Genomic DNA, 288,358 nt, shown 5'->3' with positions numbered 1-288,358 from the left:
CAGATTCTATATAAATCTATGCCAAAATTCAGGTGGATTCTTTAACAATGTGCATAACTTAATTGGCTTAACAAGATAATTAGTGTTGATAATAGCACTTAACAAGCAATAATGAGCACTAATTGGCAATAATTAGCAATTAGAATTTATACTCACAACTTGCTAAGCGTTTAGCGTGCATTATGAAATTTACATGCGTTATAGAATATGGCCCTCTGCAGCTAAATCTACGTGCCAGGATTTATGAAATGTTTTCACTGGTGTAAAGGGATGCACTTAGTTTTGGGTGCTGGGATATCAACTAAGCATATTTTATATACCGTGCCTAAATCTAGGCGCCGCTTCTAGAATACATTTAGGCAAACATATTTTCAGCTTGAATTCTATAAGCGCCATATATAGAATCCCCCCTCCCCTTTATGGGCATAAACTTGTGTGATAATGACAGAGTTTGCTGACACTCTGCCACTCTGCCTAGGGAGAAGGCCAAAGAACTTCTCTCGCTAGTAGTTGTTTTCCTCCTGGATTGGGAAGAAGGTCTTCTGTACATATATCCTCCTAGACAAATTTGGTTCCCTCTTCTTCTAGAACTCTTCATAACTGATCCATGAGACTGGAGCTTTTTCCAACACTGATCATACAGCATCAGGGAACATCCCAACTTTGGATCCCCAGCCCTCACAGTGTTCAATGTTGAAAGGTTGATTTTGGCACCAGAACCAGGGCTTTTTTTGAGGAGGTACTGAGAACTTGTCACCTTTTTCATTGTTTGCTAAAATTGACCCTTGGTCCCCAAGTTTTAATGAAAAAGCTCAGGCTCTACAAACAAATTATGCCTTCTCATAGATTCTGTGACTGGTTGCAGGGGGCCTGGCTATAGTGGGGTGGGTCCCTCAGTGATCACCCCGCCCCTGAAGGGTGGCCTGGCATTTGAGTATTGGCACCTTTTTCACTAGAAAAAACACACTGACCAGAAATTACTGGATATTGTGTCTCAGGTTCTTTTGGCTTTCAGGAATTTCCACTACAAGGTAATACAGTTTTAAGTGGAAGTTGTCAAGTGTGAGGGAAAAGCCGGATCCTTTTTCCTGTTCCACGCAAAGCAGGGGATTTTTGATATGACTCCTGTCACTTTCTGTTTCTGGGCCATCATTGTCCAGTTTTGTATCCTGATTTATTGTAAGCCACATTGCGCCTGCTCATGTGGGTAAATGTGGGGTAGAAATGTACTAAAATAAATAATAAATAAATAAATATGACGTCTAAGTCGGACTTTGGACTTTGCACTAAACTTCCCAAATCCGAATAGCAAATGTAACCATTTTTGTAAAAAAAAAAAAAAAAAAAACTGTGAAAAACAAAGAAAATCATGTCAATGGGATGTAGGAAGTTAGCAGACTGGTCCCCCAGACATCCCAGTAGAGCAATGGGGCACCCTATGGAGCACTGCTGTGGAATTCATATAAGTGCTCCCAGGTACATATCTCACCATTGCTCCTTTATCTTGTCTGCTGAGCCCTCAAACCCACTACACCCAACTGTACCCACTACAATAGCCATTAGGGGTGAAGGGGGCACCTATATGTGGATACAGTGGGTTTCTGGTCAGATTTGGAGGGGTTCACAGTTTCCAACACAAGTGTAACAGGTAGGGGGAGGTATAGGCCTGGGTCCACCTGTCTACAGTGCACTGTATCCACCACTACATTATTCCGGGGACCTGCATGCTGCTCTGATGGATCTGGCTATAACATCTGAGGCTGTCATAAAGGCTGGTGAGTACTATTTTTATTCACATTTATTGGGGGTGGGAGGGGGTCAGTGACCACTGGGGGAGTAAGGGGAGTCATCTTTGATTCTCTCCAGTAGTTATTTAGGGCACCCTTTTGTGCCTTATTTGTTCTGAAAACAGGTCTAGAACAAAACATTGAAGTCATCACCCTAGACACTTTCATTTTGTTCCATTATGGCTGTAATATGTACAAGTGTTAGGCCTGTCCTAATCCCACATTCAGAACACCCCCAACATGCCCCCTTGTGAGTTGGACGCACTGCAGACGAAATGCATAAACGTCTGCAAAAAACAGGTTTGAAAATACCAATTTGGACGTTTAGAGAAGAAATCTGTCCAAGTGGTGCTTCTTTATGACAATTTCTGAATGTTTTTTCTCTTTTGAAAATGAGCCCCCAAAGCTTCTTGAATACCTTCTAAATATTTCAGTCAGTACTGTCAAGGTACACCAATTGACACATATCATCACCTTGCAGACGGTAAATCCATCTCTGTACAGCCTTTAGCTGTTTGGTTTATGTTGGACTTGCTTATACTAAAGCCTTCCATCAAGCCTCCTGCAGTGTCATGGAACCTCAAAGTTGTTTTGACCCAACTGATGAAAGCTCCCTTTGAGTTGCTTAACACCTGTCAGCTGAAGTACCTGACCTGGAAGACTTTTCAAAGCATTCACTTCAGCTCACAGAGTGAGCGAGTTCCAGGCTCTACAAACTGATCCACCTTATACAAGAGAGTGGTTCTGTACACTCATCCAAAGTTGCTTTCCAAGGCAATGAGGAGTTCCATCTTAACCACTCTATTGTCCTACCAATATTTTTTCCTAGACCTCATGCCCACAAAGGTGAAAGTGCACAACACACATTGGATTGTAGCCTTGGATTACAATCTGAAGCAGATTAAAGATAACAGAAAGTCCACCCATCTTTTTCTTTCTATTGACCCCAACAGGATGAGACAGAGACTGGAGGCTTGTGAGCCACTCTTGATTTTCAGCTTACATCCCAAAGCAGTGTAGGATTCGTAGTGCCTGATCCTGTCCAGGACCAGTGCTACACAGTAAGTGTGGTAAACACAGCAGAGGGGCATTGACATTCAGGGGGTCATGCCCCAAAAACTGCCACACTTACTTGTAGCACCAGCCCTCTGAACCATTCTCATTGGAAGGGAAGGTAACAGCGCTGCTGCCTTTTTTTCACCCATCCCTCTTTTCAACCTCAACCTCCAGCAACCTTCTCCCACTAGCCCTACATTTAAAAATCATTTGCAGAGAAATGGGATTGTGTGGGGCTTGCAGCCAGACCTACATCAGATCTGGCCGCAAGCCCCACGTTAGAGATGAACAACTTCCTGTTAAACCAGCAATAGTTTACCTCTAGTGCAGTACCAGCAGCCAGACCCGATGGAAGGAAGGCAGAGCGGTGGCAGCGAAAACAGACACTCCCATCACTCTACAAATGATTTTTAAATGTAGGCCTGGTGGGAGAAGAGAGCTGGGGCTGGGAGCTGAAGAGGGGGAGCCAGGTGGGAAAAGGGAGATGGGGTGCTTGGAACTGGGAGATGAAAAACAGGAGCCAGGTAGAAGTGGGCTGGGCTGGTGCTGGGGGAGGGGGGCTGAAAAGGAGTAACCAGTTGGAAAAAGTGGGCTGGGTTTGAAGCTGAGAGCTGAAAAGGGGAGCCAGGTGGGAAAAGGGGGCTGGGGCTGAGGGATCAAAAGTGGGAGCCAGGTGGGAGAAGGGGGCACTGGAGCATGGAAATGGCCCCAGTTTAAGGGATAGGAGAAGGTGGCTGGGAATAGCAAAAGAGGGCTGATGCTGGCAGATGGTTGGATGACAGAAATGGTCTGATGCTAGGGGCAGATGCAAGAAAGGGCTGATGCTAGATCTGGGGCAGGAAGAAAAGGGGATTTGACTATCAGACTGGGTTGCAGATGGGGGTGGGAGACAGGATCTAATGCTAGGCATGAGTGAAAGCGGAAGGAGAGAAGTGGCATACATGTGCAGTGAGGTTGCTCAAAAGCTCTATTTTCAAAGCTGTTTTCACAAGTGAATAGTGTCACCCACGAATATGGGCTTTTTTGAAAACTACCTGTATAGTTTCACTTTGATTATGAAGTACCAGCCCTAAGTGTATAAAGTATGTATGCAATTTGCATCAATAGAGACAATTTGATTTATTGCACCCTGAAGTCTGTCTGTATTTGACAGTTAAATTTTAGGCTGCAAGTTACCCTTTGCAGGAGTTCAAGGAAGTGAAGAATTACCAATCTGGGAATATGTAAGAGCAGTGAACTTGTGATATTTACCTGCGGTCACCTGTAAACAGTAGAAAATTTATAGCAGTGGAGAAATTTCAGACTTGTTTATGAGCTTTGTCAATTAGTCAGTCACATTGGGAACACCTGTTCAGTGTTCTGTGCCACCCTTGAAGAGATTCATAATAGGTTTTGCATGCCTTTGAAGCCAGAGGAAAGTCCCCAATGAGTTTACATAGCCACTTGAGGTCCACACTGCTCTCTGATCAACCTACTTACTGAAGAATTCACTTAGAGCCTGATATAGTGAAGCATGAAGAAAAACACACTTTAGGGTTCATTCTTTACTCATTTTTTTTTTTAAGGGTTAACTCCTGAGGCAGTATGCTAAGAGTATGTAAGTGCATTAGGAGTATACGTAAAATAAAAATGCACAAATCAGCTGGAGTAAGAAGGTATACTAAGCTCAGCACACCTTTTGACGTCACAGGGTGCACTGAAAATGGTAGCAATGCCCCTAACGTTACTACCATTTTTCGCTGCAATGGTTAAAGGTGACTCACACCTTTAGCTGTTGGATTAAAAATAGCGGATGCTCCCTGATTCAGCTCAAGCCACTGAAGTCTGAAGACCTCTACCCAGGGATCCTTGAGCCAGAGACCCTTTACCCTAGGACTCAGTGTCAGAGGGATTCGGCCCCTGGATCTCCAAATCAAAGGGACTCTGTTTCTGGGCCCCCATACATAGAATTTCTGCCCTGGGTCCAAAGACGCACCAACCCCCTCTTCATCCATATATTGAACTCCTGCCCATTAATGAACCCACCTAAATATCCACCTCCCACTCAAAGGTTAGTGAATGGGAGGGGGAAGTTTTGCGGGTAGGACTGGGTCAGTGAATGGATAAATGGTAGTTGGATGGCTTATGGGCAGATTGTATAAATTATATTGAGCTTTTATCTTCCGTCATTACTATGTGATTGTGGAAGGCAGGTAAATGGTGAGGGCTCCAGAGCAAAGGGTGTCCGATTCAGGGGTCCTGGCAGTGATCTCTGACTCACGGGTCCCAAGTCTCTAGCGAGTCTCCAACATGGGGATCTCAGGTCTCTGAGTTTTTTTTAAATTTCCATTGGCCCTCTATGGAAGTAAATAGAAGTTAAATTTTTACTTCATCTATAGGGTTATAGAAAAAGCTTAGTGGACTGGAGGAGTAGCCTAATGGTTAGTGCAGTGGATTTTGATCCTAGGGAACTGGGTTTGATTCCCACTGCAGCTCCCTGTGACTCTGGACAAGTCACTTAACCCTCCATTGCCCCAGGTACAAATAAGTACCTGCATGTACTATGTAAACTGCTTTGAATGTAGTTGCAAAAACCACAGAAAGGCAGTACATCAAGTCCTATTTCCCTTTCCCTTAGTGCTAATGGTGAAGTTGAAAAGTTCTTTAGGTTTCCTGCATTGGTAGTAATTCCATATGCAACACAATTCCATGATAAATTAAAGTACTCCTGTTTAAACAAATATTTTTGTATATAACCTTGTGTACAAAAATGGGGGTAATAAGGGGCATTAAGCATACTGCACTTACAGCCTCCCAGTCACATAACAACGCTTTTATCCTACAACTGGCCACACTGTAAATATTAACCCCCCTGTTTACTAAGTCGCGCTAGCGCCAAACACAGACCATTCACTTTGAATGGGCTGTGTCAGCATTGCTGTGCAGCCTAGTAAATGGGAGGAGGTAAAGGGGTAATTCTCTATAGATCACCTAAAGTTAGACGCTAGGATAATGCGCACCGAGAATCAATTGTTAACAACAGTTATGAATGTAACAGCTGTTATAGAATACTAGTAAAAAAGGCCCGTTTCTGGCTGAAATGAAACGGGCGCTAGCAAGGTTTTGCGCAGAGTGTGTATGTTTGAGAGAGTGTCTGTGAGAGTGACTGTGTGAGAGTGAGAATGTGCAAGTGTGTGTGTGTGACAGAGAGTGGGTGTGAGTGTGTGTGTGAGAGAGCATGTGTGTATGTGAGAATGAGTGTGTGCGAGTGCGTATGTGAGACAGTGAGTGTCGTTCCCTGTCCCCCCTGTCAGGTGTCAGGACTGGGGGGACTGTGGACAGTCATGAAGGCAGCCCCTACCAAAATAATGAAAGCAAGACCATTTGTATAATAATCACTGCACTCCAGAGAACAAAATGGAGCAAGTTCCCACATGCTATCTTTTGCTTTCTGTATTCAGTAGCTGACAGGCTTGCTAGACTTACCTAAGTGGCTGCAGCTGCAATACACTGAAAAGCAAGGAAACCTATGAGACGTAGATATGGCCGTCCCCTTGGCCTCTGACGCTCCTCCCTTCTTCTATTTGACTTCCCTCTGATAGGTCTGTCATTCGGTGTGACGCTCCTCCCTTTTCCTGTTTCAGTTCCCTTTCATAGGTCAGAGCAGTGCAGCTGTGACACTCCTCCCTTCTCTGATAGGTCAGGGCAGGGCAGAGATGTAGTGTGCTTAAAAATGGTTACAGAGCTTTGAACATACGAACTGTTGAAGCCTCAGAGTGTGCTTTAGAACGTTGAGGGTGCGTTTTATGTGCAGATGGGGCGTGGCCTACGGCCCAGATGGGTGTGGCTGAGACTGAGGGTGAGTAGTCCGAATAGCCTAGCCTACCAGGAGGCCAGGAGTTCAGGACAGATGGAGTGAGCTTCAGAACGCCTGAGGGGGGATTTTATTTATATAGATTAGCATAAGTCCACATTTACACACCTAACTTTATGCTAACTGAATGGTTGGTGCATAACTGTTTGTATTCTATAACCCATGCACGTAAGTGCTAGGCACGCCCCAGACCTGACCATGCCCCTCCCAGGCCCACGTCCCCTTGCAGTAGCACACTATGGGTTCTGTTTACTAAGGTGCGCTAGCGTTTTTAGTGCGGGCTAATGGTTGGCGCATGCTAAAAGCACTAATGTGCCTCTAGCATGGCTTAGTAAACAGGGCCCTATGGATTTTGTGTATGCAGTCTGCAGAATTCCAACTAAGGGCAGATAGACATATGACATTTAACGCCAATTACCAACAATTATAGCCAATAACTGGTCATTAATGCCAGAAGCTAATTATTGTACTAAGTTATGCATGTAACTGATAGTATTCTATCAGTATTCTATAACATGCATGCAATTTTATAGAATTTGGGAGTATGTTTTAACAAATACAATATTAATGCCTCTTAGATAAAGATGTTGATGTATTAAAGAGTATGTTGAAAACTTATGACCCAACACTTCCTGATGATGCTCAGGCCTCGGCAGCTGACTTGTAATTATCACCGGTGGCAACAGGAAAACTTTCAAGAGAAGCAAGAAAAATAGCCATCACCAAAAACTATGGACCCCGATGTGAACTTTACAGGGCACGGCACTCCATGAATATTTAGTGAGCCACAATCATAGAAACGCAAAGGTTCCTTACAAGGATATATTAGATTTACAGCAGAACTACATTCCCCTGAACAGTATGAGATTTTTGAAAAACAAAAGTTTTGAGATTAATTTACTATTAACTAAATGCACACCCCCCCCCCCCCCATCCTAGTCTCTGGTCCCTTATTGGGCATGGACTTCTCTGAGGGGTGACCCAGGATACATATTTTATAGGTGGCAGCACTGTTCTGCTTTTGTTTACCCCCAGGGCTACCGAGAGACTGGGCCACCCCTGGGCCCCCCCCCCCCCCGAGGCTGCCGCGCCGCAGTCCCCAGTCTACACCCCGGCCCCGTCGACCATCCACCACCGGGCCGGGCCCCCTGCATTCAAATGACAGCGCCTCACCTCCGTGTGAAAGCGCAGCAGTGGCAGATCGCCTCCCTTCGGGCCTTCCCTCTCTGTGTCCCGCCCTTGTCTGATGTAACTTCCACGAGGGTGGGACACAGGGAGGGAAGGCCTGAAGGGAAGTGATCTGCCGCTGCTGCACTTTCACACGGAGGTGAGGCACTGTGATTTGAATGCAGGGGGCCCAGTGAGAACGGGGACTGCGGCGTTGAGCCCCCCTTGGAGGCCTGGGGAATATTGTCCCCCCCTGCCCCCCTCTCAGCGGCCCTGTTTACCCCCATGGGGTACAGGATTCTGGGATGGGACCAGCTGGGCTGGGAGGCCATGGGTCCCAGGGATCACTCATTATGACAAATTCCACTTGCAAAAAATCACAGACCGGTTTAGATATGAACCACTAAAATTTATTGAAAGTCTTTAAATAGTTAAGACACATGGGGCTCTGTTTAATAAGGTGCATTAGCATTTTTAGTACATGCACAAAATTAGCACGCGCCATGTAGGCGCCCACAGGAATATTGTGGGCACCTACATGGTGTGTGCTAATGGTTAGCTTGCGCTAAAAGCACTAATGTTCCTCTAGCGCGGCTTAGTAAACGGGGCCCACGGACGTTGACTGTGATACAGAATATAAAGTAGTAAAAATCACAGTTGACCTCTCCTCAGTCTCTACTCATTGATAGAGAAATTCCTTTTCTCCTGTCTGGGATTTTCTCACGTGCTTGGAGACCCATGTTTCTCCCACTGCTCCTCCAATACCTGTACATAAATAGACAGGTCACAGTTGCAGACTGCAGGGACTTCTCAGAACCCTGGCCCTTCTGAATCCAACTCCTAGGGTAGTCCTCTGCATCTTCCAAGATCCAGCCAAAGATACAACAGCATTCTATACAATTTAAGGTTTCCACCTACCATTACTTTACTGGTTAGGAGAACCTTTCCAATACTAGAAAGTACTGGGTGGCCTAAAAAGTCATCTAATAACCTGGTAGAGCTACTAGGGGTCTCCACAGAGAAAAAATATGAAGTAAAAATTAACAACACATTTCTAGTAAATCAGTAATCTGCTACCTATTTCTTATCAAAGGTGAAACACTCTTTGTAGTCATAATTCAACAAGGCACTCCTGGGAGTCATCCAGAGCCCCTCCAGCACATCACTGCAGTAGCTGCCATTTAAATGCGCAGTACATACCCCCCCCCCCCTTTATGACAGTCCAGCCCAGCCTTGCCTAGGCCATCTTTTCTTGAGTGTTTTGCCATTAGTGGAAGTCCAGCCTTATGCCTCACAAATCACTTGAGACATGGTGACTTGGCCAGGTAAAGCACTTCCTGTCATCTCTTACTGCATAATTATGAGGGGTGTGATGTCATTTTATTATTCATTGATGGGTAATGGGTCATTTCAGGCCTTAAATCATAGGATTTTGAAGGTTGCCTCATATATAATCAGCATTTAAGCTTTCACTTCAAAGTATTTTACTTCCAAAAATAGGTAAAACATAGAGGGTGGAAGTATGTGATTTTCAAAGTATTTTTTTTTACATTTTTGCTTTGAAACATAAGTTATGCTATTTTGCCTTTTAAAAATGGAAAATGTTTTCAAATATAGATACAGGGGGAAATTATTTTTATTGCAGAATCCTAAAATGTAATTGTCTGAATAAGGAACCTTGAAAATGCACTTGTTTAACTTCATCTCCTTGCTTCCTGCTAGCACTCATGCTCTTCTCACAGTGTTGCCAACTAGTCTGTTTCACTGATCTCGCAGCTAGTAGCACTATGAAAATAGTAGTGTCTGCATTTGTGGTTAGGAAACATGAGGAGATAGAGGGATTGGGAGAAAGCAGTGAAAAAAGGGGGACAAAATATGGAACAGAGCAAAGACAGAGATAGGACAATGTAAGGCCCTTGGATAAAGAAAGGAGGGAGACAAAAGGGAAAGAATGTGAAAGAAGCAGGAAGGAACAGTGAATGATAAAAGGACAAAGAAGAAGTGTAAGTGAAGAAATCAAAGGACAAAGACAAGAAATGATAAATGGAAGGGAATGATATGGATGTCCTGTACGTGCATAAATCTGAACAGAGTAACAATAACCTGAAAGGCAAAGACACAGAACAGGGGGACATTACGAACAGAACTGGGGGGTGAGTGGAGGGAAAAGATGAACAAAATAAGGAAAGAAGGAGCAAGTCAAGAATTTAGGCACTGAAGTTTGAAGAAAGAAGTAGATTGGAACTAAGAAATTAAGCACTGAAGAAAATCAAATAAACAAACAGGTTGAGGAAATAAAGGTTAGGCAAATATCTAATTTTGGTCATTTGTGGAGCATTGTCAGCCTTTTCCTTGATATCAAATTTAGCACCTTTCAAAAATTATGCTCTGTTCCTTTTAGGGCCCTTTTACTAAGCTGCGTTAGGCGCTGGTGCATGCCTAATGCAACATAAATTGGCGTACCATGAGATACACTCAGGCATCCTGCGGAAAGCGCCAAATGTGTACGCACTAACCATGTGGTATGAAAATGTTTTAATTTTTTTGAGGGGGCATGTCTGGGGGCGGAGAGTGGGCATTTCTGTAGTACAGAAATAGCATGTGAGCCCTTACCGCCTACAAAATGGTAGCACATTAATAGCCCAGAAGAATCCACCTGAGGCGGAGAACTCAAATGCCCCACGGAACAACACAAAAGTGTGAAGAGAAAGAGTGTGAGGTTGACCACGGATACCAAAGACTGGAGAGATGAACACTTTTAATCAACGTTAATAAACATTTGATTAAAAGTGTTCATCTCTCCGGTCTTTGGTATCCGCGGTCAACCTCCCACTCTTTCTCAGCACACTAATAACAACATTAGCACATGGCCATCAATGCAAAAATAGAAAAAGACCATTTATATGGCTGCGGTAAAAATGGCTTTAATGCATGAGAAAAACCTGCGCAAGGACACGTGGAGGGGAATAATCAAACGGCACCGGCAAAATAGATTGCCGGCGATCTATTTTGGCGGTGCCGCAAACAGCTGGCCGAACGGTATTATCGAAAACGATGGCTGGCCATCTTTTCTTTTGATAATATGGTTTGGCCCGGCCAAATGCCAGAGTTCGCCGGGTTTGAGATGGCCGGTTTTGTTTTTCAGCGATAATGGAAACTAAAAGCGGCCATCTCAACCCTGGCTAAATCCAAGGCATTTGCTCATGGGAGGAGCCAGCATTTGTAGTGCACTGGTCCCCCTGACATGCCAGGACACCAACCGGGCACCCTAGGGGGCACTTGTAAAAATAAAAAAATATATATACAAATACCTCCCAGGTGCATAGCTCCCTTACCTTGGGTGCTGAGCCCCCCAAATCCCTCCCAAACCCACTCCCCACAACTCTACACCACTACCATAGCCCTTATGGGTGAAGGGGGGCACCTACATGTGGGTACAGTGGGTTTTGGGGGGGTTGGAGGGCTCAACACTTAGCACCACAAGTGTAACAGGTAGGGGGGGATGGACCTGGGTTTGCCTGCCTGAAGTGCATTGCACCCATTAAAAACTGCTCCAGGGACTTGCATACTGCTGTCAGGGAGCTGGGTATGACATTTGAGGTTGGCATACAGGCTGGCAAAAAAAGGTTTTAATTTTTATTTTTTAGTGTGGGAGGGGGTTGGTGACCACTGGCGGAGTATGGGGAGGTCATCCCCCATTCCCTCCAGTGGTCATCTGGTGAGTTGGGGCACCTTTTTGAGGCTTGGTCGTGAAAATAAAAGGACCAAGGAGGCGAAATACTGATTAACACCGCTTTTTTTTTATTATCCGCGAAAGCCAGCCATCTGGTAGCCACGCCCATGCCCGCCCATGTCCCGCCTTCGCTACGCCGCCAATACGCCCCCTTGAACATTCACCGGCTCGGCAATGGGAAAGCGGCGATGGTGTCAAAAAAACAGCTTTTGATTATACGGATTTTGCCGCTTTTGAGAGATCGCCGACCATCTCCCGATTTATGTCGGAAGATGCCCGGCGATCACTTTCGAAAATAAGCCTTATTAAGGCCACTTTTTACCACAGCTTAGTAAAAATATCCATTTGATGCCAGTGTTTATCAAGTTCCAATATAAGCTCTCCAGACTTTGATGCTGGATGACAGTGAGCCACACCTAGGCTTATTGATTATTTCGAGAGTTATTTTGAAAGCATTTCTGTGTAGAAATGGACTTTTATAGAACTGTCTGTTTGGCATGTGTATACAACCACATGCATACTTTACTCAGATTAAGCAAAGACAATCTCATGGGAGGGGCAATGGAGGGATTTGATTTATTTGTAGTCTTTTAAAAATATGGATGTACGGAAATTAATCTTGAAAATATACACAGCCTTTCAAAAGGGCATGCACTTATATATGTAGATGCTCCTGAGGGTATTCTATTCTATTCCCTTCGTTTATAGGCCACTAATATCCTTTAGGAATCTAAGCCAGTTACAGAACTTTCAAATATAAAATTCAGATTCAAACATTAAATGACTGCTCAAATAATTCTGTTTTTAAAGCCTTCCTAAATAGTGTGTAATCCATTATTGTATGATGGTGTAAAGAAACAAGTGAATGTAGAATCAAAATAACATTTAAATCGAATCCTATTTACTGCTGGAAATTCTAAATCTAATGTGTAATATTTACGTTTAAATTGTGATAAATTTGGATAAGAAATCAAAGAAATATGATCTAGTGGACATCTGCTAAAAAAGCTCTTATGAACCAAGCAAATCAACTTAAAATCTATTCTGGCACTTACCGGCAACCAATGCAACTCCCTAAAAATGGTGTCACATGATCATTCTTTTTTTATTTTTTTACTAAGGATTAATCATGCTGCATAGCTCTGCAACATTTGGAGTCTCTTCAGATAGAACAAGTTTAAAAAATATTGGGCAGATCAGGGATGGACTTATGATGTACACAAATATTCTATAACATACCCAAGTACTGTACATGTGTAGGGTATACACACACATTCACACCAATTCTGGAAGAGATGTACAGGTAAATGCATGGGGGTAATGTCATAACATAACACCTATGGGAAAGTTCCAAAAGGTGCCTGTTTTATGGTGGTGGTAAAAATAACTAGAGAGACAATCTTGATAAACTTAGCAGCTACAAAGGGGAAGAGGAGACCGGAATAATAACTTTACACAATAAAAGTGAACAATCTAAAAATTGGTGGATGACCACAAATGCTCACAGTCTTGGAAATAAAATTCCTGATCTGAAAGCTCTGATGTGGAAATAGATGTGGTCATTATGGAGACATGGCTCAATGAGTCTAATTAATGGGATATCATCATACCTGGCTATAATCTATTCAGGAGATATAGAGATGGCAAAAAGGAAGGATGAAAAGGTCTCTGTCAAGAATAACATTAAAGTTGCAGAAATGCAGGGGACATGAAGAAAAGAGGAAGCCCTGTGGATTGTGTTGGAAAGAGGAGATGGCACGTTAATCCACACCAGCGTAGTCTACAGGCCTCTGAGAGAACAGGACAGAGATCTGATCAGTGATATTTCAAAGATGGGAATGAAAGGAAAGGTGATGATACTGGGTGTCCTTAATCTACCAGATGTGGATTCAAGTATCTGGAAAGAAGTAGAAAGATAATGGAAGCCTTACAAAGGGCTTTGCTCAGACAAATGGTGATAGAACCCACCAGGAGAGGAATGATATTGGATTTAGTACTCATGAATGGAGAAAGTTGTCAAATGTCTGGTGGACACCTATCTGGGACCACTAAATGGTGTGGTTTCATATAGAAGCTAAGGTGGAGTCTAGACACCAAACTCAGCTTTGCATTTAAAGTACACTGACTTTGGTAAAATGGGGAAATAGCTGAAGGAGAAGCTGACAGGGTGAGATGAAATAACAGAAATGGAAGACAGTAGGCTAAACTAAGAGGGGCTACAAAAGGGCTACCAATCTTTCTATTTAAAAAAGTAAACAAAAGCAAGAGGAAAAGGAAACTGATATACTTCACAAATGAAGTGGCTACAAAAATCAAGGCAAAAGAGGTGGAGTACAGAAAACACAGATCACAAAAGAAGGAACACAAACAAGAATACTACATAAAGCTGAAAGAGTGAAAGAAAGAAATCAGGATGGCAAAAGCATAGACAAGAAAAAATGTGAGATATACAATGTTAGGCATATTTTCAAAGCACTTAGCCTTCCAAAATTCCATAGAAACCTATGGAACTTTGGAAGGCTAAGTGCTTTGAAAATATGCCTAAAAGCGAGCTGATGACATTTTTTGGATATATTAGGGGAAAGAGGGAGGCCAGAGTTGGAAATTCTCAATGTTTGACACTCATTGAAGAAAAGCCTAGAGAAGGTCCATAGATGATTGACAAAGATAAATACCGCACCACTCATGGAAGCTAGTTTTTATGAACAGTTTGCAAAATTGAAAGTGGACAAAGCCATGGAACCTAGTAAGATACAACACAGGATACTGAAAGTGCTCAGACAGGTACTGGCAACTCCTCCAAAGGAGGTGCTTAAATAAGGGACATTCCATAGAATTGGAGAAAGTGAAGTTACTCACCTGTAGCAGGTATCCATCTGTCAAAGAAGGGAAGAAATGTCTTCAGCAGCAAACTGGCTAACCTACTGAAGAGGGCTTTAAACTAGAATCATTGGGGCAGGGTGATCAAAGCCCCAGATAAGTACAGCATTAAATACCTCTACACAAATGGGAAAACGGGGCAACATCTGGATAACAGTGAATATTTCAATATGATGTCTAAGTCCAACTTTGGTAATGGAACCCATGTGAGACAGAGCTTACTAATGGGGAGAGTGTTTCTAATGTTATAGTAGGTGATCATCTGTCATCCAATGATCACCAGGTGGTATGGTATAATATTAAGATAGGTGTGGAGAGGGTTCATTAAAAAGTGAAGTTCTAGACTTAAAAAAAAACTACTTTTGTTCAAATGGGGGATTATCTCAAGAAATTGTTTTTTGGATGGAAACATCTGGAAAAAGTTGGAAAACAGTGGCAAACCTGAAAGGAGCTATTGTAAGGGCAACAAACCTTTTTGTAAGCAAAGTAAATAACAGTAAAAGGAGGCTGCTTTGTTTCTCAAAAGTAGTAGCTGAAAGGTAAGGAAAAAGAGGTTAGCCTTTATATACAAGAGATTGCAGAAAGAGAAAGACAAGCAATAATATCTGGAAAAGCTAAGAGAAGCAGGTAGAGTAGTCAGGAAAGCAAAATATGAAAATGGAAGAAAAAATATCCAAAATTGTAAAATGTGGGAGGGGAGGGAAGGGAAGGAAATATATTTGTTAGATATGTTAGTGACAGGAAGAAGTGCAAAAGTGACATTGTGAGACTCAAAGGTGAAGGGGAGGAATATGTAGAAGCTGAAAAGATAAGGCGGAACTGCTTAACAAATATTTCTGTTCTGTGTTAATAGCTAAAGGGCCAAGAGCAGGACCACAGAAGATAAACAAATAGGAATGGAGGTGTGGTAGTACCTGAACAATAATCAGAGGACTATGTTTGTGAGGAGCTGGTTAAACTAAAGGTGGACAAAGCGATAGGGCCAGATGGCACATATTCGAGGGTACTGAAGGAACTTAAGGAAGTTCTAGCAGCTCCGCTGACTGACTTTTTCTCTAGAGTTAGGAGTGGTCACAGAGGACTAGAGAAGAACAGATATGGTCCCTCTCCACAAAAGTGGAAGGAAGAGGTTGGGAACTACAGGCTGGTAAGTCTGACTTCTATGGTAAGTAAATTAATGGAAATGCTTTTAAAACACAAAATAGAAAAAGTTATTGGAATCCAAAGGATTACAGGACCCGAGGCAACATGGTTTCAATAGAGGCAGGTCTTGTCAGACAAACTTGATTAATTTGACTGGATGAGCATAGAGTTGGATCAAGGGAGAGCATTAGATTTGGTGCATTTAGACTTTAGCAAAGCCGTTGACACGGTTCTGCACAGATGACTAATAAATAAACTGAGTGCCCTCAGTATAGACCCATACCACCTGTGTTGGGAATTGGTTGACTGGAAGGTGACAGTGGGTAGTGGTAAATGGAATTTATTCTGAGAAAAAGGATATTACCAGTGGTGTCCCGCAAGGTTCAGTTCTTGGGCCGGTTCTTTTTAACATTTTTGTAAGCAAGAGCTGTCTGGTAAGGTTTGCCTCTTTGCTGATGATACCAAAATATGCATAAGGGTAGACACCTCTGATAGTGTGGATAACATGAGGAAGGACTTAGTGAAGCTAGAGAAAAGGTCTGGAATTTGGAAGCTAAGATTTAATGATTAAAAGTTGCAGGGTCATATATTTGAGCAACAAAAAACCCAAGGGAACAATACAGTTTAGGGAAGTGAAGAACTTTTGTGCATGATAGAGGAGCGGGACTTGTGTGTGATCATATGTTTTGATCTTAAGGTGACCAAACAGATAGAAAAGGCTATAGTGAAAGCTAGAAGGATGATTGGGTGCATGGGGAGAGGAACAGCCAATAGGAAAAAAGAGGTGATAGTGGCCCCATATAAGACTGGTGAGACCTCATTTAGAATACTGTGTACAATTCTGGAAACCACACCTTCAAAAAGATATAAACAGGATGTTGGTCCAGAGGGCAGCTACTAAAATGGTCAGTAGTCTTCATCATAAAGCAAATGGGGACAGACTAAAGATCTCAATATGTATACTTTGGAAAAAAGGCAGGAGAAGGAAGATGATAGAAAAATTATGTCTTACTGATAATTTTCTTTCCTTTAGTAGCAGCAGATGAATCCAGAAACTGGTGTGTTGTATCCATCTACCAGCAGGTGGAAATTGAGAACACTGAAAGAAGCCAGTGATCCTGTATGTCCAGCCCCCTCTTCCTTCAGTATATGTCACATCACAAAGCAGAAAACTGAGACAACAGAAGAGCAAACCTGCCTCACAAGAGACATGAATCTTGAACTGTGACTAGAACATGTCACTGACCCCACAAAACAAAACCTCAAGAGGAGGAAATCACAGAGCTCGGCAGAATGAAAGGGAGGGATCCTGGATTCATCTGCTGCTACTAAAGGAAAGAAAAGTATCATGTAATACATAATTTTTCCTTCCCTAGCATAAGCAGCAGATGAATCCAGAAACTGGTGGAATGTACCAAACCAATCCCCTATCGAGGGTGGGAAAACTGCCGCCACTTCCTGGGACTGAATCATCCCTCCAATCTGTGCATCACCACCACAATGACTCCAGAAAGCTTTGAAAAAGAAAGCCAGAAAGGCCACGAAGCTGCTCTCCAAATCCCCTTCAAGAAAAGAAGCCCGGTCTCTAACCAGGAAGCAGTGTGTACCCGAGTTGCAAGGCTCGCAACCCCGCCAGCAGAACCGCCCCGTCAAGAGGGATACGAAAAACACCATAGCCATCAACTGACGAACTAAAGAGGCTGAGGTACTGCAAAACCCTGACAGAGGAAAGAAGTAAGCCCAAAGAGGGGATCCGAACGGATCTAAAACCTCGACAATTACCGCAGGATGTCTCTCTGCACATCCAAGAGCCGAAGTTGTGTAAACTCCCACAGGAAATCCTCATGCCGAAGAGAGGAAGAAAAGAAAGCTGATGTACAGACCCATAGAAACCAGCTGCGGAAAGAAGGATGACACTATTGGGCTCATTTTTGAAAGAGAAGGACGTCCATCTTTCGACATAAATCGGAAGATGGACGTCCTTCTCCCAGAGACGTCCAAATCGGTATAAAGAAAACCCAATTTCGGACGTCTCCAACTGCAGTCTGTCGCAAGGACGTCCAAATGTCAAGGGGGCGTGTCGGAGGTGTAGTGAAGGTGGGACTTGGGCATGCCTAGCACTTGGACATCTTTGACCCATAATCAAAAAAAGCAAGGACGTCCCTGACGAACACTTGGACGTTTTCACCCGAACGTGTTTTTCTTACGAATAAGGCACAAAAAGGTGCCCGAAATGACCAGATGACCACCGGATAGAATCGGGGATGACCTCCCGTTACTCCCCCAGTGGTCACTAACCCCCTCCCACCCTCAAAAAACATCTTTAAAAATATGTCATGCCAGCCTCTATACCAGCCTCAAATGTCATACTCAGGTCCATGACAGCGCATGCAGGTCCCAAGAGCAGTTTTAGTGGGCACTGCAGTGCACTTCAGACAGGCGGACCCAGGCCCATACCCCCCTACCTGTAACATTTGTGGAGGAAACAGCGAGTTCTCCAAAACCCACCACAAACCCACTGTACCCATATATAGGTGCCCCCCTTCACCCGTAAGGGCTATGGTAGTGGTGTACAGTTGGGGGTAGTGGGTTTTGGGGGGTTCCCCACACAAGGTAAGAGAGCTATGTTCCTGGGAGCATTTTAAGAAGTCCACTGCAGTGCCCCCCAGGGTGCCCGGTTGGTGTCCTGGCGTGTCTGGGGGACCAGTGCACTACAAATGCTGGCTCCTCCCACATCCAAATGGCTTGCATTAGGATGTTTTTGACATGGACATCTTTGGTTTCGAAAATCGCCAAAAGTCAGAAACGAACATGTCTAGGGACGTCCAAATTTAAGGATTTGGACGTCTCTGATGGTATTTTCGAAATGAAAGATGGACGTCCATCTTTTTTTGAAAATACGGGTTTCCTCGCTCCCGGATTTCGCCGTTTTGCAAGGACGTCCAAATCGCAACTTGGACGTTTCTTTTAAAAATGCCCCTCTATGTGCACCATCACACCGGACTCCAATGCCCACGCCTGGATCTGCAAACCCTGCCGATCCGAAGTTATAGCAGCAAAACCACCATCGTGAAGGGAAGATCCTTGTCGGTGGTGAACCACAGTGGCTCAAGCAGCGATTCCCTGCCTCACCCCTGGCAGCAACAGAAGTTCCAGGGCAAGAAAGAACGATTCATAGGAAAGCCAAGAAAAAAGGTGCAATGCTGTAATACAGCACAACCAAATGCTCCGCCAAGGAAGGGCCAAAGACAACTCCTGAAACATGCCAAAGGAGCAACCTGCACTGAAGAAAATTGCAGGCTAATAGCTTCTGCAACCCTATCTGCGGAAAAACCAAAATAGCGCCACTGACAGTCGAAATGGTGACCAAGCATGACCTAGATATCACCCTAAAGTGGTTGCCTCAGAGGAACATCTCAAAAGCTCCGCTTGCCAGACACAAGAAATCGGGCACTCTCTAGCTCAAACCAAGGCGGCAAACACCGCATCGAAATAACCTTCACCAAACTCGACCTTGCAAGAGCCATGCTGTAAGCCCAAAAAGAAAGGGAACCTCTAACAGCACTAGCTCTTGATGCCGGAGACCCTGCACCACCGGAATCCGCAAGAGCTAGTCCACGAGGAACAGCATCAAAGCCAAGTATGTGGACAACTGTGAGGAACCAAAAGAACCAGACCTCGGAGCCAACAAACCTGGAGCAAGACTGAAAAACGATGTCCAAGGCGGTAAAACATCTAGAAGTGCTGGCACCAGCTAAGGCCGCAACAGGGAATCCAGCCTGGAGGACCCAAACTCTCTCCTCTGCTGACCAAACCTAGCCCCCTAGGCGAAGTCTTAGGCTGCCATCAGATCGAACTCCGGAGAGCTCCACTACAGCCAAGCAAGAGGAAGCATCCAATGCTGTTCCATTCCGCACCAGTGAGCAGAAAATGACTGAGAAGGAAAAAAAACGCTTGAATATAGTTCTGAACGCATTGAGAGCTGCTGAAGCCAAGAAAGCAGCTAGCTGTCCAATTCAGAAGGCTGCTCACAGACGAGGCAAACTATCAACTCTGTGCCCAGAACAGACAGCAACAACAGACCACCACCGCCGCGGAGACTAAGAGGCCAACTGCCCAGAAGAACTAGAAAAACCTCAGAGCAAAAGCCTCTGCTCGCAGCTCCAGGTGATAGATGGGCACAAGCCTCTGTCAGAGACCACTCCAGAGAAAACCAGAGGGAACAAAGAACGTAAGAGTAGCCCTACTGAGACAAATCAAAGGGCAATCTAGCCCAGAATCCTTTCCAGACAGTGGCCAAGCCAGGTCACCAAAACCAGGCAGAAACCCAAACCACGGTCACCTTCCAAGCTACAAAGGGCCTCACACGCCAAGATGCAGGCCGCTGTGACCCCTACAACTAACAGAGGAGCCATCATCTGCAGCCCCTGGAGGTTAGTGTATCTAGGCTGCCAGCTCATGCTGCACCACACCTGGGACAGCCTAGGAAGACAGAGGACAGGCCTGGGGCACCAAAGACTGAGGCAAAGCAGGGAAAGCAGTAGCAAATACCAGCATGCCCTCACTTCGGGAACAGGCACAACAGAGACCACGAAGGCCCCGAACATGAAAACAAAATTCCAGACCCGCGGATGAGGCGGGTAAAGAAGAACAGAGTCTGATCCCTCGAGAAGATTTGTCCCTGCGATGTGTCGAAGTGAAGGCATAGAAAGACAAGGGAGCGGAAAAGAATGAGGAAACTCAAAAAAAGTTTATCACCCATGCCAAAGCCTGCAAGCTCGCCAAAACTCAACTGGCGGCCAAGTGACACTCCTGAACAGACTCTGCTCGCATCAAACATCGATGAAACGGAACAGCCTGACCCAAGCCGTCCAAAGATGTGCCACTACCACCACCACCACTTGGAAAGATTGTGGGGAGCCGAACCAACCCAAAAGGAAAGGCAAGAAACTGGAAAAGACACCCCCGAACCACAATGTGCATGAAACGCAGAATGGGGCCAAAAGCAGCACAGACAGGCAGAACTGTCGCTATCAGCAAAAGGAAGATCTCCCTGCGGGCGCCTCTCACTCTCCGGAACTCGTATACCTGAAAGAACTGAGCACAGATCAGCAGGAACCTTCCTATGAAGCATGACTAACTAAAAAGAGAGTCGATCTGTGGTCACCGTGGACGGTGGGGCTGGCCTGGGCCTCTCCACCTCATCTTGAGAACGGCCGTTACTATTCCCTCGACCTCTACTCTTCTGATCAGGGGGGAAATCCAAAGGCTGAACAGAACTAGGCCCACACAGCGTGGAGAAGGGTCAGGCGACCCACACCCGAAACACGGAAGAAGGAATCTGTGCCTCCCCATTCCCAGGAGCGCCAAGGAACATTAAGGAGCATCCTGCTGGGTTTCTACTCATACTGACCTATTCAGAATGAAAAGGCGACCGGTCTAAAAAGAAGGCTCGGTGAAAAGGGGCCCAGCAGGGGGACCGGAGGGAAGGCCGGATCGCAAGAAACTGAGGTCTAAACTGAAAGCCCCCAGTCAGAGCTTCTCACTCCCTGCCAGGACCAACTGTAAGACTGAAACGTGCCCCAAATTAAAAGAGAATCATCCAAGTCCAAACCAGACTCCATGCGGGAAGGCACAGGCTCTAACGCCTTGACCACTCGCAGCCCTGTTCCAGCGAAGACCTGTGTCTGCGGAAGAGCCACAAAAGGACGCCTGCAGCACAAGAGTTGAACCTCAAGAACGCAGGGAGGAGGACTTCAGCTGCTGGACCAGCAAAACCTAAAGAACCACCCCGCAGCTCAATGGCAGAATGGCCTTCTTGGTATCCTCCGTCACCTTAGCAACCACATACCGGCAAGAAATCTGTCCAGAAACAGACCAAAACCACAGGGAAGAGGTTGACCCTGAGTCCAGCCACCTCAAGGCCCCCCAGCACCGGAACCAATCTAGAATGGCCACCTCTATGGGAAACACCTCCAAGACCTTCATGCGCTAGCCCAAGAAGGACTGACGGCAGCTGCCATCTGTACCTGAGAATACAGTATGCCGCACACCACATAACACTTGGAAAAAGAGACGCCAGCTCATATAAAGCTCAAGCGTAAGGCCAAGAGGACCTCCAGGTCCTAAGGAGGAGATCCCATCCTCATCACGTCCAAATAGAAAGGTGGGAAGATTCCCCCGAGCCCGCAAAAAGGCAGAGGAGGGGAATGGGGTCTGAACAACCCCACTTCACACATGGAGACCATGCACCTGCGCCTTCTGCTCGGAAACTTCCAACATAGTGTGAGACCTCAGAAAAGGTACCCCAGTAAAACCTGTGGGCTGCTGTCACCAAAGCTGTCACAAAGTGCAGGGAAATCCGTTATCAAAAATAAGCCAGGAGAAAGAGAAGAAAGATTCTTGGATGAAAAACATTTTCCGCCTCCAAACCGGTTGATCCACCCGAGGTCGAAGGCACTTCAAAGAAGCTGCCACCCGAGAACTCCCCAGCCCCCAGGATTCACAGGCCACCCACTGAGAGGCGGTTGTCCCCACATCTGCAGGCAAAATGGCACTCGCACTAGAAACACGCACTGGGGAAACTCCCCTTAGCAGGCAAACCACATTGTCATGAGCCTTTGCGTTGTCCAGACCTCCTGCATTGCAAGAGGTTGAATCACCATGTCTCTTCCTATAGTGCTAACAGCCACAAAATCTGCCTTTTGCCACCCCAGCGCTGGCACGACTCAGAGTCCAGGGAGAAATAAGGAAAAAACCACTTACCCCAGGCAGAACGGTGCTGTGCTCCCAGCGGGAGAACAATCAGGAGCCCAAAGGCACTCCTGGTTCCCCAGAGCAGAACAGGCAAAGGTTTCCTCTCTCTCACCTCTTTTCTTTTTACCAAATGAGAATCGACTGACAACTACTTGCTAAGCGCTTTTTTTTTGTGAGGAAGCGCCACAGCAGCAAAGCCAGAAACCTGAAGGGAGCAGCCTGGAGTACGGGAAGATGTGGGGTAAGGCAGGGACCTGAGCAACAAGTATGCCTTCAAAGTTGGCACCACCAGCCATACACCCCCTGTCTCAACTGAAAAACACGGGCTAGGAGCCTTCCCAAGGTAGAATTCAGGAGCAGGAGGAAATCCGCCCACCACCTGCTAGAGATATACTGAAGGAAGAGGGGGCTGAACGTCCAGGATCACTGGCTTCTTTCAGTGTTCTCTATCTCCACCTGCTGGTAGACGGATACAACCCACCAGTTTCTGGATTCATCTGCGGCTTACTCTATGGAAAAAGACATTTAAATGACTACGTGGCACAATGCACAGGAATCAAGTCTCTTTCAATTGAAAGGAAGCTCTGGAACGAGGGGGCATAGGATGAAGGTGAAAGGGGATAGATAGTAGTAACCTGAGGAAATACTTCTTCACGGAAAGAGTAGTGAATTTGTAGAACAACCTCCCAGTGGAAGTGGTGAAGACAGAAACAGTATCTGAATTCAAAAGGGCTTGGAACAAGTAGATAGGAACTCTAAGGAAGTAATAGGGAGAGTAGGTGGCATGGATGGGCAGAGTGGATAGGCCATATGTTCTTTGTCTGCCTACATTTTTCTCTTTTTCTATGAGGGCAGGACAGATATTACAACAGATGGGTAACATCACCAACACAGCCCCAGTGCGGTTGCTGCCTAGTATTCTAATTTTTTTAGAAGCCTTTGGCAGCCCCGACTGCAAATGCGTGCATGTCCTCCTGCTTGCCTCAACCATATGGGACAAGCAATTGAATAGAATAGCTTATAGAATACAAATCATAGTGGAGGTGGGAGGGTAAGTGGTAAAATGTGTCCTGCTATCCTTGGAGAACAACTGCTACAGGTGAGTAATTTTGCTTTCTCCAAGGACAAACAGGACATTCATATTACCACTGATGGGTATCATTAGATACCAGGCTCACCAAAAACAACAAACAATGGTTAATAGGGACTTGCAAAGGCAAGTCCAAACAGAAACCAATTAAATTAACTGTAACATAAAACCTGTTGTGCAGATGCAGCCTGGAACAGAATGGGCCGTGGAGGGTGGAGTTGGATTCTAAACCCCAAACAAATTCTGCAGAACCATTTGACCAAACTGGCTGTTGTATAGGGAATCCTGCTCAAGTCAGTAGTGGGATGTGAATGTGTTGGCAGAAAAACAAGTCTCAGCTGTGCAGTCTTCTCAATGGAGGCTGACCTCAAGTGGGTTACTGGCACAGCCATGGCTCTGACATTGTGAGCTATGAAATGACCCTCCAGAGCCAGCCCAGCCTGGGAGTAAGTGAAGGAGATGCAGTCTGTTAGCCAATTAGATAAAGTGTGTTTACAGATGACTGCCCCATTCTATTGGGTCGAAACAGAAAGCTAGGTAGACTGTTTATGGGCTTTAGTCTGCTCCAGATAGAAGGCTAAGGCTCACTTGCAGTCCAAAGTGTGCAATGTGCTTTCACTACAATGGGTATGAGGCTTCATGAAGAATGTTGGAAGGGCAATTGACTGATTAAGATGGAACTCCGACACCACCTTTGGAAGGAACTTACAGTGTATGTGGAGAACTAGTTTGTTTGTGTAAGGAGGATCAGCTACTATGGCCTGAAGCTCACTAACTCTGGACCCTGAGTGGCCACCACCAAAAACAAAACCTTCAGGTGGAAATGTCAAGTGGCTCAAAAGGAGCTTTCATCAGCTGGGTAAGAGCAACGTTGAGATCCCATGACACCGTTGGAAATTTGATGGGGAGCTTTGTTAAAAGCAAACCTCTCATGAAGTGAACAACTAAAGACTGTACAGAGATGGGCTTGCCTTTCACAAGGTGATGGTTAGCGCCAGTTGCATGGAGGTAAACCCTTATAGAGCTGGTTTTCAACCCAGATTCAAAAAGATGGAGAAGGTATTAAAGCAAATTTTGTGTAGAAACATAGAAAAATGTAGGCAAATAAAGCCTATATGGCTATCTAGTCTGCCCATCCATGCCATCTACTCTCCCTTAGAGATCCTATGTACTTGTTCCAAGCTCTCTTGAATTCAGATATTCTATGCTATATGCCATATAGTTCTTATGGAGAGGCATTTTCAATATGTCTAAATCTGAATTTGAACGTTTTACACAAAATGTCCAAATTCCGAACAGGAAAGAAGGTCATTTTCATCAACAACAAAAAAAAATATCTATCTTTTTCATTTGAAAATACTGTTTTGAAAAACGTTTTGTGATTTGGACGTTTTGTTTTTTGGTCCATTTTTAAACAAAACACGTCCAAATGCAAAATACACAAAATCAAGCCATTAGGATACAGACCATAAGAAAAGTTTCAGTCACAGGAAAGCATTCATAAAGATTAACAAAGTTCAAACTACTGTAGAATCAGTCGGTTCTACTACATCTGAAAAATTATTTTGTAGGAAGACTAATATTTCAAAGTATCAAAACATTCAGAAAAATGAGAGACTAGTGCTTGTTCTGACTGTGATGCTAACCACACAGGAGTAAAATTATTTACATGTCCTCAGTGTGGTAAAAAGATTTATAGGCAAGACATCCCTCATAGTTCACCAGAGAATCCACGCAGGTGTAAAACTATTTACATGTTCTGAGTGTGGTAAAAGTTTCAGAAAAAGGCATTGTTTGCAGTGCACCAGAGAATCCACACAGGAGTAAAACCATATATATGTGCAGAGTGTGGAAGTAGCTTCCGCTGGAAGGGAAACCTCGCAGTACACCAGAAAATGCACACAGGAGTGAAACCATTTACATGTATAGAGTGTAATAAAAGCTTTTGTCGGAAAGTAAACCTCACAATGCACCAGAGAATACATACAGGAGTAAAACCATTTACATGTTCTGAGTGTGGTAAAAGCTTTGGTTGGAAAGAAAGCCTCACACAATATCAGAGAACCCACGCAGAGATGAAACAATTATATGCACTGAGGTAAAAGCTTCAGTTGCATTGTGACAGGTAATTAGGGAATGTACACTCTTGCTATGAAGTATGGAAAAATAGCACTCTGGTATTTAGATATATGTAATGAGACCTCCTTTTTATCTATAGATCTGAATTCAAAGTCCAAATGTACTGATAAACAATAGACACAAGGCTCAGATGTTATTAAAAATAGAAAAATTGGCATCAGGTAGAATAATGGAAAAGTGACATCCCAGGAAAGCAAGAGGGCACCCTAGGGACCACTGCAGAGGACTTCGTAAAATGTTCCCAGGTACACATCTCACCATTGCTCCTTAACCTTGTCTGCTAAGCCCCCCCAAAACTCACTACCCCCAACTGTACACCACTACAATAGCCCTTACGGGTGAAGGTGGCACCTATATGTGGGTACAGTGGGTTTCTGGTGAGGATCGTTCACAGTTTCCTCCACAAGTGTAACAGCTAGGGGGAGGCAGGAGCCGGGTCCACCTGTCTGCAGTGCACTGCTCCCACCACTAGACTATTCCAGGGACCTGCATGCTATTCTGATGGACCTGAGTATAACATCTGAGGGTGGCATAGAGACTGGCAAGTAATGTTTTTCATCACATTTTGGGGGTGGGGTGGGGGTGGGAAGGGGTTAGTGACCACTGGGGGAATAAGGGGAGGTCATTCCTGATTCCCTCTGTGGTCATCTGCTTATTTAGGGTACCTTTTTGTGCCTTATTCATTATAAAAACAGGTCTAGCTCAAAATGTCTAAGTTTTAGTCCTGGATGGTTTTGTTTTGTTCCATTATGGCTGAAAAATGTATGTCTTAGGAACGCCCACGTTCCGCCCTGAACACACCCCTGGTACTCCCCCTTGAGATTTGGATGTACTTCTGACGGACTTCAGAGAAAAACATCTAATTATAGGTTTTGAAAATGCTGATTTGGACGTTTTTGTGAGAAAAATGTCCAAATGCAGACATGCCACTTTTTAGATGTTTTTCTCTTTTGAAAATGAGCCCAATAGTCTGCTAAATTCCCAATTGGATTCAAAGTGGAATACACAAAAAGAGATCCCACATAATGGGAGAATTACATTTAATCAAACTTTTTCAGAAAACAAATAAGTCGTTATGACTTTTCAAAAGGAAACATCTGAATTTTCCGAATCTTCATAGGTAAATTGTTTTCATCTCCACCACTTCCATTGGAAGGTCGTTCCATGAATTCACAACCCTTTCTGTGAAGACATATTTCCTCAGGTTACTTCTAAGTCTATTCCCTTTCACCTTCATCCTATGCCCCCTCATTCTTGAGCTTCCTTTCAATTGAAAGAGACTCCTGTGCAGCTATTTAAATGTCTCTATCATATCTCGCCTTTCTTCCAAAGTATAGATATTGAGATATTTACGTCTATCCCCATATGCTTTATGATGGAGACCACTAACCATTTTAGTAGCCACCTTCTGGACTGATTCCATCTTGCTTATATCTTTTTGAAGGTGTGGTCTGCAGAATTGCACATAATATTCTAAATGAGGTCTCACTAGAGGCATAAGAACATAAGAATAGCCATACTGGGTCAGACCAATAGTCCATCTAGCCCTGTATCCTGTTTCCAGCAGTGGCCAATCCAGGTCACAAGTACCTGGCAAAAACCCAAATAGTAGCAACATTCCATGCTATCAATCCCAGGCCGAGCAGTGGCTTCCCCATGTCTGTCTCAATAGCAGACTATGGACTTTTCTTCCAGGAACTTGTCCAAACCTTTTTTAAACCCAGATATGCTAACCACTGTTTCTTCATCTTCCGGGAAAAAGTTCCAGAGCTTAACTATTCATTGAGAAAAAATATTTCCTCCTTTATGTTTTGAAAGTGTTTCTATGTAACTTCATTGTGTGTCCCCTAGTCTTCACAGTTTTTGAAAGAGTAAAAAATTGATTCATTTCTTCTCCTTCTACACCACTCAGGACTTTGTAGACCTCAATCATATCATAGACCCTCAGCTGTCTCTTTTTCAAGCTGAAGAGGCTTAACCTCTTTAGCCTTTCCTTGCATGAGAGGAGTTCCATTCCCTATATCATTTTGGACGCTATTCTTTGAACCTTTTCAAATTCCATTATGTCTTTTTGAGATACGGTGACCAGAATTGAATACAATACTCAAGGTGCGGTTGCACGATGGCGCAATACAGAGTCATTATAGTATTCCAGGTCTTTACCACCCCTTTCCTAATAATTCCTAGCATTCCTAGCTTTTTTGGCCATTGCCGCACACTGGGCAGAAGATTTCAGCATATTGAACATAAAAGTAGCCATACTGGGTCAGATCAATGGTCTGTCTAGCCCAGTATCCTGTTTTCCAAACAGTGGCCAAATACTGGCAGAAACCCAAACTGTGGCAACATTCCATACTACAAATCCCAGGGAAAGCAGTTGCTTCCCATATCTGTCTCAATAGCAGACTATGAATTTTTCCTCCAGGAATTTGTCCAAATCTTTTTTAAACCCAAATACGCTAACCACTGTTACTACATCCTCCAGCAAAGAGTTCCAGAGCTTAACTATTTATTTCTTGAGTGAAAAAATATTTCCTCCTATTTGTTTTAAAAGTATTCCTCGAGTGTTCCCTAGTCTTTGTACTTTTGGAACGAGTAAAAAATCAATTTACTTCTACTCATTCTACACCACTCAGGATTTTGTAGACCTTAATCATATCTCCCCTAATCCCACTCTCAAACTGAAGAACCCTAACCTCTTTAGCCTTTCCTCATAAGAGAGGAGTTCCATCCCCTTTATCATTTTGGTTGCTGTTCTTTGAACCTTTTCTATTTCCGCTATATCTTTGAGATACGGCAACCAGAACTGAAAGCAATACTTAAGGTGCGGATGCACCATGGAGCGATACAGATACAAAGGTATTATAGTATTTTCTGACTTATTCACCATCCCTTTCCTCATAATTCCTAGCATCCTGTTTGCTTTTATTGGCCGCCGCCGCCGCCGCACACTGAGCAGATTTCAGCATATTATCTACAACAATACCCAATCTTTTTCTTGTGCGCTGAACCCCAAGGTAGACCTTAGCATCAGGTAACTATGATTCGGATTATTCTTTCCAATGTGCATCACCTTGCATTTGTCCACATTAAATTTCATCTGCCATTCAAATGCCCAGTCTTCCAATTTCCTCAGGTCTTCCTGCAATATTTCACAGTGTTTTAACAATCTTGAATAGTTTTATATCATCTGCAAATTTGATTACCTCACTCCTCATTCTGATTTCCATATCATTTATAAATATGTTAAATAGTACCGGTCCCAGTACAGATCCCTGTGGCACTCCACCCTCCTCCATTGAGAGAAATGACCATTTAACCCTACACTCTGTTTTCTGTCCAATAACCAATTCCTAATCCACACCAGAATCTTGCCTCCTATCCCATGACTCTGTAATTTTCTCAGGAGTCTCTCATGAGGGACTTTATCAAAAGCTTTTTGAATATCTAGATACACTACATCAACCGGCTCACCTTTATCCACATGTTTAATCACGCCTTCAAAGAAATGAAGCAGATTGGTGAGGCATGACTTCCCTTGGCTGAACCTATGCTGACCCTGTCCCATTAAACCATGTTTGAATACGTGTTCTGTAATTTTATTCTTTATAATTGTTTCCACTATTTTGCCGGCACCAACATCAGGTTTACCGGTCTATAATTTCCCGGATCACCCCTAGAATCCTTTTTTTTTTAAATTATTATTTATTTATCAGTTTTAATATAACAGACTCAACGAGAGTATCAGAAATACAAGAAATAATAACACACCAATATCATTATATAATCAGATCATTTCTTTAGTCTATCGACCAATAAACATTTAAGGTAAAGTGATCCAAGATTAGGAAAAAGAAAGTAAAAATAAAATTTTTACAAGTAATTTAATATCACACTATTGTTACTGCTATCAAAAAGTGTCTCGCCTCTTAGCCTATCTAGCAGTGTCGTCTGGTACTTCAATTGTCACATTAACATCCTCTTTAGAAACCAAAAAATCTATCAACTGTTTTGGATCAAAAAACTGAAACATTTTTGTTTGATACACAATTCTACATATACAGGGAAATTTTAGAATATAGTCAGCTCCTATGGCGAGAGTTCTCTGGCATAGTGCCAAAAAAGCACCTCGCCTTTTCTGAGTTTCTCTCGCCAGGTCTGGGTATATTCTTACTTTTGATCCAAAAAAGGTTGTTTGTAAATGCCTAAATGAAAGTCTCAAAACCGCGCCCCGGTCCATTTCTACTGCAAAAACAACCAGTAATGTTGATCTTTGAGTTACTACCTCCAACGAGGATTCTAGAAATGATGTCAAGTTCATACCATCCCCTCCATTGTGTTGAGGAGAAGAATTCTCCACACGATTTTTATTTGGCAAGTATTGGGCCCGCACAATAGGGGGTAATGATTCACTAGACATATCCAATATCTCAGTCAAGTATCTTTTTACCATACCAATGGAGGAGATCAGAGGAGATCTAGGAAAGTTAGTAAATCTTAAATTCAGTCTTCTTGATTTATTCTCTAAGTATTCCAAACGCCGTGCCATATAACTCCTGTCTTTAATCATAGAATGACTAAAGACCTCCAAGGATTGTACTTTTTCTCCAATTTTCTCCACTTGAGAAACATTATTAGTGATTGTTTGAGCCTGCTGGAGGGTTACGCTTGATAAAATCTTTATATCTGACAAGTTTTTCAAAATCTGTTGTTGTAGAGAGGCATGCAGAGTGGCATTTAAGTCCCAGAGTGCTTCCAATGTCACCACGGGAGGTTTTTGAATTATACCCGCTTCTAAAGCCAAAGGGGGGGCGTTAACAATCTTGCTCAGGGTACTCACGGCACCTTCTTCCACCGCGGTCGTTCCTGAGCCCTCCAACGGCGCTAGCAAGTTCCCTCGCTGAATTTGCCCTTCCCCCTCCGGAGAGAGCAAAGCAGATCGTGCCTCGCCTTCCAAACCACTTGGCTGCGGGGGCGCCGCGCGCTCGACGGGGCTGAACGAGACTCCATCATCACTTCTGGCCAGCCCACTAGCGCCGGCCTCGACAGCAGGGGAAGAGACACGATTTGGACCCAGAAGTAGCCCGAATTGCTCCAGTGTCGGCTGGGTCAAAAGGTGGGTCCCACTCGAGGTAGAGGGAGTCTCTCGGGTTTTCCCTCTCCGCTTTCCCATGATGGGAAATCAGTTCCTTCTCTCCTGCCGTATACCGGGCAAACGAGCGCGTCTGGTGCAGTTAACGTCTCAGGCGGCCATCTTGGATCCCTTAGAACCCTTTTTAAAAACCGGCGAAACATTGTCCACCCTCCAATCTTCAGGTACTATGGACGATTTTAATGACAGGTTATATATTACTAACAGCAGATCAGCAATTTCATACCAGAGTTCTTTGAGTACCCTTGGATGTATGCCATCCAGTCCATGTGGTTTACTACTCTTTAATTTGTCAATTTGGCTCAGTACATCTTCCAGATTCACTGACATTTCTTTCAGTTCCTCCTCCTCATCACACTTGAAAACCATTTTCAGTACAGGCAGATCTCTTACATCTTCTTCCGTAAAGACAGAAGCAAAGCATTCAGTTTCTCCCCTATAGCCTTATCCTCCCTGAGTGCCCCTTTTGCTCCTTTGTGATCTAACGATCCTCGGTCCCACAGATTCCCTTGCAGGATTCTTCTTCTGGTGTACCTGAAAAAGATGATTCTGAGAGTTTTAGCCTCTGCGGCAAGTTTCTCTTCATATTCTTTTTTAGCTTTTTTTTATTAATGCTTTGCATCTGACTTGCCAGTGCTTATGTTGCTTCTTATTTTCTTCATTTGGGTCCTTTTTCCATTCTTTGAAGGACAATCTTTTGGCTGTAATGGCCTCTTTTGCTTCACCTTTTAACCATGCTGGCTGACGTTTTCTCTTCTTTCCACCTCTGCAAATTCGTGGAATGCATCTGGTCTTGGCTTCCAAGACGGTATTTTTGAATAACGCCCTCACCTGATTTAGTCTCCTAACCTTTGCAGCTGATCCTTTTAGTTTCTTTTTAATCATTTTCCTCATTTTATTATAGCCCTTTCGAAAATTAAATGCAACTACAGTAGATTTCCTTTGTGGGTTCATCCCAGATAGTAGCTCAAACTTGATAATGTTATAATCACTATTTCCCAGGGGACCCAACACCACCACTTCTTGCACTATGCCCTGAACACCACCAAGGACCAGATCCAAAATGGCTCCCCTCTTGTCGGTTCCTGGACCAGCTGCTCCAAGAATTTATTACATCTAGAAATTGTATCTCCCTGGCACTCCATGATGTAACATATATCCTGTCAGTACTGGGCTAATTAAAATCTCCCATTATTATAGCGTTGCCCAATTTGCAAGCTTTCTCAATCTCTGTAAACATTTCTTCATCCTTCTGATGGTAGTACAGCCCTACAAGAATATTTTTTCCCTTCACACATAAAATTTCTATCCATAATGATTCCACGCTGCTATCTGTGTCATGTGGAATCTTTATTTTATTTAACTCAATTCCCTCTTTAACATATAGCACAAACCCCCTCCCCTCCAATTTGATCCTCTCTGTCATTGTGATACAATTTGTACCCTGTTAACACAGTGTCCCATTAATTGTCCTCTTTCCATCAAGTCTCTGAGATGCCTATTATACCTACCTCATCATTTAATACTATATATTCATATCTCCTATCTTATTTTTTAGGCTTCTAGCATTTATATACAGTCACTTCAATTTGTGTTTTTCCTTTGATCTACAAACTGCTTACAAGTTGAAGGGGATAATGTGCATCCTTTATCCTGCTCTCTCATTTAAGCACATCCAGCTTACTTTCAGCATTGTTGAAACCTCTCTACTGGGATTCCCTAAATGTTGCTTCAATAGTATCCTTCAAGGATACTCCACACTGAACCATGCACTCCTGGATGACTGTCGGCTCCCCCTCCCCCCATTCAAGTTTAAAAGCTGCTTTATCTCCTTTTTAAATGTTAGTGCCAGCAGCCTGGTTCCATCCTGGTTCCTCCCCCTTTCCCAGAATGTTGCCCTGTTCATAACAAGTCTAAATCCCTCATCCAGGGCTGCCGAGAGACCGAGCCAGGCCCGGGACAAGGCCATTCCCAGCCACCAGCCCCTCCCCAAGGATCGCCGCCGCCCCGCCTCCCCCAATCGATACTGCTGTCGCCTCCCTCTCCTGCTCCCAGGCCACCGGCACCGCAGTCCCCAGTCTCCACCTACCTATCCTCAGCTCCCTTCTGTCTGCCATCCGACCATCTTCATTTAAAAAAAAAAATCTCGAAATCAGCAGTGCCTGTGTGAAAGCAGCAGATCGCCTCGGGCAGGCCTTCCCTCACTATGTCCCGCGGAAATAGGAATTTACATCAGAGGAGGGCGGGACACAGTGAGGGAAGGCCCGATCTGCCACTTTCACACAGAAGGCACTGTGCTCCCGATTTTGAGATTTTTTTTTAATGCAGGGGACCGGGTAGTAGACAGAAGGGAGCTGGAGACTGGGGACTGCAGCGCCGGCAGCCTGGGAGCAGGAGAGGGCGAGAGACCCCGGCGCCAGGCCCTCCTTGGAGTCCCAGGCCCAGGGAATTTTGCCTCCCCCTGCCCCCCCCCCCCTCGGCAGCCCTGCCCTCATCCCTGTGATTCAGACTGTTCTTCCCAATGTGCTTCACTTTGCATTTGTCCACATTAAATGTCATCTGCCATTTGGATGCCCAGTCCTCCAATTTCCTAAGGTGTTCCTGCAGTTTTTCAGTTCCGCATGTGTTTTAGCAACCTTAAATGTTTTAATAACCTTGAATGTTTTAACAACCTCACTTATCATTCCAACTTCCAGATCATTTCTAAATATGTTAAACAGCACCGATCCCAGCACAGATCCCTGCGGCACTCCAATATTCACCCTCCTCCATTGATAGAAATGGCCATTTAACCTTACCCCCTGTTTTCTGTCCAATAACCAATTTGTAAACCACACCAGAACATTGCCTCTTATCCCAAGACTCAGGAGACTCTCATGAGAGCCTTTGTCAAAAGCTTTCTGAAAATCTAGATACACTACATCAACCAGCTCACCTTTATTGACATGTTTATTCACGCCTTCAAAGAAATGAAGTAGAGGAGTGTGGTAGCCGTGTTAGTCCACTCTTAAGGTTATCAATAGAAATCAAACAAAATAAAACATGGAAAAGAAAATAAGATGATACCTTTTTTATTGGACATAACTTAATACATTTCTTGATTAGCTTTCGAAGGTTGCCCTTCTTCGTCAGATCGGAAATAAGCAAATGTGCTAGCTGACAGTGTATATAAGTGAAAACATTCAAGCATTACTATGATAGTCTGACAGGGTGGGAGGATGGGGGTGGGTCAGAGGTATGCATGGGGACATCAAAGCATATCATTGATATTCTAACAGGATGGGTGTGGGTAGGTGAGGGGAGGGTGATCAACAGAGACATACAGTTTTATGGTTTCTAATGGGCTAGGAACCCCAGGTCCTTGTTAAGTCCTTTCTGTTGGGTGTTAAAATATTCAATCATTCTGACTTCAAAGGTCTTACGTTCTTGTATGGTTTTAAAGTTCTTTCAGTATTCTCACTGTGAAATCACTGATACAGTGTCCTGGTTCTGTGAAGTGCTGTCCCACCGGGGTGGGGGCCCTACTGGCTGTATTGTTCATGTGAGAAATGAAGCAAATTGGTGAGGCAAGACTTCCCTTGGCAGAACCCATGCTGACTCTGTTCCAATAAACCATATTTATCTATGTGTTCTGTAATTTATTTTTTAGTTTCCACTGTTTTACCCCGCACTGATGTTAGGCTTACTGGTCTGTAATTTCCTGGATCACCCCTGGAACCCTTTTTAAAAATCAGCATTACATTGGCCACCTTCCAATCTTATCTCCTCTCCTGATCATATATACTGGCTGATATTCAGCTGGTGGTGGTCAGTGTTATTTTTAAAACACTGGCCAGTAAAGTAGCCCCAGATATTTAGTGCCAGGCCATATCCAGGCAGTAGCACTGAATATCTGGGGATAATTGCAGTGGTGCTGATCACCGGGGTTTATGCGGGTTCTGGCCAATATTCAGCCAGGGCTCGAATAACACAGTTATGTTGGCCCCGGTGTGTTCCTCCCGATCCCCTTCACCCCACAAGACTAGAAACCCCCCCCCCCCCCCCCCCTCCTCCAAATCCCCTCACCACTCAGGATAGCCCCTCTCCACATACACAACCTCTCCCGGGCCTACTTGAAGTCGAGGTCCAGTGGGGCAATATGGGCAGGAGTAAAATCCACTCGCTTATGCCCCTAGTGACTGGCTTTCCAAAATGGCTGCTGAGAGCTCTAAAAGCAGCCTATCAGTACTACAAAAATGAACAATATTTCTTTTCTTTTGTTTTCAAAATGAAATAAAAACGCATCCATACTACATGGATGGATTGAGCCAATGGTATTTGTTCTGCTGCTATTTGGCCATTATACTTTCTTCCAATCTGACTACTTCACCTGGGTCCTTTCAACTGTCCTCTACTCTCAGCTTCACCGTAGCACCCAGAGCAATTTCTCCTCTAAGTATGTATTTTTCTATCCCGATGTGGTGGGGACATCGCCCGTCTCCCCCTTCTTTTGCTGGTAAGTCTCATCTTTTGTTCCATCAACTAGTTCCGTTTCAGTCAACTTCTTCCACACCTCATGCTTCCATTTATCAAAATTGGGTCTTTTAAATGCACGGTCACTCATACACAGAGGACCTCTGATTTTTTTTACTTAATAATCCACTCTAATTTGTCCATTTTATGTATCACTCAATCCTGGCTCTGATCCGGCGACACCGCGTCTATAATTGAAGCCTGTCCTTTTGACTTTGGCTTTTCACACATCCCACGCCCCTCCCAATGTGAGGGTGGCGTGGCATTTTTCTACATCTGTTTGTACTATTGACTCTCAATTCACTTCATACATAGGTATTGCCATCTCTCCCTTTTACACTGTGCTTGTTTACCATCTCCCTCCTCCCACGGCCCACTCCCTTAATTGGCGGCTTTCATTTCAGAACTGTGTATTTCTTATATTCCTTTACTTCTTGCTTTTCTTCCACAAAAACTGTAAGCTGATATTTTAATTTTCATATTAATATTGCTTGTTATTATTTAATTTCACATTGATTAACATTTATAGTTATTATTTGTAACAGACTTTCGGCTTGAAAAATGGCTTTTTGTGGACATAGCAATAAATAAGAAAAGGCCCTTGTACTAAATATGATAAGATTTTGTTCTTTAATAGCAAACATTAACACGTGGTAAGTGGAAAGACCGCACAGTAAATGCACGTCCTCTGTAGTTACCACACTGAAAGTTTTTTTACTGTACAGTTCTTTCCATCCCTCAGCATGCAGTTAACACATGAACTAGCACGGTAACAGTTACTATGCGGTAACAGTGTGTGTTTAATTTGCCTGTTAACTACTTAATGTGTTTCAGTATTATGGCCCTATAGTTTTCAAAAACCTAATCACTAAATTTATTAGAAAGGGTGTTTCTACATAAAACCAATAAGGCACCAGTAATTTCCATGCGCTTTTCTGCCTTCTCTTTCTCAAGGCTGTAATAGATATTATGAACCTCAGTTCTGAACTCCCTCAAACATACATGTTTTTCCAGGCATTTGATTGTTAATTTCTATTTGACAGGCTGGTGTAATCTGGAATAAAAATTCTGTTTGTGTTTCTCTGGCATACAAACCCAGGTATAAATAAGTTCGAAGAAAGCAATGAAACATATCCCTTCAGGGAAATTACAATTTCTCAATCCCTAAGCTTTCTTGCCTCATGTTAACATACTAACACAGTAAAGGACAGCAGTCTGCCCAACAGACTTATTTATTTCATTTATATCCCACATTATCCCAATAGATCAGGTTCAATGTGGCTAACGATTGATTGTGATTAACAGTACAAAGAGTGATGCGGGATAGTATACATTAAGTAGTAATAACAAAGTCAATGAGGATTGAGTAATTACAAAATGTATTATGGGAACGAATACTAGACAATTTATAGTCATCCATGTATAATAACAATTAGAATGGAACTGAGAAATTGAATGTACAATTAGGGGTTTAAATTTATTGTGATCATCCGTGAGAAACTGCTTAAACAAAGAGGCTTCAAGGTATTTCCGGAATATCAAATATTTAGGTTCCCATGTGATGAATTTCAGGGGGGAATTCCACCATTTGATACAGAAGTAAGAGAATCCTGACTTGTAGATTGACTTCTAGATCACATTTTTGCAACTGGGATAGTGGAGGGTTAGATAATCTCTTGAACCAGGGAGAGCGTTATGAAGGGGGAAATCAAGCATACAATCAGGGGTTAAGCCATATAGAGTTTTGAAAACAAATGTACACAGTTTGAATGTTATTCTGGCTTTGATTGGGAGCCAGTGTAATTTTACAAGTAACAGGAGCTGCACTTTCAAATCTCGAAGCCTTGTAGACTAATCTGGCTGCTGCATTTTGAGCTGTCTGCAGTTTTTTCAAGGCAGATTCCTTACTGCCAGCATAAATGGCATTGCAATAACTGAAGTGTGATAATACTAATGTTTGTACTAAGAGATGCCTGATTCTTTTCAGTTTCCACATTGCTTTAAACAGGGCTGGCCCTAGGGTTTCTAGCACCCTCCTGCAGTCTATTAGTCGGCGCCCCTACCCATCCAGAGGCGGGATCACTATGAGGCATATTTTCAAAGCACTTAGCCTTCCAAAGTTCCATAGGTTTCTATGGAACTTTGGAAGGCTAAGTGCTTTGAAAATATGCCTCTATGGCTCCACCCCCACAGTAGACACACCCCTTTCACCAGCCATGGCATCATTGAAATTATTACACCAGTATAGAAGAAAAATAACTTAGCACACAGACCAGGAATTAGGAGAACAGACAGTCTTGCCAACTCTGAAAAACAATGTGTTATCAAAATTTCAGAATCTAACAAACAGATCCCTATTCAGACACTTGGCCTTGCAGTCACACATGTAGAACAGAGATAGCCCCTCTTCAAATTCTTCAAAAATTAACCTGAAATCCTAAGAAGTTAGACTCTGCATGCAGCACAATAGCCTTCCCATCGAGCACAGCTTAGGATCTAGCTAGGACAGACTTAATCAGCATAAACTAACATATTCTACAATCTGAGTTGGACAGACTAACAGGAGTTACTGAAGTGGGAATGAGAGACAGGTGATGGTTAGGAATTGAAAGCAGGCATCTAGCCCTCCTGTCCTGTGAGTTGCTGTGTTGGGGGTACGGGGGTGGGGGTGGAAAAGGGTGGGTCAGGTGCAGCACTAAACAGCAGTCTCTGACAAAACAAGGGTCCAGGCTCTGCTGTGCTGTCTCTGTCTGAGCCCTCTCTGGGCAGAGGACAGAGGTTAGCTGAGCTCCCACAAGTTATTTCAGAGCCAGATTCAGTTGGAGCAGTGACATCCTCTGACAAACACAAGGAGGATATTTCTTGGGAGGGGGAGGGGACAGGACAGAGAGCTGACAGCTTTGGAGCCAGACTGAGATGAGCAGCAGAAATTAGATACTCAGCAGAGCTTGATTGCTTGCAAAGTGACGCCCTTGAAGGCAGGCGCCCTCCTGCAGTGCTTACCCTGCTTACCGGGTTTGACCGGGCCTGGCTTTAAAGGCTTTTGTGATGACTACTTGGACTTGGATGTCGAACAACATATAGGAATCAATTATTATACCAATTATCTTTAGTTGGGACTCCAAAGGATTAGTTACATTATCAATTGTGAAGTTATGATAGTTTATGACATGGTGAGGGTTAGATAATAATAGAAATTTTGTTTTCTCTCTATTCAATATTAGTTTAAAGGTGGAGGTCCAATTCTCCATCATGTCTAGACCAGATCTGATGATATATAACAGCTCTTCAGCAGAACCTTTGAAAGGGATGTAGAGACTTTGTACCATACCTTGTACAATACTTTGTGTTATCTCTGTGATACTCTGTACCACACCTTGTAAGCCGCACTGAACCTGCTATTGAGCGGGAAAGAGCGGGGTATAAATGCTACAAATAAATAAACAAACAAATAAATAAATAGATGGTTACGTCATCTGCACAAATAAAATTATTATGACTATGGGCATCGAGCACCTTTCCTAAGGAGGACATCATAATAGTAAATAAGATGGGTGAAAGGGGGGATCCCTGTGGGACTCCGCAGTATGGAGCCCATTGAGGAAGATGGAATTAGGAGATTTGACTTGACAGTATCTAGATTTTAAAAACTCTTGGAACCAATTTATGACAGCTCTACTGTTTAGCAAAGATACTTATCTATAGCAGGTATTCTCTGAGAACAGCAGGCTTTATATTCTCACAATTGGGTAACGCGGCGCCATGTTGTCCAGTCCGGAGCCTACAACAAGCTTAACAGAGCTTTGTAGAGAGATAAGGACGATGTCAAATCCTCAGGTCACCTCAGGGTCGGGTCCAATGCTGGCCGGTTCCAGAGGCCCTGCACAGCAGTCGGCATCGAGACAAAGACCCACTCAACGCAATACTGCACTGAGCGGTAGCAACCATGCGGCCCGATGCTCCCCATGCATACCTTGATGTCAATGCCAACACCACCGACCCCGACGTTGAGGAATTGGACTTGGCTCCAAAATTCTTTGCGCGTTGAGCCTCTCTGGTAACCTGGGTCCGCTTCTTCATATGGTCAGGCCCCAAACCCTGAAAACACAAAGAATGGGTGTCCTTACCTGAGACTGTCCGATTGCACTGGGTACAGCGCTTGAAGCCACAGGGAACTTGGACATGGACGGCCTAGTGACACGGACAGCAAACGAACCTTAAAAATTGGGCCAAAAAATTTAAAATATAAGGGAAGAGGAAAAAGAGGATCCGAACACAGGCACACGAAAAATGTTCTTAAAAAAGAACGCCAAAAGGCATAAAAAAGTTCTTCCAGACTAGGCCTGTGAAGAGACACCCCAAAAAAACCAACCTCTCTTTACCATGGTAGGAAAAGAACTGCGGTAACCAGTTTCTCCTGGCGGCCGAGAAGGACCTCAAGCATGAGTAGTGGAGCATGTCTCATGCTCCACAAAGCTCTGTTAAGCTTCTTATAAGCTCTGGACCAGGCAACTTGGCGTGGGGCTTCTCAATTGTGAGAATTAATGGCCTGCTTGTCCTCGGAGAAATCCAGCTATACTACATATCTTCCTATCATTCTCACATTATGGGTATATTTCTGTGTTCTGTGTGCTGGCAATCAGCTGACTTTCAATTTCTAGGAGTAGAATTCCAAGAGTACAGATTTAGAAATAATCCTGTCTTTGATGAAATCTAATATTACCTCAATTTAAAAAGGGAGCAGTTTCGGAAGTTGGCCATAATTGACACCCAGAACTTGTGCACACGGGAGCTTTGGACCACAAAAGTGCTAGAACCATTCTCCAGACCTGCCCTACAGAAGAAGGACTTGGGGGGAAGGGAACTGGGATGATGTCAGGTGTTTATGTTATATTTTTATACTTCCTGGACCATGCACCTCCTGGCTCTACCCCTCCCGTGTAACTTGGGCAGGATTATGAGATTTTAAGGTGGCTTCAACACTGTGAATGGAGTGTCCTTGATGGGAAGTGGCAGCATCATAGACTCCCTTACAGGAAGACATAATCAAGAATATTCGGCTTTATTTGAAAACTGGCAGTCAGGGGGTCAAGCAAGATGGCGGATGCAGCTCGTTGACGCTCGCCGAGGCTCTGCAGACCTAGGTTCCTATACTTCTGAATTATCTTCAAAAACTCAGTTATGCCTCATACAAAAAGGAAGGGGTTGGTCAGGGGCTTACCGGCTGCACCGAGAGCCTCCCCTATGGTCCAGCGGACCCTTGACGGGTTTACGACGAGCACACCACGGAGTAATGGGGCGAGGAGCCCTGCTGTGGAGGACGTCGGAGGAGCGGCGGCTTCCCTGGGGCCAGATACAACGCTCTCCTCGCCCGAACTAAACCCGCCTCCATGCCCTGCTGAACTCCGTCGGGAGGCGGAACCTTTGGAGGCGTCCGAAGTTGGCGTCGGGCAAGGTTTTGCGGTCGGAGCCACCCCCGGAAAAGCAGGTGAAATTTTACTGGAGCCAGGAGCCCGCGTGGAGGTTACCTTGGAAGGCATTTGGGCAACGTTGCAGAGTCTACAAAAAACAACTTTGAAAGCCGCCTTGGACACAGCCTCATTAGTGACTAAGGTAGATGCTTTATATGAATCTTTTGAAAAATTTAAAATAGACTCTGATAACCAAAAGACCTTGTTTCAACAGGAAATTACCACATTAAAGAATACAACAGAAAGTTTGATCAAGGATAAACTTAATATACATAATAAGTTAGAGCAAATTGAAAATTTTAACAGACGTCTCAATTTAAGGATCTTAAACTTTCCAATCATGACAGAGTTGGGTCCAATGGAACTATTTAAAAAATACCTAAGTGAAGTCCTCGGTTACTCTTCTGACTGTATTCCTCCGATAAATAAAATTTATTACCTCCCAATTCCACGGAAAAATGAGGAACAAAGAAGAATAAATGCTCAACAGGATTTACAACCTTTAGGGTTACAGGACTTGACTGCATTTCTTGAAAACTCAGTGACTGAGATTCAATCTCGTGCCACCCTATTGGTGTCATTTATTTTTGAACCTGATGTTAACTCTATCATGAAATTATTCTTTAAGAATTCTCAAAAATTATTCTATGGTGCTCGAATATGGATTTTTCCGGATGTCATAAAATCTACTCAAGAAAAGAGACGAAAGTTTTTGCTATTGAGAGAGGAAGTTAAAAAATTGGGAGCTAGTTTTTTACTAGCTTATCCTTGTAAATGCCTTATAAAATATCAGGATAATAAGTACACCTTTTTCGAACCGGAACAATTGACTAGTTTTGTTGAATTAAAGAAATTAGCAAAATGACTTTCCAAGAAAAGGGTTTAAATATAAAAGTTTAATGTAACCGTGGCTGCTCCATGCCTAATTTTCCTTATATATGAATGATTTAAATATCTCCTCAACTATAATATGACCCTCCTTTTCTTAAAATGGTGGTCTAAGAAAGGGATAACTTATCTTTTTAGTTATCATCTATCAGATGTTATATGATTTATTTCTTTTCCCTGTATTACCTACACAAGGATATCTTGTATATTATGTTTGAAATCATAAATAAATAATAAAAAAAAAAAATAATCAAGAATATTCAACATCTCGGCCCTTGGTTCGTCCTCAATTTCCAACTTAAATAGGATGTTTTCAGCCATCTCCCTCAAAAAATTGAGAAAAGAGAGCTCCTCTGGGGGAACTTTCTCCTTTTCTGTGGCACAGAGCATCTGAAGGTAGGCCATGGAATCCCTCTTCTAAGAGGTCTTCTAGCTCTAGATCAGATCTCTAGGAGCAGTCCATATCTGACTCAGCAAAGTTCTCCTCATGGAGCTTCTTGAATCTGCATCTACCTCGGACTACTGGACATGTGACTAGGCTGTGGGAAAAAGCCTTCCTAGATTCCGGGGGTTGCTCCCTCCCCCTACGGGCTGGGCAGGAAAGCCGAATTGGTCGGTGCCAACTCCAATGCCTGACAAGGCACTGGCATCAACGAACGCCTGACAGTCACGGCCGTGGGGAGACTGGCGCATCGGCACAGCTTCCACAGAAGGTGGGCCCTTGGTGTTGGGTCTAATGATGCTCAACTTGAACTGCCGATGCTCTATTCAGGTGGAGACTCTCCTCGATGATGGTGCTTCTCCAGCATTCAATGCAGCTCCTGATGCCATTAGGATCAATGCCACCAATGCTAATGGACCAGACTTTAGTGCACCAAAACGTTTCTCATGCTAGGCCTCTCAACTCCTGTGTTCTTTTCTTCATTTAAGAAGTTTATAGCAAGAGGGCTATAATTGGGACTAAGGCACTGCGGGCACCTGCTGCGAGTGTCTGTCAGTGCCATAGTCCTACCATACCTCAAAACTTCTTTAAACCCACTAGAAGCTTTTTGGGACATGTCCAGAAAAATGGCCAAAGCAAAATTAAAAAGTTCAGTTTTCAAAAATATGTTGCACCTGCTTCCCACCCCCCCACCCCTTTTTTTTAAGGGCTGCAATGAGGAGTCCAGGTCTAAGGTTATCAGTCACAGAAAAATAAAGGGAAAACTTCAGAAGCGCCAAAAATAAACTCTAAAACAATAAGGGGATAGAAAAAAATGAAAAGAAATTAGGTCTTGTGGTTCTCACGACGACTAAAAGGCCAAAGAAAAATATTTAGTGAAAACACGGGTCACAGATGAGTCGTGTCTGAACACCACCACCAAAAAACCCGAATCTGAGGGTCCTGTGTGAGACAAGCGAGAGAGGAGGCATGCATGCCAGTTGGGTCTGTCATAGGATTCTGGAAAATGAAAGAATGTTGGGCAGCATCCATACCAGGCTCCATGAATGAAGACACCCACATGTCCTGTTTGTCCTCAGAGAAACAATTATACTGTGCTGAAAGGGGACGTTATAACCTTATCAAAATGAAGGGAAGACTGGATCTGGATCATTCTGGGGTTTACCTGCCCATATTCACTATGTTGCTAAGAAAAGTTTTGCTCCTTAGGTAAATGTTTTGGTATTTACAAGTTGGAGACAGTTCACCTTAATTTTTCTGACTTAATTTGTCAAGTGTATTATTTAAAGTGTAGATGATGCATAAGCTGGTAAGTGTAGGTTATTGGGAGAACCTTTAGATAACAGGTTACATTGTATTTTGGGGCTGTTTTAATTCTGCTATTAAACAGGTTGATCTGAATTTAAAATTGTGAATATCTTATACAAGGTAAATGTTCGTCTTTAAAAAAAAAGTTTCTTTTGTGTTGTTTTTTTACACAAGGAGTCCCGACCTACTCACATGGGTCCTAACAGTTGCACGGAAACTGACAGCCAAATATTTGATAGCACCAAATTTTTGAAGCAACCTTTTCATCACTATAAGTCATGCCCTTATGCTCTGTCAGCTATGAAACTAACTTGGTACCGGTAGAAGTTGTTATAGTGTCAGAGTAAATACTGGCATTCTCTCAAACTAAAGAGCTTGATTGCACTACAGCAGCAGCAAACATTACACTACATCCTATTCGTTGTGAGGCCCAGCTTGCCACATGGAAGATCTCTCCCTTCTTCCACGTCCCTATCACTGTTGCACACGCGTTTTCCCACGGCGGCGCCGAGGAAACTTCCACCTCGCGCCCCTGGGTTTCCCGCGAGCATGATCGTTTTGGGAAGGGGAGGGGAGAGAGGGAAAGAAACAGGAGGTCAGATGAATCCGGAACCGCACAGTCACTGCTGTTGAGTAATACGTCACCGCCAATCTCCTTGGCTGGAACGGCCCATCAGGGGCCGGTGGGTGGGGAGTTTCACCGTCGTCATCACGCGGCTCGCCCCTCTCTGAGTCTCGCCCTTCCTTGCGTCCCGGCGGCGGAGGCTGAAGACCAGAGAAATAGCTGGAGTATTGTAGCACGAGACACACGACCGACCGTCAGTCAGCGAGCGAGAAGGGAGACACGTAGAGGAGCGTGAGGGAAGAAGCGGCGCGAGACGCAGGCAGGAATCAACCGCCTCCAGGGAACAGGATTTCCTCTTTCTCCACGTACGTTGGTACACAGCGGCACCCGCAAGGCCTGTTCGAGGCTGTGTGAGTTTTACGGAGATTGCGCACGGGGTGTAAGGGCGAGAGAGGTGGGCGCGCGCGGAAGCCGCCAGGAAGCCACAGCGTAGGAACAAAGGGGCCAGCGGCGGCCTTGGAAGTCCATAGCCGGTAAGGCACATTATTATAATTTTTTTTTTCTACATTTTGAGGTATTTTGTTTTAAACTGATTTCTCCCCCCCCCCCCCCCCAGTCTTTTGTAGCGTGTAATTTTTCTTTACCGATGGATATTATTGCGGGGGAAGAGAGGGAGATGGGGGGGGGGGGAGATGTGGTGTAGTGGAGGACTGAGAAGGAGTCCTATTCCTTTATTGATTGAGAGGGGGGGTTTTGACGAGTGTTGGTGGATAGAAATTTATGCCTTCGTTCTAGTGAGCCCTCTCTTCTCACCCTTTTTTTAAAAAAAAGCCTATTTACAGCTGTTTTAGGGGTATGCGCCTTCCTTTCTCCTGGAGGCTTTTCATTGTTTTGGGTTGGGGGAGAGGAAGGCCCCCCTCGGATTTCTGATAAAGATATTTTGTGGTAAGCTTTCTCTCTGGGTGTTATGGATAGATCTGGTGGCTGTGGTAGTAGAAGTAGTAATGGCTTTTTTGACAAGTTTTACTCACTGCTCGATATCGTTTTTCTTTTCCTCCTTATCCAAACAGGAAGCGAGTGTGACTTAGGGGGGTGGGGAGAGGTGGCAGCCTGGAAGGCTAGAGAGAACAAAGAGGCTCCTGGCTGAGGTAGTAGTGTGTGTTGTCTTTCTTTCCCGCTGCTTCTGATCCACTGGGTTATGTTGAGGTTGCTTTGGGGGGATTGCGGTGGGTCCATCAAGTTTGGGAGAAAGGGCGCTGAGGCCTCGGTTCGGCGTGACTCGGTGGTTTTTGTAGGGCTCCCCGAGAGGCCTGCTGCCCTTGTACTAAGGGAGGGGTGGGGGAACTGGCAGAGCAGCACCGTATTGCTAATCATAGATTTGTTTTGTGTATGTGGGGTTTGTTTTTTTTTTGTGTGTTTGTTTTTTTAATTACTGCACCGTTTTCATCTGCTCTGGCCTTTGTTCAGCACACTTGCTGGTTTTTTTTTTTTTTTGTTAGGCTGGGACCAGAGCCACGTTTTACCTCCTAGATCGTGTTCGCAATTGGCTTGTCTGCCTCCACACCATTTTAGGGTTTTTCCAACAGCGCCTGGTGGCATTCTGCCCACGTAGATGTTTGCCTATTTCTCTTGTATTTTTTTTTTTTTTACTACGGTGATGGTGGATAACAGGTTACTACGCCAATTCCTCCTATCGCAAATCATACCACTATTCATACTGGTTTAAGCAGGCTTCTCTCTTTCCACACACACACACCATCGAGACACGCAGTGCATTCAAGTAGATTTTTGGTGTAAATGCTTCGATGTGGCCATTAACGCTGTTTAGGTTTTATTTCTAATTATGGGCAAAACATGAAATAGCTGTAATAGTATAGTAAACTGTATTGGCCAGTAAGCTTTGAAAGCCTGTATGTAAAAACAGTTGTGAACCTCTTGCATACTTGTTTAACTTGACCGTTGCTGAGTTGCAATGCTGACATTGAAATAATCTTTAGCAAAGTCAAAATTTAACATTGACTGGAACCAAATGTTCTGTGATGGGTCCACTTGCTATAAGCTTAATCGGCAACAATTTGTGTAAAAGGCCTAACAGCTGCCATCATATCTTTGGCTTTATCCCACAGCTGTTCTTTCTTCATGCTAAGTAAAACAGGCTTTGTTTAAGTGTGGCAGCGCTGTAGGTTGAATTTAAAATTTTTCCTTTACAAATTCTCGCAGGTTACTTTTTTGAAGAGTAGATATTTTAGAGACTGGCAATGTCTGAGCTATAAATAGAAGCTGATTTAAGAGACCCATGTTGACAAGGTTTTGTGTATCAGAGGCTCTGGTTTTAACCTGTCACATTGCAGCCTTGTGACAGGCGGAAGCTATTGCACCTACCCATGTGACTCCAGCTTCAGAGAAATATTAAGCAAGTGCTCATGTGATAGTATTACAGGTGGCTTTCCATCAATGGTGAAGGTTCTGCAAGCCATAAAGCAGACCTGCAATATTGTCAAATGTGTATATTGTGTGTGCCACGTTCTGTAATACATGATATGTATATGTTCAATATTTTAATCTAGTAGGAGGTATTGAATGTGGAATTTTAAAATTAGCAGGTAGAGGAAGCCTAACCTTTGGTGTTCTGCCTGTGCCTTTCCCTTAAAGGAAGTGATGTAGTAATTATTTTTGGCACACATTGACATTAACAAGTTTCCTATTCAAACTTGTCTTTGTAACAATTTAACACTGCACTCTTAACTGATTTTTTTTACACTTCTATTACAAATCATTTCAGGGAAATCTTCAAACTAGATTAAAACATTTGAAGTTTTGCTATTTTTAAGTTGGAGACAAGTTTACCCTAATTTTTCTGCTGAGTTAATTTGTCAAGTGTATTGTTTAAAGTGTAGATATTGTATGAGAGCTGGTAAGTGTAGGTTATTGTGAGAACCTTTAGATAATAGGTTATGTTGTGTTGTATTTTCGAGCTATTTTCTGCTATTAAACGGGTTGTCTGATCTGAATTTAAAATAGTGAACATGACTTATTCTTATACAAGATATTTGTCTTAAAAATATTTTTTTCTTGGTGGTTGTTTTTTTTAACTAAGGAGCCCTGACCAACTCACATGGGTCCTCATACTTGCAAGGAAACTGGCAGCCAAATATTTGGTAGCATCACATTTTTGAAGCAACCTTTTCATCACTATATCATTCCCTTGTGCTCTGTCATCTGTAAAACTAACTTGGTATGGTTAGTTGTTGTGTCATAGTAAAAGCTCCATTCTCTCAAACTTCAAGACATGTCTTCAAACCTGTGGTAGCCATATTCAAAGGTATCTAACCTGAATTATGCCCTCTATCCTACCACACTAAATGTGCAATTTGGACATACTATCTTGAATAAGAAGTCCCTGAAGATTGGAGAAGCATGTTAACTGTTGTGGAGGTTAACATTCTTACCTTCTATAGGCCAAAACACACCACCTCCCAGTGCTCCCAAGCCCTTCTGGTACTACTACTTATCACTTATATAGCGCTACAAGGCATACGCAGCGCTGTACATCGTACACAAAAAGATCCCTGCTCAAAGAGCTCACAATCTAAATAGGACAGACAGAACAACTAAGAGGTAAGGGATAAAAGGGTACAGGGCAAGTGAGTAGTGTTTAGGAGTCAAAAGCAGCGTCAAAGAGGTGGGCTTTCAGCCTGGATTTGAAAACGAGGGTACAGGGGGTCTAACAGACTTCAGCACCCTTTTTTCAGTTTTCATCTGTCTTGAAGTGCTTCATATATTTTTCACATAGATTAGGATACAGACAAAATGAATTTCAACAAATCTTTTGCAAGCTAAACCCATTTGAGATTTTTCTTAAAAGAAGGTGCATTGACTATTTCTTTATTGGTCTTTTTGTAAGGACACAGATAATCAGTGCTGTAATAGTTCCCTGAGGCAGATACCATTGTATGTCAGAGTAACATTTGTTTTCCCACTGTATTGGGAATACCCTCTAAAATGGTTGACACTTTCTAAGCTTTTACATGTGAATTAGGTGTTCAGTATGCCTATTTTAAGAATGGAAAGCAAAGGTAGAATGTGAAAAGTGATCTAATGTAGGTATTCATATTTAATGAGGAATTTGATTTAAGAGAGTACCCATATGTTGCTGTATGGTGTTTAACCTGTGACCCTTACTGAACCCTGAAATAAGGAGGTGTGTACAAATTACCAACAGCTGAAATGTTCTCCTTTGATAGACAGCTGTGGCCAGTTTCCTTGTTCTAAGAAGAGATGATGTCATTCTAAGGTATCAAGGACTGTATTGTACAAAACAAGGTCAGCAATTGATTCTGGTGATTTGCCAGCCACTAATGCAAGTATTCCCCTACTCTTTTTTTTATTATTATTTTATTTATAGTACCAGTATGGCTCAAGAGACGAACCAGACCCCAGGGCCTATGCTTTGTAATACAGGATGTGGGTTTTATGGGAATCCTAGGACAAATGGAATGTGCTCGGTTTGCTATAAAGAGCATCTTCAGAGGCAACAGAATAGTGGCAGAATCAGCCCAATGGGTAAGTTACTATTTGGCAAAGTATACTAAGAAAAATCAGCTGATGTGCAGATGTTACATTATAAGTTTGGGAGAAGACAGCTGAAAATGTAGATTTAAGATTATGATTAACTAAGCTTTTCCCCTTGCCATAGAACTGAAATAACCTTTACAAATCATATTAATAATTTAAAGAAAAGAATGAACTAGTCACGCAAACAAGGTTCAGTGGCACAACAAACATACAAAAACATTTATCCAGTCATATTCTACTCATCCCAAGCTGTGGATAACAAAATAAGTGTACTAATCATATGTTACACTCTTGAAAAATATAATCTTGCTGGTAATATTTGGGGTACCTTTTATGATCTAGCAGGTATTCTGTTGTATTAATTTCCAGTCGTATGGCACAGCATACTGAAATAGTGAAACATTCATAAAATCCTAGTCGCAGACATCAGTAAATATGGCCTCTACATAGAAGTCTACAACTGTCTTGAAGAGCTTTAGTATTGCATTCTAAAAGCAGGATTTCAGGGGCTATCTGTCTGCTTTTCAAACCTCGGTTCATAGTGTGACATAATAGATTCAGAACTAGTTTTAGCCGGCTTATATTCAACAAAAAGTAAATAAAGCAGTATTTTCCTTTTTTCCAGACCATTAATGGTGGCTTGGGGGCCTTAAATGAGATGGGATCTTAAATTGATGTCTATAAACTATTGGAAGCCAGTAAAATTGAACAAGAATAATCTGCTTATTTTAACACGGCCTTCCAGCTGCATTTTGTGGCTTTTTACAGAACATAAAAGGTCAGTTGCTTGCATGCCAGTTCCATCCTCCCCCAATGTATAAAACTTAATTACATAGTAGACAAACAGCTTCAGAGACTGTGAGGCACAGTTTATGCCAAATTTTCTTGCAGTCCTGGGAAAAGTGAGCATCAAAGCTACCACCAAACTTTGGCCTGAGATTATAAGGGGAGGGGCCCATCAAGGTGGATTCCTGTCTCATTACAAGAAGTTTCAAAGTTTTCAACACTGCTGCACTACATACGGTTTGTAGCTTGAGGGCAGTAAAATGTCATTCTGCATAACACTGATCAGAAATGAAATGATCTTACAGTATCTCAAACTGAACATAGATAATACTCTGTACTGTTGGACAAAATTTACTCCCAGGAGAGCCTACTTTTTAAGCAATTAAGGAAACATTTTTTTTCTACACTATAGACTGTATAGTGAATTAACCTGCCTTGTAACACCATGTCCAAGGCTAAACAGAATTTCATGGTCAGTGGTCATAGCTTGTTTAGTATATTTCAAGTTCTTTAATGAAGTGATGAGCAGAAGAGTACAGAGTACATTTTTGGCAGTGCAGTCTTTTGAGGATAATAAACATTCTCAAACAACTTAACATTGGTCATTATCTTCTCTTAACTCCATAAAGATGAACATCCCTCTTTAGTTATTTTTGTCTTGCGGGATTTGTGTGCTTCCAGGAGAGTATAGAGGCTATTTTTTTGTGAAATAAGATTTGCTTGCTTATCCTCAAAAATAGGATTACAGTAGCTTAATGCGAGTTTGGTAGCGGCCAAATGTACAACAACTTCTCAGTTTGTACAAGAACCTAGCCTAATCTTAAACACCTCTATCTCAGTAACCACCAATTAGCAATACCGTTTAAATGGTTTATTGCCACAAACTTTGATATTAAACTGAACTTTTTTTTTTTTTAGCCAGCTCATATTGATGACATAAAACACATGCAGAGATGCAATGCAGTGTTTAGTAAAGTAGTGTTTTAATTTCCTGCTACATAGGAACAGCCAGTGGTTCAAACAGCCCTACCTCAGATCCTTCATCTGTGCAGAGAGTAGAAGCTAGCTTAAACTGTGAAGGTGCTGCTGGCAGCACATCTGACAAATCAAGGTAAGGTATAGTGAATTTCTCTCTCCAAGAGGTAGAAATTATTGGAGACAGTGAGACTTTGGAAGTTGTAGTGTCTAGATACTTCCTATTTGTTGTGCATTCACAGCCATTGTCACAAAGAGATAATGGGCTTATCCCTAACAAGAGTGGAGGTGGAGTAGCCTTATGCTAAGAGCAACAGTCTGAGAATCAGGGAAGCCTGGTTCAGATCCCACTGCAGCTCCTTGTGACCTTGGGCTAGTCACTTAAACCCTCCATGCATCAGGTGCAAACTTATTCTCCAGAAATGCATTTGGGTGCTGTGGCGGACATGCCTTGGACTATTGTTGAAAAGGTAGTTGTGGGTTGTGACGGGAACATATACCGCTCCTTGAGCTGCTTCTGCTGGCTTGTTGGGATATACCTTAGTATTTTTCCTTATACTTGACTGATATTGCCATTTTTACTTATTTCTCTTTCTTGATTTGTGATAATTACTTCCCCATTTGCTGGGGGTTCCCTTATTTCTTCTTGAATGCTTGAAAGGTTATCTTGATATTTACCTTTTGATATGCTATATGCTTTGGCACTTATTTTTGGATGTGGGTCATCTTTCATTTGTGTAATATAAACTTTATATAAAATAAAGGCGTGCCAAAATCAAAAATATGAAGGTGAATATGTACATGAAACATTTTTACAGTTTGTGGGATTGGTTCTGATCTTAACATTTCCTAAGTTCATTCCTTCCTCACCCTTGCAAGATTGCTAGTAAGATCATTTACAGTATTTTCTGTTAATACTGTTTTAATTCCTTTTTAATTCCTTTTTGTACATGCTATGTAAGTTAGGGTGTCCTAGAGATATAAGCAACGACACTATATTCATGCTAATTAAACTGTCATATTGACCTACTAGCGTTACACGTAGTGAATTATGTGTAATTTCTAATTGCAAACAGAAATGTACCTGTGGCTTCCTTGCCCGTAACACAGCAAATGACAGAAATGAGCATTTCGAGAGAAGAGAAAGTAACGACACCGAAAACAGAAACAGAGCCAGGTATTGTATGCAATCAGAGTATAAAATATTGAGCCCTAGAATTTTTCCATAAAACAATCAGGACTAAGGCACATGAATTGGTAATGTTAAACAGTTCCAGCTTGGATCAGATTTCAGAACTTGATGTAAAATTCTGAGTGCATGCAGCACTCTCCTCAGTAGTTGTTGTCTGCTCTTCTGACATTAACTACTGTGATTTGTCAGTAGGTTTAACCTCCTACATTTATTTTCTTTTCAAAAATACATTTTTTTTTTTTTTTTTAATCTTATGGTCTGTTCAGCTGGAGAAAGGGGTCTGCTGCTGCCTGCAATATAGAAGCATTCAAAGAACTGAAACAAATGACAGCATTTACCATATTGACCATTAGCACTTTTCTCTGTGAATTCGAGAGGACTAAACCTGGCTTCAGACACCTTGGCACAGAAAAGCAGCTGCTCTGTCCCAACAAGAAAGAAGCTTTTCTGTACAAGTATCAGCTGACTGCCAGTTTCAGCAGTTTCGTCCATCTCTTGTACGTTGGTTTCAAAGAAGCAGTGCTAGGACTTTACAGGTGCCAGAGAGCCCTTTAAAGTTTTCCTCAGTTCTCACAAATACCTGAGGTAAGTGAGATCTGTGTTTTTTGTTTTCCCCCGCCCCCTTTCAAAAAGGAATACTAAGCATTGATCTGTGATCATCATAATTGTTGGTGCAGATCAGCTATGGATTGATTGGCATAGCTTTCCACACCACTGGTGAAGATGTAACACGAGGGTCCTCAATTTTTCAGCTTCAATCTTTGTCCTGCCTAATGACTATCAGGCCATCATCCTAGGTCTCTAATTCCCTTATCAAAAGAGGGTAATTGGTCTCTTGCTTCACACGCTTTCAGGATATCTCACTTGTTCCTGCATGGATTATCTAAGTATATGGTTAGGGGTCTCTTGCTTCACACGCTTTCAGGATATACTACTACTACTTAACATTTCTAGAGCGCTACTAGGGTTACGCAGCGCTGTACAATTTAACAAAGAGAGACAGTCCCTGCTCAAAGAGCTTACAATCTAATAGACAAGTGAACGGTCGGTCCGATAGGGGCAGTCAAATTGGGGCAGTCTGGATTCACTGAACGGTAAGGGTTAGGTGCCGAACGCAGCATTGAAGAGGTGGGCTTTAAGCAAAGACTTGAAGACGGGCAGGGAGGGGGCTACTTGTTCCTGCATGGATTATCCAACTATGGTTAGGGGTATTGCAAGAGTTTTTCAGCACACTAACATTTAGTACGTAAATCTGTAGATCTCTCCTGTGTAAGGGATTCATAAGCTAGAACTATGGAAAAGGTGTCATGGGATTTTTGTAACTGATTTGAGGCTAAATTGCCACTGGAGGCTTTTCCTAAATGCTATTATGCATCCTCTCTCAGAAGCAATTACAAAAAAAAAAGGCACCTCATAATTAAGATTTTAGTAGGGGTAGGATACTTGTGATCCATAAGTGGATCTCAAAGCTTTCATAGGAGTAAAAATCCCCCTCACCATTCACTCTTTTGTCAAAGATAATTTTAGCTTTGAAGACACCCAAAAAAGGAACTGTACAAGCTTTTCTGAGTAGGCATTGTTCATTTTGCAGTTTTATGTCTCTGCTAAGTATATTCTGTTTGTTATGTAGCTTGTTTCAACAGGTACAGCCTGCCTAAGAATGCATTTTTATACAGAAAATCTCTATATTATCATGTTAGGACATCACACCATTCGTGAGCATGCTCCACTTGATATGTTTTCTTATCAATATCTGTAACTGCACAACTAAATTCATTTGGATGCATATTTTCTCAGTACAGAAAATGCTACATTCATAGATGGGCTCTCCTTTCTAAATGAATTCTTTGCTTCCATTTTCACTGAGGAAGATGTGGGAGATACAGTGCCAAACATGATATTCAATGCTGATGAGTTGGAGAAAAAGAAACAAATCTCTGTAAACCTGGAAGGTGTAATGGGGCAATATGACAAATTGAAGAGTAGCAAATCGCCTGGACTGGATGGTATACATCCCAGCATACTGGTAGAATCTTTAAAATCAGTCATGGTACTCGAAGATTGGAGGGTGACAACGTAATGCCAATTTTTTAAAAAGGATTCCAGAAGTGATCCAGGAAATTATAGACCGGTGAGCCTGATGTCGGTACAGGGCAAAATGGTAGAGACTATTCTGAAGAACAAAATTAGAGCATATACATAAGCATGGATTAATGAGACCAAGCCAGCATAGATTTAGTCGAAGGAAATCTTGCCTCATCAATCTACTACATTTCTTTGAAAGGGCACATAAATGTGAATAAAGGAGAGCTGGTCAAACTTTGTATCAATTTTCAAAAGGCATTTGACAGAGCACCTCATAAAAGACTCCTGAAGAAGTTGTCATGCTATAGGAGGTAATGACCTATTGTGGATTAAAAACTTTTCTATCTTTTAACCAGAGTAGGGTTAAATGGTCAGTATTCTCAATGGAGAAGGATAGTGGGGTTTCCAGGGATCTGTGCTTGAACCGCTGCTTTTTAACACTTATAAATGATCTAGAGATGGGATTAACTAGTGAGATAATTAGATTTACTGATTACATAATGATTCAAAGTTTTTAAAATTGCAAGGGGGACCTTATGAGATTGGGAGACTGGGCGTCCAAATGGCAGATGAAGTGTAAAGTGGTGCATGTGGGACAGAAGAACCCAAACTATAGCTACATAATGCAAGGTTCTACACCACCTAGGAAAAAGATCAGCTGTCATCGTCCAAATCCTCTACTCAGTTTGCAGTGGCATTTATGAAAGCAAGCAAGTTAGAAATTAAAGGAATGGAAAACAAAAATGAGTATGTTATAATGCCTTTGTATCACTCTATGGTGTGACTGCACCTCAAATACTGTGCACAATTCTGGTCACCGCATCTCAAAGATGTAGCAGAATTAGAAAAGGTACAGAGAAGGGTGATAAAGGGGATTGAATGACTTCCATATGAGGAAAGGCTATAGCAGCTAGGGCTCTTCAGCTTGGAGAAGAGACGGCTGAGGAAAGACACGATGGAGGTCTATAAAATACTTAGTGGAACAGATAGATGTGAATCACTTGTTTTACTTTTTTCAAATATTAGGATTAGGGGACATTCAATTAAGTTACTAAGTAGTAAATTTAAACCTGGAGAGTTTCATCACCCAATGTGTAATTAAACTGAAATGCCAGAGAATAAGCAGCTTAGGATTTAAAAAGGTTTTTAAAGTAGTGTTGTAAGTGTACAGCACTGCATACATCTAGTAGCGCTATAGAAATTAGTAGTAGTAGTAAGTCATTATCTTGGGGAAAATCCACTCTATTTCTAGGATAGGCAGCTCCATTAGTGGGAGCAGTTTACCACAAATTTCATGAGTTAACATAATTTAATTTCTATTTATATACAGCTGTCATCAGAGGAACACACATATACACAGTACAATCACATCAGTCACAAACATACAGATAAAAAGATGTCTTCAAGGATTCCTTGACCATGGTATGTTATCTTGGTCCCATACCTGCCTGCTTCAGCACCACTGTTTGACTTCTATGATTGAATAAAAATAAAGCCAGGTCTTCTCCAGTCCAGGAACCAAGGCTGCTTCTCCAAATGTCTCTGATCCTCCAAGAAGACAGGAAGATTATGCCCCGTTCTGGATCTCAACATAATCCAACCTTTCCTTTTACAATGAAGTTCAAAATGAACTCTCCAAGGTCATACACTCTGCAGTTGAAAGCATATTATTCCAGCATACCACTATACTACAGTGACTGATGTTGAGACTTCTTTAATACTTCGATAACATCTAAATTTTCTAAACAGTTCAAGAGTAGGAAAAAGCCTCAGAAAATTCCGGTAGCTTAACCACAACATTTTTGCATCCTTTTCAGTTGCTGTTCTGTTTTTATTTGGTTACTTACAATTTTTGTGTCTCTCTATATGGGCATTGGAGCTCACACTTTCAGAAATGTTCTCTCTGTATGTACCGTTTTGTCTTTTTTTTTTTTTTTTTTTTTTTTTTCCACCAGGTCTACCAATTAAGGATTTTTGTCTCGTGCTTTTTCTTTTTTGTGTTTATTTTGACCCTCTCCTGCCATTTGATTGCCTAGTTATAGTATATATTGAGACTTTGATTATCACTAGTACCATGTTTTAATTTATACCATTTTCATTCAAGTGGAGTTTTTATGCTTGAGGATTTTTTTCCACCGGATTTTAGTTTTCAGACCAATGATTACATTTGCTGTAGGCTGACATGGAAGTTTTTTTTTTCTAGGTTGGATGTTTTAGCACTGACGTTAGTTTTTTGGCTACTGTTCAAGTGTGTGATTTGTCACTAGGTTCTTAGTGAGTTAAGTTTAGGTGAAAAAATTGTGAAAGTCTTTGCCATGCCAGTTCAATTGTTCATTTATTTCCCAGACTTTCTATACTGCTTTGAGCAGAGTGGTTTACAGGCTACATGAGGAAACAAAGGAACTCCATTAAAATATAGGAAAGCAAATAGTCAAGGGGGAAGAAAGGGAGAGGGGAAAAGAGGGTAGGCAGCCTACCCTCATACAGCAGCTGATAAATTCACTCACACTTTGTCCATAAGCTATTTGAAAGAGCCAAGTTTTAGTTTTATCTATAAAATTCCTAAAGATTACTAGAATGGGTTTTACAGGATTAAGTACCAACTGATGTTATTTAAGCCATTTAGCTACAGATGCAAAGCAGGTCTAGAGTGGCAGTGTGGGATACAGGGGATGTGGGGTAGAAAGAATTTTCATCAGCATAGAAATAAGCAGAAATCCCAAAAGACAAGGGCAGCAAGGGGACTCGGGTAGAGATTGAAGAGTAGCGGAAAAAGGATAGAACCCCATGGTGTAACAACCTCTGTTGTGTCCGAGGACAACCTAAAAAGTACAATTTGAAAGAAAGGAAGTGAGCCATGAGGTAATTGTACCAGTGATCCCTAAAGATAGATATGAGCATGAGGGAATGGTTAGCCATATCAAAAGCTGCAGCAGGAGGGAATGGTTAACTAAATCCAAAAGCTGTGGACAAGTCTAAGGGTGCTGCTAAGATAACCCTGTGGCATTCGCTAGTAAAAACCTCCATAATAGTTTCTGTACTCTCATAAGCTCGGAAACCGGAAGGGATGTAAGGTGCAGGTTTTCTCAGAGACTGATAAGATATGGTTCAGTGACTACTAAACAGACTGTGAGTACTTTATGTTCAAATGTGATCTGTTGGCTGATCAAGAGCCTTTCTTCTGACTGGAGACTTTAGACAGCATATCTTTGCCTGATGGATTTTGGTCAAGCCCCAGACTGAGGTGAATAACTTTTTTGTTTGTTGTGGTCTTTTTTGTGCATTTGAAAGTAGAAAATTAATGGGTAAATAATTGGACAGGAAATGTTGCATTATACCAACAAATTTCAGTAATGTTCTAAACTTGATTTCCTCAGCGACCCTCCAGACCGGTCAAGACGCTTGGGTTATGCACGCCTACCAGCAGAGGGAGACTGAGAACACAAAAACTGAACCTAGCATAAGCCAGCAGCCAACCCCCAAGCAGCCAGTAAATCTCAGTCTCCAGCAGAGGGTAGATGTGCAGCCTGAGCAGTCAGTCTGGTCTGGTAGGATTAGAGAGTCTGATTTTTATACCCTGTACTTAGAATTTGTGCTTCGGGGAAGCGGGTCCGGTGGGGCTCCCTGTTCCCCTAGGGGTTTTACACCCGTGTCCGGGTTTTGCCCCTGCTGTACCTTGTGTGAAGGCAGCCTGGTGCCTCGGCTCCTGTGCTACAGGAACCTTGAGAGCCTTAGCCCTTGTCAGTGTATAGCAACTGGGCTGTTTGCTGTGTGTGTGAGAGAAAAAAAAAAAAAAAAAAAAGGAAAGTAAGCAGCAGACAGTGCTGGTCTGCATCAGAAAATTTTGTTGTTTCTCTTTTTGGGGGCTGGCAAGGGTTTTAGTGTGGTTTTGAGGAAGGGAGTAGAGCTGGGGCGATTTTGGCGGTTTGTGTGTGTACCGCTTTAAATTTTAGCGATGTCGGCGGGAAAAGCGGCTCGTTGCCGTTCCTGCGCGCGTCGGGGGATTGAAACGCCCGGAGCTCCGTGCAAGTTTTGCGGTGAGCCTAAGCACTCTCTCTCTTCCCCTCCGGTTTTGGCTGCTGAGGTTTCGGGCAGCAGTAAGGGCCTCTCGGGGTCTGTATCAGGTTCTGGTGCGGTGACGGCGGTCCCGATTTTGGCGGGAACCGCCGCCATCTTGGATTCGGCTCCGCTGGCGATCCCGGCCCAGCAGGTGGTGGAGGGCCCGGGACAGAATGTTGGGTGCTCTCCAGGGCCTTCGGGGGCCATGGGATTTCCACCGGAGTTTGTCTGGTCGATGTTTCAGGCCTGGCAGGCAGGTGCTTCTCAGCCGGAGGTACAGAAGGGGGCAGCTCCTTTGGGGGTCAAGCGCCCACGGTTAGATTATGGGGAGGACCCTGATTTTTTGTCTTTCCCTCCCTCGGAAGATGAGGGTAGTGGATTGGGTGATGAGTTCCCTTTAGACATGGATCCTGAAGAGGAGGGGTCCTTCCCAGGGGAGGATTCCTCGGTGGTAAGGATTTTTCCTAGGGATGAGCTTCCGGAGCTCATTGATCAAGTGATGTCTACGCTTAGGTTTGAGGCTCCTGAGCCTGTTGTAGCGGAGGTTAAGCAGATAGACCCTTTGGTTAAGGGTATTCGTAAGGCTTCTCGTTCTTTCCCTATGAATCAGGATCTGAGGGATATGATCTTACAGGAGTGGTCCTCTCCAGATTCAGCCTGTCGGGTGGTTAAAGCGATGGCGAGACTTTATCCTATTCCCCAAGAAGATAGGGATTCTTTTAAATCTCCTACAGTGGATGCGGTGGTGACGGCAGTCACCAAAGCTACTGCCATCCCGGTTGATGGGGGGACTGCCCTCAGAGACCCTCAGGATAGGAAGTTGGAGTCTTTTGTTCGGCGAAGTTTTGATCTCTCGGCCTTGTCTCTGCAAGCCGCTCTATGTGGAGGTCTGGTGGCTCGGGCGTGTTTCCGTTGGGCTGAAAAGCTTCTGGATGGTCCCGCGCTAGACAGGGCTGCCGTGGTGCAGGAGTTAGCCAAGTTGGAGATGGGATCTTCCTTTCTGGCAGATGCTAGTTATGATTTGTTGAGGGCTTCGGCGAAGAATATGGCTTTGGTGGTTGGAGCTCGTCGGGCCCTGTGGCTTCGTGGATGGACTGCGGATGCGGCTTCTAAATCCAAGTTGTGTTCGCTTCCCTTTAAAGGGTCCATGCTTTTTGGAGAAGAGTTGGATAAATTGGTGCGTGGTCTTGGGGAGGCGAAGATTCCGCGGTTGCCGGAATTGCGACCTAGAGGAGGGGGTCGCGGCGTGTCAGGGCGTGCTCGTTTGAAGGATGCCCGGCGCTATAGGCCAGGTAGGTTTAGTGCGCCGTTTAGAGGCAGATATTTTCAGCGTACTCAGCCCTTTCGTGGGGGTCGTCGAGGAGGACGCGAGGTCTCGGGGGGAGCTCTGTCCTCCGGTCGTGCTTCCCAATGAAGGTTTGCGGGTCCAGCCTCTGGTGCGAGTAGGTGCTCGGTTGAGTCAGTTTTATCAGAGGTGGGCCCATATCACGACAGACCAGTGGGTCCTCGAAGTGGTGCGAGACGGGTACGCCTTGGAGTTCGAAGAGTTTCTGCCAGATTTCTTTGTAGCCTCCCCTTGCCGCTCTCGGCTCAAGGCCGGGGCAATTCGGCAGACTCTCCGGCGGTTGATAGATTTAGGGGCGGTAGTTCCGGTGCCGGTTTCAGAGAGAGGGACCGGCTGTTATTCGATTTATTTTGTGGTTCCCAAAAAGGAGGATTCCTTCCGGCCTATTTTAGATCTAAAACGAGTCAACGGGGCGTTGAAGGTTCCCTCGTTTCGCATGGAAACGTTGCGGTCGGTCATAGTAGCGGTTCAGTCGGGAGAATTTCTCACTTCTCTGGATCTGACGGAAGCTTATCTGCATATTCCCATTCGGAAGGCGCATCACCGGTTTCTTCGCTTTGCGGTTCTAGGACATCACTTTCAGTTTTGTGCTCTACCGTTCGGACTGGCTACGGCGCCGCGTACTTTTTCCAAGGTTATGGTGGTAGTGGCGGCGGCTTTGAGGCAGCAAGGAGTATTGGTTCACCCATATCTCGACGATTGGCTGATTCGAGCCAAATCCTATCAGGAGAGTGTGGAAGCAACAGCGAAGGTAGTATCTGTTTTGGAGTCGCTCGGCTGGGTGGTGAACAGTGTCAAGAGTCATCTGGTTCCGTCCCAATCCCTAGAATATCTGGGGGTTCGTTTCGATACGGTGCGGGGCCTGGTGTTTCTGCCGCCCGTTCGGATTGCCAAGATTCAGGGGCTGATCCGTCAGTTTTCTGCCAAGCGGTCCCCGTCAGCTCACGGGTATCTTCAGATTTTGGGGCTGATGGCGGCATCGATAGAGGTGGTGCCGTGGGCCAGAGCTCACATGAGGCAGTTGCAGTCAGCGCTGTTGGATCGTTGGTCGCCGCAGTCTCAGAGTTTGGAGGTCAGACTATTCTTGCCGGAGGCGGTGCGATCCAGTCTGCGGTGGTGGCTTCATACTCCGAATCTGGAGAGAGGGATGCCCTTGGATTCTCCGGATTGGATTGTGGTGACCACAGATGCCAGTCTGGCAGGCTGGGGAGCACATTGTCTGGGGCAGGTGGCACAGGGTCTCTGGTCACCGGACGAGGCCCTTTGGTCAATCAATCGGCTCGAGACTCGGGCGGTCCGGTTGGCGTTGCAGGCCCTGCAGTATCTTCTCGCCGGGAAGGCAGTTCGAGTTCTGTCCGACAATGCCACGGCGGTAGCTTACATAAACCATCAGGGGGGCACAAAGAGTCGCGATGTAGCCGAGGAGACGGCAGAGTTGATGCAGTGGGCGGAGCTTCATCTGCAGAGTCTCTCCGCAGGTCATGTGGCCGGAGTGGACAATCTCCAGGCGGACTTTCTGAGCAGGCACACTCTGGATCCAGGAGAGTGGTCGCTGCATCGTCCGCTGTTTCATCGGCTGGTGATGGAGTGGGGACTGCCGGTGGTAGATCTTATGGCAACAGCCAGCAATGCTCAAGTGCCCAGGTTCTTCAGTCGGAGGCGGGACCCTCGGTCCGAGGGGATCGACGCGCTGGTGCTTCCGTGGCCACCGCGGCAACTGTTGTATGTGTTCCCTCCTTGGCCTCTAGTGGGGCGCGTAGTTCAAAGAATAGAGCGATACGTCGGCACGGTGATACTCGTGGCTCCGTATTGGCCACGTCGTCCGTGGTTCGGCGATCTAGTGCGGTTGGCAATCAAGGGTCCCCTGAGGTTGGACGGGTCGGTGGTGTTGTTGCAGGGTCCTATCGTAATGCCCGACCCGGTTCCATTCTCGCTTACGGCCTGGCTCTTGAAAGGGACAGGTTGAAGAAGAAAGGGTTTTCAGCTAGAGTAATTGAGACTATGTTGCAGTCTCGTAAACAGTCCACGTCCTTTGCTTATGTGCGGGTGTGGCGGATTTTTGAGAACTGGTGTAGGGATCGTTCTTATTCGCCTTGGAACTCGTCTCTTCCGCAGGTGTTAGAGTTTTTGCAGGATGGGGTGGACAGAGGTCTAGCTCTTTCTTCTTTGAAGGTGCAGATTGCGGCCTTGGCTTGTTTCCGGGGTAGGATCCGGGGGGTTTCCTTGGCATCTGCTCCCGATGTGGTTCGGTTTTTGCGAGCGGTGAAGTTGATCCGTCCTCCTCTTCGTCCGGTGGTTCCGCCGTGGGATTTGAACTTGGTCTTGGAGGTTTTGGTGGGACCGCCCTTTGAGCCTTTGGTTACAAGTACTTGGAAGGATTTGACTTTGAAGACAGTGTTCTTAGTGGCTATTACGTCGGCTCGGCGAGTTTCGGAGTTGCAGGCGTTGTCTTGTCGGGCGCCCTTTCTGACCTTTTCTAAGGAGAAGGTGTCGTTGAGGCCGGTCCCGTCTTTTTTGCCTAAGGTGGTCTCTTCCTTTCATGTGAATCAGGACATTTCTTTACCGGTTCTGGGAGATAGGCTCGGAGATTCTTCTCAGCGCCGTTTGGCTAAGCTGGATGTTCGTCGAGTTTTGCGGTCTTATTTAGTCAGGACGCGAGAGTTTCGGTCTTCGGATAGATTGTTTGTGTTGTATGGAGGACCTAAGAAGGGAGCTGCGGCTTCTAAGGTAACAATTTCCAGATGGTTGAAAGAAGCAGTTTCTTCTGCGTATTTGCTCAAGGGACGTAGGGTGCCAGAGTTACTAAAGGCGCACTCGACCAGGGGGGTAGCTGCTTCCTGGGCAGAGAGTGGTTTAGTGCCGCCGCAGGATATTTGCAGGGCGGCGGTCTGGTCCTCGCTGCATTCATTTGTGAAGCATTATAGAATTGATGTGCAGGCCAGGCAGGATGCCAGTTTTGGGGAGGCAGTGTTGACTTCTGGGGTGCAAAGTTCCCGCCCTTAGATGTTTACTGCTTTGGTACTGCCCAAGCGTCTTGACCGGTCTGGAGGGTCGCTGAGGAAGGTGAAATTAGATCTTACCTGCTAATTTTCTTTCCTCTAGACCCTCCAGACCGGTCAAGAACCCTCCCGCTGTGTATATTTCTGGTGCTTTGTCCTAGTGTGCTTGAGAGATGATTGATATGGACATTTCTATGTTGCTATTGCTGATAGGACTCTAAATTAGGAGCTTTGGGTTTCTGAAGTTCCATTGTTTTCCTCTGGGTTTCAGAGAAGGACCGCAACGCTGTGGCGTTCGGTTATTTGAAGCACGTTACCAAGAATTGTTTCTGAGTACAGGGTTCTTTGACCTTTCGGGGTTATAGTTTAGGTTTTTTCATTGGTTGCGTTTTGCTTTGTTAAGGATTTACTGGCTGCTTGGGGGTTGGCTGCTGGCTTATGCTAGGTTCAGTTTTTGTGTTCTCAGTCTCCCTCTGCTGGTAGGCGTGCATAACCCAAGCGTCTTGACCGGTCTGGAGGGTCTAGAGGAAAGAAAATTAGCAGGTAAGATCTAATTTCACCTTATATCCAGTGCAAGTGATAGTAAGGTGGGATAGTGTAGGAGGAATGGCCTAGTTGTTAGTACAGTGGGTTGGGAACCTGGGTTTGACGCCCACTGCAGCTCCTTGTGACCCTGAGCAGTCACTTAGTCCTCCATTGTCCCAGGTGCAAAAACTTAGTTTGTGAGCCCGCTGTGTTGGAGAAAGTATCTGTATTTAATATGTAAACCACTTTGATCTTACCTCAGGCAGTGTATACCTTGAAGCTGTTTAACATAAATAGTTGTATCTGAAAAGTTAAAGATTGCTAGACCAATTAGCAGTCTTGAAGTTCTAGGTTTGGAGTAACCCATCAAGAGGTATTTTGGGAGTGACCATTATGGAATTAACCTTTTTGACTCCTTCAGTCTTGAAGTAGCAAGGTGGAATATATTTATGCCTCTGTAGTGGGTGGGAAGTTCTTCCCTTTTACTGAATGTGTTTTCCTACATTTTTTAACTGTATATATTGTGTTGTTCCATAAAGAGCCTTATTGTGCAATACAGATTTCGAAGCTATCATGTTTTTCTCTTCTCCTTTCCCACCCCCCACCCAACTACCACATACAATTATGCAGGGTTTGTTTGTACAGCTGTAGAAATTTTACCTGGTTACCCATGTGGGTGACTTCATCTGACATTTTTTTTTGCAGATAAGAGACATGAATTACAGATGGGGCTCTTTAATCTGATAGTTTACTGCTATATTTTGTTTAACTTCTAGTCAGTAAAATGCTTAATTTAAGCATGAAAGCAGTAGGCTTTGCTACCTAGTTTTTGAGCAATAGTTTCTGAACCCATCCTATTAGTATTGTAGCCAGTTTGGTTTCTAGAATATCCATAAAAGAGCAGGGTGTTTTAATTTGGCATCTTTGTCTTTTTCTGACTTTGCTAAAAGGAGTATGAGATGAAGTGGTCTTCTCATGTCACAAAATAAAAATCCCTTGGTATATCATCTTCCCCCATTCTTGCAGAATAATACATTGATGTTAACATATAAAAATCTTAATGCATATTGATTTGCATCAAACACAACTTGGTGTGGACTCAACAACAGAAGTCTGAGAACCAATGTTAAGAGGGAAGTGAGCAACTAAATGACAGAGCAAGCATCCCAATATTCTTTCATCCCAACAAGTTTTCAGTATGAAACTGTTAAGCCTTCATTGTTCAGAAGTGTTTGAACCTTTTATGCCAGGTTGCGTGTTGCCTTGTTATGAGTACACATATTCACGAAGGCTAAGTGAGTAAACATTCTCAAATCCCAACAGTGTTGTATGGCTGAATACAGCACTTTTACATCTGTTTGCAAAACAGATGTAGCTATAATTACATAGCATGCTACAAGCAGTCATTATGGTACAATTCAGTACAAAAAATTAAGACAACACTCTAGTGAAAGGAGGAAAAATCTCATATTGTGGCAATAAGAAAACATAGTTCTAATAACTTACAAGCACACAGTTAAAAGGTAATCACAGATCAAAAAAACCTCCTGGAAAATTTTTTAAATTTTTATCTTGCAAAACAATTTTGGTATTTACTAATGTGTGTAACTTTGCTCACTTAAAGAATCATCACATATAGTCCCGCAACCAAATATTCAGAAAACCCTGACCTTATCTGAAGTGCAGTGCTCATACGAACACCCCTTTCACTAGAGTGTTGTTGTCTTCACTTTTTGTATTGAGTTGTCTCATATTACCAGTGAAGCGGATCTGAGTGAGTTTTGTACATAGTCATATTATGGTACCCATTAGTGCTGTCACTGAATCAAATTATCCTTTAAAGTGTAAAGAGAAATTTGAGTGTAGTTCCAGGGAGAAAATGCAGATATAGTCTTAGATGGGGTGAATTGCCTGCAAACATGGCTCCTATTAATGATATAGTCCCACATTTGACCAACGCTTCTTAAGGGTTCCACCCCACCCTGCCGCACCATCAGTCAGGAAACGCAGGGGTTTAGCCAGCCACCCATTGGGAAACTCTGGGGCCACCTATTCCTTTCTGCTCTTTCCCGAACTCATTCTCCCCCCCCCCCCCCCCTCCAATTACAATGTTACCTTTGCTGGTGGGGATGCCCTAGCTCTGTAGCCGAAATCTCTTCCACTTCATTAGTTAAGTATTTTAAAACAAGGTGACAAATTCCAAATCCAGCTTTAATGGACAATGGGTTAGATGTGGGGCAAGGAGAGAAGCTGTCAAGTGAAAGTGGCCGTCTCTAGCTAAATCTTAGAGCACATAAGTGGATGCTTCTCACATGACTTTGACCAGTGGTGCTAACCTTTTTTAAAGAGTAGTTGTGAGAGGGAGGAACAACCTGTAATCCTATATTTGTGAAGTAATTTTAATGATATGTATCCCATTCTTTCTCCATCCCCCAAAGTCAGACCAAAGGTTCATGAAAGCCCAGTATCCAGATTATGAATTCCAGAGCTATGCATTAAAAAAAAAATTTCTTGGTTTTAAATTTACCTAGTAACTTCATGGCATGTACTGCTTGAGATTAAATGGTTTGATTCACATTTACCTGTTCATGCTGTTAGGCATGAAGAAGAAAGAGAGATTTCTGTAAACCCTGAAGAGCCCTAACCTGTTCAGCATGTCTTCATAGTTCATCCCCTTAATTGCCTCGTTCACCTTTTTCTAATTCACTTTTTTTTTTTTTTTTTTTGGGGGGGGGGGGGGGGTAATGTGGAGACTGAATTGCACACAATACCAAAGAAGTAACCAGGGCAAACCATCTTAAGAGTACAATAAGGGAAAGTGGGTGGGATACAATATAAGGTGGGACACATTGTCTGAAAAGAACTCCAACATTGTAAATGAACGTAAGAGATAAAAGTACTGTGGTCATCAGTGGAACAATGGAAGCAGCATATTTTCCCTATTGACTTGTAATACTAGCCAGAAGACTTCAGCATAATTGGTCCAGAAGAGGACTAGATTTGGGTTATTTTTCCTATGTGTATGTATTATTTGTCCACATTTAAATGTGATCTACTGTTCAGATGCCTAGTTTTCCAGTCTTACAAGGTCCTCCAGGTGATTAAACAACTCTTATTTTTGACATCTGCATAAAAGCATTGGTCCATTCCATATCATGCTAGACCAGTCTAGACTTAGTGGGTTATAACTCCTCACCAACAGAGACGGAAGCTGAAGATTTTGATTGATGTCAGTATAGCAGATAGTGCAGCCAAGATTCCTTTGGTACACTGTCCTTGAATCTCAAACTAAAATTGTGAGGGCACCTTATCTCCCCTTCCCTCATATCTTGAGCTAGCTTGATGGCCTTTCCCTTGGCATCTGAGGGGGGTGTCCTTTAGCCAGATGGGTAGCAACAATAGGCATTAGTCTGCAGGTTTGGGAGGCCATCATATGAGGAAGTCTATTCAGCGACATGGTCAAGCCAAGAAGGTTTTTGTGGCCTGTCCATTTGGAGACTAGCAGTTTAGTTACCATTAACATGTTACATTTTGTTATTGAAGTTGGACATTCCCATGTCATACCTGCATGTTTTCCTTCTTGGAAAGGAATTTGGCGAGTAGTGTTCAATAGTACAGTAGCTGTGTGAACAAATGGGGATACAAGGTAAACAAGCTTTGTTTTTTGGGCAAAACTCATCCCTTGGTGATTTCAGCTGTGCATATTGCCAAGATGTGGACAACATTTAAGTAGCTTGGAGGGAGGAAGCCTTGTGCCATTAGCGATGGATATAAAAAGGCTGTTGAAGGCTTATAATTGAGAGACGAAGTTGAAGTCTGACAGGAATGATTCGCCAGAGGGAAAAGAAACTGGGGAAAAAAACTTGGAAGATGGTGGGAGTAGTGGACTGAACAGAATATTACTGCCTTTATGGATTCTAGGGATTTTCATTTGGCAGTCCTTACCCACAAATGTGGTGCAGGCAGCACTACACTTCTCAGTGGCCCATTCTGTATTGGTAGCTGTAAGAAGTTTGATAATACATGCAAGTCGGAGCTCCCCCTGAACTTAATGGATATTGGATTCCTAAAGTCATACTACTAGAAATCGGACCTAGCCGTGCTGAACTATTACTATATTTCTGGGATTTGTGTACTAATGACAGAACTTTTAATTTTTGCAGAATTCTTTCAGGGTTAGATAAGTATTAGAAAGGCCTTTGTTTTCTTCCTTATTTATATCAAGTAATGACATGCTCAACACTGAGCAAAATCCATGTACCAAAAAATGGAATAGACCAAGAAAATTTGGCTAGCAGCCTCTTTTCAAGCATACTTTCGATTGTTGCTTATACATATTAGCCCTCTGTGACATCCATAATTTTTTTTTTTGTACAATACACATGACAAGAACTAGCTCTAAAATTTACTAATTACTCAACATATCCTGAGTTATGAGACTCCTGTCAAGTAATTTGGTGCCATTGGCCTTTAAGACCTTTGCCATTCTGTAGAAAGATGCTGTTTTATTCTTTTCACCGTGTGAAGCAGAATGAAAATATACTTCTCAAGCAATATTCTATATATTGGCAATAATGAACAATCCAAACTTTTATATAGTTCAGACCGTCTTTTTAAAGAATTTAAAGGACCTCAGCATTGCAATCAAGCGGTCAGTAAACTTCAATGCCGCGTTTGACCACCCCAAAATCATCATTGGTCCCTACTTGTTAAATCTTGTCTTATATTGTTACTCGACTCATTGTTGAGTATTAAGACTATTATTTCAAATCTTAGATGGTTAAACTTTTTAACTATTTTATAATATGGTAAACCACTTAACGTTCGGTGAATAAAAGTTGGCTGTAGAGGGTTCTTCTGTCTGACATGTCGCATGTTTTGCCAACTAGCGGTTGTTTCAAGGATGACACCCCCCCCCCCCCCCAAGATGTAAACTCCTGCAATACATAGCAACAGCAATGCTCTAGTGTTGCAACGTTGAAGTTTATTGACCACTTGATCTCCATGCTGAAACTTTAAAAAATATTTTGAACCTGTATACAAGCTTGGATTGTTCATTATTGGTTTTATTCTTGTGGCATAATCAGGCTTTGTATTAAATACTAGACATGCAGGATGTTCAGCTTCATGGGTATGTACATTGTGAAACCCTCAGTATCTGAGGGGACCTGTAATGGACTTTGAAGCATGGTGATACTCTCCTTTCTCTTCCCCCCCCCCCCCCCCCCCACCGATTGGATTCTTATCCAGCACACTCTTTATCAGTTGTATAACAATTTTGTATTGGGCCTTATTTTCTAAACAGTTGTTACTCAACCAACACCATCCGTTTCCCAGCCCGTCCCTGCTCAGCATGAGGAAAAAGCTACAGAATTGTCCAAACCAAAGAAAAACAGATGTTTTATGTGCAGGAAGAAGATAGGCTTTACAGGTAGGTCAAGTATCTTTTGTATTGGCATTCTGAATATTTGAGGGTTGAGTTAAATGATCAAGACCCTGTGCTGAACCCTCGTATGTAGTTAAATAGTAAATTGGGATGCTTGTTGTGGCCTGCAAGTAGTAACTGAATTTGGGCAAAGTATTTTCTTCATAATTATCCACTTCTAGAATGGCTAAATACAAAAATAGATCCTAGGAATAAGAAAGGAAAGCTAGTCAACTAACACAATTTAGTTAGCCTTTGTAATTCCAGAGTAGTCTTAAATGCTTATCTAGTAAATGCTTTTTCTTCTCTCTTCCCCCCCCCCCCCCCCCCCCCCCCCCCCAAAGGATTTGACTGCCGATGTGGAAACTTGTTTTGTGGACTTCACCGTTACTCTGATAAGCACAACTGCCCATATGATTACAAAGCAGAAGCTGCAGCAAAAATCAGGAAAGAGAACCCTGTTGTGGTGGCTGAAAAAATCCAGAGAATATAAACAAATACTGTTTGCAAAGAGACTGACTTTTTTTGTTTTGATTTTTTTTTTTTATTTTAATATCTTAGGAAACATTAAAGAGCGGATGCATGACCATTTTCCTTTGATGTTCTCCAGGTTTTAATTTAGTGTTTGTCTTCTGTTTGACATTTTAAGATGTTCGTTACAGGCAGAATTGGATAGATACAGCCCTTTCAAATGTTTGACCCCTTACCAAGATTCAAAGTTGGCTAACAATGACTTTATACTATATGTGGGGTGTGTAGACATCAAAATATTTGGTATATGTATGCCAAATGCACAGTCTGCATGTGCACTGAATGAGATTGAACGATATTTTGACTTGTGCTGTGTCTGTATGAAACAATACACCAGAAGAATGGCAGTCTTACTTTAGTTGCATTTCCTCCTGTTCAGTAATGCTTTAAAAGCAAAATAAGTTATGTTGGGAATCCACTTCATATTTTATCTTCAAGAGATGTTGGTGCCATATTTAAGCCATGCTGGTTTTTGCTTGTGCCAAATGCAGCAGCCAAAATGCACCACTGGTTTGACTGCATTTGAGAGAATAGGTTTTTGGGAGCTAAACTTTTGTCATATCTGAGGTGTGCATTTTGTTTCCTATTATTGAATTCAGGTTCTTGCCAGGGGCGGGGCTTGTCTTTAATATTGCATAGCTAAATTCTGCAGGTTTTTTGTCGAAGAGTTGCAAATGCTTTGACTGTCGCAACCATTCATAAAACAACCTGCATAGGTGGATCAAAGTATTTTGCATGGTTTTATTTTTTCATAATAGATGAGTTTTGCAAAAATTTGTTAGCATCTTTCTTTATGGGAGGTCTTAAAAAAAAATATCCAACCTAGGTTTGCATGGAAACCATACCTAAGCTGGTCACTAACTTATTTTCTGAAGTGGTACCAGGAACAACTTTGGCAGGCTGCTTAAATCACATTTAATTGTATTTGGGTGTAGGACTAGTGCTCTTGGGTGTATTGCATGGGCTGCATTGTCTAACATTGTACAAAATCAATTTTAGAAAAGGCAGTATACTTCACTGATGCTTGTCTGGTATTCACTTCTGTGTTATAATGGAAGGTTTTCTTGTGATGTATGGACTGTTTCTTTTTTATATATATACACAGATATATATAAACAAGTACAAATTAGAGTAGCGGTGTGGTAATGCCTGTTCTCTTCTGTAAATATTTAGATATGTACACACGGCTTCATGTTAAGATTTTCTTCAGTGTTTTGTCTTAGTTTTTCATTTCCCAAAGTATCCTTTTTTGCTTTACTTACATGTACTTCAGTTTTGACTTAGGTATGCAGATGTGTACAGAGTTCATATTTATGTATTGCACAGTATCATGCTATTCAGCATTTATGCTATATTGTATTATGTAAATAATAAAAATTATGTACAGAGGGAGTTATACTTGTGATTTTAAACTTATGTAGTCTCCCTAGAACTGTTGCTCTATCGAAATAGTACAAGCTTACTTGTAGAAGTACACATTATGGGGCCCTCTTACAAAGTAGCAGTAAACACTAGCGTGTGCTTCCTACATGCTAAAAAAGGTAATTCTGCAGGACACGTTCAGTTAGCCCTGCGGTATTTCTGGGAGCAGCACATGTTTGGAGGCATGGGTATATTGCTGCTTACTGCCTGATTAGCGTGGGAGCCTTTACTGCCTAGTAAATAGATGGCAGTAAGGCCTCACATGCTAATTGGGGACTTTGTGCATGGCCATTAAAAGGGGAAAAATTAGAAATCATGGCCATTTTACTGCCAACCTAAAAGTGGCCTTAAAAATAGCACAAGCCACTTAGCACGGCTTAGTAAAAGGGTCCCTATATGAATACTGCAAACAAAACATGTGGCAGAACTAGCAATTATTTAAAGAGATCTTACATAGCAACATAGAAAAGGTATCCATAAGGCCTATCCAATCTTCCCATCCATGCCATCTGTTCTCCCTTAGAGGTCCTATGTACTGTATTTGTTCCAGATATTGGTTTTATCTCCACCCCTTCTGCCGAGAGGGCATTCCACAAATTCACCACCCTTTCGGAGAAGTTATTTTTCCTCGGGTTACTTCCGAGTCTAACCCCTTTCACCTTCATCCTATGCCCCCCTTGTTCCAGAGCTTCCTTTCAATTGAATGACTTGCCTCCTGTGCATTTATGCCACATAAATATTTAAATGTCATTCATCCCCTCTCCTGCCTTAAGTATACATACTTCGATCTTTAAGGGCCCTGTTTACTAAGCTGCATTGTAGACATGCCAACTTTTAGTGCATGCTAAAAATTAGCATGCGCTAACATTCCTATTGATGTTTCTAGTGTGTGCGCGCTAAAAAGCTTGCATGCCTACAGCGTGGCATAGTAAACAGAGCTCTTGACAAGGCATTGTTATAGAGTAAAGAAACAGGAATTTTATCAGAGGCTTGGACTCCTGCTTGTGGGGTCTTGCACAGTTCCCCTTATCACCCATACTTAATCTATTGCTACAATCTCTGGGAAAGGTGCTTGAGCATTCAGCCAAATGTTTGAAAGTGTTTTCATCTATGCTGATATTACAATATTAATGCTGGCACCCAAAGAGTATGCTGAATTGTGAGGTATCTAAAGATGTATTGAGATTATTAATTGTGTTTTCGATTAAAACTTGACGGGGGGGGGGGGGGTGGCTTTATGGTTAGGCCCTAATAAGGATATTATGTTATGGGAGAAGTTATCAATTATTGTGGGGACAGGTTTTATTAAGACTTCTGTTAGAGTTCACTTACATTTTTAGACCATTTATTAGTCTTATGAGGCTGCCACAGTATGGAATTCTCTTCCTACTTCAATGGGTTCTTTGAGGGATTATCTCATTTTTCTATAAGTAACAAACGTTTTTGTTTAAGATATTTATGGTTCAAGAAGTGAATGTTTGTTGTTAATCCAGGATCAACTGTTCTGGTACCATTTTCTTTTGAGCACTTTTGTAGCATGTAATACCAAAATTGTAATGCATATCTCCAATTTGAACCAAGCTCCTGGATTGCTCTATCACCAATCTTTTTCTGAACTTTGGCCTGGGAGATTAGGACAGATGAGGATTTACATTCAGGGGCTTTCGGTCCTCCAAGAGAAACTGTCAATTTTTCTGGAATTGAGAGTAATATAGGATGCTCTTAAGGGCTTCAAATTAATTTTAATTCAGGACACTCAAGTAACCATGTACCATGACGACCAGCACGGAGAAAAGGGATTCTACCTCCTTTGTTGGGAGATTGGCCTAGTCCCACATCCTAACACTCATGGATTGATCTCAAAGCCACAAATCTGCTACTAGAGTAAAATTTTTCAACTAAACAACTGGTCCCTACCAACGGAAGGGTCTTGCCAGAAGTGTGGGATACCACCTCAATAGATTTATTTTATTTTTTTTTTGGCTATACTTTACAACAGAAAGGTGTTGTAGGATAGGGACTCATTGCAAACTAGCTCATGCCTTCCATCTAGTTTGAGGAGATCAGCTTTTGTATTTGTTTCCTCTGATCCTGACAATGCTCCTGGAACTTGTCTGACCCAGAAACTGTGATTCCCATAGGGTCTTCTGGAATTAGACAGATCTGGTTCCCTAACAAATCCTATGCAATTGGAGCATTTTCCAATACTAATTGGTATGAGGAGCGATGGTACATACCAACTCAAGTTTCTAGCACTTAACTTGAATGTTGAGAGGGTAACTTTGATTTCCTTGAACATACCAGACAGTATCACAGCAGTGCTTTTGGTTTCCAAGAGGAATTCCACAAGGTGGGCATCTGGTGTGAAGGAAAGACCCTAATCTTCTCACTTCCCTTTGGAGTTGTATTCTGTGTTACTCTTTAAGAATAAACTAAAGCAGTCCTCTGTGACAGCAGTAGTTGTGCAAAATGGTGTATGTGCACAGTGATCTTGCCAGCTTAGTTCACAGCTTTTGAGCATTTCCCATGCTGGGCTTCATTGATGGCATCATCTGTGGTGGGAGGACTTACACACCCCCTACAAATAATTTGGTTTTACTTGGTTAAACTGAGGCTTAAGGAAAGGGTGACTTAGGATCAAGCTCACAGAGGGTCTTTTTATTTCTTGGAGTTCTTCATGCTAAATCTGACTTTTCAACCTCGACCTTGGAACATATCTGCAAAGAATGTGAGTTTTGCATGAAAATGTACTTATGCGTGCTCAGCATGGGTATCTTGAAAACTTTACTGGCTAGGTGTCTACTAGGGATTGGGATAAGAACCTCTGCTCTAAATAAATGACTAAGCTAATATTACATCTGTCACTGAACAGCTACAGCTTTAAAAGCTATGTAGTTTAGTGAGACATTGCATGCTCTGTTAGAAGCACTATCCATGTTTAATATTTGATCTAAGTCAGTGTTCTTCAAAGCAAAGCCTGGGGGCTGCTGGCAGTCTGTGGAAACTTCTGTGTTGTCACTCATCATCATTATTATGGCTTTTATTGTACTACACTTTGTTCCTCTACCCAAGTTCAGACCAGAAAGGAGGAAATGCCACATGCTTGAAGGACAAGGCAGTTCAGTACACACAGAATGTTTTTGGAAATGCCTCGAGCATTCACATACACTGAAAAGTTTGCAGCTGGGGTTGATGTCATTGACACATACTAAACAGCAAGCTTGAGGCCTCACATGGGAAGTTAGTTGGTGACTGTCCTTCAGCTCATTTGGAATCATAGTGCTGCTGCCCCCCCCCCCCCCCCCCCCCCCCAAATTAAAAATTAGGGAAGACCACTGTTCTAAGTCATTTGTCTGTTCTTCAGTCTCTGGTTTTGAATTAGGAGCAAGCTAAGAAAATAATAAAATTGATCAGACAAACTAAGAAACTAACATAAAAATGGCTCAAAAAGAACTGGAAAGAGACATAAGGGGAGAGGCCATAAAATCAACAGGAGGTCAAGCTGCTTGGCCTCAAGCTGGAATGCATGTGAAAAAACATTTGTGTTCATCTTGCTATACCAATGGATTCTTCCACTGAAAGTAGTATAACAAGTGGAGAACTGTGCTAGTCTGTATTTCTCAGACTCCAGCAGATGATGCAGCAGGATTTCTTCAGCGCTGGCCTTGTGCTGAAGGGTGCGGTCCATAGTCTGTGTCTTTTGAGGCAGAGACCCTTAACTGGTGTTGGCTTCTAGGGATTGGTTCATGGACCTGTCCCGTGTTGAACCCAGAGGAGTCTGACATTCTGTAGCTGTAAGTCTTAGCCAATGGGCTCTTGCTTGGTAAGGCTAGCTGTTGGAAGTCCCACAGGCCTCTGCTACTAGGGATGACTTCTTTTTACATACATAGTAACATAGTAGATGACGGCAGAAAAAGACCTGCATGGTCCATCCAGTCTGCCCGACAAGATAAACTCATATGTGCTACTTTTTGTGTATGCCCTACTTTGATTTGTACCTGTCCTCTTCAGGGCACAGTCCGTATAAGTTTGCCCAGCACCAGCCCCGCCTCCCACCACCGGCTCTGGCACAGGCCGTATAAGTCTGCCCAGCACTATCCCCGCCTCCCACCACTGGCTGTGGCACAGGCCGTATAAGTCTGCCCAGCACTATCCCCGCCTCCCACCACCGGTTCTGGCACAGACTGTATAAGTCTGCCCAAATGTAACAAAAAAAGGTCTCTGTATAGCCCCTAGGTTCACATGAGCAGTTGGCTCTAGGCAGGCACAAGGGAAGGAAGCAACTAGATGTGCAGCTATTCACCCTCTCCTCCTGCAGTACAATTTCAGCTGGAGAGAGGGTGAACAACGCAGCTTGTGGCTGTGGATAATGGGGGGCTGCGCAAGGCAACGTAATTGTGTGTTGTGGGGATGGAGGAGGGGCTGAGCAAGGTGAATGTGCAACATGGGGGAAGAGAGAGCTGGCAGAGAAAGCCATGGGAATGAAGAGCAGCAAGCTGAGAATGTGCCACTGGTGTGGGGGTAATCAAGTTTGAGGAGGGAAGGAGAAAGAATGGGAGGTGGGAGTGTGTACTTGGAAGTTATAGTGAGAGGAGGGTCTCACGGGGGAGGGGGTTAAAGGCACCAGCAGTTTAGGAGGGGGGACAGCAGCACCAGCAGCTCTAAGGTGGGTGGGGGTCAGTGGCACCAGAAGCACTCAGGTGGGTGAGGGGTCAGCGGCACCAACAACTTCAGGGGAGGGCAGCAGCAGTAGGAACTCTGAAGGGGGCTGGCAGCAAGGGTGGCTCTGAGGGAAGATCAGCAGCTCTACCAGGGTCAGTGACAGGAGATGTTCCTTCCAATATCTTTAAGAGAGTAAGGCTTGGAATGCCAAGAGTGTCTATTGGAGCACCAGAATGAGGCAGTAGCGGCGGCTGCAGCTTGCGCTCCAGCCCGCGGCTCTGACAAGTGCTCGTCAGGGAATCCTTTTTGGACGTGTTTGGCATGCGCAGAGCAGCCAGCATAACTCTTGGCTGCTCTGCACATGCTCAGCTGGCCGACTGGCTAGGAAGGAAATCCAATGCAAATGAGCTAGCAGCGACCAGCTCATTTGCATGCGATTTCCTTGATGCATGCCCATTTCTTACCGATTCGCTAAGGAATCGGTAAGGGAAGGGCTTTAACGTTTTGGTTAGTGCATCTACCCCTCCGTGTCTAGTTATGCTAAGCTATTGGTGTGCGGTCCTTATTCCCCTATACATTGTTGTATTTGGCTTGTTCTGTGTATTTATTTGAGGTAATTAGTTGCTTTGCTTTACCTCCAAGTTAGCCCTGTGGCTCTTATTCTTGTCACTTTCTCACTAGGAGTCTACTGCAATACAGGTGTGTTCCAACGGGGAAGGGGCAGTGTCTGAAGGGCAGGCTAGCATGGTTGTGTGACTGGGTGTCCGTGGTTTAGTGTGTATCTTGTTCTTTTATTGTGCAGTGGATGTCTGTATGGTGCTTTGCTTTGAACAGCCTTGGTGTTTTGCGTGGACCTCCTTCAGTTTCTTTGATGGCTGATCTTCAACCTTTAGTGTTAAAGGTCTGAATTCACCTGAGAAGTGGAAGTTGCTTTTTAAGGCGGTCCTCTGCACCAGTACCTCTATGGGGTTCATTTAGAATACTCATTTGTTTCTCAGGCTATCGCACTTGTCTACACCGGGACCATGGTGTATTCTTGCGACGTTGGCTAGGTAGACTAGAGCATATGCGTAAGCCACAGCCGAATCATGGGTCTGTGTGATGTGCCTTGTAGGCGGGACCTGCTGGACCTTGAGGTGGAAAGTATTGCGTTTAAACTGCAGCGGGTCTGGCAGGAGTATTTTCTGTGGAGGGACCTGGCAGGCCAGTTTCTGGTGAACCCTCAGGGGGAGGAATGCTGGCTTCGGCCTAACCCCTGATAAGCTTTTCCTCGGCTGAGAGGTGCCCAGCTCTACCACCGGCTACCTTTCAGGTGCTGTGGAGGACTTGCAGCTCATCTGCATATCCTTTACAGCCTTCTCTGGGGTGACTCCCAGGTTCACTCAGGGCCTCCGCTCTAGGTGCCCAGCGCTCCCACCAGGTGCTGTGGAGGACTTGCAGCCCTTCTGCATATCCTCACAGCTGTATCCGGGGTGACTCCCAGGTCCACCCCGATCTTCTCAGGGCCCTCGCTCCAGGTGCTCAGGGTTTCCAGGTGCTTTTAGGCTAGGATCAGGTGACCCTCAGGGGAAGGAATGCTAGCTTCGGCCTAACCCCTGGTAAGCCTTTCCTTGGCTGAGAGGTGCTCAGCTCTACCACTGGCTGCCTTTCAGGTGCTGTGGAGGACTTGCAGCTCATTTTCTCTTTACATTTATTTTTCTCCCAGTTACTACTTATGGCTCCAGTACACTCTTTTTTCTTGGTACTGTCCCTTCCTAATCTGTTTCTCCATCTGAAACCAGTGTACACTGCAGGAACACATTGTCCACCCTCTGTATTCATCATCTCACCATCTCTTTTTTCCTCTTCCTTTTTCTCAGCTCTCAACCTTCAACATTTCCTTCCTTCCTTCCATTCATCCATCTCCTTTCTATCTGAGTACATCTCGCCTTCGTCGCAGTTGATGTACCTCAGGGATCTGTCCTGGGACCTCTTCTTTTCTCCATCTATACTTCTTCCCTTGGTACTCTGATCTTATCCCATGGTTTTCAGTATCATCTTTACGCAGATGACTCCCAGATCTACCACTCCACACCAGAAATCTCAGCTGAAATCCAGGCCAAAGTATCAGCCTTCCTGTCTGACATTGCTGCCTAGATGTCTCAGCACCATCTGAAACTAAACATGACCAAGACTGAGCTTCTTATCTTTCCCCCTAAACCAACCTCTCCTCCTCCCCCATTCTCTATTTCTGTGGATAACACTCTCATCCTTCCTGTCTCATCAGCTCGTAACCTTGGGGTCATCTTCGACTCCTCCCTCTCCTTCTCTGCACATATTCAGCAGACTGCTACAACCTGTTGTTTCTTTCTCTATATCATCAGCAAAATTCGCCCTTTCCTTTCTGAGCACACTACCAGAACCCTCATCCACACTCTTATCACCTCTCGCTTAAACTATTGCAACTTCCTTCTCACAGGTCTCCCACGTAGCTATCTCTCTCCTCTTCAATCTGTTCAAAACTCTGCTGCACGACTAATATTCCGCAAGTGTCGGTATGCTCATATTAACCCTCTCCTCAAGTCACTTCACTGGCTTCCTATCCATTTCCGCATAAGTTCAAACTCCTCTTATTGACCTATAAGTGCATTCACTCTGCAGCTCCTCAGTACCTGTCCACTCTCATCTCTCCCTACATTCCTCCCCAGGAACTCCGTTCACTGGGTAAATCTCTCTTATCTGCACCCTTCTCCTCCACTGCTTACTCCAGACTCTGTTCCTTTTATCTTGCTGCACCATATGCCTGGAATAGACTTCCTGAGTCGGTACGTCAAGCTCCATCTCTGGCCGTCTTCAAATCTAAGCTAAAATCCCACCTTTTGGATGCTGCTTTTAACTCCTAACCCTTAGTCACTTGTTCAGAACCCTTATTTTATCATCCTTACTTTAATATTTATTTTATTTGTATTACATTTGTTCCCCGCACTTTCCCACTCATGGCAGGCTCAATGCAGCTTACATATTATATACAGGTACTTATTTGTACCTGGGGCAATGGAGGGTTAAGTGACTTTCCCAGAGTCACAAGGAGCTGCCTGTGCCAGCAGTGGGAATCGAACCCAGTTCCCCAGGACCAAAGTCCACCACTAACCGCTAGGCCACTACAGGTGGAGATGAAAACGGTAATGGAATTCAAACATGCGTGGGATATGCATAAAGGAATCCTGTGCAGTAGGAATGGATCCTCAGAAGCTTAGCCAAAATTGGGTGGTGGAGCAGGTGGGGTGAGAGAGGTTGGTGGTTGGGAGGCAAGGATAGTGGAGGGCAGACTTATACGGTCTGTGCCAGAGCCAGTATTGTAAGGCGGGACTGGTGGTTGGGAGGCGGAAAATACTGCTGGGCAGACTTGTACGGTCTGTGCCCTGAAAAAGGCAGGTACAAATCAAGGTAAGGTATACACATATGAGTTTATCTTGTTGGGCAGACTGGATGGACCATGCAGGTCTTTTTCTGCCGTCATCTACTATGTTACTATGTTTACTATGTTATTTGTCCTGTTTGTCTGTCCTAATTAGATTGTAAGCTCTGTCGAGCAAGGACTATCTCTTCATGTTCAAGTGTACAGCGCTGCGTACATCTAGTAGCGCTATAGAAATGATAAGTAGTAGTAACAAACTTAGAAGCAGCAAGTGTGTAATCTTGTGTGGGTGCAAGATCTGTAGGGACTTTGGTATAGGGTAATCAGATATTGGCACAGTTTTTGTGCGATATTATTCTCAGTTGTAATGCCGGTGCCTGCAGTTCCTCTTCATGAGATTGAGGATTATTTGGAGCAACTTCCCCTGCCTATGTTGTCCTCCAGTACGCAGGATTTTTTTTGTCTACTCCTGTGCAGGTGAACAGTGACCAACAACGACAAAGAGAGTCCAAATCTCCCGTAAAAAACACCAAAAAACAACAAGAATGGAAGATGTACAGAAAGACCAAACTAAAATCACAGGTGTAAAAAAGCCAAATTCCTTTATTAAGACCCTACATGGTCCGTGTTTCGGCCAAAGAGGCCTTCTTCAGGGGTCTATGGATTGGCATATATAGATATTCTTCCAAAGGTTCATTCAAATTAAGACAAATCTACTGATGCTGTCCAAACGATGCATGAACCCTGTAGTCAAAATAAAAAAGTAGACAAAAAAAATCCTGCTGGGGTTGACTGTAAACTTCTTACTTGAACCTGGCTGCTTGACTCTGGTGTTTCTTGCCAGAACTCATTAAGGCTGATCAGTTGGGATTCATTGCTGGTCAGCAGCCGAACGATAATATCCACCAGATGTTGTTTCTGATGTAGGTTGCTAGTCGTGGACCTTCTCCGGCAGTATTGTCAGCAGTGGATGCGGAGAAGGCCTTTGACTGGGTTTCTTGGTCTTTTATGATGGCTACTTTCTGGTGTTTCAGATTCAGTGGGAGTTTTGGGGGCAAGCTCTCCTTACTCTACTGGAGCCCTGAAGCTTGTCTTTTAGTGAATGGTGGTTATACGTATTTTTTTGCTATGCAATGTGGTACTCAGCAGGGCTGCCCACTGTCTCCTTTACTTTTTGCGTTAGTTTTGGAGCCTTTGGCTCAGGTGATTTGGGATAGTGCAGAGGTGCACAGGATTGGGGTGGGCGACTAGGAGCATAAATTGTTGCTTACTGATCCTGTGCCCTCCCTTTAGACCTGTCTTTGGCGTTTCTTTCAGTACGGGCGCCTGTCGGGCTTTCAGTTAAATGTGCAAAAGTCTGAGCTGTTTGAACCTTACGGTGCCAATACCGTTACTGTTGGAGCTTTTCAATGGGCCTCTCATAGTATTCTCTATCTGGGGTGTGTATCCCAAATGATCTGACTCGTTTCTATGAAATGAACTACCCCCCACTTTGAATAAGGTTTTTCTAGATCTGGATCACTGGGAGGGCTTTCAAGTCTCCTGGGTGTGCCGTGTGAATGCTGTGAAGATGTCTGTTTCCTATATTTCTCTATTTGTTTGCTTGTTTGCCCAAGCTCTATTTGCTCAAACTTCAACGGAAAGTGTTTAGTTATATCTGGCTGCGCAAAGCCTCCTTGGGTGTGTTGAGTGCATAAATCCTTTGAATATCTGGTCCTTAATTATCTGGGCACCAGTCTATATATCGGCCAGCACCCAGATAACTGCCAGCAAGCGCACATGACCCAGATATTCAATGTCAGGCCTTAGCATTGAGTATCTGGATCTAATTCAACCTGTGACTGTCAGCAGCTTTAAACACGCTGACTGCCATGGGCTGAAATATTGAGGGGAAGCTAAGCTATGCCTGAACTGACTGTATAAATAAATACAGAATTTTAAATAGACAAGTTTTAAGACAATTTTCCAACAGGTGAATACTCACAAGCAGTCGCAGCCCTATCATTTTTTCTTTTCCAAAATGGCAGTGGAAGTGGCAGCAATTCCCATAGGCTGCCCTGCCGCTGGCCCTGGCCTTTTCTCTCTCTACTGCGACCCGCCTCTTGATGTAACTTTCTGTTTCCTCAGAGGCAGGACGCAGTAGAGCCAAGAGGCTGGTGCCAGCAGCAGGGCAACCTGTAGGAATCGCTGCCACTGCTGCCTTTTGGAAAAGAAAAAAAGAAGGTAAATGTGGGGAAGAGGGTTGAAGAGGGAAGGGGCAGATGCCAAACCGTGGCCAGGTGGGGGCAGGGTGGCATCTCATCCTTGCCTCTGGCGACAGATTACCTTGGGCTACCCCTGTTCACATGCAGATTCGTTTCCAGTATGGGCGTAGTTTTGGGGGGGGTAAGGGGGAGCAGTGTCTCCCCCCCAAACAAGCTGCCACCCCATCCTCCAATCCCCGAGCCGCCGGCAGCCTCTGCAAGAAAGCAGCACATATGCTGCTTTAGACCTGCCCCCAGAAGCCTTTCTCCTTCAACTTCCTGTTCCTGTGCAGGCGGGAAACTGTAGGAGAGAAAAGGGCCTCCGGGGCAGGTCTAAAGCAGCGTGCGTGCTGCTTTCACCGAGGATGCCGGCAGCTCAGTGGATTGGAAGATGGAGGAGGGTGATACCGGGTGCCACTGGAAGACTCCAGTGCTGTGGCGGCGAGGAGGGGGAGCAGCAGCGGGGGGAAGAGAGACACGCCCCACCCTTTGCCTCCCCAAATGAAACTGTCAAACTACGCCCATGGTTTCCAGCAGGAACAGGTCCTGTCTTAGCACTCCATCAGGATTCTTCAAGGAAATGGAAAGAGAGACATAATGTGAGAACAGAAAGAGGGAACTCTTGATGCTTATGAGAAAACCAGATCTCAGAAATGAATGAGTATGAACACTTGCTGAAAAAGGAAAGAGTGTGTGAAAACTGAGATGTATGTCATCCCCAAAATTCCCCCTCTATGTATCAGACACTGATAGCAATGAATGTTTGTTTCTTGCAAAAAGCTCTAATGCATTGGGGTAGGAGGAATCAAAATTTACATCAGTGCTAATACTAGGGCATAAGGGCAGGATCTTTCCGAGATGTAGGTGATCAAAACAGAGCATCAGAATGCAGGAAACATCTGGAACAGAAAAACCTTACATACTATTTTAGATTCAGCACAAGATACATAAAATTAGGGGTGCTGTGATTGTTGAAGGGTGTAGAAACAGAAATGCATTTCCTCTTCCATTGTGCAAAATACAAAGACGTGAGCGGTGCATATTTCCAAACATTAACAGAAAATAAATCTCAGTCTTCAAACAAAAGAATGAGAAGGAAAAGCTCTGTATAATCCTTGGGGGGGGGGGGGGGGGGGGGGGGGGGAGAAACAGCAGCTAAAGAAGCAAAATATGGTATGTCCTTGTCAGCAGGCATGAAAAGTAATGTGACCAGAGACAATATGAACCAGCACCAGACCTTATAATTATCTTCTCTGTACCCTGTAATTTTATTTTACTGTTATTTTTATTGTTTTGGTAATTATTTATTTGCATTATTTACTTTAGCCACTTAGGATGCCATTTTAGAGGGCTACATAGCACATGAAAAAAGTGGATTTACATGTGTAAATGGCCCTATGCTTGTAAGTAATGATTTTAGAAAAGTCACTACTGTATGTACCCACAGAACACACGGTTTTAAAAGGGATGTGTTCTGGACATGGTGTGAGGATGCATGTATTTCCTATTTAAAAAGGCCATACATCCATACTTTTAAACATTTGTTGTCGTTTACACCTGCTCTGACTCGTACTTAAGTGATGACTTAAGTACGAGACTCTGGAGGCATAATCGAGGGGACAAACAGGTTCATCTTTCTAGTGTTTAAACCTACTTTAAAAGGCCAAAAATTAAAGGTTTGGAGCTTGGTTCCTTATTGGCTTCCCTTGGACATCCAGTTTTGTGAAATTTGGCACTTACGTGCAAAATCATGCCATTCAAGTCACCTTTCCCTCCTGCAAAATAATAGCTTAAGGGTCCTTTTACTAAGCCGAATAAGCATCTACGCTCACCCTACCCACACCAAAATAGCGTTACCACCCGGCTACCATGTGGCTCTTCTTTTTGATGCACGGATGTGCGTATCGGATGGGCGTCAAGTGGCATTTGATGCGCATAGGTCATTACCGCATGAGACTTTACCGCTAGGTCAATGGCTGGTGGTAAGGTCTCAGACCCAAAATGGACGCGCAGCAATTTTCATTTTGCTGCACATCCATTTTTGGCAAACATTTTAAAAAGGCATTTTTTACAGGTGCGCTGAAAAATGATTCTGCAAGTGCCCAAAACATGCGTCTACAGTACCGCAGGCCATTTTTTAGCGTGCCTTTGTAAAAGGGCCCCTTAAATGGACAGTAGACACTCTTACTATTTCTAAATGGAATATTTTTAAGGTTTTACAGGGTTTTTTTTGAGGACGATCAAAAGACTTTCTCCAATCACCATTTATATTTATGAACATTTGCCATAATACTTAATAGCTCATTCTTATATATTTTATATCTTCAAGGTATATTCAAAAGGAGTATTTTAAATATATATATAGAGTATCTCCCAAGACCACCGACATGATCGTGGTAGTGATAGGGAGAGTAGATGGCATGGATGGGCAGACTGGATAGGCCACATGGTCTTTATCTGCCTACATTTTTCTATGTTTCTGTGTTTTCTATGTAAGAGGATGCAATCCAAGCAAAACTTAAATGACCTTCACACTTCAGACAAGACAGAGCTATTAGCGTCAGAGGAGGGCGGGCACAGGAAGAAGGAAAGAGACGTCGGAGGAGACAGAAACGATCGAGGAACAGCTGATTCATCCCGTGCAGCGCCTTCACACACAGGTGAGAGGCGCTGCGCCGGCCATTATGGCAGAGGGGGGGTCCGGTGGAGGGGGGGGAGCGGCGGCGACGAACTCGGGGGGGATGGGGCACGGAGGTGGAGGATGGCGGGAGGCGGAGCATTGCCGACAGAAGAAGAGAGAGACAGGAAGGGAGGGGGGGCCCAAGCAACTGCAAAAGTTTGATTTTTAACAGCTTTTATTTCACAAACGGAGCAGCGGGGACCTCGGGGGGGGGGGGGGGGGCAAGGCAAGGCCGTCCATACAGGACGCTGCTGATGAGCGCCTTTGCCCCCTCCCGATCCTTTTTTAATTTTAGTTTCGTTTTTTATTTTAGGCACAGGGAAGCGGGGAGCCACTTTTCTTTTTAAACATGCCAGCAATTTGGCTTTTCATGGTGCAGGCGGCAGCGGGGAGATGACAGCTCAGGCCTTAACGACAGGTCTGAGCTCATGTTAAATTTCTGATGGTAAGTGATTCGTTGCTATCTTCGGTATGGTTAGTGCATTCCGAATTGTCAACATTTCAATGGTAGTTTCTCGTTTGCATTCCGATTTCGTTAGCTGCTAGCTTCGTCGGAAAATGGCCTTTGATGCATGCTATGGTTGAAAATTTCTTGGTTAATGGTCAGTAAAGGGTCGTTAAAAGGGTCCTTCAGGTTTAGTGCATCTGGGCCTCTGGCAGCTGTGTGTTTGAGCTTGGTTTAACCCTTTGCAGAGTTTCACTGCTTCTGGCAGTTGTCTGCTTGGTGCAGTTTTCCCTTGTGACTGTCAGTCCTTTCTTTGCTGTAATTATCCTCTGTATTGCTGAGCACTGTTCTTTTCTGTGCTGGGGGTGTGTTAGGCACCGCACTCCATTTTGCTGACTTTTCCCTCTCCTGTCTGCTGAGGGTCTCTGCTTACAGTATCTTTATTTCGCAGTCCTTCATTTCCTTTGTGTACCATGGGGTACTGCTTGACGTGTTTCTGTGTGTGCTTCCTTTTCTCCTTGATTGCCTAGGGCACTGCCTTGTGTTTCTTGTAGATACGTCAGTTCCTTTTCCTATGTGTCCTTAGCCAGCACCGTAGGTGTGCTGGTACTCTAGTTCTCGTGGAGACCTCGTTTTTTTCTCTTTCTCCCCTCCCTACATATGAGTCGGTTCCGGTTAGGCCGTGACACCTGCATGCTTGAATTCTAAGTAAATGGGTTTCCGATCGGCCATGAGGCCCGCCTGAATGTCCTATCTTCCCTTTTCTGGAGGTGCAATTTGGTTGCTGCGTGTGTGTGCAGGACTTGGTAGCTGGGGTAGTGTATAGCACCTGCTCGGTCCACACCGGCCTTGGCCTAACATGTATTCTAGGCCTCGGCCTGGGCTCACAACCAGACTAACAGTGGGCTCACGCACTAATTTTTGGTAATGGCTGCGCACTAATGGCAAAATTAACATGTGGCCATTAATTTGGAAAATGATAAAGGGGATGGAACTCCTCTCGTATGAAGAAAGGCTAAAGAAGTTAAGGCTCTTCAGCTTGGCAAAGAGACAGATGAGGAGAGATATGATTGAGGTCTACAAAATCCTGAGTGGTGTAGAATGAGTAGAAGTAAATCAATTTTTTTCTCGTTCCAAAAGTTCAAAGACTAGGGGACACTTGAGGAAGTTACATGGAAATACTTTTAAAGCAAATAGAAGGAAATATATTTTCACTCAATGAATAGTTAAGCTCTGGAACTCATTGCTGGAGGATATGGTAACAGTGGTTAGTGTATCTGGATTTAAAAAAAGTTTGGACAAATTTCATGAGGAAAAAGTCCATAGTCTGCTATTGAGACAGACATGGGAAGCAACTGCTTGCCCTCGGATTTGTAGTATAGAGTGTTGCCAAGATTTGGGTTTCTGCCAGGTACTTGTGACCTTGCTTGGCTACTGTTTGGAAAACAGGATACTGAGCTAGATGGACCATTGGTCTGACCCAGTATGGCTACTCTTATGTTCTTATGAAAATCTGCCATTTTTCAGCAGTGGTGAAATTGGACTTATCTAAGGCCACTTTCTACTGCACCTGTAAAAGGACTCCTTAGTTTGGTAATGTCACGAAATGCCTAGCACCCACCTGTGCTAACTCTGCGGCCATTTAGATGGTCTATCCCCAGCATAGCTCAGGTCTTCCTGCACCTGACGCTTGTGTTCTACACTAGCACCCTCCTCCCACTGACTGGGTCCCAACCACCTATGGTCAAGTCTTCCACTCTCAAGGTGTTCCCCAGTGATTTCTAAGTTACTGAGGCCACACTCCCAATGGCCCCACAGTTCCCAGAAAGCACTCACAGACTCAAAACACAAACTATCAGGATTCTTAGTCAGTCCAGACAAGCAGAGGCAATAAACTAAAAATGTTTATTGTCGTGAAAAATTAGAACAATGAACAGAAAAGGTGCAATCAGCAAACAATAACAGGTAACTGAAACATGGATCAATTATAACACTATTTATACATTTGTTTACTATCTATATAGTACCTGGGGAGTTCAGGACATATAGCTGCTCACAGGTTTTCAAATATAACTGTTCATAGGGCCTCAGCAAAGAGATCTTTCTCTCTCTTCTCCCTGACCAAGACTGGAGAAAAAGCCAGTACATCCCAGCTGAATTTGAGTTCCTGGTCCAATCAGAGCCCAGAACAACATTTTTTAAAAGTAGCTGGCCATATCACTGCAGGTGAACTTCTGTGTTAAAGAAGGAACAGTCATTTCTCTGTAACAGCTTTAGACATATACATGCACCACCTGCTGGCCAAACTATAGAAATACACTTCATGAAATATTCTTGTAATTCATATGCTGGAAAATTCACCACTTCGCCACAGGAAGCATATAAAATTGCCATTCCAATAATGTTGTTTAGATGTAAAACATGAGGAACAAAAATGGTGTGGAATTTACGTTGCAGGACATAAGAGGAGAGACTTACTGATCTGAACATGTATACCTTAGAGGAAAGGAGAAACAGGGGTGATATGATACAGACATTCAAATATTTGAAAGGTATTAATCTGCAAACAAACCTTTTCTGGAGATGGGAAGCCACTAGAATAAGAGGACATAAATTGAGGTTGAAAGGAGACAGACTCAGGAATAATGTCAGAAAGTATTTTTTCACGGCGAGGGCAAATCCCTGAAGACCCACCTCTTCAACAAGGCATACCAATAAGATCAGCTACTAGAAATGTAATTATATCGCCAAATTACCTGTTATCAGCACTGTTTTTGCTCACAACAGTCTGTCTACTCCCGACTACGATATTCTTTATGGCATCCCCACCTTACCTATTATAAGCAGTGATTTCTACTTTGTATCTACTTGTTTAGATTTCGATTATGCTATTCTCCATGTAACAATAACTGTTACTTGCTCAAATTTCGATATGCTATTCTTTATGTACCAATAACTATTATATCACAATCTAGTAACTACCAAATACGATACATTGTAAGCCACATTGAGCCTGCAAAAAGGTGGGAAAATGTGGGATACAAATGCAATAAATAAATAGACACTTGGAATGCCTTCCCATGGGAGGTGGTAGAGATGAAAATGGTAATGGAATTCAAAAAAGCGTGGGATAAACATAAAGGAATCCTGTTTATAAGGAACGGATCCAAATTAGCTTGGCAGAGATCAGGAAGCAAAACCAGTAATTGGGAAGCAAAGCTAATACTGGGCAGACTTCTATGGTCTGTGCTCTGATCATGGTTAGACAGATTCCGCTTCAAAGGTTGGAAAACAAGGCCAGCACTGGGCAACTTCTAAGGTCTGTGCACTGATCGTGGCTGAATAGATTTGGATAGGCTGGAGTAGTGCTGTTTAGGAGCTTTGATGTTAACTTTAGAAATTTTAGCACAAGGAGAGTGCTGGGCAGACATCTACGGCAGGGGCGTATCTGCGTGGGGCCACAGGGGCCTAGGCTTCCTCAGATTTCGCCCTGGCCCCCCTCCCGCCGCCAACCCCGCTGACGTTGTTTACCTTTGCTGGCGGGGGACCCCAACCCCTGCAGCCAAGGTCCGCTTCCGCCTGCTTTTAAAAATAATTCTTCAGCTGGCGGGGGACCCCAACCCCCGCCAGCCGCCGAGGTCTTCAAAGTTCTTGTTCGTCATCCTCCTCCGTCCATGGCCATGCTGTACGCTGTTGATTCGGAGTCTGGCCCTGGCCCCCTCTACTGCCAGAGTCCAGATACGCCCCTGATCTATGGTCTATGCCCTAAAAATGGCAAGGATAAATCAAGTCCATCGAAGAAATCAGATCTAGGCTATATTTGCAAGCAAACAGGTAAATCTAATATGGATGTGATAACAAAATGTCTTGTGTTGCCTGTGAGGTACTTTCCCCTGTTGATTTATAACTCCAATAGTGTTGTCTATCTGAGACCTCAGTTTGGGAGTTCAAGCAAACCAATTGCTTACGGTTATTACTTAAAATCACCCGAATCGTCACTGGTCCCCTTGTTTTACTCGTGTGTTTAATAAAGGAATTTTTTGCTTATTTTCTTTTTTTCTTTATACTTTCTTTGTTTTTGTGTGCTTAATCATTTAATATAGTATAGATTTACTTAGCCTTTTCAGCAAAAGGTAATGTCGGCTTCAGAGGGATGTTGTCCGACATGAGTCATGTTTCACCGCCAAGTGGTTTTTTCAAGGATACCCCCTGGATAAAAAATGAACAGTAGTCACAATTCAAATGTATATATATTTATCAATTTGCAATGGGAGCAAGAACACTTTTTATACACAATTATTCATACCTCTTACTGGCGCTATGCTGTCATGCTGACTGGTCTAGGATTATGAATCTGCCAAGATAGCAGCTAAGCATCCTGTTTCAAATTTAAAGGTCTATTTTTGGATGACGTGCCCAATCAGGAGATTTGGATTCAAAATGGATGAATACCGATATTTAAATAAGAGTGTACCACTCTAATTCTGCGTTTAACCCATTAGGGTTTACAGTGTTAAGTGTGTAAATCCAAAATTGTTCACGGTAATTAAGTATTCTATCTGTATCACATACTACATGTAATGAGTTTATCTTGGGCAGACTGGATGGACTGTACAGGTCTTTATCTGCCGTCATCTACTATATTACTATGTTACTATGAGACAAAGAAGGTATTTTCAGGACCCATGACAGTTTTTTTGCGAATTGGAAAATGATATGCAACAACATGAATCCTCCCTCCCAGTGGCGTAGCCAAGGGTGGGCCTGGGTGGGCCCAGGCCCACCGACTTTGGGCTCAGGCCCATCTAGAAGCAGCACACCTATCGTGGCTGGCAGGGATTCCCAAGCCCCCCCCCCCCCCCAGCTGAAAACTCCCAACAACTGTCCCTCCTGCATACCTTGTAAATAGCAGATGGCATGCAGGTGAGACAAGGAGAGACCAAATCACCTATGGGACAGGGAGGGGTTCTTCTGCCCACCCATCTTGGATCCAGACCCACTCAAAGTTGGGTGTCTGGCTACGCCCCTGCTCCCTCCCCCTCATAAATAGAATATAAATAAAAGTATCTTCTTTTAGAGACTTGCTTCTTGTACTACAATTCAGAAATGAGACCATCTTTACAAAAAAACAGAAGAGGGGGGGAAGGATTACCTAGTTTTGTGATTTTCCATGTAAAGTATTACCAAATCCTTACTCTCTGTACTCTAAGGAATTTTATCAAGAGAAGAGCATAACATGGATGAAGTACTTCAGGAAGTATTTTTTCACGGAGAGAGTGGTGGATACTTGGAGAATTCCTTTATTAAATAAAACGGAAAAAACCAATATTCAAGACATTATTACATCATGCCGTTGTAAAACCAGCCCCACTACACTTTTATACAAAAAATACAAACCCGATAAAACCCGTCCCCCCCAAATCCCCCCCACACCATACATTCAAATCAACTTCAAGCGGACATGCTTCCACCAAACCCCAAAAGTATGTACCCCCCCTCCACCTTTTCCCAGCGTGCCAATTCCTGGACGGCTCGGACAACGTCCCAGGAAACCTGCTCAGCCGACCTGCACTCCTGGCGCATAGACACCCCGCATCGGGCCACCCACAGGCAGTACCTGATAATAACTGATATGAGGAAGGCGGTACCTGGCTCCAGCCGCCCCGTCCCCTGCTGCCTCCCATACACCCAGTCTGCATAGGTGTAGGACGTGAAGCTGGGGATGGCCAACAAGGCGGCCACTCTTCCACAAACTGCTCTGGAGAATGGACACTCCATAAGGAAGTGGTCCATCGTCTCCAGCTGACCAGCACACTCCCCCCTCGGGCAGTTATTTATTATTATTATTTATTGCATTTGTATCCCACATTTTCCCACCTATTTGCGGGCTCAGTGTGGCTTACAATAAGACATGAATAATAGAAATACATTTGATACGACTAAGTTATGGATTACATTGAACAGAGTTGTGCGAGACATTCGAATATCAATGGGAGTATAACAATGGGACATCAACATGGAAACATTAGAAGGAGACAATGGGAAAAAAGGGCATTATTAGAAACCTGGTATATAATGTACTTTGTTCCATGAGTAAGTGAATGATTGACAGGATAGAGGGATGGGGGATCAGAAGTGGATGTGTATTGAGTTGGTGACCAGTGAGTGTGGTTTCTAAGTGTTTTGGCTCTTTCCGTAAGTTTGTTCAAATAGGTGAGTCTTCAGTAGTTTGCGGAAGGAGGCTTGTTCACTAATCGTTCTTAGGTTGCGCGGTAGTGTGTTCCAAGACTTCGTGCTCATGTAGGAAAAGGTTGACGCGTGTATCGTCTTGTACTTCAACCTCTTGCAAGTTGGGTAGTGAAGGTTGAGGTGAGTTCGGGATGATCTTTTGGCGTTTCTGGGTGGTAGGTCTATTAAATCAGTCATGTACGCTGGGGCTTCACCGTGAATAATCTTATGGACTAACGTGCAAATTTTAAAAGTAACGCGGTCCTTGAGTGGAAGCCAATGTAGCCTCTCACGCAGTGGTTTTGCCCTTTCATATTTAGGTTTTCCGAGGATGAGCCTGGCTGCTGTGTTCTGGGCTGTTTGAAGCTTCTTCAGTATTTGCTCTTTGCAGCCTGCGTATAATGAGTTGCAGTAATCCAAGTGGCTGAGGACGAGGGATTGCACTAGGCTGCGGAAGACGAATCTTGGGAAGAATGGTCTTATCCTTTTCAATTTCCACATGCTGAAGAACATTTTCTTGGTTATGTTGTTTGCGTGAGTTTCAAGTGTTAGGTGGCGGTCGATTGTCACACCGAGGATTTTTAGCGTTTCTGAGATTGGAAGTTTTAGGTTTGGTGTGTTTATCACGTTGACTTCGGTTGTGTTGTATTGGGAGGTGAGTATCAGACATTGGGTCTTTTCGGCGTTTAGTTTCAGGCGGAATGCATCTGCCCATGTGTTCATGATATGTAGACTTTGATTGATTTCGTTGGAGATTTCTTTGGTGTCTTGTTTGAATGGGATGTATATTGTCACATCGTCGGCGTATATGTATGGGTTTAGGTTTTGTTTTGATAGGAGTTTCGGTCCTGCATGCTTCGGTGCATATTTGCCCTAACATATAATTTACCGTGAAGGGACAGCCAGGCAATGTCCCTGTACTTGTTCGGGAGTCGTCTAGATGAAATAAAGCGCAGGCCCTGCCTCAGCACGGGCCCTGGAGCATCCCTAAGAGTCAGGGGAGATGAGAAATGCTGGGAGCGAACCCGGTCCACCCAGCTCTTCCTCTGCCCCACCCTTATTTCCTCCCATGTAATGTCCCACAACCGGACCAGCTTTACTAAGGATTTGTAGTAGCCTACCCCCTCCGGGAAACCCTTCCGCAACCTCCCCACCTTCCCCCCTCCCCACCAAGGGCCCCAAAATCCTTCCCACCACTGCACAACACTTTGTGCCCACCCTGGGGCCTCCGGCCCTCCCCCCCGCCCAAGGTTAAACTGGATGAACAGGGAGGAGAATAGCAAGACAGGGTTTACCATCCCCACCCCCCCTTCCTCCCGCGACCGGTAAGTAATATTGCGTTTTACCGGGTTCATCCTGTTGCCCCACAAAAGTTGAAAAAACACGCTGTACAATGAAGTGAAGCAGCATTCCGGCAAAAGGCAGATGTAAGTCAAGAAGAGAAACATGGGGACTATCTGGGTCTTCAACAACCGGACCCTGTCTGCCATGGACATCCGCCACCCCTTCCAACGATCCACCTTTTCCCTTGCCTCTGATATCTTTTGCTCCCAACTCTCCCGCCCGTAACCCCCCCCCCCAAAATACACTCCCAACACCCGCATTCTTTCAATCCCTGCAGGAAACCCGCCCCCTAGGTTAAATCGCCTTTCCTCTGGACCCACCCACAAGCTAGTACACTTACCCAGGTTTACCCGTGACCCCGATGCCTTGGAATATTCTTCAAGGGTCTCCCGCAGCATCCTCCCCTCCCTCTGGTCTGCCACCCAAACGGTGACATCGTCTGCATAAGCGATGACTCTCAATACGTTCCCTTTGCCAACCTCTATCTGAGCCCTCCCTCCCCCCCCCCTCCCAGCCTCCGCACCAGGGGATCTATGGCAAAAGCGTACAGCAGGGGGCTCAATGGGCACCCCTGCCGTACCCCTGCCGTGACCCCCACCTCCGCCCCCCTCCATCCATTCACCAGGGGAAAAAATCGCGCCCCAGCATACAACAGTTGCAGTTGTGCGATCCACTCCCCCGGGAAGCCATAGTGATCCAGGACCTTCCACAAGAACTCCCACTGCACTCGGTCGAAAGCCTTGTCCTGGTCCAAGGCCACGACCAACCTACCATCTCCCACCCGGCTATGTTCCAAGCCCTCCCTCACCCAGGCTACTGCCTCCAGCACCCCCCTTCCTGGGACCCCACACCTCTGCGGGACTGCTAGCACTTCACCGGAGACCTTCCTCATGCAAGCATGAAGCATGTGGGCGAAGATCTTCCGGTCGCTGTTCAATAGTGCTATTGGTCGCCAGTTCGCCACGTCTTGAGGGTCCTTGCCTTTGCTAAGGAGGACCAATGCTGATCCTCCCATAGACTCCGGCAAGGATCCTCCTGTTCGCGCCTCCTCCCAGAGTTCCAGCAAGAGCGGCGCCAGCTGGTCCCTGAACCGTTGGTAAAACTCCACCGGAAGTCCATCCGGCCCCGGCGCTGTTCTGCGCCGCAAGGCCCCAATGGCCTCCTCCACCTCACCCAGCGTCCACGGCTGCGTTAAGACCTGAAGATGGGGCCCCCAGTTACCCACCCCCGGGGTCCCCTCAATATATCTTCCCATGGCCTCTGTCCCCAACTGTAGGTCCGAGAAAACCCGCCCAAAATGCGTCCCCACCACCCGCAAAATACCTTCCCTGGATTCTTGGAGCACCCCCCCCTCATCCCTAAACCCCACCACCACCCTCCTCTCCCTTCGTTCCTTGCAGCAGTCATACGGGTCCGGACCAAGCAGCTTCCCGAAGTCCCGCTCGTAGACGAGGGAAGAGTAGCGGTTGTACTGTACTCTTTCAACCTCCTGCTGCAGTACCTCAATATCCTCCCTCCTCCCCCCCGGGAAATTAGATTATCCCGTCGCTTTCTCAGGGCGATCCCCAACCGGGTGGCCTCCCTTCCCTCCCGCCTTGCCTGACGGAGAAAAAACCCTCTGGTGCGGTGTTTCAGTACTTCCCACCAGTCCCTGAGGGAAGGGAAGACACCCTGAATGGACACCTGGTCTGCTAGGAATTCCAGGTACTCCTGGTGCAACACCCCCTCCTTCAACCATTTGAGATTCAATCTCCACAACCCTTTCCCTAGCTTGCACGCCCCCCCTCCCCCCAACTCTATCATCACCATCCTGTGGTCAGAGAAATCTACTTCCACCACCCTAGGTGCCTGCCTACATGCCCCTTCCCGAACTATAAACCGGTCAATTCTGCTCCTACAGGTGCCCCGTGAAAAGGTGAAACCCTGATTCCCACCACCAAGTGCAATATGTACATCCACCAGTCCTGCTCCTTTCATAATCCCCGCTAGTCGAACCCCATCATAACGTACTTGTGGTGCCCGCCCCCCACTATCCTCTTTCCGTAAGATAGTGTTGAAGTCTCCTCCCCACACCAACTGCCTTGAAGTGTATAGGTAAGGCTTAATTTTGTTGAACAATGCAGACCTTCCCTGTTTGCTTTGCGGTCCATACACATTAATCACCCGCAAGGCCACCCCCCGCAATATTACGTCCAACACCAAACACCTACCAATACCCAGCTCCACCACCCTCTGAATCTCTACTTTATTGGTTTTAAAGAGGATGCCTATCCCCCCATACCTCTCCCCGGCCAGACCCCAGATAGAGGGTCCCCATCTCCAGGCCCTCTTTGCCCGCCGGATGTCCTCCAGCGTCTGCAACCGGGTCTCCTGGAGGAGGAAACAGTCCGCCTCCACAGCAGAGAGGCCATCAAATGCCAAGCTTCTTGCCCTCTGGGAGGCGACACTAGCCACATTAAGTGTGGCGAACACCAATAGCAGTCCCGCCATCAGTCCTCGCTACCACACCCCCCGCCTTCCTGGCTGCCTTCCCTTCTCTCCACACCATCATCCGTGGTCCCTTCCCCTCCACCCTCTTCTTCCTCCTCCGCCCAATCCCGGACCCCTAGCTTAAACATCCCTTCCCCCACCCTTGCTTTCTTCCTCCCTATCTTCTTTTTGTCTTCACCCACCTCCCTCCCTCCCTGGGATCATCAACCGACCTGCCCCCCTCCTCTCCTCCCTCTTCCACCCCTACTACCTCCTCTTCTTCCACCCTTCCCATCAATCCCGCCTCCGACCCTTCCTCCCTCCCCTCACGGGCCTGCATTACTACATCCTTTCTTACCTTCCTTTCCTCTCCCGCCCTCCCTGCATCAGCTGTCACCTCCCCCGATCCACCCACCTCCCCCCCTACCCTTCCCCCCTCTTTGTCCCTCAAAACCCTCCCCCCCCGTTTCTCTTTCCTCTTACCTGCTGTTCCCCTCACTCCTTCTCCCCTACCTCCCAACCCGTCCTGCCGGCTACCCCCATCCTCTACCTCCTCACCAGCCAGTTCCTCAACCCCTCCCTCCTCTTCCAAACCCCTGAATCTATTCCCTACTTCTATCCCCATTCCCACCCCCCTTCCCCCCTTTCCTCTTCGCTGTTTCTTGGACACCCGCGTCCAGCCCTCATCCTCCCCTTCCTGCCGCTTCCGACCCTCCCCCAAGCCCCCCCCCCTCTACCTGTCCCTGTCCTTCCCTGGACCCTTTCCCCCCCGCCCCGGGAACCTGATCATGGTCTGCTTCCCCTCCCCCTCCCCCTGACCTGAACCATCCCTATCTATCTCCTCCTCACCCCCATTATGGGAGGCCCAAGGGCAGGCTCGAAATGCATGCCCCAGACCCCCACACAGGTTGCACCGAATAGACATACAGGACTCCGTGGGATGCTCCTTAGACCCGCACTTTCCACACTGCACAACCGGGCATGACATACTAAAATGTCTAAACGACCCGCACTTGTGACACTGCCGTGGCTGCCCCTTATAAAAGCAGAGAATCCGATCCCTGCCGATGAACGCAGAGGAGGGAATGTGCTGGGTGACATGCCCTGCCTGCCTCAGCCTAACCTGCGCACCCCAACCTCCAGCCCACACCCTACTGGGGTCCGGGAGTTTGGACAAGGGGGTACGCAATTCTGCGTACCGTTGTAGCCAGAAGGCCAGGTCCGCCCCTGATAGAGACTCATTTCGAACCAGAAGGGTTACCTGCACCAGGTCGGGTCTGCTAATCGGTACGGCCCGGTAGTTCTTCCAGTCCCCTCTCCCCCGTACCCCTTCGTATCTCTCCCAGAAGACCTCCATGCCTCGCTGGGTTAGAAAGCTGATATCGTATTCTGGTATATTCACCGGATGAATACAGGCATAGAGGTCCTCTGGGAGAAATCCTAGACCAAGGACCAATCTCAGGACTGCATCCCTGCTTGGCATCCCCTCCTCCCCCACCCATTTCAATTGTACCACATTCCTCCTTTTGGGAACCTGGCCTCCCCCCCACCCCCCTCCCCATCCTTCCCCGCTGCCCCCTACCCCCCTAGTTCCCCTGCGCCCGCCTCCTCCACCCACCACCGCCGCAAAGGACGGACCCCCCCCCCCACCGTCCCCCCCCTTCTCCAGCGCGGGGACCCCCCCGCTCCTGATGCACCATATCCTCCTTCTCTTGCCTTCCCCGTTTCTCAGCCTCCCTCCCTATCCCTCCCCCCAACATGCCTTGTACCCCTTCAACCAGCAAACCTTGGTCCCCTGCACCCCTCACCCCCCGAGCACTCGTATCCCCTGCAGTCACAGTGTCCATCAGTTCAATGCCTCCTGCAACAGAAACCCTGCCTGTCTCCCCATCGATTTGGTCCGTATGAACTTTGAGAGCAGGTTCCCCTATATAACCGGTCCCCTCCCGGTGCCCCTGCCCCCCTCCCCCTCCCGTCAAATCAACCCCTCCCCCCAGAACCAACCACCCCGCTGCCTGGCCGGAATCAGAATCCCTAGTACCACCAGTTACGTTTACTTCTGGTGCGCATGGCAAGGCAAGCACCCCTCCCTCCCGCCCAAAACCTGCTCTCTGGACCGGGTCCCTTTTTCCTCCAACGTTCTGCTCCGTCGGATCCTCCAGCCCCGCTGTTTCGCCAAGCGGATGAGGCTTCCCACACTCCAGAAGTGCCTGCCCTCTCACACATGGGGAATCTTATGGCGCTGCAGCTATTTCCCCTGCCAGCCTTTGTAGCTGTTCTGCAGTCTTTCCTGCTCCCACAGCCCGATTGGCTGGAGCCTCTGCTGCCAGGCCGGTTTGTTGCAAACACTCCTGATCCTCCTGTGCTTTCTTCATTGAGAACCCCTCCTTTTCACCTGCTGTTTGTCCAGCTGCAGCACTCTCTGTCACCAGGTTTTCCTCTGCTAAAACCTCAGCATTCTCAGTCTTTGGCAGTGCTGCAGCCTGCCTGGCCGTGACCTCCAGCTCCTCAGTACTGCATGGGCGGGGCCTCCCCAGCTGCAATGGAGTCAGTGTTTGTTTGCTGCTCTCAACTCCTGCTGCAGGCAATGGGCACAACACCTGTGGCTGCAACTGCCTCTGCTGACCTCTTGCTTCTTGCTCAAGTAAGTTTTTCATTTCTGCTTCCACCATCACTGGTGTAGAAAAGAGTCTCTCTCCTGAACTTCCAGCCCCTGTTTCTACAAGATGAAAAGTCTGGGTTTTAAAACTTTTTTCCTGTACAGTTTTTCCAACCTCAGGTTCCCTTAACGAGCATGCCTCTCCAGCCCCACCTCCAGTCCTGCTTGCTCCAGAAGCTGCCAGAGACTGACTAGCAAGGTACTGCATATACTGTAATGTCTTTTGGGTACTGGGCCCAGGAAGCTCCTCTGGCCCCTGGGTGTTCTGGGGTCCAAGGTCTGAGCTCCTACTCTCCTTCTCTGTTTGCTGTTGTGACTGTTTGAAGGTTGTCAGGGCTTTTCCCCCCAAGGCCATTCTTTCTCTGTTGATGTAAACTTCTCTCAGAGGGTTCCCAGGGCCCTTTTTCAATGCCCCTAGCAAATGTTCTTTCTTTTGAAGAAGCTTGAGTAAACGGGTTACCTCCTTTGTATAAGTCTTGCGGTGCTCCTCTGGGGCTAGTTTGCACAGGGCTTTTGCCATTTTAACCCGTTTCCCCAACTCTACCACCTCTTTTTCTGTGCTTTTTATCTTTCTCACCATTTGAATCAGGCCACTGGTTGGGTCCTCTGGATCCTGACTATAGTCTGTGAAATCTTCCTCCTCTGAGGAGTCACTGTCCTCCTCCTCTGACACCGGTAGGGCCTCCCGGCAGGTCTCCATTACCTCTGCTCTCTCCTCTCTCTCCTCCGATCTGCTGTTCTCTGGGGCCTCCCCCAGCTCTCTCCCCCCCTCACCTGCTAGATGGCGTGCCACTGTGAGGGGGGTACCGGTCTGGGTTCCTCCCGTGGAAGCCTGCACTCTTCGATCCACAGGGCTCCTTTCCCTCCTCTCTGGAGCCCTGCCAGAGAGGGAACTACTTCTCCTGGCCTTCTGGTCCCTGGCCCCAGGAGACCCCCTGGCCTGGGGCTTTCCTGAGGACCGCTCCCCAGGGACCTTCCTCATTTCTGGGGAAGGAGCTAGGCCTCACTCCCTTCCCCCTGGAAGCCTGCAGAGCCTCTGGCAGCACTTCCTCCTCCTTCCAAGTCTCAACAGCAACTAACTTGGAATGCCCTCCCGCGGGAGGTGGTGGAGATGAAAACGGTAACGGAATTCAAACATGTGTGGGATAAACATAAAGGAATCTTGTTCAGAAGAAATGGATCCTCAGAAACTTAGCCGAGATTGGGTGGCAGAGCCGGTGGTGGGAGGGGGGGGGGGGGGGGCTGGTGGTGGGACACGGGGCTAGTGCTGGGAAGACTTCTACGGTCTGTGCCCTGAAAATGGCAGATACAAATCAAGGTAAGGTATACACAAAAAGTAGCACATATGAGTTTATCTTGGGCAGACTGGATGGACCGTGCAGGTCTTTTTCTGTCGTCATCTACTATGTTACTATGTTAGAACAGTATCTGCATCCTCCTCATCCTGTTTGTACTGCACTGGGCTTTGACATGGGTTCATTGTAGGAGTTTCTCACACAAAGACAGAAAGCCGTCTAGCTGCACACATTCAGGACCTTGCAGTGGGTGGATGTGATAACCTAAGGGGAACAAGCTACTGGGTTAAAGTTCAGTGGAATCTCCCTTGCTGACTCAGCTGGAGGAGCTGTTTCCTCAGTTCAGTGGGCACAGCTGTGGCTTGAGAGTTCAGACACATTTCTGAAACACATAGCTGGCAAAGTGAGGCCATGACATGGGGGAGTGCTTCATCCTGCTTTCCTCCCCTCTCTTACTGTGTAATATTTACATGTAACATACCCAGAATCTGGTTTCAGAGTGTGCTTTTGCTTTAGTTTTTGCATATTCCTGTCTCTGTTTTACTAAAGCTGTGAGTCAGAGTCTGCAGTGAAACTTTATCACACACTTAAAGCACACATACTGTTGGTGAGACTTATCACAGAGATGTCAACGGTGGCCCATCCCAATGCTGGAGATTTACCATGGCAATGCTGGAGATTGAAGGCCAAATGAGTGAGATTTTTCTCACGAGCCCCAGCCATGTCTAAAACTAGTTCTGGCAGATGTACATTCCAAAAACTAACATATTCCAATCAATAAATAGAAAATAAAATTATTTTTTCTACATTTGTTGTCAGAGATGCCAAGGGTGGCCCATTCAGAAGAGTGATGTACCACCCCAATAAGTGAAATTGAAGGTCAATGAGTGAGGTTTTTCTTGCAGTGCATTCAATCTATACATTTGAAATAGGTGGTGAAGTAATGCCTTCATGTGTCTTCATGGATGACATGTTGCATATTTTAAACACAGTTATCATGGGCAAACAACACACACATGCACTAGACTAAAATGCTGAATATGAAGCCAGCATAGCAAAACAAGGAAGATACATTTTTTAAACTGAAATGAGCTAGCACCAAAGGAAATTTCTCTCATTATCCCCCCTCTCACATTCACATGAATTAACAAGGGGAGAGTGTACTTTCCCACTCCCCCTTCCCTAGGTCTGACACCAGCACCCTCCCTTTTTCAACTCCAAATCACAGCTTTTTCTCCCTCCTTAAAATACCCCCCCCCCCCCCCTAAACAGACAGTACTTTTTTTTCTGTGGCCATCCACAGGCAGCCCTTTTTCCTCCTCCCCCCTCCCCTTTACAGGTAGCACTTACCCCCAGGGGCAGTTCAGGGCAGTCTGTTGCCTGAAGCGAAGGATGAGGTAGCACCCCTCCCTCAAGACAACCAAAAGAAAGGGCTCCCTGAAAACTCTGATCAAGGAAGGAGGGAGAGGAGGTCTCCTCACTCTAAACCAGGGGTTCTAAACCCAGTCGGGTTTTCAGGATATCCAGAATAATCTGCATGAGATAGATTTGCATAGAATGGATGTATCGCCTGCCTATTCATTGTGGGTATCCTGAAAACCTGATTGGCTAGGTGTGTCCGGAGTGCTGGGCTGAAAGCCCCTGCTCTAAACAGTAGTCTGGCAGTTGCCCCAGGAAAAAAGAATGTAATTTATATTCTCAAACTATACAAAACAAAATAAAAACTGCCAACACTGATTATACTCAACAAAAATTATTTGAGTTAAATTTTGTTTCCTGGAACTCCAATATAAAAAAAAACCATACTGACCTCTGACTCTGTATTGTCACAGTGTTAAATGCAGGCACATATTCTGTATCCACACACAGGAGCCTTCTTCATGAAACAATGAGTGCAGAGATAAACTAGAGCATTTTCCCATAAAACTCAACATACAAAATAAAATTTGATTCTGTTTTCATCTCAGTATCACCAACATAACCCCTCTCCAGCAGACATTGGGTCCAATATTAAGCTGGTAGCAGTCAGTGTTGTGCTGACCTCTGCAGGCATTATTCCTGGATATTCAATGCCAAGCCTGATTTAAATATTCATGCATACACGACTGGATACAACATAGCAAGTGTGATATTGAGCACTTAACTGGCTAGGATGAACCACATTAAGGCCCCCTTTTACCAACTACTACTACTACTACTATTTAGCATTTCTATAGCGCTACAAGGCATACGCAGCACTGCACAAACATAGAAGAAAGACAGTCCCTGCTCAAAGAGCTTACAATCTAATAGGGAGCCTGCGTTGGCATTGGTGCGTATAAAACACGCTTGCCAAGGCCCCCTTTTACCGCAGCTGGTAAAAGGGCCGGTCTCACTTTCCTTCAGGAAATGACCGGGCGGCAAGTAAAGCACTTGCTGCATGGCCATTTCGGGGGGGGGGGGGGCCCTTACTGCCATTGAGGTGGTGGTAAGGGCTTCTGTGCTAACCCAGCGGTAACCAGGCAGTGCACGGCACTGCCTGATTGCCACTGGGTAGTATCTGATGCTACAAATTTGCATAGCACTGGAAATGATGGCGTGGTAGGGTAGGTTACCGCTACTTAGTAAGATAGCACTGTGTTTTATGCAGTTATCCTAGCTGCTTAAGTGCTTTGTCCTCCTTACAACCCACCATAAAAAAATATTTAAATTGTGATCACCACCTCAGGAACAGCACAGATGGGTTTTTGTTTGTCCCAGAGCTTTAAAAATAGGGCCAGACACCTCATGGCTTTTAGCTCTCGCGTTTACTTTTGATCATCAGGTCCATTAGAATCAAAAAAGGTTTTCAAGTAATTAGGATCAAAGAAAATATATTTAAGTGAATTCAATTTAGCAACTTACGTGAATAATTCAACCAAAGAAGAGCTCCAAATTGCTGAACATGTGGCCTTAAGATTAAAAAAAAAAATCACTGGCGACACTTCTGTGTATCCCTTGCCACATCACAAAAAGCCCTTACTTTACTTCCTAGAAAAAGTGAGACACAGCGACAAACATTTGTACTAGACCCGGATCGAGATGGGGTGCTGAGGGGCCCTTTTACTAAGGTGCAGGAGGGCTAACATGCGTTCCCAGCAGTAATCAGTAGTTGGCGCGCATCATGGTTACTGCGTGGGTCTTGTGTGAGCCCTTACTGCTAAGTAAATGGGTCGCGGTAAGGGCTCAGGCTGTAAATAGGCACATGCTAGTTTTAATTTCAGCACATGCTCATTTCCCGGCCCATTAAAAAAAAAGCCCTTTTATCCAGCCCGCAGTAAATATGGCCCAGCATGCGCCCAAAACGCATGCCCACACTACCTCAGGCCACTTTGTACCGCGGCTTAGTAAAAGGACCCTTAAGAGTCTTAGTACTCAGTCTTGATCCAGGTCTAGTACAAATGTTACAATCAAGGTTGCTGCCTTAATGTCTATTACATCACCTTCAATAACTTGAGTCAAATTCAAGAGGTCAAATGAAACATCCAAATTAGTAGCTCCATCTGGCGGTTGGTCAGGTTCCTTTTCAGCAAATGATGGAATAAAATAAATTCTAGGTGCTGGAGGATAAGAGTTCTCTGGGACTTTAAGAATCTCACCCAAATATTTGAAAGTTTTTAGAGGTGCCTCAGCTGGAATCTTTGGAAAATTTATGAATTGTATGCCTTATGATGTTACCCAGATTTTCTCAGTCTTTTGATGCAACAGTTTATTGTCTTTTATCAAAGTACTATCCGCCTTATTTTCGAAAGAGAAAGACGACCATATTTCGACCCAAATCGGGAGATGGGCGTCTTTCTCCCGTGGGCCGCCAAATCGGTATAATCGAAAGCCGATTTTGGGCGTCTTCAGCTGCAATCTGTCGCGGAAATGGCCAAAGTTGACGGGGGCATGTCGGAGGCGTGGTGAAGGCGGGACTGGGGTGTGTTTATCGGCCGAGGAGAGATGGGCGTCCTCGGCTGATAATTGAAAAAAGAAAGGCGTTTTTAGCGCGAATTTGGGTCACTTTTTTGGACCCTTTTTTTTCACGAACAAGTCCCAAAAAAGTGCCCTAAATGACCAGATGACCACCAGAGGGAATCGGGGATGAGCACCCCTGACTCCCCCAGTGGTCACTAGCCCCCTCCCACCCAAAATAAACAACTTTAAAAACTTTTTTTCCAGCCTGTATGCCAGCCTCAAATGTTATACCCAACTCCATCACAGCAGTATGCAGGTCCCTGGAGCAGTTGTTAGTGGGTGCAGTGGACTTCAGGCAGGTGAACCCAGGCCCATCCCCCCCCCCACCTGTTACACTTGTGGTGATAAATGGAAGCGCTCCAAACCGCCCCCAAAACCCACTGTACCCATATCTAGGTGCCCCCCTTCAGCCATAAGTGCTATGGTAATGGTGTAGAGTTGTGGGCAGTGGATTTGGGGGGCTCAGCACCCAAGGGAAGGGAGCTATGGACTTCAGAGGTAGTTAACTTTTTTTTAATTGTTACAAGTGCCCCCTAGGGTGCCCGGTTGGTGTCCTGGCATGTGAGGGGGACCAGTGCACTACAAATCTGGCCCCTCCCACGACCCAATGCCTTGCATTTGGTCATTTTTGAGCTGGGCGCCTTCGGTTTCCATTATCGCTGAAAAATGATACTGCCCAGCTCAAATCCGCACAAATCCAATACATTTGGCTAGCACAAACCGTATTATCGGAAAAAAGATGGACGCCCATTTTTTTCGAAAATACGGTTTGTCTCGCCCCTTCACGTACCTGTTCTTGGAGATAGACGCCCATGGAGATGGGCGTTCGCGTTCGATTATGCCCCTCCACTTCTCTCATCCAATTTAGTTTCCAAACTAGCAACAGGTTTCTCAATATTTATAGTTTTCTTCCATAATGAGTCTCCAGAGAAATGTAGTGAAACAGCGAGCAGGTTTTGGGACAAAGACACCTCCATACCAGGCCATGGCATCTCACAAAGAATTTAAAGTTATATTCAGTGGCTTTTGTGGAAAAGAAGACTTACTCGGGGCTGCCTGCAGTTGAGAGAGATCTTTTTTTCAAGTCAGCTACAATCCCTGACACATCTCCAGCCTTATCATCTTTGGAAGCCTGAACTACAGCCATAAGTGCAATCAGGATTGGCATCTCATTTGACTGGGCAAGCCCCATCAGAAGACTCTCAATCATCTGAGAAGACCCAGGGAGCACCCTCTGACCATGATCTACAAATGCTAGCATCAAGGGTGGACTCCGAATCTCTGGACTTCGGGTGATATCAGCCTCAAATGGAGGGAGTCGTTCCCCTCATGACGCTCCCTCCGCAGGTGAGGCAATTGATCCAGATACAAGCAATGCAACTGTAGTGATCCATCGGGCCCATCATAGGAGCACCAAGTATGGTAGGGATCATATGATGCTTCCCTCTCCTTTTAAGCCCTTAAAAATATGATATCCACCCAATCTACTGAATATCGATACATCCAGCTTCCCATGTATCACCTAAGTGGAGAGTAATGGCCTCAGTGATGCCGCTCAGCGACTAAAAAACGCTGAGACTAACACGTCTGTGTCGTCATTGGACATCCACCTCCACCCTAATCTTATATTATTTAATCTTTTATACATTGCCTATATTACTCGTTATTGCTTGCAAGATTCTTTAATTCTAATATATGAATACTCATCTTGTGTCAGCCATAGGGGTACTGTGCTCCGACACGGCACAAGTTTTGCAATAGCTTCCTCAAGGAGGTCCCCTATAGATGAAGGGCAAAGGACAGATTAAATGCTGCCCATGTAAGTATTTTAACATCCATATCAGTTAAGATAATTACCAAAAGTTAATCTCCAAACAGCCTGCCGACATAATGCCCCACGGTCAAAATGGCGGCGGCAGCTTACGTGTACGTACTTATATGTTATACCCATAGGATGCTCCACCAATTACAATGCACAGAATGCTGAATGGGACCTCATTCGGCCAAATTTAAAGGGCCCCCTCAAATGAGTGTCATCCACTCTATCTCCACGTTCAATCCCCGAGGGGCCACTGTACGTAATGGGTAAATCCATTTTTGTTCCTTAAAATTCAGCCATGACTCCTGATTCCCCCCTTGCTACCCCATCTCAATGTGATCTATCACTCGCCATCGTAAATCAGATAGGTTATGATTCTTTTGTAGCCAATGCTGAACCAGGGGGGCCTGCTCAGTCCTAGTGTTGATCCAAGATTTATGTTCGTTTAAACGGATTTTAATGGACCTATTACTGTGTCCCACATAAACTAAATTGCAAGGGCAGTATATAATATATACCACACTAGAGCTGTCACACGTAGTAACCCCTCTTGTCTGGATCATTGTACCTGTCTGAGGGTCTTGCTACGATGGGCCCTGCCAGGGTTGATGAACACCATTGATATCTGTTAAACACTATGTGTGCCTATTGATTTGAGGGTATGGTATATCTCTGCCCCGCGAGAAGTTCCCCTATATTCCTCCCCCGGCTATGAGCCACAACTGGGAAATCCCCAAACATTGGAAGAACCTGCAGTATATGCCAGTGAGTGCGTAATATGCGTCTAAACATCATTGATAAAATGTTGTATGGCATAACAAATGTCAAAATGTCCTCTTTGGGACACTGGGTGTCTTGCAATACAGTAATTTTCTCACTGCCTGTGCTACTATCTTTTTTTTGTGAGCTGGGGGAAGGCCATCCATATTCTGTCCATTGGAGATTCTTCAGGGGGGTAGTCCATTTGGTCTATGAAAGTTTCCAAATTGGAGGCATGTGAGGTATGCTCTTCCTTAGGTTGAGGATCTTCTCTTCGAAGTGCCTGGCCAGTTCATTTGCTGATGGGGGGGTTGTCGTAGATTTTTTAAAATTCTGTAAGAAAAAAGAATGCATCATCCATAATCAAAATTCAAAACTGCAAAATTCAAGTGGTCACACAGTCTGCATCTACCTTCCCTCTAGAGAAAATGGCACTCACCCTCATTTATAGACATCAACCTTTCAAACTGAGCAATTACATCAAAGTGTCCACATCACATGGCTACTGCATAACATACATCATAATGGTCAATCTTATTTTAAAAATGTATCCTAATAATTAATCTTCTTATCAAAAAAATGTATTCCATTCATTGTTTGCATTAAGTCCATTCAGTTCCATATAATTTTAGACTTAGGTAGATAATCCCCAAAAGCAAAATTTTCCCCTGTGCCACTAGTGGATACATTTTGTCCAGACACAATTTGTTCAATAGAAATATAGGCAACACAGGATGCAGTTTCAGGCAGTGCTGACTAGTCAAAATTGTCCAGGTAACTCAGGTCACCCAAACAGCAGGCCTTAAGTTACCTAGACAACTCTGTCCGTTAACTTCAGACTGGGAATATTTAGCCCGAGCAGATTAGGACTGAATAGCCAGATAAAGTTAACTAGATAATGCTGTTTGGTTCACATTTTTATTCTGATTTCAACGCCTGACACTACCGCAGCGGGTAGAGAAAGTGTTTGTCCAACCTTGTGAAAACCCTGGCACTGTTTCCAGAGCATCACAATGTGTTTTCATTTGTTTACGCAATAGGCACCAGACAGATCCTTTTGGTTCACATCCTGTGAAGACTCCTGATGCAGGCCCAATAGACTGAAGCATGGCCCGTTTTGAGTCTTGGATGCTAATAAATTATTGAAATTTTAATATTGTCTGGTTAATTGTACAGCGCTGCGTAACCCTAGTAGCGCTCTAGAAATGTTAAGTAGTAGTAGTAGTACTGTCTTAGTCACCTTCACTGTGTTTGTTTGTGTTTGTTTTATTTATTTATTTATTTGTAGCATTTGTATCCCACATTTTCCCACCGATTTGTAGGCTCAATGTGGCTTACATTTGCCGTAATGGCGGTTGGCTTATTGCGAAGGTTTTTGTTCTTCTGTGTCTACGTCTGGTTTACTTTACCAGGACATAGCCAGCTAACATGTCCTTTTACTAAGGTGCGCTGAAAAATGACCTTTTGGCCAAAAATGGACGTGTGGCAAAATAAAAATTGGCACGCATCCATTTTGGGTCTGAGACCTTACTACCAGCCATTGCCTTAGCGGGTAAGGTCTCTCGTGTTAACTGTGCGGTAATCACCTATGTGCGTCGAGTCAGAGATACTGCCCGATTTTCACCACGCGCCAGATAATAAAATATATTTTCTGGCGCGCATAGCGGGTGCACGTCAAAAATGAAATTACCGCACAGGCCACACGGTAGCCGGCCGGTAACTCCAAATTGATGCACATTGGGCATACATAGGTGCCTACGCAGCTTAGTAAAAGGACCCCTAAATGTCAGCCTCTTCATGTCTGTCCCAGGAATGATTGAACTCTGCCATTGATTTGATAAAGGGTATGAATAATTGAAAGAGAGGAGAAAGGTGAAAATCATATGAATCCTTAGCAATTGGTATATTTTGTAGCACAAAACTGAGCAAACAGCTCTGGGGATGAATTTCTTTTTGGAATTTCCTAGGAAATATTTAAATTTTAGGGGCAAGATTATCCCGCCGATATTCAAACGTATTTAACAGGCCAGGATCAGCACATGGCTAGTTAAATGCCTCATAACCGGCTATCTGGCTATATTCAGTGGGGGATAGCCAGTTATCTCCTGCTGAATATCATTGGTTAGTGGATAGCCAGTTATATCAGGCAATATAGCTGGCTATCATTGATTTTCAGCTCCACTTTAGTGGCTATATTTAGCTGTGTGACTACATGGGATATCTGTGGCCTGGCTTGGTCTGAATATTGACTTAGCCAGTTATGTTAAAACTGACTAAAAATAAACTGGATATTCAACGCCATTCACTGGAAATGGCCTGGCATTGAATATCCAGGTTTAGCGCTGACCACGGGAGTTAGCCAGGTTAACTCCCACAGTCTGAATATTGGAGGAGTAGCTTAGTGGTTAGTGCAGTGGGCTTTGATCCTGGGAACTGAGTTCAATTCCCACTACAGCTCCTTGTGACTCTGGATAAGTCACTTAACCCTCCATTGCCCCTGGTACAAAATTACCTGAATATATGTAAACCGCTTTGAACGTAGTTGCAAAAACCTCAGAAATGCAGTATATATCAAGTCCCATTTCCCTTTACTGATCTAGTACAATTGCTAGTTACTAGTGTTGAGCAGTACTGTGATAGACCCCCGATGTTGAAATTAATGGTGTCTTTTACTAACGATTAGCACATATTATGTACAGCAGGACCCATAGAAATAAAATGGGTCCTGTGGCCAATATGTTCTAATCCTTAGTAAAAGACTCCCTAAGAGAGGTATTATACATTTGCAGCCTGAATATGCACATTACCCCCCTGATTATGTAAAAGTTAGGCGCATTCCTGATTTGCATGCACAATTTAATTGAATAACAGACCAATGGTGAAAATAATTATCTTTTCAACAAGCAATTATTGGCAGTAATTATTTAATTGGTACCAACGCATGTAAAGTTAGGTGCGGGATCCACGCCTAAAATTTACGTGTTCCAAAAAAGGGGACGTGGAAATGGGAGGGTCATGGGTGTTTCGGGGGTGGAATGGGGGGGGGTATGACTTTGAGTTACGTGCATAATTACAGAATAATGGTGCTCTGCGCATAAATTTAGGTGTGGGAATTTGTACCACGTTTTTGTTGGTACAAATGGCTGCACCCAAATTTACGCCCGACTATCCACTTACGTGTGTGTGTGTTTATTTATTTATTATTAGGATTTATTTGCCGCCTTTTTGGAAGAATTCACTCAAGGCGGTGTACAGTAAGAATAAATCAAACATAAGCAATAGACAATTACAGCAGTAAAAATATTAACATAATATAAATTATAACACAATATGTAATAGAACATTTTAGTAGACAGCATAGGGTATAAGCAAAGATAGAACATGTGTAGTTAAGTAAGAGAGTAAGAGGAGTTAGAAAATAAGGTGACTAATTTAAAGAAAGTTGCACTTAGGTCAGAGAGATGATTAAATGTTATTTCAGGTAGGGTAGAAGTGGATTGTTTATTTGACCCCTGTTGTATTTGACACCCAATTCAACTATGTCAGGGGCTGCCTCAAATCCAACAAGTTATAGGAAATGCAAAACAGCAGCACTTTAAACCAAAAAATGATAAGCAAACAGAAGTGTAAACCAAAAACACTCTATGAACTGCTCTGAACTTTAGACGTGGCTTATAGAATACTGCTCATGCAGGTGTTTTCAGCACCAATTACCCCTTTATGCTTCCTCTGTTATTATTCATTTATGTGTATTCTTCCTCCATATTTCTTCTGTTTTGATTATATTGATTTTTATATAGTAGATGAATGCTTTCCTTTTTTGTGTGTGCATTTCAACTGTAAGTCATCTCTCTTATGGTAGCATAAGTTGTTGAATGCTTATTTTGTGTATACCTTTTTTTTTTGAACCACAATTTTTGTTAGGGCCCTGTTTACTAAGCCGCACTGTAGGCGCACAAACATTTTAGTGTGTGCTAAAAATTAGTGCATGCTAATGCTAGAGACACCCATTTAGTGCACGCTAAAAAGTTAGCACACCTACAGCGCAGCTTAGTCAACAGGGCCCTTAGGGACCCTGTTTTCTAAGGCACGAAGGCACCTATGCGGGTCCAATGTGCATCAAATTAGAACTACCACATGTCCTGGGTGGTAATTCCATTTTTCACACACGTCCAAAACACACAGTAGAAATATTTTACCGTGTGGTGCTTACCCGTCGGTAATCAACAGTGTATGCTTGCTGACGATTACCGCCTGGTTAACACGTGAAACCTTACCACTAAGTCAATGAGTGGCAGTAAGAACTCAGGCCGGAAATGGACACGGGCTGGTTTTAATTTTGCGACACGTCCATTTCCCTCCCCCCCCCCCAAAAGCGCCTTTTTTGCAGGCGTTCTGAAAAATGGACCTGCATGCGCCCAATACATGCACCTACACCAACGCAGGCCATTTTTTGGTGCACCTCAGGGCCGCCAAGAGGGGGGGCAGGGGGGACAAAATTCCCCGGGCCCGGGCCTTCAAGGTGGGCCCGGCGCCAGGGTGAGGCTGCCGGCACTGCAGTCCCCGGTCTCACCTGCCTGCTCTCAGCTCCGTTGACAGCCCCCCTCTGTCCGCCACCGGGCCCCCTGCATTCAAATCGGCAGCGCCTCACCTCCGTATGAAAGCGGCAGATCGCCTCCCTTCAGGCCCTCCCTGTGTCCTGCCCTCGCGGAAACCGGAAGTTACATCAGATGAGGGCGGGACACAGTGAGGGAAGGCCCAAAGGGAGGCGATCTGCCGCTTTCATACGGAGGTGAGGTGCTGCCAATTTAAATGCAGGGGGCCCGGTGGCGGACAGAGGGGGCTGTCGACGGGGCTGGGGGTGGGCGGGTGGTGACTTGGGACTGTGGCGCCGGCGGCCTGAGAGCAGAGGGGGGTGGTGGCGGTAGGGGGGGGCCTTGCCCCGGGCCCAGCTTAGTCTCTCGGTGGCCCTGGTGCACCTTAGTAAAAGGGCCCCTTAGTAAATTGTAAATGTTTAAAAAATGAGCAAATAGTATTGAAAGTTATAATGATGTAAAATATAAATCCTTCATTTAACTGTACAGAATGAGAATTGGATATAAGCATTCTTGCAACACTAGATGGCATCACATACCTAATTCTAATATGTGAACAAAATCTCCCTTTTCTTTCTTTCTTTCTTATTTAGATACCAGTAAAAAAGGCCTGTTTCCTAAACAGATGAAACGGGCGCTAGCAAGGTAATCCCCCCTCCCTCCCTCTTGAGTTCGAGAGCCCCCCCCTCGGCGCATCACCGAAGACCCTCCCTCATGCGCATCACCCAAGCCCCTACCCCCCCACACACATAAACCCCCTCGCCACCCGCAGCCGCCAATACTAACACTGTCCAGCCGCTGCTGCTTCTCCTGTTGAGCAGCAGCGGCCTGGACAAAAAGAAAAAAGCAAGAAATCATTTCAAACCTGAAACAGTGCTCCGAAGATATCCAGCTGGCATTGGCTGTCGTCTCTGCAGCCACTCTTCCTCTCCCCCGTGACGTCGCTGCGCTCCTCCGGGGTCTTCCTCCAGGGGCAGTGACGTGCAGGGGAGAGGAGGAGCGGCTGCAGAGATGACAGCCAATGCCAGCTGGCTGTCTATGGAGCACTGTTTCAGGTTTGAATTTTTTTTTTTTTTTTTCTTTTTGTCCAGGCTGCTGCTGCTCAACAGGAGAAGAAGCAGCGGCTGGACAGTGTTAGCATTGGCGGCTGCGAGTGGCAAGGGGGTTGGTGTGGGCGGGGGGGGGTATGGGCTTGGGTGATGCGCCAAGGGGGGATGGGGGCTTGGGTGTTGCGCCAATGGGGGGGGGCACTGAGAGCTGTTTCGTAGGCAGGGAGAGGAGTCCTACTCCTCCCCCTGCCTACCGGGGTGTTGATGTTCGTCGGGTGGGGGGAGTGGTTTGGTGATGCAGTGAGGGGGGGTGTCTGTGTTGCCCCGCTCCCTGCCACTTGCTCTGAAGTGGCAGAGAGTGGTGCACTGACAGCTGATTCCCAGGCAGGGGAAGCAGTAGGGAAGCACACTCTGCGTTTTTCCCTACTCCTCCCCTTGCCTTGGAATTAGCCTGCCTAGAACCACCTCCGAGGGAGCCACGGTCCCAGGCAGGTTAGAACATTGGAGGTGTGTATTATTATATAGGATTTGATTGCACCTTTTTCAGTAGTAGCTCAAGGTGAGTTACATTCAGGTACACTGGGTATTTCAGAGACTAAGTATTAATTATAATGTTTTAAAAATAAATGCAGTTACATGATGGTGGTGGTGTGTTAAGGATACCTCTCAGATTTGTATACAAATATAGAAGATAAACAGAAACAGGGGCCCTTTAACTAAGTCGCATAGGTGCCAACTATGTGTGCCAATTTGAAACTTCATTTTGTACATGTGTTCAGTAGGCATGCTGGAAAATATATTTTATTTTCTGCCACGTGGCACTAACTGGGCGGTAATCGGCATTGTACACACACTGACGATTACTGCCCAGGTAACGCGTGAATGGGTGGCGGTAAGGTGTGAGGCCCAAAATGAATGCGCACCAATTTTCATTTTGCAGCACGTGCATTTTCAGCCAAAGAAAAGTCCTTTTTTGCAGGAGCACTGAAAAATGGACCTGCACACGTCCAATAGACATGTCTACAACAGCGCAGTCCACTTTTCAGCACACCTTAGTAAAAGAACCCTACAATGTTTTATTACAGAACCATCCAGTGCCAACCTACCTAGCGTTTTTAGTGCTCACTAAAAATAAGCACACACTAAACTTTAGAGATGCCCATATATTTGGGGGGGGGGGGGGGGATTTTTTAAAAAATTTATATTTATTAGTTTAAATTTTTTACCAGGTACAAAACTTGAATTAGGTAATACAGGGGTAACATCAATATAAAGTATTATTTTGATTTAGATAAACATTTTTACCTTCTTTAGACCACAAAAGAACATTTTGGGGAGGAGGTACATTTTCAGGAGAGAAATTGAAAAATAAGGAAAAAAAAAGTTAGAACAATTTAGCATAGCACAATCACCTGTTTCTACTATAACGCAATCTCCCTTCATTTAACATTAAACTTTAATTATTTTAATATTTTCTTTTGATTTATGAAAGCTATCAATTGTTCAGGTTGAAAAAAAAACATATTTTAGACCTTGGAATTTTATCACACATTTACATGGATAGTTCAAATAAAAGGAAGCTCCTAGGTCCAAAATGTCTTTTCTTAAAGCCAAAAAAGATTTTCTTCTTTCCTGTGTCTGTCTAGTAACGTCAGGATACATCCATATCTCTTTCCCATAAAACAAGGATTGTGACTTCTTAAAGAACATACGTTTTACTGCTTCCATATCTTGTTCAAATATAAACGAAACAACCAAAGTCTGCCTTTCAGTATCCTCAGTTATTGAAGATTCTAAAATCTCCGTTAAGTTAAGCATATTTTCTTTTAAATCTTTTTGTGAGGATAATTGTTGGGATGAATCCAAAATTTCTTCTTCTTGATTCTTTTTAGTTGGAATATAATATATTCAGTTTATCGGAGGAATATGATCAAAGGAATTCAAAATTTTCACCAAATATTTGTTAAAGATATCAAGAGGAGTATAACCGAAACTTTTAGGACAATTTAAAAGACGCAAGTTCAGACTTCGATTGTAATTTTCTATTTGCTCAATTTTTCTATGAATTATGTTTTTATCTTTTATCGCCACTAGGGAAAAATCTTGTAACTTTCTTACATCAGTCTTTATTTCAGATATTTGACTTGAAGAATCTGTTTTAAATGTTTCAAAAGATTTTGATAATGAATCAACTGTAGTTACTAGGGTACAGATTTCTTGCGTAGAATTAGTTAGTTTAATGTCAAGTCTTTGGAGAGCATGCCAAATGCTCTCCAAAGTTACCGGCTCCTTAGATGGCAAAGATCTAAATAGAGCCTGGGAGTCCAAAAGTCCCAGGCCTCCGCTAGCATTTCCCTCTACAGTGCCTCTTACCTGAGGCCTTTCTTCACTGTCTTCCGAGTTCGAAGACCTCAACTGCAACAAGGAAGCTGCGGGTGGAGGCGGTGGATTGATTTCCGGGGGTGAAAGCGTGACATCTAGTCCCTGGATGAAGGGTTCTCCTCCTCCTAAGTCAGTGGGGTTGCTCCCGGATTTTTGTTCAGGCATCTTCATCGTGAACCTCTCAATGCTCAGCTGCGATGGTGACGAGGTTCTGACCATCGAGGCTCCAGTCTTAACCAAGCCTTTTCTTTTGGTATGAGGCATATTAGTTAGTAGGAAAAAAAATTTGTTTGTAGCTGAACAGAGAAACTCTCAAGCGTGTGGAGTACGTGCCGCCATCTTAATTCCTCCCCCCTCGGGGGGAATTTTTTTTTAACAGGACACCTTGTCTCCTTCCCTCTTCCTCATCCTCTTAATATTAACCGTAAAAATATTCTTTAACACCAGTACATCCATTAAGTGCAACAGTAATAAAGATAAGGGGGGCAATATTCAAAGCGATTTAAGCAGGCAGGAATCTCACCTGCCTGCTTAAATCGCTTGTCGCTGCCCAACCGCCGATATTCAGCAACACTAAAGTGGCGAGTGCCACTGAATATTGTATCTGACCAGCCCCCTCAAAAATGGGCTGGTCAGGGGCGGTCTAGGGGGCGGCACTGGGGAGGGACGGGGCTTATGTGTGTGTGCCGACAAAATTCCACTTAGGACCACATAAGTTAAGTGAGTGAATGTAAGCTCTTTGAGCAGGGACTGTCTTTCTTCTATGTTTGTGCAGCGCTGCGTACGCCTTGTAGCGCTATAGAAATGCTAAATAGTAGTAGTAGTAAATTCACTTGCTTATTTTTGCGGGCCCCGGCTGAATATCGGGCCAGGAATCCCATAAAAAAGTATTTTCCCCTTTCCCACCCCGTCTAGCACCCTCTCACTCCTGCTTCTTTAAAATGGCTTCTGTGACCTCTTGTGGCAGCCTCCTAGCACTGCAAGTACCAAAGTGCAAGCCATTTGCTCCTCACATGAAGGCACAAGAATGTCAACTGGAGTTAAAATTTCCAACATCAAGACAACAATCTCACTATATATGAATTTAATCTTTTTCCTCAACTGTTTCTACTTATCAACATGTATATTTGAATTCCAGCATTCCCATTGACTCCCATTATAAAACTGGAGATCAGGTGTTGTGAAATTAAAACCCATATGCAGTATGAAAAACAAAGCATTTTATTATTCTTTTACAAATGCATCAACTCCTAGGGATCCTTTTACTAAGAAGTACTAATGGATTTAACACACACTAACGATTAGTGTGTGCTAAATGCCATGCAGCCCATATATTTCTATGGCTGCATGGATAAATCCATTAGTACAAATTAGTGAAATAACCCCCTAGTCTTTGATCATCTTCCATCTTCTTCTCTCACATTCCCTAGATCATCTGCCTCTTTCTTTACATTCCAGAATCACCAACCCTATGGATCACTTGCCTCATCCTTATCTGTTTTCCTTGTTCTTTTTATATATATAGCAAAGGTTTTGTGGTTATTATATTTAAAAGCATTAATAAGAATATATATTAATATTCTTATAATGCTTTTATATATAACTAGTAAAAAAGGCCCGTTTCCGAAACCAATGAAACGGGCGCTAGCATGTGGTTTTTTGTGTGTGTGTGTGTGTGTGTATGTGTCACAGAGTTAGTGTGTGTGTGTGTAGGTTGTTGATGTGTGTCTTTTTTTGTTTTGTTTTTTGCTTGGGGGTTGGGGGATGTGCTGTGCTGTGCTGGCAAAGTAGGTTGGATTGGTGTGTGGCTTTGAGGGTGTGTTTCTGTTGTATTGTGTGTGTGTGGTTTTGTCTGTCAAGGAGGTTTGTGGAGGGGGGTCTTTCTGTTGGTGAAATGTAAATGTAAATTTTTGCACATACCCACAGCAGGAATATTCTTCTCTCGTTCCAGCGGTGGTTCTGTGCTCTCCGTGCTGCACAGATAATGAGCCATTCTGCTGGGGAATGCTCCTCCCTTATTGTCACGTAGTTTCCTCTGATTGGTCCGTCTTACGTTGCCTAGTGTTGCCTGGGAACGGTGTTGTGATGGTCCTTTGTGTTTCAGAATGTTGAGGGTGTTTTTTCTGATTGGTCCGTCATGCGAGGGCAGGGCAGAGAGACATGGTCAGTGTTGTGGCTTCACCACCATGAATCCATGAACCCTTCAGTGACTGACTGAGTGACTTCAGAACGTTGTCTTCAGAACGTTGAGGGTGAGTTTTATTATAGTAGATGACCAAAAATCCTTTATCTATCTATCTATCTATCTATAGCTGAAATTGGGTGGCGGAGCAGTTGGGGGGAAGAGGGGGAGGTGGTTGGGAGGCGAGGATAGGGGAGGGCAGACTTATACGGTCTGTACCAGAGCCGCTGATGGGAGGCGGGACTGGTGGTTGGGCTGGGCAGACTTGTATGGTCTGTGCCCTGAAGGGGACAGGTACAAATTCAAGGTAAGGTATACACTTATAGGTTTCTCGTTGGGCAGACTGGATGGACCGTGCAGGTCTTTTTCTGCCGTCATCTACTATGTTACTATGTTATATTCTTATTAGTGCTTTTAAATATAATAACAAACCTTTGCTACAGAAAAATTTAAAGCTCAAGCAGGTAACTAACAAAACAACACTTAACAAATTTATAAGTAATTTCTTGAATATCAATGTCCACGCCCACCAAAAAGGAGGGGGAAAGGCAACAGAAAAAGAGAGATGATGTCAATAAAACAATCATAAGAAAAATCATAATGAAAACATTATTTAGAAAGGCTTATTAAGTTGGATACATTATAAATAAACCCCATTGGCTAGATCTATAAACGATAACACAAAACTTCCATCATTCAGGAGGCGTTTACAGCAACTTCTTTCTTAGTATCTAGAAACAATTTAAGTTGTTTAGGGTCCAAAAATATATACATCTGTCCATTTAACCCAGTCATACATTTAGCGGGAAAGGGTAGGAAAGTTTTCCTTTGTTCTTCTTCTGGAGCTTTGGTTGGTCCACTTTGTCCAACTAGGATGTAGAAAAAATATGTAAAAGAGGCATTAATAATGAATGCTGATGCCAGTCAATTTTCTGGCAGTAAATTCATCTTCTGCCTCAGACTGAGAGACAGAACATTGATGGGCATCAGTGAACATTGTTGATACCTCTTCTACCTATTTCTTGCACACTCTTGTTTTGCTATTGATGTTTTGAACATTTAAGTTAATAGCATGATTTTTGGCACATTGGTTTCTTGTAAAAGCAATTGCTCTTTAGCAAAAAGAGGCCTCCAAGCACAGCTGGTTTGAATTCTTCTTCTTTGACTCATGCAACTCCTCCTAGTACTTGAGGGGCCCTTTTACAGATCGGCTGTAAGCCCATCGCGGGCTTACCGCTTGCTCTTCTGGGACTACCGCCGGCCCAACGCAGCTATTGGCAGAAGAAGAAAAACCCTGGAAATGGCAACCCAGTGGTAATCTGGTATCACTGCGCACTTCTCAGTTACCACTGGGTTAGCACGGAAGCCCTTATTGCCACCTCAGTGGGTGGTGGTAAAGGCTCCGCGCCGCATGGTCCCAGTGGTAAGAAAGAGTTCTCTTACCACATGGCCATGTGTGCTGGGGCTCATTACCTGCTACACCAAAAAGGGCCCTGGCGAGCAGAAAAAAACGGCCCCTGCAGCTAGCGCAGGGCCCTTTTTCCCGCAGCTTGGTAAAAGAACCCGAGTGTATCACTTACACCGTTAGAAACTTAGACAGTGTAAGTTTCAAAGCCATTCAAGTGGGCAAGATACTGTTTTACCTGTGGAAACTGGCTGTTTGAAAAGTTCTCAACTTATATGTCAAAATGGCAACAACTGACCAGAGTCCACGCAACAAGAAGAGATTCCAAAGCACAAAACAAAGTTCAAATAGCAAAGAAAGAAGTACCAGGGGCCTTCACAAGTGGGACAAAAACCTTTTATTCTATATATCCAAACTTATGGTCTATCTATGGTATAAGTTTAGATATATAGAATAAAATGTTTTGTCCCGCTTGTGAAGGCCCCTGGTATGTCTTTCTTTGCTATCTATATCAACTGACCAGAGGCCAGCATCATTGTGATATATTAGCCATAGGGAAGGTAACTAAGGTGTATGAGTGTCCTAAGGAAAATTCGCAGATGGTTTTAATTTACTATTTTAGTGGTGGCCAGCAGCAAAGTGACTTTGGAGATGGAAGGCTCAGACATTTAAAAAAAAAAAATGAATGGCATCTAGTTCACTATTATTTTTTCCTTTCACTTCATTTTAGATTCTCATCTGACTCTAAAATATCATAAAATACAGTAACACGGTATCTTTTATATGATAAAACAACTCATTCATCTAATTGTTAGATCACTTAGGGGTTCTTTTACCAAGCTGCAGTAAAAAGGGCCCTGAGCTACTGGGGGGGAGGGGCATTTGTACCGCAACAGGTAAAAAAAGGCTGAAAATAGCCATGGCCATGTGGTAAGATTGCTCTCGCATGGCCTTGCGAGGGGGAGCACTTACTGCCACCCACTGAGATGGTGCTAAGGGCTCCCATACTAACCCAACGGTAACTGGGTAGCATGCAGAGCTGCCCAATTACCGCCAGGTTTGCGCCATTTTAAAAATTACAGCCCTATTTTCCCTAGTGCAGGATATGGTGCACATGGGGGCTGGAACTACCGCCGGTGCCCGCGTTGGGCCATCAGTATCTCCAGATTAGTGTGCAGTAAACCTGCATTGGGCTTATCGCTGCTTTGTTAAAGGGCCCCTTAGTTACTATCCTCTTTTGACTACTGTAATTTGCTGTATGTTGGCGGTACTGAAAGGTCATTCAGACAACTACAAATTCTCCAGAACACGGCAGCTAAACTGCTTTTTTAGTGCACAATATATTGAAAGGGCTACTCCACCTTTATTCGAGCTTCATATGTAGTATCGTATCATACCTTTTGCCATGAGTTTATCTTGTTCAGCAGACTGGATGGACCATACAGGTTGTTAACTGCCATCTTCTACGATGTTACTGTGTTTATTGGCTGCCTGTCAGGGTGCTCTATTTTATTTAAATTATGTACAATAGTATTTAGAGTACTGCTTGGATTGGCTCTGAGATATATGTCATACTTCCGTTTCCTTCATCTTTTTAGTTAGATGTCCTTGTACTAGAAATGCTTTATTATTACACTATCCATCCATAAAAAAATATTTGAATAAAACGGCATTTCACAGCATTACCTGCTTATCAAGCTGTGAAATGCTGGAATTCCTTACTATCTGAAATTTAAGATAGAACCTTTTTATCTTAGATTGAGATTATTATTTAAAATGTATTTATTTGGAAAACTTTTAACTTTATGAAACTGTTTTTGAATATCTAGACTGGGAAGCTTTTGTTTTATTATTTCCAACAACAGCAGTGTCAACTTGGGGGGAGGGTACAGAGTTTTTTCCTTTTGTTTCATTTTTCAGCGGGGGGGGGAGGGGGTCCATTATACCGTTTGTTTCATTTTATAAAAACAAGGCAAATAAATGAAGGGGGAAAAAAAGGAAATGAAACAAGCAAATGTTTAACATGCATCCCTAGCAGGGACTTCAGTTTAAAATCACCTCTGTTCGTTATAATAGTTTCTACTGTTTTGGCTGTTACTAATTTTAGACTCACTAGTCTGTAGTTTTTCTGATCACCCCTGGAACCCTTTTTAAAAATTGGCTTTATGTTGGCCACCTCCCATCTTCAGGTTCAGTAGACAATTTTAAGGACACCTTTCCTATTATTAATAGTACATCTGCAATTTCATTTTTGAGTTTTTTCACTACTCTAGGGTGTCCACCAACCAGTCAAGTTGCAGCTCTTTAGTTCGTCCATTTGGTCTATTACACCTTCCAGGTTTACCAAGATTTGTTTCAATTCATCCAAATGATCTCCTTTAAGTATGATTTCTGGCATCTGACATCCCTTACATATTTCTCAAAAGATCTCTCTATTCCTACACTAGTACAGTCTTGATTATCCAACCTTCTCTAATCCGACCATCTGGCATATCCGACAGACATCCCAGTGATGTCATCACGTTATCATTAAGAGGTGTGCATGTTCTCATCCTGTTTTCCGACTTCACACACTACAAGGAAGCCATGTCTGATCTGTTGCTGGTTATTGTTAATAAACAATATTTTAAATACAGATACCCTATACCTGTTCTTTATGTACAAAGTATGTTTTCTGTGCATTTTTTAAAGGGTTACCATTGTTTTCCATATTATCCAACTTTTCACTTATCCGACAATGTCTGGGTCCTGTTTATGTCTGCTGTATGGCCCTGTGCAGACTACTGACACAGCCACCTCACACACTAAGGCTTGACAGAAACAGAGAAAGAGTGGGTCTCTCAGTAGAAACCTGTGCTAAATATAGGGTTACCAGATGGCTCCAGGTCATGGAGCACAGACTGAGCCAGTCCAGGTTTTATTTCCATTGCTACCAAATAGTTTATTTGTGTTTAGAGTTTTGAAGTTGCATAAAAATAAAATTAAAAAACATATGTGCATACACATGTGCATTATATGCTAACTTTTATGCCTGATCCAAAGTAGATGTGAATATCAGTGCCCATAATCTATGTGTCTTTATAAAATAGGCTAAAAGTAGGCCTTCTCCTGCCTTATCAACCTCTAAACTTACCCTTCACATGCTATGTATTAACATAAGAGTTCTGTATAGTTCGTTTTAGAATGTTATAAGCCAGGGGCATAGCCAGACCTCGAGGTGGGAGGGGGCCAGAGCCCAAGGTGGGGGGGGCACATTTTGTCTGCCACCTCCCCCCCCCCCCCCCCATCTTATCGCTGTACATTTTGGCTGGCAAGGGTCCCCAGCCTCTGCCAGCTGAAGACTTCGTCCAGCGCTTGTCTCCGGCACCGCCGCATTGCCTGCCCTCTCTTCCCCTCACGTCCGGCACGCTCCTTTTAGTGAAACTGAGCATGCTCAATTTCACTAAAAGGAGCGTGCCCGATGTGAAGGGAAGAGAGAGCAGTGCAGGCAATGTGGCGACGCCGGAGACCAGCGCTGGACAAAGTCTTCAGCTGGCGGGGGTTGGGGACCCCCACCAGCCAAGATGTACAGCGGCAGACAAAATGTGCCCCCCCCCCAACTCAATGTCTGGCTATACCCCTGGCTTATATCATTCTGAAACGAACTATACAGAGCCCTTATGTTACTACATAGCATGCGAAGGGTAAGTTTAGAGGTTATTAAGGCAGGAGAAGGCCTACTTTTAGCCTGTGAAGTCTTCAGCTAGTGGGGGGTTGGGGACCCCCGCCAGACAACCAGGGACCCAGAGCAAATTGGGCAGGGGGGCCCAGGCCCCCGTGACCCCACCTAGCTACGCCACTGTTATAAGCTCCATAGATAGATAGAGCAGTGATTGTTTCTTTATGTATCTATGCAGCACTGCACATGTCGAGTAGCACTATAGAGATGTTAAGAAGCAGCAGCAGTAGTAGTGATAGTAGTAGTAGTTCTAGTGGAGTAGAAGTCGCCATGTTCCTTTCAACAAGTCAGTGCAGAGCTTCTTGGGTGACTTAAGAGCAGGAAGTTTTGTCCTCAATCCCCATGAAGATATTTATATGCATGAAGATTAATATTATGCGTTTGGGAGAGGAACAACTTGCTGGCCGGCCACGTATACTCCTTTTATGTTCCGATCGTCACCTGAAACAAATAACCACAATAAAAGAGAACTGATATTTTGCAGCTTTAAATGCATCTCTGGCAATGGATTTTCCTGCTACCACTTAGCATTTTCTTCCTACTTTAGGTTTTGGTGATTCTGCTTTTTCACTTTGATGGAGTGGATCTGCTAGCTACAATCTCTTAAAAGAAGAAGAAGGAAAAGAAACTTTTGTGCTGCACACTGTACTTCTGAAGTTCAACCACTCACAATTACGTCAGTAAAGGAAATACAAATGTTGGGTTGCTTGCCATTAGAGCTATACAATGAAACGTCTTGGTGCTTTTATCAGATGTACAACCTAAGGGTCCCTTTTACTAAGCTGCGGTAAAAGGGGCCCTGTGCTAGCAGCGGTGGCCATTTTTGCTGCAGCGGGTTCAAAGGTCGAAAAAAAGAAATGGCCATGTGACAACATTGCACTTACCGCGTGGCCATGTGGGGGAAGCACTTATCACCACCCACTGAGGTGGCGGTAAGGGCTCCTGCACTAAACCAGTGGTAAACTTTACCTCCGGGTATCCACCTGCAGAAATACGTTTAAAACTGAAGAGTCAGTGTCTTAAATCACATGCTAGCAAGCCTGTTTAGGTGAAAGTTTGCTACAGATTCAAAAAATCTCTATAGTAAACTTTTGTCTGAAATTTAACTACAAATCCCCTCCCCTCACCTATCCACACCCATCCTGTTAGAATATCAATGATATGCTTTGATGTCCCCATGCATACCTCCTACCCACCCCCATCCTCCCACCCTGTCAGACTGTCATAGTAATGCTTGAATGTTTTCACTTATATACACTGTCAGCTAGCACATTTGCTTATTTCCGATCTGACGAAGAAGGGCAACCTTCGAAAGCTAATCAAGAAATGTATTAAGTTATGTCCAATAAAAAAGGTATCATCTTATTTTGTTTTCCATGTTTTATTTTGTTTGATTTCTATTGATAGCCTTAAGAGTGGACTAACACGGCTACCACACTCCTCTGCTTGGCAAAAAAAGAAACCTACATCTTCTTAAGATATAGTTATCTTTTTTGCAAAATATAAAATAAACAATGCCCATGAAGAAGATGTCTTTACTTGCTCTTTTTCGTTGCATTAATTCATGAACTGCTTTGCACTAGACTGAGAAGAATTTTATAACATAACACTAAAAACATTGGAAAAATGTGTTTATTTTATAAAAGTAACGTAGATGCTTATAAAAATAAGCATCCAGTGCATGAGTAAATGCACATACACAAATTTACACCTGCACCGGGATAGGTATACCTATGTGTGGGCGTGTGCATTTTATAAAACGTACGTACATTGCAACTCCATTCTAGGAACATCTACATGCAGCAGTCATATAAGCATGTTTTATTATTTTCTGCACACATATAAAGTATAGCTGTTTGATCAAAATTTTTAATCACGATTAATTGGCCTTAAAAAAAATTGTACTCAAAGTTAATCACATTTTTAATTTCAGTCCTAGCCAATATACTGCCACACCGAAGGGGTCTTTTGCAAAGTGGCGGTAAGCCCAACACTGGCTTACCACTTGCTAATCCGGAACTACCGTTGGACTACTGCAGCAGCCTGGCGGTAGTTCCCACCCCCAGCGTGAGCCACTTCCAGTGCTATAAAAATAGTTGTTATTTTTGTAGTGCTGGTGTTTACCCAGCGGTACTGGGGCAATGCCACACACCTAAATGGGTGGTAGTAAGTGCTCCCCCCTGAAATGGTCACATGGCAAGGTTGGAATTTTCTCCAAGATAGACAGACTGTTGAGGAGTTAACATGACTGAAAGATTACAGCAAGACCAGCAATAAGAAAATGCTAATCAAAGATTGCAGGGAGAACACTATCATGGTGATATAAAAGAAAAATTAGTACAGAACTGAACTGGAAACCGGTTTCACTAAAAGTGCCAGCACATAAAGATCTACATGGTACCTTTGCTGGCAGGGGTCCCCAATCCCTGCCAGCCGAAGTCCCCTTCAGCGCCGGTTTCTGAGTCCAGTGCATTGCTGATCTGGATTCTGTTTCTGATGTGAGTCCTGACGTCCTGCATGTTCCTACGTGCAGGACGTTAGGACTCACGTCAGAAACAGAATCCAGATCAGCAATGCGCCGGAGACCAGCACTGAAGAGGACTTCAGCTGGCGGGTTTGGGGACCCCCGCCAGCAAAGGTACCTGACGGCGGCGGCAGGGGAGGGTCAGCGGGGGGGGGGGGGGGAGTGAAAGCAGGGGGGCCAGGGCTAAATCTGCGGGGGATCCATACCCCCGTGGCCCCACCTAGCTACGTAGCTATTCCCCTGTCTGGAACTCTGCACAGGTTCCACTTCATCAATGATAAACTGAGAATGACATAGACAGCAGCAAGAATCGGCAATGGCTGCAGATGGGTACCCTCAAGAGTGAGACAAAAGAAACAAGCTTTACAAACTAAGGGGTCCTTTAACTAAGCTGCGGTAAAAAGTGGCCTGCAGTAGTGTAGGCACATGTTTTGGGAGCGCGCCGGGTCAGTTTTTACCGCGTCTGCAAAAAAGGGCTTTTTTAAATGGGACAGGAAAAGGGCATGCGGTAAGACTGAAACCAGTGTATGCCTAAACTGGCCTGAGCCCTTAACGCCACCCATTGATCTAGCGGTAAGGGCTCATATGCTACATGCACGGTGACCGGTCAGCATGTGCCAACTGCCGATTACCCCCGGAAACGCTGCATGTGAGAGGAAATAAATCAATCAATCATTCAGGTGTTACAAGTGCGTAGCAAATCTGAAATCAGCACTGGAGGGTGCAGTAGCCTGGCAGTAGTCTCATTTTGGCATGCACTACAGGCGCATAGAGCCTAACGCTTCTTTGTAAAAGGGACCCTTACTGCATGAAAGTGAATATTCAACATATTTCAACTAATAGCAAATGTAGACTATGCAATGGATGTAGTAAAATTGCCCAAACTGACTAAAAACAATATCATAACAGGGTAGCCAAAATGATCCACTATAGTGTATACTGTGACCTCACCCTGGGCACGATACTTCACCCTACAATACCCTTAGAATACCTCGGGCAAAATATCATGTATCGGACAGGGTTAAGGTACAGACATTAACACTAGCCACGTCTCCCTGTTTCTAAAACGGGGAGAGGAATGAAACTAAATTGGTTATATATTTTATTGTAACTCAGGAAAACAAATGTCATTTACATTGATAATTCAATTAATTATTCTTTTTATTTAGGTTATGGGTATGTGTAAGGTTCAAATCCATTTAACAGATTCAATATTTTTTTAGTACATCAACTTCTTCAACTTTTATCAGATAAGTATAATTTGACTTTAGCAAAATTCATTAACTAAATATGCATTTAATCTTAAAATGTTGTCTAAACATTCCCCTCTTCTATAAGAATTGATTCTTTGTTATTATTTCTTTTTCAGGTCCCTCATCCCTCAAGCAGGTAAGTATAGTTTGCGTTTTTTTTCTCCCTTTTCTTCTTATAAGTATATCATGGCTCACATCACCAAATCGCAAAGACAAATTAGATAAGTATATTTTACTAATCTAACAAAATTTTCTTCTCTAATATATATAACACAACAGTACAGTATTTCTTACATTCTCAACAACTGTAAGAGCTGATTCTTTGTTTTGTGTTTTCTTTTGCAGGAACTTCTTCAAGGAAAAATAAGGTAAGTATTATAAGTCAATGTTTTTAAACAGGGCCCGGTTGATTCTGGCTGATATATTAAAGGATACTCCTCTCCAGCACTTTTGTATGAATCTCTCTCTCTCTCTTTTATTGTTGGGTACCGGTACCGTGCTGTTTTTCTTTTCAAGATGATAGCGGGTATACTGCAGACAGGAACTGGAACTCCTCCGAAGGACCTACTACTCTAAGCTGTAACCAACTTAATAAGAAAAACCTTAAACCTTTTCTATTCAGTCCACTCATATTAATATGCAGTGGCTCATTAAAATTATTCCTTTCCCTATCTAGCTATTCCCAGGTAAAATAAAATATGATTGAACATCCCTATCTAAACCCTCCCAAACCAATAAATTCCCAAAAATGTATCAAATTTAATATAAGCACTAGGATTATTAAAACTTATGTGTTGATTTTTTTTCTCTCTCTGCAGCAGATCACCGCTCTTTCAGGGACAGGGGTATTATAATCATGAGATTTATTTCCCCCTCTTCCATAAATTGATGAAGCTCACAATTACTGGGGTGATTATTTAGTTAAACCTTGTCACAAGGCAGATAACCCCTCACAGAAGTATTTTAAAACTCACACCAGTTCCTTACAAGTTCACTTCTATTAGTGAGCCAGACTGGTACTGCGCCCAAATATTTTATTTATCAAAGACACTTCTAACATATGAAGTTAAATTAAGATTTGGGCAACAGCTTTCCCATCCAAACCAAAATCACTTGCCTAAAGCCTCCTGACAACACACGAGCGGCTTTTAAAATTAAGTTTTCCCACTGCAGACATACACCAATATTTTTAAATGACTACCCAAACCTCTCAAAACTCAATTTAAATGTATTTCTTGGCTGAATTGCGCAGGGACCACTTTTACAGGTCTGCACAGCCTTTAGCTTACCTCCCAACTGCCACACAAGCCGTTTAGAACTTAAGTATGTCATATATGGCACAAGCCCAGCATGAGCCCCTGCACTAACCTAACACTTTGCAATCCCCTATAAACATACACTTTACATTAAATTATGACATTTTCAGCAATATACAGCACTTTACACATATTTGAATACATTTTCCTTACCTCATTTAGCATTTAACTGTGTTTATTTTTAAGTTTTCTTCTGCACGCGCCTGCTGCACTCCCTGGCACAAGCCAGCATCTGGCTCGTGCCATCAGCTGCTTCTCTCCCTCCTCGTGGCCTCCCCTCAGCGCGTGCCACCCAACAGCACACCCGCCAACACATTTAGAAAATAAAAAACACTGGAGAAGTGCATGGAGCACTTCCCCCTTCTTACTCTGTCCCACGCTGGGTTCCCCTCTCCGCTCAGAACCAGCTCTGTAACCTAAAAGAGCCGGTTCCCTCTAAGAAACGGGGATTCCCTGGCCCCGGCGTCTCACATGCGTCTGACATCATAACGTCGACGTCAGACGCTTACACAGGGTGGCCAATCAGGCCTCTCCAGCCCTCCCAGCCTTCCCCTTCATCCTAAAAAACAAAATGTGCCGCTGCATTCAACACGGCCGAAGATCTCCCCAGCTGCTAGCGCGAACCCCTCCTTCCTGAATCGCCGCCCAAACTCCCTCACCACCAAACAGCTGACGCCCCTGCCGCCGCTAACGCCACCCACGCAACAGCGTACACCGCACCACCCCGGAGCTCACCCTCAGAGGCATCCCAGGTAAAATAATTTAACCCTATATGGGTTACAGTAGTATGTGCAAGAACTATGACTTTAGAGTCAACAAATACTGGTGTAACCACCATGTAGAAAAAGTAAAACATGAAAAAAGTCAAGATTTTATGGAGCTTTCGAACTGAAATGGGCTGAAATTTAAAATATAACACACCTGAGATCACAGTACTTGAAAATAACACTGTGATTTTTATGAACACTGCAGTACCAAGAGACATAAGAATTAAAGACAAAGAATTGGAAAAAAATATCAAAGTATCAAGAACTGGCAAGACTTTGGAACAAGCGATGTTGAATTATTCTTATTGTTGTAGGAGCCTTAGGTAGCATTATGCTAAGGATGGACAAATTTCCACAAAACCTTGAAATTTCTGATTTGACAACAATAGATTTACTAAAAACAGTTTTCTAGGTTCAAGCTACATTTTGCAACAATACCTGGATAATTCCTAAGCTTCTGGATGAAACTTGAATTCTAAAGGTTTATCACACAAATCTTTGTGTTATACTCCATGAATAAAAATACATTTATTGTAATTTTCATATACATAAGAATGAGATAATAAATGGACTACTTATATTTAATATAATTGGTGAATTTAATGAACTTATGTCCTCTTATGGTACATTTCTGTACCTGCTGTGCTACATTTTATGCCTGTAGGTCAAGTTTTACTGTCTTTGAAGAGAAAATTCAATGATACAGTATAAACAATAGGAAGGCCTCCAGGAAAATATTGAAAGTCTCTAGCACAAGCTTATCCAACCTACGGCTCCGAGGGCCAGAACTCGGCCTGCCAAGTGCTGCTATCCAGGCACCTCTGGCTGGCTTCAGCTGCATTGACCCCCCGCACAATTTTGGCTTCCCTGCTGCAATTCCGACTTTCTTCAAGCTAGAATCTCCCAATGCAGGAAACTCAGGAGTGCTCGTGGTTTCAAGTCTCATGAGATTTGAAACTGTATGACCAACCTCAACTTCCTGTAATGCGCGGCTCACGCTTGAAGATAGCCAGAGTTCCAGTGGGGAAGCCAGAATTATGCTGGGGTTGATGCAGCTGAAGCCAGCCAGGTGAGATAGAGATTAGCTGAAGATGGGGTGGGGGGACATGAAAGACAGAAAGTCTGTGAAAGCTAGGGGAGATACATATGAAACAGAGACTGTGAGTGGCTGGTGGGAGGGAACATATGAAAGAAGAAAAGATTGTGAAGGCTGAGGGAGGGTACATATGAAAAAGAGAAAGAGACTGGGTGAAGGATGGGGAGGTATAAGAGAGAGAAGGAGCGTGAATGTGTGTTCACACACACATGCATGTCATGGCCCTCCAAATGTTACAAAATATCAAATGTAGACCCCAATAAATGTTGGACAAGCCCACTCTAGCACATATATAAGTGCACACACATAGGACATACCTAAATTCAGGAACTTCTGGACAACATCCTAAAAAATGAAACAAGACAAATGTTAAAATTTTATGTGCAATCTCTAGAGCCTAATTCAAATACTAAAAGAATAAAAAAATGTTATATCAGATGTGCCTCTTTACCCATTTGCTAGACAGTTTAATTTGTAAGGAAAGTGTGCTACAATACTCAGAGCAATGAGACACTGCAAGAAAGTGTTGCATTCAAATACCACTCATTTTTAATCACTGTATGATTAAAAAAACAATATTTAATTCCTGAAGGCATTATACAGTAATTGTTTATTTTATTCAGTGTCTTTCTGCTCTGGTTACCTCAAAGGTGTCATCTGCAAACACATCAAACGGACCACCTGGGACGCAGGGGCTCACTAATATAGCATCAAATTCCTTGCCAATTTGAAAATTCCCAGTCACATCATCTATGTTCAGAGCTGTGAAATAAAACAAGTTAGGAAATTATTTAGAAAAATCAAGCATTTTGATTGGTCAAACAAAAATCTTGAGACAGTCTGTGTCTTCTTCATGTGCAGTTATCACATTATGAAGTACTAAATGAGAGTAAGACATGACCATTAGGGAATGGAGAAATGATTCTCCTGGGCTGATGCACTACTGCTGCTTGCGAGCTGTTCATATTCAAATGTAATCCCTTACCACAGGAGTCAGCAACCTGCAATATAGAGATACCACAGGTTGGTGATTCCCATGGTAAATCTAGGTGTGGTAAAAACTCTCCTTCTACTACACCTTAATAACTTTCCATCTATATGGTTCATTGTGGGGGCTGGCGTTAGGCGACATAGCAACACTAGTGTGATTATTAATGTTTGAATTTTTTTCTTCAACACTCATGGCACATAGAAGAAATCAGTATGGTCACACTATGTGCCATGAGTGTTGAAGATGGAGACCTGATATAACTCCGAGGTCCACACCCGAGTCCTTGAAAAAGTTGAAACGACAAAACCTTCAAGTTTATGAAGTTAAGATTTTGAGGGGGAACCTAAAAATGGTCAAGAAATCACATTGACTGTATGACCGAGCAAGACATGGATTTTCAGTATGGAGATGAGAAGTTGGACACTACTGTAATAAGATAAGTGATGACTCTAGTAGCCTAACATGTGTGACCTATGGATGACTTTTATTAAGATATTTTTCAACAATATTGAAAGAGGTCTCACATGTATTTAGTAACACCATATAGTTTATCAGACACTTTAGTACATTGTTGCACAATTTATATTTTTGCGTTGGTGCACTAAGAAGCCCTATGAATGAGATAAAGAAGTGATTTCATCCATTTAGGTCTGTTTTTATATGGACCCAATTTGGATGATGAATGAATCTGAGGGCTTCTTTCACATATTTAAATAGTACACTTGAAGTGCTCATTAATAAGACGTTTTTGTTAAATATTTAAGTTGAATAAACATTTGGCTAAAACACTGGTCTCTTTTTGCTTTTCAGTTTGATGCACAACATAGGCATCCTTCAAAGCTGGTGCCAAAGAGGCAGAATATTCAACCTTGTTTGGGCAGGTATCAGTTGGTTCCCATTCTTAGTGGGGCCTATCAATGCTCGATGCTGAGGAAGACTGAGGTCTTCTTAATGATGATTCACCCCCAGAGTTCAGAAGAGCTTCCTGGTCTTTGAGGTCAAGGCCTCTGATACCAATACATGTGGATCAAATCTAGAAACATGAAAGAGTCTCTGTTTTCCATAGTACAAAGGTCTCTATTTAGAAGCTTTGTGATCCAAGTCTAGACCCAATATGTTCTTGAGAGGACACACAAGCAAGGATCCACACTCCACACAAAGCAAACAAGCAAAGAACAGACAACAGAGTTGAATGGCAGAGTGTCTTTAATAACCAATTCTTCAAACTGACTTGACAAGAACCATGTTACGGTGACAGGGCCTGCATCAGGAGTCTACAAATGGTAGTTTTTATAGTTTATATTTATTTAAATTTGTTATAACGCCATTAATTAATTTGCAGATCACAAACTGGGTTCTTTCATAATTCTAAGACCACATCATATTTGTTTAACAACAATATTGCAAAATAGTTGCATAATGTAAATCATTCTGTATAATTGTCTTTTTTAAATTAATCATTTCAGACTATTTATCTATCTAACACTTTGGAGTAACATCTTAGTCTTCATCTGGTAAGGGTTCCTGAAGTAATTTCTGTAGTCTTTCTTCACTGAAGCTCAGAACATTGTCCCATGGCTCAAAAGCCATCACCCCTCTTGCAAAAGGACAACAGAGGACACACAAGCAAGAGTCCACACCGCACAAAGTGAACCCAAAGAACAGACAACGGAGTTGGCGAGAACAGCAGGGTGTCTTTAATAAGCAATTCTTCAAACTGACTCAACACGGACTGTGTTTCAATGACAGGGCCTGGACATACCATAAATATTTCTTTACTGAAAGAGTGGTGGATGTGTGGAACAGCCTCCTAATGATGGTGGTAGAGAAAAGAACTCTTTCTGAATTCAAGAAAATATGAGACAACCACTGAGGGTCTCTGAGATAGAGGAAGGGATTGTAGAGATTAGTAGTTTGTATGGATGGACAGACTGGATAGACCATAACTGATGCCATTTTCAATACTTCTGTGCCCCCCCCCCCCCCCCAAGAAAGAAAGAAAGAAAGAAAGAAAATATAGCCAATACCAAATCAAATGACTCGGTTGTGATAACCAAAAAGGTCCCGCTCAAACAACCAAAGAGTACCAAAGTTGGTGAAAATGGAGGACGTGGAAAAATGAAAGAAAGCATTAAAAAGATCAGCAATATGAGGCAAAAACTTGAAGAAAAAAGGCAACACACAAATTGCACTCAAAAGTTTTAATTACTGCAAGAAAAAGAAAAGTAGAAATGTTTTACCGACTCCATGGAAAATCAAGAACTGAAAATAAAAAAGGTGGGAATATGAACCAGGCTATCCAAAAACTGGAACCAAAATGAAACTTAAAATAAACAATGTTTAATCATTTTCAAAGTAATGACAATAAAACAATTCCACAATGTGGAATTGTTTTATTGTCATTACTTTGAAAATGATTAAACATTGTTTATTTTCATATTCCCACCTTTTTTATTTTCATTTTACGCTTCGTGGGATCTATTGAGTTCTCCACGTACGTGGATTCTCTTTAAAACAAGAACTGAGACAGACCCATGTAACATTGTAGCATGGGAAGAGCTGCATATGTTCAGTTGAAGTCAAAGTTTTTCAGAGTCAAAAAGCTAGGAGAAGCTTCCCCACACCAGGCTCCATCAGGTGACATCACCCACTTTTTGAGGGCTTTCCTGTTTATCCTGAGAAAATGAAGTATTCTCCATTTAACATCTCCCTGGTCACAAGGCCATGCTAGCAGTTGCTGGTGTGCTAATGGCAACACAGCCCATTCATTTTGAATGGGCTGTGTCTGCATTGCTGTACGGCTTTGTAAACAGGGGGGTTAGTTCTTTAGGAACAGAACTTTTCTTCCAAATCTTAACAAATTTTATTCTCTTTAAACACGGAATCTGTAACACTCCTCCCACTAAAAAGTATTAGGTCCACAGACTGATTCATATATTACAAGTGAAGTGAGCTTTTGCACCTTTGCTTATTCAAACTCATTTATTATCCTTTTGTTTAGTACTTCCCAATCATGCCTTCACTCTTTTACTTCAAAGTTTCTGGGGTTCTTTTGTGGGGTGGTGGGGTTGCTTGTGTGTGTCCTTTCTGTATATCTTGACTAATCTGTAAGCTCTGAGTAGAGACTGTCGTATTTTGTGTCATTGTAAAGTGCTTGTTAATGTATGACTGGTAGTGCTATACAAATCCTATATAATAATTCTCACCTCCAATGTTCTATGCTTGGGACCGTGGCTCCCTGGCTGCATGTGGTCTGCGAGGCAGACACGCATGGACATCACTGACGTCAACACAGCTGTTTCCAAGGCAAGGGGAGGAGTAGGGAAACGCGCAGCGTGTTTCCCTACTCCTCCTACTGCCTCGGAATCAGCTGTCACCCCCCGCGCTATGACCCCCTCGAAACCCACCCCCTTCCGCAAACCTGTTGATCCCCCCCCCCGGAACGCCGAAAACTGCACCCCCCCCCACCGCTGTTGTGCACTACCTGTGCTGACAGCCGAAGTGTTGTTCTGCCCTTCGGGTGGGTTCCTCAATCATCTTCTCAGAAAGTTTAACTCCGTGCGTCTGACATCAGACGCACGCAGAGGAACTTCCAGACAAGATGATTGAAGAACCTACGGGAAGGGAAGAACAACACTTCGGCTGTAAGCACAGGTAGCACAACAACGGCGGCAGCGGCGGCGGGGGGGGGGGGGGCAATTTTCGCTGGCACGGGGGGGGAACGACAGGTTCGTGGAAGGGGGGGTTCGAGGGGGCTGTAGCACGGGGGGGGGGGGGGGGAGGGAAATTGCCTGCCTAAGGCCCATTTCCTTGCCTACAGAAACGGGCCTTTTTTACTAGTAATAATAATAATAATCATCATCATAAAAGAAATGAAATAACCTTACCTTGACTCCCTCCCAGAGTTGCTAGCCTGAAGGCTTCTTTATAGCTTAGGGCTGTGTATTTCTCTTTTTGAATTGAGAAAGTCTTTGATGTGGGCATTGTTTGCTGATTACTGTGAGAACTACCTGTATGTAGGAAAGAGCAATCAATCTTCTGTCCTGTAGATAAAAATAATATATTCCCAGGATGTTTTCCTGAATAACGTCATCACCAGAAAAAAAAACAATAAGAGAAGGCAGAGATCTATCAAATGTATACAGTGTTTTGGTTCATTACATTTTTCATAGCAGCAAAAAATAAGTATTTCCAATGACCCCCCCCCCCCCCCCCCGGGTGCATTCTTACCTGGTGAGAGCAGCCATGCAGCTGTCGGTTCCGCTGGTTCCTGCTCTCTCTGCCCCGGAACAGGAAGTAACCTGTTCCGGGGCAGAGGGAGCAGGGAACCAGCGGAGCCAAAAGCTGCGCGGCTGCTTTCTGCACCCCTCCAGCAGAGTGCACCCGGGTTGGGCCGCCCCCACCGCCCGGCCCTCGGTACGCCATTGATTAGCACTTACAATACTTGGTGAGGCACTGGCCCCTTCCATGTCTATAGGGTGGTTATGAGGAAGGGGGTACAGTTGAGAGTTGAGAGAAACAAAATGCTTTAGTGTTTTACTTGCTGCAGGCCGCAAGGGGGAAGAGTTTGATGACAAATCCAAGAGGCAGCATTACAGCACAATTAGAGGAAAATGTAGTGTGTCCTATGCTCACCTCCTTCTAGCACCATCACCACTACCTCATTTGTTTTTTCCCCTACCAGTTGTCCCTGCCTCTGGGTGGTACCCTACTGTTTTGGGGCTTGATCAATGGTAACTGCAGGCCTGAGCAGTAGTTAGCTGTTTAGTCATTCAGGCCAGAGACTGCACTAATGAATGTTCTACTCCCAGGCCCTATGGTACCCCCTCCTAAATTCCATATGGACCTGGAAGTAGAGACTGTGCTGCTCTATAACCACAAACTACTGCCCTGCTGTAAAGAAAACGTCCAAAAGGGCAAGGAGGGTTGTGAGTGATGTTCCCCCCTGCAGAAAAAAAGCAAGGAGAAATGGGGACGAGAAATATGGCCTTTATTTTTGTTTGTATGTTTAGTTTTAAATTGGTAACCTTTCACACATCACACCTTTATCACTGTGCCAATGCTTCCCCACCCCCTTCCCCAGAGGGGATACTGATGCTAGGCAGGTAGGCAAGTTGCAGAGAATGGAGGGGAGAAAGAGAGCTGCTTTGCAGGAAGGACTGATGGAGATGCTGGGCAGAGGGGATAGATGTGATCAGGGATACTGCCAATATGTTAGAATTGCCAAGCCCTTGTCACTATTGTTCTGCAGGTTTAGGGATATGTGTGATTTTCGGACTGCTGAGCCTCTGTTGTTGGTTTTCTGGGTGACAGAAAGAATGTGCTATGTGGTGACTGCCAAGCCCTTCTAGAACAATCTCCCGACAGCTTGCCCCTCCCCTGCCATGCCAATTTAAGTGTATTTGGCATCATTTCAAAATGACATACTGTATTCTCTCTAATAAACGCCCACCCCCAATAATCATCCACCCTCCCCCCCCCACTTAAGAACCCCAAAACACTGGAAAATGTAGTTTTCAGAGCAAATTAGGATTTGCCCAATATTTGCCCACTCTCTCTTAGCATTGCTCCTCTCCCCCCTCCCCCCCAAGCATGACCCAATTTATCTTCTCACCTCATCTCGAGGTTATGGTGCTGGGCTGGTGCAGGGCCTTCAGATGCTCAAGGCCCCACACTGGCCCAGCACCATAACTTTGAGATGAGATAAGAAGAGAGATCCAGTCATTGCAGGGAAGGGGGTAGAGAGTGGAGGAGAGAAATGGTGGTTATCATGGGGACAGGGTGGAGGAGAGAAATGGAGGAGTGGCCTAATGGTTAGTACAGTGGGCTCTGATCCTGGTAACCTGGGCTTGATTCCCACTGCAGCTCCTTGTGACCTTGGGCAACTCACTTAACCCTCCATTGCCCCAGGTACAAAAATTTAGATTGTGAGCCCTCTAGGAACAGAGTAAGTACCTTCGTATAATGTGTACAATGCTGCGTATGTCTAGAATCACTATAGAAATGATTATTATTAGTAGTAAATTGTCATCACAAGGAGGAGGGCTGGAGGAGAGAAATGGCGCCTCTATTAATAGCCCACCCTAGACTTCAGAAAACCCATTGTCTCAAATTGTAGCCTGGGAGACTATTAGAGAGAATGCAATATTTAAAAGATGCATATTAAATTTCCTGCAAATTTAGGATGTTCACAAAAATAGACTGAACAAGCAAACACTTATGCAAGAACCACTATATAACTTTTAGCTAATTTAGGAGTCCTTTTACTAAGGTGCATTAATGGATTTGGCGCGTGCTAATGATTAGCATACACTAAATACTGCACAGCCCATTGTATGACTACGGGCTTCCTGGCACAAACCGCACACTAATTCGTTAGCGTGCACTAAATCCATTAGTAACAGGACCCCTTAGTCCTTTAGGGCAGAGGAAACCCAATCCTTACGTAATTAGGTACACTTAAAATTAAAAGTTCCCAGGTACAGCCCTTATATGGTACTTTACTATGCTGAAAAAAGAGCAGTTTTCAAAAAAAATACTTAAGCAGATAAAGGACTGTTTACTTGAGTAAAAAAAAAAGTTTTTTTTTTGAAAATTATCTACCCTCCCCGTACTGAGGGGAGATGGTTTCCAGGGGTAGAAAATTCAACTGTGCACGTAGCTTTGCATTTTCAAAGGTATCCCTCTAATTTTATAAGTGGGCATAAAAAATTGCAGGAAGACCCTAGGAAATTGGAAGACTGGACATCCAAACGGCAGATGAAATTTAATGTGAACAAATGCAAAGTGCGGTGCATTGGAAAGAATAATCTGAATCACAGTTGTTTGATGCTAAAATCCACCTTAGGAGTCAACACCCAAGAAAAAGATCTAGGTTTCATCGTGGACAATACACTGAAATTGTCTGCCCAGTGTGTGGTGGTGGCCAAAAAAGCAAACAGAATGCTAGGAATTATTAGGAAAGGGACAGAAAATAAGACAAAGAATATTTGAATGCCCCTGCATCACTCCATGGTGCTACCACACCTTGAGTGTTGCATTCAATTCTGGTTGCTGTATCTCAGAAAAGATATAGGCCCTGTTTACTAAGGTGCGTTAGTGTTTTTAGCGCGCCTACACTTAGCACGCCCACTAACCATGTAGGCACCTATAGGGATATTGTAGCCACGTACATGGTTAGCGTGCGTACATGGTTAACGCCCGTTAAAAATGTTAACTTGCCTATAATGCTGCTTAGTAAACAGGGCCCTTAGTGAAATTAGAAAAGGGTCAAAGAAGGGCCACCGAAATGATTAAGGGGATGGAACTGCTCTCACATGAGGAAAGGCTTAAGAGGTTAGGACTCTTCAGCTTGGAAAAGAGAGGGCAGAGGGGGAATATGGTTGAGGGGTTAGTGGTTAGTGTATCTGGGTTTAAAAAAGGTTTGGCCGGGTTTCTGGAGGAGAAGTCCATAGTCTATTATTGAGATGGACAAGGGGGAAGCCACTGCTTGCCCTGGGATTGGTAGAAGGAAATGTTGCTAGTTTTTGGGTTTCTGCCACATACTTGTGATCTGGATTGGCCACTATTGGAAGCAGGATACTGGGCTAGATGGACGATTGGTCTGACCCAGTATGGCTATTCTTATGTTCTTATGTACTGAATACCAGCACTTTTTGGGGTAACAGTACACTTACACACATAAGTGGCATTAAAGTGACTGGGCAGTATTCTGTAAAAGTTCATGTAAGTGGCAGAGCGCATAAGTGGAAGGGGGTTTTCACATGGGTGAAGCATGTGAGGGGCATGGGCAGGGCTTCCACTTATACACGCAACTTACAGAATTCTATCACTTACATGCGCCATTGCTACATTAAGGTGCCCACATTTACAGGGGTGGAAATAAGTATTTGATCCCTTGCTGATTTTGTAAGTTTGCCCACTGACAAAGACATGAGCAGCCCATAATTGAAGGGTAGGTTATTGGTAACAGTGAGAGATAGCACATCACAAATTAAATCCGGAAAATCACATTGTGGAAAATATATGAATTTATTTGCATTCTGCAGAGAGAAATAAGTATTTAATCCCTCTGGCAAACAAGACCTAATACTTGGTGGCAAAACCCCTGTTGGCAAGCACAGCGGTCAGACGTCTTCTGTAGTTGATGATGAGGTTTGCACACATGTCAGGAGGAATTTTGGTCCACTCCTCTTTGCAGATCATCTCTAAATCATTAAGAGTTCTGGGCTGTCGCTTGGCAACTCGCAGCTTCAGCTCCCTCCATAAGTTTTCAATGGGATTAAGGTCTGGTGACTGGCTAGGCCACTCCATGACCCTAATGTGCTTCTTCCTGAGCCACTCCTTTGTTGCCTTGGCTGTATGTTTTGGGTCATTGTCGTGCTGGAAGACCCAGCCACGACCCATTTTTAAGGCCCTGGCGGAGGGAAGGAGGTTGTCACTCAGAATTGTACGGTACATGGCCCCATCCATTCTCCCATTGATGCGGTGAAGTAGTCCTGTGCCCTTAGCAGAGAAACACCCCCAAAACATAACATTTCCACCTCCATGCTTGACAGTGGGGATGGTGTTCTTTGGGTCATAGGCAGCATTTCTCTTCCTCCAAACACGGCGAGTTGAGTTCATGCCAAAGAGCTCAATTTTTGTCTCATCTGACCACAGCACCTTCTCCCAATCACTCTCGGCATCATCCAGGTGTTCACTGGCAAACTTCAGACGGGCCGTCACATGTGCCTTCCGGAGCAGGGGGACCTTGCGGGCACTGCAGGATTGCAATCCGTTATGTCGTAATGTGTTACCAATGGTTTTCGTGGTGACAGTGGTCCCAGCTGCCTTGAGATCATTGACAAGTTCCCCCCTTGTAGTTGTAGGCTGATTTCTAACCTTCCTCATGATCAAGGATACCCCACGAGGTGAGATTTTGCGTGGAGCCCCAGATCTTTGTCGATTGACAGTCATTTTGTACTTCTTCCATTTTCTTACTATGGCACCAACAGTTGTCTCCTTCTCGCCCAGCGTCTTACTGATGGTTTTGTAGCCCATTCCAGCCTTGTGCAGGTGTATGATCTTGTCCCTGACATCCTTAGACAGCTCCTTGCTCTTGGCCATTTTGTAGAGGTTAGAGTCTGACTGATTCACTGAGTCTGTGGACAGGTGTCTTTCATACAGGTGACCATTGCCGACAGCTGTCTGTCATGCAGGTAACGAGTTGATTTGGAGCATCTACCTGGTCTGTAGGGGCCAGATCTCTTACTGGTTGGTGGGGGATCAAATACTTATTTCCCTCTGCAGAATGCAAATAAATTCATATACTTTCCACAATGTGATTTTCCGGATTTAATTTGTGATGTGCTATCTCTCACTGTTACCAATAACCTACCCTTCAATTATGGGCTGCTCATGTCTTTGTCAGTGGGCAAACTTACAAAATCAGCAAGGGATCAAATACTTATTTCCACCACTGTAGATCAGGTCTAAGTCTTGTGTAAATGCAGGTGGGTTTATGTTAGGTGCCAATACCCTAGTATTCTATAATGGAATCTGGACGCCAAATGCCATTATAGAATAGGCTTTTACTGCATTGCATTGGGGTGCCTAAATGCATGCCCCCACTTACAGAATTGTCTCCTTTATGTGTTGTTTTAAAGTAAAAACATACTTGCAGAAGTAAATCAGATGGAAATCTAGTACACGTGCACTTTCTTTCCTAAACCCGGAGCAAGGTCCGTGGAGAATAACACCCATGAACTTTGTACCTTCATGCAGACATTTAAAAGTCACTCCCCCACCCCCATAATAGAAGTCTATAATTCTTGCTCATAATTTATTACCCATTTTGTATACTGTACTGTCATATCTTCCAGGAACGGATTGCCCTAATAGTGCATTGTTAATCATAGATATACCTAGCTCGTATTGAATGTAGAGGACTTTGGACGTATCAATCGCTCTCCTGATAGCATCAAGCATGGAAGAACAATAGCCACCAGCAACATCTAGGGAAAAATCATCACTATTAGTTTTTGAAGAAACGTTTTTCATTAGGGGCCTTTTTACTAATTCGCGTAGGCGCCTACGCGCGCCCAACGTGCATCAATTTGGAATTACCACCCAGCTACCATGTGGCCCTTGCGGTAATTTCATTTTTTGTGTGTGTCCGCTAGGCGCCCCGGAAAATAATTTTTATTTTCTGGCGCGAGGCAGAAACTGGGCAGTAATTGTCATTCTACCACACGGTTAATGCATGAGACCTTACCGCTAAGTCAATGGCTGGCAGTAAGGTCTCAGACCCAAAATGGAAGCGCATCAATTTTTATTTTGCCGCACATCCATTTTCAGCAAAAATTTTAAAAAGGCCTTTTTTACTGGCGCACTAAAAAATGGATCTGCGCACGCCCAAAACACATGCCTACCCTACTCACTGAGTCCCGCCCTCTGATGTAACTTCCTATTTCCTCGAGGGCGGGACACAGTGAGTGAAGGGCCAACGACGAGACAATTTTCTTCTTTTACAGTCAGCAGCGCTGCAGATTCGAGGTGCCGGGTGCACGGAGCTCAGCTGATAGGCAGGTGGGGACTGTCAGATGGGGGGGGAAGTGAGAGACGCTGCGCCGGGGGGTGTCCACGGCAGAGGGGGTGCCGTGCCACACTGGGGGGTGTGGAAGGAGCACCCCCCACCCGTTGACACCCGGGGCGGACCGCCCCCACCGCCCTGCCCTTGCTACGCCACTGCCCCCCGGTATTCAAAACCATTTAACCAGCCAGGAATGGCACCTGGCCGGTTAAATGGCACTTAACCAGCTATCCAGCAATATTTAGCAGGGGATAGCCGGCTATCCCACACTGAATATTCCCAGTTGGTAACTAGGAGATAACCGGCTATATCGCATAATGTGGAGGGGAATAATCGAACGTCGCCGGCGAAATAGGTCGCCGGCAATCTATTTTGGCGGCAGCACAACAGCTGGCCGGAACCGTATTTTCAAAAAAGATGGCCGGCCATCTTTTTTTTCGATAATACGGTGTGGGCCGGTGAAATGCCTTGGATTTCGCCGGGTTTGAGATCGCCACTTTTGTTTTTCCGCGATAATGGAACAAACTACCGGCGATCTCAAACCCGGCGAAATCCAAGGCATTTGGCCGTGGAAGGAGCCAGCATTTGTAGTGCAATGGTCCCCCTCACATGCCAGGACACCAACCGGGCACCCTAGGGGGCACTTCAAACATCTTTTATAAACAACCAAATTAGCTTCCAGGTGCATAGCACCCTTCCCTTGTGTGCTGAGTCCCCCAAATCCCCCCCAAAACCCACTGCCCACAAGTGTGCACCATTACCCTAGCCCTAAGGGCTGAAGGGGGGCATCTACATGTGGGTACAGTGGGTTTTGGGGGGTTTGGGAGGGTTCAACATTACCCACCACAAGTGGAACAGGTAGGGGGGGGATGGGCCTGGGTCTGCCTTTCTGCAGTCCACTGCAACCAACAACAACTGTTCCAGGGACCTGCATACTGCTGTCAGGGTGCTGGGTATGACATTTGAGGCTGGCATACAGGCTGGCAAAAAAGGTTTGTATTTTAATAATTTTAGTGTGGGAGGGGGTTGGCGACCACTGGGGGAGTAAGGGGAGGTCATCCCCCATTCCCTCCGGTGGTCATCTGGTCAGTTGGGGCACCTTTTTGAGGCTTGGTCGTGAAAATAAAAGGACCAAGTAAACCCGGCGAAATACTGCTTATCGCCGGGTTTTATTTTTCCATTATCCGCGAAAGTCAGCCATCTGGTAGCCACGCCCAAGCCTGCCCATGTTCCGCCTTCGCTTCACCACCAACACGCCCCTTTGAACTTTCACCGACGAGGCGAAGGGAAAGTGACGAAGCTATCACAAATGTAGCTTTCGATTATACGTTTTTCGCCGCTTTTGCAAAATCGCCGGCCATATCCCGATTTGTGTCAGGAAATAGCCGGCGATTTCTTTCGATTATAAGCTGGATAGCCAACTATCCCCAAATATTCATCACATAGCTGTCTATTATAAGCATCCTTATCAGGCTTTTAAATAGCTGGAATATCTTTGGCTGGTTTAAACTTATCCAGCTGTCTCCAAATATCAACACAGCCAGTTAAGTTGAAACACAACCAAAAATAAATTGGATATTCAATGCCGGTCACCGGAAACTGCCCGGCATTGAATATCCAGGCTGACTGCTGATTGTAGGAGTTGGCCAGGCTCCCTCCTGCAATCTGAATATTGGCCCCCTAGTGTACACCGATATAATGCACCTCGAGCTAATACTGAAAGAGGTGTGAGTAAAATCCAAGGGCCCAATGTTCAAGACAATCTAAATAGCCAGGGAAAGTTCCTGGCCATTTAAATCGCCGAAACTAAAGCCAGCTATTTTGGGAGCATTCCAGGGCTGGAGTCAGCACTCATGTAAGATAACCGTATAAATAGGACCATAAAGCACAGTCTTATCTTTATGCAGGTCTTCATAGCCAGAGAAGTGCTGAATATCACATTTTATGAATCCATTATGACAACAGTGCTTTCTTTTTGTAGGTTTGTTTTGGCGGGATTTCAGCACTGCCATTTTCTGGTTCTTACAGCTTTTGACAGTATTGCACAGCCCCACATCGCTCATAGGTACCTTTCGCAGACAAGTACATTTGATCAAGCCTTGTGACCCCTGAGGCAGCCCCGTGTCGGGCCCTTGCTTGTTTGGTGCCTAATAAAGGATCTACATTGGATTTCTCCCGGCCTGAGAGTCTTGTGTCAACTTCTACTTCCTGTTGGTTCTCACCTATATTTCGTAGAGGGCACCTCCCAGTTTCTCTACATACCAAATATCACACTTAACTAGGTATGTTTTAGCTAGCTCCCTATACCCAGAAATTCAATGCCGGAACATGGCCAGTGCCCAGCATTGAATTTCCGGGTATAACGCCGGTGGCAGTCGACGAAATGCTGATCACCGCAAGCTGAATATCGGTCCCGTATAAATAAACTTTAGAACACCCAAGCAGCTGTCTTCTATCTGGACAACAGTGATGATTGCCAACAGAATCCAGATATTCAGCACCACATGCAATTTGGACAGCAGTAAACACAGGGGCCCTTTTACTAAGGCGCACCGAAAAATGGCCTGCTCTGGTGTAGGCACATGTATTGGACGCGCACAGGTCCATTTTTCAGCGTGCCGGGAAAAAAAAAGCCTTTTTTCTGGCAGAAAATGAACATGCGGCAAAATTAAAACCAGCGTGCATCCATATTCGGCCTGAGACCTTACCGCCACACATTGACTTAGTGGTAAGGTCTCATGCATTAACCAGGCGGTAATCGTCAGTGTGCGTACACTGCTGATTACTGCCGGGTAAGTGCCACGCATAGAAAATATTTTCTACTGCGTGTTTTGGACGCATGTCAAAAATGGAATTACCGCCTGAGGCATGTGGTAGCCAGGCAGTACTTCCAATTTGATGTACATTGGATGTGCATAGGTGCCTACACGCCTTAGTAAAAGGGCCCCACAGTGACCAGTGTTTAAAAATAAACTCCAAACACAGTGTATAAATATTTATGTAGATTAAATGGTTCAAAAGACACATACTCTACACTGAATATGAGTCATCCTTTAGATTCTTTCAACAAAGACATGAGCTTTCTACCTTTGGACGGCTAAAACTGACCTACATACCTGTGCCAAGCCCAATCTTAACTTTGTGCTTCAGAACCTTACGTACATCCAGATGGCCACTGCACAACCTACAATGAAAACAAAAAAAATCAAACAGCTGCAACTGGCTTTAGAACAATACAGTTTAATCATGGAAATATCTCAACTTTCTGTTCATTTTCATAGACATAAAATATTATGGAGCCCTTTGTTGAACTGCAGAAAAAGTGGCCCTTAGCATTCACTTATGCAAAACTTTTCCATGCACTAAGTCCTGTATTACCAGGGGATAAAGTGGCCAATTTTCAGATTTTTCCATTAAAGGCCATGCGCTAATTTTCCCATTAGCATGTGGCCATTAGTGTGTGATGCCTATTTCGTAGGTGGTAGCAGGGGTGTAGCCAGACTTCAGCAGGAGGGGGGCCAGAGCCCGAGGTGAGGGGGCACATTGTAGCCCCCCCCCCCCCGGTGCCACCGACCCCCCCCCCCTGCCATTTTTTATCCCTCCCGCCGCCACCACTACCTTTGACCCCCCCAGCACCAACCCTTTCGGCCCCCTCTTCCCGCTGCCGCCACCCCTCCCCCTTCCCACCATTGTTGGGCACCTTTGCTGGTGGGGAACCCCAACCCCCGCCAGCCGAAGTCCTCTTCTCCGGTGCGGCCGCGTTGCTGATCTGCAAGGGCAGGCTTCTGTTTCTGTGAGTCTGACGTCTTTATACAATAATCACTTTGATGCATTGTTTTCATATAATGGGGATCTTCAGATACCATGCTGAAGATCCCCATTATATGAAAACAATGCATCAAAGTGATTATTGTATAAAGTGAATTTACCTTAAGGTTATGAAACTACGGTTTGTGTGAAGGATTAGTGAGAGATTAACAGTGAGTATAGAACTATTCAAAGAATTCAAATAGATCTACTAGGAAAATTCATATAGTTGTTTGGGACAAAATATACCTGATATTCTAAAGGTGAAGGCATGGTACCCATTGGCAGCATCATATCTGTAGGAGAGGGGGAGGGGCAACAGCTGTTTTCTGACACACTTAAGAAACTGTCATTGTAATATCAATTAGACCCCCTTTTGGGTGGTTTGTTCCAAAAGGGCATAACTCCTTGAAAGCCCTTTTTTTTTTTTTTACAACCACTAGAGTCATAAGAGAACCTTTGTTGGTGTTGGCTGAGTGTAACTTTTAAGTATTAGAATGTGTCAGGGTTATGAGGAAAAGAGTGAAGGAGGTGTGATAACTACAGTGTTTAGGACAGGGGAAATATAAGAGATCACGTAGGATTAGGAGGGAGAGAAATACATGTTTACAAAAGGTTAGCTGGAAAGGTTTATAGAGGAGGGTTGATCGAATGGAGGGGAGGGGTTTTTAATGCTAGATCTATTAGACAGAAAGGCTTATTAACAGTGGAACTCATTATAGAGAACCATGTGTTTTTTTTAATGCTATTACAGAAACATGGTTGATGGAAAAAGGAGGGATACGTTTGTCTGAAATATCTTCACATGGCTACCAGGTCTTTTACGAGGCTCAGGTAGGTAAGAAGGAAGGTGGTGTGACTTTGGTGCTTAGGAAATCATTGGGATGGGGTTTAATTAAAACATAGCAGATAGTAAGCATGGAGTGTGTGTTGGAAGTTTACAGAGGACAGGAGGTTAAACAGGTTTTAGTGATGTATTTTTCACCCAGGAAAGATGGGCAGAGGTGTTGGGCAAGATTAATTTAGGATTTAAATCATGGTGGATATTAGGTGATTTTAATTTATATATTGATGATTTCATTTGTCTAAAGGTTAGATCTTTTCTGGAGATATTGGAAATATTAGATTTACACTATTCTAGAGGTCATATACTAGATATAGTAATTTGTCTTGAAGATAGCAAGGATTTTGTAAAACCTTCTAAGGTTGACCTGCTATAGACAGACCATTGTTTGATCTGGTTTTGGTTAGTAAGTAAAAGGATATTTGTTACTAATCATAACATGTAAATGTTAAAATGGAAAAATGTTTTGTAGATATGTTGAAATTTCAAGAGGTTTTTGAGCTTCAGCTCAGGGGGGCTCTTCTAAAGGAAATGGATTTAGAGAGTGTAGTTGATATTTGGGAACAAGAAGCACAAGCTAGTTTAGATGAGGTAGCCCCCTTAAGGGAGATTAGGACAAAATTGAAGGAAGAGGGGGGTTTAAACTATCATCTTTGGAACTACAGCTCAACAGATTGAAGAGATGATAGGCGAGAAAGTGAAGAAGGGTGGAAAGAAGATGACTTTGGAAGATATTGGTATTCCAGCAGTGAAAGTCTATGTATTTTTTTTTTCATGCAGAAGATGTTATATCTGCAGAAGGAGACAACAGTACAGAATGTAGGGGAGATTATGGAAGATATGTTTTAGGGGGAAGAGGAATGAATGGATGAGTTCACCTTTATAAGTACAATGGGTACACTTTTTTTTTTTTTTTTTTAGAAAACATAAGTTGTGTCTGCATACTCTTGATACTATCCTTTATCTATGATGAAACATCTTGATGGGAATAGTTTAATGGTTCTCTTGAATATGATGAATTTCTCTTTGCAGGAGGGAGTAGTTCCACAAAGGTGAAAGAATTCAGTTGTGAAACCAATTTTGAAAAGTGGAATTAAAAATTGAAAGAGTTATTCAAGTTATAGGCCTGTGACAAATCAACCTTGGTTAGCAAGGCTGATTTGATATGATTTGATATTGTACTTATAGAATATCAATTCCCAGTAAGCTGGTTCAAAGCAGGTTCCAAGCAACAACAACAAAACAATTCTAGTTAAATATACGATTTCTGAAAAAGATAGGTTTTCAATCCTTTACAAAAAGATAGATAAGTTGGCATTGTCCTAAATTTAATAGATAAAGAACACCAAAATTGAACAGCTTGAAATACAAAAGTTGACTACAAAGAGATTATATATTTAATTCCACAGAATGATGGAAAATAAAGAAGCAGAGAATTCCCTACCCTAGAAGTGGTAGGTGATAATGCAAAGGAAACTGAACTAACTAGATAATTAGGGCAAGAACCTTCAAAATCTTGTAAACCCAACTTAAAAGAAACTCTTGCTTTTACAGGAAGCCAATGCAGTCCTATCAGGCATGGTGTGGCATGGTTGAACCACCTCATGCCAAATATCAGCTTTGCTACAATGTTTTTCAAGAGCTGTAATCCAGCAATGGAGGAAGCAGACAAAAGGCTATACAAGCCATTACAGTAATCTAAATAGGGTAGAGTTTTAGATTGAACCAAAATAGCAAAATGTTTTTTGGTAAACAATGCACAAACATTCCTAAGTTGATGTAATTTAAAGAAAACAGCTTTAACTACTGATTTTACCTGGGGTACCAATGGTAAAGAGGTGTCTAGATAAACACCAAGAATCTTTGAAACCTTTTCAACCTTCAAAGCTAAACCATCAGGTAATAATAGCTATGATTTATTTAGACAATTATGGAAGATTGGATTATGTCCAATCAGGTTGTAGAAGACAACATAGTACAGAGTCAGTATTAGTTGCTGTTGCAGAGTCTATACTAAATTATTTGGCTAGAGGGGAGGAAGTACTACTTGTATAGTTAGACTTTTCAGCAGCTTTTGATTTGGTACATCATAAGTTACATAAATTGAGATGTACTCAAATAGATTTCTTCATTTCTGCACAATAGACAATTTGGAGTGAAGATGCAAGAAGATTGCTCCTCTTGGAAAGATAGTATGGTTAGGGTTCCACAGGGTCCAACTTTCTCATCTCCTGTGTTCAATATTTTTTTCAGCTAGTGGGTAAGGTTGTATATAGATTGCAGTAGTGTCATATGTACGTGTTCAGTTGATCATTCCTTTGAGAATGGATAACGTACTCTTTAGGTAGAATGTTTTAGGGTCTGGAAGAGATAATGGCATGATGCTAGTATTGGTGGCATATAAATATTTTAAATAAAGCTAATGATCACGTGTTTGATCTTTCCAAAAGTTCAAAGGAAGGGATACTCCATGAAGTTACTCAATAGCGCATTTAAAACAAATCTGAAAAAAAATATTTGCCACTTAAATTATCACCTAAAAATATATGTTGGGGCAATAACTGACACCTATTGTTAGATCTTATCTACTGTAACTAGAATAAAAGCTCAATAAAATGGACCTGCAATTAAAAAGCATAGAATGTAGACTGATTACATCTTTCTCTATTCTATCAGAAACATATATTTAGATTAGGAATGTTGGACCAAACCTGTTGAGTGAGTCAATCATTGGGAAGAATCACATGTACTCCACAGTTTTTCATATCAATATCAAATGTTGAATTATGACAGTAAAATGTGTGTTAAATTAAACAGCCAACACTGTGCATAGTCCATTCAAAACTAACTTCATGGACATCTAACTGAAAGCTCAGTTTTTACAAATGTCCCACAGGAGTAGACAAAATCCACACATTGAGCAATAATACAGACAATGGCTCATAGATCTAGATGTTAATATATGATGCCGTATAATATTAATTTAAAAAAAAGATCAGAAACAACCAGCATAAAGGAATGAAAAGAAAAAGTAGACTACCAACCCATTATAATTTTTGCAAAAAATATGAAATCTGTCTTTATTTGCCATGTGTCTACTCACGAAATGTTTGAATTGGGACAGTGAGAAATTGCAGCTCCACGCTCTCTGAAGATTGCCAGTTCTTCATCACTGAGATAGCACCCATGGGCCATCACTGTCTGTAAGGTACACAACACTTAATAAGACACAGTTTACTGTCAACATTTAAGTTATTCTTTGCCGTATCACTGCCAAATGTTCTATTATGATGGAACAGGGATGGATAGGCCTAGATGCGCTTGTCTACTAGAAGGAACCTGGAGGCCTATGCCTGCTTATGGGCTAGGCCCAGAGGCTCTTGTTTGGTTTTAGGAGATGCAGGGCTTTGAGGTAGGGTTACCATACGTCCGGATTTCCCCGGACATGTCCTCTTTTTGAGGGCATGTCCGGGGCGTCCGGCGGATTTTGCCCCCGCCCACGTTTGTCCGGATTTCTGGACAAACGTGGGCGCGGGTGCGGGCAGGCGCGTGCGTGCGGTGGGCGTGTGGGCGGGCGATCGGCGCGTGGTCTCCCGTCCCCTCCCCTCCCCTTCCTTACCATGTTCCCTGGTGGTCTAGTGACGTCTTCGGGGCAGGAAAGAGCCCCCTCTTTCCTGCCCGGAGCGCTGCCTCCCCTGTCTATCATCCTTCTCGGTCTGGCTGGGGATTCAAAATGGCCGCCGAGAGTTGAACTCTCGCGAGGCCGCTTCAACTCTCGGTGGCCATTTTGAATCCCCAGCCATACCGAGGAGGATGCAGCAGGCAAGGGCAGGCAGCGCTCCGGGCAGGAAAGAGGGGGCTCTTTCCTGCCCCGAAGAGAAGACGCTACTAGACCACCAGGGCTAGACAGTAAGTGAGGGGGGGTATGTGATGGGGGGAGGGGACTATGTGACGGGGGGGAATAGGGGCGGAACCCGGACCTGAAGGGGGCGTGGCAGGGGGCGGGGCATGAGGCGGGCGGGGGCGGGGTAGGGGGGCGTGACATGTGTCCTCTTTTTCAGAGGACACAAAATGGTAACCCTACTTTGAGGGTCCCAAAGGCTAGACGATGACTTTGGAAAGTTAGGAGAGTGTGTCAAGAAAGCTGTGAAAGCCAGTGTTCATGTGTTTTGGGTGGAGAAGTTCCTTGTGCTAATTGGCTCTTTCACAGTGATTACACCCTGTATAAACACTGGTGAGATCTCATCTGGAATAAAGGCAGTTCAAAGAAGAGCTACCAAAATAGTTCAGCCTGCATTATAAGCCCTGTGAAAAAAGATACTCAGCCTAAATATATACCCATTAGTTGAGAAAGGAGAGAGGAGAATATGATAAAGACATTCAAATACCTTATACATATCATTAATGCACAAAAAGAACACTTCTCAGGGGTAATGTAAAGAAAGTTTTGTCACTGAGAGAACAATGGATGCACATAAGAGACTTCCTGAGGTGGTTCAGGAGGAAGTATACTAAGAGAATTCAGAAAAGCATGGGATAATCACAGAGGATCTTTAGTTCCGAAGAAGTGAATGTAAAGTCAGAAATCATTTATGTCTTGTGGCATTGTCACAGGAAGGAATAATGGTCAGACTGTTGGGTCAAATCGTCTTTATCTGCCATCACTTTCCCATGTTTTGCAATCCCCTCTTCTGAGACTTCTTCATTTCTGGATATTTTGTTCTGTACATGTATTTGACCATAGGCCACTGTCCCTTTTCACTATAGTCATTAAGGGGTCCTTTGACTAAACTGCGGTAAGCGCTAGCACTTGCTTACCACAGCTTAAAATGGCTTACCACAGGGTATGCTCAGGCATCCTCCGATAATTTTTGGATCCGTGTGCGCAAACCACATGCTAAAAAATATCTTTGAGCACAGAGAGGGGCGTGCATAGAGGTGGAGAGTGAGTATTTCTGTGTTAATCAGTTAGGATATCTACATTATCATGTGCTATCACAGGATTAGCACTTGAGCCCTTACCGCCTACAAAACAGACATCGGTAAGTGCTTCCATGCTAATATTTTTTCATGCAATCCCTATATCATTACCCAACTCCCAATGTATCTTTATCACCTTATTCATACAATCTTCAAGGGATATCTAGATATAGGATCTATCAATAACCATGTCACCACCATTCAGGCTATAATATGAGCCAGGCATTTTTTAAGGTGGGCATGTACTCTTCATTGATCCGTAATTTTATTTTTCTTAAACTTTCATTCATAGACTTGACTCAAAATATCAATCAAACTTGCACTTAGCTTAAATGTGAAAACTCTATATTTTTCTTCATTCCTTTTTCTATTTTTTCATTTAAAAGTTAGTCATCTCGGAGACATCTGATCCCGACATGAAATCATGTTTCACATTTAATGCTGTATCAAGGTGCGTCTCCTCAATCAAAGCTGGAAATATATCCGTTGCTCTTCCTATTTTTTCATGGCCATGCACTAATGGCAAAGTTAGTGCCTGGCCATTAATTGAAAAACTAGAAAATCAGCCATTTTCTGGCTGCAGTAAAAATGACTTCAGATCTAAATTCTACATATTGTGCCTGAAAAATCGGTGTCATTTAAAGACATGCTTATCGTGATTCTATAAAGAGTGTGCACAACTTAATTGAACAACAAACTAATCAGCGCTGACAATGGGGAGGTAACAATCAATTATCAGCACTAATTGGCAATAATTAGAATTTAGGCGCATATCCGATTCTATAACGGATTGTGCCTAAATCCTATCATGCAAAACAATTCAAAGCATGGTTAGGAGTGTTCCTGGATTTTATGCGCGTTGACACAGAATCACGCCTAAGTGCACCTAACTGAGGGCCCCTTTTACAAAGCACTGGTAAGCCCAACGCATGCTTACCGCTCGCTGAAAAGGAAGTACTGCCAGGCTACCGCAGCAGCCCGGTGGTAGTTCCTGCAGTGGAGGCAGTGCATGCAAATCTCTCTCATGAATATTCATTATGGATGTCCTGAAAACTTGACTGGCTGAGGTGCCTCCAGGACCAGGTTTGGGAAACACTGCCATATGGTAAAGTCCTGCGTTAAGCCGCAGTAACTGCAAATTTTACCATGGCTTAGTAAAAGGGACCCTTATTGCCTTTTTGGGAGCCATTTGGTTTATTGCATTGATTCCCAGTGGTGACTGCAATGTTTACCCTGTGTGTGTACTGGTATTGTATATACCACAGTTTTCTGATAGCGATGACACCCTGTTCTCCAGAACGTCATTCCACAGCAGCAGGAATGGGATGAGACAGAAGAGCTTTCAAACACGCGTTCCTCCTCCAAAGTTAAACAGGGATTAGAAATGAAGAGTAAAATCCCCCATTTTTCTTAAAAGGCGACTGAATTAATACAGTTTATTTTGGGAGCAGTAATTCTGTTAACGAAACAAAATAAGTAGGCACTGATAATCAAATCCTGACCCTTAACATTACCTTATCTGTCAAAAGTTTGCTTTTATCATACACATCTGTATAGTGTTTGTAATTGGGGAATAATGTTTTCACACTCTCGACTTCTCCAACAGCCTCACTTATATGGCTCTGTAAGGAAGGAGACACATTAGTTCTGATCTTTTGTAATTCAATTGAGTAAAATTCAATAGACAAAAGCAATTCTGACAGCCAAAAGCAATTCTGACAGCAGTTATACCTTAATAGCTTATTATTGACTAGATCAGAAGAAGAGTGAACAGTGAGGAATAAAATGTCTTTGCAGGCATATTTGTTTTCCATTCTTTTTATCTATCTTCTTTATGGGACCCTTTTACTAAGGCTCATAGGTGCCTTCTCTCGTCCAACACACGTCAAATTGGAACTACCACCCTGCTACTGCGAGCACTGGGTGGTAATTCTATTTTTGACGTGCGTCCAAAACACATGGTAGAAATTTTCTACCGCGTGGCGCTTCCCGGCGGTAATCGGCAGTGTATGTGCGCTGATGATTACTGCCCAGTTAACACGTGAGACCTTACCGCTAAGTCAATGGGTGGCAGTAAGGTCTCAGGCCGAAAATGGACACGCACTGGTTTTAATTTTGCCGCACGCCCATTTTCAACCACAAAAAAGCCCTTTTTTTCCAGGCGAGCTGAAAAATGGACCTGCGCATGTCCAAAACACATGCCTACACCAGCACAGTCCATTTTTCCATGCTTCTTAGAAAAAGGCCCCTTTTAGGCTTATTTTCGAAATAGAAGGATGCCCATCTTTCGACACAAATCAGGAGATGGGCATCCTTCTCTCAGGGTCGTCCAAATTGGCATAATCGAAAGCCAATTTTGGGCATCCCCAACTGCTTTCCGTCGCAGGGATGACCAAAGTTCCTGGAGGCATGTTGGAGGCATAGCGAAGGCGGGACTTGGGCATGCCTAACACAGGGGCATCCGCGACCCATAATCGAAAAAAAAGGGCATCCCTGACGAGCACTTGGGTGACTTTACTTGGTTCTTTTTTTGTTACGACCAAGCAGTCAAAAATTGCCCGAACTGACCAGATGACCACCGGAGGGAATCGGAAATGACCTCCCCTTACCTCCTCAGTTGTCACTAACCCCCTCCCACCTTCAAAAAAAAACTTTAAAAACTATTTTTTGCCAGCCTCTATGCTAGCCTCAAATGTCATACCCAGCTCCCTGACAGCAGTATGCAGGTCCCTGGAGCAGTTTTAGTGGGTGCAGTGCACTTCAGGCAGGCTGACCCTGGCCCATCCCCCCTTTTCTGTTACACTTGTGGTGGTAAATGTGAGCCCTTCAAAACCCACCAGAAACCCACTGTACCCACATCTAGGTGCCCCCCTTCACCCATAAGGGCTATGGTAGTGGTGTACATTTGTGGGGAGTGGGATTTGGGGGGGGGTTGGGGGGGGGGTTCAGCACCCAAGGTAAGGGAGCTATGCACCAGGGAGCAATCTGTGAAGTCCACTGCAGTACCCCCTAGGGTGCCCGGTTGGTGTCCTGGCATGTCAGGGGGACCAGTGTACTACGAATGCCGGCTCCTCCCATGGCCAAATGGCTTGGATTTGGTCATTTCTGAGATGGGCGTCCTCGGTTTCCATTATTGCCGAAAATCAGAAACGACCAAGTCTAAGGATGACCATCTCTAAGGATGACCTAAATGTCAAGATTTGGTCGTCTCCGACCGTATTATTGAAACGAAAGATGGACGCCCATCTTGTTTCGATAATACGGGTTTCCCCGCCCCTGTCTGGGGACGTCCTGCGAAGACGTCCTCAGGAAAACTTGGGCGCCCCTTTCGATTATGCCCCTCTTTGTGTTTTGCCATCACCCATATCTTCATGTCCACTGCCAGTCCCTGCTCATTTCTCTATTTCCAGTGTTCAATCCTGTCTGGCCCTGTAGCTCTCATCTAGTTCTCTGTAAGATGAACTTAACATGCATTCCACATGAGTTTCCATAACAAAACAATATTATGGCAGAATCTTGCTAAAATATAGTAAATTAATTGGACTTTTTAAATATACTTCCATGCATTTTGAGTGAAAGCTTATTATGGAGAGGCATCTATGTGAAAAATTTCAAGGAGTGAAAATATCTGTACATCTCTATGGTTCATTTCAACTTGAAATACATTTTAAACTCATTTAAGGGAATGTTCAATATTTTTGCCTCACAAGCATTAGATTTTCTTGAAGCCGTACCATCCCCTTTAGCTTCCTTCAGGGAGATGAATTTATGCTGTTCTCTTGAAAATAATCTGAGTAGTCTTCTGTATCTGGAACTGATTTTTTTTCTACTTATGATTCTACCTCACTGTTTGCTACTCTGTACGCCTAGCTGCACCTACCCTATCCTTCATTCATTTACTCCTGAAAATCTCTGTCATGCCTTTTTATTCTTCCATCATCTCTCTCCAATTTTCTAATCAATAGTCTTTCCAGATCCCAGATCTCTAGACTTGTCCATCAGTAGAGTGGAAGAGTAGCCTAATGATTAGCATAGCAGGTTGCAGTTCTGGGGACCTGGGTTTGATTCCTGCTGCTGCCTGATGGTCAGCAGTGGGTGGAAAACCAGGTTCAATTTCTTCTGCAGCTCTGTGTGACCCTGGGAAAGTCACTTAACCCTCTGTTGCTCCAGGTACAACAGTAATACAATGTATTTCTTAGATTGTGAGCCCATTAGGGACAGTCCCAGCACCTGTAAAATGAAACTATAAATTGCTTAGGTCTAAGTAGTATATAAATACTTGATTGAATTATGTCAGAAATGTAATGACACTTCTTAGCTAAGATCACACAGGATTCATGTAAAGAAAAAGTAAACCAGCAGGCACAGTATCTATTTCATGTTATTACACTGAACAAAGTACTATGCAGTAGATATTGAACGTTGATTATTACCTGAATATGAGTACCATGAATTTTAGCTAATTCACCAAGTTCCTGCAGCAACTCTTCTGAACAGGAGACTGCAAAGCGAGGTGTTATAATGGGCTTTACCCTGCAATACTTGAAAGAGTCATACAGTCATTAAGAAGTAGTAAAAAGAACTAACAGTCCTTCTCCCCTTGGATTCCCAGGGCAGCCTGCAATACTTGAAAGAGTCATACAGTCATTAAGAAGTAGTAAAAAGAACTAACAGTCCTTCTCCCCTTGGATTCCCAGGGCAGCAAACCAGAGTCTAAAAATCTTTTCAGTAGGGCTTCTCCTGTTCAGTTTCCCTGTCAAACCTCTTGAAAACAGAATCTTAAAATGTCCTGAAAATGATTTTAAGAGCCCATTATTCAAAATGATTTAACTAGGTAGGAAAGGCTTCTTCCCAGTTAAATCGTGTTATGCTTTGCTCTTGTGTTGTACTGTTCTTAGCTACCAATACAAACAGTTTCACACACACAAAAAAACATCACGCTGGCCAGTCCAAATACTAATCTTGATTACTCTCCTATGAGATTTTTTGTGGTTGGTGTAGCTTTGGCTTGATACTCATAGGTGGACTGAAATCTTTAGCATCATATCTATGTTATTTGGATGTTCTAATGCATGCTTATTAGGTGTATCATTATTATTATGCTAACAATGTATTATATCTCTGGTATTTGAATTCCAGCGCTGTTAAATGTGTATATTTTTGATACTGTTTCATGGTAGTTCTATTATTAGGTTTCAATTTACTGTTTTCAAGTTTATTTCATTTATTGTACTGGTTATTTTACTATTGTTACGCTGTTAACAAAATTATACGTTTTATGTTAAACTGTACCTACTGTATACCACCTTGAGTGAATCCCTTCATAAAGGTGGTTAATACATCCCAATAAAACAGGATAGGTACTATGAGCCCTTTATAAAATAAGCTCCCTTATTCAGCTCCAATTGCATAGAAATACTCATGCACAAATGTACACCTGCTCCAGAAAAGGTGCAAACGTAGTCACGTACTCTACACATATGCTCATATAGTTTATAAAATGCATGCATTCATAGCAACTCAGCCTCTGTTCCACCTAAACTATACTTCAAAATGCGTACATGCAGCCGATGTAAAAGTAGGCACTCCCTTTCCACGTACATACTTTTTTTTTTCATCGACAAGCAGGATTGAGTCAAGCACACAAGTGGTTGACATCATTCGATGGCGCCAGGATGGAACTGCTCTCCCGGAACTTAGAATTTTGTGTAACGTTTTGTGTATGTGTTGCCCTGATTTGCATACACTGCCTCCTTTGTATGCAAATCTCTTTCATGCATATTCATTGTGGATATCCTGAAAACCTGACTGGCAAAGAGTACTCTAGGACTGGACTTGGGAAACACTGCTTTATATAATACTAACATAGCAGCACAAAGGTAGGCCGGCAAGGGGCATGCCGAGCAGCCGCACATAACATGGCGGCTGCTGCCTGGCAGCTCCTGTGTCAGAGTGACCCTTCCTTTCCGGCTTCCCCATCGGCGATTGAGATGACGCGGCAGGAGACCCCCTTGCCGTTGGTTGGGAAGCCGGAAGGGGCAGGGCTACAGGGGAAAGCATAAAAGCTGCCAACGAGGGCTAGAGAGCCTCTTGTTGGCAGCGAGCGGCGATACAACCACCTACCTGAGTCATAGAGCTGGTGTAAATGCTCATGCCTATATTGCTAACAAAATAAAACCACATACTGTATAAGTTGTAGTATTCTATACTTTACGTGTGTTGAGACCCTCGGTTTTGCTCTTTAAAATGCAAAGCAGAGACCTGCAGTAGCTCTACCATAATATTCCTTGTGAACTTTTGACTTAAGAATATTCCTCCTGTTTCTGTAAGAAAAGCTGGCTCACCTACCAAAGACTTGACGGTAGTAAGAGGAGGCATCAGTTAGAAGGAAACTGTGTTGGTAAAAGTGCCAAGCAGAGTGGTGGTGTGGATAACATGAGGAGGGACCTAGCAAAGCTTGAAGAATGTGTACAGTTCTGGAGACCGCACCTTCTAAAAGATGTAAACAGGATGGAGTTGCTCCAGAAGGCAACTACTAAAATGGTTAGTGGTCTTTGTCATACAGAATATGGGGACAGACTCAAATATCTCAATATGTATACTTTACAAACTTGAAAAACTAGGGATATATATTAAGGAATAGTTGTGTCAGTTATATCTGACACAGTCAGCACCATGCAGCCCATGCAGACTTGAGAAACAGATTATAATGCAAGGAGTGAGGAGAATGCCCAGGTAAAGTATGAAGGTCCCAACTAAAATGATTTGAGGAAAATATTATAGTCTCAAGTGAGTCACTGAAAAATTGGATGTGCCCCTATATGAGTCAATAAGATCTCTCATGGCACAGGCCACCGTTAGGTAGTGCATATTAAGCAGACCCAAGCCCCCATGACCTCTTGGTTTGTGAAAAACACTAATGGGGAGGCGAGCTCTCCGGCCCAGCCACAAATGAGACTGAAGCTCCATTTGCAACAGTCGCTCATCCTTTACTTTCAAATACAGAGGTAACATCTGAAACACATAGAGCCACTGTGGAGTTATAATCATGTTAAATAAATTAGGGCTCTGTTTACTAAGCCATGCTAGAGGCGCGCTAGCATTTTTAGCGCACGCTACACATTAGCGCATGCTAACCGTGTAAATGCCCATAATATTCCTGCTAAATTTAGCACGCACTAAAAACACTAGCACACCTTAGTAAACAGGGCCCTTAATACGCCCTAGCAATGAAATTGGGTAGGAGCGCCAATGTCCCAAAGTTCCATGCAGGTTTTGAAGCAAAGGCTGGACCAGTGGCGTAGCTACATGGGGCCTGGGGGGCCTGGGCCACCTCAGATTTGGCCCTGGACCCCTCCCCTGACGTCGCCAACCCTCCCCGTCGCTGTCGCCATCGCCGTCGAGTACCTATGCTGGCAGGGGTCCCCAATCCCCGCCAGCAGAAGTTCAGTGTCTTCAGCCCGTCTCTGGGCCAGCGCGTTGCTGCAGCCTGCAGCAGCTGATCTGATTCTGCAAGCGGGAAGCCGATTCTCTTTGCGTAAATTCTAATTAAAGCCAATTAGTGCTGCTTCTTGGTTGTTAAGTGTCAATTACCAGCATTGATTGGCTTGTTAATTAAGTTGTGCACACAATTTGGCCATGCAGCCAAATTAGCGCACACAATTTAAGGCGCCATTTATAGAATTTGGGAGATAGTTTATAAAATATACATGTACGTGTGATGTTGACACATGTACATTTATACTGACTCCTGAGCAGGTGTAAATGTACACAGGTGCATTTATTCACAATTTTTGCAGCTTTTGTGAAGCTATTTTATAGAAAAACATAGGTACCTATGGAGCTTATTTTCCAAGCATATGGATGTCTCAAAATGGCCAAATGGATGTCCATGTGCTTGAAATATCCAAATCCTGATTTTGAAAAGGCAGAAAAGGGATTCCAACGCTGCACTATGTCCAAACAGCAAAGGAGTGTGTTGTGGACATGTGTTGGGTCAGAGTAGAGAGGGCTCAAAGTCAGGATTCCAACAGTGATAACTGAACGGGAAGAAACATCCAAGTCTAAAAAGAAGGATGTCCTAAATTAATCCTGTTTCAGCCACGTCCAGGGTACAAAATGGTGCGCCAACTGAGCAGCCGAACGTTGGATGAATGAAGGCATGGCATCTCCTTAATCCCCCAGTGGCTACTGTCCTCCTCCCTCTCCCCTGAAAGTGAAACTGAAAAGGGATACCAGGCTCTATAATAGCTGAAGGTATTATGGGCATTCTTAGGAAAGCAGGAAGCAAATCTGAGTAGTCTAGTGGTTAGTGCAGTGGACTTTAAACCAAGGAGCCCAGGTTGAAATCCTACTTCAACTCTTTTTTTAAAATTATTTGAGCCCTTGAGAAACAGAAAAATACCTACTGTACTTATATATATATATATATAAGCCATCCGCAAGCCTGAAGTCTGTTGAAGTGGTGTACATTCAGGTACAGTATGTGGTTTTTCTCTTCCTGGAGGGCTCACAATTACAAAATAAAAGAGTTACAGTGGGATTTGAACTTGGGTTCCTTGGTTTAAAGTCCACCACACTAACCACTAGGCTGCCCCTCTGCTCTATGGCCATTCTTTTAAGAATGCTGCCATTCATATGTTACACATTCCAGTTTGTAAAATGGTTGTTCACGCTGGATGTCCTCAGCACACAGGTGTCCATCTCACACATTTTCAAACAGGAAATCCTGACGTATTTCCTGTTGGAAAAAACATGTGAGATGGACATCCGTTTTGGATGTTGTTTGACCCATCATCCCTTCCCTTCCCTGCTTTTCCCCTTGAAATTCCTTGTAACAACTTTAAAGAATCCTATGCAGTTTTAAGACAGACAAATGAATATTAACTATACTTACTTTTCTCTCTAGAAATTCTTTAATAAATCTGTATATATATAAAAAAGAAAAGAAAAGTAAAACAGTATTATTCAGAAAGTAGTGTAAGGGTCCCAGGGGAATATCACTCAATATGGTATCGTGTAGAAGGAACATGCTATATAAAGTGGGATAAAAGATACAATCATGAGTGGGGTGGAACAGCTGAATAGTGAATTGTTACTTAACCTGTCAAATAACATTAAAACAAGAGGGTGTTCTATGAGACCAATACACAGCAGATTGGAAGCAAATTGCGGAATTATTTTTTTCATTCAGCGACATAATTAATTTTGGAATCCAGTAGGGTAGCTAGGACTGAATGGGCCCTAGGCAGAAAAACTGAGATGGGCTTCCTATAATACCATCGCTCCCAAAGTAGTGGGGACTGAGGCGAGAGGGAGGGGAGGAAGAATGTGCATTTCCCAAGGCTGACATATTACAATTAATAAATTCAGAAAAAAAATACTTTTTTCCTATCTTTGTTGTATGACCATTGTTTTGATCCTAGTGTCTCTCTTCTGCTTTTCTTTGTTTTTTCTTAACAACTGTCCAGGGTCTCCTTTGATTTTGGCATTTCTTCTCTATGTCCAGCATTTGTCTTTTCTGTGTGTCCCTATCTTGTCCAGCATCTCCCCTCTGTGTCCCTGTCCCTATCCTCCTGTAGGTGACTAGGATAATATATCTACAAACAGAACTTGGCTAACAACCTCCTGTAATCCACACTTTGGACAAGACTTCAATGCAGTCTGAATTTTGGTCCATATTTGCTTGTGGCCCATTTAGCTGATGCAACCATTTTGCAAACACTATGCCCTGAACTTCTTGTGCAGAGATAAGGAACTCTGGTTGACTTACCCCAGACACTATGGTACTGGGTCTGAGGACTTTTCTGAATTCCAAGAACTGCATCTTCAGTGATGCAAAATGGACATTCTTGTGGTTTCTGAAGTCAGAAGGCTCGATATTTAGCCAGCAGCGGGCAGTGCATTTGCTGTCCGCCACTGGCGTTAAACTTGGATATTCGATGCCGGGCCATTTCTGGTGACTTGCCCTGAACTTCTTGTGCAGAGATAAGGAACTCTGGTTGACTTACCCCAGACACTATGGTACTGGGTCTGAGGACTTTTCTGAATTCCAAGAACTGCATCTTCAGTGATGCAAAATGGACATTCTTGTGGTTTCTGAAGTCAGAAGGCTCGATATTCAGCCAGCAGCGGGCAGTGCATTTGCTGTCCGCCACTGGCGTTAAACCTGGATATTCGATGCCGGGCCATTTCTGGTGACCGGCATTGAATATTGGGGTTTATCGGCTATGCTGACATTCAGCGCTGACTGGTGGTTAAGTTTTTGTGGTCAAAGGTAGGCGTGCTATTTAAGCGGCTTATTTTGACTGCTCAACATAGCCGGTTTGGTGCTTAATATCTGCACCTAACTGCTATGTTACATGTTCCTGGCCAGTTAAATAGTTTTGAAAATAAGGGGGAGAACGTCCAGAACAAAATGAACTGTTTACCTTGTCTTCAGGTCAGGGTCAGGGTCCTGGCCAGAACTGTAAAAAAAGACCTCCCTGGAGCACAAAACTTAGCTGGTGACATCATTAGATCCTGAGCTGTCATCGCCTTGAGATTTTTCCAGCCCATTAACACCTCTGCACTCCTTTTCTTATCTCTGCATTACCTAGAGCACTTCAGAATGGGCCCTGCAAGTGTGACCACTTCCTGACCTTCGCCTCATTGTCAGGTTGTATAAGCATAAGCTCTGTTATTGCTGTGTGGGTACAAAGTAGAGGGTCCAATTTCTGGGCCTCGGGTGTATTTGCTCTGACTCATTTTTTGATAAGTACATTTGTTTATTGCTCTGAGCTACCTAGCATTTGTACATAACTCTTACATTCTAATTATTTCTGTTTGTTTTCTGGTATTCTTGCTTGTAAATAAATCAGCTTCTATTTGTACAGTTTTTGGGGTCTTGTGTCAGCTGTTTGTCAGTGTATTCAGGAGCTAAGAATTTGGATCCGCTAACTCTAATTCCAGAGTGCTAAATAAATAAACCTTACATTGCTCCTTAGGCCAGGGTACTTATGTTTTGCTCCAACACTCCCCCCATGTTCAGTATCTCTTCTCTCTGTCCCTGTCTTACTCTGTCCAGCATTTACTTCAGTGTCCCTATCCCTCCCCTTGTGTCCAGTACTGCTCCTCTGTGTTCCTATCCCTATGTTCCCTTCATGGCCAGCATCTCTTCTGTGTCAAAGAGGTCAAACTGGATTCCATTTCAAATGAATACAGGAAACAATATTTGTGTATACTCCGCACGTGCACTCTTAAGCACCGTGGATGCGGGCAGCATGGCCTATTCTAGAAAACCTAAGAGTCTTGTTAAGAAAAACCAAAAAACGATGCAAGTCTAGAAAGGGATTGTAAATGGCTTTCCTAAACTATGTACTTAGTCGAACAATATTTCCACGCAAAACAGTTGAAAACAGATGTTTAGTAGTGGAAAAGGCAAGCCTTTATTTGTCTGAGGTTTGTGGCCAGCAGCCAAGAGATCCAACTGAGAAGATGGAGGGCAGCAGGCCATAGCACCACTCCAAACTCACACAACCAGTAGTGACCCATTGCTGGCAGGGGTAGCCTATTATATTCTGCAGCTATTGACAGTAGTCTTCCTCTCAAGCAACTCTCCCATATGGTCTAGCGGTTAGGATTCCTGGTTTTCACGCAGGTGGCCTGGGTTCAACTCCTGGTATGGGAAAAATTTATCCTCTCTTACTTACTAGCACCAGCCTACCCTGAGAATAGAAGGGCAGATCTTTCAGTTCCTTCTCCCTCCTTTTAGCGCAGCAAAGTGTGGATAATATATGTGTCTTTCGCCACCATCCCTGCAATGAGCTAAAAGGTTTGATTGAAAGGATGCACGCTCAGTTAAGCAGCAGTGTTCCTTCCCTGAGAATCTGCACACAGAAGGCAAAGGACAGCTGACTACTCCACCACCCCAGCAGCCCTCCTGCTCTTCCTCCTCGTTAGTATAGTGCTAAGTAACCCTGGCCGGGCTTCCCGAAGGGATGATACGAGGCTTTTTCTGTGTCATCTGCCAAGGTAGCGGTGCAAAGGGGAACTCATCTGCTGTCATAAGTACATAAGTACATAAGTAGTGCCATACTGGGAAAGACCAAAGGTCCATCTAGCCCAGCATCCTGTCACCGACAGTGGCCAATCCAGGTCAAGGGCACCTGGCACGCTCCCCAAACGTAAAAACATTCCAGACAAGTTATACCTAAAAATGCGGAATTTTTCCAAGTCCATTTAATAGCGGTCTATGGACTTGTCCTTTAGGAATCTATCTAACCCCTTTTTAAACTCCGTCAAGCTAACCGCCCGTACCACGTTCTCCGGCAACGAATTCCAGAGTCTAATTACACGTTGGGTGAAGAAAAATTTTCTCCGATTCGTTTTAAATTTACCACACTGTAGCTTCAACTCATGCCCTCTAGTCCTAGTATTTTTGGATAGCGTGAACAGTCGCTTCACATCCACCCGATCCATTCCACTCATTATTTTATACACTTCTATCATATCTCCCCTCAGCCGTCTCTTCTCCAAGCTGAAAAGCCCTAGCCTTCTCAGCCTCTCTTCATAGGAAAGTCGTCCCATCCCCACTATCATTTTCGTCGCCCTTCGCTGTACCTTTTCCAATTCTACTATATCTTTTTTGAGATACGGAGACCAGTACTGAACACAATACTCCAGGTGCGGTCGCACCATGGAGCGATACAACGGCATTATAACATCCGCACACCTGGACTCCATACCCTTCCTAATAACACCCAACATTCTATTCGCTTTCCTAGCCGCAGCAGCACACTGAGCAGAAGGTTTCAGCGTATCATCGACGACGACACCCAGATCCCTTTCTTGATCCGTAACTCCTAACGCGGAACCTTGCAAGACGTAGCTATAATTCGGGTTCCTCTTACCCACATGCATCACTTTGCACTTGTCAACATTGAACTTCATCTGCCACTTGCACGCCCAATCTCCCAGTCTCGCAAGGTCCTCCTGTAATCGTTCACATTCCTCCTGCGACTTGACGACCCTGAATAATTTTGTGTCATCGGCGAATTTAATTACCTCACTAGTTATTCCCATCTCTAGGTCATTTATAAATACATTAAAAAGCAACGGACCCAGCACAGACCCCTGCGGGACCCCACTAACTACCCTCCTCCACTGAGAATACTGTCCACGCAATCCTACTCTCTGCTTCCTATCTTTCAACCAGTTCTTAATCCATAATAATACCCTACCTCCGATTCCATGACTCTGCAATTTCTTCAGGAGTCTTTCGTGCGGCACTTTGTCAAACGCCTTCTGAAAATCCAGATATACAATATCAACCGGCTCCCCATTGTCCACATGTTTGCTTACCCCCTCAAAAAAATGCATTAGATTGGTGAGGCAAGACTTCCCTTCACTAAATCCGTGCTGACTTTGTCTCATCAGTCCATGTTTTTGTATATGCTCTGCAATTTTATTCTTAATAATAGCCTCCACCATCTTGCCCGGCACCGACGTCAGACTCACCGGTCTATAATTTCCCGGATCTCCTCTGGAACCCTTCTTAAAAATCGGAGTAACATTGGCTACCCTCCAGTCTTCCGGTACTACACTCGATTTTAGGGACAGATTGCATATTTCTAACAGTAGCTCCGCAAGTTCATTTTTTAGTTCTATTAATACTCTGGGATGAATACCATCAGGTCCCGGTGATTTACTACTCTTCAGCTTGCTGAACTGACCCATTACATCCTCCAAGGTTACAGAGAATTCGTTTAGTTTCTCCGACTCCCCCGCTTCAAATATTCTTTCCGGCACCGGTGTCCCCCCCAAATCCTCCTCGGTGAAGACCGAAGCAAAGAATTCATTTAATTTCTCCGCTACGGCTTTGTCCTCCCTGATCGCCCCTTTAACACCATTTTCGTCCAGTGGCCCAACCGACTCTTTGGCCGGTTTCCTGCTTTTAATGTATCTAAAAAAATTTTTACTATGTATTTTTGCTTCCAACGCTAATTTCTTCTCAAAGTCCTTTTTTGCCCTCCTTATCTCCGCTTTGCATTTGGCTTGGCATTCCTTATGATCTATCCTGTTACTTTCAGTTGGTTCTCTTCTCCACTTTCTGAAGGATTGTTTTTTGGCTCTAATGACTTCCTTTATCTTACTGTTTAGCCACGCCGGCTGACGTTTAGTCTTTTTTCCCTTTTTTCTAATACGTGGAATATATTTGTCCTGAACCTCCAGGATGGTGTTTTTAAACAGCATCCACGCCTGACGCAAGTTTTTTACTCTGCGAGCTGCTCCTTTCAGTCTTTTTTTCACCATTTTTCTCATTTTGTCGTAATCACCTTTTCTATAGTTAAACGCTAGCGTACTTGATTTCCTAGTTTCACTTCCTTCAATGCCAATATCAAAACCGATCATATTATGATCACTGTTGTCAAGCGGCCCTCGTACCGTTACCCCCTGCACTAGATCATGAGCACCACTAAGGACTAAGTCTAGTATTTTTCCTTCTCTTGTCGGCTCCTGAACTAGCTGTTCCATGAAGCTGTCCTTGATTTCATCAAGAAATCTTATGTCCCTTGCGTGTACAGATGTTACATTAACCCAGTCTATATGCGGGTAATTGAAATCCCCCATTATTATTGTGTTGCCCAGTTTGTTTGCGTCCCTGATTTCCTTTAACATTTCCGCATCCGTCTGTTCGTCCTGGCCAGGCGGACGGTAGTACACTCCTATCACTATCCTTTTCCCCTTTGCACATGGAATTTCAATCCACAGTGATTCCAAGGAGTGTTTTGTTTCCTGCAGAATTTTCAATCTATTTGATTCAAGGCTCTCGTTAATATACAATGCTACCCCTCCACCAATCCGATTCACCCTATCACTACGATATAATTTGTACCCCGGTATGACAGTGTCCCACTGGTTATCCTCCTTCCACCAGGTCTCAGAGATGTCTTCATGTGAATAGTAGGCGCTTTTCCATTATCCCATCCAGAAGCTTAACTTCTTCCTTCCAGTGAAGCTGTGCCTCATCTTCTATCAGGCCTCGAGTTCTTATGCCACACAACATACTTCTGACCAAGATCTTCCAAATGTAGTCCAATGAAGTGATTCAAGCTGAAGGGTTAAATGGTCATAACGGCGTCAAAGGTGGACAAATCACATGGACCAGTTTTCAACACGCTGTAATGGAGCGTCATCGATCTGCACTAGACCCGTAAGGAGCGGCTAGTCACTGGAGGTCTCGTAAGAAGATCTCAGTGGAATGTAGAGAATGAAATGCGGGTTGAAGTGAGTCGAGAGTGTGTGGAGACGCCAATGGGGGAAGGCAGCGGGGCTAAACAGCCATTCCAGCAGTTTGGAGGCTAGGAGAGGAGGAAGAGGGGTCAATAAATAGTAGGGCGGCAAAGTTTCAGGGGAGGATTGTGGAGGAGCCATTTAACAGAAATCTGCATCATGTGTGCACGAGTTCTTTTTTACACACCAAATTTGTGGTACCTTTCTCTTCATAGAGAATTAGAAGACATGAGTCTCTAACGACCACTTGGTTTATCCAATCTGACCAATATTGCCTGCATTCGATGCCGTGAAATGTCAGATTTGACAGATACAATGGTACTCCTCTGTACAACAGAGGGCTCCTCACGCACAAAAGAAGTAGGAAAACGTTTCCTTTACTAGTAGCCTATCATTGTAATTATGCACAGGGAGAAAAGTCTGCAGCCTCTTTTCAGTTCATTTGGCTTTCAGATTTTTGAATGCGCATTAAATAGCTTAGTGCACCTTTATTGTGTACGTTGATGTGCGTGAACAGAACGCACTTAAGGTCTGAAGGTGCGCTAACGGACTGAATATGCGCTAACGTATCCACAGCCCTACCACATTTTCTTGATGATCTTAGCTGCGATGCATGGCGAGAAAAATACAGCCAACTGAGTGTTTCGTTCCAGAGGTCAAACTGGATTCCATTTCAAATGAATACAGAAAACAATATTTGTGTATAGTCCGCACGTGCACTCTTAAGCACCGTGGATGCGGGCAGCCTGGCCTATTCTAGAAAACCTAAGAGTCTTGTTAAGAAAAAGAAAAACCAAAAAACGATGCAAGTCTAGAAAGGGATTGTAATTGGCTTTCCTAAACTATGTACTTAGTCGAACAATATTTCCACGCAAAACAGTTGAAAACAGATGTTTAGTAGTGGAAAAGGCAAGCCTTTATTTGTCTGAGGTTTGTAGCCAGCAGCCAAGAGATTCAACTGACAAAAATGGAGGGCAGCAGGCCATAGCACCCCTCCCAACTCACACAACCTGTAGTGACCCATTGCCTGACAGGGGTAGCCTATTATATTCTGCAGCTATTGACAGTAGTCTTCCTCTCAAGCAACTCTCCCATATGGTCTAGCGGTTAGGATTCCTGGTTTTCACCCAGGCAGCCTGGGTTCAACTCCCGGTATGGGAAAGATTTATCTTATCTTACTTAATAGCACCAGCCTACCCTGAGAATAGAAGGGCAGATCTTTTAGTTCCTTCTCCCTCCTTTTAGCGCAGCAAAGTGTGGATAATATATGTGTCTTTCTCCACCATCCCTGCAATGAGCTAAAAGGTTTGATTGAAAGGATGCACGCTCAGTTAAGCAGCAGTGTTCCTTCCCCCAGAATCTGCACACAGAAGGCAAAGGACAGCTGACTACTCCACCACCCCAGCAGCCCTCCTGCTCTTCCTCCTCGTTAGTATAGTGCTAAGTAACCCTGGCCGGGCTTCCCGAAGGGATGATACGAGGCTTTTTCTGTGTCATCTGCCAAGGTAGCGGTGCAAAGGGGAACTCATCTGCTGTCTTCATGTGAATAGTAGGCGCTTTTCCATTATCCCATCCAGAAGCTTAACTTCTTCCTTTCAGTGAAGCTGTGCCTCATCTTCTATCAGGCCTCGAGTTCTTATGCCACACAACATACTTCTGACCAAGATCTTCCAAATGTAGTCCAATGAAGTGATTCAGGCTGAAGGGTTAAATGGTCATAACGGCGTCAAAGGTGGACAAATCACATGGACCAGTTTTCAACACGCTGTAATGGAGCGTCATCGATCTGCACTAGACCCGTAAGGAGCGGCTAGTCACTGGAGGTCTCATAAGAAGATCTCAGTGGAATGTAGAGAATGAAATGCGGGTTGAAGTGAGTCGAGAGTGTGTGGAGACGCCAATGGGGGAAGGCAGCGGGGCTAAACAGCCATTCCAGCAGTTTGGAGGCTAGGAGAGGAGGAAGAGGGGTCAATAAATAGTAGGGCGGCAAAGTTTCAGGGGAGGATTGTGGAGGAGCCATTTAACAGAAATCTGCATCATGTGTGCACGAGTTGTTTATTACACACCAAATTTATGGTACCTTTCTCTTCATAGAGAATTAGAAGACGTGAGTCTCTAACGACCACTTGGTTTATCCAATCTGACCAATATTGCCTGCATTCGATGCCGTGAAATGTCAGATTTGACGGATACAATGGTACTCCTCTGTACAACAGAGGGCTCCTCGCGCATAGAAGAAGTAGGAAAACGTTTCCTTTACTAGTAGCCTATCATTGTAATTATGCACAGGGAGAAAAGTCTGCAGCCTCTTTTCAGTTCATTTGGCTTTCAGATTTTTGAATGCGCATTAAATAGCTTAGTGCACCTTTATTGTGTACGTTGATGTGCGTGAACAGAACGCACTTAAGGTCTGAAGGTGCGCTAACGGACTGAATATGCGCTAACGTATCCACAGTCCTACCACATTTTCTTGATGATCTTAGCTGCGATGCATGGCGAGAAAAATACAGCCAACTGAGTGTTTCGTTCCAGAGGTCAAACTGGATTCCATTTCAAATGAATACAGAAAACAATATTTGTGTATAGTCCGCACGTGCACTCTTAAGCACCGTGGATGCGGGCAGCCTGGCCTATTCTAGAAAACCTAAGAGTCTTGTTAAGAAAAAGAAAAACCAAAAAACGATGCAAGTCTAGAAAGGGATTGTAATTGGCTTTCCTAAACTATGTACTTAGTCGAACAATATTTCCACGCAAAACAGTTGAAAACAGATGTTTAGTAGTGGAAAAGGCAAGCCTTTATTTGTCTGAGGTTTGTAGCCAGCAGCCAAGAGATTCAACTGACAAAAATGGAGGGCAGCAGGCCATAGCACCCCTCCCAACTCACACAACCTGTAGTGACCCATTGCCTGACAGGGGTAGCCTATTATATTCTGCAGCTATTGACAGTAGTCTTCCTCTCAAGCAACTCTCCCATATGGTCTAGCGGTTAGGATTCCTGGTTTTCACCCAGGCGGCCTGGGTTCAACTCCCGGTATGGGAAAGATTTATCTTATCTTACTTAATAGCACCAGCCTACCCTGAGAATAGAAGGGCAGATCTTTTAGTTCCTTCTCCCTCCTTTTAGCGCAGCAAAGTGTGGATAATATATGTGTCTTTCTCCACCATCCCTGCAATGAGCTAAAAGGTTTGATTGAAAGGATGCACGCTCAGTTAAGCAGCAGTGTTCCTTCCCCCAGAATCTGCACACGAAGGCAAAGGACAGCTGACTACTCCACCACCCCAGCAGCCCTCCTGTTCTTCCTCCTCGTTAGTATAGTGCTAAGTAACCCTGGCCGGGCTTCCCGAAGGGATGATACGAGGCTTTTTCTGTGTCATCTGCCAAGGTAGCGGTGCAAAGGGGAACTCATCTGCTGTCTTCATGTGAATAGTAGGCGCTTTTCCATTATCCCATCCAGAAGCTTAACTTCTTCCTTCCAGTGAAGCTGTGCCTCATCTTCTATCAGGCCTCGAGTTCTTATGCCACACAACATACTTCTGACCAAGATCTTCCAAATGTAGTCCAATGAAGTGATTCAAGCTGAAGGGTTAAATGGTCATAACGGCGTCAAAGGTGGACAAATCACATGGACCAGTTTTCAACACGCTGTAATGGAGCGTCATCGATCTGCACTAGACCCGTAAGGAGCGGCTAGTCACTGGAGGTCTCGTAAGAAGATCTCAGTGGAATGTAGAGAATGAAATGCGGGTTGAAGTGAGTCGAGAGTGTGTGGAGACGCCAATGGGGGAAGGCAGCGGGGCTAAACAGCCATTCCAGCAGTTTGGAGGCTAGGAGAGGAGGAAGAGGGGTCAATAAATAGTAGGGCGGCAAAGTTTCAGGGGAGGATTGTGGAGGAGCCATTTAACAGAAATCTGCATCATGTGTGTACGAGTTCTTTTTTACACACCAAATTTGTGGTACCTTTCTCTTCATAGAGAATTAGAAGACATGAGTCTCTAACGACCACTTGGTTTATCCAATCTGACCAATATTGCCTGCATTCGATGCCGTGAAATGTCAGATTTGACAGATACAATGGTACTCCTCTGTACAACAGAGGGCTCCTCACGCACAGAAGAAGTAGGAAAACGTTTCCTTTACTAGTAGCCTATCATTGTAATTATGCACAGGGAGAAAAGTCTGCAGCCTCTTTTCAGTTCATTTGGCTTTCAGATTTTTGAATGCGCATTAAATAGCTTAGTGCACCTTTATTGTGTACGTTGATGTGCGTGAACAGAACGCACTTAAGGTCTGAAGGTGCGCTAACGGACTGAATATGCGCTAACGTATCCACAGCCCTACCACATTTTCTTGATGATCTTAGCTGCGATGCATGGCGAGAAAAATACAGCCAACTGAGTGTTTCGTTCCAGAGGTCAAACTGGATTCCATTTCAAATGAATACAGAAAACAATATTTGTGTATAGTCCGCACGTGCACTCTTAAGCACCGTGGATGCGGGCAGCCTGGCCTATTCTAGAAAACCTAAGAGTCTTGTTAAGAAAAAGAAAAACCAAAAAACGATGCAAGTCTAGAAAGGGATTGTAATTGGCTTTCCTAAACTATGTACTTAGTCGAACAATATTTCCACGCAAAACAGTTGAAAACAGATGTTTAGTAGTGGAAAAGGCAAGCCTTTATTTGTCTGAGGTTTGTAGCCAGCAGCCAAGAGATTCAACTGACAAAAATGGAGGGCAGCAGGCCATAGCACCCCTCCCAACTCACACAACCTGTAGTGACCCATTGCCTGACAGGGGTAGCCTATTATATTCTGCAGCTATTGACAGTAGTCTTCCTCTCAAGCAACTCTCCCATATGGTCTAGCGGTTAGGATTCCTGGTTTTCACCCAGGTGGCCTGGGTTCAACTCCCGGTATGGGAAAGATTTATCTTATCTTACTTAATAGCACCAGCCTACCCTGAGAATAGAAGGGCAGATCTTTTAGTTCCTTCTCCTTCCTTTTAGCGCAGCAAAGTGTGGATAATATATGTGTCTTTCTCCACCATCCCTGCAATGAGCTAAAAGGTTTGATTGAAAGGATGCACGCTCAGTTAAGCAGCAGTGTTCCTTCCCCCAGAATCTGCACACAGAAGGCAAAGGACAGCTGACTACTCCACCACCCCAGCAGCCCTCCTGCTCTTCCTCCTCGTTAGTATAGTGCTAAGTAACCCTGGCCGGGCTTCCCGAAGGGATGATACGAGGCTTTTTCTGTGTCATCTGCCAAGGTAGCGGTGCAAAGGGGAACTCATCTGCTGTCTTCATGTGAATAGTAGGCGCTTTTCCATTATCCCATCCAGAAGCTTAACTTCTTCCTTCCAGTGAAGCTGTGCCTCATCTTCTATCAGGTCTCGAGTTCTTATGCCACACAACATACTTTTGACCAAGATCTTCCAAATGTAGTCCAATGAAGTGATTCAGGCTGAAGGGTTAAATGGTCATAACGGCGTCAAAGGTGGACAAATCACATGGACCAGTTTTCAACACGCTGTAATGAAGCGTCATCGATCTGCACTAGACCCGTAAGGAGCGGCTAGTCACTGGAGGTCTCGTAAGAAGATCTCAGTGGAATGTAGAGAATGCAATGCGGGTTGAAGTGAGTCGAGAGTGTGTGGAGACGCCAATGGGGGAAGGCAGCGGGGCTAAACAGCCATTCCAGCAGTTTGGAGGCTAGGAGAGGAGGAAGAGGGGTCAATAAATAGTAGGGCGGCAAAGTTTCAGGGGAGGATTGTGGAGGAGCCATTTAACAGAAATCTGCATCATGTGTGCACGAGTTGTTTATTACACACCAAATTTATGGTACCTTTCTCTTCATAGAGAATTAGAAGACGTGAGTCTCTAATGACCACTTGGTTTATCCAATCTGACCAATATTGCCTGCATTCGATGCCGTGAAATGTCAGATTTGACGGATACAATGGTACTCCTCTGTACAACAGAGGGCTCCTCGCGCATAGAAGAAGTAGGAAAACGTTTCCTTTACTAGTAGCCTATCATTGTAATTATGCACAGGGAGAAAAGTCTGCAGCCTCTTTTCAGTTCATTTGGCTTTCAGATTTTTGAATGCGCATTAAATAGCTTAGTGCACCTTTATTGTGTACGTTGATGTGCGTGAACAGAACGCACTTAAGGTCTGAAGGTGCGCTAACGGACTGAATATGCGCTAACGTATCCACAGCCCTACCACATTTTCTTGATGATCTTAGCTGCGATGCATGGCGAGAAAAATACAGCCAACTGAGTGTTTCGTTCCAAAGGTCAAACTGGATTCCATTTCAAATGAATACAGAAAACAATATTTGTGTATAGTCCGCACGTGCACTCTTAAGCACCGTGGATGCGGGCAGCCTGGCCTATTCTAGAAAACCTAAGAGTCTTGTTAAGAAAAAGAAAAACCAAAACACGATGCAAGTCTAGAAAGGGATTGTAATTGGCTTTCCTAAACTATGTACTTAGTCGAACAATATTTCCACGCAAAACAGTTGAAAACAGATGTTTAGTAGTGGAAAAGGCAAGCCTTTATTTGTCTGAGGTTTGTAGCCAGCAGCCAAGAGATTCAACTGACAAAAATGGAGGGCAGCAGGCCATAGCACCCCTCCCAACTCACACAACCAGTAGTGACCCATTGCCTGACAGGGGTAGCCTATTATATTCTGCAGCTATTGACAGTAGTCTTCCTCTCAAGCAACTCTCCCATATGGTCTAGTGGTTAGGATTCCTGGTTTTCACCCAGGCGGCCTGGGTTCAATTCCCAGTATGGGAAAGATTTATCTTCTCTTACTTACTAGCACCACCCTACCCTGAGAATAGAAGGGCAGATCTTTCAGTTCCTTCTCCCTCCTTTTAGCGCAGCAAAGTGTGGATAATATATGTGTCTTTCTCCACCATCCCTGCAATGAGCTAAAAGGTTTGATTGAAAGGATGCACGCTCAGTTAAGCAGCAGTGTTCCTTCCCCCAGAATCTGCACACAGAAGGCAAAGGACAGCTGACTACTCCACCACCCCAGCAGCCTTCCTGCTCTTCCTCCTCGTTAGTATAGTGCTAAGTAACCCTGGCCGGGCTTCCCGAAGGGATGATACGAGGCTTTTTCTGTGTCATCTGCCAAGGTAGCGGTGCAAAGGGGAACTCATCTGCTGTCTTCATGTGAATAGTAGGCGCTTTTCCATTATCCCATCCAGAAGCTTAACTTCTTCCTTCCAGTGAAGCTGTGCCTCATCTTCTATCAGGCCTCGTGTTCTTATGCCACACAACATACTTCTGACCAAGATCTTCCAAATGTAGTCCAATGAAGTGATTCAGGCTGAAGGGTTAAATGGTCATAACGGCGTCAAAGGTGGACAAATCACATGGACCAGTTTTCAACACGCTGTAATGGAGAGTCATCGATCTGCACTAGACCCGTAAGGAGCGGCTAGTCACTGGAGGTCTTGTAAGAAGATCTCAGTGGAATGTAGAGAATGAAATGCGGGTTGAAGTGAGTCGAGAGTGTGTGGAGACGCCAATGGGGGAAGGCAGCGGGGCTAAACAGCCATTCCAGCAGTTTGGAGGCTAGGGGAGGAGGAAGAGGGGTCAATAAATAGTAGGGCGGCAAAGTTTCAGGGGAGGATTGTGGAGGAGCCATTTAACAGAAATCTGCATCATGTGTCCACGAGTTGTTTTTTACACACCAAATTTGTGGTACCTTTCTCTTCATAGAGAATTAGAAGACGTGAGTCTCTAACGACCACTTGGTTTATCCAATCTGACCAATATTGCCTGCATTCGATGCCGTGAAATGTCAGATTTGACGGATACAATGGTACTCCTCTGTACAACAGAGGGCCCCTCGCACATGGAAGAAGTAGGAAAACGTTTCCTTTACTAGTAGCCTATCATTGTAATTATGCACAGGGAGAAAAGTCTGTAGCCTCTTTTCAGTTCATTTGGCTTTCAGATTTTTGAATGCGCATTAAATAGCTTAGTGCACCTTTAATGTGTACGTTGATGTGCGTGAACAGTACGCACTTAAGGTCTGAAGGTGCGCTAATGGACTGAATATGCGCTAACGTATCCACAGCCCTACCACATTTTCTTGATGATCTTAGCTGCGATGCACGGCGAGAAAAATACAGCCAACTGAGTGTTTCATTCCAGACTCCTTGCCCTCCTCATACCCAGCTTCTCTCTTCTATGTTCACTCCCTCCTGCACCCTCTCATGGTGTAGCATCTCTCTCTCCCTCCTTCTGTTGGTCTAGCATCTCTTCCCTGGTCCAGTCTCTCTGTCTCTCACTATCTATGTCTTTTCTCTGCTCCCTCCTCCATTTCAGAATCTGCCCCTTATCTTCCTCCTCCTCCCCTGTGCTCTTGGTTTCTCTCTCTCTCTCTCTCTCTCTTTCTTTTCCCTCTGCCTCCCCCAAGTCCAGCATCCCTCCCTCTCTGCCTCCCCGCGACAGGCCAGTTCAGTATCTCTCCATCCCTCCCTTAATGCCTTGATCAGCATCAGTCTAGTTCCCCTCCCCTTTGCCCCCAGACAATCTTCCACAAGCAGCAGCAAGTTGTGGCAGAGAGAGTGCTGAAAGCTGCCTCCCTGGCTGGCACAGCCTTTCCTCTGCTGTGTCCCACCCACAGGAAGTTGCATCAGAGAAGGCAAGACATGGCAGAGGAAAGGCTCCACTGGCCAGAGAGGTAGCTTTCAGCGCTCTCTCTACTGTGACCTGCCACCGCGTATGGAAAACTAATGGGGAGGGAGGAGCTACAGCGATGGCAAATCTGGGAGAAAGGGGAGAAAAGGTGCAAGTTCAGGTGGCCCCTACCATTGGGCAGCCCTTTACAGAATACTAGCTTAGTATGCATTTTGCACCTAATTTTGAGTGAAAGCACGTATGCCTGCCAAAAGAAAAAAGCTTCCATATAGGCAGTAGTGAGACTTTATTTGAAGCATGGTGTCCAGGTCAAAAGGATATAGACTGATTAGCTGGAGGAGGATTGGATCTAATCTGTACCAGTTTGATCATCCATATAAATTACATTTGAATTTATATAACGTATTTTACCTTTCTGTTTCTGCAATAGATTCATCAGTGGTTTCCTTGTAGTTTGCAGCACAATTATTGATATCCATGCAAACTTTGCCGACAAAAGCCCTTTGTCCATAGTTATCTGCAAGATTAATTTGAATAAACTCTTTAAATTGTTATTGCTCTCAGATGCAGTCACCAGTGCTAAAGCTGGAACTAGGTGAAGCTGGACCTGATTCACTAAGGAGAAATTTAGCCAGCTTGGGTCTCATCAGACCAGTCCAGATACAGGGGTTTATTTTCCCTTACCTGCAGATGCAGACAGTGAATAACTAGGTTACTAACATCACCCTATATAGGGGTCCCTTGCAGACACCACTCTCCCAACGTTCCTGTATAAAATAATTGCAGTAAAATATCTAAAACAAAACCGTCTGTCCAACCCACCAACCAGTCCTCTAAACCTGAGAAGCAACCAAACAGATAACTAGGCATAAAACTAGGTAAATAGAAACAACAAGAAAAAACTATTTCTGCTGAATTATCCAATGAAGTGGGTTATGCAACGGTCTGGCAAAATCTAAGGAAAGAAAATTAGCAGAGAAAAATACATTTTTCCTTCCTTATCATCCCACAAAACCAATCCAGATGCATGGAATGTAGTCACAGAGGCCTCAGTTAAAGTGGGAAAAGTATAAGCTTGCTTTCAAAATACCCACGATCTTCCTTCATCTATATGCCCACCCTATAATGCTTAGTGAATGAGAGTAAAGACAACCTTGTAAATGAGAGTAGAGACAACCTTGTGGCTGCTCTACAGATCTCTTCAGGGGAAATCAAACTTAATTCTGCCTAGAAAGATGTCTGAACACTCATAAAATGCTCCTGAAGTGAACCTGAAGTGCTCCTGAAGTCTGCCCATCTGTACTGAGCTCTACAATCCATTCACCTCCATTGGAGGTCCTCTGTGCTTGCCCCATGTTTTCTTAAATTCAGACACTGTCTCCATTTCAACCACCTGCACTGGGAGGCTGTCCCACACATCTACCACTTTTCTGTAAAGAAATATTACCTGTTACTCCTAAATCTACCTCCTCTCACTGTCATCCTCTGTACTCATATGCTTCATGATAAAGAATACCTGCCATTTTAGCAGCCACCCTTTGGATCAACTCCATGCTATTTATATCCTTTTGAAGGTGTAGTCTCCAGAAATGTATACAGTACTCTAAATGAGGTTTCACCGGCAGAACCAGTTTTAGACATGGGGGAGCCCAAAGCTGTCCCAAAGCATTCCTTCCCTGCTGCGATGCGATCTGCCCGGGCGGAAACAGGAAATTGAATCAGAGGGGGGCAGATTGCAGCAAAGAAGGAAAGCCTTGGGGCATCCGTAAGCAACTTGTGAGAATGGCTGCCACAAGAAGGGAAGGTAAAATTATGTATAATCATACCTGATAATTTTCTTTCCATTAATCATAGCTGATCAATCCATAGACTGGTGGGTTGTGTCCATCTACCAGCAGGTGGAGATAGAGAGCAAACTTTTGCCTCCCTATATGTGGTCATGTGCTGCCGGAAACTCCTCAGTATGTCGATATCAAAGCTCCATCCGCAGGACTCAGCACTTAGAGAATTACACCCACGAAGGGACACTCTGCCCAGCTCACCACCGCCGAAACGGGGGAGGGGAATTAACCCAGCTCATCCCCACACAAGTGGGGGAGGGGAATCCGTCCAGCTCATCCCCGCGGAGCGGGGGAGGGACACCACACCCGCCGATGCGGGGGGATCTGGCTTATCCTGCAACCGCAACCGCGGGAGGAGCTGACTGACCCTAACACCGCCGAAGCGGGAGGGGTACAAAACTGCCCTACAGCCGCACGAAGCGGGAGGGAGTGCCGGCAGAATTTTAAGTCTCAATCCAGCCCCGTAAAACGGAGGGGAGAGGAATGCAGCAGCTCACTGTAACACAAACTCGTCTTAACTCTTGAAGAATCCAAGTGAAAAAACTTGAACACGAAGTCTTTCTGAAGTAACTGAAGACTAAACTTGAACCTGAAATGCAACCAGAATAAAAACAATACAGATATCTGGGAGGGGCTATGGATTGATCAGCTATGATTAATGGAAAGAAAATTATCAGGTATGATTATACATAATTTTACCTTCCATATCATCAAGCTGATCAATCCATAGACTGGTGGGATGTACCGAAGCAGTACTCACCCAGGGCGGGACATAGAAATCCCTGACCGCAACACTGAAGCTCCAAACCGGGCCTCCGCCCGAGCAGCCACAGTCAAGCGGTAATGCTTGGAGAATGTATGGGCCGAAGCCCAAGTTGCCGCCTTGCATATCTCTTCCAAGGAGACGGAACCGGCCTCTGCCATCGAGGCCGCCTGAGCTCTTGTAGAGTGAGCCTTCAGCTGGATAGGCGGCACCTTCCCCGCGGCCACATAAGCCGCTGCAATGGCTTCCTTGACCCATCTTGCCACTGTAGGCTTAGCAGCCTGCAGACCCCTACGAGGACCTGTATACAGGACAAACAGATGATCCGATTTCCGGAAATCATTGGTCACTTCCAAGTATCTGATGATGACTCGTCTCACATCCAGATATTTAAGAGCAGAGTACTCCTCTGGGTAGTCCTCCCTACGAAAGGAAGGGAGACATAGCTGCTGATTCACATGGAAGCGAGAAACAATCTTGGGCAGGAAGGAAGGCACTGTGCGAATAGTCACTCCTGCCTCAGTGAACTGTAGAAAAGGCTCTCGACATGAGAGCGCCTGGAGCTCGGAAACTCTTCTGGCTGAAGTGATAGCCACCAAAAAGACTGCTTTCAACGTCAGGTCTTTCAGAGATGCCCTTGACAAGGGTTCAAACGGCGGCTTCTGCAATGCTCTCAGCACCAGGTTGAGATTCCACGCAGGCACCACTGAGTGCAGAGGAGGGCGCAGGTGAATAACCCCCTTGAGAAAGCGCACCACATCTGGCTGCGAAGCCAGGGAAGCACCCTTCAGGCGGCCCCTGAAGCAAGCCAGAGCCGCTACCTGGACCTTAAGGGAACTGAGCGACAGGCCTTTGTCCAGACCTTCTTGCAGGAACGCCAACACTGAAGAAATTGGAGCAGTGAAAGGAGAAAGAGAGCCTGCTTCACACCACGCTGCAAAGATACGCCAAACCCTGGCGTAAGCAGTAGAAGTAGAGCGTTTCCTCGCTCTCAGCATAGTGGCGATGACCTTGTCTGAGAAGCCCTTCTTCCTCAGACGCTGCCGCTCAATAGCCAGGCCGTAAGACCAAAGGGGGAGGGATCCTCCATCACCACGGGACCCTGATGTAACAGGCCCTGCTCCACTGGCAGCCGCAGAGGATCGTCGACTGAAAGCCTGATCAAGTCCGCATACCAGGGACGCCTGGGCCAATCCGGACCCACCAGGATTATCCTGCCGGGATGCTTTGCCACCCGGTCTAGTACCCTGCCCAACATGGGCCAGGGCGGGAACACATAGAGAAGCTCTTGTGTCGGCCATTGTTGGAGAAGAGCATCTACTCCCAGGGATCGAGGGTCCCGTCCTCTGCTGAAGAAGCGCGGCACTTGGCAATTGGCCGATGACGCCATCAGATCTAGGCTCGGCTGGCCCCAGCGCTTCGTGATGTCCAAGAACGCCTGAGCAGATAGCTGCCACTCTCCGGGCTCCAAGGTATGGCGACTGAGAAAGTCCGCCTTGACATTCATGACTCCGGCAATGTGGGCCGCTGACAGCTGTTCCAGGTTCGCTTCCGCCCACTGGCATAGACTCATAGCTTCCTTGGCTAGAGGGGCGCTCTTGGTACCTCCCTGGCGGTTGACATAGGCCACAGCCGTGGCATTGTCCGACAGGACCCGTACAGGCTTCAACACCAGTACCGGGATGAACTCCAAAAGCGCCAACCGAATGGCTCTGAGTTCCAGGAGGTTGATAGACCACTTTGCCTCTGCAGGAGACCAGAGCCCCTGCGCTGTCCTTCCCAAGCAGTGGGCTCCCCAGCCCGATAACGAGGCGTCCGTCGTGACGACAATCCACTCTGGGGACACCAGAGGCATTCCCGCAGACAACTTGTCTGTCTGCATCCACCAGCTCAGCGCCTTGCGCACTGCTGGATCCAAGGGAAGACGCACCGCATAATCCTCCGACATCGGAGTCCAGCGTTGCAGCAGAGAGTGTTGTAGTGGTCTCATATGAGCCCTGGCCCAGGGCACTACTTCCATCGTGGCCGTCATAGAGCCCAACAGCTGCACATAGTCCCAAGCCCGAAGAGGAGAGGCTACTAGGAACTGGTCCACCTGAGCCTGAAGCTTGACAATCCGATTGTCTGGCAGGAACACTCTGCCCACTTGGGTGTCGAATCGAACTCCCAGATACTCCAGGGACTGAGTCGGGCGCAGCTGGCTCTTCTCCCAGTTGATGATCCATCCCAGGGAGCTCAAAAGAGCAACTACCCGGTCCACAGCTCTGCCGCACTCTGCATAAGAGGGGGCTCGGATCAACCAGTCGTCCAGATAAGGATGGACTTGTACTCCTTCCTTTCGCAGGAAGGCCGCTATGACCACCATTACCTTGGAAAAGGTCCGCGGAGCAGTAGCCAACCCGAACGGGAGGGCTCTGAACTGGAAGTGTCGGCCCAGGACTGCAAAACGCAGAAAGCGTTGATGAGGAGGCCAGATGGGAATATGCAGGTACGCTTCCTTGATGTCCAAGGATGCCAGGTACTCCCCTGCCTTCACTGCCGCTATAACAGAGCGGATAGTCTCCATGCGAAAGTGCCGCACTTTCAAGGCCCGATTGACCCCTTTGAGGTCGAGGATAGGCCGGACAGAACCTCCTTTCTTTGGTACCACAAAGTAAATGGAGTAACGCCCCTTGCCAAGCTGACTTCCTGGCACCGGAACGACCGCACCCAGGCGGATCAGATTGTCCAAAGTCTGCTGCACTGCCACAGCTTTGACCGGAGACTTGCAGGGAGAGAGTACAAACCCGTCTCTTAAGGGTCGGCAGAACTCTAGCTTGTAGCCGTCTCTGATGACTTCCAGCACCCAAGCGTCTGAAGTTATTGTGGTCCACTCGCCCAGAAACGAGGACAGCCGTCCTCCAATCTGCACTGGGGCGTGGACCAATACCCCGTCATTGGGTACGAGACCCTGGGGGAGGACCGGAGGGAGCACCTCCGGGACGGCGGTCTCTGCGAAAGGAATGCTGCTTGGGGGAGAACTTCCTCTTAAAGGAAGAGGGGGCAGAAGCACCCGACCTGCCCGGGCGGTACCGACGGGCTTCCTGAAACCGTCCTCTGGAGGTACCGGGACGAGCACTAGCCCGAGCCCTGACCTCCGGTAACTTCTTGCCCTTAGACGTGCCGAGATCAGTCACGATTTTGTCCAGCTCGACCCCAAAGAGCAGCTTGCCTTTAAAAGGCAATCTAGCCAGGCGGGATTTTGAGGCGTGGTCAGCAGACCAATGTTTCAGCCAAAGCCACCGCCGCGCAGAGACAGTCTGAGCCATGCCTTTAGCTGAGGCTCTCAAGACATCATACAGCAAGTCTGCCAAATAGGCCAGGCCCGATTCCAGGGCTGGCCAATCATCCCTCAAGGAATGATCCGAGGGGAAAGCCCGCTGCACCATAGTCAGGCACGCCCTGGCCACATAGGAGCCGCAAACTGAGGCCTGCAAACTTAAAGCAGCCGCCTCAAAGGACGACCTTAAGGCCGCCTCCAATCTCCTGTCTTGGGCGTCCTTTAGGGCCGTGCCACCTTCCACCGGCAATGCCGTTTTCTTAGTCACCGCAGTGATTAAAGAATCCACGGTAGGCCACAGATAGGCCTCACGTTCACTCACAGCCAAAGGATAGAGGCGGGACATAGCCCTAGCCACTTTAAGGCTCGCTTCTGGGACATCCCATTGAGCCGAAATTAAGGTGTGCATGGCATCATGCACGTGGAAGGTTCTAGGCGGGCGCTTCGTCCCAGCATAATGGCAGAGCCAACAGGGGCTGAGGGAAAGACGTCCTCCGGAGAGGATATCTTCAAAGTGTCCATGGCCTGTAACAACAGGTTGGGCAAATCCTCCGGGTGAAAAAGCCGCGCTGCAGAGGGGTCATCCGCTCCATCCGAGCGGGGATCCGTCTCCTCCAAGGAATCCGCAAAGGACCGTTGGGAGACCCCAGACACGCTGCCCTCATCTACATCGGAGGAGACAAATTCCTCCAAGGCCTGGGAATCAACCCGAGGGCGTTTACCTCTGGGAACCTCAACCTCTTTACCAGAGGAGGGAGCGGGGGCAGCGTTGTGCATGAGGAAGGCCCGATGCAGCAGCAAAACAAACTCGGGGGAGAAACCCCCCAGACTGTGCACTTCCGCAGCCTGGGCAACAGCCCTAGGCGCTCTCTCAACCGGCGCTCGCAACAGCGGGGGAGAGACATGCTGCGCATCCAAAATGGCGTCCGGCGCGAAACTCCGCGAAGGAGCCGCGCGGGAAGAACGGCTCTTAACTTTAGCCGCTTCTGTGCCGTCGCCCAAATTAAGGGCGTTCATGGCATTAATGTCTCCAACCTCAAGGGCGGCCCAAGAAGAAGCCGTCCGAGCCGCGTGGCCGGCCAAGATGGCGGAGGCGAGGAGCGGGGGATGGGCGTTTATGGCGGGAAAAACCGCCACGCCGGAGGAAGGACCGGGACATGCATCGGTCGCGAAACTGTCACCCACCAAGGGCGAATCCGGCTTGAAGACCCCCGCATCCCCTCTAGAAGCGCTCGAGCGACCCGGGGAGCGACCCTTTGCGCCCTCGCCCTCCGACGCCATGTGCTACGAGGAGAAGAATCGGGGAACCCCCGCCCGCTATAAAAAGGTAAAATTACCTGCTGTCCGCTCCGAGTCGTAACGACCTGGTGTCTCAGTGAGTAGCTGCAATAGACGCTTAAATAAACGTCGAAATAAACGCCTTTAAGGCCGTTCAAAATTTTTTTTTTTTTTTTTTAACGGAGCCAGCGGGAGGGGGGAGAAAAGGAGGGACCTGGCACCACCAGGTTTGCACTTGCTCAAAAGAGCCCTCAACCCCAGGCCTCAACAAAACCTAAGGATTAGGCTTGGAGGCCTAGCCAGAGCTGCTGCTGTGTGTGACCACCACCTGCTGAGATAGAGAACATACTGAGGAGTTTCCGGCAGCACATGACCACATATAGGGAGGCAAAAGTTTGCTCTCTATCTCCACCTGCTGGTAGATGGACACAACCCACCAGTCTATGGATTGATCAGCTTGATGATATGAAAATACATTTTTAAAGAAGATCAAGAAGGAAGGAGGAGATGGACTGTAACGGGGAGAAGGGGAAGAGATGCCTGGACCGCGAGGCTCCATGGAGTTATGGGGTCCAGGGCAGCTGCCCTGTTTGCCCTTCTCTAATGCCAGCCCTGCTCACCAGAGACTTGTATAGAAGCACAATCACATTTCCTTTTTCCTGCTAGCCATTCCTTTTCCTATCTGCCCAAGAAACCTTCTAGCTTGTGCTGCTGCCTTTTCTACCTGTTTGACCATCTTAAAGTTATCAGATATATAGTTATATGTTCACCAGAGGCCAGTGAACATATAACTTCTCTATTTGTGTATTTTAAAAACCTATATGGATAGTATGGTGCCAAAAAGCATACTGAGCAGCCTGGAGGAGTGGCCTAGTGGTTAGGGTGGTGGACTTTGGTCCTGGGGAACTGAGAAACTGAGTTCAATTCCCACTTCAGGCACAGGCAGCTCCTTGTGACTCTGGGCAAGTCACTTAACCCTCCATTGCCCCAGGTACAAATAAGTATCTGTATACAATATGTAAGCAGCATTGAGCCTGCCATGATTGGGAAAGCGTGGGGTACAAATGCAACAAAAAAATATGTATAATATGGGACCAAATTTGGGGTGAGCAAATGCAAGCCAAAAGATTTTATGGATAGTAGTGATATCCAGCTGTTATCTGGATAATTTATACATTAAACTTAGGTCTGGCGAACAGCAGGCCTAACCTTAACAGATAATGTTGGCATGGTGACCGCACTACCTACATATTCAGCACTGTGACCTGTCTGAATAGCAACACTGAATATGTGTACTAATTTAAGCAGAAGTGCCTGCTTACAAGCACTTTTCTACCCATACCAGTTGGAGTTTCACTTCCCCTTCCTCTAGGATACCCATGGTGCACTCTTAATGTTTCACACAGGCCACTGTAGTGTCATTGTCTGAAAGAAGCAGGATCATCTCTCCCTGTAGTGTTGAGAGGAAGAGAAAGGGGATGGGACTTGATATACCGCCTTTCTGTGTTTATAACCAAAGTGGTTTACATATTATATACAGGTACTTATTTTGTACCTGGGGCTACTGAGAGTTAAGTGACTTGCCCAGAGTCACAAGCAGCTGCAGTGGGAATCAAACTCAGTTCCCCAGGAGCAAAGTCTGCTGCACTAACCATTAAGCTACCCCACCTTAAGAGCTTTCTGTACTACTCTTGTCTCTAGCCAATGTACTGTGCATGAACCTCTTTATATTCAGCCTGTGGCAGTCAGTGTTCATGAAAACACTGACTGTCACAAGTTGATTCATGACAGGATATCTAGTGCCAGCCTCTATCTGAATACCAGCCCGGAATATCAGGCACTTGGCAACTCCTTGAAGCTATCTGGGTACCACTGATATTTTGTTCGGTATCTAATAACTAATTAGACATAGATAAAGCAACAATTCATGCAGTCCTATATACCCAGTTAGTTATCTGATCAGTGCCATTGAATACCTGGATAACTTTCAGGTCCATCCCAATTCTGCTCCCTGTTGAGTTATTTTAAATACGGGGCCCATAACTTCTACAGAAGATCACTGCCTAGGACTACTTGACCCTATCAATAGGTTTTCCAACTCAACTGATTGGCATCTATTATGATCATTATCCACAGGGGAGATTTCAGATCCATACCCTGTCTCAGATTCTGATCCTGTAGACACCAGAGTAGTCTGAATCTTGCTCCTCCTCCTCTGAGAAGAAATGTCACTTGGTAGTCCTTATACTGGACTCACCTTTGGAAGTGTGTCATCTGGGCCTTTGCCCACAGGACCAGGTCCAAATTAGCCTCCATGGACCCTGGAACCCACACATAATCCTAAACCCAGAGCTTCTATACATAGAGCAGCTCCTGGATCACAGTTTGAAGTTTCAGAATCCTTTCCTTTAACATAAAGATCTTCCCCTTCTTTGTGCTGAACAAGGCACCTAAATACTCCAAGGATTGGATGGGATTCAATTTGCTTAGGAAAAATTGCCACCTGCCAAAGGTCTTGAAGAAGCTGAATCACTCTGGTGGATGCTGACAAACTGTCTTCTCTGATTTTCATGTTTGTTAGCCAACTGTCAAGACAGCAGTCCATTAGAATCCTCTCTTTGTGTAGCACTGCAGCTACTGCCACCATGATGTTGGAGAATGTCATAGTGACTTGGCACAGTAGCTAGACTAAACGGAAGACCTTGCAAGACTGTACACCAGAGAAACCTTTGATGTGCATCTCTGATCAGGATCTAAAGATAAGCCTTTAAAAGGTCCAGAGACGTGAGACTCTCTCGGTGCCTCATGGCCACCATGACTAACTACAGGCTCTCCATACAGAAGTGAGAGACCATTAAAGTCCAGTTGATCTGTCTCAGATCCAAGACAGGCTAGAAGGTTCCCTTCTTCTTGAGCACAACAAAGTAGATTGAATATCGTCTTTGTTCATACTCCTTTACAGGCAATGGGACCATGGCTTCTTGTCCCGTCCCGGGTCCTTACCGTGGCTCCCAATGCGGGGGGCGAGGATCGGCGGAAGCCGCGGGATCCAGGGCGGCAGGGACGAGTCGCCAACGGGGCTGGCGCTGCCGCGAGCCGCTCCGAGGCCGGCGAACCGCTGGAGCGAACGCCGGCCTCGGAGAAGGGAGCACGCCGGCCAAGATGGCGGCGTCGGCGGCGGCGTCTCCCTGGCTCAGCGCAACCCAGCGAGCCAGCTCCGCCTACTCGTGCCGGATTGGCGCAGGGCAGCGAGAGACTCCGCCTGCAAGGTGGCCTGGCCTATCCAGGCGCGTCTTGCCTGCCAGAGCGGAGGGGATTGGTTCCTCGTCTAGACAGGGAGGAGCAGGCGGGAGATTTAAACCACGAAACAGGAAGAGTCAGTGCTTCCGTTTCGTTCGTCAGAAGCCCACGTTGTGGATCGGAATTGCCACCTATAGAGACTGTGTCCTCTTCGCTAGCCGCCCTTGCTAGCCACCGACATAGACTGTGTCCTCTTCAGCTAGCCGTCCATGCTAGCCACCTCCAGAGACTGGGTCCTCTTCAGCTAGCTGTCCTTGCTAGCCACCTCCAGAGACTGAGTCCTCTTCAGCTAGCTGTCCTTGCTAGCCACCTCCAGAGACTGGGTCCTCTTCAGCTAGCCTTCCTTGCTAGCCACCTCCAGAAACTGGGTCCTCTTCAGCTAGCCGTCCTTGCTAGACACCTCCAGAGACTGGGTCCTCTTCAGCTAGCCGTCCTTGCTAGACACCTCCAGAGACTGGGTCCTCTTCAGCTAGCCGTCCTTGCTAGCCACCTCCAGAGACTGGGTCCTCGTCAGCTAGCCGTCCTTGCTAGCCACCTCCAGAGACTGGGTCCTCTTCAGCTAGCTGTCCTTGCTAGCCACCTCCAGAGACTGTGTCCTATTCAGCTAGCCGCCCTCGCTAGCCGCCTACAGAGACTGCGTCTTCTTCAGCTAGCCGTCCGCGCTAGCCACCTCCAGAGACTGTGTTTTCTTCAGCTAGCCGTCCTTGCTAGCCACCTCCAAAGGTTGTGTCCTCTGCAGCTAGCCCTCCTTGCTAGCCACCTCCAGAGGTTGTGTTCTCCTAGGCTAGCCGTCCCTGCTAGTCCCCTCCAGAGACTGTGGCCTCTTCAGCTAGCCGTCCTCGCTAGCCACCTCCAGAGGCTGTGTTCCTTTTTGTGCTAGCCGTCCCTGCTAGCGGCCCCTTTAGAGACTGAGTTGCTGACTACCTGCCAGGCCGACCGTCACCCCGCGGTTCCAGCAGTCCTGCTGGCAGCCTGCAGCTGGGGGCTCAACCCTCGGTGAACGGCGGTCGCCGCGGGTGAAGATTCGGGGTGCGCGGCGGTCCTCGGGGGTCTTACCGGGCCTCAGGGAACCTAAGGGCTCACCAATAACCGAAACAGGACAGGAAACGGAAGCCATGAGCTCGCCTACGCAGCCCGATCTACGGGACCTGGCCAAGGTACTTCAGCAGCAGCAGGAGCAGCTGAACGCCCTGTCGGGGGCGCTACAGAATGTTTGCTCTCAACTTTCTACGCTCCAGGTACAGAACCAGGCCGCTGCGGTCCAGGGGGCCGCAGCGGCTCCCCGTCCGGGAGGGTTCCGCACGGGACCTCGGTTCCCTGAGCCGGCACGATATAATGGGGCCCCCGGAGGTTGCCGGGGGTTCCTCAATCAGTGCAACTTGGCCTTCCGGATGCAACCGGAGACATTTGCCTCAGACCAAAGCAAAGTGGGATATATCATGGGCCTATGTGAAGGGAAGGCCCTGGCCTGGGTGGCTCCACTCCACGAGCAGCAGGACCCCATTTTGGATGACTATAACGAATTTCAGCGACGGTTCCGTATGGTGTTCGACCTTCCTGGGAGACCATCTTCCGTGGCCTCGGAACTGCTGCGAATTCATCAAGGTGAGGGAACGGTGGCCGATTACGCCATTCGTTTCCGGACTTTAGCCACAGAGCTCCGCTGGAACCCGGAGTCCTTGATGGCTATCTTTACGGAGGGGTTACAAGAACGTATCAAGGACGAATTGGCAGGACGAGAGGTCCCAGGCCAATTGGATGCCCTGATTTCGCTCTGTATCCGAGTAGATACCCGGTTCCAGGAGCGAGCGAGAGCCCGGGCAGAACGGCAGAAGTGGGTATGGGGTACGTCCCGGACTGCTAAGGGGCCGTCTCCTCGCCGTGGGAACCGAGATTCCAAGGAGACTGGGGAGGAGCCGATGGTGATGGGCCGTCAACGGCTGGCCCCTTCCGACAGGAAAAAACGCTTGTGGGACGGACTATGCCTCTATTGTGGGGAGGCCGGACATTTTATTTGAGCCTGTCCCTCCCGGGCGGGAAACGTCTCCCCCAAGACACCTTGAGGGGGGGGGGGGGTCTTGGGGCATTCCGCTCCCCTGCTGGATTCCCTGATCACCCTGCCAGTTACACTACGGTGGCACGAGACAGCGATCCAGACCCGGGCTCTAGTGGACTCTGGATCAGGGGGCAACTTCATCGGGCGCGAACTGCTACAACAGATGGGCTGGCCTACGCTCCCGCGGCGGCCGGCGCTGCAAATAACCACCATCCAGGGAACTACATTACCGCAGCCGGTAACGGAGAGCTCCTCCTTTTTGGGATTGCAGGTGGGGGAGGATCACCGGGAAGAAGTCCAATTCCTGGTACTATCCCGGACCATCCATCCAGTGGTTCTAGGATTGCCCTGGCTACGGAGTCATAGCCCTGTGATTGACTGGACCAAGGGAAGTATTCAAGCTTGGGGTAGTTCCTGCCGGGAGAACTGTTGTAAGGGCCGGACCGGCAGCTGCCCGGCACTTAATAGTATGCCCGGGAGGCCGCGGATAGAGCTGGGCTCCTTGCCCATGGACTATCGGGACTTTGCAGATGTGTTTTGTCCCCTGGAGGCGGAGGTTCTGCCGCCTCATCGATCCTTCGACTGTGCCATTAACTTGATGGCCGATACCATGCCACCGCGGGGCCGACTATACGCCCTATCCCGCGGGGAGTCCAAGGCAATGCAGGAGTACATCCGGGAGAATCTGCGCAGAGGCTTCATCCGGCCCTCTACGTCCCCGGCCGGGGCCGGATTCTTTTTTGTTACTAAGGATGGCTCCTTGAGGCCCTGTATTGATTATCTGGGATTAAATGCCATCACGGTCAAGGATCGCTTTCCTCTACCGCTCATTCCCGAACTCTTTGATAGACTGCAAGGAGCCCAGCTGTTTACCAAGTTGGACTTACGGGGGGCCTACAACTTAGTGCGAATCCGGTGAGGGGACGAATGGAAGACGGCTTTTAACACCCACGAGGGACATTTCGAGTATCGGGTGATGCCATTCGGCCTATGTAATGCCCCTGCGGTGTTTCAGCGACTTATTAATTTTGTGCTCGAGGATTTGCTGAACTCCACGGTGATTGTTTATCTGGACGACATCTTGGTGTTTTCCCAAAACCCCGCGGAACATGTGGGTCACGTTCGTGCAGTACTGCAGCGGTTACGACAATACCGCCTGTTTGCTAAGCTCAGCAAGTGCGCTTTTCATCAGAGGTCGTTACCATTTTTGGGACACATCCTGTTACCCGGAGGACTACAGATGGAGCCGGACAAACTCCGGGCAATTCGAGACTGGCCACAACCACTGGGATTGAAGGCACTGCAACGTTTTTTAGGATTCGCGAACTATTATCGCCAGTTCATTCCCCAGTATTCACAACTGACGGTGCCGTTAACGGCGCTCACTCGAAAAGGCGCGAAGGTCCGGGACTGGCCGCCCGAGGCGCAGGTGGCCTTTCGCCAGGTAAAGGAGGCATTCAACTCAGCATCCATTTTGTTAGCCCCGGATCCAGGAAGACCCTTTGTTGTGGAAGTGGACGCGTCCGCGTTGGGAGCCGGGGCGGTCCTCTCGCAAGTGAATTCCAAGGACCAGCGCCAGCCCTGCTCTTTCTTCTCTCGTAAATTCTCCCCGGCGGAATGTAATTATACAGTCGGGGACAGAGAACTCTTAGCATTGAAATTAGCTCTGCAAGAATGGAGACATCTGCTGGAAGGAGCGGAACATCGATTCACGGTGATCACGGACCACAAGAATCTACTATATCTACAAGAGGCCCAAAGGCTCAACCCCCGACAAGCCCGGTGGTCACTGTTTTTCACCAGATTTCATTTTCAGTTGGTCTTTCGGGCGGCCGCTCAAAATACCCCTGCGGACTCTCTCTCCAGAGCATTTGAGATTCCAGAGGAGACTAAGGAGACCCATTCCATGCTGGATCCGGCATGCCTCAGCGCGGCCGCAGGGGAGGTGGCTCCTGCGAAAGAACTGGTGCCGGCCGCCGAACGAGCAAAAGTAATGCAATGGGGGCATTCGTTTCTTTCTTTACAACATCCGTAAAATCCGCCCCTTTCTTTCCGAGCACTCTACCAAAACCCTCATCCACACCCTTGTCACCTCTCGTTTAGACTACTGTAATCTGCTTCTTGCTGGCCTCCCACTTAGTCACCTCTCCCCTCTCCAGTTGGTTCAAAACTCTGCTGCCCGTCTCATCTTCCGCCAGAGTCGCTTTACTCATACTACCCCTCTCCTCAAGACCCTTCACTGGCTCCCTATCCGTTTTCGCATCCTGTTCAAACTTCTTCTACTAACCTATAAATGTATTCACTCTGCTGCTCCCCAGTATCTCTCCACACTCGTCCTTCCCTACACCCCTTCCCGTGCACTCCGCTCCATGGATAAATCCTTCTTATCTGTTCCCTTCTCCACTACTGCCAACTCCAGACTTCGCGCCTTCTGTCTCGCTGCACCCTACGCCTGGAATAAACTTCCTGAGCCCCTACGTCTTGCCCCATCCTTGGCCACCTTTAAATCTAGACTGAAAGCCCACCTCTTTAACATTGCTTTTGACTCGTAACCACTTGTAACCACTCGCCTCCACCTACCCTCCTCTCTTCCTTCCCGTTCACATTAATTATTTGATTTGCTTACTTTATTTATTTTTTGTCTATTAGATTGTAAGCTCTTTGAGCAGGGACTGTCTTTCTTCTATGTTTGTGCAGCGCTGCGTATGCCTTGTAGCGCTATAGAAATGCTAAATAGTAGTAGTAGTAGTAGTAGGGCGGGACATTTTGGATATCAAAAGACTCTGCGTCTCATTACCCGACAGTATCAATGGCCTCAGATGAGGCGGGACATTCTGCAATTTGTCACCACTTGTCCGGTGTGCGCCCGGACCAAACCGGTGGTTGGGACCCCCATGGGGAAGCTACAACCACTGTCCATACCGACAGGTCCCTGGACGGAGTTGTCCATGGACTTTATCACCGATATCCCCAGCTCCCGGGGACATATGGTGATTTGGGTGGTAATTGACCGTTTTTCCCGAATGGCCCATTTCGTTCCCTTGCCGGGACTTCCCTCGGCGGTTGTATTAGCCCAACACTTCATTCAACACATTTTTCGACTTCATGGGCTACCTCTTCGGATTATTAGTGACCGAGGCCCGCAATTCACCTCGCGGTTCTGGAGGGCCTTGTGTACAGCATTGGGGGTGAAGACCGACTTCTCATCAGCGTACCATCCCCAAACCAATGGCATGGTCGAGAGGACAAACCAAACGTTAAAAGGGTTCCTACGAGCATTCGTCAACAAACGCCAAGATAACTGGGTCTCCCTACTTCCTTGGGCCGAGTTTGCATATAATCACAGTACCCACTCGGCTTCGGGAGACTCTCCATTTTTCTTGGTGTATGGACGACATCCTCGACTTCCAGCACCTTTCCCGTCTGGATCTCCGACCCCCATGGTTAATGTAACGCTGGCAGATCTGCAAAGGATCTGGGAAATGGCCCGAGAACAATTGCAGAAGGCAGCCACCAAATACAAGATCTTCGCAGATTGACATCGGAAAACCGCTCCCGTCTTGCAACCAGGGCAGAAGGTATGGTTAAGCACGAAATACCTTCGGCTTCGGGTGCCCTCCCGGAGATTGGGACCGCGATACATCGGACCTTTCGCAATCCAATCTCGGCTGGGAGCTGTGACATATCGATTGCGGCTACCTAGTACTCTGCGGGTGCATAACGCTTTCCATATTTCCTTATTGAAGCCTTTTCGAGGGTCTCAATGGCATCTGCAACAGCAAGAGACCGAGGATCTAGAAGCAGATCCCGATCCAGAGTTTGAAGTGGACGAGGTCCTGGATGCAAAGAAACAGTGAGGAAAGCTATATTACTTATTGTCCTGGAAGAATTTTGGCCCCGAAGACAACTCCTGGGAGCCCGCAGCAAACGTCCATGCTCCAGAGTTGGTCAAAGCCTTTCACGCCCGGTATCCTTCCAAACCCGGGCCCAGGAAGAAGGGGGCATCCGGGAGGATACTGTCCCGTCCCGGGTCCTTACCGTGGCTCCCAATGCGGGGGGCAAGGATCGGCGGAAGCCGCGGGATCCAGGGCGGCAGGGATGAGTCGCCAACGGGGCTGGTGCTGCCGCGAGCCGCTCTGAGGCCGGCGAACCGCTGGAGCGAACGCCGGCCTCGGAGAAGGGAGCACGCCGGCCAAGATGGCGGCGTTGGCGGCGTCGTCTCCCTGGCTCAGCGCAACCCAGCGAGCCAGCTCCGCCTACTCACGCCGGATTGGCGCAGGGCAGCGAGAGACTCCGCCTGCAAGGTGGCCTGGCCTATCCAGGCGCGCCTTGCCTGCCAGAGCGGAGGGGATTGGTTCCTCGTCTAGACAGGGAGGAGCAGGCGGGAGATTTAAACCACGAAACAGGAAGAGTCAGTGCTTCCGTTTCGTTCGTCAGAAGCCCACGTTGTGGATCGGAATTGCCACCTATAGAGACTGTGTCCTCTTCGCTAGCCGCCCTTGCTAGCCACCGACATAGACTGTGTCCTCTTCAGCTAGCCGTCCTTGCTAGCCACCTCCAGAGACTGGGTCCTCTTCAGCTAGCCGTCCTTGCTAGCCACCTCCAGAGACTGGGTCCTCTTCAGCTAGCTGTCCTTGCTAGCCACCTCCAGAGACTGGGTCCTCTTCAGCTAGCCGTCCTTGCTAGCCACCTCCAGAGACTGGGTCCTCTTCAGCTAGCCGTCCTTGCTAGACACCTCCAGAGACTGGGTCCTCTTCAGCTAGCTGTCCTTGCTAGCCCCCTCCAGAGACTGGGTCCTCTTCAGCTAGCCGTCCTTGCTAGCCACCTCCAGAGACTGGGTCCTCTTCAGCTAGCCGTCCTTGCTAGACACCTCCAGAGACTGGGTCCTCTTCAGCTAGCCGTCCTTGCTAGCCACCTCCAGAGACTGGGTCCTCTTCAGCTAGCCGTCCTTGCTAGCCACCTCCAGAGACTGGGTCCTCGTCAGCTAGCCGTCCTTGCTAGCCACCTCCAGAGACTGGGTCCTCTTCAGCTAGCCGTCCTTGCTAGCCACCTCCAGAGACTGTGTCCTCTTCAGCTAGCCGCCCTCGCTAGCCGCCTACAGAGACTGCGTCTTCTTCAGCTAGCCATCCGTGCTAGCCACCTCCAGAGACTGTGTTTTCTTCAGCTAGCCGTCCTTGCTAGCCACCTCCAAAGGTTGTGTCCTCTGCAGCTAGCCCTCCTTGCTAGCCACCTCCAGAGGTTGTGTTCTCCTAGGCTAGCCGTCCCTGCTAGTCCCCTCCAGAGACTGTGGCCTCTTCAGCTAGCCGTCCTCGCTAGCCACCTCCAGAGGCTGTGTTCCTTTTTGTGCTAGCCGTCCCTGCTAGCGGCCCCTTTAGAGACTGAGTTGCTGACTACCTGCCAGGCCGACCGTCACCCCGCAGTTCCAGCAGTCCTGCTGGCCGCCTGCAGCTGGGGGCTCAACCCTCTGTGAACGGCGGTCGCCGCGGGTGAAGATTCGGGGTGCGCGGCGGTCCTCGGGGGTCTTACCGGGCCTCAGGGAACCTAAGGGCTCACCAATAACCGAAACAGGACACTTCTATTTGTAGCAGCCATTCCAAAGTTGCCTTTACACTGTCTTCTTTTGAAGGGAATGGTAGAGGGATTCCAGGGATGAGCAATATCTCTCCCAAGTCTACCTGACTAATACGTTTTTATGGACATTTCCTCCAAAATCTTATCCAAACCTCTTTTGAATCCCACTAAGTTAGTCACTTTGATCACATCCTCCAAAAACAGATTCCACAGCTTAATTATATATGCATGAAAAAAATTCTATTTTGGATATAGAGCTTACCAACCAATTCCAAAGCCCTATTAGTCTCCTATTTGTGACTGTTGTAACTTGTAACCATATCTTGCTGATACACAGATCAAATGATATAGATCATGTGCCAGAAAGGAGGATCTTACCTGCAGTTTTGCAACCTCATTGGCTTCTTCTATTTTGTCCAGCATATACAGGCTCTAGAGTCTGGCCATATATCCAGTGTGCACAGCCATCTGAATGACTAGAGTAGAAATTTCTAATGGCTGCTTTAACAGTGTCAACATTCCCCTATCTTGTTGGTTTCTGGGGACATGGCCCTTCCTCAGGGATAATATTTTTTGTGTTACTGCCAAAACCAGTGTATCTATCTTAGGTGACTTTAACCTTTTCCTCTCTTTCCTGAATATGAGTCTTGACCATCTTCAGACCACTGTCAGGAGACCCCCAACTCTACTGAGATCATTTCATTGGATTGGATTGGAAAGGCTTTAGTGGGATTCCCAGTTCCTTCCTACAGGGTCTTTGGGGAACTTATTTTCCTTTGTTCACTCCTTCATCCTCAAGCCTACCAACATCAGAGTGATCAAGGCCAGCAGAAATTTCCTCCTGAAAGTAGCATAAATGTGGAATCTTCACCTGAGAGAACCTGTCCCCCCCCCCCCCCCCCCCCCGCCAACAGTTCCCCCTGTGCCGTCACCAGCCTCTTCTGATATTTTTTTAATGAATCCACAGACAAGGTGGGAGCCAGAGACATTGTATTCTCTTGGTCCACCTCCAACATCAACCTAGGTTGTTTGCATGTCCTGGTACAGCTGGGCTCTGACTGGGGAGAATTACACCCCAAGGGGAAATATTTGAAGTGCCTTGGCGCATTAAACTGTATGCTTGATGCTGCATGAGAAATAGCTCAAGAGAAAAACTTCCCAAGGAGTCAGGATTTAAGAGAGAAACTTTCTCCCAGAAAAGAAGCTCCCCTGCTCACTAGCAGTAAAGTTAGCCCTATGGGCTCAATAGGCTGGACGATAAGAGCATGGGCGTAGGGAGGAATTTCTGCAATGGGGGGGGGGGGGGGGATAATTTTTGCATTATCCAACAAAATGTTTTGGACAACAGCCATGATTTATTTTTGTTCCAACTCTTTATTAATAATCTTTCAACAATTTAACAACACCTTCACATCCAAAAGACATACTTCTACATTCGTTCCACAAATGCATCCAGTTTAGACCTATAATTATTGCAGTCAGTGATGTTACCACATCAAGATCAGGAGTCCTCAGACTTTCTGTCACCCACTTTTTCTTTTCACCGTCTTAGCACTGCCATTCTTGTACCATCTGTAAAGCTGAAATTATCTAATGTTCAAAGTTCTTCCTCATCAATTACTACTACTTCTACTACTGCTACTTATCATTTCTATAGCATACTAGATATACACAGCGCTGTACACTAAAGATATATGAGACAGTCCATGCTTGACAGAGCTTACAATCTAATAATGACAAACAAGACACCGAGAGAAATGGGTTCCATCCCTGAGAATATTCTTAATCTTTTATATGGACTGATATCATAGTGTGGCTGTAAATACTTTTCTATTATCCTTCCCATCGCATCCACCAATGTGTCAGAAGAATAAATTGCTGAGCCCGCCTGGGGTAAAAAATTTGGCACATCCCGTAAAGTTTTCCCCTCATTTTTCAACCAACTCAGCAATTTATCCTGCCAATTGATAGGAATCTAGGGCAGTGCCACCTTCCCCCAAAAACAATTATAGGAGTAGATATTCCCTTCTCTAAAGGCACACTAAGGGACAACTTGTTAGGAATTATTTCCTCAGAGCAGGTACTGAGAACTTTTAAATTCACTTGAACCTCATCATAAAGTTTAACTGTGACTTTTATTCTCCCCAATATCTTCAATTCCTCTAAAGCCTGTTCAGTATCAATTGATTTCATATATTCAGGCACATTGCTGACTAATAATTCCCAAATTGGATCGATTCCTTCCTCTTTATACCAGCTTCTCAACATCATTTCTCTTTCCATCCACCTCCTTCCCTCCCTTGTGCATGGTCTGGCTTCTCTTTCCCTCCCCCCACCCCCCCACCCCCATGTGCAGTCCGGCATCTCCCCCACTCCCGTCCTGTCCCCATGCCCATTCACAATTCGGCATTCCTTCCTCTCTCTCAATTCTCCCCCCAATCCCCAACTACATTAAAGCTTCACCTTGTCGTCACATTTTCTGGAGGTCTCTGGCAGTGGCAGCAGCAAGAGCAATCAGCATATGCTGCTGTGGCCTGCTTTGGAGATTTCCCTCTGAGCTGTTCTGCCCCTGCTTAAACCGTAAGTTGCATCAGAGGGTGCAGGACAGGTCAGAAGAAAGGCTCCAGAACAGGCTGCAGGCAACATATGCCAATCATTGCAGCAACCAGCGAATTTTGCTTTAGAAAAGAGAATAGAATTTTTAAGGTAGACAGGAGACCGGAGGCAGGGAGGATTGAGAAAGAAGGGGAGATAATGAACTGCATGGGTAGGGTTAGGGGAAGAAAGCTACTGGATTCTGGGTGCAGAGAAATAGCAGCAACGTTTATGGGCAACACCTAACAGAAATCCAGGAAGAGGGGCAATTGCCTCCCTTGTCTCCCCTCCTTACACCCATGGATAAGAGGCCAATCCTCATGGTCACTAACTGAACCCTCTCTCACAAAATGTTGGCTGTTCTCGCTACTGAACTTGTCTTCCTCATCAAGGATCCTGCTCCCAAGCATACTGCTGCAAGTGAGTCTGCCACTGAGGAATCTCCCTATGCTACCACCTGTGGGTATCTTCACCTGACCTGCTGTTCTCCCTTTGCAATTGAGGCAAAGCTCACCTGTGACAGAGGCAGAGTTAACATGTGAAGTCCACAAGCCAGCCAACCCAACATCTTCCCGTCCCCCTGGCTGACAGATTTCCTTCCACCAAGACTCCTCAGTTCTTATGGCTTGCAAATGCATGCAGCTTAGGGATGCTATCAGACCCCTCTCCCATTGATTATCTTTGCCTGCACTGCTGCTCACGTACCATCTGTTGGAGACAGACAAGTGCTGTCTGAGGGAAGCCTACACAGGACCCTGTGTAGGATAATATCAGCAAACTACTTGTTCTCTACCCCTCTGCTGATAAAGGAACATAAACCTATGTGTCTAGAGACTGGTCTGGTGAGATAAGGACATAGTTTTCCCATAGACAGAGAATAAGATAAAAACCTTATCAGTAACTGAGACTCTTTATGACACAATAATTTATAATAGAAATATATCCAAGATATTTCTTTTCTCTTCCTTCATCCAAAGGAGTATAACAGCCTAAACATTAGGCAGACTATGCAATTTGTTTAGGGTGGTAGATTCCATGAGATGACTAAGAACAGCTGTAATCAAAGCAAAAGACTGTGTCCCCCTGACAAGCCACATAAACTGAAAAAACCTTTGACTTCCTATCTGTCTACAATTATATAGCCATGCCAAGTATTGCTTTCTGTGCATTTTATATATTTCTGTGTTGTTTGTCATGCCTTGTGTCGAGGAATGGAGTCAAATTGAGAACTTGAGATGGACAAGGATTTTTTGTTGGTTGCATGCTGAAGATATTACCTGATTTATGGATTATTATAAGTTTGGATATTTTGGACTGGTATTCAGTTGAAGACGCCGCCTTACCTGGAGTGTATAATAGTTCATGAAGACAATTTGATTCTTCTGGGATTGTCCGGTTCAGATAAGTCAATTTTGGTCATACTCCTTTGGAACAAAAATTTTTGCTACGCTACACATGAACTGTTTAAAGATATCCTCCTAATAAGGGATTATGGTGCAATGATTGAATTTGGTGACTACCAGTCCTTTGGCTAATCATATTCACTTGATTCTGAGCACCATTCTCACTTATTAGAAGTTATTTATAGTATTTTGGGATCTATTGATTGTTTTTTTATTTAATATATTTTCTAATTACCAGGGTCTTTTTTCATATTTTGTGTCTATACCTACCAGTGGCGTTCCTAGGCTGCCTGACACTCGGGGCGGATCGCCGATGCGCCCCCTCCGGGTGCAGCGCAGCCCCCCCCACCAATGAAATTACCCCCCACCGGTGAAATTACACCCTCCCCCCCGGGTGCATTTTTACCTGCTGGGGGGGGGGGTGCCGCGCACCTGTTGGCCGAGTCCGCTTGTTCCCTCCCTGCTGCTCCCTGTGCCCCGGAACAGGAAGTAACCTGTTCCGCGCAGAGGGAGCAGCAGGGAGGGAATGTGCGGACTCAGCCAACAGGCGACGTGCACCCGGGGCGGACCACCCCCACTGCCCCCCCCCCTTGGTACGCCACTGATACCTACAAGACTCTAAGGGGACTATTACTAAAGCTGCAGTAAAATATCACACTTTACTGCAGCCTAATTTATTGCTAGAAATTTAAAATTTGAAAAACTTAGGGCCCTCTTTACTAAGCCGCGCTAGCATTTTTAGCGCATCTACATGGTTAGCGCATGCTAATTTTTAGCACGTGCTAAAAACACTAGAGCACCTTAGTAAACAGGGCCCTTGGTTTTTCAAAGTTCAAACAGTCCTTTGGCTGATCTCCCCACCATCGTGTTTCTTTATTAAAGTGTTATGATCATTGTTGCAATCAACTTACTTTAATCCTATGACCACTTTAAGGGCATTTCTAAAACTGGGTGCCCACAACTATGTCCCACTTGGATGCGTAAATGTACATAGAAGCAGCATTTTCACAGGTAAGTGTACAATTATGCATGTTACTTCCTGTTCCAGGGCAGAGAGAGCAGGGAAACAGTGGAGCTGATGCAGCTCCCAGCGACGTGTACTCGGGGCGGAGCGGCCCTACCGCCCGCCCCCTTTGGTAAGAATGCGTTCGGGGGGTGCGCCGAGGGGGGGTGCGCCGTGCTGCACCCGGGGGGGGGTGCACAGTGGCGAACCGCCCTGGGTGTCAGCTGCCCTTGCTACGGCACTGGTGGAGTGTAGGTGTGCCGAGTGCTAATCAATTAGCGCAGCTACATCACCACACACTGACTGATTAGCACGTAGTTAGCATGGAAGCCCTTACCGCCTAGAAAATAGATCCCGCGCTAACGGCCATGCTCTAATTGGAAAATTAGGGCATGACAAAATAAAAAAAAAGGAGGTAAAAACCCTCACGAAACCGTGAGATATGAAACAAAAAAGTGAGGAGAACGAATGAGGATACCAAAAAATTATATTTATTCATATAAAAAATGACCCGACACGGCAGTGTTTCAGTCCAAAGGCCTGCCTCAGGGGCCGTGTCGGGTCATTTTTTATATGAATAAATATAATTTTTGGTATCCTCATTTGTTCTTCTCACTTTTTTGTTTCATAAAATTAGGGCATGGCCATTAATTGAGGAAAGGGAAAATGCGGCCTCAGTGCACAGGAAACCTACATGCTAGTCACAGCACAAGCAACTTTTTAGCGAAGCTTAATAAAAGGGCCCCTATAAATTTAAAATATTACTCATTACATATTACTCCTAGATATATTTTCCTTTTTATAGTTATATTTTACTGGGGTGACTATTATTTTTTTCATATATTTCTCCTGCTTACATATTATTGAACATACAGTTTGCAAAAACCTGCAACTCCGTGCTCTTACTTGCAATTTCAGCAAGCAGCAAAGATGAGTCTGTATAAATTGTTGCAAAGTAGCATGCTGTGGTAGTACCATTCCTCAGCGTTCGCCTCTAAAAGAAGAGAACCAAAAAGTGTCACGTGATTAAGGGAAAGAAGATACCTGTCAGCATTACATTGTGCTGTTCAGAGCCTAACCTGAAGATTCAGGGCCAACCCAGAGAGTTCACTAAGGGCCTCTGGGAGATAATGCAAGCAGCTCTAACATTATCCCCTTCCCTGGTCTGATCTCTGGTGAAGTCAGTACAGGTAGATAGGATGTCTCTTGCCTTTGGGGTGTAGTTTGCATGTTTTAACGCCAGTACTTCTGAGCAACAAAAGAGACCAGAACCAGTGCTCAGTACAACTAGGGTTACCATATTTGCTCCCCCCAAAAAGAGAACACATGCCCCGCACCCACCACAACCCACCCCACCCACACCATGCCCCGCCCCCACCATGTCACCCTGCCAACCCCCACCCCGTTCCCATGTCACATACCACCCCACCCCTTTCATACCCCCACCCACCCCGTCACACTCCCCTAAGGGTGTCCTACTCTCCCCTCCCCTTACCTTACTGTACTGCCCTGGTGGTCTAGTGACCTTTTTGGGGCAGGAAAGAGCCCCCTCTTTCCTGCCCGGAGCGCCTGCATACTGTTCTTTGCTGACTCCAGTCCCGGCGCCGATTCAAAATGGCCGCCGAGAGCTGAAGCGGCCTCGTCTTGCGAAGCCGTTTCAACTCTTGGCAGCCATTTTGAATCGGCGCCGGGACTGGAGTCAGCAAAGAACAGTATGCAGGCACTCCGGGCAGGAAAGAGGGGGCTCTTTCCTGCCCTGATTCAAAGTCACTAGACCACCAGGGCAGTATAGTAAGGTAAGGGGGGGGGGGGAGGATAGGACACCAGTAGGCCCACCTGCCTGCCAACCTGCCCGTTTGTCTGGAAATCCGGACAAACAGGCAGGCTGGCAAAACCCGCCCGGTTGCCCGGCCATGTCCTCAAAAATAGGACATGTCCGGGTAAAACCAGACATATGGTAACCCTAAGTACAGCAAAAGGAGGCCAGACTCACTAACTGACTCCCCAGCTTATAATCGAACGAGAAAAACGCCCAAGTTCCGACCTAAATCGGGAGATGGGCGTTTATCTCACAAAAACGAATAACGCGGTATAATCAAAAGCCGAATTTGGGACGCTTTCAACTGCACTCCGTCGCGGATGCGGACAAAGTGGACGGGGGCGTGTCGAAGGCGTGTCGAAGGCGGAACTGGGGCGTGGTTATCACCCGAACAGAGATGGGCGCCTTTCGCCGATAATGGATGCGTTTGTAGCTAGAATTTAGGGCACTTTCCTGGACCCTGTTTTTTCACGAATAAGGCCCCAAAAAGTGCCCTAAATGACCAGATTACCCCCAGAGGGAATCGGGGATGACCTCCCCTGACTCCCCCAGTGGTCACTAACCCCCTCCCACCACAAAAAAATGATGTTTCACAACTTTTTATTTTCACCCTCAAATGTCATACCCTCCTCCCAGGCAGCAGTATGCAGGTCCCTGGAGCAGTTGTTAGGGGGTGCAGTGGACGTCAGGCAGGTGGACCCAGGCCCATCCCCCCTACCTGTTACAATTGTGCTGCTTAATGCTTATTAGTCGTCCAACCCCCCCAAACCCACTGTACCCACATGTAGGTGCCCCTCTTCACCCCTTAGGGCTATAGTAATGGTGTAGACTTGTGGGCAGTGGGTTTTGAGGGGGATTTGGGGGGCTCAACACACAATGGAAGGGTGCTATGCACCTGGGAGCTCTTTTACCTGTTTATTTGTTTTTGTAAAAGTGCCCCCTAGGGTGCCCGGTTGGTGTCCTGGCATGTGAGGGGGACCAGTGCACTACGAATCCTGGCCCCTCCCATGAACAAATGCCTTGGATTTATTCGTTTTTGAGCTGGGCACTTTCCCTTTCCATTATCGCTGAAAAGCAAAAACGCCCAGCTCACACATTGGCGAATAAAACATGGGCGTCTATTTTTTATTGATAATACGGTTCGGTCCGCCCCTTCACGGACCCGTTCTCGGAGATTAACGCCCATGGAGATAGGCGTTTCTGTTCCATTATGCCCCTCTCCAAGTACTGACCTCCAAAAGAATTCACACCTCCTTGGTAATCAGAAGACATTAGATCAATCAAACCAAATTATAACAGAGGAATATGCTGGAAAAAGAGAGAGTTCAGGGATATAAAAGGACACATTCACACCCAGGATATAGGCATACATTTAGACACACACCCACACACCCCATCATACCTGCAGACCTTCTTTCTCAGACAGTGTTTATTTTATTAGATCTGCCTCACCCGTTTGGGCAGCGGAAGCCAGGGGCTCTCTCTACTATCCTGGACAGAAGTGCATATCCCCTCTATATACTTAATTACCCCAACCTTGAATCTGCTCATGACAGGCTTACCCCATCAGGCAGTAGCAACCTCCCCAAATAGAAAGGAGCCCAGTATTCAATGGATAGAGTAATATAGTTTATTAGCCATTCCACACAGTTCCCCTCCTCAACCCCTATAGAAAGGCAGACACTTACTCTCTAACAGACACTCACAGAATCAGAAGGACAGGCAGAACTTAAGACACACAGAAGCAGCTCTGTAATACCTTTCTGCCCTACAATCGGTAAGCTTATTTCTATATAAAATACCTTTATCCAAGCCACACCTATGTGTTGTATTATTGTTCTACAAAACCCACTGCCTCTGAGAAGTGGACCCGGGACCAAAGAAAGGAACCCAGAACCAGACGAAAGCCAAAGCTGATATCTAACATCTGGAGACCATAACTGACAATACCATGATACGTTCATGTCACAAATACTCTTTAAAAGACCCTCTTACCAAACTGTGGTAAGCACTAATGCATGCTTATCGCAGCTTAAAAGAGCATAACGCAGGGCACGTTGAGGCATCTTACAGTACAATCCAGATGTTCATGTGTGTCTGGGGGCGTGTTTGAGGTGGAGAGTGGGTATGTCTGTGTCAATCAGTTAGTGTAGCCGCATAGCCACGTGCTAACTGATTAATGCGTGATTAGCACATGAGCCCTTACCGCCTACAAAATGGGTGGCAGTAAGGGCCCATGTACTAATGGCCACATGCTAATGGCAAGATTAGCGTGTGGCCATTAATGCTGAAAATAGAAAATCAGCCATTTTCTGGCCATGGCAAAGTGGCCTTAGCTTGCGAGAAAGACCCACTTACGGGCCCGATAAGGCTGCTTTTTGCTGCACCTTTATGAAAGGGCCCCTAACTGACTATGTGCCAGGAGGTGCCAATTGAAGGATATAGACAACTATGGTCCTGACAGTCTAAGGATTTATGCTCCTAACTTGGGGGTTGTGCTCCTAAACTGGTCTGTTTGAATGTTTACTAGGGTTGAATGCACACATTTACACACAAAATTTCATTAACCATCTAAGTTTAGGAGCACAAAAAGAGGGTGAGAACAGGGGTGGATTTAAGGCAGGAAAAATATTAGGAGCTTAACATTGATCTTCAGCACTGAGCTCTTAAACTGAACTCATAAATTTAGACAAATGAATGGTAGGTCTAAATTTATAAGTACAATGTTAAACTCATAAATTAAGATGAATTTTCAGCTGAAAATTTCAGGGTAATTTACTAAGCTGTGCTAATAAATTAGCTTAATGCACTGTTCAGCCCTTTCACTGACTGTGATAGACTGTTGCTTATACCAGAGTATAGAACATCACTGTGAAGACTCAGAACTCTTGAACCAAAATCTTCATTAATGCAAATCAAACAAAAGGAAAATGACTTAAATATCTGAAGTGTTGAACAAGAGTTTCTGCCCAGCAGATTGGAGTCTGTCTCAACCAGCTCTCTCTCTCTCTCTCTCTCTCTCTCTCTCTCTCTCTCTCTCTGCAGAGATAAGTTGAGAGCTCTCAGCACTGTGCTGAAAAGTAGATGCTGTAAATACTTTTAAACTAGTAAAAACTTGGTGGTATTACAGTAACTTAAAGGGGAACCATGCAACAAGGTACAGCAAATCAGCTTACAGCCCTTAGAGAAAGCATGCGTGAACACAAATTCCCTCCACCCCACTGGGGAGAAAAGCAGGCAAGCTACATTCCAGCATACACAAAAACAAGGGCCAACCAATAGGAAAAGTCCCATAAGGCATAAGGAACAGGGACATGTGCTGAGGAAGAGTCTATCATAGAGCACTGCAGAAAGACTATAATTTGCAGTCCAAAGGCACTTCCTGCCTTTCATAACAGCACAAGCACTGTAAACTGTTACAGGACATGTAATTTGATATAAACAATGTCCAAAATATACATATAAACAACAGGCAACCTGCCTCCATGCAAACTGGGGCAGAACATGCATCCTTACAAGGGTCTTTCCCATATGCTAATCCCATTTTTAGCATGGCCATAAAATAGCCTTTTTTCTAATTTCTGAATTTCTGGCCATGTGCTAATGTTACCAGTAGCGCGCAGCCAATAAAATAACACATGAGCATTTACCGCCTATTTTAGAGGCATTAAGGGTGTGATGGAAAATATTAAAAATTGCTTTTCAGTCTTGCTTTAAATCGATAATACATTTTTAAAATCCCCTGTCTTTGACCAAAAGTGACTTTCCTGGTATATCTCAAAGAACAGGCTGGAATGTAAGGCACATCTCAAGAACAATGTATGAGATAAGGCACACTCAAGAACAATGTATAAGATAAAGCACATCTTAAGAACAATATATGAGATAAGGCACATCTCAAGAACAGGTTGGAATGCCTCTGAAGCCAGCTTGTGCAGTAGGGAGGCAGGGTATGCTTGAGGTTCGGGAGATAAACCACCTGGCCAGTGGTTTGTTTACCTGAACTGAGAGCATATGACTGAAACCTTATGTACATTCCTGGATAAGTTTTAGCGTAATAAAAAGGGGGCTTTTTGCAGCTGAGCCTTGGAGCTCATTCTGTGGATGGACGCATCGTGCAGAAAAGACTTGTTCCTGGTCATATGGAGACTTCGGGCTTTCGCTGCAATGGGTCCCCCAGCTGACAAGATAAGGGCCTGAATGATGTAATTTCTGACCAGTGATGATGTATGTATGTATGTATATATATATATATGTCTTTCATATTTTACTTATCTATAGCCTTCCTTTAGTAATGTACTCGATTAGTGTGTTTATTTCTTAATCATTGTGATGCAGTAACAATAATGACTTATACATTTTCCATTTAAAGTACTAATAAAGAGTTTCATTTACCCAATACAAATCCAAAAGAATCTGTAGCATTTTATTCTGTGAGCAGTCTGTGGTAATCAAGTGAGCAGGCTACAATACCAAAGCAATACAGTAGCTGGCGCTGCGAGAAGGATTCGTAGAGGGGACTGGAATTTTTTAAGCAAAAAATTGGAAAGAATAAAGCGGAGAGTGTTATTGAGATCCCAGGATGGGATGCAGTACCATATGATATAATAGCCACTGAGTGGTCAAAATGTGCAGGTTTGTGTGAGGAGTGGGACTCCTGTTTAAAGGGGTCGGAACCCTTAGATGTAGTTAGGTGTATGCAAAAAATTAAGATAGAATGAGGGAAGGAACAATATTTTGTCGGAAGGCGTGGATGGATTCTGTTAACCGCTTATTGGAAAATCCATCAGAACCGTGATGAACAGCATAGAAAAATTGCAGAATTGGAGTGACAAATATGTGACTTGCGCAGTCATAATGTAATGCTTAACTGTCAAAATAAATTGTTAGCTGATAAACTGGATACATATCAGACCATTGCTGAGCATGCCGCAGTAAGGGTGGCACAATATAAATTTAAAAAAGCGTAAAGGGAAAGCTAAAAAGCAGGGATTAAATGGGGGCAAGGTAGTACGCAGTCAGCGAGCTCAGGTAAATATCGACAGATCAGTTCCTCCTCCCCCTGAGGCCGGAACCCCTTGTGCTAGAGGTATTGCTAGCGCGCCCACACAAGAGGAAGAGGAATGGCAGGGTTATGAGGATTTGTATCTCTGGAAAGAAGTGCAGCATCTTAAAAAAAAAAAAAAGCAGGAAAATATGAATGGCCAGGTTTCCACCCACTTAGTGCATTTAGATTTGTGGCCCCATATAAATATAGAAATTTGTTGGAAAAATAGGTCCTGTCAAAAAGTGTGTGCTCTAGTGGATACTGGAGCTGAGGCCACTTTATTATATAGGAATCCATGTAAATTTAAGGGTCAGAGAGCTGTCATTACCTGGTTGGGGGAAAACAAATTGAAGCTGTACAGACCTGGGTGGAATTAAAAATTGGAAATTTACCTAAAAGGGAATAAAAAGTTATGATTGTACCGTTGCCTGAGTATATACTGGGTATAGATATATTAAAGGGATTGACATTAACATTAGATGATGGGAGATATCAATTTGGAGTTAAACTTTATATCCAATCTCGTCCAATTACTGTGGGAAAGGTGAAAATGACCCCAATAGAGATTCCCCCCAGCCACACGGACTATTCATATAAAACAGTATAGAATACCAGGGGGGGCACCTTGAGATCAGTAAAACTATTAAAGAGTTAATGGAGAAGGGGGTTATTAAAACTACCACCACAAAAGGGGCATGTCAAGATGGCGGCGTGAAGGCGTTTGTTGAGCGATCGCTGTGCTTTAGCTGGAAATCTTAACATTATCTTTTAACTACGATGCCCCATACTAAAAGAAAAAGGAATGCTGAGGTTTGTTCCCCCACCTACCTCGGCTTTCTCACCAGTCCAGCAAAGTCTGGATCGCTACCTCGCTGGAGCCTCATTGAGTGAATTGGGGGCAGCAGGACCCACTGCGCAGTTATCCAAAGGAGCGGAACCTAAGCTGGGTCAGGAAACATCTTTGTCTCCACCCTCAGATTCTAATATTCCTCCATGTCCAGCGTCATTAGCAGTGCTCGGAGACAGCTTTCAATCTACCTTAAGTGTGGAAAGGCAGTTGCCTGGCGTGGGCCTTGCACCAGAAATGACTGGAAGAGGAGCCACGAGATTCAATCGCGGCCTCGGGACTAACAACGGAGATGAGTCTTGAAAAAATCTGGATAAAACTAAATGCAATGGACAATACTCTTCAAAAATCTTCAGGTGAGATTTCACTGTTATCTAACAAGTTTGAAGAAATGGTTAAAACAGTAGAAGTTGTGAAAGAAGATCTTACATCCCGTGTTAATCGGATGCAAAGTGATATTAAACAAATACAAGAATATAATTCTATTGTGGCAAAGGATAAACTAGTTATTCATAGACATATTGAACAGATTGAAAACCACAATAGGTGACTAAATCTTCGAATATTGAATTTCCCAAAAGTACCAGGAATACTACCTTAGGAATTATTTAAAAGATTCTTGAATGAAAACGTAAAGATTCCACCAAATATTATTCCTTCTATAAACAAGATTTATTATCTTCCTAAAAGACCTGGGAAAAATGAAGGGGAACATAGATCTGGAGTTGACAATATTGATTTAAATAATATATCTGCAATTTTGGAACAATCGATTGATAACATAACGGAAAGAGCTACAATACTGGTTTCATTTGTCTTTGAACAAGAGCTTAATAACATTTTGAGACTTTACTTTAAACATACCAAAGATCTGTTTGGTGGCAAAAAAAATTTGGATTTACCCTGATGTTACCAAAGTGACTCAAGAGAGGAGAAAGATTTTCCTTGGCATGTAACAGCAAGTGCTTGACCTTGGAGCCACGTTTTTTTTTTAGCTTATTCGTGCAAATGCATGATAAGATTTGGAGAGTCAAAGTACATATTTTATGCTCCAGAGCAATTAAACGTTTTTCTAGATATGAAAAGACTTAAATAATATTAGATAAGAAAAGAAAAAAACTGAGTCTCTATTCACTGCCTTACTTTAAATATGTTAATATTTCCTAATTAACTCCTTTATTTCACTTTCACACCCCTTAAAAGTGGTATAAGAAAGTTTGTGCTTTATTTCCTATTTTTGTAAAAATTCCTAATTCCTAATATTCTATACTGTGCTTCTGTAAACAAGTGTTTGACTTGTAATGTTATATGAAAATTATAATAATTAAAAAAAAAACCTACCACCACAGATTGGAATAATCCGATCTGGCCAGTCCGAAAAAGTGACGGTTCCTGGCATATGACCGTGGATTATAGGGAACTAAACAAAGTTACACCTGCTTTAACTGCTGCAGTCCCAGATACTATTACTTTGATAGAGAAAATACAGACACATTCTGGCAGATGGTATGCTGTAACAGATTTGGCTAATGCCTTTTTCACAATACCAGTCAATGAGAAATATTGGGATCAATTTCCTTTCAGTTGGCAGGGCATGCAATATACATTCACTCGACTACCACAGATGAGTTTCCTCTAGCTGATCATATGCAAATTGTGCATTATATTGATGATATTATGATTCAAGTGAAAACACAGGAAGATGTTCAGACTCAGTTGGAGTTGTTAATTGTACATTTAAAGGAGAAAGGATGGGAAATAAATCCTGATAAGATACAAGGGCCATCCCAAACAGTGAATTTTCTAGGCATTCAGTGACATAATGGTCTGAGGGAAATTTTGCCAAAAGCTAAACAGAAAATTTTGGAATTTGTTCCTCCTTGTAATAAAAATCATTTACATCTACTCGTTCCACACCACTCAGGATTTTGTAGACCTCAATCATATCTCCATTCATCTGTCTCCTTTCCAAGCTGAAGAGCCCTAACCTCTTTAGCCTTTCCTCATACGAGAGGAGTTCCATTCACCTTATAATTTTAGTCGCTCTTTTTTAAACTTTTTCTAATTCTGCAATATCTTTTTTGAGATACGGCGACCAGAACTGAACGCAATACTCAAGGTGAGGTCCCACCATGGAGCTATACAGAGGTATTATAGTATTTTTGGTCTCATTCACCATCCTTTTCGTAATAATTCCCAGCATCCTGTTTGCTTTTTGGCCGCCACCACACACTGAGCAGAAGATTTCAGCGTATTATCTACAACGACATCTAGATCTTTTTCTTGGGTACTGAACCCTAAGGTGGACCCTAGCATCAGGTAACTATGATTCAGATTATTCTTTCCAATGTACATTACCTTGCATTTGTCCACATTAAATTTCAACCGCCATTTGGATGCCCAGTCTTCCAATTTCCTAAGGTCTTCCTGCAATATTTCACAGTCCACGCATATTTTAACAACCTTGAATAGTTTTGTATCATATGCAAATTTATTCACCTCACTCATCGTTCCAATTTCTATATAATTTATAAATATGTTAAACAGCACCGGTCCCAGTACTGATCATGAGGAACTCTGTCAAAAGCTTTCTGAAGATCTAGATACACTACATCAATTAGCTCACCTTTATCCACATGTTTATTTATGCCTTCAAATAAATGAAGCAAATCGGTGAGGAAAGACTTCCCTTGGCTGATCCCATACTGACTCTGTCCCATTAAACCATGTTTGTCTACATGTTCTGTAATTTTATTCTTAGTAATAGTTTTCACTATTTTTCCTGGAACTGACATCAGGCTTTCTGGTCTGTAATTTCCCAGATCACTCCTAGAACCTTCCAATCTTCAGGTACTATGGGCAATTTAATGACAGGTTACATATTACTAATAGCAGATCAGCAATTTAATGCTTGAGTTCTTTGAATATCTTTGAATGTGTGCCATCTGGTCCAGGTGATTAACTACTCTTTAATTTGTCAATTTGGCTCAGTACATCTTCCAGGTTCATCGAGATTTCTTTCAGTTCCTCTGCATCATCACCCTTGAAAACCAATTACAGTACAGACAGATCTCTTACATCTTCTTCCGTAAAGTCTGAAGCAAAGAATTTATTAAGTTTTTCCGCTATGACCTTGTCCTCCCTGAGTGCCACTTTTGCTCCTTCATGATCTAATGGTCCCATGGATTCCATTGCAGGCTTTCCTCTTCTAATGTACCTGAAAAAGTTGTTACCGTGCAGCAAGTTTCTCTTCATATTCTCTTGTAGCTTTTTTTATTAATGCTTTGCATCTGACTTGCCATTGCTTATATTGCTTCTGACTTTCTTCATTTTGGTCCTTTTTCCATTCTTTGAAGGACAATCTTTTGGCTGTAATAGCCTCTTTCACGTTATCTTTCAACCATACTGGCTGTTGTTTTCTCTTCTTTCCACCTTTGCAAATACGTGTAATGCATCTGGTCTGGGCTTCCAAGATAGTATAATCCTGTTATATTCTCCAGCTTTTGACAGCAGTCTTTCTTTCAAGCATCTCCTGGTATGGGAAAGATTTATCTTCTCCTACTTACTAGCACCAGCCTACCCTGAGAAAAGAAGGGCAGATCTTTCAGTTCCTTCTCTCTCCTTTTAGCGCAAAGTGTGGTTAATATATGTGTCTTTCTCTACTATCCCTGCAATGAACTAAAAGAATTAATTAAAAGGATGCATGCTCAGTTAAGCAGTGGTGTTCCTCCCCCTCCCTGAGAACCTGCACACAGAAGGCAGAGGAGAGCTGACTACCCCACCACCCCAGCAGCCCTCCTGCTCTTCCTCCTCGTTAGTACAGTGCTAAATATCCCTGCCCATCATGCAGTAGACCGGGCTTCCCGATGGGATGATACGAGGTTTTTTCCGTGTCATCTGCAAAGGTAGCAGTGCAAAGAGGAACTCATCTGCTGTCTACATATGAATAGTAGGCGGTTTTCCATTATCCCTTCCAGAAGCTTAACTTCTTCCTTCTTGTCCAAATGCCTGATTTAGAGTCCTAACCTTTGTAGCTGATCCTTTTAGCTTCTTTTTAACCATTTTCCTCATTTTATTATAGTTGCCCTTTCGAAAATTAAATGCAGCTACAGTAGATTTCCTTTGTGGGTTCATCCCAAATAGTAGCTCTCACCTGGCATCGCTCCCTCCCCTCCCAGTGAAGAACTGAAGGATTTGAAAGGTATTGGGGAAGGGGTTAGGGAAGTGCAGTTGAGACCCCTGCTCACCCAGGAGGGAAGGGAGAGATGCTGGGAATGTTCACCTGGATGGGCTTGGGCTTTCTTCAGCACAATTATTTGGCTAATTTGAATCAGGTGCTTAAATAACTGGTTATCAAGTAAACTCCAAAGTAAATGTGCATGAATGAGTTTAAACATCCTGTCCAAAAGGATCTGAGTTTGGTCTTCACCATAAAAGTTAATAGGAGATGGTAGGTGGTCCCATGTTATCATACACTAATGGTTGCATTAACACATGACCTGCAATAAAGCAAATAGAGGGCATGACTCCAAAAGGTGCCGTGTTAAATCTGGGCTTAGCATGCAGTAAAATCTTTGCTTCTAATGCGTTAAGGAGCACTTTTACTAAGCTGTGGTAAAAAATGCACAAATATCAAATAAGCACATAGGGTAGGGGGATGGGGGGATGGGGGGTTGGAAAGTGCCGTCAATTGTATCAGGTAAGGAAATCACTTGTACTGGCTGCTTGAGGACATCTTCAGCAGGTGGAGTTTGGGGATCCCTACTAGCCATAAGGATGCCAGAATTTTGGGTGGGCCCAGGCCTACCCGGGCCCATCTGTGGCTATGTCATGGAGTATAAGTTCTGCTAAAACACAGATCATCCTAAGGGATTTACAGACTCAGTACAACATAGGCCTCAAAATAAAGTTCCTGATATGAAACCAAAGTTACTTGCTGTGGTTTATACTATACTGTTCCCACATCAGAGGTCCTAAGTAGTAGTTTCATGGACAAAAATGTATATGATCATGTCAGGCCTGAAACCAGCATAAAAAAGACAGGAGTACATATCTAACAGCGCATCACAATAGATTTCAGAAAAGCTGGAAACAGTGGTGAACCTGTACTTCATTTCATTTTAAATTCTCAGTCCTGACTACTACAAAAGGCTTTAGGATGTAAAGACAGCAACACTGTACATGTCAGCCCTATATAACTCCAAATCTTCTCTTCTGTTCCTTAACCTTGACCAGGACAAACTTGAAAGTTACTGGCCAGTATCCAATGTCCCATTTTTTAGGAAAATTTATAGAATAAACAGTCTGTGGTCAACTCAGTGATTGGCTAGAAAAAGAAACTGGCTAAATCCATGTCAATCTGGTTCACAGAACCAGATCTTCACAGAAACTGAGACAGGGGGTTTGCCTTGATGTTATACTGCTAGATTTCTCAGCAGCTTCTGACACTGTGAATCTACTACTACTACTACTATTTAACATTTCTAAAGCGCTGCCAGGGTTACGCAGCACTGTACAATTTAACAAAGAAGGACAGTCCCTGCTCAAAGGAGCTTACAATCTAAAGGACAAAAATGCAGTCAATCAAATTGGGGCAATCTGGATTTCCTGGATAGAGGTCCAATGGTTAGGTGCCGAAAGCGACATTGAAGAGGTGGGCTTTAAGCAAGGATTTGAAGATGGACAGGGAGGGAGGGGGCTTGGCATATGGGCTCAGAGAGTTTATTCCAAGCATAGGGTGGGGCGAGGCAGAAAGGGCGGAGCCTGGAGTTGGCGGTGGTGGAGAAGGGTACTGAGAGGAGTACTGTGCTAGCATGACTGACAGAATCAGGTATCAGTGGAACAGTACTTGCCTGGTTCAGATCCTATCTATTAGACAGGCAACAGTCCATAGTGTTCACCAGTGCCTAGCACCTCATCGCCACCATTGATACTGACCTGTGGGGTACTACAAGGATTGATACTGTCACTCATTCTGTTCAATATCTTCCTCAAGCCATTAGCCAAGCTGATTTGGTCAATGGACACTCAGTTCTACATCTATGCTGATGATGTACAGCTACTCACATCCACTGAACCTGACTTACCCACAGCCCTGAAAAAATGACAACCTGTCTAACATCAATTCAAGAATGAGCTAAAAACAACAAACTTTGCCTGAATCCAAGAAAAACTGAGCTTCTATGGATCCCTAACAAGTGGGAACATACTTGATATCAAAATCTCTTTTGGAAAATATGACCTTCCTTTCACATCACAAGTCAGGAACCTTGGAAATCAGCTCAATTCAACACTTACACTGATCCCCAAAATCCAAGCAACCTTCAAAAGTAGCTTCTATCACTTGTGACAACTACGCTGCCTGTCTCCTTACATTGAGAAGGCAAGCCTTGTCTCAGTTGTGCATGCCATGATAACATCAAGACTGGACTACTATAATACACTCTAGACTGGTCTGCCTACAAAGGGTCTGTACCTGCTCCAATTGATTCAGAATGCACAGCTACAGCTAGACTAATAGAAGGCTTTAAGCGATGTAACCACATCACACCATTCTTGCAAGAACTTCACTGGCTACTAGTACAACAACAGGGCCAAATTTAAAGCTCTATGTTTGACTTTTAAGGCCCTTAAAGGAAATGGCCCAGAGTACTTGAAGAACAGGATCTCCCTCTACACACCTCCAAGGTCACCAAGGTCTTCTCAAGGAGTATGCCTAATCACACCCTCTCCAAAAGACATCACACAAATGTGATACCCGCAAGCGAGCCTTCTCTGGAGTAGCCCCCACTCTGAAATGCACTTCCTGAAAGGCTTCACTTAACACAAGACTATCTATACACCAGGAAGCAGGTGAAAGCTTGGCTCTTCAACCAGGACATTAATGGAAGAAGTAAATGATACCGGCTGCACATACTATAGCAGGACATGTTTACCCACTCCTACCCTAGCAAAAATAATCTTCAAGCACCTATCTGACCTCATTTGCAACTTTCTTTAAATTAATCCCTTTATTTTCTTACCCTGTTACTCTCTCTTATCTATCTATATGTTCCATCTTTGCTTACACCCTATGCCGTCAATGAAAATGTTTTATCATGTACCATGTTAACATTGTAATGTAGCATACTATGACATATTTTGTATTGTTGTTTAAATATTTTACTGCTTTGTCTACTGCTCATGTTTGACGTATTCTTGCTGTTCACTGCCTGGAGTGAATGCCTTCAAAAAGGCGGTAAATAAATCCTAATAAATAAATAAATAAACACAAATCAGTGATAACATCACTCCAATATATGCAGCATCAAAAACAACCTTAAGTTGAAAGACTGATGAATAGACTAGGACTAATTATAATAAACATACTTACCACGATGCTGGAGTAAATGGTTTTAGCAAATTCTGCTTCTTTGTATTTTCTTTCTGTTGGGAATGTATATTTATCTAACCAATCTAAAAGGGATAGGTCTAAAGCAGTTCCTGAGAAGGAATACTGAGACGCATGGATGTGTGTATCCACCATTCCTGGCATGCAGAATTCACTGTACAAAAAAAGCAAACAACAATGCAATTTGTCGAGTTTTGTTTTGAATTACCTTTTCTTTTATTCTATATGGTATATGTTTTTCAGTAGTTGACAGTATAGACATAACAGGAAATTATAACTTTGAGCTACTACTGAAAAAGTTGTAAGCTAAATCAAAATAAATACCTACCCTAAAATGAACTATGAACAAGCTGGGAAAACAGGAAGAGCATGGTTCATGGAATTCTTTCCAACCCCTCTGTGTATGTATCTGTGTATATGCCTGTATGTTTGTATCTGTATTGCCTCTCTGGGTATCTGTGTTGCCGCAAAGTGGATCTCTGCCCTGAAAGAAGGGGTGATTTTAATGGAGGTGTGGGGAGCTTGGGGGGCTCGGGACCCCTAATGTAAAGGTTACCTGTAAGATTTCATCCACCCAAATTATTCTGTGTGTTTTCAAGCCTTGCTAACTAGATCAGGCTGCAAGGTGGCCTTTCGAAATTGTGCAAGAACAGCCATGTGATCCCCTCAATCCTACACTCCTCTGGACCCAAAAACATGTTTACGCATTTAGTGTGATTTGTTGGGCAAGTCATGGGAGAAGGGGAAATGGACCTTTTTACTGAGATGGTGGATTAGAGACGGTTATACAAGATCTAGGGAAGAGTGCATCACAGAATGGGGAAAAAACAGTTTTTTTCTGTATTTTTGCTGACCAATGTTAGGGTCATGTCTAGGACAAGATACTGTAGAAGACAGCCTAAGAATTTTATTGTGAACTTTGTTACAAGTTTTTAGAAGATATGTGCATGCAAATAAAATGGTCCAATGTAATTAAGATAACTTTAATGGATATTTAGATTTGTATTAATTCTTGGGTCAAGGTTTCCTGTGTTTCACCACAAGGGTGGCCTAGTAAACAGGGGGGTACATTTAGCCCCACTCCATAAGCTATGCATTTGAATCCTTTGACCACTGATATAAGAATGGAACCCCTCTTATTTTAAGTTTAAGAAACTGTTGAAAACCTTTTATTTCAGACATTTCTGGATATTTCTGTTCTTCTCTATATTATATTTTGTATGAAATTGTAATCCGTAGAGATGTCTAGGTTATTTTTTTTTCTAGTTTGTAATCTGCACTAAACCTATCTGGTAAGTTGAAGACAATAAGTACCTGTATTGTATTATAAGTTTTCAGAAAGTTATTTTGCTCCTGGACAGATGGACAAACATTCATGACTTCTTATGTATAATTTCTATCTATCACTCTATTGGGTTGGAAAGAATAAAAAGGCATTGCTTTTCATACTTGCAATAGGGCAATGACCTATTTTTTTTTGACTGGGGTCATCTGATACCAGTACATTGCTACTAGTTGTTAAGGAAAAGCTAAGGTCAGTGTTTCTCAGCACTGCACTAGGACTGAAAAATGACCTGTAAAGGTATAAATGAAAGCATGATTGCCGTGATAGGTCATTTAAATAATTTTAAAAAAAGACGTAGCTTGATTGAAAAATTGTTTCCAAAGCACAACCAGAAATCATCAGAGCTTGAAAGACCACAACAGAACAAACATTCATTTTAGGACGAAAAGACCCCAGATGCCATAACTTTAGTCTTTTTTTGTTTCTCCTAATAAATTGAATGTTTGTACTATTTTGGTCATTCAAGCTTTGATGATTTCTGGTTATGTTAGGCCACTTAGAAATGTGAAAATAAAGTCAACAGACAGTAACAGATGCTATTTTTTAATTGGACTAAAGTTATATATTTCTAACTTCCAAGAATCCTGAGTTTGTGCAGGGATCATTGGAAGCTAGTCAAAAATACAGAGAGGTCATTGAACAGAAAAAACATACCTTTGAGAATTAAAATGGCATTTAAAATCCCCTTTTGCCAGAGTTACTCTGGTTCAAGAATTTGTCTAGTAATGCTATTTAAATTATGCACGTGTGTCTTAAGTATGGCAAGTGTCTTCTGCTCAGAGAGAGCAATAATTCCATTTAGCAACCCGGCTGCTTTTACCAATGTCAATAATTACAAAACATTTTTTGCTGCAAAGTTTGTCAGTAAGGAATGATCATGCCAGCTTGAAACACATTAACTAAATAACAAGAGTTTACATCTGTGTATTAGCTTTGGGACTCTTTCAGTGAATCCGGTTAGAATATTGGGAAGTCCAACAGAGATTTTGGAAGATTTATGGAGTCTATGAAAGATAAGTGACTTGTTCATTTTGGGCCCCTTTTACTAAGCCGCGTAGGCGCCTATGCGCGCCCTACGTGCGCCAAAATTGGAGTTGCTGCCCGGTTACCGTGTGGCCCTTGCGGTAATTTCAATTACTCATGTCCGAAAAATATTTTTTTATTTTCTGGCACGTGTAATGGACGCGCACAAGTGGCATCTGATGCGCGTAGGTCATTACCGCCCAAATTCTTTACCACTAGGTCTATGGCTGGTGGTAAGGTCTCAGACCCAAAATAGAAGCGCGGCAATTTTGATTTTGCCGCTTGTCCGTTTTCCGCAAAACAAAAAGAGGCCTTTTTTACAGGCACGCTGAAAAGTGGATTGGTGCTCACCCAAAACCCGCGCCTACACTACCGTAAGCCATTTTTCAGTGCGTCTTTATAAAAGGACCCCTTTGTTTGCTGTGCACAGTATTTTGGGAACTTGGGGGGGTTCTTTTACTAAAGCTTAGCTGAAGTTATCAGATAATTCAAGCTAAGCTTTAGTAAAAAAAAAAAAAAAAAAAAACCTTGTTTTTTTGAAATGCTATTTTTGTAAGTCCATTTCAGATTATTTTTTGTTTCAGTGGGGTATGATCAAGCTAGCATTTCTACTTTATGTAGTTAAATCGTGGGGTTTTTGGAGTGGTAATTTTTTCCCTGATTAGAATTGTTTTTATAGTTTAATTTCTTTTATTGGTTTTCAACACAGAGATAAGCAAGAGCTCACAACATAGCAACAAGCAACATTCTACAAAATATGGCAATACCAGAGCTCATGTTTAAGAAACTATCCATTTCTAGGTTAAGATTAAGAAAAGAGAGAGGAAAAAGAGAGAAAAAAAAGGGGGGGCTGGAGGATACAAATCAAAGCATGAAGCAAGCACAGGCCATGAGATACACCAAGTTTAGTGCTTATCCATTTTTTAAAGAACTGTGAAAGAAGCCCTGTATGGGTAAAGGGCAAGTTGTAGCCTCCCTGGGGCAATTGAGGTCCCTTATTATTTAATTAGGGCCCTATTTACTAAGCAGCGCTAGAGGCGCATTAGCATTTTTAGCACATGCTAAGAATTACCTCACGCTAACTACTGTATGTAGATGCCCATAATATTCCTATGGACGTCTACATGGTTAGCACGTGCTAATTTTTAGCATACGCTAAAACACTAGAGTACCTTAGTAAACAGGACACCTATTACTAGGCACCTACCATCCGGCTACCACGTGGCACGGGTGGTAATTTTGATTTTTATGCACATCCGCTACACACGCCAGAAAATAATTTTTATTTTCGAGTGCACGGCAGAAACCAGGCGGTAATCGTCATTCTACATGTGTAGAGCATTACTTCCTGTTTAACACGCGAGAACTTACCGCTAAGTCAATGGGTGGCAGTAAGGTCGCAGGCCTAAAATGGACGCGCACCATTTTTATTTTGCCGCACGTCCATTTTCAGCTAAAAAAAACCCCCAGGCCTTTTTTGCAGGTGCGCTGGAAAATGGACCTGCGCACACTCAATACACGCATCTACACCAGCGCAGGCCATTTCAGCACACCGTAGTAAAAGGACTCCTTAATATGTTACAAGTTAGCATAATCATTCCTTACTGAAAAACGTTTTGTCAAAAATGTTTTTGTGATTACTAAGATTGAATATTTTGCTTTCCCGTTTTGTTTATAGGTACTTTTACCTATGGCCTGAAGAGGTATTCTCAGGGATGGAGAAAGGCAGCAACTGGAACAATGCGCATAATTTTATTTATTCAAAATTATTCATGCTGTTTTGCTCAGAAAAAATTGCCTTCAGAGAAAGGAGACACAATTCTCTGAGGGGACAATTTTTTTAGGCAATAAGTCAAGCAAAAGTATACACATAGGGGTCAATATTCAAAGTGAATATTAAAACTAACTGGTCAGCTGGAAACCAGGCAGGAGAGGGGCATTACAGGGGTAGTTCTACAGCTGCTAGCAATCAGTGCTGATGCCCACATAACTAAATGGACAAATAGGACTATACCAAAAGCAGTCCTAATTATGCCCACTTAGCTATGCTGGTGCCGGCACTGAATATCAAGAGGTACTCACATAGCTTTGGGTACTGGCCTGTGCCTTGTATTGTTCTACCTTCCTCCGTAACCCCCTACCAACAGGAGACTACCCCTTCCCAAACCCTTAATCATACAAGGCCTCCCTCAACAGGACCCAACCCTCACCCCAATCCCTCAATCAGAAAAGTCCCTGCCCCAATAGGACTGGATCTTTCCCCCACATCCCAATAAGCTCTCCTGAGGCCTATCTAACTATCCCTGGTGATCCAGAGAGTGATCGGGGTAGGAATGAACCAGGGCCGCCGAGAGACAAAGCCTGGCCTGGAGCAAGCAATCTTAATGCACCCTCCCCCCTCCCGGACCAACCAAAGGAATTTTATCTATCAAACATGACCCCACCTCAGCATCTGCTGTGCTCCCCCTCAGACCAGTTGTCTGTTTTCTCTTATGCTGTGCTCACGCTGTGTGCCAGTCGGAACCGGGTTAATGCGTTAACTCTGAGTCTTCTCTGCCGCTGCAGAACCTTCCAAAGCTGTACCAGTGAAAACAGGAAGTAGTCACAGTCAGGAGGAGGTGAGGCAGGCAGTGGAAGAGAAGACAACGCATTAATGTGATAACCCGCAAGCAGGAGACCAATGAATGCAGCCTTCTTTTGCCTCCTCGGCTGCCAGGGCCCCTACCAGGAAGCCTTGCTGACATGGCAGCAGTGCCAGGCCCCCCTTGAAGACTGGCCCGGGGAATTGTGCCCCCCCTTGCCTCCCTCTCGGTGGCCCTGGAATGAACCCACTTGCTCCTTTTCCTGGCAGCTTGCAGTAAGAGCTTATTTACCATTTCTTTTCATTCTTTATGGGTTTTTTTTTCAATTTGCATATTACTAATTTTCCTCTTATTGTTGCTAGGACACACCAGCTTTTCTTTTTTCTTTTTTTTTTTTTTTTGCTTCTCTTCCTATTTGTGTTGAACCCTGCCCAGTTCATCTATACTCCAATATCATCTTTCTGATAGTGCTCAAATAAGGGTCTTAATATAGACTACTACTACTACAAATAATTTCTACAGCGCTACCAGTCGTACGCAGCGCTACACAATTGAACATGAAGAAAAGACAGTCCCTGCCCAAAAGAGCTTACAATCTAAATCAGGACAGACAGACAAGACAAATAAGGGAAAGGGTAGGACAGACAGATAGGACCATGATGGGATGATCCAGTCTTATCTAGTTACCCTTCTCCTCCACTGCTAACTCCAGACTCCCTTCCTTTTATCTTGCTGCACCATATGCCTGGAATAGACTTCCTGAGCCTGGATGTCAAGCTCCATCTCTGGCCGTCTTCAAATCTAAGCTAAAAGCCCACCTTTTTGATGCTGGTTTTAACTCCTAACCCTTATTCACTTGTTCAGAAACCTTATTTTATCACCCTCACTTTAATATTCCCTTATCTCTTGTTTGTCCTGTTTGTCTGTCCTAATTAGATTGTAAGCTCTGTTGAGCAGGGACTGTCTCTTCATGTTCAAGTGTATGTCTAGTAGCGCTGTAGAAATGATTAGTAGTAGTAGTACAATAATGTACAAACTTGGGAGCCCTTTTTCTACAGTGCACTTAGCCCTAATGCAGGTTCAGTGCACAAGAAAAAGCTTACTGCAAAATGTGTTAAAATGTTTTGCAGTAATTTGTTCATGCACACTATGATGCATGTTACTAAAGGCCCCTTTTACAAAGCAGCAGTAAGCCCAATGCAGGCTAAAAGGTAAGTACCGCCAGGCTACCGCAGAAACCTGGCAATAGTTCCCTCCCCCAGCACGCGCCATTTCCGGCTCTGCAAAAGTATTTCAATTTTTGTAGCACCAGTGTGTACCCAGTGATAATCGGGCAGTGCCGCATGCTGCCCGCTTACCTCCAGGTTAGCGCGGGAGCCAATACCACCACCTCAATGAGTAGTAGTAAGTGTTTCCCCCCCAAATGGCCACGCGGCAAGTGGTTCACTTGCCACATGGCCATTTCTTTAAGAAAAGCGAAACCTGCCTTTTACCTGCTGTGGTTAAAGAGGGCCTCGGCGTGCATCACAAACGCACACCAACGTCAGTACAGGTCCCCTTTTGCTGCAGCTTCATAAAAGGACCCCTTATTTTTTAAAAAGATTTTTAACAGGGGCCTGTCATGGGCAGATAATTGGTGTGGAAGCATTAACCAGCTAGCACATTAGGTTTAGGAGGTGGTAAGTGTTCCGGGTGAAATTTTTGCATGTCTTGCATGCTGACAAATAAGCACAAGACCTACAAAAAAAAAAAAAGCCTTTATTTTAGTGCTACATTAAAAGTGGTGTTAGCATGCAGGAAATCCAACATTATGATGTGCTACCCCCATTTCTTTAATGTATGTTAGTAAAATGGTCCCTTGGTCTCAGAACCTCTTACAGAAAACCTGTCAGTTGGAAATATATTAACATTTCAGACATAACACTATCCCCCCCCCCCCCCCCCTCCCCGGATGGTGGTGTGCTAATACTGATACAGTCCATTCACTTTGAATGGGCTGTATCGGCATTGCTGAGCTACAGCCTAGAGACCTAGTAAACAGGAGGGGGGAGGGGTGGTATAAGGCCTAAACTTCTAAAATATATTAAAAGCAAATACTTACTGACTGCCTAACTCTCGTATATCAGATTCACTGAATCTCCACTTCTTTGCCAGTTCTACTTGTTTTCTTGCATTTTCAAAAAATTCAATCTACATGAAATTAAGAAGGTCAGTGTTATTTACAGTAGCATTTTTCTTTTATTTCAAATTATAGTCTGCTTTTCTCCAAAGTGGAGTGCAAAATAACACACACAATAAAACATGTTCCACACATAATCAGACCACAGAGAACAATAAAAACAAGGCAAAAGGCAATCAATCAAACAGTGATTCTACAGTCATTGCAATCATAATTCAAAACCAGCCTGTGACAACAAATGCTGTTTTAGCAGTTTTTTTTAACTTTCAAATTCTTCTGCTTCCTAAGAGCAACTGGCAACTTATTCCATTCCGTTGGACCAGCAATGGAATAAATCCTCTTCCGTGTGTTTTCAAGCTGAGAGAGCTGAAAATTAGGAACCTCCAACAACACACAAGGATCACCAGAGCAGAGAGCTCATCGCAGTCTATACCAGTGAAGTCAGTCAGTCAGGTATAAACTCTAATGAACCAGCACTAGCAGTTTAAATCTGATCCATTCTGTCAAGGGTAACCAGTATTTTTTCTCATGGAAAGGAGTAACATGATCATACTAGTAAAAAAGCTCCGTTTCTGATGCAAATGAAACGGGGGCTAGCAAGGTTTTCTTCTGTGTGCATGTGGGAGTGTGTGTGTGTCCCTGCCCTCTGCCCTCTCTCCCTTCCCCTGTGCTGTCTGTCCCCTCCCCCCCTCGGAGTCGAGTCCTTCAGTGTTAAGTTTCCTGCTGTGCTGTGTTTGCGTTACAGAGATAGTGAGGGTTTCTGCCCTCTCTCCCCCTCTGAGTCCTTCACTGTTACAGAGAGAGCGATTTGATTTCGTGCTTTTGCTGTGTTTTCCTTCACTGTTTGTGTTACAGAGAGAGCAAGGGCGGGGCAGACACTCATGGGGAAACTGGATATCTCTCCCCCTTCACACTTCCGGCTGGAGGCTTCATTTAGAACATTGGTGGTGCCTTTTATATAGAGAGATTTAGACAAATGATATAAAAGATGAACTGTAGAATTTTGTACAACCTGCAAAGAATGGATAAACATAGCAGGCAATCAAACATACCCAACATTTATTTATTTATTTGTTGCATTTGTATCCCACATTTTCCCCCCTTTTTGCAGGCTCAACGTGGCTTACAGTATGCCGTAGTGGCAATCGCCATTTCCGGAATGAGAAATACAAAGTGGTATTGCATTAAGTACATAGATGGTAGAGTAAATTATAGATTCAATTAGATAATCAGTTCATTTTGGCGTGAGAAATAAGGTGGTAGTGTGTTAACGTTTGTTAGTGATAGAGTTACTGAAGCAGTCAGGTAAACATTAAACTTAAACATTAACATTAAACATTAAACTTAAACATTAACATTAAACTTTGCAACACTCTTTGAAAATCTATTTGAGAGATCAAGGGGCATAACTTACTTAATAATCACAGCTGAAAAATGAGTTCTTCACAACAGATTGAATCTGTGGCTTAAATGTATTTTCATGTTCATGTTGATAGTTTTTCCCTAGCCTGGTTGTTCCTCTGAATCACTGCTCAGTAATTTCTTGATGTATACGAGTGTCAGATATTTGCTAAGAGCTGGAATGCAGTCACATTGAACCCTCCTTCCAGTCTTCTGATGCTGAAGAATTTTCCAAGAGGTGTTTAAAGTGTACTTTCCCCTAAAATGTCCCTTATCAGATATTTTAAAAACTGGCAACTCTGCTCATGTAAACAGCAGCTGTACTATTTTGGGAATCATGATACAGAGACAGAAGGTATAAGCATTCCACCAATAGTGACTCAAACAGATCAAACTGTCACCTAAAGTGATTCAAAACAATAATATTCCCACCACTGCACATAAAGGAGCCCTTTTACTAAGCTTCAGTAAAAGAGGACCTCGGCTGGCGGGGGTGGGGGTCCCCTGCCAGCAAAGGTAGGCGACGGCGGGTTGGCGGCGGGAGGGGGGATCGAGAGGGTCATCAGCAGGGGGGGCAAAGTTGGTGGTGGCGGCAGCGGTGGTGGAAGGGTGGGTGGCGGCAATGGCAGGGGGGGTCGACGGCGCCGGGGGGGGGGCTAAAATGTGCCCCCTCACCTTGGGCTCTGGACCCCCCTCCTGCCAAAGTCTGGCTATGCCCCTGCTGGGCAGTTTAATTTCAGCACTACAAGAATCTAAAAAAATTACTGTAGCACTTAAAATGGTGCGTGCTAAGGATGGGAAATACCGCTGGGCTCCTGCAGTAGCCCGGTGGTAGTTCCAGATTTGCAGGCGGCAATCCCGTTACTGCTTGCCAACCCTTTAATAAAAGGGCCCCATATAGTGCAAAGTACTTCCTTTCCTTCGCTCAGCTCTGGTCCCACCCTCGTTTTGAGGGCGGGACCAGAGCTGAACGAGGGAAAGGAAGACTCCCAAAGCGCCGCCCAGCAGCTCGCACACTTTTCACTGTTGCTGCTACCTGCCAGCCGCTCCGACGTCGACGACGAGGTAACTTAAAATTCAGAGGGCAGAGGGACTGGAGCTTGGGCGGTCGGGTCGGGGCGACTTCAGGCGCACCACGTGGGGCCCCCTTGAGCGTGAGGCCCTATGTGGTCACCTCGCCCTAAGACCGGCCCTGCCTCTGTCCACATGGGTGTTGTCTATAGATCTCCAGCACAATTAGAGGAACTAGATAAAGATCTGATCACAGATATTCAAAAGTTGGGAAAGAAGAGAGAGGTGCTATTGCTGGGAGATTTCAATCTGCCGGATGTAGATTGGAAGGTTCCATCTGCGGAATCAGAAAGAAGTAGAGAGATTGTGGATGCTTTTCAAAGTGCTCTGCTCAGACAAATGGTGACGGAACCCACGAGGGAGGGAGCGACGCTGGATCTGGTGCTCACAAATGGGGATAGTGTGTCAAATGTCTGAGTGGGTGCCCACCTGGGCAGCAGTGACCATCAAACATTTTGGTTTGATATGACAGCTGAAGTGGAGGGCGGCCACTCAAAACTCAAAGTCCTGGATTTCAAGCATGCTGACTTTAGTAAAATGGGGGAATACCTGAGGAAGGAGCTGATGGGCTGGGAGGACGTAAAAGAAGTGGAAGGACAGTGGTCCAGGCTGAAAGAAGCTATAAATAGGGCCACAAACCTTTATGAAAGGAGAATAAATAAAAGCAAGAGAAAAAGGAAACCGATATGGTTCTCCAAGCAACTGGCTGAGAAAATAAAGGCTAAAAAGTTGGCGTTCCTGAAGTACAGAAAAACTCAAGAAGAGGAACATGGAGAGGAATAACGGATGAAACTGAAAGACGCCAAGAGAGAGATAAATCTGGCGAAAGCGCGAGCAGAAGAACAAATGGCTAGAAAGGTAAGGAGGGGTGACAAAAATTTCTTCAGGTATATTAGTGAAAGGAGAATGACTAAAAAGGGAATTGTGAGACTGAAAGATGCTGCGAACCGCTATGTAGAAAATGAAGAAAAAGCAAATTTGCTAAACAGATACTTTACTTCTGTTTTCACAGAAGAAAATCCTGGAGAAGGACTGCGATTGACTGACAAAAGTACATATGAAAATGGAGTGGATATAGCACCGTTCACGGGAGAGAGTGTGTATGAACAACTTGAAAATCTAAAGGTGGACAAAGCCATGGGAACGGACAGGATCCACCCCAGGATATTGAGGGAGCTCAGAGAGGTTCTGGCGGGTCCTCTTAAAGATTTGTTTAATAAATCCTTGGAGACGGGAGGGTTCCGTGGGATTGGAGAACAGCAGATGTGGTCCCTCTTCACAAAAGTGGTGATAGGGAAGAAGCTAGAAACTACAGGCCGGTAGTCCTCACTTCAGTTATTGGAAAAGTAATGGAAGCGATGCTGAAGGAAAGGATAGTGAATTTCCTGGAAGCCAATAAGTTGCAAGATCCGAGACAACATGGTTTTACCAAAGGTAAATTGTGCCAAACGAATCTCATTGAATTCTTTGACTGGGTGACTGGAGAATTGAATCATGGACGTGCTATAGACGTAATCTACTTAGATTTCAGCAAAGCTTTTGAAACGGTTCCCCACAGGAGACTCTTGAATAAACTTGACAGGCTGAAGATAGGACCCGACTTGGTGAACTGGATTAGAAACTGGTTGATGGACAGACACCAGAGGGTGGTGGAATTCGCTCGGATGAGGGAAAGGTGAGTAGTGGAGTGCCTCAGGGATCGGTGCTGGGGCCGATTCTGTTCAATATATTTGTGAATGACATTGCCGAAGGGTTAGACGGTAAAGTTTGCCTTTTTGCAGATGATACTAAGATTTGTAACAGAGTGGACACCCAGGAGGGAGTGGAAAACATGAAAAAGGATCTGCAGAAGCTAGAAGAATGGTCTAAGGTTTGGCAATTAAAATTCATTGCGAAGAAATGCAAAGTGATGCACTTAGGGAGTAGAAATCCACGGGAGACGTATGTGTTAGGCGGTGAGAGTCTGATATGTACAAACGGGGAGAGGGATCTTGGGGTGATAGTATGCGAGGATCTGAAGGCGACGAAACAGTGTGACCAGACTGTGGCCGTAGCTAGAAGGTTGCTACGCTGTATAGAGAGAGGTGTGACCAGCAGAAGAAAGGAGGTGTTGATGCCCCTGTATAAGTCGTTTGTGAGGCCCCACCTGGAGTATTGTGTTCAGTTTTGGAGGCCGTATCTTGCTAAGGATGTAAAAAGAATTGAAGTGGTGCAAAGAAAAGCTACAAAAATGGTATAGGATTTGCGTTACAAGACGTATGAGGAGAGACTTGCTGACCTGAACATGTATACCCTGGAGGAAAGAAGAAACAGGGGTGATATGATACAGACATTCAAATATTTGAAAGGTATTAATCCACAAACAAACCTTTTCCATAGATGGGAGGGTGGTAGAACTAGAGGCCATGAAATGAGATTGAAGGGGGGCAGACTCAAGAAAAATGTCAGGAAGTATTTTTTCACAGAGAGAGTGGTGGATACTTGGAATGCCCTCCCGCAGGAGGTGGTTGAGATGAAAACAGTAACAGAATTCAAAAATGCATGGGATAAACATAAAGGAATCCTGTCCTGGCATGTGAGGGGACCAGTGCACTACAAATGCTGGAGGAGTAGCTTAGTGGTTATTGCAGTGGACTTTGATCTTGGGGAACTGAGTTCAATTCCCACTGCAGCTCCCTGTGACTCTGGGCAAGTCACTTAACCCTCCATTGCCCCTGGTACAAAATAAGTACCTGAATATATGTAAATCACTTTGAATGTAGTTGCAAAAACCTCAGAAAGGCGGTATATCAAGTCCCATTTCCCTTCCCCTTCCCATGACCAAATGCCTTGGATTTGGCCAGATTTGAGATGGCTGCCATTAGTTTCCTTTATTGGTGAAAACCAACGGCGGCCATCTCTAACGCCGGCGATCTCTAAGAGATTTGGCTGGCCCCAACCATATTATCAAAATAAAAGATGGCCGGCCATCTTATTTTGATAATACAGTCGGGTACGCCGCTTGACGGGGCCGGCGTTAGAGATGGCTGTCCTTATAGATGGCTGGCCCCTTTCGATTATGGCCCTCCATGCTACGCTGATTTATATGTATGTTAATTTATGTTTTTATATGTTCACTAGTATTATATCACCTGCCTCCTGTAGTAGAGAAAGCCTTGTCCTTTAAGCTTGTCTCCCATTTTCAATTGCATACCCAAGTTTGGGTTCCACTAGCCTTTTCTAAACAGGAGATTAGCTTGAACTCTCTGAACACTTGTAATATCACTTCATCCATAAGCGCATACATAAATCACTTACCTTCCCATTGCTGTTCACCCCCATGATATGATCCTGCAATATTTCCATAGGAGAGGAGTCAGTCGAATGGACAAATGTCCCCTTGATGCAGTAAGCTAGTTTGGATGTCTTGCTGGTGGAACACATTTTTATCACGACTCAGAGATGTATGATGCAGGAACTGACTGTCAGAATGTAAGGCAAATTGAAGCAGGAGCTGGATGCTGAACTCCTGGAGCAGAGCTGCCTCGTTCACCTGCTATCTACACTGTCACTGTGCCAGAAAGGTTTGACTCTTTCAGGTCCAATAGCACATTATCCACCCTCTCCACACTCTTGGTACCAATCCAAGATGTTTTATTTTTGAGAGTGGTTGAATCCCAAGCCTTTTTAATTATTCTGGTTAGTCTTTAACAAAACAGATTTCTAGTAATAGTTAGAGAACAAAGTCTGCCTCCAGTTGTAAATAAGCACCTGTGCTTAGGCATTCTCGGTGGCATAGTTTGGGCAGTGCAGGAGCTGAATTGCGATGTGCTTGCATATTTTATAAGATACTCAAGTAAATGCATAGAGTACATGCATACAGTTGGTCCTCCTTTGGAGCAGGTGTAAATTTGCATGTGAGGATTTGTACTTTATGGGGTGGCTGAGGCTGCCAATTTTATAAAGGCTTAGGGCCCTGCTTACTAAGGTGCACTAGCATTTTTAGCATGTGCTAACCATGTAGATGCCCATAGGAATATTATGGGCATCTACACCAGGGGCGTAGCCAGACCTTGGCAGGAGGGGGGTCCAGAACCCAAGGTGGGGGGCACTGTTTAGCCCGCCTCCCCCAACCACCGACCCCCCCGCCACATTGGACCCCCGCCGCCCCTCCCCTGTCGCCGCCACCAAGTACCTTAGCTGGCTGGGGTCCCCAACCCCCACCAGCCGAAGAGTCTTCTTCAACATCGGTTGACTCCGGCGCCTTCGCTGATGATCTCTTTCTGACTCCTTATGTCCTGCGTGCACATCCTATATGTAGCCCCAAGCAGGACATGCATGCAGGACATAAGGAGTCAGAAAGAGATCATCAGCGAAGGCGCCGGAGTCGACCGGTGCTGAAGAAGACTCTTCGGCTGGCGGGGGTTGGAGACCTCCGCCAGCAAAGGTACCTGGCGGCGGCGGCGATGGGGGAGTCTGCAGTTGGGGGGTCAAATGTAAAGGGGGCCAGGGCTTAATCTGTGGGAGCTCATGCCCTCATGGCCCCACCTAGCTACACCCATGATCTACACAATTAGTGCACGCTAATGCTTAGCGCGCGCTAAAAATGCTAACACGCCTCTAGCACAGCTTAGTAAACAGGGCCCTTAATTTCTGAGGGAGCCACCTGGAGCACAGTTTCACCACTTCTTTTCAGATTCCAGAAGAGCAGGGGTGTTCTGCACAGGCCCCTCCCTTCAAGACAACCTGGAGGGGGAGGTGAGCCTGGGGAAGAAAAGAGAACAGTCATTGTACTCCCTAATTCAGCCCCTCTTCTCCTCTTATTCTGCCCCTCATTCGGCTTCACGGTTCTACTTCCTACAAATCAAGCCCTGATAGGCACTTATGTTAAATTTATAATATAGGCTTACAATAGTCACCAATTTGAAACTTGGAGCTAGATGCCCTGTGATAAAACTACCCCCCACGTGTACTGTCTGTGCATTGTCATACCAAGAAGAGACTTTGGGGCTCATTTTCGAAAGAAAAGGACGTCCATCTTTCGACATAAATTGGAAGATAGATGTCCTTTTCCCAGGGACGTCCAAATCAGTATAATCAAAACCCAATTTAGGACGTCTCCAACTTCAGTCCGTCGCAAGGACGGCCAAAGTTCAAAGAGGCGTGTCAGAGGCATAGTGACGGCGGGACTTGGGCGTGTCTAACACTTGGACATCCTTGACCCATAATCGAAAAAAGCAAGGACGTCCCTGACGAACTCTTGGATGTTTTCACCCGGACCTGTTTTTCTTACGACTAAGGCACAAAAAGGTGCCCGAAATGACCAGATGACCACCGGAGGGAATCGGGGATGACCTCCCGTTACTCCCCCAGTGGTCACTAACCCCCTCCCACTCTCAAAAAACATCTTCCAAAATATGTCATTCCAGTCTCTATGCCAGCCTCAGATGTCATCTCAGGTCCATGACAGCGCATGCAGGTCCCTGGAACAGTTTTAGTGGGTACTGCAGTGCACTTCAGACAGGCGGACCCAGGACCATAACCCCGCTACCTGTTACATTTGTGGAGGAAACAGCAAGCTCTCCAAAACCCACCAGAAACCCACTGTACCCACATCTAGGTGTCCCCTTCACCCGTAAGGGCTATGGTAGTGGTGTATAGTTGTAGGTAGTGGGTTTTGGGGTGCTCAGCACACAAGGTAAGGGAGCTATGTTCCTCGGATCAATTTATGAAGTCCACTGCAGTGCCCCCTAGGGTGCCCGGCTGGTGTCCTGGCATATCAAGGGGACCAGTGCACTAGAAATGCTGGCTCCTCCCATGACCAAATGGCTTGCATGTGGCCATTTTTGATATGGACGTCTTTGCTTTCGAAAATCGCTGAAAGTCAGAAACGTCCATGTCTAGGGATAAGCAAATCTAGGGACATCCAAATTTAAGGATTTGGACATCCCTGCCGGTATTTTCAAAATGAAAGATGAACGTCCATCTTGTTTCAAAAATACGAGTTTCCCCGCCCCTGGATTTTGCAGTTTTGCAAGGACGTCCAAATCGCAACTTGGACGTCCCTTTCAAAAATGCCCCTCCATGTGTCTGTTTCCTCATTAAAGCATAGTTCTGTTCAACAAGAAAGCAAGGATGAGGAGTCTGGATACATTGGTAGGGTTATTTATATAGAGGGACATTTTCAAAAGGACTTCCAAGTTAGAACAGTGATGTCCAAGTCAGAACTAAATGGACGTCCAGCTCACATGTATTTTCACTCTGCACTTTTTCACATTAAATTTTACCTGCCAGACCTTTGACCATTCTTCTAATTTTTGTAGATCTCTTCTCATGGTTTTTACTCATCATTTTGCTACCTTGGTGCAGGCTATCATATTATCTCATTTTTGACTGTTCTAATATTTTTTATCTATCCATTGCAGTTAAACTTTGTTCAGAATTAGAGATCTTGCAAAATACTGCATCCAAATTGATATTGAGACTTTAAAGATTGGATAGTGATTCTTCAGCTCTTATATTTCCTTCATTGGCTCCCATTCCAAGCCCATGTTTTGTTTAAATTGTCCTGTATAATATTCAAAAAGTGTAATGGTTTTGTTCCTGCTTATATTCTTGATTTTTTTTTTTAATTTCCTACAGTTAACAGCTTTGCTAGATCTAGGGATCCATTTCGTTTGTTTCTGCCTTCCTTCTTAGGAGTCAGATAGAAGCGTTATCTTGAGGCTTCTTTTATTTAAGCTCCTCATTTTTGGTCATTTCTTCCATTAGAGCAATGCTCTTTGGGTTCTTCTTACTCTTTTCGCAGACATTTGAAAACTCTTTTGTTTAAGAAATTTTGGGATTAATTTTGTTATATCATGTTTTAATTGTTACCAGCTCTGAACCTCTTTTTGTGGGACTTAGAGGGATACAAGAGTTGTATTACATTACATTACAAGTATTGCGATTGAGTAATGATCTTTCTAGCAACTACTGATGTCAATACATAAGGAAAGCCACACTGTTTAATGTAGAGGCTCTGGTAATCTCTGCAGGCACCAATACTACAAATTTCCAGGACCCTACACATACTACAAGATTAACTGTACTTTTTTCGGGGGGGTGGGGGGGGGGAGGGAGCAGAGATACTGTGCTAGTGACTCCCAAAGATACTCATTACTAAATAAAAAAATATTTTCTTTTGGAACTTAAAAGTTATAACATAACAGATTAACATAAATTTGAATGAGAACAGTTGTTACTGGCAGAAGAGTGTAGTGTGGTCACAATTCTTTATTGCTGATGAGATGAGTGATATTTAGGTATGATGTCAGTATTAGACTGTAAAAGATGTTCATTCTTCTGAGACATATTGCCTTGAATAACTTGTATAATTATCATTTCTATCCTTTATCTATCCTAGCCTTTGATCCTCTTTATCTGTCCTAGCCTTTGATCCCCAATAAAATGTAAGTGTCACATTATTTCTGGTTATTGCCTATCTCTCCTCATTCCCCAAAGAAATGTTATATTTTTCTTTCCCAGCCCCAGGCCCTGCTCCTTTTCCCTACCTTCAGGTAAACCAGTCGTAAACCTTCCCAGTCACACCGCAGAGGGATGGTGACTTCTATGCCCACACAGACACATGGGTTACATTACGCCAGTTTTGTTGAGGTTAAAAGAGACAAACAGCTACTTAGATGTGCTGATTGATTCGGTACTTTTGAGGTAGTGGTGGAGGGCCTGCTTACAGATTAAAATATGGAGGGTTATTCATGTGGATCTTATGAGACTTGAGGGCAGAAAGTAGGAAGCACTAGGCCCAATATTCAAAAGGATTTAAGCAAACCCCGCTGAGCTGGCCATACACCAATATTCAGCAGCTGTTAAGTAGGTAATGCTGCTGCATATTGTCTGTGACCACTTCAGCATTTTTCTGTTATTACTAGAGCAGTCCAGTTGTGCGTTCAGGGCAGATTTAGATCAAAGCTGGTAGCTAACCAACAGTGGAGATACTCATCCTGCTATCTGGTTAGCTAGCTGGGTACAGTTAGGACTAGGGCTGAAATGAATATGCGTATTCAATTCAATTTGACCCCTAAGAATGCCCCAAATCCATTATTCGTATTCCGCCGAATAGTGATTTAAATTCAAATACAAATAATCCGGGGCTGTACTGTGCTAAATCCTACTGAAATAAGCACTTGATCTATGTAACGTTGCTTCTTTTATTATTTGTTATATTAAAGCTCAGTGCCCATTATTCATATTTGCTATTCATATTCCATCAAACAGTAAAATATGTTATTCGGTACAGCTCTAATTAGGACAACAAAAAGGTGATCCTAACTTTACCTGGTTTGTTAACTGGCTAATGAGCTGAATATTGGCTTTAATATTTGGCCAATAATACTCTCAAACACCCCTCCTTCAAGAGCACCCGCACCCCCGCACAAGAATATTTCCTTACTTGAACCTCCAATGTGCAAACCTGCACAAGAGTATCTCCCTTCCTGAACCCTCACTTGAACACGCTCACAAAAGTATCTCCCCTCCTCAACTCTCTTCCCTTGCACCTCCCCACAAGAATATCTCCACTCCTGAATACTCCTCCCCATATGATCTTCCCCTCCCTCCCTTCAGACCTCCCCCCTCCCACGAACAGCTCCTATCCTGGACTTCCAACACCATTGTAGGCCATTCCCCCTAGGCCTACCTTAGGGTCCCTGGTGATCTAGTGGGTATTTGGGGCAGGAGCAATCCCCACTCACTCCTATCCATGCCAGCTCTGAAATCAAAATGGCTGCCATGATCTCTTGCAATTAACTACATAAGAGATTGCCAGCAGCATAAATTCAGATATTCAATGAAGGTGCCCGAACATGAACTAGCATTGACTATCCAGGAATAACACTAATGGCGGCTAAAAAATGCTCACTGCTAGCAGTTGAATATCGGCCCCTCCATTAACATATAGTACCTTGGCCACAATTAGCATGAATGCATATACTCCCGGATTCTAAATAGCGCCTAGAGATCTGCGCCTACTCCAAGCATATTCTATAACAATGCACATAACTTAATTAGTTTAACAAGCAAATCAGCATTAATAACAGCTCTTAACAAGCAATAATGAGCACTAATTGGCAATAATTACAATTTATGTGCAGAAGTTGCTAAGCATATTCTGTACCTCAGTGCGCCTAATTTCTAATGTGTGCAGGCAAAAAAGGGCATGGTTATGGGTGGGGAAATGGGCATTCCGAAATTTACATGTGTAGTTATAGAATATGGCCCAGTGCACCTAAAACTATGTGCTGGGATTTACGCCATATTTTGTTGGCATAAATGGATGCGCATACTTTTAGGTGCTGGGATATCAACTAAGCATATTCTATATACAGCACCTAAATCTAGGCGCTGCTTATAGAATACGCTTAAGCGGAAATTTTTTTGGTGCAGATTTTTTAAGCACCATATGTAGAATCCCCCCCCCCCCAACCCCTTCTGTTTAGCAGGTGCTAAATGGAGCCGTGCTAACTGCACAATTGTCAGTTAGCGTGCAGTATGTACCATGCAATAACTATAATATACCCATTCACAGTCCAAGCCTGCCTAGTTACCACCCTCTAAAACTAAATACCCATAATGAGTGAATTAGCACATTCTAACCGCTAATGCAATACAAAACCAGTTATTGTGTTTGTGCAATAGCAGTTAACGTGCACTAATTCGCACATTTACCCCCTCATTCTATAAAATTGCAAACCCAAATTTTGAACTAGCCATGCAAATTTGTACATGTAATTTACAGAATAGTGCCAATTGTGCACCTAACTTAATTATTAAATTAGGTGCCAATTGGCCTTAAGTACCAATAATAGTCCTTAGATGGCATTAATTGGTGATAATTGGCATTAATTTGTAATTACGTACATAACTATACTTGGGTGCTAGTCTATAAACATAGCGCTTAAAAGTGGGTTCACATGGGTGGATCAGGGGCATTTCTTGCACTTGCACATGTAAATTATAGAATATTACTACTTATGCATGCAACTGCCAACTGTAGGTGCAACCATTTACACCAGCCTGTGACATGGCATAAGTGCTTGTGTCTAAATTTAAAAATGTTTATGCCAACTTACGCTCTATTCTATAATTTATTTATTTATTTGTCGCATTTGTATCCCACATTTTCCCAGACACAAGCAAGCTCAATGTGGCTTACAAGACAATAATAAATAGGGTCAGGTAAGGGAGGGGTACATGTGTAAAATAAGAAACAAAGTAATATGTAATAAATTTCATGCACACTTTCCATTATAGAATTGGCACTTATCGCTGGATTCTATCTATCGTGCCTAGCGTTCCACGCAGAAATCCAAGCGTATTGTACAACGATGTGTGTAACTTAATTGTCTTAATAAGCCAATCAGCATTTTTAACAGCACATAAGCAATAATGAGCAATACTTGACAACAATTAGAATTTATGTGCACAATTCGCTAAGCATATTCTGTAATACAGAGCACCTAAATTCTAACGTGTGCAGTCAAAAAGGGGCACGGCTATGAGCGGGGAAATGGGCATTTCATGGACGTTCCAAAATTTACACACACTATTATAGAATACATCCCTCTGCACCTAAATCTATTGTGGGGAAGAACAGCAAAGGTATCCATGGAAGACCCCTAAGCATAGCATTACAAACAAGAAAAGTGGAGGGGAGAGTAAACCTCAGCCTAGGGGGAAAGCCCTCAAGAGAAAAAGGATGGAGGTTTGCCCCTCAGCCCAATAGAGAGGCGGAAGTAGAAGAGAGGAAGTTAAGCCAGGAAAGGAATGATCTTGACCCCATGGACTGTGAATGAACCCCTTTTAAAACAGCCAAAAGCTCAGTAGAGAGGGAACTGGAGAAGAAAAACTGCCAGGAAACGGAAGCAGCAGAAGACATCAATCCCATTGAAATTATGGAATTAAGTGTGTGAGCATTATCTTGTTATTTTGATTTTTTTTTTTTTTGTAAAGAAAACCCAGCTGGAAAATATTAGTTGAAAGGGTCAACAGTAGCTGTAGGTGGATCCAATAGCCTTACAAACACTGGGAGGGAGGAGGGCTGCACAGCCTTGGCAAGACCCGAAAAGCCAAGGCTGTATTTTTGTTGAATCCTATACCTTTAATGTTTGGGGGATTGAACAAGAGTGATAAGAAAAATACATTGAATTTTTGTTTCTCCATTGAAAGACTCATAGGGAAGTGAAAACGAAAAAGGGTATTAGGATGAAAGTGGACACCCTAGTGGTGTAATGACTGAAGTGAGTACTGCATAAATAAATGCTTCACTATTCATATTGCTTTCTTGGCTGCTGGCTACAAACTTCAGACAAATAAAGGCATGCCTTTTCCACTATTAAACAGCTGTTTTCAACTGTTTTGCATGGAAATATTGTTCGACTAAGTACATAGTATATGAAAGGCATTTACAATCCCTTTCTAGACTTGCATCGTTTTTCTTTTTTTCTTAACAAGACTCTTAGGTTTTCTAGAATAACCCAGGCTGCCCGCATCCACGGTGCTTAAGAGTGCACGTGCGGACTATACACAAATATTGTTTTCTGTATTCATTTGAAATGGAATCCAGTTTGACCTCTGGAACGAAACACTCAGTTGGCTGTATTTTTCTCGCCGTGCATCGCAGCTAAGATCATCAAGAAAACGTGGTAGGGCTGTGGATACGTTAGCGCATATTCAGTCCGTTAGCGCACCTTCAGACCTTAAGTGCGTACTGTACACGCACATCAACGTACACATTAAAGGTGCACTAAGCTATTTAAAGCGCATTCAAAAATCTGAAAGCCACATGAACTGAAAAGAGGCTGCAGACTTTTCTCCCTGTGCATAATTACAATGATAGGCTACTGGTAAAGGAAACGTTTTCCTACTTCTTCCATGCGCGAGGGGCCCTCTGTTGTACAGAGGAGTACCATTGTATCCATCAAATCTGACATTTCACTGCATCGAATGCAGGCAATACTGGTCAGATTGGATAAACCAAGTGGTCGTTAAAGACTCACGTCTTCTAACTCTCTATGAAGACAAAGGTACCACAAGTTTGGTGTGTAAAAAACAACTCGTGCACACATGATGCAGATTTCTGTTAAATGGCTCCGCCACAATCCTCCCCTGAAACTTTGCCGCCCTACTATTTATTGACCCCTCTTCCTCCTCCCCTAGCCTCCAAACTGCTGGAATGGCTGTTTAGCCCCGCTGCCTTCCCCGATTGGCGTCTCAACACACTCTCGACTCACTTCAACCTGAATTTCATCCTCTACATTCCACTGAGATCTTCCTACGAGACCTCCAGTGATCTCCTGTAGCCGCTCCTTACGGATCTAGTGCAGATCGATGACTCTCCATTGCAGCGTGTTGAAAACTGGTCCATGTGATTTATCCACCTTTGACGCCGTTATGACCATTTAACCCTTCAGCCTGAATCACTTCATTGGACTACATTTGGAAGATCTTGATCAGAAGTATGTTGTGTGGCATAAGAATACGAGGCCTGATAGAAGATGAGGCACAGCTTCACTGGAAGGAAGAAGTTAAACTTCTGGATGGGATAATGGAAAAGCGCCTACTATTCACATGAAGACTGAAACCTGGCTCACCCCTGACAACTCTGCCTCAATCGCAGCCCTATGCCACGGAGGCTATCTTTTCTCCCATTCGCCCCGCCCAGCTGGCCGTGGTGGCGGCGTCGGGCTACTACTTTCGCCCTCCTGCAGTTTTCAACCTCTTCCCCTACCTCAGTCTCACTGCTTCTCATCCTTTGAAGTTCACTCCATCCGTCTATTCCACCCACTGCCACTCAGAGTTGCAGTCATTTACCGCCACCCCCCCCCCCCCCCGATAAATCCCTCCCTTCCTTCCTTCCTTACTGACTTCGATGCCTGGCTCACCGTTTTTCTCGAGCCCTCATCCCCATCCCTCATTCTTGGTGACTTCAACATTCACACTGATAACCCATCCGACTCATATGTTTCTCAGTTCCTCACTCTTACCTCCTCCTTCAACCTCCAACTGAGCCCCACCACCCCTACTCATAAATCTGGCCACTGTCTTGATCTCATCCTCTCTTCCACTTGCTCTCCCTCCAATTTCTGCGTTTCAGCTCTTCCTCTCTCTGACCATCACCTAATCACATTCACACTTCAGCACCCTCCCCCTCAATCTCGCCCCACACTAACTACTACGTCCAGAAATCTCCAGGCTGTTGACCCCCCCCACCTTATCCTCTTGTATCTCTGATCTCCTCCCTTCCATCTTGTCCTCCAAATCTGTTGACAAAGCTGTCTCCACTTACAATGCCACTCTCTCCTCTGCCCTTGACACCCTTGCACCGTCCATCTCCCATCCCACAAGCCGTACCTATCCCCAGCCCTGGCTGACACCTTGCACCCGATGCCTTCGCTCCTGCGCCCATTCGGCTGAACGCCTCTGGAGGAAATCTCGCGCCCATACTGACTTCATTCACTTCAAATTCATGCTATCCTCCTTCCAATCCTCTCTATTCCTCGCTAAACAGGACTATTACACCCAATTGACTAATTCCCTCAGCTCTAACCCTCGTCGTCTCTTCGCCACCCTCAACTCCCTCCTCAAAGTGCCCTCCGCTCCCACTCCCCCCTCACTCTCTCCGCAATATCTGGCTGACTACTTCCATGACAAGGTCCAGAAGATCAACCTTGAATTCACCACTAAACCTTCTCCTCCTCTTCATCCTATAACCCACTCTCTCAACCAACCTACCCAGGCCTCCTTCTCCTCTTTTCCTGCTATCACTGAAGAGGAAATCGCCCATCTCCTCTCCTCCTCGAAATCCACCACCTGTTCCTCAGACCCCATCCCCACCAACTTACTTAACACCATCACTCCTACTATCACCCCCACCATCTGTCATATCCTCAACCTCTCTCTCTCCACTGCAACTGTCCCAGACACCTTCAAGCATGCCGTGATCACACCACTCCTCAAAAAACCATCACTTGACCCTACCTGTCCCTCCAACTACCGCCCCATTTCCCTCCTACCCTTCCTCTCCAAGATACTTGAACGCGCAATTCACAGCCGCTGCATTGATTACCTCTTCTCTCATGCCATCCTCGATCCGCTTCAATCCGGCTTTCGCCCCCTACACTCGACAAAAACAGCACTATCTAAAGTCTGCAATGACCTGTTCCTCGCCAAATCTAAAGGTCACTATTCAATCCTCATCCTCCTCGACCTATCCGCCGCTTTTGACACTGTCAATCACAACCTACTTCTTGACACACTGTCCTCCTTTGGGTTCCAAGGCTCTGTCCTCTCCTGGTTCTCCTCTTATCTCTCCCATCGTACATTCAGAGTACACTCTCATGGTTCATCCTCCTCCCCTATCCCGCTCTCTGTTGGAGTTCCCCAGGGATCTGTCCTTGGGCCCCTTCTTTTTTCAATCTACACCTCTTCCTTAGGCTCCCTAATCTCTTCTCATGGTTTCCACTATCATCTTTATGCTGACGACACCCAGCTTTATCTCTCCACACCAGAAATCACTGCGGAAACCCAGGCCAAAGTACTGGCCTGCTTATCCAACATTGCTGCCTGGATGTCCAACCGTCACCTGAAACTAAACATGGCCAAGACGGAACTTATTGTGTTCCCACCCAAACCCACTTCTCCTCTCCCTTCACTCTTTATCTCAATTGATAACACCCTCATCGTCCCCGTCTCATCTGCCCGCAACCTTGGTGTCATCTTCGACTCCTCCCTCTCCTTCTCTGCGCATATCCAGCAGATAGCCAAGACCTGTCCTTCTTCCTCTATAACATTAGCAAAATTCGCCCCCTCCTCTCCGAGCACACCACTCAAACTCTCATCCACTCTCTCATTATCTCTCGCCTTGACTACTGCAACCTACTCCTCACCGGCCTCCCACTTAGCCATCTATCCCCCCTTCAGTCCATCCAGAACTCGGCCGCACGTCTTATCTTCCGCCTCAACCGATATACTCATATCACCCCTCTCCTCAAGTCACTTCACTGGCTTCCGATCAGATATCGCATACAGTTCAAGCTTCTCCTACTCACCTACAAATGCACTCAATCTGCAGCCCCTCCTTACCTCTCTACTCTCATCTCCCCTTATGTCCCCACCCGTAACCTCCGCTCTCTAGACAAATCCCTCCTTTCAGTACCCTTCTCCACCACCGCCAACTCTAGGCTTCGCCCTTTCTGCCTCGCTTCACCCCATGCTTGGAACAAACTCCCTGAGCCCATACGCCGGGCCCCCTCCATACCCATCTTCAAATCATTGCTCAAAGCCCACCTCTTCAACGTCACCTTCGGCACCTAATCACTACACCTCTTCTCAGGAAATCTTAACTACCCCAACTTGACATTTCGTCCTTTAGATTGTAAACTCTTCTGAGCAGGGACTGTCCTTATTTGTTAATTTGTACAGCGCTGCGTAACCCTAGTAGCGCTCTAGAAATGTTAAGTAGTAGTAGTAGTAGTAGTAGACAGCAGATGAGTTCCTCTTTGCACCGCTGCCTTGGCAGATGACACAGAAAAAGTCTCATATAATCCCTTCAGGAAGCCCGGCCAGGGATACTTAGCACTATACTAAGGAGGAGGAAGAGCAGGAGGGCTGCTGGGGTAGTGGAGTAGTCAGCTATCCTTTGCCTTCTGTGTGCAGGTTCTCGGGGAGAGGAACACTGCTGCTTAACTGAGCGTGCATCCTTTCAATCAAAACGTTTAGCTCGTTGCAGGGATGCTGGAGAAAGACACATATATTATCCACACTTTGCTGTGCTAAAAGGAGAGAGAAGAAACTGAAAGATCTGCCCTTCTATTCTCAGGGTAGGCTGGTGCTAGTAAGTAAGAGAAGATAAAACTTTCCCATACCGGGAGTTGAACCCAGGCCGCCTGGGTGAAAACCAGGAATCCTAACCGCTAGACCATATGGGAGAGATACTGAGAGGAAGGCTACTGTCAATAGCTGCAGAATATAATAGGCTACCCCTGCCAGGCAATGGGTCACTACTGGTTGTGTGAGTTGGGAGGGGTGCTATGGCCTGCTGTCCTCCATCTTCTCAGGTGGATCTCTTGGCTGCTGGCTACAAACCTCAGACGAATAAAGGCTTGCCTTTTCCACTACTAAACATCTGTTTTCAACTGTTTTGCGTGGAAATATTGTTCGACTAAGTACATAGTTTAGGAAAGCCATTTACAATCCCTTTCTAGACTTGCATCGTTTTTTTGGTTTTTCTTTTTCTTAACAAGACTCTTAGGTTTTCTAGAATAGCCCACGCTGCCCGCATCCATGGTGCTTAAGAGTGCACGTGCGGACTATACACAAATATTGTTTTCTGTATTCATTTCAAATGGAATCCAGTTTGACCTCTGGAACGTAACACTCAGTTGGCTGTATTTTTCTCGCCGTGCATCGTAGCTAAGATCATCAAGAAAACGTGGTAGGGCTGTGGATACGTTAGCGCATATTCAGTCCGTTAGCGCACCTTCAGACCTTAAGTGCGCACTGTACACGCACATCAACGTACGCATTAAAGGTGCACTAAGCTATTTAAAGCGCATTCAAAAATCTGAAAGCCACATGAACTGAAAAGAGGCTGCAGACTTTTCTCCCTGTGCATAATTACAATGATAGGCTACTGGTAAAGGAAACGTTTTCCTACTTCTTTCATGCACGAGGGGCCCTCTGTTCTACAGAGGAGTACCATTGTATCCGTCAAATCTGACATTTCACGGCATCAAATGCAGGCAATATTGGTCAGATTGGATAAACCAAGTGGTCGTTAAAGACTCACGTCTTCTAATTGTCTATGAAGAGAAAAGTACCACAAATTTGGTGTGTAAAAAACAACTCGTGCACACATGATGCAGATTTCTGTTAAATGGCTCCTCCACAATCCTCCCCTGAAACTTTGCCGCCCTACTATTTATTGACCCCTCTTTCTCCTCCCCTAGCCTCCAAACTGCTGGAATGGCTGTTTAGCCCCGCTGCCTTCCCCCATTGGCGTCTCAACACACTCTCGACTCACTTCAACCTGCATTTCCTTCTCTACATTCCACTGAGATCTTCTTACGAGACCTCCAGTGACTAGCCGCTCCTTACGGGTCTAGTGCAGATTGATGACTCTCCATTACAGCGTGTTGAAAACTGGTCCATGTGATTTGTCCACCTTTGACGCCGTTATGACCATTTAACCCTTCAGCCTAAATCACTTCATTGGACTACATTTGGAAGATCTTGGTCAGAAGTATGTTGTGTGGCATAAGAACACGAGGCCTGATAGAAGATGAGGCACAGCTTCACTGGAAGGAAGAAGTTAAGCTTCTGGATGGGATAATGGAAAAGCGCCTATTATTCACATGAAGACAGCAGATGAGTTCCTCTTTGCACCGCTACCTTGGCAGATGACACAGAAAAAGCCTCGTATCATCCCTTCGGGAAGCCCGGCCAGGGATACTTAGCACTATACTAACGAGGAGGAAGAGCAGGAGGGCTGCTCGGGTGGTGGAGTAGTCACCTTTCCTTTGCCTTCTGTGTGCAGATTCTAGGAGAGAGGAACACTGCTGCTTAACTGAGCGTGCATCCTTTCAATCAAACCTTTTAGCTCATTGCAGGGATGGTGGAGAAAGACCCATATATTATCCACATTTTGCTGTGCTAAAAGGAGGGAGAAGGAACTGAAAGATCTGCTCTTCTATTCTCAGGGTAGGCTGGTGCTAGTAAGTAAGAGAAGATAAATTTTTCCCATACCGGGAGTTGAACCCAGGCCGCCTGGGTGAAAACCAGGAATCCTAACCGCTAGACCATATGGGAGAGATACTGAGAGGAAGGCTACTGTCAATAGCTGCAGAATAAAATAGGCTACCCCTGCCAGGCAATGGGTCACTACCGGTTGTGTGAGTTGGGAGGGGTGCTATGGCCTGCTGTTCTCCATCTTCTCAGGTGGATCTCTTGGCTGCTGGCTACAAACCTCAGACGAATAAAGGCTTGCCTTTTCCACTACTAAACATCTGTTTTCAACTGTTTTGCGTGGAAATATTGTTCGACTAAGTACATAGTTTAGGAAAGCCATTTACAATCCCTTTCTAGACTTGCATCGTTTTTTTGGTTTTTCTTTTTCTTAACAAGACTCTTAGGTTTTCTAGAATAGCCCAGGCTGCCCGCATCCATGGTGCTTAAGAGTGCACGTGCGGACTATACACAAATATTGTTTTCTGTATTCATTTGAAATGGAATCCAGTTTGACCTCTGGAACGTAACACTCAGTTGGCTGTATTTTTCTCGCCGTGCATCGTAGCTAAGATCATCAAGAAAACGTGGTAGGGCTGTGGATACGTTAGTGCATATTCAGTCCGTTAGCGCACCTTCAGACCTTAAGTGCGCACTGTACACGCACATCAACGTACACATTAAAGGTGCACTAAGCTATTTAAAGCGCATAAAAATCTGAAAGCCACATGAACTGAAAAGAGGCTGCAGACTTTTCTCCCTGTGCATAATTACAATGATAGGCTACTGGTAAAGGAAACGTTTTCCTACTTCTTTCATGCGCGAGGGGCCCTCTGTTCTACAGAGGAGTACCATTGTATCCGTCAAATCTGACATTTCACGGCATCAAATGCAGGCAATATTGGTCAGATTGGATAAACCAAGTGGTCGTTAAAGACTCACGTCTTCTAATTGTCTATGAAGAGAAAAGTACCACAAATTTGGTGTGTAAAAAACAACTCGTGCACACATGATGCAGATTTCTGTTAAATGGCTCCTCCACAATCCTCCCCTGAAACTTTGCCGCCCTACTATTTATTGACCCCTCTTTCTCCTCCCCTAGCCTCCAAACTGCTGGAATGGCTGTTTAGCCCCGCTGCCTTCCCCCATTGGCGTCTCAACACACTCTCGACTCACTTCAACCTGCATTTCCTTCTCTACATTCCACTGAGATCTTCTTACGAGACCTCCAGTGACTAGCCGCTCCTTACGGGTCTAGTGCAGATTGATGACTCTCCATTACAGCGTGTTGAAAACTGGTCCATGTGATTTGTCCACCTTTGACGCCGTTATGACCATTTAACCCTTCAGCCTAAATCACTTCATTGGACTACATTTGGAAGATCTTGGTCAGAAGTATGTTGTGTGGCATAAGAACACGAGGCCTGATAGAAGATGAGGCACAGCTTCACTGGAAGGAAGAAGTTAAGCTTCTGGATGGGATAATGGAAAAGCGCCTATTATTCACATGAAGACAGCAGATGAGTTCCTCTTTGCACCGCTACCTTGGCAGATGACACAGAAAAAGCCTCGTATCATCCCTTCGGGAAGCCCGGCCAGGGATACTTAGCACTATACTAACGAGGAGGAAGAGCAGGAGGGCTGCTCGGGTGGTGGAGTAGTCACCTTTCCTTTGCCTTCTGTGTGCAGATTCTAGGAGAGAGGAACACTGCTGCTTAACTGAGCGTGCATCCTTTCAATCAAACCTTTTAGCTCATTGCAGGGATGGTGGAGAAAGACCCATATATTATCCACATTTTGCTGTGCTAAAAGGAGGGAGAAGGAACTGAAAGATCTGCTCTTCTATTCTCAGGGTAGGCTGGTGCTAGTAAGTAAGAGAAGATAAATTTTTCCCATACCGGGAGTTGAACCCAGGCCGCCTGGGTGAAAACCAGGAATCCTAACCGCTAGACCATATGGGAGAGATGCTTGAGAAGAAGGCTACTGTCAATAGCTGCAGAATATAATAGGCTACCCCTGCCAGGCAATGGGTCACTACTGGTTGTGTGAGTTGGGAGGGGTGCTATGGCCTGCTGTCCTCCATCTTCTCAGGTGGATCTCTTGGCTGCTGGCTACAAACCTCAGACGAATAAAGGCTTGCCTTTTCCACTACTAAACATCTGTTTTCAACTGTTTTGAGTGGAAATATTGTTCGACTAAGTACATAGTTTAGGAAAGCCATTTACAATCCCTTTCTAGACTTGCATCGTTTTTTTGGTTTTTCTTTTTCTTAACAAGACTCTTAGGTTTTCTAGAATAGGCCAGGCTGCCCGCATCCACGGTGCTTAAGAGTGCACATGCGGACTATACACAAATATTGTTTTCTGTATTCATTTGAAATGGAATCCAGTTTGACCTCTGGAACGAAACACTCAGTTCGCTGTATTTTTCTCGCCGTGCATCGCAGCTAAGATCATCAAGAAAACGTGGTAGGGCTGTGGATACGTTAGCGCATATTCAGTCCGTTAGCGCACCTTCAGACCTTAAGTGCGTACTGTACACGCACATCAACGTACGCATTAAAGGTGCACTAAGCTATTTAAAGCGCATTCAAAAATCTGAAAGCCACATGAACTGAAAAGAGGCTGCAGACTTTTCTCCCTGTGCATAATTACAATGATAGGCTACTGGTAAAGGAAACGTTTTCCTACTTCTTTCATGCGCGAGGGGCCCTCTGTTCTACAGAGGAGTATCATTGTATCCGTCAAATCTGACATTTCACGGCATCAAATGCAGGCAATATTGGTCAGATTGGATAAACCAAGTGGTCGTTAAAGACTCACGTCTTCTAATTGTCTATGAAGAGAAAAGTACCACAAATTTGGTGTGTAAAAAACAACTCGTGCACACATGATGCAGATTTCTGTTAAATGGCTCCTCCACAATCCTCCCCTGAAACTTTGCCGCCCTACTATTTATTGACCCCTCTTTCTCCTCCCCTAGCCTCCAAACTGCTGGAATGGCTGTTTAGCCCCGCTGCCTTCCCCCATTGGCGTCTCAACACACTCTCGACTCACTTCAACCTGCATTTCCTTCTCTACATTCCACTGAGATCTTCTTACGAGACCTCCAGTGACTAGCCGCTCCTTACGGGTCTAGTGCAGATTGATGACTCTCCATTACAGCGTGTTGAAAACTGGTCCATGTGATTTGTCCACCTTTGACGCCGTTATGACCATTTAACCCTTCAGCCTAAATCACTTCATTGGACTACATTTGGAAGATCTTGGTCAGACGTATGTTGTGTGGCATAAGAACACGAGGCCTGATAGAAGATGAGGCACAGCTTCACTGGAAGGAAGAAGTTAAGCTTCTGGATGGGATAATGGAAAAGCGCCTATTATTCACATGAAGACAGCAGATGAGTTCCTCTTTGCACCGCTACCTTGGCAGATGACACAGAAAAAGCCTCGTATCATCCCTTCGGGAAGCCCGGCCAGGGATACTTAGCACTATACTAACGAGGAGGAAGAGCAGGAGGGCTGCTCGGGTGGTGGAGTAGTCACCTTTCCTTTGCCTTCTGTGTGCAGATTCTAGGAGAGAGGAACACTGCTGCTTAACTGAGCGTGCATCCTTTCAATCAAACCTTTTAGCTCATTGCAGGGATGGTGGAGAAAGACCCATATATTATCCACATTTTGCTGTGCTAAAAGGAGGGAGAAGGAACTGAAAGATCTGCTCTTCTATTCTCAGGGTAGGCTGGTGCTAGTAAGTAAGAGAAGATAAATTTTTCCCATACCGGGAGTTGAACCCAGGCCGCCTGGGTGAAAACCAGGAATCCTAACCGCTAGACCATATGGGAGAGATGCTTGAGAAGAAGGCTACTGTCAATAGCTGCAGAATATAATAGGCTACCCCTGCCAGGCAATGGGTCACTACTGGTTGTGTGAGTTGGGAGGGGTGCTATGGCCTGCTGTCCTCCATCTTCTCAGGTGGATCTCTTGGCTGCTGGCTACAAACCTCAGACGAATAAAGGCTTGCCTTTTCCACTACTAAACATCTGTTTTCAACTGTTTTGCGTGGAAATATTGTTCGACTAAGTACATAGTTTAGGAAAGCCATTTACAATCCCTTTCTAGACTTGCATCGTTTTTTTGGTTTTTCTTTTTCTTAACAAGACTCTTAGGTTTTCTAGAATAGCCCAGGCTGCCCGCATCCATGGTGCTTAAGAGTGCACGTGCGGACTATACACAAATATTGTTTTCTGTATTCATTTCAAATGGAATCCAGTTTGACCTCTGGAACGTAACACTCAGTTGGCTGTATTTTTCTCGCCGTGCATCGTAGCTAAGATCATCAAGAAAACGTGGTAGGGCTGTGGATACGTTAGCGCATATTCAGTCCGTAGCGCACCTTCAGACCTTAAGTGCGCTACTGTACACGCACATCAACGTACGCATTAAAGGTGCACTAAGCTATTTAAGCGCATTCAAAAATCTGAAAGCCACATGAACTGAAAAGAGGCTGCAGACTTTTCTCCCTGTGCATAATTACAATGATAGGCTACTGGTAAAGGAAACGTTTTCCTACTTCTTTCATGCGCGAGGGGCCCTCTGTTCTACAGAGGAGTACCATTGTATCCGTCAAATCTGACATTTCACGGCATCAAATGCAGGCAATATTGGTCAGATTGGATAAACCAAGTGGTCGTTAAAGACTCACGTCTTCTAATTGTCTATGAAGAGAAAAGTACCACAAATTTGGTGTGTAAAAAACAACTCGTGCACACATGATGCAGATTTCTGTTAAATGGCTCCTCCACAATCCTCCCCTGAAACTTTGCCGCCCTACTATTTATTGACCCCTCTTTCTCCTCCCCTAGCCTCCAAACTGCTGGAATGGCTGTTTAGCCCCGCTGCCTTCCCCCATTGGCGTCTCAACACACTCTCGACTCACTTCAACCTGCATTTCCTCTCTACATTCCACTGAGATCTTCTTACGAGACCTCCAGTGACTAGCCGCTCCTTACGGGTCTAGTGCAGATTGATGACTCTCCATTACAGCGTGTTGAAAACTGGTCCATGTGATTTGTCCACCTTTGACGCCGTTATGACCATTTAACCCTTCAGCCTAAATCACTTCATTGGACTACATTTGGAAGATCTTGGTCAGACGTATGTTGTGTGGCATAAGAACACGAGGCCTGATAGAAGATGAGGCACAGCTTCACTGGAAGGAAGAAGTTAAGCTTCTGGATGGGATAATGGAAAAGCGCCTATTATTCACATGAAGACAGCAGATGAGTTCCTCTTTGCACCGCTACCTTGGCAGATGACACAGAAAAAGCCTCGTATCATCCCTTCGGGAAGCCCGGCCAGGGATACTTAGCACTATACTAACGAGGAGGAAGAGCAGGAGGGCTGCTCGGGTGGTGGAGTAGTCACCTTTCCTTTGCCTTCTGTGTGCAGATTCTAGGAGAGAGGAACACTGCTGCTTAACTGAGCGTGCATCCTTTCAATCAAACCTTTTAGCTCATTGCAGGGATGGTGGAGAAAGACCCATATATTATCCACATTTTGCTGTGCTAAAAGGAGGGAGAAGGAACTGAAAGATCTGCTCTTCTATTCTCAAGTAAGAGAAGATAAATTTTTCCCATACCGGGAGTTGAACCCAGGCCGCCTGGGTGAAAACCAGGAATCCTAACCGCTAGACCATATGGGAGAGATACTGAGAGGAAGGCTACTGTCAATAGCTGCAGAATATAATAGGCTACCCCTGCCAGGCAATGGGTCACTACTGGTTGTGTGAGTTGGGAGGGGTGCTATGGCCTGCTGTCCTCCATCTTCTCAGGTGGATCTCTTGGCTGCTGGCTACAAACCTCAGACGAATAAAGGCTTGCCTTTTCCACTACTAAACATCTGTTTTCAACTGTTTTGCGTGGAAATATTGTTCGACTAAGTACATAGTATAGGAAAGCCATTTACAATCCCTTTCTAGACTTGCATCGTTTTTTTGGTTTTTCTTTTTCTTAACAAGACTCTTAGGTTTTCTAGAATAGCCCAGGCTGCCCGCATCCATGGTGCTTAAAAGTGCACGTGCGGACTATACACAAATATTGTTTTCTGTATTCATTTCAAATGGAATCCAGTTTGACCTCTGGAACGTAACACTCAGTTGGCTGTATTTTTCTCGCCGTGCATCGTTGCTAAGATCATCAAGAAAACGTGGTAGGGCTGTGGATACGTTAGCGCATATTCAGTCCGTTAGCGCACCTTCAGACCTTAAGTGCGCACTGTACACGCACATCAACGTACGCATTAAAGGTGCACTAAGCTATTTAAAGCGCATTCAAAAATCTGAAAGCCACATGAACTGAAAAGAGGCTGCAGACTTTTCTCCCTGTGCATAATTACAATGATAGGCTACTGGTAAAGGAAACGTTTTCCTACTTCTTTCATGCGCGAGGGGCCCTCTGTTCTACAGAGGAGTACCATTGTATCCGTCAAATCTGACATTTCACGGCATCAAATGCAGGCAATATTGGTCAGATTGGATAAACCAAGTGGTCGTTAAAGACTCACGTCTTCTAATTGTCTATGAAGAGAAAAGTACCACAAATTTGGTGTGTAAAAAACAACTCGTGCACACATGATGCAGATTTCTGTTAAATGGCTCCTCCACAATCCTCCCCTGAAACTTTGCCGCCCTACTATTTATTGACCCCTCTTTCTCCTCCCCTAGCCTCCAAACTGCTGGAATGGCTGTTTAGCCCCGCTGCCTTCCCCCATTGGCGTCTCAACACACTCTCGACTCACTTCAACCTGCATTTCCTTCTCTACATTCCACTGAGATCTTCTTACGAGACCTCCAGTGACTAGCCGCTCCTTACGGGTCTAGTGCAGATTGATGACTCTCCATTACAGCGTGTTGAAAACTGGTCCATGTGATTTGTCCACCTTTGACGCCGTTATGACCATTTAACCCTTCAGCCTAAATCACTTCATTGGACTACATTTGGAAGATCTTGGTCAGACGTATGTTGTGTGGCATAAGAACACGAGGCCTGATAGAAGATGAGGCACAGCTTCACTGGAAGGAAGACGTTAAGCTTCTGGATGGGATAATGGAAAAGCGCCTATTATTCACATGAAGACAGCAGATGAGTTCCTCTTTGCACCGCTACCTTGGCAGATGACACAGAAAAAGCCTCGTATCATCCCTTCGGGAAGCCCGGCCAGGGATACTTAGCACTATACTAACGAGGAGGAAGAGCAGGAGGGCTGCTCGGGTGGTGGAGTAGTCACCTTTCCTTTGCCTTCTGTGTGCAGATTCTAGGAGAGAGGAACACTGCTGCTTAACTGAGCGTGCATCCTTTCAATCAAACCTTTTAGCTCATTGCAGGGATGGTGGAGAAAGACCCATATATTATCCACATTTTGCTGTGCTAAAAGGAGGGAGAAGGAACTGAAAGATCTGCTCTTCTATTCTCAGGGTAGGCTGGTGCTAGTAAGTAAGAGAAGATAAATTTTTCCCATACCGGGAGTTGAACCCAGGCCGCCTGGGTGAAAACCAGGAATCCTAACCGCTAGACCATATGGGAGAGATACTGAGAGGAAGGCTACTGTCAATAGCTGCAGAATATAATAGGCTACCCCTGCCAGGCAATGGGTCACTACTGGTTGTGTGAGTTGGGAGGGGTGCTATGGCCTGCTGTCCTCCATCTTCTCAGGTGGATCTCTTGGCTGCTGGCTACAAACCTCAGACGAATAAAGGCTTGCCTTTTCCACTACTAAACATCTGTTTTCAACTGTTTTGCGTGGAAATATTGTTCGACTAAGTACATAGTTTAGGAAAGCCATTTACAATCCCTTTCTAGACTTGCATCGTTTTTTGGTTTTTCTTTTTCTTAACAAGACTCTTAGGTTTTCTAGAATAGCCCAGGCTGCCCGCATCCATGGTGCTTAAGAGTGCACGTGCGGACTATACACAAATATTGTTTTCTGTATTCATTTCAAATGGAATCCAGTTTGACCTCTGGAACGTAACACTCAGTTGGCTGTATTTTTCTCGCCGTGCATCGTAGCTAAGATCATCAAGAAAACGTGGTAGGGCTGTGGATACGTTAGCGCACCTTCAGACCTTAAGTGCGCACTGTACACGCACATCAACGTACGCATTAAAGGTGCACTAAGCTATTTAAAGCGCATTCAAAAATCTGAAAGCCACATGAACTGAAAAGAGGCTGCAGACTTTTCTCCCTGTGCATAATTACAATGATAGGCTACTGGTAAAGGAAACGTTTTCCTACTTCTTTCATGCGCGAGGGGCCCTCTGTTCTACAGAGGAGTACCATTGTATCCGTCAAATCTGACATTTCACGGCATCAAATGCAGGCAATATTGGTCAGATTGGATAAACCAAGTGGTCGTTAAAGACTCACGTCTTCTAATTGTCTATGAAGAGAAAAGTACCACAAATTTGGTGTGTAAAAAACAACTCGTGCACACATGATGCAGATTTCTGTTAAATGGCTCCTCCACAATCCTCCCCTGAAACTTTGCCGCCCTACTATTTATTGACCCCTCTTTCTCCTCCCCTAGCCTCCAAACTGCTGGAATGGCTGTTTAGCCCCGCTGCCTTCCCCCATTGGCGTCTCAACACACTCTCGACTCACTTCAACCTGCATTTCCTTCTCTACATTCCACTGAGATCTTCTTACGAGACCTCCAGTGACTAGCCGCTCCTTACGGGTCTAGTGCAGATTGATGACTCTCCATTACAGCGTGTTGAAAACTGGTCCATGTGATTTGTCCACCTTTGACGCCGTTATGACCATTTAACCCTTCAGCCTAAATCACTTCATTGGACTACATTTGGAAGATCTTGGTCAGAAGTATGTTGTGTGGCATAAGAACACGAGGCCTGATAGAAGATGAGGCACAGCTTCACTGGAAGAAGAAGTTAAGCTTCTGGATGGGATAATGGAAAAGCGCCTATTATTCACATGAAGACAGCAGATGAGTTCCTCTTTGCACCGCTACCTTGGCAGATGACACAGAAAAAGCCTCGTATCATCCCTTCGGGAAGCCCGGCCAGGGATACTTAGCACTATACTAACGAGGAGGAAGAGCAGGAGGGCTGCTCGGGTGGTGGAGTAGTCACCTTTCCTTTGCCTTCTGTGTGCAGATTCTAGGAGAGAGGAACACTGCTGCTTAACTGAGCGTGCATCCTTTCAATCAAACCTTTTAGCTCATTGCAGGGATGGTGGAGAAAGACCCATATATTATCCACATTTTGCTGTGCTAAAAGGAGGGAGAAGGAACTGAAAGATCTGCTCTTCTATTCTCAGGGTAGGCTGGTGCTAGTAAGTAAGAGAAGATAAATTTTTCCCATACCGGAGTTGAACCCAGGCCGCCTGGGTGAAAACCAGGAATCCTAACCGCTAGACCATATGGGAGAGATGCTTGAGAGGAAGGCTACTGTCAATAGCTGCAGAATATAATAGGCTACCCCTGCCAGGCAATGGGTCACTACTGGTTGTGTGAGTTGGGAGGGGTGCTATGGCCTGCTGTCCTCCATCTTCTCAGGTGGATCTCTTGGCTGCTGGCTACAAACCTCAGACGAATAAAGGCTTGCCTTTTCCACTACTAAACATCTGTTTTCAACTGTTTTGAGTGGAAATATTATTCGACTAAGTACATAGTTTAGGAAAGCCATTTACAATCCCTTTCTAGACTTGCATCGTTTTTTGGTTTTTCTTTTTCTTAACAAGACTCTTAGGTTTTCTAGAATAGCCCAGGCTGCCCGCATCCATGGTGCTTAAGAGTGCACGTGCGGACTATACACAAATATTGTTTTCTGTATTCATTTGCAAATGGAATCCAGTTTGACCTCTGGAACGTAACACTCAGTTGGCTGTATTTTTCTCGCCGTGCATCGTAGCTAAGATCATCAAGAAAACGTGGTAGGGCTGTGGATACGTTAGCGCATATTCAGTCCGTTAGCGCACCTTCAGACCTTAAGTGCGCTACTGTACACGCACATCAACGTACGCATTAAAGGTGCACTAAGCTATTTAAAGCGCATTCAAAAATCTGAAAGCCACATGAACTGAAAAGAGGCTGCAGACTTTTCTCCCTGTGCATAATTACAATGATAGGCTACTGGTAAAGGAAACGTTTTCCTACTTCTTTCATGCGCGAGGGGCCCTCTGTTCTACAGAGGAGTATCATTGTATCCGTCAAATCTGACATTTCACGGCATCAAATGCAGGCAATATTGGTCAGATTGGATAAACCAAGTGGTCGTTAAAGACTCACGTCTTCTAATTGTCTATGAAGAGAAAAGTACCACAAATTTGGTGTGTAAAAAACAACTCGTGCACACATGATGCAGATTTCTGTTAAATGGCTCCTCCACAATCCTCCCCTGAAACTTTGCCGCCCTACTATTTATTGACCCCTCTTTCTCCTCCCCTAGCCTCCAAACTGCTGGAATGGCTGTTTAGCCCCGCTGCCTTCCCCCATTGGCGTCTCAACACACTCTCGACTCACTTCAACCTGCATTTCCTTCTCTACATTCCACTGAGATCTTCTTACGAGACCTCCAGTGACTAGCCGCTCCTTACGGGTCTAGTGCAGATTGATGACTCTCCATTACAGCGTGTTGAAAACTGGTCCATGTGATTTGTCCACCTTTGACGCCGTTATGACCATTTAACCCTTCAGCCTAAATCACTTCATTGGACTACATTTGGAAGATCTTGGTCAGAAGTATGTTGTGTGGCATAAGAACACGAGGCCTGATAGAAGATGAGGCACAGCTTCACTGGAAGGAAGAAGTTAAGCTTCTGGATGGGATAATGGAAAAGCGCCTATTATTCACATGAAGACAGCAGATGAGTTCCTCTTTGCACCGCTACCTTGGCAGATGACACAGAAAAAGCCTCGTATCATCCCTTCGGGAAGCCCGGCCAGGGATACTTAGCACTATACTAACGAGGAGGAAGAGCAGGAGGGCTGCTCGGGTGGTGGAGTAGTCACCTTTCCTTTGCCTTCTGTGTGCAGATTCTAGGAGAGAGGAACACTGCTGCTTAACTGAGCGTGCATCCTTTCAATCAAACCTTTTAGCTCATTGCAGGGATGATGGAGAAAGACCCATATATTATCCACATTTTGCTGTGCTAAAAGGAGGGAGAAGGAACTGAAAGATCTGCTCTTCTATTCTCAGGGTAGGCTGGTGCTAGTAAGTAAGAGAAGATAAATTTTTCCCATACCGGGAGTTGAACCCAGGCCGCCTGGGTGAAAACCAGGAATCCTAACCGCTAGACCATATGGGAGAGATGCTGAGAGAAGGCTACTGTCAATAGCTGCAGAATATAATAGGCTACCCCTGCCAGGCAATGGGTCACTACTGGTTGTGTGAGTTGGGAGGGGTGCTATGGCCTGCTGTCCTCCATCTTCTCAGGTGGATCTCTTGGCTGCTGGCTACAAACCTCAGACGAATAAAGGCTTGCCTTTTCCACTACTAAACATCTGTTTTCAACTGTTTTGCGTGGAAATATTGTTTGACTAAGTACATAGTTTAGGAAAGCCATTTACAATCCCTTTCTAGACTTGCATCGTTTTTTTGGTTTTTCTTTTTCTTAACAAGACTCTTAGGTTTTCTAGAATAGCCCAGGCTGCCCGCATCCACTGGTGCTTAAGAGTGCACGTGCGGACTATACACAAATATTGTTTTCTGTATTCATTTGCAAATGGAATCCAGTTTGACCTCTGGAACGAAACACTCAGTTCGCTGTATTTTTCTCGCCGTGCATCGCAGCTAAGATCATCAAGAAAACGTGGTAGGGCTGTGGATACGTTAGCGCATATTCAGTCCGTTAGCGCACCTTCAGACCTTAAGTGCGCTACTGTACACGCACATCAACGTACGCATTAAAGGTGCACTAAGCTATTTAAAGCGCATTCAAAAATCTGAAAGCCACATGAACTGAAAAGAGGCTGCAGACTTTTCTCCCTGTGCATAATTACAATGATAGGCTACTGGTAAAGGAAACGTTTTCCTACTTCTTTCATGCGCGAGGGGCCCTCTGTTCTACAGAGGAGTACCATTGTATCCGTCAAATCTGACATTTCACGGCATCAAATGCAGGCAATATTGGTCAGATTGGATAAACCAAGTGGTCGTTAAAGACTCACGTCTTCTAATTGTCTATGAAGAGAAAAGTACCACAAATTTGGTGTGTAAAAAACAACTCGTGCACACATGATGCAGATTTCTGTTAAATGGCTCCTCCACAATCCTCCCCTGAAACTTTGCCGCCCTACTATTTATTGACCCCTCTTTCTCCTCCCCTAGCCTCCAAACTGCTGGAATGGCTGTTTAGCCCCGCTGCCTTCCCCCATTGGCGTCTCAACACACTCTCGACTCACTTCAACCTGCATTTCCTTCTCTACATTCCACTGAGATCTTCTTACGAGACCTCCAGTGACTAGCCGCTCCTTACGGGTCTAGTGCAGATTGATGACTCTCCATTACAGCGTGTTGAAAACTGGTCCATGTGATTTGTCCACCTTTGACGCCGTTATGACCATTTAACCCTTCAGCCTAAATCACTTCATTGGACTACATTTGGAAGATCTTGGTCAGAAGTATGTTGTGTGGCATAAGAACACGAGGCCTGATAGAAGATGAGGCACAGCTTCACTGGAAGGAAGAAGTTAAGCTTCTGGATGGGATAATGGAAAAGCGCCTATTATTCACATGAAGACAGCAGATGAGTTCCTCTTTGCACCGCTACCTTGGCAGATGACACAGAAAAAGCCTCGTATCATCCCTTCGGGAAGCCCGGCCAGGGATACTTAGCACTATACTAACGAGGAGGAAGAGCAGGAGGGCTGCTCGGGTGGTGGAGTAGTCACCTTTCCTTTGCCTTCTGTGTGCAGATTCTAGGAGAGAGGAACACTGCTGCTTAACTGAGCGTGCATCCTTTCAATCAAACCTTTTAGCTCATTGCAGGGATGGTGGAGAAAGACCCATATATTATCCACATTTTGCTGTGCTAAAAGGAGGGAGAAGGAACTGAAAGATCTGCTCTTCTATTCTCAGGGTAGGCTGGTGCTAGGCTACAAACCTCAGACGAATAAAGGCTTGCCTTTTCCACTACTAAACATCTGTTTTCAACTGTTTTGCGTGGAAATATTGTTCGACTAAGTACATAGTTTAGGAAAGCCATTTACAATCCCTTTCTAGACTTGCATCGTTTTTTGGTTTTTCTTTTTCTTAACAAGACTCTTAGGTTTTCTAGAATAGCCCAGGCTGCCCGCATCCACGGTGCTTAAGAGTGCACGTGCGGACTATACACAAATATTGTTTTCTGTATTCATTTGAAATGGAATCCAGTTTGACCTCTGGAACGAAACACTCAGTTGGCTGTATTTTTCTCGCCGTGCATCGCAGCTAAGATCATCAAGAAAACGTGGTAGGGCTGTGGATACGTTAGCGCATATTCAGTCCGTTAGCGCACCTTCAGACCTTAAGTGCGTACTGTACACGCACATCAACGTACGCATTAAAGGTGCACTAAGCTATTTAAAGCGCATTCAAAAATCTGAAAGCCACATGAACTGAAAAGAGGCTGCAGACTTATTCTCCCTGTGCATAATTACAATGATAGGCTACTGGTAAAGGAAACGTTTTCCTACTTCTTTCATGCGCGAGGGGCCCTCTGTTCTACAGAGGAGTATCATTGTATCCGTCAAATCTGACATTTCACGGCATCAAATGCAGGCAATATTGGTCAGATTGGATAAACCAAGTGGTCGTTAAAGACTCACGTCTTCTAATTGTCTATGAAGAGAAAAGTACCACAAATTTGGTGTGTAAAAAACAACTCGTGCACACATGATGCAGATTTCTGTTAAATGGCTCCTCCACAATCCTCCCCTGAAACTTTGCCGCCCTACTATTTATTGACCCCTCTTTCTCCTCCCCTAGCCTCCAAACTGCTGGAATGGCTGTTTAGCCCCGCTGCCTTCCCCCATTGGCGTCTCAACACACTCTCGACTCACTTCAACCTGCATTTCCTTCTCTACATTCCACTGAGATCTTCTTACGAGACCTCCAGTGACTAGCCGCTCCTTACGGGTCTAGTGCAGATTGATGACTCTCCATTACAGCGTGTTGAAAACTGGTCCATGTGATTTGTCCACCTTTGACGCCGTTATGACCATTTAACCCTTCAGCCTAAATCACTTCATTGGACTACATTTGGAAGATCTTGGTCAGAAGTATGTTGTGTGGCATAAGAACACGAGGCCTGATAGAAGATGAGGCACAGCTTCACTGGAAGGAAGAAGTTAAGCTTCTGGATGGGATAATGGAAAAGCGCCTATTATTCACATGAAGACAGCAGATGAGTTCCTCTTTGCACCGCTACCTTGGCAGATGACACAGAAAAAGCCTCGTATCATCCCTTCGGGAAGCCCGGCCAGGGATACTTAGCACTATACTAACGAGGAGGAAGAGCAGGAGGGCTGCTCGGGTGGTGGAGTAGTCACCTTTCCTTTGCCTTCTGTGTGCAGATTCTAGGAGAGAGGAACACTGCTGCTTAACTGAGCGTGCATCCTTTCAATCAAACCTTTTAGCTCATTGCAGGGATGGTGGAGAAAGACCCATATATTATCCACATTTTGCTGTGCTAAAAGGAGGGAGAAGGAACTGAAAGATCTGCTCTTCTAGTCTCAGGGTAGGCTAGTGCTAGTAAGTAAGAGAAGATAAATTTTTCCCATACCTGAAGTTGAACCCAGGCTGCCTGGGTGAATACCAGGAATCCTAACCACTAGACCATATGGGAGAGATGCCTGAGAAGAAGGCTACTGTCAATAGCTGCAGAATATAATAGGCTACCCCTGCCAGGCAATGGGTCACTACTGGTTGTGTGAGTTGGGAGGGGTGCTATGGCCTGCTGTCCTCCATCTTCTCAGGTGGATCTCTTGGCTGCTGGCTACAAACCTCAGACGAATAAAGGCTTGCCTTTTCCACTACTAAACATCTGTTTTCAACTGTTTTGAGTGGAAATATTGTTCGACTAAGTACATAGTTTAGGAAAGCCATTTACAATCCCTTTCTAGACTTGCATCGTTTTTTGGTTTTTCTTTTTCTTAACAAGACTCTTAGGTTTTCTAGAATAGCCCAGGCTGCCCGCATCCACGGTGCTTAAGAGTGCACATGCCGACTATACACAAAAATTGTTTTCTGTATTCATTTGAAATGGAATCCAGTTTGACCTCTGGAACGAAACACTCAGTTCGCTGTATTTTTCTCGCCGTGCATCGCAGCTAAGATCATCAAGAAAACGTGGTAGGGCTGTGGATACGTTAGCGCATATTCAGTCCGTTAGCCCACCTTCAGACCTTAAGTGCGTACTGTACACGCACATCAACGTACGCATTAAAGGTGCACTAAGCTATTTAAAGCGCATTCAAAAATCTGAAAGCCACATGAACTGAAAAGAGGCTGCAGACTTTTCTCCCTGTGCATAATTACAATGATAGGCTACTGGTAAAGGAAACGTTTTCCTACTTCTTTCATGCGCGAGGGGCCCTCTGTTCTACAGAGGAGTACCATTGTATCCGTCAAATCTGACATTTCACGGCATCAAATGCAGGCAATATTGGTCAGATTGGATAAACCAAGTGGTCGTTAAAGACTCACGTCTTCTAATTGTCTATGAAGAGAAAAGTACCACAAATTTGGTGTGTAAAAAACAACTCGTGCACACATGATGCAGATTTCTGTTAAATGGCTCCTCCACAATCCTCCCCTGAAACTTTGCCGCCCTACTATTTATTGACCCCTCTTTCTCCTCCCCTAGCCTCCAAACTGCTGGAATGGCTGTTTAGCCCCGCTGCCTTCCCCCATTGGCGTCTCAACACACTCTCGACTCACTTCAACCTGCATTTCCTTCTCTACATTCCACTGAGATCTTCTTACGAGACCTCCAGTGACTAGCCGCTCCTTACGGGTCTAGTGCAGATTGATGACTCTCCATTACAGCGTGTTGAAAACTGGTCCATGTGATTTGTCCACCTTTGACGCCGTTATGACCATTTAACCCTTCAGCCTAAATCACTTCATTGGACTACATTTGGAAGATCTTGGTCAGACGTATGTTGTGTGGCATAAGAACACGAGGCCTGATAGAAGATGAGGCACAGCTTCACTGGAAGGAAGAAGTTAAGCTTCTGGATGGGATAATGGAAAAGCGCCTATTATTCACATGAAGACAGCAGATGAGTTCCTCTTTGCACCGCTACCTTGGCAGATGACACAGAAAAAGCCTCGTATCATCCCTTCGGGAAGCCCGGCCAGGGATACTTAGCACTATACTAACGAGGAGGAAGAGCAGGAGGGCTGCTCGGGTGGTGGAGTAGTCACCTTTCCTTTGCCTTCTGTGTGCAGATTCTAGGAGAGAGGAACACTGCTGCTTAACTGAGCGTGCATCCTTTCAATCAAACCTTTTAGCTCATTGCAGGGATGGTGGAGAAAGACCCATATATTATACACATTTTGCTGTGCTAAAAGGAGGGAGAAGGAACTGAAAGATCTGCTCTTCTATTCTCAGTGTAGGCTGGTGCTAGTAAGTAAGAAAGATAAATTTTTCCCATACCGGGAGTTGAACCCAGGCTGCCTGGGTGAAAACCAGGAATCCTATCCGCTAGACCATATGGGAGAGATGCTTGAGAAGAAGGCTACTGTCAATAGCTGCAGAATATAATAGGCTACCCCTGCCAGGCAATGGGTCAATACTGGTTGTGTGAGTTGGGAGGGGTGCTATGGCCTGCTGTCCTCCATCTTCTCAGGTGGATCTCTTGGCTGCTGGCTACAAACCTCAGACAAATAAAGGCTTGCCTTTTCCACTACTAAACATCTGTTTTCAACTGTTTTGCGTGGAAATATTGTTTGACTAAGTACATAGTTTAGGAAAGCCATTTACAATCCCTTTCTAGACTTGCATCGTTTTTTGGTTTTTCTTTTTCTTAACAAGACTCTTAGGTTTTCTAGAATAGCCCAGGCTGCCCGCATCCACGGTGCTTAAGAGTGCACATGCGGACTATACACAAATATTGTTTTCTGTATTCATTTGAAATGGAATCCAGTTTGACCTCTGGAACGAAACACTCAGTTCGCTGTATTTTTCTCGCCGTGCATCGCAGCTAAGATCATCAAGAAAACGTGGTAGGGCTGTGGATACGTTAGCGCATATTCAGTCCGTTAGCGCACCTTCAGACCTTAAGTGCGCACTGTACACGCACATCAACGTACGCATTAAAGGTGCACTAAGCTATTTAAAGCGCATTCAAAAATCTGAAAGCCACATGAACTGAAAAGAGGCTGCAGACTTTTCTCCCTGTGCATAATTACAATGATAGGCTACTGGTAAAGGAAACGTTTTCCTACTTCTTTCATGCGCGAGGGGCCCTCTGTTCTACAGAGGAGTATCATTGTATCCGTCAAATCTGACATTTCACGGCATCAAATGCAGGCAATATTGGTCAGATTGGATAAACCAAGTGGTCGTTAAAGACTCACGTCTTCTAATTGTCTATGAAGAGAAAAGTACCACAAATTTGGTGTGTAAAAAACAACTCGTGCACACATGATGCAGATTTCTGTTAAATGGCTCCTCCACAATCCTCCCCTGAAACTTTGCCGCCCTACTATTATTGACCCCTCTTTCTCCTCCCCTAGCCTCCAAACTGCTGGAATGGCTGTTTAGCCCCGCTGCCTTCCCCCATTGGCGTCTCACCACACTCTCGACTCACTTCAACCTGCATTTCCTTCTCTACATTCCACTGAGATCTTCTTACGAGACCTCCAGTGACTAGCCGCTCCTTACGGGTCTAGTGCAGATTGATGACTCTCCATTACAGCGTGTTGAAAACTGGTCCATGTGATTTGTCCACCTTTGACGCCGTTATGACCATTTAACCCTTCAGCCTAAATCACTTCATTGGACTACATTTGGAAGATCTTGGTCAGACGTATGTTGTGTGGCATAAGAACACGAGGCCTGATAGAAGATGAGGCACAGCTTCACTGGAAGGAAGACGTTAAGCTTCTGGATGGGATAATGGAAAAGCGCCTATTATTCACATGAAGACAGCAGATGAGTTCCTCTTTGCACCGCTACCTTGGCAGATGACACAGAAAAAGCCTCGTATCATCCCTTCGGGAAGCCCGGCCAGGGATACTTAGCACTATACTAACGAGGAGGAAGAGCAGGAGGGCTGCTCGGGTGGTGGAGTAGTCACCTTTCCTTTGCCTTCTGTGTGCAGATTCTAGGAGAGAGGAACACTGCTGCTTAACTGAGCGTGCATCCTTTCAATCAAACCTTTTAGCTCATTGCAGGGATGGCGGAGAAAGACCCATATATTATCCACATTTTGCTGTGCTAAAAGGAGGGAGAAGGAACTGAAAGATCTGCTCTTCTATTCTCAGTGTAGGCTGGTGCTAGTAAGTAAGAAAGATAAATTTTTCCCATACCGGGCGTTGAACCCAGGCCGCCTGGGTGAAAACCAGGAATCCTAACCGCTAGACCATATGGGAGAGATGCTTGAGAAGAAGGCTACTGTCAATAGCTGCAGAATATAATAGGCTACCCCTGCCAGGCAATGGGTCACTACTGGTTGTGTGAGTTGGGAGGGGTGCTATGGCCTGCTGTCCTCCATCTTCTCAGGTGGATCTCTTGGCTGCTGGCTACAAACCTCAGACGAATAAAGGCTTGCCTTTTCCACTACTAAACATCTGTTTTCAACTGTTTTGAGTGGAAATATTGTTCGACTAAGTACATAGTTTAGGAAAGCCATTTACAATCCCTTTCTAGACTTGCATCGTTTTTTGGTTTTTCTTTTTCTTAACAAGACTCTTAGGTTTTCTAGAATAGCCCAGGCTGCCCGCATCCACGGTGCTTAAGAGTGCACATGCCGACTATACACAAAAATTGTTTTCTGTATTCATTTGAAATGGAATCCAGTTTGACCTCTGGAACGAAACACTCAGTTGGCTGTATTTTTCTCGCCGTGCATCACAGCTAAGATCATCAAGAAAACGTGGTAGGGCTGTGGATACGTTAGCGCATATTCAGTCCGTTAGCGCACCTTCAGACCTTAAGTGCGTACTGTACACGCACATCAATGTACACATTAAAGGTGCACTAAGCTATTTAAAGCGCATTCAAAAATCTGAAAGCCACATGAACTGAAAAGAGGCTGCAGACTTTTCTCCCTGTGCATAATTACAATGATAGGCTACTGGTAAAGGAAACGTTTTCCTACTTCTTTCATGCGCGAGGGGCCCTTTGTTCTACAGAGGAGTATCATTGTATCCGTCAAATCTGACATTTCACGGCATCAAATGCAGGCAATATTGGTCAGATTGGATAAACCAAGTGGTCGTTAAAGACTCACGTCTTCTAATTGTCTATGAAGAGAAAAGTACCACAAATTTGGTGTGTAAAAAACAACTCGTGCACACATGATGCAGATTTCTGTTAAATGGCTCCTCCACAATCCTCCCCTGAAACTTTGCCGCCCTACTATTTATTGACCCCTCTTTCTCCTCCCCTAGCCTCCAAACTGCTGGAATGGCTGTTTAGCCCCGCTGCCTTCCCCCATTGGCGTCTCAACACACTCTCGACTCACTTCAACCTGCATTTCCTTCTCTACATTCCACTGAGATCTTCTTACGAGACCTCCAGTGACTAGCCGCTCCTTACGGGTCTAGTGCAGATTGATGACTCTCCATTACAGCGTGTTGAAAACTGGTCCATGTGATTTGTCCACCTTTGACGCCGTTATGACCATTTAACCCTTCAGCCTAAATCACTTCATTGGACTACATTTGGAAGATCTTGGTCAGACGTATGTTGTGTGGCATAAGAACACGAGGCCTGATAGAAGATGAGGCACAGCTTCACTGGAAGGAAGACGTTAAGCTTCTGGATGGGATAATGGAAAAGCGCCTATTATTCACATGAAGACAGCAGATGAGTTCCTCTTTGCACCGCTACCTTGGCAGATGACACAGAAAAAGCCTCGTATCATCCCTTCGGGAAGCCCGGCCAGGGATACTTAGCACTATACTAACGAGGAGGAAGAGCAGGAGGGCCTGCTCGGGTGGTGGAGTAGTCACCTTTCCTTTGCCTTCTGTGTGCAGATTCTAGGAGAGAGGAACACTGCTGCTTAACTGAGCGTGCATCCTTTCAATCAAACCTTTTAGCTCATTGCAGGGATGGTGGAGAAAGACCCATATATTATCCACATTTTGCTGTGCTAAAAGGAGGGAGAAGGAACTGAAAGATCTGCTCTTCTAGTCTCAGGGTAGGCTGGTGCTAGTAAGTAAGAGAAGATAAATTTTTCCCATACCTGAAGTTGAACCCAGGCTGCCTGGGTGAAAACCAGGAATCCTAACCACTAGACCATATGGGAGAGATGCTTGAGAAGAAGGCTACTGTCAATAGCTGCAGAATATAATAGGCTACCCCTGCCAGGCAATGGGTCACTACTGGTTGTGTGAGTTGGGAGGGGTGCTATGGCCTGCTGTCCTCCATCTTCTCAGGTGGATCTCTTGGCTGCTGGCTACAAACCTCAGACGAATAAAGGCTTGCCTTTTCCACTACTAAACATCTGTTTTCAACTGTTTTGCGTGGAAATATTGTTTGACTAAGTACATAGTTTAGGAAAGCCATTTACAATCCCTTTCTAGACTTGCATCGTTTTTTGGTTTTTCTTTTTCTTAACAAGACTCTTAGGTTTTCTAGAATAGCCCAGGCTGCCCGCATTCACGGTGCTTAAGAGTGCACGTGTAGACTATACACAAATATTGTTTTCTGTATTCATTTGAAATGGAATCCAGTTTGACCTCTGGAACGAAACACTCAGTTGGCTGTATTTTTCTCGCCGTGCATCGCAGCTGAGATCATCAAGAAAACGTGGTAGGGCTGTGGATACGTTAGCGCATATTCAGTCCGTTAGCGCACCTTCAGACCTTAAGTGCGTACTGTACACGCACATCAACGTACACATTAAAGGTGCACTAAGCTATTTAAAGCGCATTCAAAAATCTGAAAGCCACATGAACTGAAAAGAGGCTGCAGATTATTCTCCCTGTGCATAATTACAATGATAGGCTACTGGTAAAGGAAACGTTTTCCTACTTCTTTCATGCGCGAGGGGCCCTCTGTTCTACAGAGGAGTACCATTGTATCCGTCAAATCTGACATTTCACGGCATCAAATGCAGGCAATATTGGTCAGATTGGATAAACCAAGTGGTCGTTAAAGACTCACGTCTTCTAATTGTCTATGAAGAGAAAAGTACCACAAATTTGGTGTGTAAAAAACAACTCGTGCACACATGATGCAGATTTCTGTTAAATGGCTCCTCCACAATCCTCCCCTGAAACTTTGCCGCCCTACTATTTATTGACCCCTCTTTCTCCTCCCCTAGCCTCCAAACTGCTGGAATGGCTGTTTAGCCCCGCTGCCTTCCCCCATTGGCGTCTCAACACACTCTCGACTCACTTCAACCTGCATTTCCTTCTCTACATTCCACTGAGATCTTCTTACGAGACCTCCAGTGACTAGCCGCTCCTTACGGGTCTAGTGCAGATTGATGACTCTCCATTACAGCGTGTTGAAAACTGGTCCATGTGATTTGTCCACCTTTGACGCCGTTATGACCATTTAACCCTTCAGCCTAAATCACTTCATTGGACTACATTTGGAAGATCTTGGTCAGAAGTATGTTGTGTGGCATAAGAACACGAGGCCTGATAGAAGATGAGGCACAGCTTCACTGGAAAGAAGAAGTTAAGCTTCTGGATGGGATAATGGAAAAGCGCCTATTATTCACATGAAGACAGCAGATGAGTTCCTCTTTGCACCGCTACCTTGGCAGATGACACAGAAAAGGCCTCGTATCATCCCTTCGGGAAGCCCGGCCAGGGATACTTAGCACTATACTAACGAGGAGGAAGAGCAGGAGGGCTGCTCGGGTGGTGGAGTAGTCACCTTTCCTTTGCCTTCTGTGTGCAGATTCTAGGAGAGAGGAACACTGCTGCTTAACTGAGCGTGCATCCTTTCAATCAAACCTTTTAGCTCATTGCAGGGATGGTGGAGAAAGACCCATATATTATCCACATTTTGCTGTGCTAAAAGGAGGGAGAAGGAACTGAAAGATCTGCTCTTCTAGTCTCAGGGTAGGCTGGTGCTAGTAAGTAAGAGAAGATAAATTTTTCCCATACCTGAAGTTGAACCCAGGCTGCCTGGGTGAAAACCAGGAATCCTAACCACTAGACCATATGGGAGAGATGCCTGAGAAGAAGGCTACTGTCAATAGCTGCAGAATATAATAGGCTACCCCTGCCAGGCAATGGGTCACTACTGGTTGTGTGAGTTGGGAGGGGTGCTATGGCCTGCTGTCCTCCATCTTCTCAGGTGGATCTCTTGGCTGCTGGCTACAAACCTCAGACGATTAAAGGCTTGCCTTTTCCACTACTAAACATCTGTTTTCAACTGTTTTGAGTGGAAATATTGTTCGACTAAGTACATAGTTTAGGAAAGCCATTTACAATCCCTTTCTAGACTTGCATCGTTTTTTGGTTTTTCTTTTTCTTAACAAGACTCTTAGGTTTTCTAGAATAGGCCAGGCTGCCCGCATCCACGGTGCTTAAGAGTGCACATGCGGACTATACACAAATATTGTTTTCTGTATTCATTTGAAATGGAATCCAGTTTGACCTCTGGAACGAAACACTCAGTTCGCTGTATTTTTCTCGCCGTGCATCGCAGCTAAGATCATCAAGAAAACGTGGTAGGGCTGTGGATACGTTAGCGCATATTCAGTCCGTTAGCGCACCTTCAGACCTTAAGTGCGTACTGTACACGCACATCAACGTACGCATTAAAGGTGCACTAAGCTATTTAAAGCGCATTCAAAAATCTGAAAGCCACATGAACTGAAAAGAGGCTGCAGACTTTTCTCCCTGTGCATAATTACAATGATAGGCTACTGGTAAAGGAAACGTTTTCCTACTTCTTTCATGCGCGAGGGGCCCTCTGTTCTACAGAGGAGTACCATTGTATCCGTCAAATCTGACATTTCACGGCATCAAATGCAGGCAATATTGGTCAGATTGGATAAACCAAGTGGTCGTTAAAGACTCACGTCTTCTAATTGTCTATGAAGAGAAAAGTACCACAAATTTGGTGTGTAAAAAACAACTCGTGCACACATGATGCAGATTTCTGTTAAATGGCTCCTCCACAATCCTCCCCTGAAACTTTGCCGCCCTACTATTTATTGACCCCTCTTTCTCCTCCCCTAGCCTCCAAACTGCTGGAATGGCTGTTTAGCCCCGCTGCCTTCCCCCATTGGCGTCTCAACACACTCTCGACTCACTTCAACCTGCATTTCCTTCTCTACATTCCACTGAGATCTTCTTACGAGACCTCCAGTGACTAGCCGCTCCTTACGGGTCTAGTGCAGATTGATGACTCTCCATTACAGCGTGTTGAAAACTGGTCCATGTGATTTGTCCACCTTTGACGCCGTTATGACCATTTAACCCTTCAGCCTAAATCACTTCATTGGACTACATTTGGAAGATCTTGGTCAGACGTATGTTGTGTGGCATAAGAACATGAGGCCTGATAGAAGATGAGGCACAGCTTCACTGGAAGGAAGAAGTTAAGCTTCTGGATGGGATAATGGAAAAGTGCCTATTATTCACATGAAGACAGCAGATGAGTTCCTCTTTGCACCGCTACCTTGGCAGATGACACAGAAAAAGCCTCGTATCATCCCTTCGGGAAGCCCGGCCAGGGATACTTAGCACTATACTAACGAGGAGGAAGAGCAGGAGGGCTGCTCGGGTGGTGGAGTAGTCACCTTTCCTTTGCCTTCTGTGTGCAGATTCTAGGAGAGAGGAACACTGCTGCTTAACTGAGCGTGCATCCTTTCAATCAAACCTTTTAGCTCATTGCAGGGATGGTGGAGAAAGACCCATATATTATCCACATTTTGCTGTGCTAAAAGGAGGGAGAAGGAACTGAAAGATCTGCTCTTCTATTCTCAGTGTAGGCTGGTGCTAGTAAGTAAGAAAAGATAAATTTTTCCCATACCGGGAGTTGAACCCAGGCCGCCTGGGTGAAAACCAGGAATCCTAACCGCTAGACCATATGGGAGAGATGCTTGAGAAGAAGGCTACTGTCAATAGCTGCAGAATATAATAGGCTACCCCTGCCAGGCAATGGGTCACTACTGGTTGTGTGAGTTGGGAGGGGTGCTATGGCCTGCTGTCCTCCATCTTCTCAGGTGGATCTCTTGGCTGCTGGCTACAAACCTCAGACGAATAAAGGCTTGCCTTTTCCACTACTAAACATCTGTTTTCAACTGTTTTGCGTGGAAATATTGTTTGACTAAGTACATAGTTTAGGAAAGCCATTTACAATCCCTTTCTAGACTTGCATCGTTTTTTGGTTTTTCTTTTTCTTAACAAGACTCTTAGGTTTTCTAGAATAGCCCAGGCTGCCCGCATTCACGGTGCTTAAGAGTGCACGTGTAGACTATACACAAATATTGTTTTCTGTATTCATTTCAAATGGAATCCAGTTTGACCTCTGGAACGAAACACTCAGTTGGCTGTATTTTTCTCGCCGTGCATCGCAGCTGAGATCATGAAGAAAACGTGGTAGGGCTGTGGATACGTTAGCGCATATTCAGTCCGTTAGCGCACCTTCAGACCTTAAGTGCGTACTGTACACGCACATCAACGTACACATTAAAGGTGCACTAAGCTATTTAAAGCGCATTCAAAAATCTGAAAGCCACATGAACTGAAAAGAGGCTGCAGATTATTCTCCCTGTGCATAATTACAATGATAGGCTACTGGTAAAGGAAACGTTTTCCTACTTCTTTCATGCGCGAGGGGCCCTCTGTTCTACAGAGGAGTACCATTGTATCCGTCAAATCTGACATTTCACGGCATCAAATGCAGGCAATATTGGTCAGATTGGATAAACCAAGTGGTCGTTAAAGACTCACGTCTTCTAATTGTCTATGAAGAGAAAAGTACCACAAATTTGGTGTGTAAAAAACAACTCGTGCACACATGATGCAGATTTCTGTTAAATGGCTCCTCCACAATCCTCCCCTGAAACTTTGCCGCCCTACTATTTATTGACCCCTCTTTCTCCTCCCCTAGCCTCCAAACTGCTGGAATGGCTGTTTAGCCCCGCTGCCTTCCCCCATTGGCGTCTCAACACACTCTCGACTCACTTCAACCTGCATTTCCTTCTCTACATTCCACTGAGATCTTCTTACGAGACCTCCAGTGACTAGCCGCTCCTTACGGGTCTAGTGCAGATTGATGACTCTCCATTACAGCATGTTGAAAACTGGTCCATGTGATTTGTCCACCTTTGACGCCGTTATGACCATTTAACCCTTCAGCCTAAATCACTTCATTGGACTACATTTGGAAGATCTTGGTCAGAAGTATGTTGTGTGGCATAAGAACACGAGGCCTGATAGAAGATGAGGCACAGCTTCACTGGAAAGAAGAAGTTAAGCTTCTGGATGGGATAATGGAAAAGCGCCTATTATTCACATGAAGACAGCAGATGAGTTCCTCTTTGCACCGCTACCTTGGCAGATGACACAGAAAAAGCCTCGTATCATCCCTTCGGGAAGCCCGGCCAGGGATACTTAGCACTATACTAACGAGGAGGAAGAGCAGGAGGGCTGCTCGGGTGGTGGAGTAGTCACCTTTCCTTTGCCTTCTGTGTGCAGATTCTAGGAGAGAGGAACACTGCTGCTTAACTGAGCGTGCATCCTTTCAATCAAACCTTTTAGCTCATTGCAGGGATGGTGGAGAAAGACCCATATATTATACACATTTTGCTGTGCTAAAAGGAGGGAGAAGGAACTGAAAGATCTGCTCTTCTATTCTCAGTGTAGGCTGGTGCTAGTAAGTAAGAAAAGATAAATTTTTCCCATACCGGGAGTTGAACCCAGGCTGCCTGGGTGAAAACCAGGAATCCTAACCGCTAGACCATATGGGAGAGATGTTTGAGAAGAAGGCTACTGTCAATAGCTGCAGAATATAATAGGCTACCCCTGCCAGGCAATGGGTCACTACTGGTTGTGTGAGTTGGGAGGGGTGCTATGGCCTGCTGTCCTCCATCTTCTCAGGTGGATCTCTTGGCTGCTGGCTACAAACCTCAGACAAATAAAGGCTTGCCTTTTCAACTACTAAACATCTGTTTTCAACTGTTTTGCGTGGAAATATTGTTTGACTAAGTACATAGTTTAGGAAAGCCATTTACAATCCCTTTCTAGACTTGCATCGTTTTTTGGTTTTTCTTTTTCTTAACAAGACTCTTAGGTTTTCTAGAATAGCCCAGGCTGCCCGCATCCACGGTGCTTAAGAGTGCACATGCGGACTATACACAAATATTGTTTTCTGTATTCATTTGAAATGGAATCCAGTTTGACCTCTGGAACGAAACACTCAGTTCGCTGTATTTTTCTCGCCGTGCATCGCAGCTAAGATCATCAAGAAAACGTGGTAGGGCTGTGGATACGTTAGCGCATATTCAGTCCGTTAGCCCACCTTCAGACCTTAAGTGCGTACTGTACACGCACATCAACGTACGCATTAAAGGTGCACTAAGCTATTTAAAGCGCATTCAAAAATCTGAAAGCCACATGAACTGAAAAGAGGCTGCAGACTTTTCTCCCTGTGCATAATTACAATGATAGGCTACTGGTAAAGGAAACGTTTTCCTACTTCTTTCATGCGCGAGGGGCCCTCTGTTCTACAGAGGAGTATCATTGTATCCGTCAAATCTGACATTTCACGGCATCAAATGCAGGCAATATTGGTCAGATTGGATAAACCAAGTGGTCGTTAAAGACTCACGTCTTCTAATTGTCTATGAAGAGAAAAGTACCACAAATTTGGTGTGTAAAAAACAACTCGTGCACACATGATGCAGATTTCTGTTAAATGGCTCCTCCACAATCCTCCCCTGAAACTTTGCCGCCCTACTAATTATTGACCCCTCTTTCTCCTCCCCTAGCCTCCAAACTGCTGGAATGGCTGTTTAGCCCCGCTGCCTTCCCCCATTGGCGTCTCAACACACTCTCGACTCACTTCAACCTGCATTTCCTTCTCTACATTCCACTGAGATCTTCTTACGAGACCTCCAGTGACTAGCTGCTCCTTACGGGTCTAGTGCAGATTGATGACTCTCCATTACAGCGTGTTGAAAACTGGTCCATGTGATTTGTCCACCTTTGACGCCGTTATGACCATTTAACCCTTCAACCTAAATCACTTCATTGGACTACATTTGGAAGATCTTGGTCAGACGTATGTTGTGTGGCATAAGAACACGAGGCCTGATAGAAGATGAGGCACAGCTTCACTGGAAGGAAGAAGTTAAGCTTCTGGATGGGATAATGGAAAAGCGCCTATTATTCACATGAAGACAGCAGATGAGTTCCTCTTTGCACCGCTACCTTGGCAGATGACACAGAAAAAGCCTCGTATCATCCCTTCGGGAAGCCCGGCCAGGGATACTTAGCACTATACTAACGAGGAGGAAGAGCAGGAGGGCTGCTCGGGTGGTGGAGTAGTCACCTTTCCTTTGCCTTCTGTGTGCAGATTCTAGGAGAGAGGAACACTGCTGCTTAACTGAGCGTGCATCCTTTCAATCAAACCTTTTAGCTCATTGCAGGGATGGCGGAGAAAGACCCATATATTATCCACATTTTGCTGTGCTAAAAGGAGGGAGAAGGAACTGAAAGATCTGCTCTTCTATTCTCAGTGTAGGCTGGTGCTAGTAAGTAAGAAAAGATAAATTTTTCCCATACCGGGAGTTGAACCCAGGCCGCCTGGGTGAAAACCAGGAATTCTAACCGCTAGACCATATGGGAGAGATGCTTGAGAAGAAGGCTACTGTCAATAGCTGCAGAATATAATAGGCTACCCCTGCCAGGCAATGGGTCACTACTGGTTGTGTGAGTTGGGAGGGGTGCTATGGCCTGCTGTCCTCCATCTTCTCAGGTGGATCTCTTGGCTGCTGGCTACAAACCTCAGACGAATAAAGGCTTGCCTTTTCCACTACTAAACATCTGTTTTCAACTGTTTTGAGTGGAAATATTGTTCGACTAAGTACATAGTTTAGGAAAGCCATTTACAATCCCTTTCTAGACTTGCATCGTTTTTTGGTTTTTCTTTTTCTTAACAAGACTCTTAGGTTTTCTAGAATAGCCCAGGCTGCCCGCATCCACGGTGCTTAAGAGTGCACATGCCGACTATACACAAAATTGTTTTCTGTATTCATTTGAAATGGAATCCAGTTTGACCTCTGGAACGAAACACTCAGTTGGCTGTATTTTTCTCGCCGTGCATCACAGCTAAGATCATCAAGAAAACGTGGTAGGGCTGTGGATACGTTAGCGCATATTCAGTCCGTTAGCGCACCTTCAGACCTTAAGTGCGTACTGTACACGCACATCAATGTACACATTAAAGGTGCACTAAGCTATTTAAAGCGCATTCAAAAATCTGAAAGCCACATGAACTGAAAAGAGCCTGCAGACTTTTCTCCCTGTGCATAATTACAATGATAGGCTACTGGTAAAGGAAACGTTTTCCTACTTCTTTCATGCGCGAGGGGCCCTTTGTTCTACAGAGGAGTATCATTGTATCCGTCAAATCTGACATTTCACGGCATCAAATGCAGGCAATATTGGTCAGATTGGATAAACCAAGTGGTCGTTAAAGACTCACGTCTTCTAATTGTCTATGAAGAGAAAAGTACCACAAATTTGGTGTGTAAAAAACAACTCGTGCACACATGATGCAGATTTCTGTTAAATGGCTCCTCCACAATCCTCCCCTGAAACTTTGCCGCCCTACTATTTATTGACCCCTCTTTCTCCTCCCCTAGCCTCCAAACTGCTGGAATGGCGGTTTAGCCCCGCTGCCTTCCCCCATTGGCGTCTCAACACATTCTCGACTCACTTCAACCTGCATTTCCTTCTCTACATTCCACTGAGATCTTCTTACGAGACCTCCAGTGACTAGCCGCTCCTTACGGGTCTAGTGCAGATTGATGACTCTCCATTACAGCGTGTTGAAAACTGGTCCATGTGATTTGTCCACCTTTGACGCCGTTATGACCATTTAACCCTTCAGCCTAAATCACTTCATTGGACTACATTTGGAAGATCTTGGTCAGACGTATGTTGTGTGGCATAAGAACACGAGGCCTGATAGAAGATGAGGCACAGCTTCACTGGAAGGAAGACGTTAAGCTTCTGGATGGGATAATGGAAAAGCGCCTATTATTCACATGAAGACAGCAGATGAGTTCCTCTTTGCACCGCTACCTTGGCAGATGACACAGAAAAAGCCTCGTATCATCCCTTCGGGAAGCCCGGCCAGGGATACTTAGCACTATACTAACGAGGAGGAAGAGCAGGAGGGCTGCTCGGGTGGTGGAGTAGTCACCTTTCCTTTGCCTTCTGTGTGCAGATTCTAGGAGAGAGGAACACTGCTGCTTAACTGAGCGTGCATCCTTTCAATCAAACCTTTTAGCTCATTGCAGGGATGGCGGAGAAAGACCCATATATTATCCACATTTTGCTGTGCTAAAAGGAGGGAGAAGGAACTGAAAGATCTGCTCTTCTATTCTCAGTGTAGGCTGGTGCTAGTAAGTAAGAAAAGATAAATTTTTCCCATACCGGGAGTTGAACCCAGGCCGCCTGGGTGAAAACCAGGAATCCTAACCGCTAGACCATATGGGAGAGATGCTTGAGAAGAAGGCTACTGTCAATAGCTGCAGAATATAATAGGCTACCCCTGCCAGGCAATGGGTCACTACTGGTTGTGTGAGTTGGGAGGGGTGCTATGGCCTGCTGTCCTCCATCTTCTCAGGTGGATCTCTTGGCTGCTGGCTACAAACCTCAGACGAATAAAGGCTTGCCTTTTCCACTACTAAACATCTGTTTTCAACTGTTTTGCGTGGAAATATTGTTTGACTAAGTACATAGTTTAGGAAAGCCATTTACAATCCCTTTCTAGACTTGCATCGTTTTTTGGTTTTTCTTTTTCTTAACAAGACTCTTAGGTTTTCTAGAATAGCCCAGGCTGCCCGCATTCACGGTGCTTAAGAGTGCACGTGTGGACTATACACAAATATTGTTTTCTGTATTCATTTGAAATGGAATCCAGTTTGACCTCTGGAACGAAACACTCAGTTGGCTGTATTTTTCTCGCCGTGCATCACAGCTAAGATCATCAAGAAAACGTGGTAGGGCTGTGGATACGTTAGCGCATATTCAGTCCGTTAGCGCACCTTCAGACCTTAAGTGCGTACTGTACACGCACATCAATGTACACATTAAAGGTGCACTAAGCTATTTAAAGCGCATTCAAAAATCTGAAAGCCACATGAACTGAAAAGAGCCTGCAGACTTTTCTCCCTGTGCATAATTACAATGATAGGCTACTGGTAAAGGAAACGTTTTCCTACTTCTTTCATGCGCGAGGGGCCCTTTGTTCTACAGAGGAGTATCATTGTATCCGTCAAATCTGACATTTCACGGCATCAAATGCAGGCAATATTGGTCAGATTGGATAAACCAAGTGGTCGTTAAAGACTCACGTCTTCTAATTGTCTATGAAGAGAAAAGTACCACAAATTTGGTGTGTAAAAAACAACTCGTGCACACATGATGCAGATTTCTGTTAAATGGCTCCTCCACAATCCTCCCCTTAAACTTTGCCGCCCTACTATTTATTGACCCCTCTTTCTCCTCCCCTAGCCTCCAAACTGCTGGAATGGCTGTTTAGCCCCGCTGCCTTCCCCCATTGGCGTCTCAACACACTCTCGACTCACTTCAACCTGCATTTCCTTCTCTACATTCCACTGAGATCTTCTTACGAGACCTCCAGTGACTAGCCGCTCCTTACGGGTCTAGTGCAGATTGATGACTCTCCATTACAGCGTGTTGAAAACTGGTCCATGTGATTTGTCCACCTTTGACGCCGTTATGACCATTTAACCCTTCAGCCTAAATCACTTCATTGGACTACATTTGGAAGATCTTGGTCAGAAGTATGTTGTGTGGCATAAGAACACGAGGCCTGATAGAAGATGAGGCACAGCTTCACTGGAAAGAAGAAGTTAAGCTTCTGGATGGGATAATGGAAAAGCGCCTATTATTCACATGAAGACAGCAGATGAGTTCCTCTTTGCACCGCTACCTTGGCAGATGACACAGAAAAAGCCTCGTATCATCCCTTCGGGAAGCCCGGCCAGGGATACTTAGCACTATACTAACGAGGAGGAAGAGCAGGAGGGCTGCTCGGGTGGTGGAGTAGTCACCTTTCCTTTGCCTTCTGTGTGCAGATTCTAGGAGAGAGGAACACTGCTGCTTAACTGAGCGTGCATCCTTTCAATCAAACCTTTTAGCTCATTGCAGGGATGGTGGAGAAAGACCCATATATTATCCACATTTTGCTGTGCTAAAAGGAGGGAGAAGGAACTGAAAGATCTGCTCTTCTATTCTCAGTGTAGGCTGGTGCTAGTAAGTAAGAAAAGATAAATTTTTCCCATATCGGGAGTTGAACCCAGGCCGCCTGGGTGAAAACCAGGAATCCTAACCGCTAGACCATATGGGAGAGATGCTTGAGAAGAAGGCTACTGTCAATAGCTGCAGAATATAATAGGCTACCCCTGCCAGGCAATGGGTCACTACTGGTTGTGTGAGTTGGGAGGGGTGCTATGGCCTGCTGTCCTCCATCTTCTCAGGTGGATCTCTTGGCTGCTGGCTACAAACCTCAGACGAATAAAGGCTTGCCTTTTCCACTACTAAACATCTGTTTTCAACTGTTTTGCGTGGAAATATTGTTTGACTAAGTACATAGTTTAGGAAAGCCATTTACAATCCCTTTCTAGACTTGCATCGTTTTTTGGTTTTTCTTTTTCTTAACAAGACTCTTAGGTTTTCTAGAATAGCCCAGGCTGCCCGCATTCACGGTGCTTAAGAGTGCACGTGTGGACTATACACAAATATTGTTTTCTGTATTCATTTGAAATGGAATCCAGTTTGACCTCTGGAACGAAACACTCAGTTGGCTGTATTTTTCTCGCCGTGCATCACAGCTAAGATCATCAAGAAAACGTGGTAGGGCTGTGGATACGTTAGCGCATATTCAGTCCGTTAGCGCACCTTCAGACCTTAAGTGCGTACTGTACACGCACATCAATGTACACATTAAAGGTGCACTAAGCTATTTAAAGCGCATTCAAAAATCTGAAAGCCACATGAACTGAAAAGAGCCTGCAGACTTTTCTCCCTGTGCATAATTACAATGATAGGCTACTGGTAAAGGAAACGTTTTCCTACTTCTTTCATGCGCGAGGGGCCCTTTGTTCTACAGAGGAGTACCATTGTATCCGTCAAATCTGACATTTCACGGCATCAAATGCAGGCAATATTGGTCAGATTGGATAAACCAAGTGGTCGTTAAAGACTCACGTCTTCTAATTGTCTATGAAGAGAAAAGTACCACAAATTTGGTGTGTAAAAAACAACTCGTGCACACATGATGCAGATTTCTGTTAAATGGCTCCTCCACAATCCTCCCCTGAAACTTTGCCGCCCTACTATTTATTGACCCCTCTTTCTCCTCCCCTAGCCTCCAAACTGCTGGAATGGCTGTTTAGCCCCGCTGCCTTCCCCCATTGGCGTCTCAACACACTCTCGACTCACTTCAACCTGCATTTCCTTCTCTACATTCCACTGAGATCTTCTTACGAGATCTCCAGTGACTAGCCGCTCCTTACGGGTCTAGTCCAGATTGATGACTCTCCATTACAGCGTGTTGAAAACTGGTCCATGTGATTTGTCCACCTTTGACGCCGTTATGACCATTTAACCCTTCAGCCTAAATCACTTCATTGGACTACATTTGGAAGATCTTGGTCAGACGTATGTTGTGTGGCATAAGAACACGAGGCCTGATAGAAGATGAGGCACAGCTTCACTGGAAGGAAGAATTTAGCTTCTGGATGGGATAATGGAAAAGCGCCTACTGTGCTAGCTTACCTCACTGTCTGCTGAGCAATTGAGAGACCATGCAGTTACATACATTAACCACTTGATGGCACTCTTGACTAAGTCAATTACTCAGTATAGCCATTTATAGTTCATAGAATAGAACCTAAATCAGTACTATTCATTATTCCCTTTTCATAGGTCATCCTGTAGACCTGTACAGTTACTGAGATTCCACTTGTCCCTTCTTTATATTTCACTTCTAAAGACAGAGCAAGCATGTGAGGGGAATACTTTAGACAGGGATAGGTGACATTACAGAGCCAGCAAGAGCTGAAATTAGAGTTTTGTGGGGACATTCACATTTGTAAGACTCACCTGGTTTCTAAGACTTACCACATTTCCTTGCTAGTCATCTTGACTTTTCAACAGGAGCTGACTCAGATTTGCAAATCTTGACAGATCAGGGAGGGATGGGCAAGAATATGTGTAACCTAACCTGTGACTTTTGGTAACAGTCTTAAGAAGCAGGTACACATTGACTTAACACAGCTGCACCTAGAAGGGATACAGCTCCACAGCTGATCCTGAAAACAACAGCCTCTGGGGTGCCTGGGGAACTAGGGTAACAGAAAACAAAGGATGCCAGGGGTAGGAGAGAAAAGAGAGCTGGCTGGAAGGGGTGGGGAAAGTAAGAGAGAGTGTATGTTGGATAGAGGAGGTTGAGAGAGCAAAGATGTTGGACAGAAGGGGACAGATAGGGGGAGACGGATGGAAGGAGGAAAAGAAAGAGGAAATGGATATAGGGAGAGAGACGCTGAGTGCAAGGAGGAGAGAGGAGACATTGGATGGCAGGGAGAAGCTGGATGGAAGGTCCCTGATGAAACCACTTATTTTTAACTTGACAATACGAAGGAGTCAGTGTGTTGATGGTATTCGGTATTCATGCGGCTGCTTTGCAGAATTTGTCTGTTATTTACCGTTATTGTTAATAAAACAGATTTAAACATAAAAGCAACATGTCACACCCTCATATCTGGGGGCGTGCTTTGGGGGGGTGTCTGCCAGTGGGAGGCATCAGTGACTGGCAGGATAGAGGCGTGGGGTCCTTTGCTCCCAGCAGCATGGCTTCATTTCCTTCCCATGTGCGTCTCCGTAGCGCTGGGAGAGGACTCCGTGGGAGAGGACTCAGCCCCTGCGTTTTTGATGGTGTCAGCCTGTTGTGATGTCAACTACATGCTCTCTTTTCTGCCAGCTCCATGGCTTGCTCAGGGCTTCAGCAACAGCTTTTGGCTGCTTCTGTGTGAGACATTTCATTTGTCTAACTGCTTTAACCTGATCTGACCATGCTGCCTGCCCTGACCCTTGCTGACTTCTGACCATGCGGTTTGCTGCCTGCCTTGACCTGAGCTAACTCCTGACCACCCTGTCTGCTGCCTGCCTTGACCTGAGCTGACTTTTGACCATGCTGAGTGCTGCCTTTTTTGACTTGGGCTGCCTTCTGATCATGTTTTCTGCAGTCTGCCTTGTTTCTCTCCTTGAGCAATGCCTGCCTCCAGACATCAACATTTCTTGGCTGTGGCCTAGTCTCACTGGCTGCCTGAACCTGGGGGCTCAACCTTCGGGAAACGGCAGTTGGTCGAGGTGAAGAACCCAGGGGTTTGTGCGCTGTCTCTATATTAGCTGCTAGGTCATTCTATCCAGTGCTCCTTTTCAAGTACTGTTCAGTGGTTAGTACTTGACTCGGATGGAAAAAAAATATCCAGAGTTAAGTTTTCTAGAAGAGAAATTTTGTCTGACCAGACTACAGTCTCGCTGGGGTTTAGTATCATCAAGCAAGCCTGACAGTATGCCACTTGACCTAAGGCCTACCAAGTCACTGCTCCCCCTCCATCCCCCCCATGGTATCTTTCCCCCATGATTGGGTATATCTCTCTTTTTCTTAACCACTCCACATCCCTGCATCTACCTTTTAATGCATCTGGTAGATGGCAGTGGCAGGAAGACACACCTCTGGCTGCCCCAGAGCCTTCCCTCTGATACATCCTGTGTCCTTCCTGCCCATCTGCCCCCCCCCCCCCCCCACCCCAGATGCAACTTCTATTTCTGCATAGACAGGACATGTCAGAGAGAGGGCTCTGAATGGAGCAGGCAGCGGTTGTGAAGCCTTGCTGCTGCCGGCAACCTTCACCAGAGACACTGCATGGGATAAACATAAAGGAATCCTGTTCAGAAGGAATGGATCCTCAGGAGCTTAGCTGAGATTGGGTGGCAGAGCCAGTGGTGGGAGGCGGGGCTGGTGGTTGGGAGGTGGGGATAGTGCTGAGCAGACTTATACGGTCTGTGCCAGAGCTGGTGGTGGGAGGCGGGACTGGTGGTTGGGAGGCGGGGATAATGCTGGGCAGACTTATACGGTCTGTGCCAGACCCGGTGGTGGGAGGCGGGGCTGGTGGTTGGGAGGCGGGGATAGTGCTGGGCAAACTTATATGGTCTGTGCCCTGAAGAGGACAGGTACAAATCAAAGTAGGGTATACACAAAAAGTAGCACATATGAGTTTATCTTGTTGGGCAGACTGGATGGACCATGTAGGTCTTTTTCTGCCGTCATCTACTATGTTACTATGTTACATTGGATGGCAGGGAGAAGCTGGATGGAAGGGAGGATAGAGGGGGAGAAGCTGAATGGGAGCGATAGTGGTGGAAAATACTGGATGCAAGGAGAGGGAGAGACTGGGCTGGTTTGAATATTTGGTTGTCATTTAATAAAATATTTTTTTACTGATCTGCTTTTTTGTCTTTCCATCTTGGAGTTTGCAGATCGTTTGCCTTGCTGTTTTCTTAAAATTACTTGTGGGACAGGGTGGAGTTCTTCTGCCCACCCATCTTAGGCCCAGGCCCACCCAAAATTGGGTGTCTGGCTACACCCCTGAAAGGAGGGCGCCAACTTTTTCCCTTCTGAGGCAGTACTGGGACAGTTCTGGCAGAAGATCATATTGGCTGGCAGGCACTGTGAGGGGAGAGGAGATGCACTGCCCCCCCAGTCCACCCCTGGGTTCCCCTAAAAAATCCAATGCTGGCTACGCCCCTGATAAGAACTGTAATAATGCAAAGTAATGAATAAAGTTAAGAAGTTAGAAAGAGACAAGAGCAGAGGAAAAGAACAAAAAGGGAAGAAATTAGAAAATACGACACAAGCAAGTCAGTAAAGTAACAGAAGGTATGAAATGAAAATGAAAGAAGGTGATCATGTATTGACAATGAATGTGACTATGGGACAGACAAAATATAAAACCACTCTTCCATGATTGCATCATGTATAAACTGTTTTTATGTGGCTGGAATTATGGCAAATTGCCAACTGCTCTGTTTGAAATGCCAGTGTTTAATCATGAAAGGGTGTAACCCGCACAGTGGCAGGTGTGGTTCTGGCTGTCTTGATGGGCAGACTAGATGGACTGTGCAGTTCTTTATCTGTTGCTGTTTACTGTGCTACTATGACAAGAAGAGAACAAGAAAAGTATGGGAAAGATAAAGGAAAAAGACTATATGCAAATTATATAAAGAAAGAGAAAAAGTACAAGAAAAAGTAAACCAGAGAGAAATAAACTGATGGAAACAATAAGGGTGGAATTCTATAACTGGACACCACAATATAGGTGCCTCGATGCCACACACTGAGCACTAATTCTATAAAGATATCTGGGTGCCAAGAATCCATTATAGAATACTATAGCAAGTTGGCATCAGTGCACCTACATTTTGGAGCACCCACCTATGCCAGGTCAATGGCAGGTGTAAATAAGCACATCTAAGCAGGGGTGTAGCTACGTGGGGCCACGGGGGCCTAAGCCCCTGTATATTTTGCCCTGGACCCCCCTGCTGACAACCCTCTCGACCCCCCCTCCCGCCACCAACCCGCCGTCGCTGTCTGCTACCTTTGCTGGCGACAACATAAGATTCAGAAACAGAACGAAGGAAGAAGAGGACCTCGACTGGCGGGGGTTGGGGTCCCCCACCAGCAAAGGTAGGTGACGGCGGGGGAGGGTTGGCGGCGGGAGGGGGGATTAAGAGGGTCGTCGGCAGGGGGTCAAAGTTGTTGTTGGTGGTGGCGGCGGGGGGATGTTAGCAATGGTGCTGGCGCCGCCGGGGGGGGGGGCTAAAATGTGCTCCCTCACCTCGGACTCTGGACCCCCCTCCTGCCGAAATCTGGCTACGCCCCTGCATCTAAGTACTCCATGCAATGAGCATAACTGATAGTATTCTATAAGCTGAAGACACGCCTATGCCTCTCCTGTGCTCCACCCATCTGTATGCCCACCTTGCAGTTATGCGCTGGCTAAGGGCTCCTTTTACAAAACAGCAGTACACATACTTCCGCTCTGCTGCATGTCATTTCGGCACTACTACTGGGCTACTGCAGAGCCCAGCGATAATGCCTGCCCCCAACAAGGTTCCTGTGGTGAGCTGTGCAGCCAATCAGATCAAGCTATGCAAATCTCTGTAGAAGATGGCTTTGCCAAATTGAGCCCAGCGCAGCTCAAACACAGTTAAAACAGTCAAAATTATCCCAAGGACACCCCTCGTTTTCATTTTTAACATCATACAACACCTTATAGCTATGCTTTGAAGAGAATTATGTGAAAATCTGCACTTTTAAACCCCAAAGAGAAACTCACAATTTAAAGTGTTTTACATATCAAACTTCCTCAAAGAAGGTCACAGCACCACTTAGGACCTCTGGGCACTTGAATTCTAGAACTTATATTCATACACAGCAATCAAAACATTTTAAAACAATTGATCTTATATACAAGGTCCTTGTGTCATTTTGGACTATTTCTGGGCTGCCTTGAGCCCCCCCCCACCCCTTGAAGCGAGCTTCCCCCTTCAGGTAAACAAAATAATATTTAACCGCAGGTTACATGAAACAATCAGATTTACTATATATAAGTACAATTTTAAAAATAATTAATTAGGTTGAAACTGGGAGCATTTAACGTCTTTTTTTGCCTTTGCCTACACCAATGGTCTGTGAGAACTTGCTCCTTTCAGTTTTGTGGAATGCAGTGGTATATTATAAAAATGCACTTACTTTTTTATAAACTGTGTTTTTGTTTGTTTGTTTGTTTGTTTACTTTACTTGTTTTGGATTGCTTGGGTCCTGCTGATCTGTCCATTTGTTGTCTGGAATTTTGGAAAATGGAAATGAGAAAATAAAAATTAAATTTTGGATGTACTCTGTAGAAGTTGTTGTTTACTTGTGCAGTGTGTATGGACCAATCAGGAAACAGGCGATCCTCATTGAAATTTGGCCATATGTATTTATATAGAATAGTGTAGAAAAATGAACAAATACAGAGTTTATAACTGCCGTTTCTACCAGCTTCAATATTTTTAAGCTGTTTTAGTGATATTCAATTTTATTTCATGATATTTATATCTACATATGGGAAGCTTTCAAATACATTAAAAAGCTGTCAAATACGTACAAAAAGAAAAAAAAATCTTTTGTCCTCCACCTTTTAATGCACTGCCTATCCAACTGGATCAGGTTTAGACTTTTTACAGATGGACCCCGCATAAGCAGTCCGTTATTTCTTATAATCTTTTGTTATTGTTTTAATAGTGTTTGCTATTGTTTTGGGTGAATTTTCAACCTGGACCCACAAGGACAACTAACTTCTCCAGATGAGATTTAGCCGAAAGAAGTAGCTTATATTGTTTGGGGTCAACAAATATATAAGACTTACTATGGTGAGTAAAATCATATTTACAAGGAAACCTCTATAAGAAGTAGACACCTTTCCGTTCCCTCCCACACTGCAGCCTGTCTCCTCTTTTCCCTTCCACAAATGTGCAGCCTGTCTCCCCTCCTCCCTTCCCTCCCAGGTATCTGCAGCCTGTATCCTCTCTCCTTCAGGTCTAATCTTCTCTCCTACCTTCCTCCACCCATTCCTCGAGCCTCTCTCTCCTCTCTGCTCCTACTCCGATTCTTTCAAACTTTGTGTTGCCAGCAGCTTATAACATGCATTCCTCTGGCCATCCCGAGGCTTTCCCTCTGCCTTGTCCCTCCCACATGACAAACGGAAGTCTCATCAGAAGGAAGGACCACAGGGCTGGCCAGAGGAAGGCCTGATCTAATTCCTGCCAGTAACCACAAAGTTTGAAGATCAAAGCAGTGGGAGGGGTGGGAGGAAGAGATCATAGGCATCGCCTGGATATCTGGAGGGGATTCCCAGACTCCCCACAGCACACTTGGGGAGCAGCCATGGCACACCGGTTGAAAAACGCTGGAATAGAGAAACACATGCAAATCTCCTCCTAGAGAAAACCTGGACTGAAAGAAAGAGCCCTGGGAAGTTGAGGGAGGCCCTGAAGGCAGCCTGAATACCTGGTCTGTTAGCTTAGTAGATGACGGCAGAAAAAGACCTGCATGGTCCATCCAGTCTGCCCAACAAGATAAACTCATATGTGCTACTTTATGTGTATACCTTACCTTGATTTGTACCTGTCCTTTTCAGGGCACAGACCGTGTAAGTCTGCCCAGCACTATCCCCGCCTCCCAACCACCAGTCCTGCCTCCCACCACCGGCTCTGGCACAGACCGTATAAGTCTGCCCAGCACTATCCCAGCCTCCCGCCACCGGCTCTGTCACCCAATCTCGGCTAAGCTCCTTAGGATCCATTCCTTCTGAACAGGATTCCTTTATGTTTATCCCACGCGTGCTTGAATTCTGTTACTGTTTTCATTTCCACCACCTCCCGCGGGAGGGCATTCCAAGCATCCACTACTCTCTCCATGAAAAAATACTTCCTGACATTTTTCTTGAGTCTGCCCCCCTTCAATCTCATTTCGTGTCCTCTCATTCTACCTCCTTCGCATCTCCGGAAAAGGTTCGTTTGCGGATTAATACTTTTCAAATATTTGAATGTCTGTATCATATCACCCCTGTTTCTCCTTTCTTCCAGAGTATACATGTTCAGGTCATCAAGTCTCTCCTCATACGTCTTGTAACGCAAATCCCTTACCATTCTCGTAGCTTTTCTTTGCACTGCTTCAAGGTACGGCCTCCAAAACTGAACACAGTACTCTAGGTGGGGCCTCACCAACGACTTATACAGGGGCATCAACACCCCCTTTCTTCTGCTGGTCACACCTCTCTGTATACAGCCTAACAACCTTCTAGCTACGGCCACCGCCTTGTCACACTGTTTCGTCGCCTTCAGATCCTCAGATACTATCACCCCAAGATCCCTCTCTGCACCCAGAAAAAAGCAAAGGAAACTTGGATATTCAAGGGAATAAGCCTCTTGTGATAAATTTAGATACTTTGTGGATAGCTATAATATCTATGAAGAAATCTTTGACATCACAATGACTATAGGATACTGACATAGACTTAGGGAATAAATATAATCAACATGTTTGGTGGCTGAGTATTGAAAGCTGGAAGTTCTTGAGAATAATTGGCTGAAGTCCAAAGTGCATGGCAATGGTGATTAAGGACCAGATGGTTAAGAAAAGGAAGATGAAAGCTCAGATAGTCTAGGAGATTTAAGAGTTTTGAAATTATCAGGAAGTCAGAGGTAACGCCACAAAGTATGTGAGTGAAATTAAAGATCAACCTGAGCTAGTGACCTGTGCCTTAGAATATGACAGAAGCTAGATTTAAAAAAATGTATTTCTGATTAAATAGGCCTCCTTTTGGGGAGAATAATATTTGGGTTCTTCATGGTCTATGCAAGTCTATACAAAAAAGATGTCAAGGTAGGAAATTTCTGTAACCACCCTGAAGATTTAGATGTGTGTCCAGGCTGAAGGCCTATGTTTGTTTGGAATAGTAACAGTGTGTTTGGAGCATGGCCAGCAGCAGCCCTAGTAGGACTGCTTCCTTATGGTTTTGCAATGAGCACTGATGGTATATACTAAGCTGTATTGCAACAGGCGTTTGTAAACTACAAAACAGTAAAAAAAAAATTGTTTCCGTTTACTCTTACCCAGGGCTTTTTTTGAGGGGGTACTGAGTACCGGCACCTTTTCCATTGTCTGCTAAAATTGACCCATGGTCCCCAAGTTTTAATGAAAGAGCTCAGGCTCTACACACCAATTCTGCCTTGTAATAGATTCTGTGACTGGTTGCAGGCGGCCTGGCTATTGTGGGGTGGGTCCCTCAGTGATCACCCCACCCCTGAAGGGTGGCCTTGCTTTTCAGTACCGGCACCTTTTTTGCTAGAAAAAATGCACTGCTCTTACCCCTCATCTGACTGTTTCTGTGAGGCGCTACAGTCAGCCACGTGCCACACTGCCACAGGCACATACATACATGCTAAAATTCCACATAAGTGCTGTTCTGTAAATATATAGGGCCAGATTCTATATATGGTGCCTAAAAAAATCCACGCGGTAAAGATTTCCACCTAAGCATATTCTATAAGCGGCACCTAGATTTAGGCATAGTATATAGAATACGCTTAAGTGGAAATCCTAGTGCCTAAAACCATGTGCTTCCATTTAGTCCAACAAAACTTGGCTCAAATCCCTGCACATAGATTTACGCACACTGGGTCATATTCTATAACTGTACGCGTGAATTTTGGAATGCCCATGAAATGCTCATAGCCATTCCCCTTTTAAACTGTGAACTTTTGAATTTAGGTGCAGTTCATTACAGAATACGCTTAGTAAGGTGTACGTATAAATTCTAATTATTGCCAATTAGTGCTCATTATTGATTGTTAAGTACTGTTATCAATGTTGATTAGCTTGTTAAGCCAATTAACTTACACACATTGTTATAGAACACACCTAGAATCCGGAGGATAGTGTATATGATATGTACTTGAGCCAGATCTGGGGGTGCATGGACAAGGTGCATGAAATGATAAGTAGTAGTAGTGGTAGTTATATAGAATACTGTAAGTTACACGTGAATGTTTGACACTTTGGCACACACACAATCCAGCTCTATGTCTGGCATAAGTGATCACACCTAAATCATAGGCATGTGCTTTCAGTTACCCTAGCATTCTATAAAGGAAAGGAGGTACCTTCATTCTTTTATAGAATAGGTTCCTACCAGGTGCCCAGTTATAGAATTGCCCCTCCCCCCCCCCCCCCCCCCCCCCCCCCCCCCCCCCACCACCATATGTAGCAACACTGAATAATATGTATTAATTTAAATGCTGGCATTCAAATGAATTCAATGACAACTGACCCCTTTATTCTCAGCTACCAGCTGAAGCTCTAAGATAAGCCCTGCTGTTTTTAGCTCAGTGGCCACACAGCAGAATAAATGCAAACAGTTACAATTAAGAATATTCCACAGACAATATGTACTTCAATCCAACTCTCAAATGGTGGCAACTTGCTCAAAAATAATCCCTGCTGTTTCTACTAAACCGCATCTTCCTTGAAAACAAAAACTGACATTTCTGTTACAACCCACCAAAAGGGAAACAGTAGAATGCTACAAATAAAACTATCCAGATTATTTCTACCTTCTGTAACATATTCCGACACTCTCAGGCCGATGCACAGTCTCAACTACTTTGCTTTATAAATGTGTGGGTTTAGGACAGGCAGGTGCAGGCGGGGTTGTGGTGAATAGGAGAATAATATTCATATCTGGTTGCATTGTGCTACTGTACAGCCTTACTGGTGCCTAGAGTTTCGAATGTTCTCCCAGATGTTCCAGCAGGAGATAACATAGTAGATGACGGCAGAAAAAGACCTGCACGGTCCATCCAGTCTGCCCAAGAAGATAAATTCATATGTGCTACTTTTTTTATTTGTACTGTCCTCTTCAGTGCACAGACCGTATAAGTCTGGCCAGCCCTATCCCCGCCTCCCAACCACCAACCCCACCTCCCAACCACCAGCTCTGGCACAGACCGTATAAGTCTGCCCAGCACTATCCCTGCCACCCACCACCGGCTCTGGCACAGACCGTATAAGTCTGCCCAGCACTATCCCCGCCGCCCAACCACCAGCCCCAGCACAGACCGTATATGTCTGCCCACACTAGCCCCGCCTCCCAACCACCAGCTCTGCCACCCATTCTAGGCTAAGCTCCTGAGGATCCCTTTCTTCTGCACAGGATTCCTTTATGTTTATCCCACGCATGTTTGACAATCTAACATACCAAAGGCAGGGTGGTGGGGGCAGTCCGCCCTGGGTGCAGGCAGCAAGGGGGTGCACAGAGCAGTTGCGCAGCTGTCGACTCCGCCAGTTCCTGCCCCCCTGGACTGGTGAGAGGTTGCATTGAAGATGGAACAGTGGTACAAAATGCATCAACTAACAGAAATTTTGGAGAGACGATGGCAACGTTTCCAATGCTGGAGGGGAAAAAGCAACCTTTTCTGGTGGTGCTCTTGGGCAGACGACTTTTGTCAGCTATTTGCTTTATAATAACCCACAGCAACAACAAGAAGTAATGTTTTCTACCCAGGTGCGCCATCTCCCTCTCTTTAAGTAACAGCTTTCTATATAGTCGGGTCACTTTTCTTATGATTCAGCCAAAACGTGTTCTGGTGGGTACCCATGATCTGTGATAGTTCCACGGCTGACTTCTAGGTGTCTTGGGTTCTAGGTTAGAGTGTTCTTTTGTAGGATGTCCAGGTTATGTGGTTCTTATTTGGTGGTAGCTGAAGGTGCCCCTACCCTGGTAGCACAGTCCACATCTTTCAGTGTAATTGGGGACTCATGACTCAGGTGCATATGTCTGGATGTTCCTCTCCTCTCGGATTCAGCCTCTATTTTGACTAAGATTGAGCAATATGGAAGTCTGGTAACCTTTGCCTTCTTCCAGTCATTGTTGTCATCAGTTTTGACCCAGATGTCCTGGCCATCTTTCAGGACTGGTCCTTCCTTGGCCCTCCTAAATAATAGGCCTGATTACCCTTAGCATTCATAGTAGGCAGAAGAGTCGAGTCTGTTGCTTTAACATGATTTTGAGCTGGAGAGTCTTATAATGCCACAGATGAGGTATTCTTTCAGTCCAGTAGACAAATCGGCACAGGCCTTGGAGACATTCTTTAAAATTCACTTAGCTGTTTGGACAGCATTTCTACCTTCCCATTTGATTGAAGGTATCTGGGGGGAGGACCTTGTATGTCGAAATTCATAAAGTCATGTAAATTCTGCAAACCTCTGGAGTTGAATGGAAAGTTGTCACTAACATTTTTCCAGACAATATATGATGGTTTTGCTCTTCTTTCTATCCAAGAAATCAGTTTCAAAGTAATTGCTCAAGTTGTCCACTAATAGGAGGTACTCAACTTCCTTGAATTGAAATGTGTTGAATCCCATCTTCTGCCTTGGCTAATAGGTCGCAACTGAGGGAGTAGGGGTTCTTGGGCTGCGTCTGACTGGATCTTAGCATGTATATAGCACTTCTGGAGATAGTTCTCCAATTTCATGATTCACAGATGGCTAGAAGATTACTCTCTAGCACATTGATACAAATATGACTTGCAAGAATTCTTTCAAGTATCTTTTGCCTGGCTCCAGCTTGAACATACAATCCTTGTCTGAGCTAGATGGACCATTGGTCTGATCCAGTATAGTAATTCTTATGTTCTTATGTAGTGAGTGCAAAGCTGGAGTAATATTATGACCTAGCTTTGGTATTTAAATTCATGAAAAAAAGATCTTTAACTTCAAAGATCAAATATAATTTTCAAAATTTCAACTGGAAAGTTTAAGTTTTGATTTTAAACTGGAAAAGATCAAAAGGACAGAAGGTACAAAAAAGAACCCATGAGAAAGAAGATGAAATTCAGAAGCTTACAGGACATGCCTCAATGACTTATGCCTTGATAAATTAATTACTGTTGCTTCTTCTTGTTGCCCTGAGATCAGGCATTAGGTCCCAGTGACTGGTTGCCTCGATTTGATCTTATGCATCTCTTCTGATTGTTGGTCCGAGAGTCTAAAAAATCTTCATCAAAATCACCATCATTGGAAGAGCTTGAGGAAGATGAATTACTTTAAAATTCCACTTGACATGGGTCCTTATTAACCTCCCCTTCTGTTTGAAACATCCAACAGTAAACTTTATTCTGCTCATAATCTTTCTCATTGCGTGCAAGCTTCTTTATTTTTTGCCACTTTAATATTTTCTGGAATTTCTCCACTGATGACTTAACTTCAATAAATTGTTCATCAAATTTTAAGTACTCTGGGAGGATTTAAATTTATTAAATTCTATATCCAATAATGCTTCGTCCTCAACCAGTGCCTTTTTACTTCTTTCAATAATTAATAGCATTAAATCTAGTGAGCATCAGTTCCAAATCTTGTTCCATTTATCCACAAACTCTTTATCATCCTGAAGGATTTGTGGACCTTTCTTCATACACAATACATATGGAATTCAGATAAAGAGTAAATCTGTCCTCAATGCTATGTACTAAGTACTTGTTCAGATGAACCTTTGTTTTTATGTTAGTGCAGCTTTGGATGTTTTCATAGTAACATTTTTAAAAAAAAAAACCTCACTCATCCTTCAATCTCAGTCCATTGTGATGGTGAATTTCACTTTTTGGAATGGTCCAGTCTTGGTGTCTCTGTGTTAGAGGGGAGGGGACACACAGACACTACCTCTGGCCTGCCAGGCCCTGCCCACCAAAATTTGTGGTCCTGTCTACTAGCTGCCTTTCCCAGTGCCACTAAATCCACTGCAGAGCAAGGAACTCCTTTTTTTGCTCCAGCCACTATGGCTGCCGTCACCACATGGCTGCTAAAATTAGACAGAATCTACTTCTTGTTTTGTATGCGATACAAGAAGTACTTGTGAAAAGGGGGCTAGGAGCTGACAAGTGGGCAGCTGGTAGACAGGAATTGGGGCTTGGAAATGGGTCTGATATTGGAATGGGAAGAGTGTTTTGGTGATGGGAGAAGGACAGATATTAGGGGGAGGGGAGAGAAACATAGGCATATGCAAGGGAAAGGGAAGATAGAGGGGCACAGAGATGGATGCTGGAAGGAACGATAGGGTAAATAAATATTAGAGGAGATAAGTGAGTGGATTCTGTAGAAGGGAAGAAGGAAGTATAGGAGAAAAGACAGGAACAATAGCTGCTGGGGAAAGGGAAAAAATAGACAAAGGGCTATGAAGAGTGTGATGGATAAAAGGTAATATATGTGGAAGAGAATGGAAATAGGTGAGGTAAAAGAGGGAATGTGAGCCTGAAAAGCGGGGTAAGACATAAGGACAGGAGGTGGGGAAGGGATGAATAACAGAGAAAGAGATGGGGTGGGTGAGGGGATGAGAGAATAAGTGTAAAAAGGGAGACATTGGACAGGGGACGGGAGTGGGTGACTGATGCTGGATATGGGGAAGAGAGAAAGGGGGGAGAGTTACTGAAAGACTGGAGAATGAGAGGATGTGGTAGGAGAAAGAGATGGGCAGTGGGGGACTGGGGTGAGGGAAAGAGATGAAAAGCTGGATAGTGCCAAGTTGGTCAGAGGAAATATTCAGTGGCACTATCCACTTATGCCTTTGAATATCCATATCATTGGCAACTATCCGGTTAGCAGCACTTGCTAATTGAATAAATGCCTTAGAATATCAGCCCCAGTATAATTATTTTTATTATAGTGTATGAAATTGAGCTTTTCTTTTGCTTCTTTTTGTTTAAGTATCATACATGGACTTTGTGCTTATACAGAAAAGCAGGTTCAAGAATGTGCTGAAAGAAACATGACCCCCCCCCCCTCCCCACAAGTATTCAGCGGGCAGTGATTTTGCTGTCTGCCACTGATGTTAAACCTTGATATTCAATACCAGATCATTTCTGCTGACCAGTATGCAATATCCGGTTTCATTTTTGACTGCAGCAACTTCTGGTTAAGATGATATTCAGAACTAACCAGTTATGTACTTAGCAGTTAAAGATAGGCCTCCTATTCATGCAACCAATTTTAACTGCTAAACATAGCTGATTTGTGCTGCATATCCGTAGTTAGTCACTAAAATGCTATTTAACCGGGCAGGTGCCATTCCTGGCAGGTTAAATAGGTTGAGTTTGTCTGTCAGGATCTATCGTTTTGCTTTGAATGCATCTGCTACCCCCTAAGAAACTGCTGCCCTAGACTGCTGGCTAGTCTTGCTTAATGGTTGGGAAAACCCTGGCCTCATCCCCATTTTGGATGTCGGAGGTGGCGGGAGGGGGGTCAGCTCATCCACCCTCACCTCTGGTGACAGATTGCCTTGAACCATCCCTGCCACTTCAGGTAGTGATGCAGTCTTTCCAAGTCCAGGTGTTGAAGGTTTAAGTTAGAAGAAGGCAGCGACTCTGGGGAGGAAAAATGAACTAGAGACAATCTTCTCAGCATGCTCTAAGTAAGAATAGATGGAGGCAGAATGGGTGTACCCCCGGAGCATAGGGAGGCTCCTGATTCACAGACAACCTGCCACTGGAGAGTCAACCAAATGTTTAAGATGTTTATCCATAGCCTCCTCCACCTGGCATAGTATCTCCAAGATGACTCACAATGCTCTAAAGGGTCTCCAAAGGAGCCTGGCACGCCCCTTAGGGCACGTCCCTGTGGCCACATGCCACAAGGTCAGAATACTTGTATTTAATCTCTTTATTAGGACTGAATTCACAATACCAAAAAAAATTAAATGTTCCATAACACATATTATATACAAGAAAATCCCACATCTATAGCCCTGTAACAGTTTCAAATATTTTCAACTACTTGAGGTCAGCATACTTTTAAGGTGTTCCAGCTGGTCCTTATCAATGACATCAGATGCTTCCATGATGCACACAGAGGTTTCTAGACACAACTCTACAGTCCAAATGGTCCTGACAAGAAGGAATCTCTTCTCTGTCCCAATAGCAGCACCTTAACAAGGCATCAGCTCCCCTCCTCCCTATTGTATCTTTAAGAACATAAGCACCGCCATACTGGGAAAAGACCAATGGTCCATCAAGCCCAGCATCCTGTCTCTGACAACGGCCAATCCAGACTTCAAGAACCCAGCAACCCCCCCCCCCCCCAAGAAAAAAAAACAAAAAATTAATTTTTAATAATGTTCAATGGACTTTTCCCTCAGGAATCTGTCCAAACCCCCTTTAAAATAGATAGACATTATGGGACCCTTTTACTAAACTGCATTAGATGCTAACATGTGGTGTAACACAGAACACGCTCAGACATCCTGTGGTAAGTGCCAAATGTGCGTGGCTAACCACGTGCTCAAAAATATTTTAAACATTTTTTGAGGAAGCATGTCTAGGGACAGAGAGTGGGTGTTCCTATGCTAATCAGTACAGCTACATTACTGTTAACTGGTTAGCGCAAGAATAGCGTGTGAGCTCTTACCACCTCCAAAATGGGTGGCAGAAAGTGCATACATGCTAATTTTTTTGTTTTAACAGCTGCATATTAATGGAAAAATTAGCGCTCGGCCATTAATACAAAAATAGAAAAAGGCTAATTTTATGGCTGTGGTAAAAATGGCCTTTGTGAGCAAGAAACACCTGTGCAAGGACACACAAAGGCCACTTTTGAACCACAATTTAGTAAAAGGACCCCTATATTAGGTGGCTGAATTTTTGTCCAATGCAGCCTCTTTCTTTTGTGTCACATGCTATTTTATTGCTCAAATGATAGTACATCAAAACCCAAATAAATATAGCAAGCTTTTTTCAAAGTCTCTCAACCTGGCATATTGCTTATATATATATATATATATATATATATATATATATATAATATAAACTTTTCTGAAAGATGCCTCTTTGGCTTTCATTGCCTCTTCCACCTTACCACAAAACCACACTGGTCATCACTTGGTATTGTTTTGATCCTTTTTGATGGCATGGATATATTTTATCTGGGTTTTCAAAATGGTAATGCATGTTATTTATTCATTCATTCTGTTTAGTAGATTGGCCTTTAAACTCAAGAGGACATCAGGGCAGTTTACAATAAATCAAAGAGAGGTCAGAAATAGAAGCTAAAATCAATCATGTGGTCAGAAGAAAAGGAAAAGAAATGGTGCTGATGGAATGGTTAAACTCTCCATCCTGAGAGCCTGGGCAAAAGAGAGCTGGAAAAGGTAGGCATTCACAGCCTTTTTACAGAAGTACAGTGGAAGTGAGTTCCAGAGGAAAGGCCCAAAATACGAAAAGGTAGAGAGTAACAGGAAATTTCCATGCAAAGACTAGAATGGGGAGGAAAGGAAAGTAGCAAGGTCTCATGCAATCACGACTTGGAATGGAGGAGTAGTCTAGTGGTTAATGCAGTGGACTTTGATCCTGGGGAACTAATTTCACTATATCTTTTTTGAGATTCGGTGACCAGAATTGCACACAATATTTGAGGTGCAGTCGCACCATGGAGCAATACAAAGGCATTATAACATCCATATTTTTGTTTTCCATTCCTTTCCTAATAATACTGAACATTCTATTTGCTTTCTTAGCCACTACTGCACACGGAGCAGAGAGTTTCAACATATTATCAACCCTAGATCCCTTTCATGGTTGATGATTCATAATGTGGAACCTTGCATTATGTAGCTATAGTTCGGGCTCCTTGTTCCTACATGCATCACTTTGCGCTTGCTTTCATTAAATGTCATCTGCCATTTAGATGCCCAGTCTTCCAGTCTGGTAAGGTCCTCTTGTAATTTTTCACAATCTTCTTGCGATTTAACAACTTTGAATAACTTTGTGTCATCAGCAAATGTAGTTACCTCACTTCAAAAGTTGGGGAAGAAAAGAGAGGTGCTGTTGTTGGGAGATTTTAATCTGCCGGATGTAGATTGGAAGGTTCCGTCTGCAAAATCGGAAAGTAGAGAGATTGTGGATGCTTTCCAAAGTGCTCTGCTCAGACAAATGGTGACGGAACTCACGAGGGAGGGAGCCACGTTGGATCTGGTGCTCACGAATGGGGATAGTGTGTCAAATGTCCGAGTGGCTGCGCACCTGGGAAGCAGTGACCATCAAACGGTTTGTTTTGATATAACAGCTCATGTGGATGGCGGCCACTCTAAACTCAAAGTCCTGGATTTCAAGCGAGCTGACTTTAACAAAATGGGAGGAGGAAGGAGCTGATGGGCTGGGAGGACATACGAGAAGTGGAAGGACAGTGGTCCAGGCTAAAAGAAGCCTTTATTTTCTCAGCCACTTGCTTGAACAACTATATTGGTTTTCTTTTTCTCTTGCTTAGTAGCCATATTTATAGCTCCTTTCAGCCTAGAACACTGCTTTTCCATTTCTCGTATGTCCTCCCAGCCCATCAGCTCTTTTTTCAGGTAATTCCCCATTTTACTAAAGTCAGCATGTTTGAAATCCCAGACTTTGAGGTTTGAGTGGCTGCCTTCCACTTTAGGAGTTATATCAAACCAAACTGTTTGATGATCACTGCTTTCCAGGTGGGCACCCACTCGGACATTAGACACATGTTCCCCATTTGTGAGCACCAGATCCAGTGTCACTCCTTTCCTCGTGGGTTCCGTCACTATTTGCCTGGGTAAAGCACTTTGAAGGGAATCCACGATCTCTCTACTTCTTTCCAGTTCCGCAGATGGAACTTTCCAATCTGCATTTGGCAGGTTGAAATCTGCCAGCAACAGCACCTCTCTTTTCTTTCCCAACTTTTGGATAACTGTAACCAGATTTTTATCTCATTCCTCCGATTATGTCGGAACATAAGGACAGCGCCGGACAGCCTTCTATGGCCTGTCCTAGAAATACTAAAGAAAGATTATGATCAGGTATATAATATCATGTTCATTGTTGATTCTTGAATTGATCAAAAATATGACTGTTGGGCAGACTGGATGAATCCCGCACAGAATCCATTCATGTGTGCACTTACCTGTAAAATACATGATGCTATGTAAAATATGCACACATTTACAGACTTTTGGCATTTAGGTGCTTTGTGCATCAAATATGTATGTAATTAGCTCACATTATAGAATTACTCCAGTGTGTATGGTGAGATGAGGAGAACAGGAGCAAGAAGGCATCAGAAGCTGCTACTGCCTTGCTTTCTGCCGCAAGCAGCCTCTGCCATGACTGCTTCAGGCACTGTTGTTGCCACCATTACAAGGCCATCAGTGATAGTGCAGAGATCAGCAAGGACCTGCTGTCACCAAGAGAAGAGTACCTGGCGCTAGGCACAAAGCCAGACCTCAGATTTTTTTTTTTTTTTTTTTGGGGGGGGGAGGGTTCTGCTGTAAATATGGAGAGGTCATATGATTAGTATCTTGTGCTCATAAACCGATCATGATTGGATTCTTAAACTTCTTTTTAAACAAAATGAATTGTTTGATGCTATAAATTCTGCATTTTTGGGATGTCAATTAACTTCACACAAACATGTAAATACATTTTGAATTGGAGACAGCTTACTGCACATAAG

General features: G+C 44.7%; 2 protein-coding genes and 20 non-coding genes across 24 annotated transcripts; 6 read left to right on the top strand and 16 right to left on the bottom strand.

The window, feature by feature from the left end:
• Positions 1-44,096: 44,096 nt before the first annotated feature.
• On the top strand, positions 44,097-69,831 carry ZFAND5 (zinc finger AN1-type containing 5). The gene is made up of 6 exons (XM_030193867.1): positions 44,097-44,475; positions 48,348-48,505; positions 50,306-50,414; positions 51,355-51,455; positions 67,789-67,914; positions 68,253-69,831. Exons 2-6 carry the CDS (start codon positions 48,355-48,357, stop codon positions 68,399-68,401), a joined length of 636 nt encoding a protein of 211 aa, XP_030049727.1. The 5' UTR covers positions 44,097-44,475; positions 48,348-48,354; the 3' UTR covers positions 68,402-69,831.
• Positions 69,832-119,043: 49,212 nt separating this feature from the next.
• On the bottom strand, positions 119,044-222,628 carry GDA (guanine deaminase). 3 transcript variants are annotated; one of them, XM_030193864.1, is made up of 15 exons: positions 222,382-222,628; positions 216,535-216,623; positions 209,466-209,637; positions 195,287-195,374; positions 171,663-171,768; positions 156,218-156,245; positions 151,755-151,862; positions 148,836-148,943; positions 145,445-145,542; positions 140,807-140,874; positions 136,948-137,112; positions 131,005-131,160; positions 126,770-126,888; positions 126,444-126,471; positions 119,044-119,611 (listed from the first exon to the last, which is right to left on the bottom strand). In XM_030193864.1, the coding sequence occupies exons 1-15, from the start codon at positions 222,505-222,507 to the stop codon at positions 119,544-119,546; spliced, it is 1,527 nt and encodes a 508-aa protein (XP_030049724.1). In that variant the 5' UTR covers positions 222,508-222,628; the 3' UTR covers positions 119,044-119,543. The 3 variants fall into 3 exon arrangements, with proteins under 3 accessions (XP_030049724.1, XP_030049725.1, XP_030049726.1); XM_030193865.1 differs by having other exon boundaries at positions 137,023-137,112; XM_030193866.1 differs by having other exon boundaries at positions 131,005-131,127; positions 137,023-137,112.
• On the top strand, positions 158,918-158,989 carry TRNAE-UUC. Its single transcript has one exon. It is a non-coding gene; the product is annotated as a tRNA-Glu (tRNA).
• Positions 163,684-163,755, top strand: TRNAE-UUC. Its single transcript has one exon. It is a non-coding gene; the product is annotated as a tRNA-Glu (tRNA).
• Positions 165,563-165,634, top strand: TRNAE-UUC. Its single transcript has one exon. It is a non-coding gene; the product is annotated as a tRNA-Glu (tRNA).
• Positions 167,441-167,512, top strand: TRNAE-UUC. Its single transcript has one exon. It is a non-coding gene; the product is annotated as a tRNA-Glu (tRNA).
• On the top strand, positions 169,320-169,391 carry TRNAE-UUC. The gene has a single exon. It is a non-coding gene; the product is annotated as a tRNA-Glu (tRNA).
• A 12,349-nt stretch (positions 222,629-234,977) lies between the features above and the next one.
• On the bottom strand, positions 234,978-235,049 carry TRNAE-UUC. The gene has a single exon. It is a non-coding gene; the product is annotated as a tRNA-Glu (tRNA).
• Positions 235,050-236,856: 1,807 nt separating this feature from the next.
• TRNAE-UUC lies at positions 236,857-236,928 on the bottom strand. Its single transcript has one exon. It is a non-coding gene; the product is annotated as a tRNA-Glu (tRNA).
• A 1,805-nt stretch (positions 236,929-238,733) lies between these two features.
• Positions 238,734-238,805, bottom strand: TRNAE-UUC. Its single transcript has one exon. It is a non-coding gene; the product is annotated as a tRNA-Glu (tRNA).
• A 1,808-nt stretch (positions 238,806-240,613) lies between these two features.
• Positions 240,614-240,685, bottom strand: TRNAE-UUC. The gene has a single exon. It is a non-coding gene; the product is annotated as a tRNA-Glu (tRNA).
• A 1,787-nt stretch (positions 240,686-242,472) lies between these two features.
• TRNAE-UUC lies at positions 242,473-242,544 on the bottom strand. The gene has a single exon. It is a non-coding gene; the product is annotated as a tRNA-Glu (tRNA).
• A 1,807-nt stretch (positions 242,545-244,351) lies between these two features.
• Positions 244,352-244,423, bottom strand: TRNAE-UUC. Its single transcript has one exon. It is a non-coding gene; the product is annotated as a tRNA-Glu (tRNA).
• A 1,786-nt stretch (positions 244,424-246,209) lies between these two features.
• On the bottom strand, positions 246,210-246,280 carry TRNAE-UUC. Its single transcript has one exon. It is a non-coding gene; the product is annotated as a tRNA-Glu (tRNA).
• Positions 246,281-248,089: 1,809 nt separating this feature from the next.
• TRNAE-UUC lies at positions 248,090-248,161 on the bottom strand. Its single transcript has one exon. It is a non-coding gene; the product is annotated as a tRNA-Glu (tRNA).
• A 5,325-nt stretch (positions 248,162-253,486) lies between these two features.
• TRNAE-UUC lies at positions 253,487-253,558 on the bottom strand. The gene has a single exon. It is a non-coding gene; the product is annotated as a tRNA-Glu (tRNA).
• A 1,805-nt stretch (positions 253,559-255,363) lies between these two features.
• On the bottom strand, positions 255,364-255,435 carry TRNAE-UUC. The gene has a single exon. It is a non-coding gene; the product is annotated as a tRNA-Glu (tRNA).
• A 5,566-nt stretch (positions 255,436-261,001) lies between these two features.
• Positions 261,002-261,073, bottom strand: TRNAE-UUC. Its single transcript has one exon. It is a non-coding gene; the product is annotated as a tRNA-Glu (tRNA).
• A 1,807-nt stretch (positions 261,074-262,880) lies between these two features.
• TRNAE-UUC lies at positions 262,881-262,952 on the bottom strand. The gene has a single exon. It is a non-coding gene; the product is annotated as a tRNA-Glu (tRNA).
• A 1,807-nt stretch (positions 262,953-264,759) lies between these two features.
• On the bottom strand, positions 264,760-264,831 carry TRNAE-UUC. Its single transcript has one exon. It is a non-coding gene; the product is annotated as a tRNA-Glu (tRNA).
• Positions 264,832-266,637: 1,806 nt separating this feature from the next.
• On the bottom strand, positions 266,638-266,709 carry TRNAE-UUC. Its single transcript has one exon. It is a non-coding gene; the product is annotated as a tRNA-Glu (tRNA).
• A 1,807-nt stretch (positions 266,710-268,516) lies between these two features.
• Positions 268,517-268,588, bottom strand: TRNAE-UUC. Its single transcript has one exon. It is a non-coding gene; the product is annotated as a tRNA-Glu (tRNA).
• Positions 268,589-288,358: the final 19,770 nt, after the last annotated feature.

The sequence above is a fragment of the Microcaecilia unicolor genome, chromosome 2 (genome assembly GCF_901765095.1).
Source record: "Microcaecilia unicolor chromosome 2, aMicUni1.1, whole genome shotgun sequence".
Taxonomy (NCBI): domain Eukaryota; kingdom Metazoa; phylum Chordata; class Amphibia; order Gymnophiona; family Siphonopidae; genus Microcaecilia; species Microcaecilia unicolor.
This window is presented reverse-complemented; position numbering and strand designations above follow the sequence as displayed.

Coding starts and splice junctions, on each gene's coding strand:
- ZFAND5 (XM_030193867.1), top strand. CDS start 48,355: ATGGCTCAAGAGACGAACCAGACCCCAGGGCCTATGCTTTGTAATACA. Junction 48,506..50,305: donor TGGCAGAATCAGCCCAATGG/GTAAGTTACTAT, acceptor CCTGCTACATAG/GAACAGCCAGTGGTTCAAAC. Junction 50,415..51,354: donor AGCACATCTGACAAATCAAG/GTAAGGTATAGT, acceptor AATTGCAAACAG/AAATGTACCTGTGGCTTCCT.
- GDA (XM_030193864.1), bottom strand. CDS start 222,507: ATGTGTTCCACCAGCAAGACATCCAAACTAGCTTACTGCATCAAGGGG. Junction 195,375..209,465: donor CCATTTACTCCAGCATCGTG/GTAAGTATGTTT, acceptor CTCTTCTTTTAG/AGGCGAACGCTGAGGAATGG. Junction 137,113..140,806: donor TAAGATTGGGCTTGGCACAG/GTATGTAGGTCA, acceptor ATTTTTCCCTAG/ATGTTGCTGGTGGCTATTGT.